This window comes from Juglans microcarpa x Juglans regia, chromosome 1D (genome assembly GCF_004785595.1).
Source record: "Juglans microcarpa x Juglans regia isolate MS1-56 chromosome 1D, Jm3101_v1.0, whole genome shotgun sequence".
NCBI lineage: Eukaryota > Viridiplantae > Streptophyta > Magnoliopsida > Fagales > Juglandaceae > Juglans > Juglans microcarpa x Juglans regia.
The window spans coordinates 22,747,714-23,029,358 of NC_054594.1; the positions used below are offsets into that span (position 1 = coordinate 22,747,714).

General features: G+C 36.8%; 11 protein-coding genes and 1 long non-coding RNA gene across 23 annotated transcripts; 8 read left to right on the forward strand and 4 right to left on the reverse strand.

The window, feature by feature from the left end:
- The first annotated feature begins 27,737 nt into the window (after positions 1-27,737).
- Positions 27,738-42,004, forward strand: LOC121255441 (probable UDP-N-acetylglucosamine--peptide N-acetylglucosaminyltransferase SEC). Its single transcript, XM_041155768.1, has 28 exons — positions 27,738-28,095; positions 29,133-29,278; positions 29,402-29,500; positions 29,591-29,641; positions 31,835-31,951; positions 32,033-32,089; positions 32,953-33,072; positions 33,824-33,886; positions 33,981-34,059; positions 36,435-36,544; positions 36,666-36,719; positions 36,821-36,888; positions 37,006-37,108; positions 37,212-37,414; positions 37,514-37,610; positions 38,241-38,312; positions 38,432-38,508; positions 38,677-38,793; positions 38,890-38,974; positions 39,067-39,234; positions 39,493-39,603; positions 39,686-39,772; positions 39,858-39,985; positions 40,082-40,164; positions 40,268-40,373; positions 40,567-40,713; positions 41,277-41,397; positions 41,684-42,004. The coding sequence occupies exons 1-28, from the start codon at positions 27,924-27,926 to the stop codon at positions 41,792-41,794; spliced, it is 2,952 nt and encodes a 983-aa protein (XP_041011702.1). The 5' UTR covers positions 27,738-27,923; the 3' UTR covers positions 41,795-42,004.
- An 8,372-nt stretch (positions 42,005-50,376) lies between these two features.
- LOC121237774 (cysteine proteinase inhibitor B-like) lies at positions 50,377-51,247 on the reverse strand. The gene has a single exon (XM_041134684.1). It carries the CDS (start codon positions 51,011-51,013, stop codon positions 50,612-50,614), a length of 402 nt encoding a protein of 133 aa, XP_040990618.1. The 5' UTR covers positions 51,014-51,247; the 3' UTR covers positions 50,377-50,611.
- A 10,903-nt stretch (positions 51,248-62,150) lies between these two features.
- On the forward strand, positions 62,151-64,907 carry LOC121268522. Its single transcript, XR_005941183.1, has 2 exons — positions 62,151-62,184; positions 64,672-64,907. It is a non-coding gene; the product is annotated as an uncharacterized LOC121268522 (long non-coding RNA).
- Positions 64,908-73,158: 8,251 nt separating this feature from the next.
- Positions 73,159-84,546, forward strand: LOC121235295 (kinesin-like protein KIN-12B). The gene is made up of 16 exons (XM_041131632.1): positions 73,159-73,664; positions 74,361-74,498; positions 74,584-74,667; positions 74,770-74,895; positions 74,988-75,047; positions 75,130-75,183; positions 75,290-75,382; positions 76,808-76,903; positions 78,085-78,224; positions 80,091-80,240; positions 80,328-80,457; positions 80,544-81,839; positions 81,930-82,028; positions 82,119-82,271; positions 82,341-83,135; positions 84,035-84,546. The coding sequence occupies exons 1-16, from the start codon at positions 73,365-73,367 to the stop codon at positions 84,344-84,346; spliced, it is 4,026 nt and encodes a 1,341-aa protein (XP_040987566.1). The 5' UTR covers positions 73,159-73,364; the 3' UTR covers positions 84,347-84,546.
- A 7,429-nt stretch (positions 84,547-91,975) lies between these two features.
- Positions 91,976-95,272, reverse strand: LOC121267654 (transcription factor bHLH77-like). Its single transcript, XM_041171632.1, has 8 exons — positions 93,892-95,272; positions 93,567-93,797; positions 93,404-93,469; positions 93,228-93,296; positions 93,060-93,131; positions 92,737-92,961; positions 92,570-92,648; positions 91,976-92,472 (listed from the first exon to the last, which is right to left on the reverse strand). The coding sequence occupies exons 1-8, from the start codon at positions 94,783-94,785 to the stop codon at positions 92,435-92,437; spliced, it is 1,674 nt and encodes a 557-aa protein (XP_041027566.1). The 5' UTR covers positions 94,786-95,272; the 3' UTR covers positions 91,976-92,434.
- A 15,681-nt stretch (positions 95,273-110,953) lies between these two features.
- Positions 110,954-166,474, forward strand: LOC121254653 (DNA topoisomerase 3-beta). 2 transcript variants are annotated; one of them, XM_041154775.1, is made up of 15 exons: positions 110,954-111,152; positions 111,280-111,336; positions 111,834-111,937; positions 116,351-116,444; positions 117,759-117,858; positions 127,861-128,104; positions 129,352-129,514; positions 129,598-129,717; positions 145,081-145,160; positions 158,818-159,096; positions 159,238-159,406; positions 159,742-159,870; positions 159,964-160,176; positions 164,712-164,891; positions 165,634-166,474. In XM_041154775.1, exons 1-15 carry the CDS (start codon positions 111,129-111,131, stop codon positions 166,267-166,269), a joined length of 2,592 nt encoding a protein of 863 aa, XP_041010709.1. In that variant the 5' UTR covers positions 110,954-111,128; the 3' UTR covers positions 166,270-166,474. The 2 variants fall into 2 exon arrangements, with proteins under 2 accessions (XP_041010709.1, XP_041010717.1); XM_041154783.1 differs by having other exon boundaries at positions 116,356-116,444.
- On the forward strand, positions 135,889-136,970 carry LOC121254678 (uncharacterized mitochondrial protein AtMg00810-like). Its single transcript, XM_041154804.1, has 2 exons — positions 135,889-136,225; positions 136,358-136,970. Exons 1-2 carry the CDS (start codon positions 136,184-136,186, stop codon positions 136,778-136,780), a joined length of 465 nt encoding a protein of 154 aa, XP_041010738.1. The 5' UTR covers positions 135,889-136,183; the 3' UTR covers positions 136,781-136,970.
- Positions 166,475-169,724: 3,250 nt separating the features above from the next.
- LOC121254688 (30S ribosomal protein S17-like) lies at positions 169,725-175,156 on the forward strand. Of its 5 annotated transcripts, none has more exons than XM_041154831.1 (4): positions 169,725-169,982; positions 173,249-173,506; positions 173,575-173,722; positions 174,891-175,156. In XM_041154831.1, the coding sequence occupies exons 2-3, from the start codon at positions 173,345-173,347 to the stop codon at positions 173,719-173,721; spliced, it is 309 nt and encodes a 102-aa protein (XP_041010765.1). In that variant the 5' UTR covers positions 169,725-169,982; positions 173,249-173,344; the 3' UTR covers position 173,722; positions 174,891-175,156. The 5 variants fall into 5 exon arrangements, with proteins under 5 accessions (XP_041010765.1, XP_041010772.1, XP_041010759.1 ...); XM_041154838.1 differs by having other exon boundaries at positions 169,725-169,981; positions 173,246-173,506; XM_041154825.1 differs by having other exon boundaries at positions 169,725-169,981; positions 173,269-173,506.
- On the forward strand, positions 171,868-203,544 carry LOC121254637 (coatomer subunit beta-1). 2 transcript variants are annotated; one of them, XM_041154766.1, is made up of 6 exons: positions 171,868-171,899; positions 188,735-190,787; positions 192,038-192,547; positions 193,682-193,767; positions 202,939-203,173; positions 203,275-203,544. In XM_041154766.1, the coding sequence occupies exons 2-5, from the start codon at positions 188,742-188,744 to the stop codon at positions 203,141-203,143; spliced, it is 2,847 nt and encodes a 948-aa protein (XP_041010700.1). In that variant the 5' UTR covers positions 171,868-171,899; positions 188,735-188,741; the 3' UTR covers positions 203,144-203,173; positions 203,275-203,544. The 2 variants fall into 2 exon arrangements, with proteins under 2 accessions (XP_041010700.1, XP_041010695.1); XM_041154761.1 differs by lacking the exon at positions 171,868-171,899 and adding an exon at positions 187,072-187,280.
- Positions 203,545-204,188: 644 nt separating this feature from the next.
- LOC121254668 (15-cis-phytoene desaturase, chloroplastic/chromoplastic) lies at positions 204,189-217,001 on the forward strand. Its single transcript, XM_041154794.1, is given in 16 exon segments — positions 204,189-204,337; positions 204,751-205,051; positions 205,138-205,270; positions 205,509-205,597; positions 206,342-206,399; positions 206,757-206,912; positions 208,679-208,827; positions 210,091-210,210; positions 212,018-212,051; positions 212,054-212,230; positions 212,320-212,422; positions 212,869-212,916; positions 213,658-213,703; positions 214,118-214,305; positions 215,781-215,943; positions 216,647-217,001. Coding segments are annotated over 15 exon segments (1,746 nt in total). The 5' UTR covers positions 204,189-204,337; positions 204,751-204,829; the 3' UTR covers positions 216,707-217,001.
- Positions 217,002-225,177: 8,176 nt separating this feature from the next.
- Positions 225,178-234,478, reverse strand: LOC121254464. 5 transcript variants are annotated; one of them, XM_041154531.1, is made up of 3 exons: positions 231,702-231,736; positions 229,156-229,256; positions 225,178-227,548 (listed from the first exon to the last, which is right to left on the reverse strand). In XM_041154531.1, exon 3 carries the CDS (start codon positions 227,516-227,518, stop codon positions 225,467-225,469), a length of 2,052 nt encoding a protein of 683 aa, XP_041010465.1. In that variant the 5' UTR covers positions 227,519-227,548; positions 229,156-229,256; positions 231,702-231,736; the 3' UTR covers positions 225,178-225,466. The 5 variants fall into 5 exon arrangements, with proteins under 5 accessions (XP_041010465.1, XP_041010473.1, XP_041010456.1 ...); XM_041154539.1 differs by lacking the exons at positions 229,156-229,256; positions 231,702-231,736 and adding an exon at positions 234,463-234,478; XM_041154522.1 differs by lacking the exons at positions 229,156-229,256; positions 231,702-231,736 and adding an exon at positions 232,231-232,306.
- A 12,245-nt stretch (positions 234,479-246,723) lies between these two features.
- Positions 246,724-258,053, reverse strand: LOC121254493 (putative UPF0481 protein At3g02645). Of its 2 annotated transcripts, XM_041154562.1 has the most exons (3): positions 258,023-258,053; positions 252,477-252,482; positions 246,724-248,683 (listed from the first exon to the last, which is right to left on the reverse strand). In XM_041154562.1, the coding sequence occupies exon 3, from the start codon at positions 248,677-248,679 to the stop codon at positions 246,793-246,795; it is 1,887 nt and encodes a 628-aa protein (XP_041010496.1). In that variant the 5' UTR covers positions 248,680-248,683; positions 252,477-252,482; positions 258,023-258,053; the 3' UTR covers positions 246,724-246,792. The 2 variants fall into 2 exon arrangements, with proteins under 2 accessions (XP_041010496.1, XP_041010488.1); XM_041154554.1 differs by lacking the exons at positions 252,477-252,482; positions 258,023-258,053 and adding an exon at positions 250,027-250,242 and having other exon boundaries at positions 246,724-248,793.
- Positions 258,054-281,645: the final 23,592 nt, after the last annotated feature.

Here is a 281,645-nt window from a genome sequence, read left to right on the forward strand (position 1 = left end):
ATTGTCTACAATGCTCCATCTGAAAAGTGAATTTCACGATACTCCATACTCTTCATCTTGTGACATTGTTGGAAATTGCATATTCCTACAAACGAAGAAAAACTTTCAATTATGAGATAACAATAAGTGACCAAATCAAACATTTAAATATAAAATAAATAAGATAAGATTAGTATTCATACATATCAAATGTTGTTGACAAAGTGGCCGTGTCTGGAGGTAATGTAGTTGAACTTGGTTCGCCTATACCACTATAAAAAAATATTTCATCAAGTAAAAAGCTTCACACAAGGAACATGCGACATAATTAGAAATATAATTAAATCATTGCAAGTACCTATGTGATGGACATGTTGTTCTAACATGTCATTCTTATTTATAAATATTGCATCGTTGCTTCTTTGTTGGCAAATTTTCATTTGGATTCTTTTGTCGTAATGTTTTGGGTCTTCCTTTAGAAACAATGATTGGTGGATCTTGCAATGAAAAAGTTTGAGACCATTTGGCTTTGGACAGCATGTCCTTCCATGTTATTTATTGCATTATCATCATCATCACTCATTAAGAGAAGCTCTTGATGAATAATCTCTACTCCACGTGAAACATGCTCATATTTCTTAATAGATAGTGACCCCATCTCAGCATCTATATAAAACTATCTCATCAAACGATATTTCTTATCAAATGCAGTTGTGATTGTCTCTAATGGCCCCTCATCGACACATATTCCATGTACTATGCAACTCTTTGCATTGATCGTCCACCTCTCTAACATATATGATTGCAGTACAAGTCTCAAAATATTTTTTCTTAAAAAATTATAAGATGTGAATGCATAGAAAGCTAATAAATTCAAACTTAAGACATGTGCAAGACACAACATTTTTATCGTTCTCAAGTTTTACTTCATATATCGACTTTTCTCTCCCAGGAATGGCCACCAAATAAATTTTACTTCCATCTTCCTCACTTGTTTTGTATGCTTTGAACCGTTGGCTACTAAATAACTCTTTTCAAAAGATCAAAAAGGATTTTCTTGTACATAGGTTGGTCACTTCCTCTTCAATACTGTAAAAAGTTTTCATAATTGGCCTCGATGTTTTTGTCTTCACATCTTTCTCTTTCTCACTTAGATAACGGGCATTCAAAACTTTATCATATTGATGGACGAAGTCACCTACCATCGTACTTGAACGAACATAGTCTTTGCAAAACTTGTTCATACTCTCACTTTGTTGCGTTGTGGACATTCCAACGTAAAATGTAGATCTCAAGTAAGTGGGAACCCACTTTTCTCTCTTGACATAAATAGTTTGCAACCAACTATTTCATTCCAACTTGTACTTCACTAACATTTCATTCCACTACAACTCAAACTCCTCAATAGTTACCGTGTCATGAATATAGTGGTTAAAATCATATTTAAATTATGGATATCTATTATAAACATGAGCTAGATGTTCAAGGACTTTTTGTAGGATATGCCATAAGCACAATTTGTGAGTTGTATTGGGCAATACCTTCACGATGGCCTTAGCCATTGACTTGTCATCATCAGTTATCATTGTAGAGGGAGCACGACCAAGCATCGCTTCCAGCCATGTTTTCAATAACCATGTGTAAGACTCGGTTGTTTCATTTATCCATAACACACATCCAAACATCATAGATTGATAATGATGGTTAACTCCAATGAAAGAGACAAAGGTCATCTTGTAGCGATTTGTTAGGTACGTAGTGTCAAACGTAACGACATCCCCAAAATATTGATATGCAACTCTTGATCTACCCTCTGCCCAAAAGAAATTTCTTATCAACCTATCTGCATCAACTTGGATCAAATATACAAATCCTGGATTATTACGTTCGCTTTCCAAAAAGTACTCATATAACTTTTGTGCGTCTCTTTCTTCAAGAACTTGCTTCTTTTGATTGCCAAAATAATTCTGAATGTCCTTAAGAATGCAACCAATATTATAATCACCACTGTGCTCCTTACTCAACACGAACATTATTTTCCATGTTGGTATTCCCGACTCATTTAGTGTATCTGTTAAATTTTTTTTGTGCTGTTGTCACCTATTTATGCCCACGAGCAAACTTGTACTCCTAGGTGTCAACAGCTCATGATTATATTAGAGTACAAACTTGGACACTAGCAATTTGTCTCTATTCTTCTTTATTGTCATCATTGCCTTATAACCACACTTTGTTTTCGGAACCTCAGGTCTTACTCTCTCTTTAAGTTTAAGATTATACCGACGGGATCCTTCTCTCGAACACACATATCTACACCAATTAATGATTTGTTTATGCCTGAAAACCGAGTATGATTTATTTGAATTCTAAAACCAGTTCGTATGGAGAAGGATTTATAGCAACTAAGTGCATCATCTACATCGTCAAACTTTAGCCCCATGTACAACTCCACATATGAAGATGACGTTGTATGGCCTTCCTTGGGCATGTTCATATCGAGTTCAAACCTCACCATCCTTTTCAATCATCTCAACTTCATCGACGCTAGAATTAGAACTATCTAAAACCTCAACATAATCTCTTGATGTACTCATCATTCACGCAACCTAATATCATTTACATGGCAACGATAGCTCAATAGACAATCAAAGAAAAGAACTTTCACCAACTATAACACATATGAAGACAATTCAGTGGTCACAAGCTTATTTATTGCTTGGAAGGAAAAGAAGGGGCGGCTCTCTATATGAGCAATAATACCATCTATTTGACGTTGCTTTCACTAAATTTGACTTTAAAAAAAATTATAAAAACATGAACTTGACAAGAACTCTACTGGGGACCAATGAAGATTAATAGCCACTTGACAAAATGAAGAACTTAATAGACGAACCAATGAAAGATGACTAAAAGCGAACTGGTTGTCATCTGGTTAAACGCGTTTAATACCCGGACCAATGACTTATCAAAAAAAAAATTGGTTAATTTATTGAGGCAGACCATTCTCTCATATATGAGCCCTGTCAAAGCAATGAATATACACTGTCAAAGCCCACAAAAAATCAATGACAAGCACTAGAAAAACTCTGTATTGTCGACAATATTCCGAGTCCTCAACACTGTAATACTCAGATGGATGAATGCCTCAGGAGAGGCATATTTTGGAATGGCATAAAATGAAACATTAAACGAAGATAGTCGGCAAACAACTCAAGCCTTGTGAAAATAAAGTAGAAAAGAGAGTTTACCTTCCATCGGCTTTGAAGTCGAGTGCAGGTGGGGCTCATCAGCGTCAGGGCTTCTGCCGGCGTTGCATCGAGTGGGGCATTCATCGGCTTAGGGAATGGAGAGGGAGAGAACAAAGAGAAAGTATGGGTTGGTGCAGGTGCTGATGGTAGCATTTCTGTCGGGGAGAGGAAGGGAGAGGGAGAGAACGGAGAGGGTGAATGCTTCCAAACGTGCAGGATGGGTTCGTGCATGTGCAAATTTGGTGTAGTGAGAGGGAGAGAACGAAAGGGAGAAAGGTTTACGTGTGGAGAAAGGAAATAGATGAATGGGGATCAGGTGTTTTCGGGTGTAACTTCCTTTTTCCTGGATGGCTTGTGTCACGATGCGATTGGCCTATGCGAAAATGGATTTTGAATCCATCCGGCTGGAAGCTTTTCCCAATACAGTAACACAAAACAAGTTGTTTTATTTGAGCATGTCTATCCAAACCAGTTCATTAATGTCGTGCTGCATTTGTTGAGGAGATAATGAAATCTATTGTAATGTTGTGCTCTTGCAGTTAGTGTAATTTTATGGTTTATAATTTGAGATGTATGGTTTAAGGTTTTTCACACATTTGGATGGTGGAGTAAAACTACTCCATACTTGAAGTATGTTAAAAATATTGGGAGATAAGGTAGAGTTTGATTGAATGGACCTCAAATTGCACTCAAGCGCACAAATTTCTATACTGGCACGTGTGACACACATAGTTGGGAAAATAATGATTTTAACCATATCTTGAAGAGTTGAGATGAGTCATGGATGAGTTTCACGCATATGTTGGTTTTCATCATTGCTCATCCTGACTTGTAAATCAACAACCTCTTTTTTTAGTGGTTGTGTACGCACAAGTCTTGGATGATCCAGACTTCAATCACAATGGATTGGTCTTCATAAAGTAGACTAAAAACAAGAGAAATTAGGGTAATATATATATATATATATATATATATATATTCTAACCAAGGTTGGGAAGGGGAGGAGGTCCATTTTCATTAGTGTTGTTCTTTTGATGGAGTTTAAAAAGATTAGACAATAGGAGAGATGAAAAGTTGCTCTCGATTTTTAATTCTCTAAAAACGTTGTAGTTGTTTACTTTATGCATTATTTCAACTCTTAAATGAGGATTATTTGAGGAAAGACCACTTTAGCTCAAAATCACACGATCTTCTTAACCTTCAACCTCTTATGTAAAGAATGACTCCCAAGAATCTTTTCTATGTGGCATAAATTGCTTGTAATTATTTACCTCATGTTTTGAAACTTCTGGCTAAAATATGGCGTAAAGAAATACAAAATACATCATCTCCAGGTTTTTCATTTCCTATAGAATGCTAGGATTATGATTTTGGAGGGGCCAAGTTTTTTTTTTTTTTTTTTTTTTTGATTCATTTGGGAGAATGGGGTTTCGAACTCCATACTTCCATTTTAGAGGTTGGATGTTATGTCAGTCGGGTCACAGGCCTTTGGCAAGGGGCAAAGTATTTTATGTTGGAATAAATAGTTGAATATTGGACTTTTCAAGAACACCACTAACGACACAATGATAATAAAATTGTATACATCAAGTTTAAGCAAATATTAAAAACAAATCTCACGATTTAAAATCTTCACAAAGTTTTCAGAAAATATTAACAATGATTGCAAATAAATAATATATTTATCTTCTCCTAAGTTTTAAATGTGTTTAAAAGTAATTGCTGTTTTTTTAATAAATCTCTCTAAGAATTGAAATTCTCTCTATCAGAATGTTATATGAAATAAAATTAAATGGGAAATAATATAGTTGAAATATTAAATTTTAACTTGCTAGAAATAAAAAAATATGGTAAAAAAGTTAGGGAAATAGTTGCATGGAGAAAAAAAAAGAAATCTATACATCAGTCACTATTCACTTTCATATCCCAAACCTAGAACTTTTTTTTTTCATAAGCTATAGGGATGTTTTTCATAAGGTGTGAGGTGTGGGGTAGTGAATAATGACTGATGAGAATAATTTTTCGGAGAGAAAAACACCTAGTTAAAAGAAGTTTTGTTCATAGCCTTGGGGGCTAGGCCCCTCCTTGCCAACTCTTTGCCCCCCTTGGCTTCGTCCCTGCTTTCATTATATTTATAGTTTCACTCCCTAATTACCTAATGTAATAAAGTGGGGGCGCATATGTCGCACGTCCCCTTAATTGTTAGGAGTTGTGCAAATTTTACCGTTCACAAGAGTAGTAAAAAAAATGTCTATCATTTGTTTGTCTTTGTTTTCAATCTAGTGTGTCAATCAATCCCCTAGATGCAAAGCAAGTAATGCCTAACTTAAAAGGCATTAGGGCTAGCAATTGAAGTGGCCATTTGGCACTTCAATGCCCCTTTATGCTTGGGCTTAATTGCCCAACCATGAGTGATGGACTTTTTTATAATTATCAATTCTCTCAATAAAAGGTATTTTAAGAATTTAATGACTCTCTTAAATGTGTCTCTATTGATTGAGGCTTTTAGGATGTGGGCTTGTGAGTAGGGCTGAGCAAAATCTGAAAATCCGACTCCGACTCCGGCTCCGCACCGGCTCCGCTCCGACTCCAAGTCGGAGTCGGAGTCGGAGGTTTTTTCCTCTTAGAAGTCGGAGTCAGAATCGGAGTCGGAGTCATTGATGAACCGACTCCGGCTCCGCTCCGATCCGACTCCGACCCTCCGCCTCCGACTCCGACTCCGCCTCCGCCTCCGATTGTCCCTCCGACTCCGCCTCCGATTTTATATATATTTTATAAGAAGATGTGTTTTTCTATATATTAATTATTTAAATTTTATACAACTATATCTTATATAGTTAATTAAACTCAATAATATTCTAGTTAAATAATATATTTATACTATAATATATGGACTAAATTGACTAATAATAGTTTAGTATATAACTAGATGTAAATATCATACTATTACAAATTTACAATATTACTAAATACTACCATGCAACACTAAATTACTAATGTATAAATATAATAGCATATAATACTAATGTATATATAATATACCATAAACACTAAGAATCTAAGATGCATAATAACATCGACATGTAATATTGTAATACTAATGTATAAACACTAATCTATAAATTTATAATAACATATAATATTAATGTATAATAACTAAAGTATTATTCATATAAATTACTAATAGTATTAATTACTATATATAAATTAGTAAACCACTTTAAGCCTATATATAAATTACTATATAAATCACTATAGTATTAATTACTAATATTATATTACAGTATTACTATATGATACTATTAACTATAGTGATATACTAGTATTAGATATTAGTGTACTAATACAATTAGTGATATAGTCAGTATAACATTTATACTAATACTATTATATAGTTATACTAAATTAAAATCACTATAGCAAACACTAATATATAATTATGCTAATCATCATAACTAATACTAATACTAATATAGACTATAGTTATAACTTATAGTATTATAACTATACTAAATTATTATAACTTATACTAATATAGTTATACTAAAATTTAAATCACTATAAGTAATACTAATATAGTTATATTACTATAGGGTACTATTAACTATAGCAATATACTAGTATTAGTATACTAATACTAATTACTATTAGTGATATAGTTAGTATAATATTAATACTAATACTATTATATAGTATTAATATCACTATTAGTATAATATATAGTATTAATAATAACTAATACTAATATAACTATTAGTATAACTAATATTAATACTAATACTAATACTATTAGCGTATTACTAATATTTATATATATTAATATATATATATATATCAAGTATAAGAATTAAGAGGTTAGAGATTTAATCTATATACATATATATATAATATACCAAGTATATTAGTGTATTGCTAATATTTCTTATACGGTACCTTTTTTTTAATATTCATATATAATAATATATATATCATATATTTTTTTATGAATCTTAATATATATATATAATATATAAAATAGATTTTATACTACTAATATATATAATACGGCGCCGTTTAGATTTATACTTATTACTTCCCCCCTTTTCAATTTCATCTGCAAGAATGTTGATTCGGTGAATTAGGGCTAATGCATTTCGGCTGATGAGACTCTGTCACTCTGAAATACAATTACAAAGCCTATCCTAGGATCCCTCTCTCGTGCAGCGCCGCAGCGCAGGCCCGCAGCCCTCCCTTCCCTCTCGCGCAGCCGCAGCCCTCTCTCGTAGTCGTAGACTAACACAACTCTCTCACGCAGCACTCTCTCGCACAGCAATCTCTCGAGTCTAGCCCTGTCGCGTAGCCCTCTCGCGCAGCCCCTCCCTCGCGCAGCCGCAGCCCTTTCGCGGAGCCCCTCCCTCGCGCAGGCGCAACCCTCTCGCGGAGCCCCTCCCTCGCGCAGCCCTCTCGCGGAGCTCCTCCCTCGCGGCGGCGCAGCCCTCTTGCGGAGCCCCTCTCTTGCACAGCCCCCCTCTCGCTCAGCTCCTCTCGGCTCTCGGTAGATTGATTTTTTCTATGTTTATTTCTAAATTTGGCATTATAGTTTAATTCATAACAAAATGATCTCCATAATTTTTGGCATTCATGCAAACACAACACTGACATTCTGGCACTTTAATTAATTAAATGAGCCAAGTGAACAAACAAATTTTGAATCTTTGATGTTAAACAGAAAGCTCATCACTCATTAGTCATCAAGTTTGGGTTTATTTTGTTGATTGTTGATTGGGGAATCTGTTACCCAAAAGGGCCAAAAATATGTAATTTTTGATGTTGTTTTAGTGGTGTTTTCGTTTATGTTGTTGAATGTTGGGTCTGATTTTTTTTTTTCTATTTTTTTGTTTAAGATGAGTATATATTTTCTCAAATATATTTATGTTTTAGTGATTGTAAAATATCCACAAGTTGAGTTAATGAGTTTGTATTATGCTTTTAAGGCTGTGTTTGGCTGTTTTAGTGATTGTCCTAATCGTATGATTTTTTTTGTTTGTTGTGTTTTAGTTCTTAAATCATGAATATAGAAGGCACAAACACTCCTACATCCACAGCTGCATCTTTCCCTGGCATCCCAGAACAGTCTATTGATGCTCCATGTCCCATAGTTGAAGAGTCCAGCGGACCAATAGAATCTTCGGTAGGCACTCCTAGTGCCTTCTGTTCTAATCCTCGCCCTCCACCTGGTAGTAGAGTTCCTAAGAACAGGTCTTTGGTATGGGTCCACTTCACAAGAGTGCCCGATTGTGATCCCGAAGAGCCTATAGCTACTTGTAACCATTGTGGGAGGCAATGGAAATGCCATCCCAAACGGCAAGGTACTTCGGCCATGAAAACACACATCCAACTTTGTCCCAAAAACTGTAAGAGTAAGTTGGACAAGACTCAAACATTCTTGGTCCCAGAAGTAAGAATTGAAGGCCAAGGGGAGAAGAGCTTAGGAATGACCAAGTACAATGAGAAAAAAATCCGGGCAGCTCTTGCTAGGATGGTGATAGTGGATGAGTTACCCTTTAGGGTTGTTGAGGGTCAAGGGTTTCGGGAATACACTAAATCCCTTGATCCTAGGTTTTCAATTCCTTCTCGATTTACCGTAATGTGTGATTGTATGAGGCTATCCTTGAAAGAGAAGGATAGCTTGAAGAAAATGTTTATGACCACCAAACAAAGAGTGTGCTTGACCACCGACACTTGGACTTCTATCCAAAATATTAATTACATGTGTGTGACCGCTCACTTTATTGATAGTGATTGGAACTTGCAGAAGCGAATCATTTCATTTGTTCGGATTAGCGACCACAAGGGGGCAACGATTGGGAGGGAGTTGGAGGAGTGTATGCTTGATTGGGGCATTGACAAAATCCTTACAATTACCGTGGACAATGCTACCTCTAACGACTCTGCTATTGATTGGTTGAGAACAAGGGAAATAGGAAGTGAGGATTGTGTTGCAGCTCACGAGTTTATTCACATGAGGTGTACAGCACACATCTTAAACTTTGTTGTGAGTGAAGGTTTGAAAGATGATGATGACTCGATCATAAGAGTCAAAAATTTGATTAAGTATGTGAAGTCTTCTCCCCAAAGACTTGTCACTTTCAAGTCTTGTGTTGATAGGTCAAAAGTGTCATGTTCTAGTTTCTTGTGTCTTGACGTGCCTACTAGATGGAACTCGACTTTTCTTATGTTGGACGTGGCTGAGAAGTATCAAAAAGCCTTCCAACTTTTGCTTGATGAGGATCCTTACTCACGAGTTTATTTGTCTGAGGATGGGCATGGGAAAAAGGGTCTAGGAGCTCCTGGGGCTGATGATTGGGAGACCATAAGAAACTTTTCAAAGTTTCTTCATGTATTTTATAATGTCACTCTGCGTATTTCTGGTACACTATATGTCACATCAAATTTGTATGTCCAAGAGCTCATTAATATTCATAAAAACTTGAATACTTTTTGTAACAATAGTAATCGACGCTTGAGTTCAATGGCTTTGAGAATGAAGACAAAGTATAATAAATATTGGGGTGATCTAGAAAAAATAAATCGATTGTTGTTTGTTGCTGCCATTCTTGATCCACGGTACAAATTGGTTGCTCAATCATATTGGTTCAACAAAACATTGGGCGATGAGAGGGGTGAGGAATTTGTTGGACTCCTCAAGAGGGATATGGAATATTTGTATGAACAATATGTAGGATTTTGTGGTGGTTGCATAACTGGGTCTAAGTCAACTCGGAGTCGGAGTGGTGAGGCTAGTGCATCAATGGGGAGTAGTAGTAGTAGTGCCTGTAATGATGATGATCCCATGGACTTTTTGTTGGGATTCCATAAAGATCGAAAATCAGCATCCTTGATGGATTGTAAGTCTGAACTAGAGCGGTATTTGTTGGAGGATGTTGAGGTTCCTATGGGAAATTTTGAAATTTTGGTATGGTGGAAAGTCAACTCAAGCAAATATCCAGTTCTTGCTCTAATGACAAGAGATATCTTGGCCATTCCGATCACCACCGTTGCATCTGAGTCGGCATTTAGCACAGGAGGCCGTGTCCTGGATCCATTTAGGAGTTCTTTGGCTCCTAGAACTGTCGAAGCTCTTGTGTGCACACAAAACTGGTTGAAGTCAACTCCTATATGCTTGAGTCAAAATTATACGGATGCCATTGATGATGTGGAGAGTTATAAGTTAGACTCAGGTAATGTATTTAGAGATTTTTTTAAGTTGTTATATATGTTGATTTTGCCATTTTCTGATACTAACCTCCTATACTTTAACATCTTAATGTAGAATTAATCACTGGTATGGCCAACTTACTTCGTGAAGATGATTGACAATTTGACATATTGAGCATTTGAGGTTTGAGTTACTATCCAAAATACTAAATGCTTCATGCTGAATTCTGTTTACTTTTCAAAGACAACTCTGCTATTTACTTCTACTTTGTTTATACCATAAGTTCATATTTATTTAAGTTTCCGAGACCTTAGTTCAAAAAAGCTAAATGGATCCATTCCTCCTAATAGGCTTTTTGAGAATATTACAACTATATAAGATTTTGCATCTTCCTAATAAGATGTAATATACATGTTTTTTATATTTGTTTAAATTTATTTTTCATATGATATTAAAGTTGGGCTGTTTTCCTTACTAATATTCTTTTTTTTTTTTCTTTTCAGGCACAACTTGAAAGTTGGAAGTTGGAACATATGGAAGTTTCTAACATTTAATATATTTTGGTTCATTTGTTGGGCATTTAGAATATTGTAATTTGGAAGTTTGTAATTTATTCTATTTTGGTGCATTTGAAAGTTTGTAATTAAATATTTAAATGTTCTTGGGAACATTTATTTTGGTTAGCTCTTAGAACATTTTGGATTTTTTTTGTTGTTAGAATGATGTGGATATCAGGATATGGATAATATCATGATGGGAGTACATGTCAAAATAGAACTTTCTTTTTAATTTTTATTGATGATGGATGGTAGGTGTGATATGTGAATGTTTATTGTAGTGATTAGTATTTAGTTGAATGTGGATATCAGGATATGGATGATGGGAGTATATGTAAAAATATGATTTTTTTTTTTTTACTTTTTGAATGCATGTTAGTATATTACTTATTTTATTTAGTTGTATTTTTTGTTATAATCAAAAGTTTAATTAGTTTAGATTGTAATGTTGAGAAAATTGAAATTTAAAAGCCCACAATTTTTTTTTAAAAGTAGGTCAAATATGAAGTTAAAAAAGATTAAAAAAAAAATCAAAAAATCCGACTCCGCTCCGACAAGTCGGAGTCGGAGTCGGATCGGATTTTGCACATCTCGGAGTCGGAGTCAGAGGTCGGATTCGACCTCCGACAAAGTCGGAGTCGGAGTCGGAGGTTGGGCCCTCCGACTCCGAAACAAGCGGTGCTCAGCCCTACTTGTGAGTGTTGCCTTAGCTTATACCATGTAACAATCTCCACCATTGAGAAAAATGTATCTCAATGAACAACTATGGAAAAAGCTCGTGAAACAACCGCACTTGATCTAAGTCGTGCCATTAGTGGTAACCTTATTTTTTGTTGTGATTTGATTTAAACTTTCTCACACCTAAATATACACAAGAATTGACTACAACCGATCAATGAACTAATATAAAAGCAAGAGGATAGCAGACTAAAGGGGCAAGACAATTGATCAACAAAGAGGACTTCTTCACTTACTCGCAACCAGAAGGAATGTGAACATTCTAAAACTTTTCTTCCACCATTTATGGCCCAATGTAATAGATAGTATGAGAGACTATGAGAACTTGTAAAACCACTAAATGTAACACCTTAAGGCAAGGTATGAATCAAGAATTTTGATTAGGAATTTTTAGACCATGGAGATCGTGGGTAGAAGAAGATATTATGCCCAAGAATTCACAATGGCCTTATAGTTGGTCTACCTTCTCGGAATTTTTTGAAGTACTTAAGAGTATGATTTGACAAAAAAAAAATAGCACCATTGTATTAGTTATAATTTTCAAGAATTTTTGGTGCGATAAAAACTTTTGTGATGGTGTGGTGCTAAATCTTTTTGACACCTCATCAATTAAGGCTTTACCACCCAAAGTCATCTGGATTTTGACTCTTGATGCCCCAAATTGCATGTTTAGATTAACTGTTCTTTACACCTCCATGAGTTACACTTGGCAAAAAATCTCTTCATATGATAACTTTCAAATGAGATATTCAGGGCCATCCATTGGTCATAGAAAATTGGAAACTTGCAAGAAATAGAAAGGTTTAAAAGGCCTAGTGTCGAGCCCTCATCTCCAAGAAATTTTGTTCTTTCTTTCTCTGCTATGTGCCGCCCCACTCACCCAATGAGATTTAAGACATTGTTTATAATCACAAGAAAGTTGGAATTTTCAGTGAGGAATGGGGCAAGGGGTTGTAGCCGAGAATCACCGATCAATCTCCTCTTGTTTCCCTCTGCTATGTGCCGCCCCACTCACCTAATGAGATTCAAGGATTTTGTTATTTGTTTTACTCAAAATTTTGGTTAGTACAATCAGTGAAACCCAAGGCCATCCATTGGTCTTCCAAGATGAGAAAAACTTGTTGAAAAATTTTGAGGGAACCATGCACCATCATTGAGATCTTGTCCATTAATTTCTTTGTTGCCATACACGCCATCTGTCCAGCATTCACAAGGCTAGTCTGCACCCTAATAGTCCTCTAGTATTTGCTTCAATCAATTGAGATTTATGTGGCTATCAAGGGAGTATTAGTGGGCGGTTTTAGCTCAAAACTTGTGTTCATGTTCTCTCATCTTCCCATTTGAAATCGAAAGAGTGTCTACTTCATTCTCTTCTTCTTCTATCTTCCAAACAATCACACTTAGATTGGGATATCAAGCTAAACCTCCACACTTGTGGCAAACCGAGGGAGAGGAACTAGTGAGTTTTTGTGGTGAAGCTTCTTTTTAAAACCGAGATCATCAACTTCGTAAGTTTTTCTGTTAACTTTCTCTTCTACTAAGGTTAGAGGGTTATATTAGTGTTTGTATGAAATTATTCTTTAAAGGAATAACAGTGTTGGTGTTAATAGTACGTTTGAGTTTTTGGTTGCCATCAAATGGTGTTGGTCTTGTTGGCTTTGGTATTGGAATAGAGTTGGATTTTTCATAACTTGTGTGCCATGCTTAGATCTTTGTTTGGGAGTATCTATGAGTTCTATCCCAGCTGTTGAAGAGTTCTCTTATGTCTTTGCGGATGAGTTATGAAAGCAAACATGTTTGCTAATACAACAAAAAGAAGTGTTGGCCTCTATACATGAAGTCTAGGTTGTTAATTTTGAAGAATTGAAAACTCTTGAAAGGAGGGACTCGAAGCTACTAGATATCTGGAAGAGAGTCAAAAAATCAAGAGGACCTACACACTTCAGTTTGGATAAGGATAGTATTCTTCTGTTCTGAAATCGTAGGGTGATTCCCACTAATTCAGAGTTTAAGGAGAGACTTTTAGCAGAGGCTCATGTGGCTCCTTATTCAGTTCACCCTGGAAGTATGAAGATGTACTGAGACTTAAAGAGAAATTTTTGTTGGGGAGGAATGAAGAGGGACATTGCTTTGTTCATTGAGAGATGTACCACTTGCCGTCAAGTCAAAGCTGAGAACCAAAGACCTGTCGGTAACCTCCAACCCCTCTCGATTCCAGAATGGAAATTGGATGACATTGCTATGTATTTTATAGTGGGTTTGTCGAGAACTCCTAGCAGGAAGAATTCAATTTGGGTAATTATCGACCGGTTAACCAAGAGTGCTCATTTCCTACCTGTCACTAATATCGACACCTTGGGGAAGTTGACGCAATTTTATGTGATAGAGATAGTCCGGTTGCATGGGATACCCAAGACTATTGTATTGATCGAGACCCGAGATTCACATCCCATTTTTTGAAGGGCTTACAGGCGGCCTTGGGCACTAAGTTGGAGTTTAGAAGTGCTTATCACCCTTAGATAGATGGCCAGTCGGAGCGTGCTATTCAGACTCTTGAAGACATGCTGCGAGCTTGTGCCTTGGAATTCAAAGGTAGCTGGGAGAATCACTTGCCACTCATAAAGTTTGCATACAACAACAGCTTCCAAACATCCATTCAAATGGCACTGTATGAGGCTTTCTATGGGAGGAAATGTCAATCACCATTATTTTGGGATGAAGTTGGTGAAAGCAAACTTCTTGGGCCAAATTTAGTTCAAGAGATGAAGGACTAGGTCTGGATCATAAGAGACAGGATATCAACAGCACAAAGTCACCAGAAAAGTTCTGCAGACACTAGAAGAAGAGACCTGTCATTCGAAAAATGTGATTGGGTGTACCTCAAAGTCTCACCCATGAGGGGCATCAAGCAATTTGGAAAGAAATGGAAGCTTAGCCCCAGGTATGTTGGCCTTTTTCAAATAGTTGAGAAGGTTGGGTCTGTTGCTTGCAGGGTCGTGTTACCAGAATATTTTAAGGAGGTGCACGACATATTTCATGTATCCCTGCTGATGAAAAGTTTCGGGTAGCAGGAGCCACGACTGGTTGACTCGGGTAGCCTCCAACTGTAGCCTAACCTTACTTATGAGATAGCACTGACTCAGATTGTGGATTGGAAGGAGCAAAGGCTGAGATCCGAGATAATACCATTGGTGAAGGTGTCTTGGGGAGATCCAATGGCTCAAGACTTCAATTGGGAGAGAGAAGTAGACATAAGAGAACTTTACCCGTATATGTTTGAGTATTATTGATTGTATATCTTTTTCAAGCATGTTTTGAGTTGTATTTTGTCTTTACATGTTGGAATTATTGGTTTAAACCTGTCAATTTCGAGGACAAAATTTTTTTTAAGGGGGGAGGATGTGAGACCTCAAAAATTTAGTGTTTTATTTTACTCTATTTTTTATCTTATTTTTATTTTATTTTATTTTATTATATTGTGTTTTATTCTATTCCTTATGGATTTTTTTTTTATGAACCCATTTGGATGGTTGTGGGTTTTTGGGGTTGTGTAGGTGCTATGGGCCATGTTTCTAGGCTTGAAAGATGGGAGTTTTGGGCCCAGCTCGTGGGCTAGCTAGGAGCCCAACCCCCTTCTCCCAAAAAGACGCTTCGTTCTAACTTATAGTTGAAAAACCCTAAGTTTTTCTCTTTTCTCCCTGCGTGGCATCACCCTCCATTTCTTCTTCTTCTTCTTCTTCTTCTTCTTCTCCACTTCCCTTCTTCCCCAATTCGAGCATTCCTTCCTCTAATTTTTTCCTCATTCCCTCTACTCCCGAGCTCACATCGGCCATGGTGAGACCTTGCCATCACCGCGAGCTAGTCCTCACACGCCACGCATGCGTTGCTTGGAGATCCCTCGCCATCCCTTGCCCTCAATCGTAGTCGTTGCAGCTGCTGCCGAGAACCATTTTTGGCCCCTTATCCCTCAAACCACCCCTTAATCAGCCTTATCCTCTCTCAAGATTGTATTCTAGCCCTTTCCCACTCTTTTTCTACATTTTGAGAACCTTAGGGTCATTTTCGCCCTAGTACTGTCGTACACCACCGTAGGCCTCCCCATTGCCAGCAGCTCGTAGTGGTTGTCCTACCCTTCCCCTCCCTCAGTTAAGTTTTTCACCTTCTATTTCCCACCAACCCGTGGCCAAAATCCCCATTTGAGATCTGCTCCACCGCGCGCCACCACCACCCTCCACCATGAGTTTTCTTTCAGCCACCCTCTCTCCTCCCTTGGATCTATTACTTTTAAAAAAAAGCCCATTTTAGCCCCTATTTCGCCCTGTTACCTCACTGCCGCCGCCAACTCCGCCATGCTCCACCCTACTAGGTGCCACGACAGTAAGCTATCTGCCCTATGTTTAGTATTTTTTTAAGCATCAATCTGTGTTTTGTTTTAACCCATTAGTCCTTGTCCGTTCGTGCAGCAATGCACGCACTTGTTCAATCGTGGGACACCGTAAAACCATCACACATGATCATCCAGAAAGTTTACCTTCCGTGTCATAAGTAACTCTCCAGTGTGACACCCTTGATATTTTAACATGAAATTATCGCTAACTTGTGCAGTATGGTTGTGTTGAGAAGGGCCTTGGGCTCGGAGAAGTGTTGGGATTATTTTGACTTAGTTGTTGTCGAAAATTGGGCAAAGGGCCGGATGGAGGATGAGAAATGCTTGTAGTTGGGGGTCGTAAAACTGTGTTTTGTGACTGTTGTGTTTTTGTATGTAATCGTTGCATGCTATGTCATGCCATCCAATAAACTGTCTATCATGCATCTGCATTATACTGCCATGATTAATTCAATTGTGTTATATTCTTTGTTGTGTTGTGTAATATTAAAATTGAGTTTTTGGAAAATGTATATTTTGGGTGTGGGTGTGGGTGTGGGTGTGTCACGATCGCAAGCCGAGATAAGGTATTATCTCGGTAGAGCTCATCTGGTTACTCGGAAGCGCGTAAAACTGAGTGACATCTCCTAAGCTATTGCTGGGCGACAATAGACTCGGCCAAGACGATAACGCTTTTGGTACGACTCTAGAGCCCCTTTACTGGCGGGGGCTAGAGGTTGCCTGGTCACGTTACGCGCCGAGTGCGGAGTTGGGCAACGCTCATAACAAAGTCACACGCTTGATCATTACCTGTGGTATGATGAAGAGAGCCAATGTGTGCGGGTGGTCCAAGGGGAGACTATGGTGTACACAGTAATAAAATGTTTGTATTTGGGTACCAAGGAGTTTTTGGGGTGAGTGGTTGTAATTAAATGATTTTGGGGGTTATTGCTTTCATAACTGCTGAATATGTTTGCTTGTATAATTTCATACTTAAATCTCTTGGTTGTTATTCTGTTGAGTTATTTACTGAGATTTAGTTACTATATGGTTTTTCCATTAATGTTCCTGTTTGTTTTTCAATATTATAGTGCTTCATATCAAGCTGTGCAATACTATGTTCTTCCACATTATATGGTTTTCATAATAAACAATGCATGTGATAAGTTGGCTTTGTTGTGTATTAGTTTTCAGAGTTTTTTGGGTGTTTTGATATTCTAGACATATGAAACAGATGGCTAAGAATCCACTTACATATTCCCTAACAGATATGTTTATGAGTTTTTTGATATTTTGGAGACGTAAGTTGGCTTTGCTGCCTATTAATTTTTAGGACATATGTTAAGTTGGCTTTGCTGGCTATTATTACAGATCTGTTTCTTCATATTGTTGTGCCAATAACACAACCAGAATCAAGCAATATGAAACACAATGAAAATCATTCCAGTTCAAGTTCTTAGACTACAAGAGTAAAAGATCAAGCTAGTTTGGAGATACCATTTTGCTACTGTGAGATTCTATCCAAGCTAAGGATTTTTGGCAAGACTAATAGTTTTGGTAGACGATTTTACAATTGTTCAAACTATAAAATAAACAAACAATATGAATTTTTTCAATGGATTGATCTTGAAATGGAACAAAACACTTGATGTAAGATAACGTTGGAGCTAGCTCAAAGAAGGAATGACAGGATAAATCTTGAACATGTAATGACTGAACATGCCAAATTTAAAGCCATGGAGAAGAAGTATAAGGGAACCTTGAAAGCTTTATTATTGTCATGGTTATGTTTTGTTGTGATTTGTATTGTAATTTTTTTGTATCTGATAAACAATCATGTCTGTCTGTTAGTGCTAACAATTGTTAGGTCTTCTGTAATTATGTTTTATTCACTTTAAGCCAAGATTTTGTAATGCTCCAAACTAGCACTTTTTAGATGTAATACTAACTGAATGGCTCTCTCAATCTGTATTTTTTACAAATATTTGTAGTTGCCTTTGTGCATATTTTTATTCATCCAAAATCTCAATGTACAAGTATTGTCGATTTTTGAATATCTACATATAAGCGTATTATTGTGCATCTAGATACTCAACATACAAGCCAAAATCCATCATCTTTCCAGATTTTCAAACTCAACATAGAAGCATATTATTGTTCATCCATATACTCAACATAAAAACCAAAATCCAACATCTTTCTAGAATTTCAACATACAAGCATTGTCAACATCTTTTCAAAATTTCAAAAATTCAAAATTTGAAGAACGGATACATAGAAGGCAGAAGTTTTTTCAAGATCTAACAAGCACAAAATATGTCCATGTCTATTACAAGCACTGTTTCTTTTCCAGAATTTAAAAAATTGAAAATCTGTCCAAATGCAACCATATTATCAATCAAACAACTCAATCACCGTAGAACCCAAAATCTGTCCAAATGCAATCATGTCTACCAAGACTGTTTCATTCACTAAAACATAAAAAAACTCCATTAAATTCATGAAGAATGTACAAATATTTTAAAAACGTTAGATGAAAATTATCACATTCCATGCCTAGAATATTTTAAACACCAACCTCATGTTTAAACTAAAGATCCAAATTTTGAGATATGTTGTCACCTGTATTTCCAAGATACCTACATAAAAGACAATAAACCATCAAAAATTAAATTATTAGATTAAAACCAATAAAACGCAAGCCAAAATCTTTTTATGCTACTATATCTCATTCAATGGCAGTTGTTCTTAGTATGTCTCTCATTCTTCCAAGTTCTACAACATCTTTTCTTCACTGCTTGAATCTCTTTTGGGCTCCTTGCTCTCAAAGATTTGGTCATTTTTTCGTTGACACTTACGGAGGATCCTGTAAAGTTTTTGAAGAATTTGATACAACTTGACTTCTTAACATATGAGAATCATTGGTTGACATATCTTTGACTTCTAAATTTTTTTCCTGAATATCTTCCATTAAAAGTAACTCTTTGTGGACCTTATTTAAGGCAATAGAGGTGTGGTTAAGTTTTTGCATTGATTGTGACCCAACTTCTACAATGTCTTAAAATTACATCATCAACTTACTTTGTCTCATCATAGGATAATCTTGTGTCATTACATGCCAATCAGAACTTGGTATGTTGAGAATGGCACGACTCTTAGAATTGACTGTCCATCTTTCTAGAATATAATATTGTGACAACTTATCTAATTTCGAATTTTTGCCAATGATACATAAGATGTGACGCCCTCAAATTTCGCTTGGGATCGGACGGATATCCGAAGGGTCGGGACATACAACACAAGATTACCTGCTCCCTTTCATGACATATAAGATGCAATGTTCCTAACATGCATATAGCATTATGCAATATTCACAGCGGATAATTTTTTTTTTTTTTTAGTAATACTATGCACCAAACTTATAATATATCAAATACTTAAAACATAAACCATGCATACTTAAAACATCCACAATTACCACACGGGTCTCAGAAGACTGTAATCTCAAAACAACGAAGACATGACTCTATAATTACATTGCCAAAATATACTATTGGGCTAGTTCGTTGAGTAACTCGCGTAACTCGACTAACGATGCCGGAATATTATCCAAAGACCTAACTATGGAGGCTACAAGCTCCGTGTTGCGTCTACGGCGTCTAGTCAACCTCCTCCAGTCTGCTAGTGTCTGCTCCCTACTCTGATCCTGACACATCGCCTTCCATTAGGGGAGAATGGTAGTTGAGACTACCACAGTGAGATTTGATTACAAATTTCAGTAAGTTAACAGGAACTTCCACACAGGTTAAGGATGCATGCATGACAGTAAAAGCATGAATGCATAATCAAAGTCATAAGTAAGGATAGCATAACTTGATATACAACATGGCATAAATGACAAAACTTGAACTGAAATTGAAACTTAGCTTGACGTGACATGGCATGTACGTGAACTTAAAACATAGCATAGACTAGCAACATAGCATGAACGTGAACATACATAATTTGAACATGAGCTTGAACATAAAATGAACCTGAGCATGACATAACATAAATGTGAACTTAGAACATAACGTGAACGTGAACAAGACATAACATGAATGTGAACTTGAACATAACATGAACCTGAGCATAACATAACATCAATGTGAACTTGGAACATAACGTGAACATGAACGTGAACATGACATAACATGAACGTGAACTTGAACATAACATGACGTAAACATAAACTTGAAATATATTCTTGTCTCCTGGAATTACCATGATTGACACGAACTTGAAACTTGAATATAACATGACGTGAAATATAACTTCAACGTGAAATATATGAACTTGAAATCTTATTCAATGAACTCAATTAATAAAGTGACCATACGGGTGCTACACGGGTCCCATTGAGCCTTGTGTCCCTGTCGATTACCGCATCATAACACAGGTGTCTATACCAGGTGTGAGTGCGTTAATACGTACTCCACAGTTTTTGTGGCCCCACGTATTCTACATGTCACAATTGCTGTGTCTCACGTAGTGTATGCTCCACAGTTGTTGTGGCCCCATACTTTATGCTCCACAGTTATTGTGGCCCCATGAATTGTTTGTGCCACACTTGCTGTGGACACACGTAACATAATGTGTGGCTCCATCGGCGTTAGTGCCTAGCACGCTCAGGTGACCAGCTAGTTAGGCCCCATTCGCAACCTGTTGACTGTACTTCGTCAACTCAGAGAATTTCACACCTATTTAGATACTTCAACGTAAATAAAGGAGTTTCACTAGGATATTACCCCATCCTAACGCCTAGGGTCGTGATTGACATGAATAACTTAACTGCATATATGACATTTCGTAACGTGACATGACATAAAGGACAGAAGTCCTGACGTAACATAACGTGACATGAACGTAAGACAATAGACATGACAACAATATTTCGTAATATTGCATAATATGTGACAGTGAATATTACGTGACATGATATACATGTAACAGATAGCATACGTAATGTGGCATACTTGCAATAGATAGTAACATGGGACAGAATATATTGTATAACAGATAAATATTTCGTGACAAAATAATTCGTGTAATAGATAAACATGTGATGACATGGCATATATAATAACATACGAACATAAATTGTAGTTCTCTTACCCATCACACATACACAGTAAACTGATAGTAAGTTAAGAGCTAACCTACCTCGATCGACGCTTTCTACGAGATTAAAGCGCGAAACATGAGGAACTGAAAGAGGGTATTCTAAAAGTTAGAACTTTAATGACTAACAATTAAAAATGTGAAAAGAGACAACTTAGAGTAAAATTACCATTTTACCCTCTACATGTGGGAAATTGATCATTTTACCCCTAACTTAAGGATTTCACATCCTAACTCTAAAAATTGTCAAAATTTATGTTCCTCATGTAAATTTTGTCCTAGACTCAAATATCAACTCAGAAAAATTTAAAATCATTCACAACTATAGAAAAACCCACAATGGCCGAAACTTCATAGGCCATTTCTCTTATTTTGGTTACAATTTATTCCATCTTCAAAACCCATGTTTAAACTAAAATTTTTGTAACAAGGATCTTCCTATCCTAAGTTTAAAAAAAAAATACACTTAAAATATCCATTAAAAAAAGCTAATTATTAACACCAAACTTTTTGTAAAATGACCCAAACATTTTAACAAAAAGTAAACCCTTAAATCACAAGATTTGGCCTTAATAAAAAATCTCCAAAATTCCAAAAAAAACAAATCTTACTTTTAACGCATTCATAACATCATCTTAATATCAACTATGCTTTAAATCATCAAACAAAAGCCACCAAAAATCACAAAACAACACTTGGAGTTTTTGGTTTTAAACTTAGTCCAAAACAGAAACTTTTCTCTCCACCAACTTTGTTCAATCTCTTGATCCATGACTTAAGCACTTGTGATCTTCAAACTAAAACATCTCATGGTTTAAAAATGTGTCCTAAAGAAGATCCAACCATCAAACTTAAAATCACATGGCTAAAACTCCATAAAAAATGGATCTAACCCAAAAAATCAAATTTTAGGCCTAACCGAAATCCTCTTGCATAGAAAAATCATACCTTTAAAAATAATATTAAATATCTTCAAAATAATATCGTAATATGTATATAAGAGGTTTAGGATCATCAAATAAAAATATCAAAGTCTTTGGAATAAGATCAAACTACAAAATATTCCAACTTTCACAAAACAAAAACTGATTTTCCACTTCCAGTTTTTAAGTTTCTAAATCTAAGGAAATATATCATCAAAAGTTTTATCCATGCAACAAAATCTCAATGAAAATTCATAAACACATGCTAACAATACTCCATAAAATTTTCGGACCAAGATATGTCCATTAGCTTGGTCAAAAATTTCAAAACATATCATACTCTCTAATTTCCCGCCCAGAATGACCTTACCATGGTTAAAAATCTTTTTGACTGACCAAATGAGCATGGATTGAAACTAATAAGATATCCACAGAAACTAGACTCAAAGATGAATAACTTTAGTGAATGAGTCATCATGAAGAAATACATACAATGGGTCGAGAATGGCCACACAAAAATACCCAGAAATCTGCCCGAGAGAGCTCTTTTAGGTTTCTCTCTAAGAACGGGGAAAATAAGTGATAAAATAAAGAAAAGTGTGTCTTGCACGACTTTAGACTTCTGGAGGGTGAAGTTATGGGCTTGAAAGACCCTTGAATGGAGTTGGCTATGTGACATAAAGTGGAGAGTAATGAGGGCAAAGGACTGCTTGCAGCAGCTGTGAGAGATGGAAGTTGATAGAGTAGACTTCTCCTCTGCGTCAAGGCACTAATGGGTGCAGCCAATGGCAATGGATGGTCTGCCATGTGGGGGAGGAAACTTCCTCAAGAAACTTTGCCAAGGTGGCCAATTTCGTGGGCCTTGTTGGGCCCCAACCAAGTGGGCTTCAATTTGGGGTTTAAAGGAAGTTTGGTTAGGGTTTGAGATGCTATCAACCCCAAAACTAATTTTTCTTGGCCCAATCAAATTTTCAAGATTTAAAAGGTTGCATAATGATGTCATAACAAAGATTTGATTACTTAACATCATGTAGAAGTGATTTAATCAAGTGATTAAACACAATGCTAGAAATCGGATTAAAAAGGGTTTGGGGGCCAACTTTTGGGTTTGGGGAAACCGTTTAGGGTTTTGGTTTCAATCAAGTTTTTGGGGTTTCAAATGGATTCCAACCATTTAGGATTTTGCTAGGGTTGAAACCCTCTTTGGTCTGGCACAATTTGGTTTATCAGATGAAATAAAGTTTTGCTTAGGTGACATGATCTTACACATTGACTTCCTTCACAAATCCATCTAATGGCTCCTCATGGTACCAAGTGTCTAATACTATTCACTATGTGTGGTTAAGATCTTGCCAAGTGTCCAAATAAAACTTCTCTAACCTAATTTGGACATTCCACACTATGATTTTAAAAACACTGCACTGGGTGCGCTTATCGAAGTTACTATTCACTTCGAAAAAAATACATAATAAACTTAGTACTGAAAAATTATAAATATTCATATTAATCTGTAGTGAAAATCGTTTACCAAAATTCAACCCCAAAGTGCCCCTAAAAATAATTTCACAATTTTGAACATCCATTTCGTTCGAAACTATGAAAATTGAGCCATAAAGTCATAAATAATCCACTGAGTCTAATTGCGTAGACCATAACGCATTCTGACACTTCTTACTACCTCAAATAATTAAACTCATATATATATAGCATCATAATGAGTGGTAACACTGACTATGTTGATGGACTAAAACCTATGCGATTGGTCGATTCGTAAAAACTTATGGAGTTTTCATGAGATTCCTAAAGTTAATAGAAATTTCACCAGTGAATTTCTAGTGGGCTGTTACATAGGATATGCTTACAAAGAATCCCCATAAATTCAAACATATGAAATGTATATGTTGCATTTGCTTCTCCACTCTACAAGGTCACATAATAAATAAGAGTTTCTTCGCCATAATGTACCACTCCATACATCTAGCTTTCACCCCCTTTGTGATACTTGATTGATTTGTACAATTGGGTATTAAATAATTCATCTTGGAAGATCATGAAATATTTCCTTGTATAGATTACGGTCGCATCTTCTTAAATTTTTGACACGTTTTCAATATCGCCCGTGTAGATTTTATTCACATGTCCTTCTCTTTCTCATTGAAATAACATGCATCTAAGGTTTTCTCCTATTGATGCACAAAGTCATTCATCATAGTGCTAAAACGAATATAATTCTTGAAAAATTTATTCATGCTTTCGCTCATTTGAGTTGTTGACATCCTAGCACAAAACGTGATTCGCAAGTAAGTTGGAACCCATTTATCCCATCGGCTATAAAGATACTAGATCATACTTCACTAATATTGAACTTCATTCCTGCTCGAACTCATCAGTCGTTATTGTCTCATGGATACAATGATGGAACTCGTTTTGAAATTCTGAAAATTTGTTATATACATGTGCCAAATGTTCTAGAAATTTTTGTAAAATATACCACAAGCACAACCTATAAGTTATATTTGAGAGTACCTCTATAATGACATTGGTCATCCCCTTGTCATCATCGATAATTATGGTTGAAGGGGCACACACAAATATTCTCTCTTGCTATGTTCTCAACAACCACATATAGAATTAAACTATAGTATTAACTAACAACGCACAATCAAACATTATAATTTGGTGATGATGGTTAACTCTAGAAAATAACACAAATGACATCTTATAAATATTTGTCATGTACATGGTATTAAATGTGATAACTTCTCCAAAATATTGATATGCAACCTTTGATTTTGCATCTACCCAAAAACAACTTCTCATATACCCATTCTCATCAACTTGTATATAGTACACAAACCAAGGTCTTTTATATTGTTGATCAAGAAAGTATGCATATAATCGTTGTGCATCTCCCTCTTCAAACAATTTTCTTTTTTTATTTCTCAAATAATTTTTGGCATCCTTACCAATATAACCAATGTTAAAGTCACTACTTGATTCTTTGCTCAATACCGACATTATCTTCCTTATCGATACACAGAACTTGTTCAAAGTGATAATAAGTTTTTTTTTACACGTGTCACTCCTCTATGTCCACAGAGCAAACTAGTACTTCTCGATATGAGTAGCTCATAGTTGTGTTCAGACACAAACTTGCATACTGTCCACTTTTCACCATCATTTTTTTATTGACATCGTTGCTTTACACCCAATTTTTGTCTCAGTAGGTTCAGGAATTTTTCATTCTTTTTGTTTGCGACTTTCACACCAAAATCCTTTCCTTGAGTAAACATACTCTACTCCAATTAATTTTCTGTCCTCTTTTGACAATCGAGTATGGTTGATCCTTATTGCAAAACCTATGTCTTGCATACGCCTCGTAAAATGCTTGGGCATCTTTTACATCATCAAATTTATTCCCAACGAATGGCTCCAAAGGGCCACTCTTGAAGAGGAAATCACATTCATTTCTTCTCCCACATTCACATAACATTGTTCTTTCACAATTTCAGCCTCAATACTTTCATCTTCAACATTTGGACAATTTCTATTCATCATTATATCAACTTCATCACTATCTGAAATCAAAATAAGATCCTTCATTACAACATAAAACAACACCAAATCAATCAATAAAAATGATACTGCCAAAACACTACAACAACACTGCCAAAAAAGGGCAGTGTTAGTAAACAAACTATGGACATGTTTCGGAAGATTTTGCAATCTTTTAGATTCCAGAAATTGATCAAATTTAAGCTTTGATTTGTGATATTATGCATTTCTATGAAGATTTAATACTGGATCCAAAAAGGCAATGTTGTACCTTATAAATCATTCTACAGGGATTCGTCAAGAAACCCTTTAAATCATTATACAGGGAAATCATTATACAAATAAAGCATTTATCTATAGATAATTTCCATAAAACCCTAAAACTATTCTCAATAAACGTATAAAATTCGTCATAAAATATAAAATCTGCATATATCTCCAAGGAGGATGATGGAGTGCGATGGTTTGGATGGTGTGCCTCGTAAGTCGGTCTGAAGGGGTCTCCTGATCTATAAGGGGTGCGCCGATTTAGAGGTCGTGCACCAATATGGAGTCCACACGTTGTGCAGCGGTTAGGGGTGGGTGCAAAGGTTTGGAGGCCAGCTGCAAGTTGTGTTTTCCGAAGAGATAGACGACGAGTTTTTATTTTCATTTTACTACCCCATGATGCTGATCATGAATCTTCTATATGGATTGCTGAGGTGTCATGCAATTATTGGAGGGCGCTAAACCCACGAGATCAATTGCTCCATTCTAAAGAATTTTTGATAAAATTTATATAGACCAATCAATCCATTTTGTGGCCCGGGGGGGGGGGGGGAGGGGGGAGCGGGGGTTCCTTCCTAAGGGTGTAAAATTTAACATTTTACACCAAAAAAGGGGACCGGACCTGGCCGAACCAGTGGAACCGGTCCAGAACCTATTTTTGTAACTCCAAAACCAGCCGATATCTGTCTAATTCTGATTCTATACTTTTTTACGACCGGATTGGACCAGTTCACTGTATTATATATTTTAAATTAATTTTTTAATATTATATATAATATTTTTTATAAAATATTATATAAAATATATAATTCTTATATATAATTATCATTTATAACATAATATATATATTAATAATATTTTATGGCCTAATAAATTCTCAACATATTCTTTTTAATAAATACATAATATATTAGTAATACTAATATACATTAGTATATTAATTACATTTCATTTTAATTAATTAGTATATTAATATACTAATATAAATATATATTAGTATATTAATTATATTTTATACCCTAATATTAATATTATTAAATTAAAAAATCAGACCTAACTAAATCGAAATTAATAAAATTAAAAATATCGATTTAGAATGGTAACCAATACGTAATGAATTTTTAAAAGTATAATTGGTTACACCGCTTCCTTACGTATCAAGGAGTAGAAGAAAGACTTGTCATGGGTAACGTGATGTTTTGAATATATGGGGCATTTTTTCACCTCTGAATATTGACTTGAATGGATACCGTGTGATTTTGACCCATAAATAGTGGAAATTCCGTCCGTGTGGGATCTGGCAATCTGCAGATCGGACGTAGATCCTTTACCCACGATAGAATGCTAAGACCATAGTGCTCTTCAACCAAACATCCTCGTCACCAACCATCTCCTTCCATGTATTTTTTACCACGTGTCGGGTAGCCGCGTGCGCTTTTTATCGAACACGGCGGAGTCTAAACTGCTTTTTCCATACAACTTCATCTAAAGCCCACAAACGACCTCCCACGCAGGACAGCTACAGACATTAGTACTCAAAATACCTATAATACCCCTGAAGTTTCGACGTGGAATATAAGTTGGTACGATATAATTGCATATTGGTTCATAAATATGCATGGAATGTTCGTACTGGAATATAACTTGGAATAGTAGTGAGGGAGAGGGGGAGAGAGAGAGAGAGAGGGACAGCTAGACGGACAAGAAGGGATTCTTATAAACTCTCTTGAACTCTTATTAAAAAAAAAAAGAAAAAAAAAAAAAAAACTCTCTTCAAACTTCAGGGAAGAGAAAAAAAAGGGCTCAGAGAGAAGAAAATTTTCTCGAGAAAAAAAAACCCTCCTCCTTTTACTTCGCGAGAAAATCTTCGTTGCATTGACGGTCCCGTGACGCATTTCGGTCAGATTTTCTTCTGATCCAAACATCGCTACAATGCTCTCGCTACAGGGCGATCCACTGCACCCCCACCACCATCATCCACCGCTCCAATTAGCGCCGTACAGCTCGGACCTCCGCGATGAGTCGTTGGCTGCTGCCGCTTCTTCTTCTTCCTCTTCTTCTGTCTCCAATCTCAAGCGCTCTCAGGCCTTGAACTCTCATGAAGGTTTTTTATTTGTTTTTTGTCTTTTTGCGGAATTCTCATTTGGATTTTTGATGCGTGATTTTATAGATTTAGGGTTTGAATGCAAGCTTTTTGCTTATATCTTGGAGTCTTTCTAGTCCTTTTTTTTCCAAAATTTCATATTAGGGATTTTTTCTCCCTGTATATTCTATTTTATAGTTTGATCTTTGTTTCTGTTTGTCCGGGAAGATTTTTCCTGGGAAAAACTTCATTGAAAGAAGTGTTTTCCTCAATAAGCATACGGGACAGCGATCTTGATTTTGATTTGTTACTCTTGACGTTTGGAAAAACCGGTGGTTCAAGAGCTTGATTTGTTTGATTAATTCCCTCGTTCCTAGCGGAATCCTTTATCCCAATTTGTGTTTGGGGTTTATTTTTTGGAAGGAGCGGGCCACCGCAAAACTGAATCGTTCCTCGCACTGATATTGGCCCTATTTTAATGTTGAATTTAAATCCCAGGAGCTTCCTCGTTATAGTAGTGATTCTCTATGGAGAAGATCTGGATTGATTTGAGTTTACATTCAATCCAATAAAACGTTTCATAAAATTTTAAGGTCTGTATTTACTCAATTCTATATGTAGAATAGAGGCTCAAAGTATGCACTCAACTCGAATTGAGTCAACTGGGTCTCAACCGCAATCAATTGGAGAAATAGAGAGCCTCTACAGGGCTACACTCTGGGAAGATCTAGCAAAACTTCTGAAATCTTTGGATATTTTCACTCTGGCCACTATTACTGAAGAAGGGCACTCCCTTTGGGCTTTGGACATTCTAAAAGAGCACCTTCCATTATGGGAATAAAAGAGCAATCCTAATAGATTGGTCTTTATAGATCCCAGTTGTGGGTCATGGTTTTTGTGACCATCATGTGTATCTGAGGAATGTATTGATCGTTTTCATGTGGCTTCTTCTGTTTTCTCCAAGGCCACCCCACACCATAATCCTCTTAATGGCACTGACATACATATATTTTGAGTTATAGTGATTTTTAGAACTTTGGTTTTGAATTGTGCTGCAGTTGATGAAGGCATGCTCATGGCCCTTGCTCACCAGATGTACAAAGCTGGAAATTTTAAGCAGGCATTAGAACACAGCAATGCTGTTTATGAGCGAAACCCACAGCGGACTGATAATCTTCTTCTATTGGGTGCAATCCATTATCAGGTTGTATAGTTATTACTCCTTCAGTGTTCGAGATCACACTGTGTTTATCTTGCAAATAAAATGGGAGGGAGGGGGTATTAACGATTTTTTTTTCTCCACCTAATGAATGTCTTTTTTTTTTAGTTGCATGATTTTGATATGTGCATTGCAAAAAATGAAGAAGCACTTCGACTTGACCCCCGTTTTGCTGAGTGCTATGGAAATATGGCAAATGCTTGGAAGGTACATTCTAGGCAACTTAGATGGTTGTCAATCTTCAAGTGTTCACCTAGGAGGGTCTAATGGATGATATTTATGTTTTTTCTATAACAGGAGAAAGGAAATATTGACTTCGCCATCCGCTACTATCTGATTGCTATTGAGGTTTGTGACAAGTTTGTTTTTTTTTTTTTGTAAGTAAATAAGTATTATTAATGAACAAATAGGCATAGCCCAGTACAAATACAGAAAGTATGCCCTATCTAAGTAGGCGCAATAGAGACAAGAAAATCATGTAGATCCATGCTATCAAAATCAATAGCAGTGGCCCAAATACATAGAGTTCTAATAAAAAAAAACTTTTAGTTCCTCTAGCGATCTCTCCTTGTCTTCAAAAGTCCGTTCATCGCGCTCCTGCCACAAACACCACATGACACATATGGGGACCATATTCCACACAGCTTTAATCTGTTGAATGCCTCTTAGATTTATCCAACTGGCCAGAATTGCCACCACTGTCTCGGGCATCACCCAAGCCAAGTCTAGTCTACCAAACACTTCATTTCATAACACCCTAGCCGTCTCACAATGTAAAAGGAGGTGGTCCACTGATTCGCCCCCTTTCCTACACATACAACACCGGTCTGCGATAATCACCCCCCGTTTCCTCCAATTGTCGGTTGTGAGGATTTTGACAACTTTAAATCTGTCAATCTAGTTTCCCAGCATTTAAATCTCTTCCTTACTCTTGAACGAGTGCAGGACTGGGATTTTTTAAAATATTTTTATTTGTCTTTCTCCTGCGATTTTTTAACCATCAATTCCTTGGGATATAATCTTTCTCAAACATTGAAATTAGTACAAATGTAGTGATTGACATCATTATATCCCTCAGTTGTAATTCAAATTTAGGTTCAAAATCATAACTTTAATATGTTTGGACCCATGTCGCTAAGTATCATTGATCTAATTATTTTGTTTTACCATTTATTCTTTAAATATTGATCATCTTTTGAAAGACTGGAAATCTTCTTTTTTTTTTTTTTTTTTTTCAATAATCATTCTTATCAAAATCACAGAGAGGTGCATGACATCAAGCTACTCTAGGAAAGTAGAAAAGCGTGATTTTTTGTTACTGTCTAAACAATGAGGGATTTAAGCATAAAGTCATTTAACTCCAACATCATCCTCTCCCAATCTCATTGATCTGATAAGCATTGGAAATGAAGTTGTTTTCTTTGCTCTTTAATCTTATTTACACTCTCAATTTTGAAGAGGTAAGGATAAAATCTATTAGCTCTCATCCGGCAGAAGGTTTTTTTTTGGTAAGCAAAAGAAATTTTATGAGTATGATAACAGGCATAACCCAAGTACATTGGAAGTATACAAGATAATGCTTCTAATTAGGATCTAGAAATATATACAAGGAAATAATGGAAACTGGAACCAAAAGGCGGAAGTTTAAGGTCGATCCTTTAGCTCTCTCTGGCTCTTCACTTCCTTTGAAGAGTATTAGGAGAAATAAGGCCCCTTTGAGAGTAACTTTTTGGTATAGATGACAGGTTTAGCCTTTAGGAAAGATATTATCACTGGATAACTTAGAGCCATAACCACATCATTGGGATGGAATGATTTTGGTTCAGCATTTATCTCTTGCTTCACTGTGAAGTGGCTAGGGATTTATGGATCTTGGTTTCAAATTTTCGGCTCTTAGTGTGTGTTGTTTCTCAGCCCAAAAGGTGGCCTGTTTTGTTTCATTTCTGTCACTGAAAATCTGTAAATTCAGTTTGCTGGCATATAAAGTCTATTTTGACACAGAAACCTCTGTGCTTACTGCTAATGGCACATCATTTTTCCCTTTCTCCCCTACCTGCTTTGCTTGCTGGAAGGGCATCCAAGGCTGTCCCCAGGTGGCAGCAGCATGGAAGATGAGCCTGTTGTGTATTATGCGGTGTATTTGGATGGACAGGAATGTGCGGTGCTTTGAAGATAGGGAGCGAACAATGGCGGAGCTTCAGGATTTTTTTCTACACACTTTACTCCTATGGTTTTCAGCCATTGTCCTTAATGGAAACAATGTGCATGATTCCTTATCTTTAACCTAGCGCTTTTAGAATGTATTTAGGCATTTTCTTCTATATACTCCCTGTGTACATGGGCTATGCCTATTTTCATTCATATCAATGAAACTTACTTCTTACTTATCAAAAAAAAGAAATTCCCTTTCACCCCGCTTTAGTATGATTTCCAGCCTTTTTGGAATATGCTAGTTCATTACTCATGTATATTGAATTCTTAAGCTCATCAGGGATCTTTATCCTGAGTTGATCCTCCTTTGGGTTAAATTTTGATTTGCAGCTTCGACCCAATTTTGCTGACGCATGGTCAAACTTAGCAAGTGCATACATGCGTAAGGGAAGATTCAATGAGGCAGCCCAATGTTGTCGTCAGGCTCTTGCATTAAATCCTCGTTTGGTAGGGTTGATCACAGTTTGAAATCTATTCTGAACCACTAGATTCCTTGGGATTAGTTGGAAATCTTTGTTATTGGTGCAGGTTGATGCTCACAGTAACCTTGGGAATTTGATGAAAGCTCAAGGTTTAGTGCAAGAGGTGGGAATTTGAGAGATTATTTATTTATTCTCCTCTCTCTCTCTCTCTCTCTCTCTCTCTAAACTAATATGTTTGGTGCAGCTTAATTGGTGTACTAGAATTGTGTATGATGTTCTGAACAATGCATATATATATAATTTATTATTGAGTATCCTACAAGGAGAAAGAGAAGAAAGGTGTTCCTGTCTGAATAGTTTGGTATTTTTAACAAAGAAACCACGAAACGACATGCGTCTTATCTTTAAAATGATTTTTGAATTTCGAACCAATTTGACTTTGGAAGCATTAGTAGCACAAGGGAGACTATTTGATCATCATGATCATCATCAATTATTGTTATTATTATTTTTTTCCTGTCTGTGGCTATGTGAGATTTAGGGGATGTTTGGATCATTTCCATCTCATCTCATCATATCCCATCTCATTTTCTTCCCAGACATCAGTCAAATACAAACACTTTCAAACTAATCATTATAACTATTTTAAACTAATCATTACAACTTTTCTAAAATCTCAAACAAAAAATAAAAAATAATTCAACTTTTTCAAATCCTAAAACAAAAATAATATTAAAAAATTATATTCTAACAATATTTTAACTTTATAATATTTTTATTCAACTTTTTCTCTCTTTTCCCAAAATCCCATAAAACATCATAACTCAAACCATTTCACTACTATTCACAAATCATTTCACTACTATTCATAGATTTCTCATCTCATCTCATTCCCAAGCATCCCCTTAGTTGTTTCATTTGTTATTGGGTTGCTGGAGAACAAACAAGGTTATTGTTGTAGATGGACAAATTGTTTAATCTTTTAGCATATAGTACCTACCTTTGAGAATGTTTGTCTTTGTGTAGGCATACAACTGCTACGTTGAGGCTCTTCAAATCCAACCAAATTTTGCAATTGCATGGTCCAATCTTGCTGGCCTTTTCATGGAAGCTGGTGATCTTAACAAGGCACTTCAATATTATAAGGTAAGTAATTAGGATTTCTTTATGTTATGCTTGGTTTGTATGCTTGGTGTGTGGGTTTATGTGTGTTTATGTGCTTGTGCATGCATACAAGCGTGCATATTTGTGTGAGTTATGGCACATGAAGTTGCATGTACCATGTCAAGGCTTAATCGTTGTTGGTGAAGCACTCAATGCACGCACAAATGCTGGCTAGAGCCTAGGCAAGCAAATAATGTATAATAACAAAATATTTAAAAATATTTTTTTAAATACAATAAAAAAGATAGTAATATAATAGTTGTTAACTCAATTTGTTAAGAGTATTATGCAACATGACAATAAAGTGATCAACTATCACATATAATTTAATCATAGCATTTTATATTATTCTCTTGTGCTTTACAAAATATACAAAATGATAATATTTGATAGCCATTATTAATATGAAGTACATGGTTGAATTAAAATATACCCAAAAGGCTATGACCAGAAAAGCACAAAAATTGTAGGTATTGACTGCTTTTACTATGTAGTCCTAAAGTATATAATCATTCTCATCCCTAGTCATAGGACCATCATCATTGATAGGCATATATCTGCAAGTGTACGTATATATGCATGCAAATAAGTTATAGATGTGTATGTATTTTATAATTCTATGCATGTATGAATGCATAGGAATTCGTTTTGGATTCTCTCACTGAATGGGATAGTTCCTCTTGATTTGGCTTGCTTATTTAGCTCATTGGTGCCTTTTTTTCCCCATTTCCAGGAAGCTTTAAAGCTCAAACCAACATTTTCTGATGCCTACCTTAATCTTGGAAACGTGTACAAGGTAAGCTAATTGTATTATGCTAATAAGGTCGGGTATCTGAAAATGCTCGGTCAGGTATTCGGAGAAAACAAGATATTTCTTTTGCCTTTTCCAGGCTCTGGGAATGCCTCAAGAGGCAATAGGATGTTATCAGCGTGCTCTTCAGGTGCGGCCAGACTATGTTGTGGCCTATGGTGAGTGTTTTCAATGTGTATCTAGGTGTTCTTTTGTATACCTCCTGTGTACACGGGCTATGCCCATTTCACTTTTATCAATAAAATTTATCTCTTATAAAAAAAATGGTGAGTGTTTTCAAATATTTTGCATGTCTGTATGCGTACTTCTGGGTTTCTCACTGTGCAGTTATGCTTTATGCCTTGGCACAGGAAAGCAATTATTATTATTATTATTATTATTATTATTAATATTTTATTTTGCAATTTATAGCTGCCCAATGTGAGATTCTGTGGTAGGTTGTGGTTGTAGACAAAAGTGGATGCAGGAATTTTCCTGGCAGCAATAAATTAGGGTTTTCAAGGTTGGTTATTCATCTTCGATGAAGAAAAAGCAGGGTTGGTTATTCTTAAAAGCTTTGAGAAAACATCTAGGGTTAAGAGTTTGAAAGTGTATGCGATGGAATTGAAAGGAAGGAAACAAAGTCTCTTATGTTGGTCCTAGGGCATGAATGCTGCGCATGACTAGTAAAGTGAATAGCCATCAATAAAAAGAGAAGAAAGAAAGAAAGCAGTCTAGGCATACACGCCTGCCATAAATCAAAAGTCTCACTTTTTACTATTTAACTCTGAATGCAGAGAAAAAAAACAAAATGCTATTTAATGTGGAATTATTTTTGTGCAATGTCTCACTCATATTCTTCGGATCTTAGCTTCTGCCGATCAGACTAGAACTCCTACTTAAACTAATAAAAGAACCCCTGATTATACTTGAACAAAGCCCACAAATGAAAGCCTGTGAGCTAAATAAGACTCATCTTTTAACAAAAGAGAAATGATAGTTGCAGTCATGAATGCCTAAGCGTTGTGCAATCACTTGGAAAAAAATGAATAAATATGGGACCCACATGAAAAAATAATAATTTTTTAATAGTAGACTCCATTCTTTTACAAAGCGACTGCACGACGTTTATGCACTCCACGACTGCATGTAGTATTACTCTTATCAAGAAGTGCAAGGCTCATATGTGTGGCCCACAGTTAGCATTTACAAAATTACTAGAATATTTATCGACTCTGCTATCAAATTATTTTTCAAGTTAGCTTTAGGGGCTTCACAAATCTTTTTCTTGAATTTCATGCTGTTTGGACTTCATGTATACGTTTGGATTTCTCTTGGAACTCTCTCTTTTCAGCCATAGCTACTGATTCTGTTGGAAAGACACCATGATAATTGTAATATTCTTATCTAGCATCAGAAAAGCTACTTGGAATGATGACATAATAGCTACTTGGAATGATAATTGTGATATTCTTATCTAGCATTAGAATAGCTACATGTGAACACTGACAGCATTGGTCGTTCTCTCTTTTTGTTGGGTGCAAGAGGGAATGATTTCTAAACTTGCATAAACATATGACAATGGGATGTTTGACCTGATGTTGAAAAAAGGAAATTAAGGAATTAATTGTAGAAGACAACCGGCTGTTTTTTTTTTTATTTATTTAAGTAATTTGAATATTATGTGGAGGACAATTGGCATTCATGCGAGATGTTTGCTGCTTTTACAAATTCAAGTACCACTTATCAAATAACAAGAACAAAGAGTCACTATGATTGTTACTTAAAAAACCTCAACTGCTACTGAAAACAATGACTGAAGAGGTGCCTGGGGAGACTGAAGAAACTTGTAATAAAAATTATTAATAATATACTTGTCCTAACCCTTGGGGTGGGTTGGAAAATCGGAATTTGTATCAGTTGTTGGAAGAAAGTTGAGTGAGAAACTTCTTGTTAGGACTTTGGCTCTGAGGCCAAAAACTGAGAAGGGACTGTATTTTTTGAATGCATAGGTGCCTTACCTAATTATGGGTGCTGGGTTACGGTTTTAGAGAAGACTGGATGCTGGAAATTTTCTGGCAGCAACAGATTAGAGTTTTTGAGGAGGTTTGGAAGGGTTAGTAGATGTCAAGAAGGTTGAGGAAAAAATCTAGGGTTAAGGTTTCTAAAAGATGGTTTGGTTACTGTTCAGATGTGGTGGATTAACTTCCATATGCAAGGTTATAGGATTTAAACTGCTAGCGTTTAGTGATTCTTTTGGGTTAATCTTTTCTTACTGATATAGTGATAGATAAAGTTGGATCCTTAGCAAAGTACTTTTCTTTGATTGGAGATGTCCTAATGAACAGCATGGGAGGACCATTATTGTATATCATGTTTTTCCAAGCTGCCAATATATTTTGTTCCAAAGGGTTCACGATGTCTATCATTTAGAGCTGTATATCTGGTTATTTTGTTCTGTGAAAGAATTTTACGAATAGAAATTTAAGTTGTTGCATTTACATGACTTATTTCATTATTTCTAATGATTATTCCAATTAAATACATGGGGCAGGAAATTTGGCTAGTTTATATTACGAGCAAGGCAACCTAGAATTGGCGATTTTCCATTATAAGCGAGCCATTTCTCTTGATTCAGAATTCTTGGAGGCATACAATAACTTGGTTTGTCATCTTGTTTCGTTCCTTATGCTGGTTCATTTGCAGGGAATTGATATTTTGTACTTCCAAATTTCTCTCTTAATTACGATTATTTTTTTTTTTTTTTTTTTTGTGTTATCTAAAGGGCAATGCTTTGAAGGATTCTGGAAGAATTGAAGAAGCAATTCAGTGCTACCATGTAGGTTCATGCTATTCATCCTTTCTGCTTTGCTTTTTGCTAGTTGCATTTCATGCCTACCCTAGTTTGATTTCTCACCATACTTCTGTTGTTTTCTGAAGCAATGTCTTGCCCTACAAGTTAACCATCCACAAGCGCTCACTAACCTTGGGAACATATACATGGAATGGTATCTTTCGCATATATGTTTCTGAATTCTGATTATGAATTTCAGGTTTGTAGTAGTTATTTGTGAGACATGGCAAGCATGTAAACTGTCCTAATGGACGACTTTCTGATGATGTAGGAATATGCTGAGTGCTGCTGCTTCATGTTATAAGGCTACACTGTCTGTAACAACAGGACTTTCTGCTCCTTTCAATAATTTGGCAATAATATATAAACAGCAGGTAGCGGCATCTCTTCTCTCTCTCTGTGCGGAAAACTATGTTCTCCAGCGTCTGTATTTGGATAGTCATTATCCTTGTTATACCTGTTTCTTCTGAAGCACAGGGTAATTATGCGGATGCTATTTCTTGCTACAATGAAGTCCTCCGGATTGATCCTTTGGCTGCGGATGGACTTGTCAATCGTGGAAACACATACAAGGAGATTGGAAGAGTTAATGAAGCCGTTCAAGACTACATACGGGCCATTAACATCAGGCCTACGATGGCTGAGGCTCATGCAAATCTAGCTTCAGCTTACAAGGACAGGTGCATATTAAACAAGCTTTGAAGATATTTTATTGAATACGGAATCATCCTTTGACGTACATCTTAATTACTTAAATTTCTGATTTTGACACTTTACAGTGGACACGTTGAAGCTGCTATAAGAAGCTACAAGCAAGCACTAATACTACGCCCTGAATTCCCAGAAGCAACTTGTAACCTTCTTCACACACTACAGGTATATATTGTTGAGATGCTAGATTGCAAAGTTATTTTTAGTTGGAATGTTAGACGTTGCGGGTGCAACATGCCCAAAGGGATGGGATTTTTCCTTGCAACCTGTCATTGACATGGCATATCTTAAGGGAGTTAGTTACTTCATATTTTTTTATTTTTCCATTTTCTCTTCCGCTATTTTGGGTTTTTTTTTTTTTTTTTGGGTTGGGGGGGGGGGGGGTGTTGTTAATCTTTAAGTGTGTGGTATCACTGCTCAGGATCTTCAGAATGTTACCAACTTACCATATTTCAATGTATAATTATTTGGAGATTTATACATTGATTTTTTCTGTTTATAACACCCATAAAATTCTTTGTTTTAAGTGTATGATGAGGTACAAAAGAGAAATATTGAAGTGTGTTTATTTTTCCGTTGGGAGGATCTTAAATGGTTATACTGTCTACTGGGCTTTGAAATCTCCGTTTTGATATATATTTTAGTTTTAATATATTATTAAAATTCATTTGTGGTATATAAGATACTGAGCAGCCCCGAATATTAGTAGATCAAATAAATGGTTAAAAAATATTAAAAAAAGTGCATGAAATGCCTTATAAAGGGTTGGCTTATGGTAATTTCTGTATTTTGCAGTGCGTTTGTGACTGGGAGGACCGGGAGAGCAAATTTATTGAAGTTGAAGGGATACTCAGGAAACAAATAAAGGTTCACTGTCAATCTGTGCGCCTTTTTTCCTTTTCTATTATTTCCGATGTACCATTTTTTCCTTAAGTTGATTTATCTGCCAGAATTAAAATACTGATTGTTTAAACCTTTTTCTCCAGATGTCAGTTATTCCAAGCGTGCAGCCTTTCCATGCAATAGCGTATCCCATTGATCCAATGCTTGCCCTGGAAATCAGGTAAATTCGATGGTGCTTTTGGATTTTGTATAGAATGTTTCTTTAGTTAATGATTACTATCATGGTTATTGGGTGTCCATACCCAGAGAATACACTTTCGTATTTTCTTTTAAGAAAAAAAAAAGGTTTGGTTTGCTATATGTCGATCGTCTTGTTTCTCCCTTGTAGCCGTAAATATGCTGCACACTGCTCCATCATTGCATCCCGCTATTCACTTCCTCCCTTCAACTTTCCTGCACCCTTGCCCATAAAGAATGAAGGCAGGATTGGACGCTTACGAGTTGGGTATGTTTTGAGATATACCCCTCTCTCTCTCTCTCTCTCTCTCTCTCTCTCTCTCTCTCCCCAATGATCTTATTTGTTGATCCCTGGGCTTTTCAGATATGTGAGTAGTGACTTTGGTAACCACCCTCTTTCTCACCTCATGGGATCTGTATTTGGCATGCATGACAGAGAAAATGTTGAGGTTCGCAAGTTTCTAATTTTCCGCTTTAACCTTTTCAGTTCTTCCCCCCTCTTTTCGTTTTTGTTTTCATCCTTAATATGTTTATGTTTCAGGTGTTCTGTTATGCATTAAGTCCAAATGATGGCACTGAATGGAGACAGCGTATTCAGTCAGAAGCAGAGCACTTCATAGATGTGTCATCCATGTCATCTGATATGATTGCCAGGCTGATTAATGAGGATAAAATACAAATCCTTGTCAATCTTAATGGCTATACTAAGGTATCAATTCTTGATATTTGATGATTATTTCAATAAATAGTTTAAAGTCAATTGATTAGGAAGGACAGTTTCTTTAAGCCTGTTTCCTTTGGTAGATATGGAACTGCTTTTTTTACCATGGAAATTTGGCTCATCATTTTCTGTACAACCTCGTTTCCGATTAATTTTTCTGAACCAATTTTGCATGTGTTCTTTCTTTCTTTAATTGTCCGACTCTATTCCTCTCTCTATTCCGGAGTTTTATGTTTAATTTTGCAGGGGGCAAGGAATGAAATATTTGCAATGCAGCCTGCTCCTATTCAGATTTCTTACATGGGATTCCCTGGAACCACAGGGGCAAGTTATATTCATTATTTGGTCACTGATGAGGTTGGACGCTTGAATTTTTAATCTACCTTCAGACTTAACTTCTTTTTGTTTATAATCTGACTTGGTTGCATCTCCCTTGCAGTTTGTATCCCCTTCTCGTTTTTCTCACATCTATTCAGAAAAGCTTGTCCACCTTCCTCATTGTTACTTTGTAAATGATTATAAGCAGGTCAGTCGTAATTACTTCTTGTCTCTGTATATCATTTTTTTTTATCCATAGTATATTTTCAATTCTTTTGTGTTGCATTTGTTAGAAAAATTGTGATGTATTGGACCCAAAATGCCAACCAAAGAGATCAGATTATGGCTTACCAGAAGACAAGTTTATCTTTGCATGTTTCAATCAGCTTTACAAGATGGATCCTGACATTTTCAATGCATGGTAATTTTTTATGGATTTTTTTTTTCTTTTTTGTAAATGAAATATTGCTCCTAAAGTTAGGAACACACTCAATTATCTTTGTTTCGGCCAACGTAGGTGCAATATTCTTAAACGTGTCCCCAATAGTGCACTTTGGCTTCTCAGATTCCCAGCTGGTGGCGAACTCAAACTTCGCACCTGTATGTTTTGTGTTTATCTTCATATCTAGAAATTGTATGGCCATGAATGCAAAAATGCCAGCAATACATTCACTCTGATTTTTTAACTTGTGTTGTACATTAGATGCTACGCAACGTGGTGTGCAACCAGATCAGATTATTTTCACAGATGTTGCCATGAAAAATGAGCATATTAGACGCAGTTCTTTAGCAGATTTGTTCCTTGACACGTATGGATTCTATAAACTGCCCTTTTCTCTCTATTAGGCAAATTTACCTTTTTTTTCATTTCTCCCTCTCCCTCTCCCTCTCCCTCTCCCTCTCCCCCACTTTTTTTCAATCTTTTGTTTTTGTTACCTTTAATGGGCAATCAGATTTATGAGACCCAGCTGATGGCAATTATATTTGGACTTTGTTGTGTAGACCATTATGCAATGCGCATACGACAGGCACTGATATTCTATGGGCTGGTCTTCCTATGGTGACCCTTCCCCTTGAGAAAATGGCTACCAGAGTTGCTGGTTCCCTGTGTCTGGCCACTGGTGTTGGAGAGGAGATGATTGTTAGCAGGTAGGTAATCATGTGCATATCCTTCTTTCATTTTGTCTTTCTTTTTTCCAATAAATAATAAAGTGAGTTCCCCTTGCGAGTGTAGTCTCCATAACTGCTGAGGTTGAGAATTGGGTTTATTTACTTTCTCTCCTCCACAAGCTTTCTTTGTTTGGGGAAAAAGGGGTGTGGGGTGTTCGCTGGAGCTTTTTATTCATTGTGTGCCAGTAAAAAGGTGAAATTGTGGCTACTTATGTCTACAATGGTAGTAAATGGTTTGAAATATAAAAGAAGGCATTCAAAAAGAGGTGCTGTTTTACAAAGCTGATTTTCTTTTCTGGTATGTGATTTACTTGCATGTTACATGGTACTTCCATTTTACGGTAGATGGGCTGGGACTGGCAATGCCACCCGTGATGCTTGGGAATGAGAATATCAAATATCATTTTTACCCCCTCCTTTCTACCAAAAGGGGAAAAGAACAGAACCTAACAGAGAACATTTGGGCTTCCTCTATGCATCTTAGTTTTTCTTAATTCATTTACTTACTAGTTTCCTTTTTCCCCTCCAAAATGCCCAAACAGTATGAAAGAATATGAAGAGAGGGCCGTCTCGCTTGCATTGAATCGCTCGAAGCTCCAAGATCTTACCAACAGACTCAAAGCAGTCCGTTTGACTTGCCCTCTCTTTGACACAGCACGCTGGGTGAGTCCATTATTTTGTATTCTACTGAAGTTTCATGCATTCCTTGGGCCATGAACCCATTGACCAAATGCACAGAGACGACCAAAAGGCCATTTGCAAGAATAAAAACTCATTTTAGTATTTGTATTACCAAGTACAAGGACCAGATCACCACCTTGTAACATGTTTTTAGCTGCTGAAAAACCTCATTGTTTGCTTACATTAATCTTATTAGTATTATCCTTGAGGTATTGGTACTATTAAGCAGTTGGTTAATGCAATTTTTTTTTTTTAACGGAAAATTCAGGTACGGAATCTTGAGCGAGCCTATTTCAAGATGTGGAATCTGTACTGCTCTGGCCAGCATCCTCAACCATTTAAAGTAACCGAGAATGATATGGAATTTCCAAGTGAGTGATAGATAGGAGCCAGGGTTGGGGGAGACGGGATTGTACATAAAAAAAAAAAAAGAAGAAGAAGAAGAAGCAGAGAGTGCTACTATCGTTATTCATCATCTAGCTTACTGTTACTTATAAAAAAAAATCATCTAGTTTTCTGTTGGTTGGTTGTCCAGGAGATGGTCACTCTCTGCTATTACCAATGGATCAGTGTGTTTTTTGTTCTGCTAGTTTTTACGCCCTTACCAAGTGATGTTCACTCTCCCTATTTGTGACCAATGGAGCGCATGGTAGCTCATGTTCGAACATTGTGTTCGTGTCGTGTTCAGTCATGAGTATTCGCCTGATATAGACCGACTCAGATTCAAACCTATTAACATGATCTATATAAATAATTAATGTGTCACTCGGATTCAACCTGTTAACATGAACTATATAAATAATGAATTACAGAATACGACTGCATATAAGATCTTTTAATAATAAACTTGAGTGGAATATTGATCCAAATACAATCTGTTTTAATTCATTTAATATAAATAGAATGAGTATGATTCGTATGTATATTATAATACAAGAATAAGTATATGATTAAATTTATGATAAAGTATTTAATGATTAATATTCAAACCATTGATACATAAGAAAATAATTTCTAGAATTTTCAAATCACATGATAGTTATAATCTCCAAATTAATATTACATACAATTTTTAAGATAAATATGAAATTAAAAAACATTATTATGTCCCAATAGCGAAGTGATAATCAATTTTTATGTTGTTAAAAATAGAATTTATTTAGTTAATACCAGTTAATCGGGAGTTTGGTGGGTTTAAGTCGTAATTGTCGATTTATTAATCTTTATTTTATCAAATCAACCCGTGTTGATCGTAATTCGTTCATATCAAATCCTATCTCCAGTTATTGTTTCACCAAAAATGCTAGAAAGCACGCCGGTCATGAGGCACGAAACACACACCACCATGTCATGAATAATGAAATGTCCATTTGCCCTTACTTGAATGATGAATCCTTTGCTTTCTTTTTGCGCCACCAGAGACCATCTCATTTCTCTGCATTTCGTTCTCTCTCTATCGCAGAACGCAGCGCGATACCAGATGCGGAAAGGAGCCGAAAGCAACTCGACGGAACTGTTCTGAAACTCATACAGTTGGCCTATGTAGAAGGATCCACAAATCTAAATTCTTGTTGACAAATTCCAGCTCAAGTTTCCCCAAGTTTCCCACTTATGCTACCAACCTTTTTTTTTTTTGCAAGTCTGGTGCCTTTTGAATTCATGCTCAGACCTAGCTCCTATCAATTACAAATTACAGACAACATCCAATATGAAAATAAATACGTGATAACAAATTGTTTTAATTTCACACAAACAGTAACGGCAATTGTTGGACACCCCGCTTCGTAAATGCCAGTATCAGGGTCTGTTTCTTTTTTGTTTTAATTGCTTTTAACCTTTAGGGAGTTGTTTGATTTCATGAGCATGCGGATCATGGTTTTAGAATTCTTATTGCTATTCTAATTTTTCGAAAGTTATTTTTTTGTAAAGTGTTTCTATGGTTTGTTGTACCGTGTTCATCTAGCATTTTTGGTTTTGAAATAGTTTTGTTAATTTGAGGAGTAATGATTCTATTGTTGATGTCATGTTTCGCGGGCTTGGGCAACAATGGTTGATGTTGTAAAAATCGCACAACAGGCTAGAGGCAGAATTCATTCCCTGCCCACTGAGTTGACTGGGTGTCATTTTGGTATTGTTTGGAGTCCCCAGCAGTGTTCCGTTATAGCTGTACGGTGGCGACGCATACGTCCATGACAGCGAATGGAAAATAAGTGCAAGGAAAGTAAAGAAAGATAGACACCGAGATTTACGTGGTTTGTCAACAAGTCAACATCCATGGGGGTTTGGGGAGGGGAGTCTCCACTATAATATATTTGTTTACAATCATTCATGGTTCCTCATATCTCACTGTACAAAGATTGCTAGTGGTTTGTTGGCTGAGTATATTCTTCTTGAAGTTTGCTTTAGGTTGAAGAAGAAGTTGAAGATATTATCCAGAGCGTTGAAGTTGTCTGGGCATCCCCTTTTATATGCTCATTCTCCTGCAATTGTTGGTAGTTGCGTGTCTGACCCTTCAATGCACATGCCAGCCTGCCATGAGATGGCTGGTCTCCCTTGCGTGTGTAAGTTTCCATTCTCTTCCTATTTTCCTTCTGACCCTTTTGTCACCTACTTGCTCCATGTCCTTTCCTGGCCCCCACTTTTATCCCTTTATCTTATTTGTCTTCTTGCCCTATTGGTGGGCTGGGCCCAACTATGGGCTATGATATTTTATCTCTCCACAGAAGTCCGCAATTCTTAAGGGCAACTTTTTCTAACAAAAAGCCCTAGAGAATCTTTAAGATAAAATTTACAACATAGGTTGTCAACAAGAAAACAAAATAATCTGCTTGTATTAGTAATAATGCCTCTTAGGGTGAATTTAGGCGGGAGGTGTATTTGACCGCTTATGATGCAAGTGAAGAGCTCGCATGTGGCGGGAGATGTACTCGACCGCGGAGCTCGTATGTGGCGAGAGATGTACTCGATCGTGTATGACGGGAGCGTTGAGCTCGTATGTGGCAGGAGATGTTCTCAATCGCGTATGGTGCGAGCGCTAAGCTCGTATGTGGCAGGAGATGTTCTCAATCACGTATGACGGGAGCGCTGAGCTCATATGTAGCAGGAGATGTTTTGAATCGCGTATGGAGCGAGCACTGAGCTCGTATGTGGCGGGAGATGTACTCGACTGTGTATAGCACGAGCGTAGAGCTTGTAAGTGGCGGGAGGTGTACTCGACCACATATGGCGCGAGCACAGAGCTCGTATGTGGCGGGAAGTGTACTCAACCGCGTATAATGCGAGTGCTGAGATCGTATGTGGCGGGAGATGTACTCGACCGTGTATGGCGCGAACACGGAGCTTGTATGTGGCACGAGGTGTACTTGACTGCTTATGCTGCGAGCGCTGAGCTCGTATGTGGCAGGAGATGTACTCGATCGCGTATGGTGCTAGCGCGGAGCTCGTCTGTGGCAGGAGGCTGGCTCTACAGCATTAGTTTGATGCCTTTGTTTTCATTTTTTTTTTTTTGTTAGTGTTGGAGTTTGTATGAAGTAACCCACTCAAAGCAGTCAGAGGGCCTATTGACCCCCTGGGTCCACTTTAGGCAATTGCCGAGCCTGTCGGCTCACTCCTGAAGGTAACCCACTGGCAGTGGTTATAGCTTGAGCGTGACACTCAACGTGAGTCTTGGGACTCGAATTGTCTTGGACGCGAGGCATTGGCAAGGGCTCAGGAAGCTCTAGCCCGGCCTCCGGCTCGTGAGTCTAGGGATTCGATCGGCGAGTCTAGAGATTTGGCTTTACCCCACTGCAAGTCTAAGGACTCCACTTCATGGTTAGTCTAGAGACTCAGCTTTATTGAGCGGGGGGTCGGCGAGTCTAGGGACTTGGCCTTACCCCACAATGAGTCTAGGCCAAGTTCGTGCTGAATTGCTCTGTCGGAGCACGGGGCCACGTGGCCTGTATTCTAAACCACAGGAAGTAGTTTTGTTAATAGAAACAAAATTCACGTAAGTTTTGAGAAAGATAAACCATTGGGAGTGCCCTCTAGGGAGAGCCCGCAAGGATAATTTGAGTCTTGCCCGAGTACCTTTGGTGACTGGTCCAAACCAAGTCTTGTCGAGTCCAAGCCGTGAGGAGTCCATACACATGGTGCTTTATCGAGTTGCATTTCTCTTTTGTTTTGCCGTTTTTACTTCTGTTTCCTTTCATTCCCTTTGTAGCCAGTCAAGTGACTGGACTTTTACCCCGCGAAGGTCAAGCTTTATGATTAATAAAATAATTTTTTGTACCTGGCTGTATGGTCTCTGCTTTCTCCTTGCGTTTTATTTGGCTGCTTTTCCTTCCATTTCCCTTCATTTCCTTAACTTTTCTTGACGGCCCTTTGACTTGCATCTCTCGGGGGCTCTAGTCCTTTGCCGACACCTTGTGGCTAGTTAAGGTATTGGGTTTGTACCCCGAGAAGGCCAGGTTGTATGATTAATAAAATAATATTGTGTACCTGGTTGTATGTTCTCTGCTTTCTCCTTGCGTTTTATTTGGCTGCTTTTCCTTTTGTTTCCCTTAATTTCCTTGGCTTTTCTTGATGACCCTTTGACTTGCGTCTCCCGAGGGCTCTGGTCCTTTGCCAACACCTTGTGGCCATTCAAGGGACTGAGCTTGTACCCTGTGAAGGCCGGCAAGTCCAATCTAGGGACTGGTTTGTATTTCGACTGGCTGTATTTTAAGGCAAAGCCCGGGGTCTCTGGTCCTTAGCCAATGCATCGCAGGCAACAACCTAGCACGAAGGTCGGCAAGTCAAGATACCTATGTTCCGAATGGCTAGTGAATGGGCAAAGCTCAGGGATCTGGTCCTTAGTCAATACTTCGTGGCCAATCAAGAGACTAAGCTTGTACCCCGCGAAGGCCGGTAAGTCCAATCTAGGGACTGGCTCGTGTTCCAACTGGCTGTTGTTCAGGGCAAAGCCCGGGAGCTCTGGTCCTTAGCCAATGTATCGCAAGCAGCAACTTGGCGCGAGGGTCAACAAGTCAAGGGACTTGTGTTCCGATTGGCTAGTATATGGGCAGAGCTCAGGGCTCCGATCCTTAGCCAATACCTCGTGGCCAATCAAGAGACTGGTCTTGTACCTCGCGAAGGTCGACAAGTCCAATCTAGGTACTGGTTTATGTTCTAACTGGTTGTTGTTCTGGGTAGAGCCTAGGGGTCCTGGTTCTTAGCCAATGCATTACAGACATCAATCTCGTGGCCAGTCAAGAGACTGGGCTTGTACCCCGCGAAGGCCAGCAAGGCCAATCCAGAGACTGGCTTGTGATCCGACTAGCTGTTGTTTAAAGCAGAGTTCGAGGGCTCTGGTCTTTAGCCAATGCCTCGTGGCAATCAGGAGATTGGGCTTGTATCTAGAAGGTCGGGCAGTCCTTGACCTTTCTCGCCTGTTGAATTGTTTCGATGGAGCCATATTGGGATGCTCGTGCGGTGCCCAGATGACCCATATTACCGGCGTTTGCCGTTCCGAGCCACATGAAATAATTTTGTTAGTAGAAATAGAATTCACATAAATTCTGAGAGATACAAACTGGAGAGTTTTAGCCACTATAGTCGTTCTTCTTTGCTTGATTGAGAATTGTCCGCAATTGTCTATCGCTTCTCCTTTGTTTGCTTCTCTTCCCTTCTCTCTCCTTTCTTTTTTCTTTCTTTTCTTTCTTTTATTTTTATTTTTATTTTTTATTTTCAAGAATCCATGAGCACAATTACATGGGACATGCAGGTTCAACTCAACGTGGGGTCCGACAAGTCTCGTGCAACGAAGGAGCGTTCCGAGCCCTGCAAGCAAGTCCTGCCCGTGCTCTACAAATGGGACATTGTTTGAGCCCTGTTCCCTGGTGTCCGAGTCTCATGCAAGCTGTGTCTGAGCACTGTGTAGGGGCGTCCAAGTTCTGTGTAGTTGAAGTCGAAGCTGAGAAGGGTTCACAGGTTTGCTCCCGTGCAGCAAGTGGTCTAGTCCAAACCGAGGAGAGTTTCCCGCGCAGGTGATTCCCAAGTCGACAAGGTGGCTCTTGAGCTGGTGACCATTGAGCAGGTTGTTCTCGAGTTGGTGAGGTGTCCTCCCATGCGGTGGTTCTATTCCTGAGCTGAGGAGAGTTCCCCGTGCAAGTGCTTACCGAGCTGAGGAGTCTGTGCATGTGCTTGCCTAGCTGAGGGACTCTGTGCATGTGGCTACCGAGCTGAGGGACTCTGTACATGGGAGAAGAGTCCAGAGCTAGTCGATTGGCAGAGGAGGAGCTACTGAGTCACATCCTGTTGAGGAGCTGCCGAGTGGCATTAAGCCATGGAAAGGGGGGTTGTGCCACGACGATCTCAGGCTGCGAAGCTTTCAAATGCTGGAAGGCCACGGTGGAAGACTAGTATTTTTGTCACTTATGTGGCATTTCGTTGGAGCTGTTGCCCCCGAGGGGGAGGGGGGCTGCTGGAGATGCACCTACAGAGACAAATGAGGCTAACCCTCTCTCCCGCCGCATTGCAGCTGGGCCATGGCATGGTCTCCGTGCGCACGACGTGGTGTGCATGGGATGCATTGTTCATGACCCCTTGGTGGGGGTCATGGCTCTGGAGCCAAAGACCGCCGGCGGTCTGAGCAGTGATTGTCGGTGGGTCAATTGGGCTCGCAGCATGGCGTCGCGAGCTCTGGGCGTACATTGTTGTATCCCGTGCACTGTGAGTGCACGGTGGTCGTGTATGCATGCATGGCACTGTGCCCTTAAGTGCACAGTGCTTGTGTGCTTCTATGCATCAAAGTGCACAGTGTTCACTTGCTAGTATCTGGGCAGCATGATTTTTACGCGATCGATCTTTACTGGGCGCTTAATCTTTGCATAGTTCATTAGAGTGAACTGAGTGCAATGGTGAGGAGCGCGGTTCCTCACCCATTTTCTGCAAGAATATTTTTTGTAAATGTAAAAATTCAAAAAGCTAAGAATGAAGCTTCATTCATCATTCGGAATTTATTAAGTACATTGAAAAATCGTCCTTCTCCCACCTCTGTTGCATTCTTCTTCAATATTGTCGCAACCTGTTTGTCAACTCTTCCTTTCATTACTTCAAGTTGTTTTTCTTCACTTCGCGAGGCTTGAGATCGCGTTATTGCCAACATACGAAGGACACGCTATTTATGGGAAATAGAGATCCCACAGATGGCGTCATTGTTGATGTCGTGTTTTGCAGGCCTGAGCAACAACGGTTAATGCTGTAAAAATCACAAAACAAGCCGGAGGGAGAGAGAGATTCCTTCCCGGTCCACTGAGTTGATTGGGTGTTGTTTCGGTGTTGTTTGGAGTCCCCATTAGTGTTCCAATATGGCTGTACGATGGCGACGCATACGTCCATGACGGTGAATTGAAAATAAGTGCAGAAAAAGTAAAAAGAGATGAATACCGAGATTTACGTGGTTTGGCAATAGGCCTACATCCATGGGGGTTTGGGGAGGGGAGTCTCCACTATAATATATTTGTTTACAGTCATTCATGGTTCCTCATATCCCACTGTACAAAGATTGCTAGTGGTCTACTGGTTGAGTAAATTCTTCATGGAGTTTGCAGTAGGTTGAAAAAGAAGTTGAACATATCATCCAGAGTGTTGAAGTTGTCTGGGCATTCCCTTTTATACGTTCCTCCTCTTGCAACTGTTGGTAGTTTCGTGTCTGACCCTTCACTGCACATGCCAGCCTGCCATGAGGTGGCTGGTCTCTCTTGTGTGTGCCAGCTTCTTTTCTCTTCCTATTTTCCCTCTGACTCTTCTGTCACCTAGCTGCTCCATGTCCCTTTCTGTACCCCACTCTTATCCCTTTATCTTGTTTGTCTTCTTACCCTAGTGGTAGGCTAGGCCCAACTATGAGCTATGATATTTTATCCCTCCACATCCATACTAGAGCTCATGTTCTACCAAACGTTTTAGACGTATTTAATGAGATTTCATTTTTCTTCTTCAAGTATTATTATTTAGAATATAAATCAAGAAAAAATATAAAATGCAAAGAGAGAGAGAGAGAGAGAGAGAGAGAGGTGATTACCTTTCCTTTGGGCAATGGGCTTCTCAGTACAACGAGGAGGGCAGCGCAAATGGGTGATGGGCGCCTGCCTTTGAGCTATGGGTTTTTCAGAAAAAGAAAGATTCGTTAGGGAGGAGGGCAGTGGAATGTAGAGTGCTTTGTGTTTTACAGTTTTAACTTTTTTTTTTAACCCCACATAGAGCATTTATATTGGCTTTGCCAAATAGGAAAATTAGTTAAAATTTACATAATTAATGTCAAAAATACTGTACATTAGATTGGTTGAATCTAAAATAAGATGGACTTCTATTAAAATGGTTGACCAAAAATGGAAAACCATAATTGATTCACAAAACATTAAAATACTAATTTATCACTCCAAACAAACATTAACATATTAATTTCTCACTCCAAGTAAAAATACTATTTGGTTTGTAATTAATAAATTTAGATAAAATTTTAGATGAGTTTATCAAATATTTTTTGTTATTAGCATTAAATGACTTTTAAAAATATGATTTTTTTTAATATTCATTTAATTAGAATATAATTATTATTAATATTAAATTGGTAGAATTATAAAATGTGATGTAAATAAATTAAATAAAAAATTATTAATTTAATAATATTTTATTATTATATAAAGAGTGAATGACTAATCTAAAGATTGAATTTCTATTAATTTAAATAGAATAAAAAAATATAAAAAATGTAATATTTACTAAATCTTAAAGATGTATTCGACCAAAAAAATAAGAATGCTCTTATCCACGTGTGCATTTCCTGCGCCTCAGGGGGCTTTCTTGTAGTACACTGTAAATGAAAAAATTAATTGTGATTTATGGTACGAGGATGATGAAAAAATTTACTTACTAATATTCGCATGCAGCTGTCTGAGCCCTTTTGCAGAGCTCTTCGGATTTTCAGAATAAAAATTCATGTTTTTAATATCAACCGCCACCTTAGCCCTCGTTTATTATGCGTTTATTCATACTGACTTCCCGTGAAAAAAGATACATTAGTCACGCTCTCTCTCTCTATCTCACACGACACACACACAATCCAACAAAGAAATCACAAAAAAGAAAGGTCAGATAAAAACTACATCGCCAATACCCTTCCCGTAAAAGCATTAGCTAGGATGCAGTACCACTACTTTTGCCCAACCGTTCATGTTCATTCACTAGTACTGGACTTGGGGCGCCCAAAGTTGAGCAGCTTCTTGGAGTTAACCCAAGGCTTGACCACCACTGCAGACTCGAAAGTATTCGTCTCACCACCTTTCTGGGTGGCCGAGATCACCAGGTAGTACTTGATTCCTGATACTACCTGCCTCTGCGCCTCCACTACCTCCACAAACGTCAGCTCGCCTCCGTAGCCACCTTGCCTCAAGCTCCGGTTATATTCCTCCACCGAGAACTTCCCCAGATCCTGCACCTCCTCGTTCGTCTTCACGTCCCTTATCTTCATCCTCCCTCCCACTAATCTTCCTCGGGAACCGTACGTCGATACAAAGAGCACGGAGAAGAAGATGGTGAACGCTACAAACTTAGCCGCCGGTGATCTTATCAACGCCATCGATGAGGACTCCTTTGGTGACTAATGAACTAGAAATCCGCTTTCTTTTTCCCTAGAAAAGGAATTTGTTTCTTGTGTATGTTCCCTTTGTGTGTGTTGTGGACGGGAATGGAAAGGGTTGGGGGTATATATATAAAAGAGATAGAGAGAGAGGGAGGGTGTTTGGACACGTAAATTGAATGGAAACATAAGCGGCTCGCCGCGTATGTGAAACATGAGGGAAAACGACGAGAGACAGTGATGGGATTCTCTCTCTTGTGTCGCTCTATGTTTATCTGTTCTCGAACTTGTGTGCTGTAGGGGACTTCTTATCGTCTCGGGCTGCTGCCCCTGTGACTGTAGCTGATTGGGTTTTGTGTTGTACATTCTTGGCGATGGCGTGGAGGAAAACTGGCCGTACGTTACGTAATAATAGGGGAGGTGCCACATTGATGGCTCCATCTACATGGTGGCAAGCTGGCAAGTTGCCACCATCATCACCACCGCCACCTTTCAGAAACGGGGGCTCCGGGGTCAGCGTTTTTACACAATGGCAGAGACCTCACTCATGTGTGCAAAATTAAGGAAGAGGACAGCCAGCATAGCAAAGCACAGCACATGGGGGCTATGATTGGCCAGGCTTATCCGTAGTACGAGTCCCCTCTTCCAATCGATAGCTGTTCATGTTGGAGATATCACTCCGTTAATCTTCCCTTTATTTTACAAAATTTCTCGCTTAATTTCATCTCGTCTTATCATTATAATTTTTTTAAATTTTAAAATAAAATAAAATAAATAATTTAATTTTTTTAAATTTTAAAATAAAATAAAATAAATAATTTAATTTTTTTAAATTTTAAAATAAAAATAATATTTAAAAAATATTTTAATAATATTTGATTTAATTTTTAATTTTTATATTAATTTATCTCATCTAATCTCATCTGTAAAAACAAAAAAAGCCTAAACAACCAAATGAAACTCTCTAAATTTGGGTTGTGTTCTGCCAACTTCAAGTCCAAAGTGGTACGTACCCTTTTACTTTAAAAGAAAAAAAAACAATGTTTGAAATATAAGGTCATGAAGATCGAATCGAAGATATATATATATATATACTAGTAAAAAGAAACACGTGCATTGCACGTGTGCCCAAATGTGAAAAGAAGAAAAAATATTTAGGAAATCATATTTATGAAATTGGAGAATATGTAATACAAAAAAATAGGTTAATATACATATATATAATTATAAAATCTAATAGTTTATTTATATTTTAAGATTCACATTGATTATAAAAATAATTATATATATAATTTGTAGAATTTTTATAATCACAACGTATGATTTTGCACGAATATGTTAATAATTATAAAATGTTTTATTATACATAAAAAAGTGACTATTGAAGGTAATGCATTATCATCATAATTACAAATAAAAAGCAAGAATTATCTCATAATTACATATGAATTCCTTATAATTATACATTATAATAACTGGAAGTCTAAAAGAAAATTTCTGAAATAACTATTCTATTGTCCCAGGTATGTCATTCACAGATAATACATTAAGTTTGTTTTGGCGCAACTTCCCAAATTCGTTCATAGATGCACTCAAAACGATCGTCCATTCTTTATCTTGGATTTTATTTGTAATATTTTCTATGTACGAGTGATCCTCCTGTAATGAAAAAAACATATAAAAAAATAATTTCTTAAATTTGTTAAATGTGTTTGAAAATATAAATTTTACCTGCTCTATATGTTGTACAATATCTGTTGTTGTACAATCAAGAATTCGTTCAACTGTAGGTTCGAAGGCCACTACTGCGATCGAGCCACTGTCATCGAATACTTCCAAATAGACACGAGATCTATAAGTAATAAATAAGTTATTATTCCTTCGTATTACGAAATAATATATTACAATTGTAATGTAATAATTGTTAATTTTCAAATATCACGATAAATATTTACCTTGGCTGTGCGGTTGTTAGTTCTTTGCAATTATAGCATAAGAACTCTTCATCTTTCTCGTATCCAGTGGTTTTACTGCACTTTGCACATGATAAGTAAAAAAATGGTTGATGCAGATCAGATATTGTAAATTTCCCTCTAACCATAAATGTTGATCACTGCAAAAAAATTGGCAATTAAATGTATCAATAAACATGTAATAATATCATATTAATTGAAGATAATGAATAACCAATAATTTTAGTCAAAACATATGAATTTTTTCAAATTCATAACGCAAAAATGGCAAATTTTTTTCTTTTATTTTCATTTGATAAAAACTAACATTTAATTTCTATATTTCCAAAAATGATAAAAATAAACAATTGTATAGAAATTATTTTTATTGATCAAATAAAACGATAAATGTAAATTATACCGTCATTGCTGAAATAGATTCTAAGGCTTCCACAATTTCTGATATTTTCACTAATGGATCGGTAGAACTGCCTGAAGTTGATGCACTTGGCCTATCCAAATTTTTGGCAATTGTTTCTTCAAGTAATGAGTTGTTTTCTGTTGCCCTGGACAATTAAATTGATAAATAGAGTAAAACATTTAAATAATAACAAATATGTACTAAATATATAGGATAATATATTGGAAGATATTAATATATCGATAAAGGTTAATATAAAATCTATATTGCATTTAAATAAGAAGTATAATAAATTAATTTAGGCATATAATTTACCATGCACGCAATGAAATGGCAGATGCAAGAAAGGGCTCAATGGTGAACACACTCGTAGGTCGCGACGATAATGATAAGCCTACATTATAAACATATATAAATAAATATATAAATGCAAGATAAATAATTAATAAGGATGTTAATAGTAAGGAAAAATACCGTTATACGAAGAGACTCTGATTTTTGTTCCAAGGACAATTGGCTTTTCCATAATAATGTTACAAATTTCAGAGCATTCATCGTGAACAAATCTATTCCACATTGCCAAACGTAGAACCTTTACACTATAAAAGTTAAAATAATGTTAGATTCACAATAATAAAAATATTCTAAGGTATTAAAGTAGAAATATTTTTATCAATATAAAAAGATATATATTCATACCTTGAATCGATCACATATATGTCTTGCACCAATGATTTGCCATGGCTTGTGTTAACCTGTCTTGGTGCATTCGTGCTCATTGCTATTGCCAGGATATCTAATTTATAAATTTATTATTATTATTTTGTAACAAGAGAAACATATAAAAATATTAACAGATTTATAAAATACGTACCTACTTCTGCATCTGTATCTTTGTAGATATCAAGTTGATTGAAAGGAATAATATTATAATCTGGTGGTTTAAGCGACGATTCGTCGTATTCAATATTTTCAACAATGGTTCGGGAATTAATTATCCACTGAAGCTCATATGCCTCCCTTCTATGTCTTGCATCTAGTGGTTTGACGAAAGCATTAGCAATGTAGTACGATTGATATACATTGAGCGTGTCATCACGTAGGTCAATGTCTTTCCCTAAAATGACTGCTTGTACACGATTTCCCTATAAAAATATAAAAATAAATTTATTTGTTTAATCTTAAATCTCAAATAAAACAATGATAAGTAATGAAATAGATTTTTTTCATACCTCAACATCCATGAGTACCAAATTCTGATACTTCGTAGGTGAATTTTGAGCCACACGTTTTGGTGACTTTTCAGCAACAATCATTTTTATTTTCCAATTTCTGGTATTTTGAGTGATATCTTTAATAGATCTATAGATAATCCGCATGTTTACTGCAAATAAAGTAGACAAAATTGAGAAATGTTAATACATTACATAAAATATATAATATCAATAAATTAAATTAGCAAGTTTATAAATAATAACGACATTAAAAGAATCTAAACACTTACATTATATCACAATGAATTTGTTAATTTCAAGAAATTTCTATATACAATATTTTTTGTATAATCTATTTCACAAATAGTACTTGATGTTGGTCTTATAAGCAATTTTACTGAATCAAAAGTTCTAGCTCTAGATAGTGCAACATACAATTGTCCATGTGAGAAAACAGGTTCCGGTAAATATATTCCAACAAAATTTAACGTTTGTCCTTGTGATTTATTTATTGTCATTGCAAAACTCAATCTAATAGGAAATTGTGTTCTTTTAAATGGGAAGCCATTAGTTTCATTTGTTTCTGGTAAAAATGGAATTCTAGGTATAAAAACTCTTTTACCACTGTAGTGGCCAGACGAAATTTGTGCATCAATCATATTGCGACTAAAATTACAACATGTCAACCGTGTTCCATTGCATAAACCCTCTGAAGGATTAATATTTCTAATTAACATAATATGACAGTTTTTCTTAAGTAATAATTCATGTGGTGGTAATCCATTCGGTGTTAATGTATTTAAGAAATCTTCCATAATTCCCTGTTCAGATGCATCGACTGTCTCGTCAAAACTATAATATCGTATTATATCGCCAGGGAATCTATCAATGAGAATAGCATTTATTTCGTCAACTGATCGATTTTTTGGAGTTAACACAGCCCGATTTGCCATCTCTGTTAAATTGTTTGAATAGTTTGACATATTCCCATAGACAACATCTAACAAAAAATTTAGAGATTCAACTTCGTTGTTATAAGGGACAATCATTTGTTGTGGAATCTTGATATTTTCATCAATTGTTATTGGAGCATTACCATTGCCAACTTCAATTAGATATTGTGAGAAATCAAGATCTAATCTAGCTCTCATATTTTCTGTTAATTTGATTTTTTTCAAGATTGACCATATGTAAGAAGAAGCCAAACTTGCATCGATTTGTTGTTCTTTTGTACTCTTACGAATCACAGGCAGTATTTGTCGAAAGTCTCCACCAAGAACAATAACTTTGCCACCAAAAGGGAGATTTATATCGTTTATGTCTCGTAACATTTTATCCAATGCTTCTATGGAATATTTTGTAGACATAGGTGCCTCATCCCATATAATTAACTTTGTAAGACGTAACAATTTAGCAAGACTTCCTTGTTTGGTTACATTACAAGTGCTATCTTTATCTGCATTTAGTGGAATCTTAAATCTTGAGTGTGCTGTTCGTCCTCCAGGTAAGATTGATGCAGCAACGCCTGATGATGCGACTGCAAGTGCTATCATATTTTTTGATCTGATTGTAGCTAGAAGCGCTTTGTATAAAAAAGTTTTACCAGTACCAGCAGGACCGTCAATGAAAAATGCATCAGATTCATTTGACAGTAAGGTTTGTAGTATCAAGTTATATGCATTCTTTTGTTCCGAATTTAAGAAATTTGATGCAAGTAGGTCTTCTTCTGGAATTGTGACAGCTCGCTCGTCATCAATTTCTCTATTGATAAATTCTTCGATGTCGTAAAATGTATCGGTAGGAGCGAAATGATACATATTTATATTCTTTCCCATGGATTCAAGTGTGGAAGCAATATTTTGCAAAACCATTCTTCTAACTGTTTCTAATGGTATGTTTCTTGCAATAAAATCTGTAGACATTTCTTTTTCAAATCGTTCCCAGAGTTCTTTTGGATTTGTAGGATTGCAATATGCTAAAATTGTTGAGAAAAGACGTCTTAAACTATTTGGTATTTGATATAGACAGGCTTCTTCTAAACAATCTTCGAGACTGCTATCTTTATCTAATAAACCATGTGAAGTAGCTGCTTCGCGATATGTTGGCAGGACGATGCCATTAACTGTTCTTAATTTCTCAAACGATGTTGGTCCTCTAATGTGATTTAATAGTATCCGCAAATAATATCTTTCACCTTCAAATGGATTAGCTGTAATAATTCGACCTATAACAATTTGTTTCTTTCTTGGGGTCCAAATTTTATATTCTGGATTCCAAATAAATTTTTCAGGAAATTCTCTATATAACAAGTTTCGGGCATTTTCGTCGATTTCATTCCTATAAAAAAATTGTGTTAACATTGATCTATTCGACAGACTTGAGTTTAGAACAGTGTTTAGATTTTGGTGTGCACGAAAAGATACTAAATGTTGATTCTCAAGGTGTAAATGTAAACTATAAACTGATGGATACATTTCATTAAGTGTGAAACCATATATTCTCCACATTGCTTCCGGTGGAGTAATCCATCTGGCTGTTTGAAATTGTTTGATTTCATCAATTTGTTCATTATTTTCTTCATTTATAATATTGAAAGCAATGCGATCGTGTCCTTTATAAATATATTTATACAAATATTTAACAGCTTTAATTGTAGAACAAATTTCAACGTTAATATGACAATTATATTTGGAAAGAAGGTATGGATTGTAAGGAACGACCCATCGGTTGTCTAAAATTTGTCCTCTAATTTTAGCAGTGATTCCGTTGTTCCGACGCCTATACAGTGGAAAACAATCAGTTCCAATAGTTGTTGTAGGTGCAAATTCTTTGGGGTATTGATTTTTACAAATGCCATTTTTTTTCATGCATATATTCGTTGGATTCAATACTCCGCAAGGACCATGGATCATATGTTTAACCACAGCCTTATACAAGTGTAAATTACTTGTTTTATCAGGTATTTCTGCTGAAACAATTTCATCAAAAGTTTCAGGGGCATAAATTCTCCAATCTCTCTGAAGTATAATTAGGAAATGAACGTGAGGTAAGCCTCTTTTTTGATGTTCAATAGTGTAAACATATGCTGCAATTTTGCCAAAAAATTGTTGTTTGAACAGATCATTTTTTAAATCTTCTAACTTTGCTCTAAAGATTCTTGCAATTAAATCAGGACGATTTTGAACTTCTTCATGTGGTTTCAATTGTTCTAAGATTTCATTCCAGTTTGGATTGCATGTCATAGTCAAGAAAATGTCAGGTTTGCCGAAACGTTGAACTAAAGACATTGCTTCCATGTATCTTTTACGCATATCTCTTGGACCTCCAATAAAAGATGAAGGTAAGATAATGCGTTTTCCAATCTTAGAACCATTAGTTTCTCCAATTGAAATACTATCTACAATGCCTTGATATACATCTGATCTAATTTCATGTTGTTTTGAACGGAAATAATCTAATCTCGATGTTTCTATTTTAATGTACATGTCAACAACAAATTGTTGTAGCAAACGGCCAGATAATAATAAAATTGATCTATATGTGTCTCTCATTTGTAGTTTAAAACAATAATATTCACGACAAGAAACTGTTGGCAATTTCTTCTTTTTTTCCATCAGTATTTGTTCGTTCCGAAGAAATTCTTCTGCGCTATTTGAATGTTCAACAGAACAGGCTTCTAATGTTTGAGTGTTTAATGATATTGATCCTCTTTTGATTTTTTTAATTCCTTGGTGCCAACCCGAGTCGCCGAAAGGAAACAGTAGTGGATATTGTAATGAATCATAACAACTAAAATAATACTGAACAATATGACTACCACCTGCTTGGTTGAAGACAATAATATCTCGGCCTTTTTGTTCAGTACATGTGTCAGTTTCTATCCATATAGCTGCAACTTGTGATACTGATGGAGCATTGTAAACACGCTGGTCTAGATCAACATCTGATCTTATACGGATTGTATGGTTTTGTAGATTTGGAATATTGTTCACTGTTCGGAAGAAACGACAATATGGATTAACATTAAGTATACTCATCAACTTAACAATGATAGAAGCATCCAATCTTTCCGCATTATTTATACGGTTGTTTAGCTCATGTTCAGTGTCATAGAAATATAGTTGTAAATATGAAGGATGTCCATCTTCAGGAATTAGATTGTTAATGTAGTGATATATCTGTCCTTGAACTCTAAATGTGTAAATTCCTCTGTTTCTTCTGCATAAGTTTGTATCAAATTTAACTCCAAAAGATGTGAAAGCAAATTTATTATTGTATGTACGTACGTATGTACGGAAATTTTCAGACTCAATACAATCAGAAGTAAACAGTTGATAAAGCTCGTCTGAAATCCGAGTACAAGTCAATGCTATTGTCCCATCAGCACAACAAAATCCATTTGGCTCATGATAAAATCTTTTTGCTCCACAATATTGACATGAAGTAACTGATGGTAGATAGTATGGCTCCAAAAAGATAGTTTTCAGTACTTGTCTAAAACAAGTACTACCTGTTGGAATGTTGACAATACTATTAGAGGTACAAGGCCTTAACCTTTCAGGAGCAGATTTATTTGTATTTATAGTATTGTCAGAATCGCGAGTGTTTGAAGAAGATCCAATTTCTCTTATAGAAACAATTCCATCATCTCTTGAAGTGTGAGATAAAATATGATGGGATGTTTTTTCCAATTGATTTCTCTTATTTTGATTTTGTTTTAGCTCAGCATACCTTTGTCTCTTCTTTCGGCGTATTTCTTCTCTCTTTTCCTCTGATTGAGAATTGTACCAATTCTTTTTGGTAGCATTTTCTCCATCTTCTTCAGAAGTTAATTTTAAATAATGTTAGATATAAATTAATTACAAAAGTTTTAATAAGTATTTAATTTTTTTGTAAATAAGATTGACCTACCAGTCGGCATTTTTATTACAAGGTAGGAATGCTCAGCAATCTTACAAACTAACAGAAGATTAATAACAATTTGTTAAACACATAAAATACAAAGCACAAAAAGAAGAATGGAAAAACTAAACAGTACAATTATCAACATTGATAACGTACATAAATATATCTTATACTATAAAAATGCAATAAATCTTATAAGATATAGAATAATAACATTTATTTGTATGAACAGTAGTAATACATACCCGGAGATACTGGCAAATAAAAGGTCAGCGGAAATAGAAGCGAACAACGAACAGGAAGAAAAGCAGAAAGTGAGAAGAGCAAAATCCCTGTTGTAAAGAAAGATATTATATAACATCACATAATTATTGTAATAATATTTTGTGTTTTGTTAAATAAAGCAACAAAAACATATTAGAATATAATGTAATAATATTTTATATTCAAATGTAACTATAATAAGTGACTATCTCATTACATATTATACATGTGATATGTATAAAGTTTATAACTATAACATAATAACTTACAAGAAATGAAGTATAACTTTGAGGCATATGCGACCAACTTTATAATCATCGAGCATTTCTATCTACTTGTGGAAGTAGTTGAATGGGCTTTGTTTGGATCTTTCGTCTTGCCAATTTAGAATAGAGTTTGACATATTGGTTGAATGAATAATCACATAGGTTAACTGGATGAAATAGTTATACAACTATATTATACAGTTAAAAATATGCTTTATATGTAAAATGTATGTCCCTATTTATTCGACCAATATGGCAAACTTTAGTGTCAATAGAATTGGTCATAATAGGAGCAAAATCCATTCAGTTGCTTTGATAGTTACATTCCAATGCTCGACGATTATAGAAGTTGGTCGAATACATTCTGAAGTTAAGACTTACTTTTTATAAGTTGTCATAGTGTAATTATAAATTTTATGCATAATATGTTTATAACATGTATTGTGAGGAGTTATTTTATAATTAAATTTTCTATGTTATGAGTATGAAATAGTTAATCTGAATTTTAAGTTGAATTTAATTGTTTTCAACTTAAAATTTGAGATGTTTTAAGTCGAAAATATGGGCATGAAATTTTTTTGAGGCGTGAACATTTATTTGTTTCTGACGCATATGTATACTGTATTAATCTTTTTTTGACATATAAAAGTGTTGATTGTAAAATATTTTAAGTTTGAAATGGCAATATTCTTTTTATATGAAATGTGTTTTTTTTTTCTTTGTTTTGACATATATGTGATAATCTTAAATTTTGAATGGTAGAACAATTATCTATATTTAAATCGTAGCAGTTAGCTATGCTAGAATATTTATCTATATTTAAAACACAAATAAATACCATGTAATCAATAACATATGCCTAGTTAAAAAATAAAAAGGCAGAAAAGATGTGTAATATATAAATCGAATTAACTAATACAATATTAAACTATTTAGAATTAAAATTTTAAGTAGATATGAAAGAAATAGTGAGTAATTGTATTTAATAATAACAATTTTATGTAGCTGTAAGAAGATGTAATGTTCAATTATTTTCTTTAATATATAAAGTTTATTTTTGCCTCTATTTTTTAACTGGGTAAATTTTTTATTTTTTCATTCTTTTAATTTTTTTTTTCCCATAGGGCACGTTGTATTTTTATATTTTTATAAATATTATTATTAAATTTGAAAAATATTTATTATTGTATAAATTTACATGAATAAAATTTAAGAATAAGTAAATTTTTTTTTTGGTAATTTAAATGCCTAATATAATCTTATATACAATTCATTTATCTGAATAAAATATTTGTTAATACCTAAGTTCACAAATAAACGAATTTTTTTAATTTTTTTTTAATCATTTGAAACCTAGGGGAAAAAATACCAATAGCACAGTTTATGTAGACTCAAATTCATATGTAAATAAAATTTTATGAACAATTATCATCTTATGTAAGTAAAATTAACTATGTATTTAGAAGAGTTTTTTTTTTCAGTGCAAATAAAACTTGCAGAATAGTGAAATTGATGTTTTTAGAAATTTATGTTTATCAATAAATTTAATATAATTTATTATAAGGTAAAATTTTAACTTTGAAATATATTTGTAATAAGTAATGTAAATTTTTTTTTTTTGTTTAAACTGGCTTTTTTTTTTGTTTTATTTTTCAATTCACGGGTATTAGTGTATAGAAACAGATAGATCTCACACGGTGTCATTTTGAGGCGAAGGAACCCTACCATTGACAAGGGGTATAAATACATCGCATTCTCCATTTCTTCCTTTCGCCGCCCCCTCATCTTCTTCTCTCTCTCTCGGTCTCTCTCTCGAAGCTGTCTCTCGAAGCAAACCCTAAGGGTTTCGTCTCTCTCTCTCGGTTTCTCTCTCTCCCTCTCTCTCTCTCTCTCTCTATCTCTGTGTAAGCACAGCCGAGCTATGTATATCACAGCCTACCTTCAGGGTTTTTTTTCCCCCATCCCCACCGACTGCTCTTACCAACCAAACCCTAAGCGCAGAGTCTTCATCGTCTCCATCCCCGTTCCCTTTCTTTCTCCTTTTCTTTCAAGTGCATCAAAATCTCACCATTAGACTATGGAAAGTAGCTTTGTGCTTGTGTCAGCCAGATTAACACGAAGAAGCCATCCACGTTTTGCCTCTCATCAGGTGGCTTCGTACTTGGCTAAATTTATTTTGGGTTTTTTGTTTTGTTGATATGGTATTTTTTTTTTAAATCTGTGAATGGTTTATATGTTTGGGTAGTTGATATGGTATTTCTTTTTAAATCTGTGGATGGTTTATATGTTTGGGTATTCTGTTACGTTTGTGTTTTGTACGCACCAATCGAAGATGACTTCTTGTATTTGTTTGTACTTGGTATATCGGTGATTTTTTTTTGTCTTTAGATGTGGCTAGATCTTGAAATATTTCAAGAGGTTATAGTGAAGTCTGGGTAGTTATGTTTATTTGTGATTTTTTGATGACAAAATTTCATCGCTGCTAGTTTATTTTTTAATTTTTTTTCTGTTGGGTTTATTCATTTTATATAATCTGTAAGATGGATAGATTGTTGATGGTAATGAAATCTATTTTTTTACTTAATCTATTTTGTAAGGTTTATGTATTTCATGGTAGATGTGCATCACAGTTAGCTCAATTTTTTTTTTTATATCTCTGAATGGTTTTATTTGTGTGGGTTTTCTGTTACCTTTGCGGTTTCTACGGACGGATCAAAAATGATTTGTTGTATTTATTTGTACTTGGTATATCTCTGATTTTGTTTTGTGTTTAGATCTGAGTAGATGTTCAAATATTTGAAGAGGTTATGCTAAAGTCTGAGTCGTTATGTTTATTTGTGGTTTGTTGATAACAAATTTTCATGGCAGCTGGGTTTTTTTTTTTTTTTTTTTTAAATTTTTTTTTTCCTGTTGTCTATGTTTATTTTACATAATCTGTAAGATGGAGACATTCTTGATCCCAATGAAATCTATTTTGTTTATTTAATCTATTTTATAAGATTTATGTATTACATGGTAGATGTGCATCACAGTTACTTATTTGTGGTTTTATCTAATTTTTTTCTTTTTAGTTGATCTGTTTGTGAATTTTTTTCCTCTTTTTCTTGTGGATTTGTACATAAATGTATCGGTGTTGATTATTTTTTTCCTATACATATGGAAAACATTTTCAAATATGTACATAAAATTTTGTTTTTGTTTTATGTTTTTCTATACTTGTAATTTTTTTTTGTAGAGCGTTTACTTTCTGTGATCTGGTATTCTGTTTGGGGTTATTTTTCTGTCTATGGTTTATGTATGGGCTAGTATTTTAGTTGTCATTGTCAAATTTCTTTTCAGTTTAGGTGATATTTTTTCATTTCTAGAGAGATTCATATATTTGATGGAATCATGTCCAGGAGTCCACTCATAACTTTATTTATTTTCTTGTTTTGTTTTGTAAGTTTCTAAATGCCTAGTTTATTTCTTACTATTGTTATCATTTCTTTCTTAGATGTGAAAATTTAATATCGATTCTGTTATTTTACTTTGACTGTATTGTTCTGTTATTTGAAATGTCAACATATTTTCATATTTTTGTTGTTGCTGTTTTTTACATGTAATTATTTTTTCTTCTATTGTGAATCTCTAGATAAATCAATGCACATAGTTCCTTTCTGTTGAGGTTTTTTTGTTTTCCTATACGCATACCAACATTTTTCATATTTGGAATTTTATATCTCATACACATGTTTGAGACATATATATAACATATCTATTTACATGTTATGAGTTTTGGTTTAAATTTTTGTAATTCTAAGTATTAAGTCTGGAAGACCTAAAAAAAAGTGTAGGATATTGAAGGAAAAAATTCTTGACACGTTAGTTATATGTCTTTTACATTTGTCTTTTACGTTGTGTATATGCATGTTATCAACGTAAAAGTATTTCTCTAAAGGTGCAATATTCGACCAAGAAATTCTTGCTATGTTCTCATTTAGTTTGATGTGTTTTTATTGTCATTTTATTTATATGTTGGGATGTTTGGATGGATTTTTTCTTTCGAAATTTTTAAGTTTGAAATGGCAAGAAATCTTTGTCTTTCTTATGATTTGACCTAATTTTTTCCTTAGAATTACTTTTATTTTCAGCTTAGTGAATCTCTGTAGATATACACATGTACTGCATGTTATGAAATTTTTTTTTGTCATCTTTTAATTTGTTTCTTATTTGTTATCTTCTGATTTCTTTCTTATATATGTTACTGTGTTCTTTTAGTATACCTAACTATGTTTGGTATTTCTTTAGACGTTATATGAACATATGCAATTCAAGTCTTGATGAATTAATTTTTTCTTGACCTATATTCATAGTCTTTTTTGTCAATATCATTTTTATTTCGAGTTGAATGAATATTTGTACAAACATTTTCTTAATTTTTTTTTTTATACATGCCTCTGTTTTTTTAATATACTGAAAGTCTTATTTGTTTAGTATCAGTTTTTATACATTTTCCCCGACGTATACTGAAAGTCTTATTTGTTTAGTATCAGTTTTTCTTTGATTTTTAATGAATATTTGTACATGTGAACATGAATTACATGTTTTTAACTTTATAATTTTATTTCTTAGTTTATTCTTTCTATTTCTATTCCAGATACTGTATACATAAACAGAGAATGAAATTTAAAGACAACAAAAATAAATGAAGATTTAGAAATGAATGGAGGCAAGAACAGCAGCAAAGGAATGACGATTTAGCCAAGTTTCCGAAGCAAAATTTATTTCTTTTAATGCAAATAGTGATGTAAATTTTTTATTTTTTATTTTCATTGCATATATGTAAATAACTTAAGAAAGTAGTGAGAAAACAGGAAAACAAAAACTGACCTGGAAGATTGGAAAGCTGGAAGACAAATTTAGAACCTACAAAACAAAAAAAATTCAGCAACTTAAAAATTGCATGCATGTAAATAATGTAAGCAATTAGTCAGAAAACAGAAAAAAGAAAACCAACCTGCGAGATTCGAAAGTTGAAAGAGAAATTTAGAACATACGGTTTAAAGAAAGATATTTGAGGTACTTGAAACAGAGATAGAAAACATTAGAAATGTAAGGAGAGTGAGGATATTCTTATAGGAAGTACGCACCAGCTTAGGCGGTAGAAAAGACAAATTAGATTAAATCCAGATAAATGTAAAAATCGTGATAATTCTTACAGATATTAGGAAGCGGTGGAAAGGATGAGCATATGTAAGAAAATAAATTAAAATCTGATCTGAAACAATCTAGAATGTAAGAAGATCCGAAGGAAGAAGTAATCCAGAAGCCCACGGAAAACTGTAGTAAAAAGCGGAAAACTGTAGTAAAAAGCTGTAAATTTGATAAAGTTGAGAGCAGAAATATTTCGACAATATTAAATGAAAACGGTGAAGGCGGCTGGAAACAGATAAGAAGCAAATATTTTGTTTGAGAAAAAGTTGAATCCAGAAGCTTGTAGAAAATGGGAGAAGGAAATATTTATATCTGAAAATATTACAGAAGTAGTAGAAAAGAAATTCTAGACGATGACAAAAAAAGTTTACAACGTAAAAGACAAGTAAAAATCAAGGATAAAATGGGAAAAGAAATTTAAAAATAAGGACAAAGTGGGAAGATATAAATTTAAGGACATGAACGGAAAAATAATATAAAAGCAGGGTCAAAATCGGGAAAAAATTTTTACGAAGGAAATAAACATAAAAGGTATATAAAAGCAGGGGTAGAATCGGAATAAAAAATTGTTCTGGGTAAGATATAAATTTAAGGACATGAACGGAAAAACAATATAAAAGCAGGGTTAAAATTGGAAAAAAAAAATTGTTCGACACCTGCTTATCCACGCTTATTATATATAAGATATATATATATATATATATTTATATATATATAGTAACCCCTGATATTAGGTGGTAGTTAAGGATCTTTAGTACTCTTTTTTCCCCTATTGCGAAGTTATAAAAGGAAGACGTGTAACTTGTGTTAGTGTTTTTCATGTTCTCATTAACTGAATTTCTTGCATATTCACCCGGCCGGCCTGCTGCACAACCAGAAGTACTGAAGGATATTATTCGTTTAATTCGAGCCCGCATCTGACATGTTAAAGATTTGTGAGAAAACCAAATAATAAATGAATAGTTAGAACACTTATGTTGGCCATTGTTGATGATCAAGTATTCATAGAGCCAATTATTTCTTAATTGCGAATCATCACAGTTTTTGTATATAGAAAGGTGTTGGATAGAGGTAATTTTCAGACTATCTAATTTTTACGTTGATGTTGTGACTGATAGAGAATCATATATTTTTATATAGATAGGCCAAGATCCTTATACACAAGTTTCTAAGTGTTATTTCCTTTCATCAAGAAACATAACCATTCATCAATTATATCATTTTTAATGAGCTGATATCTTTATTTTTAGTTACCGAGAGTTTAACTCTTTTAAAATAATATAATATATAATATATTTACAAAAAGTGTGGCACGTAAACCACTTTAATAAGTGCATGTTCGGAAGTACAGTGGGTAATATAGTTTTTAGCTTTAGGGTTTTTAGTTGTAAAACTTAAGTAATAAGCTCTACTGTTTAGTAACTATATATCTAAAATACTTTCAAACATGCTACATTTGTTTGAAAAAAATATAAAAAAAATTGATTAAAATATATATAATTCTTTTTGAGGTAGAAATGACATAAAAGGCCATTTAGTGTCGTTTCTTCATTATCTAAAAGTTAAATGGTATTTTCGCCCATCGACAATCTTCTTTAAAATTGGAAGTTGGAGCTACATTATGCATTTTAGAAATGTATGTTTGAGGGAAAGTAAACATACTTTTTATTTATTTTTAGATTACAAAATACTTTAATATGTAATAAGCAAACAATCTAATTTTATTATTATAGAATTTTTGAAACTATTTAAGTACTTTTATGCCCTTAACGCAACCCCAAACAGATTAAGTCTCCTATAAGGAGACGTGCTTTTTCATTCTCTCACTTGGCTTAGAGCATTAACATTGGTTTCATCAAAGTCATCTTCAAAATTTGATGAAAAGTATATGTTTTTTATAAATCCAAAACTGTCATATCCATAACACCACATTAGATTAGCCATTGAATTAATCAAAATAATAATATAATATTATTTTTTAATAATAATATTTTTAATTATTTTTTTTTTTGTATTTTGCCATTACACTAACCATATGTACATTAATAATTTAATTTCATACTTAAATTATTGTTTCTCAACTAATTTTTCATCAACTTGTTTCCAACTGTAATGTAGCCAACCATAGTGTAGTCAATCAACTTGTTTCCATCATAAAAACAAGCTGAAGCCCAAAATACAAAAATTAACAAAAATTTATAATATCAATTTATAATACAAAGGCCAAGCCACATTCCAAAATCCACCAACATTCAGTATCACCCAACAAAGGCCAAGCTGCAGTACATTTCAGTATCAATATTTACACCCAACATTTCTACCAACAAACCAGTTCATAAACCAGCAAATTCAGTAGATTCACATTTTAGTATCAAAATAATGTAATAGCTCCACAAACCAATTCATAAACCAACAAATGAAAATAGTAGTACATTTCAGTAGTAGTACACTTTAGTACATTTTAGTGTGCAGTTTTACACTTCAGTAGTAGTACACTTCAGAGTCGATTAGGGACTGTGGTTTGGGGAAACTTTTTCTTGAGTTGAGGGGGCTGGTTGGCTGCCGAGAAACAGCCTGCAGGAAAAGTTACAAGCAGACCCATAAAAAAAAAGGTCGTCAGTGCCATCATTCTCGAGTCGTTCGTGATCTGCAAAAGCCCCAAACGAGCTTGAAGTTCCATTTCTTAATTTAGGGTTGTAGGATAAAAGAAAGGAGACGAACCTACGGAGAAGAAGATTGCGTGAGGAAGCTAGAGCACAATTTGTGAAGCCTGATTCTGCACTGTCAAAACGAGAGGAAGAGAGAAAGGGAGAGAGAAAACATGCGGGGAGGAAAATAAAGTGAGAGGGAAATGAAAAAAAGGTTGTTGTGGGATTAAATGGGAATAAAAAAACGCATTTGGTTGATGAATAGTAACCCTTCAAATTTGAAGAAACTCATAGTTTTATCGTAGTTCAAAACTTTCCACTTACCCCTTTGACTAATTGAATGCAACTGTGTTTTGATGAAATTCATCATATCTTACATTTGGCTAGATTTTTGATGAAGCCAATACCAATGCTCTTACGTGTCAATCATTTAAAATCATCTGGGTAACTAAAATCAAATATGGTCACAATTAAAACTACTCAAACCATAACCTTTAGAAAAAAGATATAATACATGAATCATGGCAGTTATGTTATTATATTAACATTTCCTTCCATAGATTACAATGTATTACTCTCTCTAAAGAAATCTCATATGTGATATATCTCTTTATGAATGATTTATAGCTTCATACAAGTCATAGATTAGGAGCAAATACTTTATGTGCACAAATAAAAATATTATTCTGGACAACAACTATTGTTTACAATAATCAAATCAAACATAAAATTGCTTATTAATCCCCTGGTCTCTACATGTATCAAAAACATTTTCATTGAGAGCCATTTTGTCACAGGATTTGTAATCATAAAAGATGTACTTTTATGCTTTATTAAGACTTCTTGTTCCTTAAGGCCACGTTTGGATACGCATATGAGATGAAATGAAATGTTTTAAATAGTAATGAGATATTTGAGTTAAGATGAGATGAGATAGTTTGTAAAAAAATATGTGTTTGGATAATAAGATGAGATAATATAATTTTAACTTTTTAGAATTTGATAAAGGGGTGGGCCTCACCAATGATTGAAAATAATTTAATATGAATATATTAAAAAAAATAATATTTATTATTAATTAAAAAATATTAATAAACATGTTTAAACCATGTAAAATATATATTTGTGTGGATCCCACCAATTTTTGTTGTTGACCGAAAAATTTGAAATGGGATGGGAAAGTAAAGGAGGACTGTTCATTGTCAGTGTTTTTACTGTTCACTGTTAGAGATATACAACTTTTGAAAAACATTCATTGTTCATTGTCAGTGTTTTTTTACTGTTCACGTCAATTTTTTTCCTGTTCACTGCAATTGTTGAAAAACTTTTGAGATGAGATACAAACTTGAGAATGGTCGTTTGGATACCCAGAATAAATGATCCGTATAACTCAGATGAGACAATTTGTATTTCATTTGGGCATCCAAACCGGACCTAACTCTCTCTCCGACAGCAAAATACTTTATATCAATATGTTTGCTTTTGCTCCCACTTTTGATATTCTTAGAAAAGGAAATTGCTTCCAAATTATCACAGTAGATTCTTAAAGGTTTAAATATTGAATCCACAACTTGAAGCCATATGTTAAAACTTCTCAACCATTTTGCCTAAGAAGTTACATCAAAACATTCTATAAACTCTGCCTCCACAGTAAATGATGGAATGATTGTCTGTTTGGTGCTCTTCCACAATATGGCACCTCTTGCTAGCATGAAGACATACATTAAAGTGGACTTTCTAGAGTCTTTTCAATCCTCAAAATCTGAGTCTAAATATTCAACCACTTCCAAACAATCAAACATGCTTGTAAGTAAGTATATGAATCTTGGTTCATTGTAAATATCTTATAACCTTGTCAGTAGCCTTCCAATGTTCTATCCCAGGGTTGTTTTGGTATCTTCCCAAGATTCCCACAACATATGCAATATCAGGTCTTATACAAACATTGCTTGCATTAAACTATCAACAACAGATGCATATATTGTGTTTTCTACTTCTTTCGTTTTCAAAGCATTTTCCGGACATTGACTTAAACTAAACTTATCACCCTTTAGTATGGGTGTTGCATTGGGTGTACATTCATTCATTCTGAATTTCTCCAACATATTTTCAGTTTATACTTTATGAGAAAGTCCTAAAATTATTTTAGATCTATCTCAATGAATCTCTATACCTAAGACATAAGAAGATTCACCTAAATCCTTCATTTCAAAGTTTTGGAATATAAATTTTTTAGTGTCATGTAGTAGACCCAAATCATTAGTTGCAAGCAAAGAGTCATCAACATATATGATTAAGAAAATAAACTTACTCCTACTAAATTATGCTATATGCATTTATCTACAATGTTATTAGTAAAACTAAATGAAGTAATAACATTGTGAACAAGTCTAACAAATTTAAAAATTGATAACTAGTTTTTATGTTATCAGTTTTTAAGTGGACTACTCCCTCTTCACCTTTCACCACTCCAATATTCACATATTTTTTCTGATATATGTTGATGATATCATTGTTACTAGTAACAGTTTATCTACCATAACTCATCAGGTTTCAAGTTTAAAGCAAAATTTTGCTATGAAGGACCTTGGATCCTTGAACTTCTTCTTAGGAATTCATGTGACTCGAACTTTAGAAGGACTTCATCTTTCTTAATCAAAATATGTTGCTGATATTCTTGACCATGCCAAAATGATTGGAGCCAAGCCTGCTAAGAATCCACTTCTTGTTGGCTCCAAACTATCTCAATAGGATGGGGACCCCCTTGAAAATGTTACAGAATATCACCACCTGGTTGGAGCATTGTAGTACTGCACACTAACTACACCAAACATTGCCTTCTTTGTGAGCCAATTGTACCAATTCATGCACAATTTCACAACCACACATTGGATAGCTGCAAAAAGGATCCTTAGGTATCTCATGGGGACCATTGATCAAGGCTTATTCTTTGATAAAGGACCCTTACATCTACAAGATCCACAGTGACTTTGGCTAGGCAAGGAATCTTGATGATTGAAGATCCAGCTCTGGTTACGCCATCTTTCTTGGTCCTTCTTTGATCAGCTGGAGTGAAAAGAAACAACCTGTAGTATCTAAATCCAGCACTGAAGTATAGTATAGAGCACTTGCAATACTTAGTGCATAATTGTTTTGGCTTAGGATGTTGTTCCATGATCTTCAAATACCACTCCTTAGTGTTCCTACATTGTGGTGCGACAACTTGGGTGCCATTTCCTTGGCTTCCATCCCAGTATTTCATGCTTGAACCAAGCAAGTGGAAGTTGACTATCACTTCATACGTGAGAAAGTGATGCAAAAGGATATATAGATGAAATACGTCTCCACTATTGAGCAGACTGCAGATATCTTTACTAAAGGTTTGACCTCATCATGTTTCATCATTCTTCGAGACAAGCTACAAGTGTGTGTCACCCTTATTAGCTTGACGGAGGATGTTAACAGACATGTCTTAGCTAACCTCTCCAAGGAAAGAAAAACAGATCAGCATGCCATAGATGAAAGGTCAGCATCTAATTCAAATTATATCTCTAATTCATTGTTTGCAGATCAAGCCTTAGATGGGAACTAATCAATCCCTTGATCTTTGTAATATACTCTTAGTGCTCTGCAATATTTCCTTAGCTATACATGATCTGTTGTATTGTATATTTCCTTTCTTAATGTACATTCTATACTAAGTGTAAGCAACTCTGCTGCAGTATATATGTTCAATCAAATACATATTGGTTTGGGGTGCAAAACCAAACTATTCTATCATTTCTTTCACATATTAGCAAATAAGTAATCCTAGATACAAACTTAGAATATGCAAATCCCATGTATTCCTTTTGAAAAAAAGTGAGAACCACCATTAAAAAGTAGGTTTTTCATATGGGTTCCATATTTTCTATTTTTTTAAAAGAGTTCGTAGAGTATATGTACTTTAAGGCTGCACAAATTATTTTCCTTAGTAAGTTAATAAATTATCAAGCTTCAATTCCATCATAAGAAAACTAGTGCGCAAAAAGCTCTTTGCTAGGAGAGCTTTTAACCATATTTTTTCAATTAGTTTCAACAAGAGTAATGGTTTTTTTTTTTTTGGCACCACCTGGATTCTTTAGCATGCATATTGCATATCCATATTCTATAACACCATGCTCATTTCCTGGCCATTTCGCACCACTACCGTGACAAAAATGGCTCTGCAGAACAAAGATCATAAACAAAGTTAAAAGCCAATTAGAAGTTTGGTATTGCCTCTAGGTTAATAGATCAAGAGGCGGCGGCACTTGATTAGATGATTTTTAGAGCAATCCTAGAGATGATTCGGGTCATGTATTTGGCTAATGAAATTTTGACATTGTTTGAGAAATTTTGAGGCGTGTTTTTTATTCGATTTTGTGAAGTTATCTATAGAAAATTTTTAATAACTTTTCTTTTTCAAATATATGGAAAGAGGGAGGAGAATGGGAGTTGGTGTTGTCATTCAAAATCAAGAGGGTCAAGTAGTCTTGGCTTGTAACAATCTTCAAGACAGGTTCTTTGGTCACCAAAACCTACTGAAAATTTGGGTGGTTATGTGACTGTCATGTTCTGCATTGAGTTGGGTTGTTAGCTGGTGGGACTGGAGGGAGAAGCAAAACAGGTGGTTGATGCCATCCAACATGACCAAGATAATTTGAGCTATGGTTTTAAATTCTGTTTCTATCCAACTAGAACAATCAGAATTTTCCGTTACGGTGTAGTACTCTATATACTATATATTTTCATTCCATTTCTTTCCAAAATTTGGCCCATTCAAACCTATTATGGTCATTTTGGCTAGAATTTGCATTCCTGACCACATCCTCGTTCCAACTGTTTTAGTTACAATTTTGTAATTTTTTTTGAGTTTGGATGACATTTTTATAAATTTTAAGTCTAGATTACATTCACGTAATAATTTTGAAGTACTAATGAAGTTTTTCTTTTATCTAAATTAAAAAAAAAAAAAAACACTTAAAATTATTTTTAGAATGAAAATGAACCCTATTTTAGTTGAGTTATTGCTCATATTTAATTAAATATGATGGAAGTAAAGAAAAAATATAAAGTATTTATGAAATATAGATGAAATGATTTGTCATTGAAAAATTATTCGTCCAAAAATATCACACGTCTGTCCGTGTTTATTTAATAAAAAAGCGAAAGAAAGGATTGAAAACGCTCCAGATCCAACACAAATTCAAAAAATGTTTTGTTTATTTCCCTCGTTGCTATCATATATTACAAACAACAAAACAAAACCACGGCATAAATGACCAAGGCCCTACACACGTGCTTTTCACATTTCCCCCAATTCAAATTCCCTCCCCTCCCCCTCTTACAACGGCTACATCTCTCTCTCTCTTCCCCACCCTTCTCCTTCGCTTCCTTGTCTCCCCAAACCCTACGCTTTCTTTCTCTCTCTCTCTCTCTCTGGACTTCTCTGTGATTTGTGCTAACAATGAAGCACTTCATGCAACCGAGGAACCCGATCTTGAGGGAGACGCATTCCACGGACCCACCGTCGTCCGCCAGCCCTAGCTCGGCCAAGCCTAGGCCGTCGAGGAAGCAGAAATCGGCCAAGGAAAATGCCCCGCCCTTGGATCCAAACGTGATGACGTGCGATCCGAAGCAGTCCCCGGCCAAGTTGAAGAGTCCGCTTCCGCCAAGGCCGCCGTCTTCAAATCCTCTCAAGCGAAAGCTCAGCATGGAGACTCTGCCTGAGAATTCGGTGCTCGGACCTTCGGATTCTGGCGTCAAGGTATTCCTTGTTGTCACTCGAGAGTTTTGGTTTCAATTTGGTTTCTAGTAATCTTTTGGCTGCTGAGAAAATCTGGATCTAGTTTGTGTGGTCACTGAGAAAATGTAAAGCCACATAATTAATTTAAAGTATCTTTCTACAGCTCGTCTTATTTATGAATTCTAAATGTTTAGTGTGGCTTCTGATCGAGCTGTTTGGTTGCAGAGAAATGGATATAATATCAATAATTACGCATAGAGATTCTGGTTTACAGAAGTCGAGTACGTCATGTCACCTATAGTGGAATCAAATTCATGTTTGGCTGCTTAGAAAGTGGAGAAAAAGAATATAAACGAAAATAAAAGAGAAAAGCTTGTATTTTGTGTTCTTTGGCCTTCGTTGTGTAGTTGACAAATATAGTAAGAGGGTGTAAATCTCATATCTTAAATTTTATGCTAATCTGGTTTTTTAACAAATGAAGACGACACCTCAACATATTGGTAAGCCATGTTTCGTGAAGTTCATTTTGGTTCTTTAATGATAACCAACGCAGCTTAATTATATTAAATGCATCTATTAGGACTAACTCAGCAATGATTTTTGTTTTAGGAACACCCATGCTCATAAATTGATGTCTTTATTTACTACATTTTCTCATTAACTGAACATGGCATTTGAATCTCACTGATTGTGGAGGCTACTGTCACAAATTTTCAGGTTGTGGTCCGAATGCGGCCGCCACATGAGGATAGGGATGAAGGGGATGTGATAGTTCAGAAAACTTCCAGTGATTCATTATCAATTAATGGACAAACTTTCACATTTGACTCAGTCGCAGACATTGAGGCAACACAGGCATGATCTATGTTGATGAGATTATTTTCAGGCTTTTAGAATGTTCGTTGGTGTTGAATGCTAAATAATTCTATTTTATTTTCAGCAAGATATCTTTGAGCTTGTAGGAGCACCCCTTGTAGAAAATTGTTTGGCTGGATTCAATAGTTCTGTATTTGCGTATGGGCAGGTATCTTTCGGTTTTGGTTGTTTCTTTTCTGATTTCATTACTATTTCAAGTATAATGCTCCTATTAATGTTCTCCATGTATCTGAAAATTTGACTTCTTTAGACGGGAAGCGGAAAGACATATACCATTTGGGGTCCGGCCAATGCCTTGTTGGAAGAAAAATTGTCCAGCGATCAACAAGGGTTAACTCCCCGTGTTTTTGAGCGACTCTTTTCCCGCATAAATGAGGTGAGCTATGCTGTACTTCATTTAAATCATTGAAGGTTAAATTGTATTGTAGAACAATGGTCCTAATTGGTGCTTTTGTGTTTCCTTTATAGGAGCAAATCAAGCATGCCGATAAACAACTCGAGTATCAGTGTTGCTGTTCTTTTCTTGAGGTTGAGTGATTGTAAATACTTTTGGTATGCTTGACCTAACTACGCTTGTCAGCTTATGCCACTTGATTTTTTTTTCTTGCAGATTTACAACGAGCAAATTACAGATTTGTTGGATCCAAATCAAAGAAATCTCCAGGTAAAAGGAATTTTTTATCGTTTCATCTTCATGTATATATTTTTTTAAGTTTTTTTGCGGCTATAAACCTTGTCTTCTTTGGTCTTTTGTTGCCTTCTTCTCCCAGATAAGAGAAGATGTTAAATCTGGTGTCTATGTCGAAAATCTCAAAGAGGAGTCTGTACGTACAATGAAGGATGTGACTCAACTCTTGATAAAGGTTCTCTCTTTAATATACTTCTCCTACTGTAGGCATAGCATGAATATTTATCTTAATGTGGCCCTCATAATTTAACTGTTACTATACCCAAAAGGAGAAACGATAGGCAGCATACTTTGTGACCTGTTCTTGCACTTTTGTCGAGTACAAAATCACTGGACCATAAAACCGCATGTGCATTTCCAATCAAATTATATAATTTCATTTTGTTAGTATGTTTTTAGTTTGATAAATTTATATCCTGACAATTGCCTCCAAGACACTAGTTTTTGTTAAGGATCAGTTACATGGAAAAATTTTGAAGGGTTGACATCATGTTGAGTTAGGTAACTCTACATGCGCTTGCTACTACAAGAGAAGTTAGGCCAACTTACCAATGGTGGAAATCCTTTCATTGTCATTTATTTCAATATATTAAGAGCCTTTTGTTGCGGAAAATTTTTTATACTTCTTTATGAGTAATTTTTTCTTTTTCTTTGTTTTTCAAATTTCGTCTGTGCAGACTGTTCCATTAGAAATCAAAATTGTAGAAATGGCAATCTCAGACACAGGTTCTATTTCTAAATGAACCAAAAGAGGGTGTAAACAAAATGCATTAATTGAAGATCACAGTGGTGTTTGTCTTCTGGGCCTGTGATGTAGTTTTGAATAAGATTGACCGCTGCATTTTAGCACCCTAAATTACATGTAATTGAAAAGGGGGGGACATAATGACCTAAATTAGAGATTTGAATCATGTAATTGAAGGTTCTTTTCCCAATCAAGGAGTTTGCAATATTTTGGAACTTGTGCCAGCATTATGATGGAAAGAATGTATGGAGTGTAACATGTTTTTTTCCACCTTAGTAAATCAAACCTTTTAAGGGACATCATTTTCTACGTGATCTCTCAAGTATGAGTTTTCAAGACAGCGCTCCCAAAAAACTCAAGCAAACTTATCAAATTATTTAAGCCATTGAGTTTTCAATAAATAAAGGGTGTATTACAATTTTACATTATATGGAAAATATTTAGGAACATTCCAAGATGGAGTATTGCACAACCAATATAGGATAAAAGTATTAATTAACAAGTAGGAATGTTAGTCAAAAGTTCACCAAGTAGGTTATCCTGCTTAACGAAGACAAATTAATATTTACTTCTTCACTTTGGGACATTCAAGGATTCAAAAGTTCAGTGGCTTTGGCCTCAAGCACCCTAATGTGAATGACGAGGTCTAGGGCACAGGCATCTGATCCTCAAATTCTTTGGCAAGTTACATTTTTATAATTTATTCCATTTAATCTGAAGGATTAGTCTCCATGTGATTTCCTCATTTTCAGCCTTTCAAATTCGATATGATGGGTTTTATTTTAAAAATCAGCTTGTATTGTGGATTGATTATATTCAGGCATCATATTTACAAACACTGAATAAATTATGCAGGGGATGTCAAATAGGAGGACAGGCGCAACTAGTATAAATGCTGAGAGTTCCCGCTCGCATACTGTATTCACTTGCGTTGTTGAATCCAGATGCAAGGTAATAGTATCCACTATTGAGATTATTGGGTACTTAATTGCTCTTTATAATCTACCATGAAATACACTAATGTTGTTAGGATATGTCTGTTAGAGGCATTCTATAAATTGTTTTTATAAATATTTTACAACTAAGAATCACTTGAATTTTTTAGCCAAGTAAACTAATATTTTGTGAAGTTTTTTATGCCAGCATTCTATAGAGAATTTGCTGATTAGACAAAAATGTCTAGATTATATGTTTGGTGTTAGTGTTCTTGATATTTGTTGTTGGTTCAGATCATGTGAAACTCCTTTAGATCTTTTGGTATGTGATTGCATGTCCCTGTATTGGTTCTTGGTTATTAAACAGGCCTGCCCTTCATGGAAATTTTAGGTGTCAATGTGATTAATACATATTCTTGGCTCCAATATTGTCAAATGCAAAAGTGGACCTCAAGGCACCCATTGTCTGCATTGTTAAGACATGAAGCGCCAAAAAGGCATTGGCTAAAAGTATCAAGTTGTAGACATTTTTTTATAAGTAAACTTCTTCCCTTAAAAAAGTTCTAGAGATAATTAGTATACATGTTGTGAAAATGAAATGTTATCTATTTGATGCATTGGAATATCTAAAGTGAGACTGTGCTAAATGGATAAGAGCTGGTCTATTTTTTTTTTTTTTTATAAGAGCAAGCTGGTCTATAAAATGGTAATTTGGTTTTTTTTTTCCAATTTTCTTTGCTTGTTGACCTTTGGTTAAGACCCTCCAAACAACCACATTTATAGATTCATAGGACATCTTTCCTCATGACGAAATCGTTCCTTTACTTAAGTTTTAGAAGCCATTTCACTAAATTATTGTTCTGTCCACATTTAAATATAGTAGCTTTTAGAGAGGCGGTTGCCTCAAGCCACTGGAACTTTATATAAGGGGCATCAAAGCCACATTTATTGAAGGTGAGCACCTCACTAAAGGCATCTTTCCTCAGGGCTACAATGGTGCTTTGGTGGTACCTTGCTTGGCCCAAGTGCCTGATCACCTTTGACAACATTGGTTGACCCATTTCCTTGCGCATATAGCTCTTGGGTTGAGCCTCTTTGACAAACAACAGAAATTATAAATACCTCTGTTTCTTTATTGTTATGGGATCCATATTTGCTGAAAGGATCTTATGTAAACCATTATTTTTCTAGAGCAAGGCTGATGGTTTAAGCAGCTTCAAAACAAGCAGAATAAATCTTGTTGATCTAGCCGGTTCAGAGAGACAAAAGTTAACTGGTGCAGCAGGAGAACGTCTAAAGGAAGCTGGCAATATTAATCGATCACTCTCACAGCTTGGGTATGGTTTAACTTATCTTCTTGCATATTTTGTTTCATGTCAAGTGCATTTTGGTTATATTTTACCAATTAGTATTTATTCACTTTTAGAGCTATTTCAAATTTCATACTCGCATAGCATTTAATTAACTTAATTAATATTATCTTAGTTAATGGACAAAGTTAAAGTCGTTCCCCCGTTTATGAGAAATTATCTTCGACCTGCAACCCTAATATTTTATGTTTTTATTCAAAAAAGTGAAGTGCTTCAGCCTTGGTGCTTTGCTCTTAAGCATGCTGTTACCAACACTACTATGCTGAAGGAGATGCAATGTTAGACGAAGAGTAATGGAAAATATAGGACAAGTTAGTTTTTGAAGATAGTGAAGAAGGGAAAGTATTAGTAATAATTAAAAAGAAACTAAAGTGGAGAATGGACTTGAACATGGAAAAGATGTCATTCCTAGGACACATCATCACTTTTAAGAAACCTATATAAAAGTCCTTGAAAAAAATGAAGAGAAATTTCTCTATTGGGGATGATAACATCTGCAATACTTGGGGTCCTCCAAAGATAAGTCAGAGCTGTATGCACTCCAATAAATATGTACCATGGCACCAAACAAAATTTCAAATATTATAAATAGTAAATCCTCTCGTCCATCAACAACGTGTAGGCCTAAAACACTAGAAGTCTACAAACTAGAAATCCCACCGTTCAAGAGACATAACTAATAAATGTTTTGAAAACATCAATAATAATTAAAATAAATCTCCAAATAGGATTTATAAAATATGTAAGCTATCAAGCCACACAAAGTGCCCCGAGAAATTCATTGTTCTCAGAAGCCAAGTTAGGTGCCTTCTATTGTTACTTCTATAAGCCGATCTAATTGCTTTGGATTATAAAATTTAGGCAGCCAGAATACACAAAAATATAATTTTCTCAGAGAGTATAAATACTTAAATTTGGAAAATGTAAATATTAATGTGTAACATGCAAAGATTTGCTTCATCTAGTACACTTAAAATCACTGGATTTTATATTAAATATGTAAAACTAAGTGATGGAATGAGAAACGAAGTTGACAACTTATTTATACGATTAGCAGATAAATTGAAGTGACAAACATAACATAATGGTCAAAGGGCGGGAGCATAAACGTTTTAGTAGAATAGGTTATAGGACTGATTTTGGAATAGGATAATGACACAATTTGTCTTTGGCATGGATTAACGCAAAAATTTATCCCCCTTTATTTCTTCCTGAAGCTATTGATTGTTACAAATATCAGAATCGACAAAGATTTTTTCTGCATGGAAGTTTTTGTACTGAAAGTTTACAGTCAGAGTATAGCTCCCCTCAATGGATTAGGAGTTTAGCTCTCTTGAGCCAATTAATTGGTGGTGGTATCTAGAATCAGAGGGTCAGAGAGTAGTACAAGGGAAACATTGAAAGATTGTTGTAGATAAATCAGGGATGAAAGGTAATCAATGTGTTATATGCATATAGTTTGTTTTACAACTTTTCGAGAAATTCACCTTATCTGAACTTGCACTTTTAGCAATTTCTCCATGGTACTTGCTCGCAGCCAAAGCAGGATTTTTATAGAAGTGATACACTAAACGTCATGGTGTTACTATCTTCTGTTACTGGCATATAATTCAGAGCTGAACAGATAAAATGCCTATGTCGTGCTGAATTGGAAGGGCAAAAAGGAAGGACAACTGTAGTAGTTTTCGGCAGAAAGCCATATTCTTCCCATAATTAGTGCCAATGACAGTGCCACATTTATTTTGTCTAAATCTAAATTTACACAGATTTTGTGCCACCCCTACGGCTTTATTTGACTATCTTTTCTAATCGGGTTCAATTGCTGGAGTGCAGAAATTTAATCAACATTCTTGCTGAAGTTTCTCAAACAGGAAAGCAAAGGCATATCCCCTATAGAGACTCCAGGTTGACATTCTTATTGCAGGAATCTCTTGGGGGAAATGCAAAATTAGCAATGGTTTGTGCTATTTCTCCATCTCAAAGGTAATACTGCTGTCCCCTTCTTTCTTCATAGTAGTCTTGTTTCTTCTCTGTTTGTCAAATGGAAGTTCTCTTGGCTCAACATTGCAGTTGTAAGAGTGAAACTTTTAGTACATTGAGATTTGCACAGCGTGCCAAGGCTATTAAGAACAAGGCAGTTGTTAATGAAGTAATGCAGAACGATGTGAATCACTTGCGAGAAGTGATACGGCAGCTGAGGGTATATTTTTATTAGTAATAATTCTGTGTTTCTCCATCATGCCTAATTAAACTCATAAATCTGACTTAAGTAGATGATTTCAACAGGATGAACTAGATAGATATAAGTCCAACCGTGGATACCCCATTGACTCTAATGGAGGTCATTCAGCAGCATGGATTCGTAGAAGTTTGAGTCTACTAAAGTCTAGCCTCAGTTGTCCAACGACATTACATCATGTTGACGATGATGGTGATGAGGAGATGGAAATTGATGAGGAAGCTGTCGAGAGGCTCTGTGTTCAAGTGGATGAGCAAATAGCCAGCAGCGAAGCTAACAGTAGGATTGATCTAGGGAAAACAGAAACTGTAGATTCAGACTTGCAACTTGTGACTTCTGAAGATATAAGTTTTAATGAGCCCGAGTGCTGCAGATCTGGAGGTGGATGTATCAAGGAACAAAGTTCTGAGGATACAGATGTTAATATGGAAGGAGCATCTGAACATGATAAGATAACGATAGTTGATTGTGCAGATCCTGTTAAAGACACTTCATGTTCTTCTGATGTTAATGTGCTGGCTTGTCATAGTCTCCTAGAGGAAAACAACAGAGAAAGAAACACACTTGATGGGGATTCCTATTGGCAGCCCACTGAGGGGAAAAGTATACTTAGCTCATCTGTCAGTAAACTGCTGAACAAAGAATCACCAAGCAAAAATGTAATGGATAATTCTTCCTCAGTCACTGATCATCTTAATGAAGTTTCTGCCGGCATTTCCAGTGCAGATGCACCAAATGATTTTTCAAATGGCTCAGTGAATTGTGTATCTCCTCCTAGCTTAAGCGTAGTTCCATCTGATGTCTCCCCAATACTTAAGTCTCCAGCTCCAAGTGTTTCACCCAGAATCGCCACCAGCAGGAAAAGCTTGAGGACTTCATCAATGCTGACTGCTTCACAGAAAGATCTTCAGGATGACAGTGTGTTAGTCCCTGAGGCTGCTCATATATCTTTCAAGAAATCCACGAGAAGCAGCATTAATACTATGTCCACAGAAAAAAGTAAGAACTTTATTTCACCAACTGAACATTTGGCTGCAAGCATCCGTCATGGCCTTGAAATTATTGATAGCCATCGCCAAAGTTCAGCTCTAAGGCGGTCAGCGTTCAGGTTTTCATTCAAACCTGCAGAATCTAAGCCAATTTCTCTGGTTGACAAAGTTGATGTGGGTGTGCAAACATTTCCTGGTGATATACTAGAAGAAGATTCAGTTGAATTTATGTGTACTAGTTGCAAGAATAGAATGCAGCTAGGGGTCAAAGAGGCCGATGACGGTTCAAACCTACAGCTAGTACCTGTTGATAGTGCAGAGTCTGCTGAAAAATTAAAGAAGCAAGTTACCAAGGCAAGTTTAAGGACAGCTGGATTTCCAAATATCATTCTGGGCTGTTTGTATGCATGAGTTAATGAACCCTTTTCATTCTCTATTATGCAGGCAGTGGAGAAGGTTTTGGCAGGAGCTATTAGGAGAGAAATGGCACTAGAAGATTTCTGTGCTAAGAAAACCTCTGAAATTGTGCAGCTTAACCGTTTGGTGAGTCTCTTTCTAGTTTTATTTATAGACAACTGTAACCAATATTTTGCTTTTGGTGTTGGCATGACCTTTTCTTTTGGTCATTTACAGGTGCAACAATACAAGCATGAGAGGGAATGCAATGCCATAATAGCACAGACAAGGGAGGATAAAATCCTTCGCCTCGAGAACCTAATGGATGGCGTTTTACCCACAGAGGAGTTCATGGAGGAAGAGCTACTGTCACTCACAGAGGAGCACAAGGTATAAATTTGTTCTCAAAGTTTTCTTTTCAGTAGACTGTGGGCATGTTTTTTAACCTGTTTTCCACAGATTTTCAAGGAGAAATATGAGAATCATCCTGAAGTTTTAAGGACCAAAATTGAGTTAAAAAGAGTTCAAGATGAGCTGGAACATTATCGGAATTTCTATGATATGGGTGAGAGAGAAGTGTTAGTGGAAGAGATTCAAGATTTAAGAAACCAACTACAATTTTACATAGATACTTCATCCACAGCATGTCGAAAAAATCCACTACTTCAATTGACTTATTCATGTGAAACTCAATCGGCTCCACCTCTTACTACAATTCCTGAGTCGACTGAGAGTGTTAAGGAGAAACTTGAACGGGAAAGCATTCGTTGGACAGAGGCAGAGAGCAGATGGATCTCTCTTTCTGAGGAATTGAGACTTGAACTTGAAGCTAGCAGATCACTAGCGGAAAAGAGGAAGCAAGAACTAGATACTGAGAGGAAATGTGCCGAAGAGCTGAAGGAAGCAATGCATATGGCTATAGAGGGGCATGCACGCATTCTTGAACAGTATGCAGATTTGGAAGAGAAACATATTCAGTTGCTTGTAAGGCATAGGAAGATCCAGGAAGGAATAGAGGATGTCAAGAAAGCAGCTGCTAAAGCAGGAGTTAAGGGTGCTGAGTCCAAGTTCATAAATGCTCTTGCTGCTGAAATTTCAGCATTAAGGGTGGAAAGAGAGAAGGAGAGGCGATATTTTAGGGATGAGAATAAAGGACTTCAAGCTCAATTGAGGGACACAGCTGAAGCTGTGCAGGCTGCCGGAGAATTACTTTTGCGGCTGAAAGAAGCAGAAGAGGCTGTCGTGGCTGCCCAGGTGAGTTTTTGTTGGTCTAGTTTTATTGATGCTTTACGAGTTTTTGTCATTGAGATTCACATTGAAGAAAATATGTTTAGATGCATATTTTTCTTTTTGTTGGTTTTGATATGCATTGATGCTACATGGTAATATCCATCTCATAATGCAACTTAACATTGTCTTCTTTTCTTTTGATTGGTAAGTACACAAGCACCTGGTGTGTCTGGAACGCCAGACCTCACCCTCCTCCACACTCTTATTCACAGCATCCAACAATTTTATTGGTAACACATGCATCCATGGCTTAGAGCCCCTATGTCAACCTCTATTCTATTCTTAAGGGGAAGGAGATAACGTTTTATGCTAAAGCACATTGGCTGCAGCGAAACAAAAGCATCCATTTCAGGGAAATCTCTACATAACTCATTTGTTTTATAATATATAAATTGAATTTATAGTTTTGGTTTGGTGTAAACTAATATTTCATCAAATCATTGTGAACCCTTCGACAGATTTACATCTTAATTGAAGGTTACATCACTTGACTATATGAATCTTGTTATAGGGCCATACCACTTCTGGCTTAAATTTGAAAGTTTATGGCATCTTCTGATTTCTCTCTTCTTCAAAATCACATTACCTTGCCTTTCACATTCTATAATCTCTCATAATGTTCATGCACTTATGCGCTAGAATTGTAAAAATCATTCCTGCTTATTGCTTTGAATTTGAATGTTGTGACCTTTGAACGTGTTGGACGATGGTGAATGTCATAATAGATACAGCCAAATTTCGATCTTGGTATACATATGTTAGTAAAGGCTCTAATGTTGCTCCAAACAAAAGCTGTGTGTCGACTTTCTACTTTGACTACGTAGGAATTTCTCATTAATTGACTGACCCATTAAAATATGCAGATGCGAGCTGTGGAGGCAGAGCAAGAAACTGCAAAGGCCCACAAACAGATTGATAAATTGAAGAAAAAACACGAGAAGGAGATCAGCACCCTTAATGAACTCCTCCTAGAATCTCGTTTACCCCGAGAAGCAACACAACCAGCTTATGATGATGCTCAAATTGCCACATACGACGCAGGGGAGACACGCAATTCTAGTGATCAGAGATGGAGAGAGGAATTTGAACCATTTTATAATGGTGAAGAAGGTGAGTTGCCAAAACCCACAGAACCCTCGTCATGGTTCTCTGGTTACGATCGATGCAACATATAGATGAAAATTACTGGCCTAAATGTATTGCACCACTAACAGTTTTTGTGATATAGCTCCAAAGTTGTAGCATATTTTTACTGGTCATCCGGTTCGTTCAGTTTGTAGCAAATGTGATTACCAACCAATGTATGTGTTCTCATATTGTTTTTTGTCACTTCAGATTCCTGAGTTCATAAGATATCAAGATTGAATTCTTTTTATCCATTCCTACTTACATTTCCGGTTGCTTGTATTCTTGTCCTTTATTCTCTCACATATTTATCCATCTGACGTGTTTTTCTTTTATTTTTCCTAGTTCCCTTTGTCATTTACTTTCCATCTTCTTGTCTACCAAGTAACACAAGCACATGCATATGTTTACGAACACAGCAGACACACACACACTCAAGCACTCTGCTATGGATTTGCTATCTATTCCCCTATTCTAAATTGTGGTATTGATGAAAGGAAAGGGAGATGTGAGTCTGCATAGAGATGGGGCTTTTTAGAAGTTTCTGTGTAGTCTATGGATATGGTGGGCCCCACTTGCAGAGACAACTGAACTACAGAAAGATCAACAACAAAATAAATAAATAAATAAATAGTGAAGAAACTGAGTTCAGTTCAAGCTTCAGATCATTAATTTGTTTGGTTAACGTGTCAAGAGGATAGGGGGGCAATCTTCTTCAAGAGGATTAGAGAAGCATGTCCATGGCCCCCCCACCCCTTCCTTTCGAAGTGTTTTAAATATTGGATGCAAAAAGCAGGCATTCCACGAGTTCTCAGTCCGAAGCAGCCTCCTCCTGATGTGGTATTTTTATCATATCATGGAGACCATTAAACAGGAAGCTCGTGGTCTTGTCTTCTCTGACATGAATCTATATCCCTACCAGTGGACCATTTTTCATGCCAAAAGGGCAGTTTCAGTGAGGTTGGGGGGGCATGGAAGGAAACCAGTAGAGACCTCTCAACCCCAGCCATTAATTGCCCATTTGGAATACTTGAAGAGAAACCAAGAAACAACCTAGCCAATAGCCATCATAATTTAAAGGTCGAAATGGGCCTGAAAGTGACATTTTATATAGCACCATAAATATCTTTGTTTTTATTATATATATTATGGATATTTGCTCCTATGAACCTTTGTAATCAACTATGTCCACTGTGGTATTACATCATGACTATTCCCCGTTGATGTTATTCTTTGATTAATTTATTTTGAATTTCAAATTACTGAATGGAAAAAAAATGATATATTCATGAATTAAATTGATAAGTTCATTTAATACCAATTAATAGTCTTTTATATTATACGTTTTTACCTTCTTAATTTATGTCCTTTTTATTTTGCATATTATATAAGTAGCTCTTGCTTCCTCTCTTCCCTTAAATAAAGTTTGGAAAGTTTCTTATCATAAAGATAGAAACAAATAAGAGTAAGGGGACAGAAAATCAAGTTTCTCAGCTAAGATTTTAAAGATAAATTGCTAACATCGTCACTCTTTTAAAGATTTTATTTACTTCACAATGTTTTAATGCATAATAAATTATTTACATATATATGTATATATATATATATATATATTCATTTAAAAAACTTAACAATCCGCATAAGGAATTACAACTAGTTAAAGTATTGGCATTGGTTTCATCAAATTTATCTCTGAAATTTGATGAAAAGTATATATTTTTTATAAATTCAAAACCTCCCTAGCTATAACCCCACATTGGGTTAACCATTGGATTAGTCAAAATAATAATATAATATTATTTTTTTAATAAGAATATTTTTAATTTATTTTTTTCATATTTTACAATTACACTAACTATATATTAATTAATAATTTAATTTGATACTTAAATTATTATTTCTCAACTTTAATATATTGTGGCTCAAAATTAGAAAATAATAATTTAAGTAAATAAAATAATGATTATAGAGTGTGAATAGTTAATCTTTAAATTTAGAGATGAAATTTAATTTACTGTAAGTCAAAATTGAAGATTTTAATATATACAAAATTAAATGCAATGATTTTAAATATAGATTTATCAAATTTTAAAAATATAATTCATTTGATCAGTCCAATACTAATGTGCTTAGAAAATGGAGTAAAACTTTAGGTCTGGCCCATATAAGAGAGACAAAAAGCGTGAGGTGTAATGAATTCAGAGGCCTAGACCTATAGACTTTTCTCAAATTAGAGTTATTTTCTTCCTTTTTGGGAGCTTTTGATCGAGAACGATAGGAATATTTTACAGGTTCCCAAACAGTAGCTCAGATTTTGTGGAGACATGCAGTTGCATGTAATGTTAAGAGTAAAAGTTGGGGCTTAATGATCAGTAATGGTTGGTGAAACAAAAGGATACTCTCTCTCTCTCTCTCTCTCTCTCTCTCTCTCTCTCTCTCCCCCACATAAAAAGGTTCCTTTGGTACCAACCGAAGTTAAAGCGACTGCTTCTTTAGGCGAGAGAAAGAGACATAAAGGGAAGGGAAGGGAAGGTGATAATAGATGTAGCACCATGATGGAAATTTATGACAGCCTGGTAATTGGACCCCTCTCCAAATGATCACTACTTATAACCCCACAATAACCTAACACTTTCCATCAATCCTTCCTAATCACACTTCCTATCCAAGGACCCGCCCGCCCCTAACTCTCTCAGTTCCTTATTGGGCCTTCCTGTGTAATATTATAAGGAGAGTTACTTTCTTTTGGATAAATGTTTTAGAATATTTATAAATAATAGTGAAATAATTTAAGAATATTTTAAAACAATTATATTCTCAAACAGATTTTAATTTTTTTACTTTCTCATCAATTATGTTTTAAGCAGCATTACTCTTGATGTTTATCTTATCATTCTTAATCACAACAATAGACGGAATACATTTTAATTGAATTTATAATTCAACAATTAAAATAAAAAATCACTTAAAATATCACATATTAATGGGTGTAATTCAAATGATAAAATTTGACAAAAAATAATATTTTTTTTTTCATTATAGAAAAAAAAAAGAGTTGAATTTAGGCTCTCAAACAAATTTCAATATCAATGTGACCTATTTAACTGAAAATAACAGTTAAAATAACTTCAATCTGAGAAATCCAAAAGATTTAACCCGTTGGTTGTTAAATAAAAAAGAGGGTAAATTATTTTTTGGCCACTGTAATTAAAACAGAGTTGAATTTTTTCTTATATGAATATTGGAAAAGTAGATTAGAGGACGTCAGCGTCAGATGTGATGGTGAAGATGCAGGCAGGTACCTAACAGCCCTTGGATCTTATTGGGGTGCTTGAGAATTATATATCCAAGTAGTAATTATACTTCCAGGCACTAATTCTCCAAGTTGACTAACACAAAGACTTGTCCCTGAAAAGATGGCGCAATTATCCTGCTTGATTGCATTAATTTAATTCTGTCACTATTTTCCAACCCAAATCACACTACGCCAACGGTCTCTAAGAAACTTTTTAGTTTTTGAAATTCATTGCATTAAAACTAAATCAAGAATATGAGGAAAATAAGATAAAATAGACTATTAGACTTTTATCCATAACGGTGTTGGGTTCCTTCCCCCTCCGTGTTAGGAGAATGGGTGTGTTGTTTACTTCTTCTCTTTTAGAGGATGGAGTTTTGATGTAAAGTGTTTTTTCCTTTGTTTTATTGCAGAGAATAATATTTTTTGTTTTAGAGTTTCATGAAGTTAGACAATGTCCGTCCCAAAGATTTTGTGTACAGAGATGCTTATAACATATATTAGTTTGACTTATAATTTGAGTCACAGATGTAACTTCTTTTATGAAATGAAACCTATTTCTTATTAAAAAAAATATAAATGATGAAAAATAGTAGTCTATATAGTTTGAGACTATAGTTAGTATGATGACAACGCTTTGAATCCTTGATTAGCAAAACTAGTAACATAAGAGTTTAACTACAAATCAACCATTGTTTCTCATCAGCCATTGCACACCTTACGTGGAATTATATATTTTTTTTCCAAGCAAAACGTGTGTTTTGCATCGTTGGTTTTACTATTTCCATTCCAATTTTGCATGCATCCTATGTCCCCCTCCCTCTCGTCGTCCAGTACCCTTGAGCGTCATCGTCTCAATCGTCGCCCAGCACCAACGACTTGTCGGAAGACCTCTACTCATTGTCACCCACCCGTTTTTCCCATAGACCATTTCGCCACCCACATGTTCATGGGAACCCCTTGTCGCCTAGCACCTGTGACGCACCCTCGACTCGTCGCCGTCCCTCTCGTCCCCAACACCCACGACTCGTCGGCCTTCCATCTGCCCATCGCTGCCCTTCGGGAGGGAACGAGCAAGGCATTTGTTCACTGGCTTCATGAGGGAATCGCTAGGAAGATGGGGTTTGAGGGGACTTCAACTCGGGAGGGAATCTACTCTACATCTGAGGGGGCTTCGTCGAGCTCGTAGGATGGGACACAAAAATGAATGGGAAGAAAATAAAACGACAAGAGAAGAAAATAAAAATAAAAAAATAAAACCCCACACATCAAGTGGGGGTGTGAAATCAGCTATAGTTGCTAATCCATAGAGTTTTTCTTTGGATGAATAGGAGCTTTGATGATTTCATTGGCATGAGCCGTGGAGGTGCAATGTGTAATGGTTTAAAGTACGGAGACAATCAAGGTCTTTTACACCAATGTCATAAGGTCTGGTTTCTAAATGGAAGAATCAAGTTGAAACTCTCCCTATCAAAAACAAAAAATATGGAGAAGGAATAGCATATGAGGTTGTACGTCTTAGGTAGTCTGTGAGGATTGCTCACTTGTCGAACAACTTCCTTTTAAGTATAATCAGATAAATGATTTAGTCACAAAGTAATCCCATAAAAATAAATATACAAATTAATATGATTTGATCTAATATGTTAAATTGTAAAATTATTTTTATTATAAAATAGATTTGACGTATCATATGAAACTATATCAGTTTGTATGTTTATTTTTGTAGAATCTCTTTGTGACTGTAGCACTTCTCAATTCTATTCAGAGAAATATGAGTGTCATCACTTGTATTTATTTTTCTAATTCAAATTTTTTTTTCTGTAGGGTACAAGTGGAAAAATGTATCCTTACCAATGATATTAATACTTGATCTTAACTTGCGTGAAGGATTTACAAACTGAGTTCTTTGAAAACTAAAATTTACAAAAGTGGAAAGAGTATACTGTCCGTTATATATCCTTACCAATGATATTAATACTTGATCTTAACTTGCGTGAAGGATTTACAAACTGAGTTCTTTGAAAACTAAAATTTACAAAAATGGAAAGAGTATACTGTCCGTTATATCTTCTATAAAACTAATCATACAACCAACTTTTCATGGATGTATTTAATAGAGTCTAGTGGATACAATAAAATGCAGTACACGATAAAGATATAGGAGAGTGGTTAACAACTTTGCCAGAGAATCTCAATCAACAGCAACACCCACTCATATTTTCGGCTGTTCGGTAGATTTTAAGGACACTGTCATATTTTTCACAGTTTTATGTACGTTTTACTGTAATTCCCTGTGATAGTTTAATGGCAAAGATTTTGATATTGATTGTATGTTTCTTCCCTATCCAAAGTTCGAACACAATGACTGTAAACTGTGGAGAGTTTTTCCTTGACTTGCTTGGATTTGTTGGAATTTTTTTCCTTGACTCGAGGTTTCGTTTGGTTTATTAATTCAATTCAATTTATCTTAATTTATCATTATAATTTTTTTAAATCTTAATATAAAATATAATAAACAATTCAATTTTTTCAAATTTTAAAATAATAATAATATTAAAAAATAATATTCTAACAATATTTTATTATCTCAACTCAATTTAACTAAACTCAATTCAACATCCAAACGTAACCAAGAGACTATCAAATTTTGGGAGAGTTTCTCCTTGACTTGTCTAGATTAGTCGGGATTTTGTTGTAGGACACCCTTTGCTAATAAACAAGAATGTAGATATGTCACAGTTGATCGATTTTGGGTGTTGAGATATTCTCATAATATCTTATTATTATTTATTATTTTATTATTATTTATTATTTTTTATTACTATTAACTACTATTTAATATTTTTTTATTATTTTTTATTATTTTTTTAATATTATTACAAAATATCTCAAAATACCTTATTATGCAAATGCAACCCATCTGAATTTCCTTTTATGTTGAGCCGTACCTGACTACAGACAGATTGAGCTGAAAATATGGACAAAAAACAGCAAATTTGTCCATTGTGTTTCACTTTTATCCATGGCCAAAACAAAACCAGTTTGTATATTATAAAGACAGTGGAACTACCGCATTCAAAATAAGTAATTAACGTACCAAAAATCCATTAATTTAGGACCGGACATAGCGGCCAAAAAGGCAAATAGTGCAGCAGATTACTTTTGTTGTGTTGTTGTTTAGAAGCTGTATTTTCATGACAGCCTTTGATTATGGAAAGTACCCCCAACTTCTTATTTTATCTATAGCTTCGTTTGATTGATAAATTTATCTTAATTCATCTCAATTTATTATTATAAATTTTTTAAATTTTAATATAAAATATAATAAATAATTCAACTTTTTCAAATTTTAAAATAATAATAATATTAAAAAATAATATTTTAATAATATTTTATCATCTAAACTTAACTCAGTTCAATATCTAAACACAGTCTAAATCTTCAAAGCCAAAGGGTATCCCATCCATCTAGATCTCAACTCCACTACCACTTTATTCTCGCACTTAATTATCCTCCATTTTTTAGGTTTCCTTTCTAAAAAAAAAAATGCTCACAAGAAGTTTGGATTTGTAAAAAGTCCATGTTTTTTTTTTTTTTTTTGTCTTTATTCCTCATCCAAGTCAGAACTTCACCATTGCCAACCTGGTCCTCTAATGCCCTTTTCACTGCTTAATATTCTAAGAGTAGAATATCTCCTGAAGAAATGCTACAGATATAAAAAAAAATTACATAAAAATAAATTCATAAATTGACATAATTTCATATGATCTGTTAAATCTACTTTACATTAAAAGTAACTTTACAATCTGAAGCATTGCATCAAACCACATCAGTTTGTAGATTTATTTTTATACAATCTCTTTGTGTGGCTAAAATATTTCTCTATCTTCTAGGTTTGGGGTAGGAAAAGAAGAGATGAAAAAAGAAATCAAACTAACTTGCTTTGCAGTGAATTCCAAGGTGGTTGTGAAAAAGAAAAGGGGGGGATATGAGTTCTGGGTTCCAGCTCAAAACCACTGATCATTCTTAATCTAACAGTTGGACTTGTGATAACATTTGTCCCCACTCACCAGCTGGCTGCAATTAGGAATCTACTTTCCCACAAGTTACGCGATTTAACATAACCAAATATCAATCCCAATCAAGGGACCCAGAACAAGTATTTTTTCCAGCTAAATCTGAGAGCTACTGTTTCCGTTGGTTGGAAGAAAGATTTGGGAATCCATTACAATTTTTTTAAGTTCAAAATGGTGGTTGGAAGTTCTTTTCTTTTCTGTTTTCTGTTTTCTTTTTCTTTTCTGTTTTGTTTGTATCTTCAGCACCCCAAGTTGACAAAGATCAAGAGTTCCAACAGAAACTTGCAGCAATTACCAGAGAAAAGTAGAAGGAAATAAAAATTAGTAGAATAATAGGAGGGCTCAAATGAACCAATGATAGTGTTTCTCAATGGTAAGGTAATACAATATGAATACACAAGGTTGGAACAAAAGCTGCTGCTGACATGAAAAATACTCCATCTCTCTCCTTTCAGCTTTCAACTAATCTCCTTGACACGGTCTTCTACAATGTGGGCTTCACAATTTTTGCTCCACTGGCTGCAATTAGTTCTGGAATATTATAATGTGGAATTCTTGAAAGAACTCTCCAAAAGAATGGGTCTCCGTAAAGATTGCCAAAAAGATACTAAAGAAGAAATGGTTCTCTTTTCTTTTCTTTTCTTTTTCTTTTTCTCTTTCCAAGCTAAGGATTAATTCAAGCCGGAAGCTTTCTATGTACAGAGGCATCTCAGTCCGGGGGCCTCCTCAACTGAATCCAAGACTCTCCTGTCCATCAATGTTAATTACAGCTCAACTTTCATCTGAGCTGCAGCCCCTGAGCCTGCACCAAACAAATTTTGGATTAGACACTCATACCAAAGTGCTATCTGGCAAAAGAAAAAAAAAAACCCAGATTTCTCATGAATGTATTCCAATACCATGAAAGCTCTGCTGCTGATTCTGGCCAAAACCCATCTGAACCACGCTTTGGAGGTCATCCTCCCAGGGTGCCGAAACCTGTAAATCAATTTATGGTACACCTTTGAGATCATTTAAGATAGGCAATTTTAAATGCAGGAAATAAGCAAAGTCACTCTTCAATTACTTGTGGGACGGCTTCTCCATATCCATCCATCGGAGGCAACTGCCCGCTTGGATTATTTCGAGAAAGTGCAGCCAAAGAGTTTACTGGGAATCGATTCTCTGTTTCATTGGCAATGCCGCCATGCAAGGCTTGCATTTGTTGGGGCTGGTATCCATATGGGATAGAACGCATCACCGAGTCTAATGGATAAAGGGTAGGAGGCAATGCTCCGCGAGACTGAAATATCTGCAGTTCACATTGTTTGAGCCACTATATATAATGCCTGGAAAAATATTCACAAGCAATACCCAAGACTAAAAACGGGGAAGAAGTGAACAACTTACATCCTTCGACAGCTGAGCTTCCATGTTACAATCCATCCTTGGATTAACAGTAGCCAACTTCATTGAAAGAAACTGCAGAAAACGAAATTAACCAACACAGGACTCTTAGAAATTCTGAACTGTTAAGTCTGCAATTCCTAGATAAATGGTGGATAAACTTCAGCTTACCTCAACCTGCCGTTGCAATGACTGCACATAATTTATAATTTCATCCAGCATAACTGCCTTCCCAGTGACCTGAAATCAGAATACAGTCCAAATCTTATATTTCATTTCTTATTCTTTTTTCCATAAGAAACTCAGGGTATGATTTAAGCTGCAATTTTTTTTAATATTACACAGACCTTATTGCAACCAGGAACTAGATCCTGAAGGAACTTCATCCTTTCACTGATTTTCTCTCTCCTTACCTGACCAAGAAAGAAAGACAAGAGGGAAATGTTAAATGGGAATCTAACTATTCTGCTAACTAAAGAACGCGTCATAGAGCACTATCATAATTCGTACTCTTTCGGCAAGACTATGGCTATCCGTAGCTTGGCCCCTCCTTGCTCTGACATGAATATAGTCCTTTGGTGGCTCCGGAGGCTTGGAATTATCCTTGTTTTGTTTCTGATTCCCATCCCCTGCAGCTTTTGAATCTGCTTTTGCCTTTGCCTTTGCAGAGTCCTTTTCATTTCCAGCATCTTCATCTTGTCTGCTTCTCTTTGCATTCGATTCTTCATTCTCCACAGTAGTCTGCCATGAATTCGCTCATTAAAATCTCCTTATAATTCTCAAAAGAAAGGAAATTTTGAAACTGACAAATTCACACGTATATTGTAATTATTACCTTGTGATCTTTAGCTGAGGGAGTAGAAGGTGTTTCTTTAGCCTTTCCTCTGGATATAGATTTTCTTTTCCTTGCATTGGAATCACTGTCAACTTTGGTACTCACTTCCCCACCTGGGATTTGTTCAGACACCGAAGACCCCTCCCTGGAATCACCCAATTCTGCATTTTCAGGCGTCGAGGGCCTTGGTAGCCTAATGAATTTCCTTTTGACCACTACATTTCCTTCCTGCTTGTTTTTTTCCTGAACTCCCATCTGAGATCCAACAACCTTGAACTGCTGGTTGCTCGAAGCATTAGACATCTTGCCGTACTCCATTCCGGGCATTAATCCGTAGGGAAAATCTGTTTCATTCAACCCGATACAATTCGTATTGCCAAAGGATGAAAATCTTGCAGCCCTTTCGGCGAATCCAGGGTCTGCTGAAAAGGGTACCAGAGTTGGATGAAATGGTACCTGGTGACCGTTAATTGGCAAACTCCCTCTGATCTGGGAGTCCATGATCGAGAGATTGAGCTTGGGAGGGGAATTCAAAGGGGTATTGTAACCAGAAGTGTTGGTACTATTATTGTTGGTAGTGGTGTTGCCTGCGACGTAAGTCTGCGGCGAAATCTCACCTGAATTGCATATGCTTCCCAGTCTTCCAATCAATTCTCTGATCATTAGGCAATCCCTGCCAGGAATGGCAGCGGCATTTGAGGCTGCCGGGGAAGAAACAATGGAGCTCAGAGCCGACTCAAAGGGATCACTCTGATCTACTGAATTGTCCCAATTGGGATTGAAAAAGGAATTGGGAAGTTGGTCAGCAGCTGCACAATTCAGCTCATTGGGCTGGATTTCCATGCCAAAACTGGACGTAGTCCAATTTGGAGGTGTGGTGCTCTCCTTTTCCATAAGAAATCTTGAGGGAGTTAGAGAAGAAAATGGAACTGAACCTGAGAGAAGTTGGAGACCCAGATCAATTATAGCTCAGTCCAAGGATCAGAAAAGAAAACCCAGAAATGTTTTTTCTCGGAGTGAAAAATCTTCAGTGGGGTGTCTTGTACTCTAACTTGTAAGGAAGCAAAGGTTGAGAAAAGTGAATTGGTGATAAAGGACGTGTAGTGTTGATCATGTGGTTCTTGTACGTCACTCGAACGAGGAAGAGGAAGAGGAAAAAAAAAAGCTTTAAAGAGAAAGATGGGTGTTGTGTTAGCAGAAAAGCAGAGAGAGAGAGAGTTTAGAAAAGGGAGGAGAAGCAAGAAAGATAAAAGCAACGAGCTGTCTCTTTGACCTTATTTTTCAAAAGATTATTTGCTATGATTAATAATGCAAAGATCTCTGCCTAAAACTCCGTAACAGACGGGTGAAGAGGGAGAGTGGTAATTCCGGGCCTTAAACGTCAAACCAGCTTCCGTCTCCGTTTTTGAAATTATCCACAACGTGTGTTTCTGTCTGCCCCAGCTATCAGAGCCGCTTGACTATATAAACAACGTCATCTCATGTTATTTTATTTATTTATTATAATTTTTTTAAATTTTTATATAAAATATAATAAATAATTTAATTTTTTAAATTTTAAAATAAAATATTATCTCATCTCATCTCATCTCATATAAAAGAAATATAAATAAAAAAAAGTACAACAACTCCCAAAAAATTTAGCCCCTTTCTTTATAGTTTTATGCACTTTTTTCCTGTTGTTTCTTTTGGATGGAAGGGAAGGGAAGGGAAGTGAAGGGAAGGGAAGGGAAGTGAAAGGAAATAAAGGGAAGAGAAGGGAAGGGAAGTGAAGGGAAGGGAAGGGAAGGAGTGAGGGAAAAGGATGGGAAGATTTTAAACTTTACTTCTGCTAACCACTAAACACTGACACTGTATTTAGTCATATGGTGCTAATCAATACCAATCATCAATGATTAAATCCACAGCAAAATCATTGATTTTGCTGTGTTAGAGGTAATTAACTCTGTTCACTGTATTAGAGGTAGGAGATTATTTATTTATTCATTTCACCATCTATTTTCTAAAAAAGTATATTTTTTAATATCTTGTGAAAAATCCTGTCTGTTAATTTATATATATATATATATATATAAAATTAATAACTTCACCGTCAAAGAGTGGGAAAAAAAATGGGTTTTTCGATCTCACTGCAATCTCATTTAATGAATTGCAATTTATTTATTTGTATGAGTAATGTTAGGTAGAAATATTTTATTTGTAAGTCTAGCGAAGACTCCTTATAAAAAGTAAACTCCACTAGAAAAAGGTCATTTTTTTTTTTCTAAGCTTTTTACAAAAAGGCAAATCATTACTCATTAGTTATATAATTTTTCAAATTATCTTAATTTCAATTTTTGGTGTTTCTAAATCTAGTTCGTTAAAGGTAAAAGGTAGATAAGATTTTCGATGGCCCGTATAAAAGAACTCATTCTTGCTTGAGTTTCAATCAAGCTAAGATATAATTTGGTCCATACACTTGCTCCTTTAATTTTCTTTTGTCCAAATTCAATGCTCTAATTCAAAAGGAAATAAAAACATATAAATCCCGTAATATTTAAAAAAAAAATGTGTGAAGATACGAGTGTGTTTGGATGTTGAAGTGAGTTGAATTGAGTTGAGTTGAGATAATAAAATATTATTAGAATATTATTTTTTAATATTATTATTATTTTGATATTTAAAAAAATTGAATTGTTTATTATATTTTGTGTTGAAATTTGAAAAAATTATAATGATGAGTTGAGAGTAGTTGAAGATAAAAATACCTTCATTTTATAATATTGTTATGCAATATATTATGTAATGTATTATATATATATCATTACTCATCTTGTAATCCTAGTCATAATATTTAAAAGAAAAATGATGTTCATTATCCTTAATTTTTGTCATTATCAATCATATCAGTTGATACGACATATTTTAACCCAATTTTCATTCAAATGTTTGACATAAAAAGAAACTTTAATTGCGTTATATCAACTTGTGTGATTAAAAAGTAAATTTAAATAATAAAAAAAAAAACGTAAGGCACTACTCAATACAAAAAGGATAGCTAATGATTTATTTTTAGAAAAATAAAATAAAATATAATAAAAAGAACAAAAAGGGCCATTCCAAGATAAGCTTTGCCAACAAACCTAACCTTCAGCCCAAGAAAAAAGTTTGGGTCCAAGTCTGATCAGAATGTAATATCATAGTTAAATGCGGTGGTAAAGACAATTGGGACTATATAAATGACCTTTATACCAAGTAAGTAGTGAGGTTACACTTTGGAGTCAGAAATTGATTGTCTAATGAAATAAATATTGTTAGAACCTAAGATTAACATAACCAATCATTTGCAAATTTGATTATTTCTCTCTTGAATAATCAAATGGTAATGGTTGGCCGGCTAGCCCATACAAGGCTGTACAAAATTCGGCATCCCTTTATATATATCCACCTTTATAGACATATTGCTCGATCCCCACAATGTAATGACCTAAGAAAGGCCTCCACTTTTTTTTTTTTTTATATATATGTGCGCGTGTATGCATGTTCATGCATCTGTTGTATTTGGATGTTGAGCTGAATTGAGTTTTTTATGAATAGTAGTGAGTTGAGATAATGGAGTGAGTTTTGTGAGGCCCGCTTATTATGAGTTTAGATGTATTTAAATGTTAAGATAAGTTTAGATGTATTTATAGAAAGTTGAAAAAGGTTGTGAATCCCGCGTGTAAAGAGGTGTTGAGTTGAAAAAGATTATAGATCTCACGTGTAAAAAGGTTTTGAATTGAGATGAGTTTAGTCATGATTTGAAAGTTGGGTGTTTAGATGTTAGAAGATGTTTAAATCTGAACCGAGCTTGAGTTGAGTTTGGTCAAGGAACCAAACGCAGTCTTAAACTATCAAAATCTATTATTAAAAAAAAACACATATATATATAGGACCCAATTAATTATCATGGAGTTATAATTATTTTAGTCACTAAACTCAAACAACAATGGTTGTTTATTATATGGTGGTTTTGTTTAATAGTTAGTGCTTCCGAATTGCTATTGAGGGGCACATGATGGTAGAGTGATGAGGAATATAATGTCTGACTCTAATACCCCCGCCAAACTATGTATCTGGTTGCTTGATGTATGTTCTAGCCTGCCTGCCATCCTTCCTTCTAGGTGATAATGTCGGTAGTTTTTTAACCTAAATTTATAAGTTGAATCTTAGACTACAAAGAAACCTCTCCAAATTCCAAGGCCTTAGCCACTAAACTGTATTCTCCTATAGGGTTTTGACTCAAAAATAGTAAAAGGATAGACATGAGGGGATACATAGGATAGCATTATAAGCAATATTACAGCATCAAATTATCTATCAAATTATCTATCTTGCCGAGCATGAACACAAAAAAGCTAGCTAGCTAGCACGCCAATGATATATATATATATATATATATATATATATATATATTATCCAGCTAGCTAGTACATACCATTATCTAAATCTAAGAATTTTATATACATATATATGTAAATGATATTTACAGTTATAAAGTGTACAAACACTACGTACTTCTTTGAAAAACGTGAGTAAATATGAGATTCATATGAAAAAAATTAATTTTTTAATAATGAATCTCACTCTTTTTTAAAATAAGTACACGACGCTTACACAACCTATTATTATATATACCATTACTCATATAAATATATATATATATATATATATATATAATTTTAATAGGTCCACCACTGATCTAGATTCCATGCATGACTCTTTTTGTCAACTACACGTGTTTAAAAAAAAGTGGAACGTTTTTTTAGTTTTTTTGGTTCAATATTGGAGATTGCAATTATATAATATGCATGGTTGTTGTTGTTGATATGATATGTATACCATGGTGATCGATGTTACGCGTTGCTGCATATCTTTTAACATCAATATCTGATTTACGTATCCAGAACAGTTTATCAAGATCAATATAAAACTTAATTCAGATTTGCATTAATTTTTGTAGTTGTTGGTGTCTGATGATCTCATGCAATAATTAATAGTTAATTAATTATTAACAGTAGGCCAGTCTTGATACTTCAACATGCATGGGTGGCTCTACCGCTACCGCTACAGCTGGAAATTCTCGTTAATTCATTTAATTTTTATTTTTTTTTTACATATATTTTTTTAACATTTTTAAATATTTATTTTTTTAAAAATTTACAATATTATTAAAAATACTTACTTATAAAATAAAAAATAAACCTAGCGGTAGCCCAGCGAGGGGAGAGTAGCCTTTTCCTTTGAACAACATATTATATGCTTTAGGCCGGAGATGACTCCCGGCGGCCTTCTCGATCTTCTTGTAGTATTTTATGACCTCGATCTTTTATTATTATATTATTATTTGTCAAGAAAGTGATATAATGAAAGGTGGACGTACTTAATGATTAATAGCCCTTATGTATAGATTAGAAATTAATACGTACATTTCCATACCTTTGGACTAAACGGAATTTATTGGACTTGAATTATTTTTTCAAGCTAGCTAGGCTCGATAACATTTGAATAATTAAATACAAGAAGTTCTACAATCATCATCCCAATAAATTCTAATTAAGGTCATGCTTATAAATAGTCAAAATTAGAGGAGTTTAGTCTCAGTAATCCCATGCTTTCTTGGACAATATTTAGGCTACGTTTGGGTACCAAGAGTACCTCAAGTACTCTCACTATTATTCCTTATTTTATTATTACTTTTCACCTACTTTTTTACTATTCATTACTTTTTACCTACTATTTATTATTTTATTATTATTTTTTCACTACTTTTTCACTACTATTCACAAACATTCTCAACACTTCTCAGGTATTCTCACTATCCAAACGTAACCTTAAACTACTATATATATTTGTCATGAAAAAAAATATATATATATATGAGAAAATCTTAGAAACGGTCGGGTTTTTAATAATCCAAGAGCAGCCCACCACTAAATAACTGACACCTAGATTTTCCACTACAGCTATTTTGTAGTTGCACTACATCTGATTATTGTGTGTTTCAGAAACATGCATATAAGCGGCCCTCGCACCCTTCGCACCTCTCCTGATCTCATCACGAGAGAAAAAAAAAAATTGAGAGTAGTACTGGAGGAGGAAATTAATTAAACAGCTTGATGAGAGTACTGATCATCAGAAAATTGCAAGGGGCTTTCATGATCTCCCTGATCTCTTGCGAGTCTTGGAAATTGGGTTGGCGTGGGACTTTTAGATTCTGCAGAGAAGGAGATCATTTAGCTAGCTGAATTAAGAAGCATCCGCGAGATCATGATCAGGATTGGCTTGTCCTAATTAATTCTGGTAATCATAAATTATATTTTCGGATTGGCCTTCGAGTTAATAATTAAGCAGCAACGCGATGAGATGGCATGGGACTAATTAATTAATTTGTACGCCTACAAACAAATTAAATACTGTACAACTTTCAATATTATAATATTAATTAGTAAAATTTAATTATTAATAATAAGCATGCAGAAGAACAAATTTTCGTACTATACATAATTAGTAGTACTACTGTGCATTTTCCCACCACTCTCTCGTAATATAATGAAATTTAATTTACCCAATGTGTAATTATCCCTTGGCCATAGATATTATATTTTAATTTAATGTAGTGATTATTTTAAAAGAATAAATAATTAAATAAATAAATAAAAAAACTTATATATGTGAAGATAGATATATATGGATATGTATGTGTATATATATATATCTAATTTATGAGTTCAATTCTACAATAGATATGTCAAAGGTATATATGGTCTGATGGCATACACCCAAACTTCCAATTAATCTTGGGGTTTGAACCCCTCTTCCAATAAATAAATAAATAAATAAACTTATTTTATTTTGGTAAAAAAACAAAAGAAAATTGACCATCTGCATTTTATTAAACAATATTGATCGTTGTAAATGTTGGTTTGATCTAACTTAAATTATATCTCAGTTAATTTCATCAGTGAATTGGGTTAAATGCATGTCTAGGCTTCTAGCTATATAGGTGCATGCGTTACCTAAATCGCTTATGATCATTGGATATGGCCGGTTGAGTGTCCCGTCTCAAATACTATCTATATAAATATATATAGGGGAGAGGATATTTTCGGTTAATTTGTTCGTTTGCCTATCTTACACACAAGGGACAGATACATGCACCTTAGGAAAGGCACTAAAATGGAAGCCTGCAGTAATTTCTGCTGTGTTTGAAACAGCATATATAGCTAGCTAGCTCTAAAAGATACGTGCTGATCATTACCAAGAGATGCCATGCATCGGCAGCAAAGTTGGGCGGAAGGGCGGGGAGGAAGGAATAGACACAGCCCTTTCAGTGAGTTATACTGTACGTACCTCATCATCCTAATTTAACGAGGGGCGGCAAAGCTGAACAAATTGACGAATCACTCTGCAAGACACTGATTCTGGACGCATTTATTATTAAAACATGCGGTTTCAGTCTTCAAACTGGAATCTATGAGAAGGGTTACTGTAGAACAACATATATATATATATATATATATGTAGATACACCCAGCTGTAAAGACTTGTTTTCGTAATTAAAAAAAAAAAAGGCTCATTTTCTCTGCATGCAGTTTCTTATTTATTTTTGCGTTTTCTAGTACTTGCTATATACAGTAGTTTAGGGGCATCTAATGATAATGCGAGATCAATTGCAGACTTTTATAAACATGATATCGTAGTTGTAAGCTGTGCAACTAATCTTTAGGGATCTGCAGGGTGAAAAATTAACCAGTTAATGACAAGAGAACAAGGATAAACCCTAGTTATTTTAATAAGTGTGGACATCTGATGTCTTGATTACCTCTTAATTTTCCATGGATTCCCATGCACAAAAGCTTAAACTAGTATATATATATATATGACCTCGAAAGAAAAAATTAATACTGTGCTCCAACGTGCGTAGTAGTTAAAGACATGCATGCATGAATGAACGAATTCAGAAGAAGCCTGAAGAAAGAAAAAAAAAATGTTTTAGAAAAAGAAAAAAAGAATTCAAAAGAACTAATTAATAAGGTCAAGATCCAACCCCAACAACTTCTCAGTCACTGTTTTATCGCTTTCTTTGGTTACCAGTTCCCACCGCCCACCATTTTCGACGTTTTGAATTATATAGCGTTTCATCAAACTTGAAAGATGCCTTCTCTCTGTCGGCAGTATGAATTCATGCAAACCCTTTGTTTGATCTAACGTGACCGTCAATCATTGATACACGATTTCACATGCACTCCCTGATTAGTGATTACCCCAGTTTTTTTTTATACTTTGTCATGAAACGTGTTTTCATCTGGTTCGTCCATTGGCACAACGTACGAGGCTAACTAATTAATTAATTAAGCTCATGTTGTTTATAATTCTGTGTCTAATTTTATATTTCTTTTGTCAGAAGCCTTGCACAACAATTTCGGAATTAATCATATATGTGACAGAGGGGGAGTAAGTACTCTTTCGTTTTCAAGAAATATCCCATCTCATTTTATTTTATTATTATAATTTTTCAAATTTTTATATAAAATAAAATAAATAATTTAATTTTTTCAAATTTTAAAATAAAAATAATATTAAAAAATATATTCTAATAATATTTTATTTAACTTTTTAATTTTAATCTCATTTTACTTTTAAAAACAAACGAGCCCTAAATGATTTAGGTTCACCCATTATTTTTTTTATTGTCCTATATATAATATCTCTCTGTTTTTCTAATTAATTTATTTGGAAATAGTTTTCTTTGGGTTTTCTTACTACAACAATTTTTTATTGAGATTTTATTCATTGTCTTGCTTCTCAGCTTGTAAAAAGGACAGCGTTAGATTTATGTTGATGGAATACTATTGTATACTGATATATTATATATGTTTGAATATTGATCTTAATTTCAAAATATCAAACCATATTTTTTTAAGGTCTCGTTTAATTATACAGATGAGATGAGATAAAAGTTATAAATTTAATAAAATATTATTATAATATTATTCTTATTTTAAAATTTAAAAAAATTGAATTGTTTATTATATTTTGTATGGAAGTTTAAAAAAATTGTAATAATTATATGAGATGAGATAAGATGAATTGATTTGCGTAACCAAACCAAACCTAAGAATAAATCCTATCAATCTTGTACTCATTTCTTTCTAAAATTAAGATTTAAATTCCAAACAGAAAATTTGATCCTCCCTTTTGTATAAATAATATTAAATTTTAATCTTTCCATTAGGCACATAGCTTATAACATCTTTTGATATTTTTCTTTATTTTTTGTGTTGTGATTATGGAATTTTCTTTTCTCTTAATTTCTCCAACTCATATTGGATGAGAATTTTGTGAAGAACTATGTATAGTTTTGCTTTTAGCAGTCAGCCACATCATATTATAATTAATGCTGCTTATATATAGAGCGTTGTGGAAGTACTTGTTGATATAGTTTTCGACCTCCTAGAAAAATCTTCAAGAAGACTGCTAGAGACACAAATAAATCCTACACAAAAGGTTCCACAAACTGATATGTCACATCACTTTTATTTTTTGTTTTATTTTTATTTTCTTGTTTTTCATTACCTTGAGCCCAAGTCTCCCCTCCCCCTCATTTTCCTAAACTCTCTCCCTCACTCTCTATTTTTTAACAAAAGTAGCAAAACCATAGAGACTTTCTCGTTGATGTTGACTTCTGGAGCTAGTGGGCACATGAATGTTTGGTTGGGAGAAGCCTAGTGATGCTTATCAACGCGTTTGTGTTGCTCCTCTAGTCCCAATGCGTGGGCGAAGGTGAAACTCATCATCTTTGTGGCTAAGAAAGGAAGAGCAGCGTAAGGGAAGCGACAAGAGTTATATATATATATTTAGCATTTTGCAGACATTGCGTATAATTTTTTTATGTTGAGAATAATTTTAGATAATTTTTCATCTTGCTCTTGTTGGTTACACACAATGGGTTTCAACTTGCTCTTGTTGGTTGCAAATATTGGGAAATAATTTTTCAAGTTTTGTTGGTTGCAAACACTAGGAAATAATTTTTCGGCTTGCTCTTGATGGTTGCAGACCTTGGCCTAAATTACAGTAGTATAATTTGATCATATATACAATATATCTCAGTGTATACTGACAACCAACAAGAACTTCTTGGTTTTGCACATATAAATTTTAGGAAGAACACCAAATGTCAATAGCAATAGCAGACAACCAAATGAAACTTATAGAAACACAATTATAGAATCACACAAAAGGGGACGAAGAAGCTCAAATGAATGGGGCAAAAATACTAGGAACGGGACGACAAGGCTCAAATGACTGTTGTGACAGCACTCGAACGAGACAACTTTGGGAAAGAGAAACACTGGGAATGGGATGGGATAGCTTGACCAAACGAGTTTCAAAAAACAAAACTGACGTGGCAGAGTTAGTTTGTGGGATATCTTTGTGTCCTTAGCGGGACTCTATCTTCAATCCCTTACCACACTACCTACAACACAATAAAAATCAACTGGGTTGGTATAACTTCAAACATTAATTCCAATATAAAATTAATTCTCTTGGAAGCCACAAATATGTGCATATTACTTGATAGAAAAAGTAATCCTTTTTACCTGGAGGAATGGCAGAGGCAAAGCTGAATGCCAAATCCACTCCGACCATTGTCGTTTTGGAGCAGCTACACGGACTAAATCCCAAGCATTCGATGAAGAAAATCTACCATCCGAGTTACCCAACCATATTAAAATATTAGAACCATTTTTTTACCCCCTATCTTAGACAAAATCTTGTCTGATAAATCGCACCCCACAAGACGCACCAACAATTCCACATCCCAACTGTCTTCGAGCATACATTCTTTAATCTTCAAATTTGGAAAATCCACAATTCTAAAATCATCACATATTGGGTTTGGCTCAATCCATTTATCTCTAAAAAAAAAAAGGTTACATTCTTTAACCAACCAAGTTGAGTGCTGAAGAACAATAGGAATCGATTCCATGATAGTCTTCCAAAACCGGGTCCCCTTTAACAGATTGACTAAAGAAATGTGTTGATCCTTCACATACTTGGCCTTAAAAAAATTAGTCCATAAAGAATTTTCTGTGAGAAGTTTCCAGGCAAACTTAAGATGCAAAGATTTTTTAGCATCAATAAAACTACGAAGTCTCACTCCGCCTTCATCCATTGGTTTACACAATAAATCCCATCTCACCCATTTTTTTTTGGCATCCCCCTCCACCGAGCCCCAAAAAAAAGTGCTAAACAACCGATTAATCACAGCAAGAATAGACTTTGGGGCATGTAGCACTGCTAACAAGTGAACTGGTAGACTTGATAAAACATGCTTCAAGAGTAATAATCGGGCCCCTGAAGATAAAAAAACGCATCTTCCATCCCTCTATTTTCTTTCTTATTTTTATTATCAAATCCTCCGGATACAAGGACTTCATACGACCAGAAATAATTGGCACACCCAAGTATTTAACAGGAAAATTCCCAACCGTGAAGCCTGTCATGGATAAAATTTCTCATCTTCGATACAAAGAAATTTTGGAAGAGAAAAATATAGAGGATTTCTCTGCATAACCTGTCCTGACCAGCTGGCACAGACATTAAGCGTATCTCTTATCATTTTAACAGACCTTTTACCACCATTAGCAAAAATCACCGTGTCATCCGCATAAAGTAAATGAGAGATCAAAGGACCAGAGCATGGCTGGGAAAAAAAAAACCAATCTAACCATCCTGAAACTTACTATGTAACAACCTCGTGAATACTTACTCAACAAGAATAAATAAGTAAGGAGAAATAGGATCCCCTTGACGAAGACCCCTTCAACCCTTAAAGAAACCTTTTGTCGTACCATTCATCATCGCCGAATACCAAGTAGTAGTGACACATTGTTTAATGAGATGACAAACAGCAATAGAAAAACCAAATGCATGCAAAACTTGGAATAAAAAATTCCAATCAATCGTATCATAAGCCTTAGCCATGTCAATCTTCATCATAATATTATCTCCTCTAACTAGCTTGTTAATATCATGAACCAGTTCTTGAGTAAAACTAATTATCAAATATACTTCTTCCTGGCAAAAATGCACCTTACTCCATAGAAATTAATCGACTCAAGACAGACGTAAGTCTTCCAACCAACAATTTAGAGCAAATTTTATAAACCATAGAGTATAGGTTTATAGGTCTAAATTTATCAAAAGATGAAGGATTAGGAACCTTAGGAATTAAGACAAAGAATGAAGAAGTACAATACCTGGGAAGAGATGACCCTAAGAAAAATTCCCTCACGGCCTCCAGAAGCTCAAGTTTCACCAAAGACCAGCAATGACGGAAAAAACTTGACCCAAAGCTATCAGGGCCGGGACTACTGTTGACCGGAATAGAGAATAAAGCATCCTTAATTTGCTGTTCCGAAGGGCACCTACAAATATTTTGATTCTCCATATCTGTGACTTCCGCCTTAATTAACTGTGAAAGAGACAGAACTGAAACGCTTGAGCGGGCCTGAAGAAATTCCTCAAAATAATGCACGGCTTCGTCATGAATGGCTTCTGGGGAAGATAGAATCCGACCGTCATTTAGCTGCATATTGTGAATAGTAAAGTGTTTTCGCACTTGTAAGGCTGGAAAAAAAAAAAAGACAAGTTTACCTTCCCATGATCTATCCATTTTATTTTTTATTTTATGAGCAATCCGAGTTTCCTCTATTTTTAACCAAGACGTAAGTTCCAGCTTAGACGCTAAGACATCGGATTCAACGTCTTCTGAATAGTGTTCTTGGAGTTGTGCCTTGCCTTCCTCCACTCTCTCTTCCAACCGTTTAGTATGATCCCCAGTCCATCCGAAAATCTCTTTATTCCAGCGTCTAAGTGCTATTTTAAGCCTTTTAAGCTTAATTGCAAGTTTCGACAAGCCAGAACCACAACTACCTTCTTGCCAGACTAGCGAAACAATCCACCAAAAATCATCATGCGAAGTCCACATCTGTTGGAAGTTAAAAACACTGGGACCATAACGCAACAGCCGGTCCGTCAACCCGAATAGTAATGGAGAATGATCCGAGGACCTGCATGCCAAATATGTCAAAGAAACTGAAGGATATAAATCCAAATACCTGGAGTTACAGAGAGCTCTATCCAGACGCGCCCAATTTCTAGCCAAACCACCTTATCCATTGCACCAAGAAAATTTATTTCCTGTGAAAGGAACTTCAATCAACCCTCCAGCATCTATAAAGTTAGAAAAATCCTCCATTGCACAAGGCAACCTTGGATTCCCACCCCTTTTTTCACCATCATGCCGGATGATATTAAAATCACCAAGAAGAATCCACGACAAAGCCAAAGATCCAAAAGAAAACGAATAAGACCAAAGAGACCTTCGTTCCAAGTACATACATTTAGCATAAACAACTGATACAATCATAGTAGAATTTATTAGTAAAGTAACTTGTTGGTTGGAGACTCCCAGAATATTAACTTGTATATCTTGATGCCAAAACATCCAAAGTTTCCCATCTTGCACACCATTAGAGAAAGATTCATCAAAACAGAAAAAACTTTGCCAACGTAAAATATTAGTGCCCTCGGTAAGGCACTAGTGTGTTATGATCAATATTTTGCTTTATCAAATGGGGTCTTTTGGCATGCCTCATTATTGGCACATGAGACCCATGTACCATGATCCATCATTGACATGAATAGTATTTACATGTGCCCTCTTGCAATGAATAATTTTATATTAAATAGAATTATTAAAATATCTTATATTTTATATTAAATGAATACCATGTTATGAATTAAACAAATAACACATTTCCTAGTAGGCTACAATTGAAATTCATTTAGAAAGAGGTACTCATGGTTCATCCCAAATTCAATACAAAATAATAAATATAAAAGAAATAATATTTATTTTTTCAGTTTCTTTGATTGTGATATAGATCTTCCACAATGGGATGTGGTAGATGTCAATGCTATAACTCTTACACCGGTAGGTACTTCCACCCCTAGAGTCACATCTATGGCAGCTACATCTAGAGCAGCTACATCTTATGTGAGTAGTCGACTCCCACTTCCAATTGATATAGAGGATGATGATATGTTCAACGAAGAGGAGGAGATGCCCATTGAGCGAGATCAACCACCACGGCCTTCTAAAAAGAGGTCGCAGACATGGGAGCATTTTACCAAAATTCCTGGTGATATTGCGAACCCAGTAGCAAGATGTCATTACTGTGAATCACTTTGTGGATGCTATTCGAAGAAGTAAAGTACCAGTGTGTTAATAGCACATCTAAATAGTTGCCAACGATATAAGATAGCGAAGGGATTGCAAGCCACTAATCAGACCAACCTCAGTTACCAAACTTCTACAGCCACTAATGGCACACAAACTAAGAAATTGGTTATCCCTCAATACAGTGAGAAGATGTTGAGGGACATGCTTGTAGAGATGATAATTACTTATGAGATGCCCTTTACCATAGTCGAGAAAAGAGGCTTTCGAAAGTTTCTAAATTTTGTTGAGCCACGATTTTCCATTCCATCACGGTATACGGTGATGCGAGATTGTACGAAAATGCATGCGAAAGACAAGGCGAATATGAGGAAGATTTTATTACCACTGGCCAGAGAGTGTCGTTTACGACTGACACATGAACTTCCTTATAGAACGTCTGCTACATGTGTATCACAATACACTACATTGACAGTGAGTGAATTTTGCATAAAAAAATTATTAGTTTGAAAGATATTGTGGATCATAAAGGTGCATCCATTGGGACGAAGATAGATGATTGTTTAAAGGACTGAGGAATTTGAAAAGTACTGTGTATTACAGTTGACAATGCCAGTGCCAATGAAATAACAATTGATTAGTTTAAGCGGAACACGACGGTGGGAGATGATGTCATTTAGGCCCACAAGTTTATTCATGCTCGATGTTATGCTCATATTATCAACCTCATAGTTGTTGAGGGGTTAAAAAAGGTTGATGATTACATTACCCGAGTCCACATCATTGTACGATATGTGAGGAGTTCCCTCAAAGGCTTGCCAAGTTTAAGGCAATAACAGAAGATCTTAAGATTGAATGTTCTAGTATGTTGTGCTTGGATGTTCCAACTTGATGGAACTCTACATTCTAATTGTGAACCCTAACATAATTGCCGATGATTGAGAGTCTGAGACGGACGCCCCTTGAGAGTTGGGATGGAGTTGAGAGAACCCCCTTTCTTGGTAAGAATGAAATTCTACTTTTACCATTTTCAGTTTTTTTTTATCAATTTTTGTTCATTTATTGATTGCAACTTTCTATCTTCATTTCAGGCATGATCACAGATCAATGGACCATTGAGATTTGAGTGACATGAGCATTTAATATTTATGTCAATATTGTTATTACGTTATAAATGAAACTGCTATAACTTATGGATACATCATAGATGTTATTTTGTTTTTAAGTTATTGTATTTAAGCTTCTTTTTCTTTTTCTTTTTTTCCTTTTCAGTATTTTTTTTTTTTACAGATTTGGACTTGGGCTTTGGTGATCATATTTAATAATTTATATAGTTATATTAAGTCGTAGTTACAGGTTTAGACTTGAGCTTTGGTGATCATACTAGTCTTAACGGATCAAATTTATTTTTGCATATAATTTATTTAACAAAAGAAATTGACCACATTATTTATTTAAGTATTATTATTATTATTTTCTTTTTTTAGTCCAATAGACAGTCCGAGCTCCGATTCCGTTCGGAGTTGGAATTGGAGCAAAAAATTAACTTCGACTCCTGTCAGAGTCGGAGCTCAAAAATGGCTACTCCGACTCCGTCGGAGTCGGAGCTCAGCCCCAGTCCAATTTATGGGTTATGGGTATTTTTCCCCTTCACATGGTTCAATCCTAATTGATCAATTTTATTGAAGATCTCAAACATCTCAATCTTGATATGACCATTTAACTAGTTAGAGAATATTAATCTGTTTTATATTTTAAAATACAGAATTATACTTGTTTGTATTTAGATTTCGTTTATTTTCACAATTCTTCTTAACTCATCTCATCTAATCGTTATAATTTTGCGAAATTTTCACATAAAATAAAATAAATAATTTAAATTTTTTAAATTCTAAAATAAAAATAATATTAAAAAAAATATATTCTAATAATATTTTATTCAACTTTTAATTTTAATCTCCACTTATTTTATTTCATCTGCGAAAAGAAACTAGGCTTATAGTTATGTTATGGGAAAAACAGCAATTTATGATTGATATCCAAAACAGTAATTGTTTAACATATCTTACTTCTAAAAAACTATGGAAGTATTCAACCAAAATAATATTACAGACGAATAAAATACATCTATATATATGTTTCAGAGTATAATCTGATAAACAAAAAATATGAGAAATCATCATTAGGGTTTATTTGATAACAAGGAAAAATATAATTTAATTATGAGAGATGATATTTGTAGTCTTAAGATGTGTATGTCTCGTGCATTCTCTTTTAAAAAATTGTGTAAATTTAGTACTCACATAAAAAAATTATTTTTAACGGTGGATCCCACCTTTTTTAAATAGAGTGCGTATGATTTACATACTCTATGACTGTATCTAATATTACTCTTTAATTATACAAATTTTAGGTATCAATAACATATTAACACGAAAATTGAACCATATATCAAACATGTTTAATTATATATCTGTTTTAATCAAAGACCTTTACACCATACACTATACACCATTCACCTAATTTAATTTGATTTGTAAAAATTATATTTTAAAATTTATCTTTTAAACTAAATTATATCACATAAATAGTATGCGATGAAAATACATTTAAGTAAAATTATTCTAAAACCCCATTGCATTGAATCCTAAATTCTGTGATCTCTTACCGAATTCGCATAATGATTCGAAAGTATGCATGCCCTGTAAATCCCAAACACGACAAATATTTGAGAAAAGAGAGAATTCAAATCACATAAAATGAATGTAGAGAAAATAAAAGCAAAAGCAAAAGCAGCCATTCATCTATGGCCGAATTTGAAAGCCGAATAGCGCCTTGGGCCCAAGACCACCGCCATAAATAAAAGTAAAGAAGAGGCAAAGCACCACCCAAGCCAAAGCCCGCAAAAGAGTACAACATCTCCGCCTATCTTCCTCAGCCTGAGAGGCTCCGTGCCATTGACGAGGAAATGGCTCCTTCCAAAGTTCTCATGGTTGGTTGGATACCAATTCAACTTTTATACACACGCATATTGCTTTTAGCTCTAAATAAACTATATTCATTGTTACTGTGTGGTTTTTCGATTCTTATCAGTGTTCTCTTTTCAATCTCGTTTTCAGGTGGCGGAAAAGCCTAGCATTGCTCTCTCAATTGCTTCCGCACTCTCCCGAGGCCAGGTTTTCCTCTTTCTCTCTCTCTCTCTCTCTCTCCCCTCTATGTGTTGTTGTTTTCACACTCTGAAACCCTAGCTTCAATTAAGGCTCTTTTTGGACGCTAAGCAGATGTAGTAACCTCGGGAAAATTAGGATTTAGGATTCTCGATATTTCATTATTTACAGAGCACGGCAATTCTTTTTTCTTTTCCCAATTTTATGTTAAATGTAAAACTTGGTGACGTGAATTTCTTTGTGCTTAGTGTAAAATTTGGTGAGAAATAATATACATATATATAATATGTATGCATATTATATATATGTATATTATTACGATACATGCATGTATATTATTTCGAATTTATAATAGATATAGACACGACATTTTGGACGTGCATTATACCCAGTATGGACTCTCGAAATACTTTCTTCTTCTTAGCACATTTAATGACATGACATGACACTGTATTGCTGAATTTTGAATGTGAATAACATCGAAGACAAATACTTGTACGTTACAGATGTCAACGAGAAAGGGCAGTACTGATGTTCATGAGTTTGATGGAACGTTTCGCGGATTTCATGCACATTTTAAAGTCACCTCAGTTATTGGTCATGTTTTCAGGTCACTATTCTCAAATTATATATATTTTAAGTTCATTAAATACTGCACTTTTTTTTTTTTTATAAGTAATAAGAAAGTTTTATTGACAAGTAAATATGCATAGCTCAAGTACTGATAAAATGAAAAGAAAATGAAATGCAGTGCAGAAGAAAAAGGGAAAGCATTGTGATTCTGCAGAAAATGTTCACAGACGTAAATATTCATTTGATGTTCATGCCTTTATATAGGCAACCAATTACATGGCAGACCAATAGGAAATTTACAAAATGTAAAGGTATCTTACAGCTGGAAATATAACAGACTAAAACTCTGCAGCAGTGGGAATATTCTCTAAGTTTCTGTTTGTGCTGCCTCCTCTGTGATGGAATTTTCTGCTTTATGATTTTGCTGTGGTGCGTTGTGTAGACATAGATTAATACGCCCCCTTGAGTCCAATGGGGGTGTCAAGGAGATTGAGACTCATCTTCAAAGCAGAGAATCGATCAGCAGCTAGTGGCTTAGTGAAGACATCAGCTAGCTGGTCCTTACTGCTACAAAAACAAACTTGAAGAGTTTTGGCAGCTACCCTGTCACGTACGAAATGAAAGTCTATATCCATGTGTTTTGTACGTGAGTGATAGACAAGATTAGAGGGGAGATATGTGGCGCCCAAGTTATCACACCATAAAACAGGCAGCTTGAAGATGGGAAATCCAAGTTCTTTTATCAAAGTTCGAAGCCATATTAGCTCAGCAATGGTATTGGCTAGAGATTTGTACTCAGCCTCAGTACTCAATCTTGCAACTGTGTGCTGCTTGCGTGAACTCCAGGAGATAAGGTGATTATCTAGAAAAATGCAAAACCCTCTGGTGGATCTTCTGTCATCTGGACAGCCAGCTCAGTCGGCATCCGAGAAGGCATGCAAAGTAGAACTGGATTTCTTGGCAAAAAAAGACCATGATTGATGGAGAATTTTAAATATCTCAGAATTCTTTTAACAGCAATCCAATGGGAGATTTTTGGGTCATGCATTAATTGACAGACCTTGTTTACAGAGAATGCAATATCTAGTCTAGTTAGAGATAAGTACTACAGACTGCCAACAACACTCCTAAAGAGTGTAGGGTTCTCAAATGAAGGAGTATCGAACTTAGAGAGTTTACTGGAGGCAAACATGGGGGAAGAAATGGGGTTAGCTACAGTCATGTTGGTTTTTTTTGAGAAGATCAGAGATGTATTTTCGTTGGGAAAGCAGCATGCCACTGGGTAGGTAGTCTAATTCCAGTCCAAGAAAATATGAGAGTCGACCTAAGTCTTTTATGGGAAATGCATGACTGAGGTCAGTGAGAAAACTATCAATTGCAGTAGATGTGGGAGATGTAATTACCATGTCATCTATGTACACTAATGTGAAAATGCAGATTTTTGAATTGTTCAAGATGAACAAGGATGGATCCCCTTGAGAGGCAACAAAACCATAATTGAGAAGCCAATTGCTTAATCGTGAGAACTAGGCTCGGGTTGCTTGTTTTAGGCCGTAGATGGCCTTGTGTAATTGACACACATAATTTGGGTGTTTGGGATCAACAAAACCAAGGGTTTGTTGCATGAACACAGTTTCATTGAGTCTTCCATGAAGGAAGGCATTTTGAATATCTATTTGTCTCAGAGACCAATTTTGAGAAATAGCAAAGGAGAGAACTAACCGAATGGTGGTGGGCTTAACAACGGGGCTGAAAGTTTCATTGTAGTCAACTCCAGGTTGTTGATGAAAGCCTTTAGCAATAAGCCGCGCTTTCCTCCATTCAATTGAACCATCCGAATGAAGTTAAGTGCAGAACACCCACCTGCAACCAACGAGATTAGTGGCATTTTGAGGGGGAACAAGGGACCAGGTCTGGGTTTGAATGAGGGCATCATACTCTTTGTTCATAGCTTCTTTCCACTCAGAAAATTTTGAGGCTAGGGTATATGAGGATGGTTCATCAGGTACAGTTTTGGTGGAAATTAAACATGTTCGAGATGGGTAAGGAATTGTCCCATCGGTGAGGACATGGGGTCGGGACGATTGAGTCATGAAGCGAGTTATGATAGGTGCCCGTGGAGGAACAAGGCAGGTGTCGATTTGATGAGAACGAGAAGGGGAGGGTTCAATTGCAGGAGAGGATGAGAGAAGTATCGGGGAAGAAGATGACGAAGAGGAATTGGGTGAAGGGGACTGACTTGGGCTTGAAAGATTGAGATGAGATGCTGTTTGAACTGGGCTTGAGGATGGGCTAGGAGAAGTCAGACCAGGAGAGAAGCGAGATGGATTAGGTAAAGAGTTGGGTGGTGGGCCCAAAACATACGGGTTTAGGACAGGTAATAAAACAACAGGAAAGTTGGTCTGTGATGATGGATTGAATTCAGGTTTAGGACAGGTAATGAAGATTGTCTCCATTCAAAACAAGAGCCTTCACCCAAATACACAAAGTGCTAAAGAAAAACTCTCTAAGTTCTCCCATCGAACGCTCTCTATCTTCAAAGCATTGCCCATTATACCCATTTCTTTCCAACCAAATAGCAACAATGAGATGATTCCCCTTAGAACCTTGCCAACAAGCTAAGAGATCCACCACTCAGTTAGGTATCACCCAAGCAATACCCGTCCTACCAAAAATCTCTTCCCAAAAAGTCTTAGCCACCTTGCAATGAAGAATAAGTGATCAACAGATTCACCATCTTTCTTACACATGAAGCACCAATCCATAACGATTAATCCATTCTTTCTCAAAATATCCGTGGTCAAAATCTTTCTAAGGGACGCCAACTAGCTGAAAAATGCAACCTTACTAGGCACCTTGGCTCTCCAAATGCACTTCCAAGGAAATTTATTAACACAATGAAAAGTCAATGCCTTATAATAGAAGCTAACTGAGAATCTGAAATTTCCAGCTTGGATCCACACCAAACTATCCTCCCTTCGCTGAACAATCTTCATATCATATAACCTTCCAAAAAAATCAGAAACGACATTCACTTCCCAATCATGCACATCTCTAATAAAATTTACGTTCCAATGAGGAATGTTGTTTGAAAAAATGAATGAATCAGCCACTGCAGCATTTTGATCTCTTGCAATCCTAAAGAGGGAAGGAAAAGCATTCTTAATAGCCGTATCCAAATAGTCTTCTCTTAGTTAGGTTCCATGTTATGAAAAAAGAGAAATATGAATGGTAGTTGTATAAGTATCAAGTGCACCCAAATCAACTGTTGATTAGCATAAGAAATCTACATAAAAAACTCATTAGAACGTATACCCAGTGAATAGAACATGCAGATCCCTGAGCAACCCAATTAGGGATTGTGATTGGTAGTGCAAAGTACCCCCCCAATAACATTGTTTGATATTTAGGACATGTTCAACATATAAATTCATTCAAAAGATTAGTGGTCTGATGTCGGGTTATTGTCCAAAACCAAAAAGATCAGTGTTTTGTTGGTGAAGTATTGCCTGGCCTAAAGGAGAATCACATGGATTTGGTGAGTGGCTGCCACAACCAAAGCTTCTAGTAATTTATCTGTGTTGGTGTGGTATCTGCTGCCTTTTTACAAGACGGATATATGATGGGGATGAAAGAGTTAGAAGAATTGAAGAAGTGAATGAGAAGAGAGAGACTCAAGTATGATTTGTGGAAAGAATCAAAACTTCTGGTGAGGTCAACAAAAGGCCTAGTCGTAGGTTCTGTGAGACTTGGCAGGACGAGGAAAGAGGGAAAATATGTAATATAAATTAAGTGGCAAAGTTGTAATTAGGTGAGATTGGTATGGATATTTTTGTCAATTTATAAATTTCACTAAAAACAAAGTGCTTCCTGCATGAGCTTTTCAGAAATAAAACTTGAAACTCAAGCTTATTCGTAGATATTTGGGGGCTCAATAGTGCTTTAAGAATTCATCAAAGGAGCTTTTTTATTTTTTATTTATAAAAAAATTCTATAAACCAGCTTTTTAGGTGCCAAGAGTTCTTTATAGATGCTCAATCACAAAAGCTGGAAGAGTCCATGCCAAAACTTTGTAGGGAGGTGTTCTTGAGATTAATTTACCAACTTATAATAGTCACTCATTTTGATATGGCAATACAATTTCATTGACTGACTGAAACAGGTGTTCAGTCTGGAGATAGAATTGATGATTAATTTCAAATGACACTGGAATTTTTGGTATTAGTCATTTTTCCTAGGATTGGTGCAAGTTTGATCGTCTTTTCGCATATGAGAACTCCCATTCTCATTTAAGATTTTGCAAGTAGCAATTTTTAATCAAGAAGGTGTAGTTTTAATTTACTAATGCTTTTGGATTGTTAATTTTTTCCGGTATAGATTTTCATGCTTTCTTTGTCATTACTTGTGGATAGATTTTTCATTGGAGTGTTTTCTTTTTATGTGAATCTAGTGTAGATTTTCCAGCGACACATCAAGATTGGAAAGCCACTGATCCATTGGATCTTTTTGATGCTCGAATTATTAAGGCAGAATCAAACCCTAAGGTATTATTGCGCTTTCGGACGCTTCCTTTCTGTTTGTAGTTAATCTTCCTCTACATGTATGTTCTTTCTTTTCACTCCCAAACTACTTCTGGAAGTTTGTAAAAGTTAAGGGAGGTTGGAATAAATTTCTCATTGTTGTCGAAAGCCAAAGTTATTGGAGTAGTTGGCAGATACTTTTACATGCTTGGATATTGTTCTTGGACCTGTAAATGCTGCGTCATGTGGAAAAAGAATGACTAACTAATATTAATGTTTGCTGTTTTCTATTGAAGTCTCAAGAAACTATGTATAGATTTGATTGGTTGTATTTTATAGTGCTTGGAAATCAAGATGATGTCGCAATTGGGGAACATGCTTGGATATTGTTGTTGGACATGTAAACGCTGCATTATGTGGAAAAAGAATGAATAAGTAATATTAATATTAGCTGTTTTCTGTGGAAGTATCAAGAAACTATGTATAGATTTGATTGGTTGTATTTTATAGTGCTTGGAAATCAAGATGATGTCACAATTGTTTCTCCCATATAAAGTTTGTTGGGGAAATTACACTTTACCCCCTAAAATAGCTCCCTTTTGTAGTTTGACCTCAAAAGTACCGAATTTGTCCCTTAGTTTCCTGGCTTTTAGAAAAGGTTACAATTTGCACCCTCAATTACGATTGAAAAGTGCTAGGTTACACACAAATCTTACACAAGAAAGTTTACACACTGACATGGCTTAATGTAATACATCAGATCTACTTTATAATCAAAGAGTTTTACAATCTGATGGATCACATTAAACCACGTCAGCGTGTAAACTTTATTGGGTAAGATTTATATGTAGATCAAATATTTCTCATTATGATTTGACCATTAAGATTGTGTCACATCATCTATTTTTGTCTATCTTAACTGTTAGATTTTAACAACCTTGTGCATTGCAACTTGTATGTCGAATTGGGATACCAAGTCACAACTTTGGTTGTTTGGAGGTCACATTGTAAAAAGATAGTTATTCAGGGGGTTAAATTGTAGTTTCCCTTAGTTTTTATAAAAAGTATACATGGATACATCCATCTTTGTGTGCAGGTAACACATCAATCATCATCTATTCAAGTGCTTGTTCTTTGGAACATATAAACTTCACGCCTTCTCATTTGTAGGTTTTTGGTGTCTTTCAAGTAATTTTATCTGCATATAGGCCTTAATTTAAGTCAAATTTAGAGTTAGAAGATTTTGTTTGTTTAATTGCAATACCATCTGCCATGCTGCTTTGGATTTTTCAGACTCTCCTTCTTTCTCAATATTTTGACTAGTTTTCCTGGTATAAGGCTCATATTCGTAGGCATTTGAACCAAGAAGCTCGCGGTTGTGGTCATTTGGTGTTATGGTTGGATTGTGATCGTGAAGGAGAAAATATATGCTTTGAAGGTAGCTCTTGCCCCTTTTCCCCCCTCTCTCGTGCTAATTCTTGTGAATGATATCAAGTACAATTTTTTGATAGGTAAAATAAAATTTTATTGAAAAAAGTAAAAAGGCATAGCCCAAGTACACATAAAGTATCAACTGAGAATACCTGTTGGATGACTCAATCAGAATGTATTTTAGGGAGTTTGTTGTAAATTTGTGAATATCTTAGGAGATTTATCTTTTCCTTTTAGGAGTTATTTCTTTTATTATCAATTAGTTATTTATTTCCTTATTTATTTCAGCATTGTAATCTATAAATAAACCCTTGTAAATATATTTTCAGTATGAATGAGAAAAGTAAACTTCAGTTTCTCTAGATGGTATCAGAGTCGAACCTGGGTATCTCATTCTAGGGTATTTTTTTTTATTTTTTAATATATATCAAACTCTAAACCTGCTGGCAGCCATAGCCCTTAAACTCTAGGCCTTATTACCGTTTCTCTACTTTGTTCACTTCCATAATCCCTTTCTTTCATCATGTCCAATACATCCAAACCCTCTTCCTTGATCAAGACAAACACTGATCACAAACTTACCCATATCGAGCCTCATTCTGTCCAGATTACAAATATTCGTCTCAATGAAGCCAGTTACTTGCAGTGGTCACAGTCAATGCGAATGTATATTCGAGGGAGGGGGAAAATTGGATACCTTACTAGTGAAATCAAGACGCCTGCCAAAACAAATGCGTCATATTCTACATAGGATGCTGAAAATTCCATGATTATGTCATGGCTCGTGAACTCCATGGATGAAGAGATTAGTGCCAACTACATGTGCTACTCAACTGCTAAGGAACCCTGGGATAATGTTAGTCAGATGTATTCTGACCTTCGAAATTATTCACAGATCTATGAGTTGCAGCAAAAAATTGGCAAGACCCAACAAGGGGAAGATAGTGTTACGAAATACTTTAATGTCCTTAAGGGGCTGTGGCAGGGCATGGATCTATTCATTGAGTATGAATGGAAGAGCCCTAATGACTGCAACCACAACAAAAAGATGGTGGAAAATGCAAGAATATTTAAATTCTTGGCTGGACTCAATGACGAGTTTGATGAAGTTAGAGAGAGAATTCTGAGTAGACAACCTTTGCCTCCAATTGGAGAGGTATTTTCTGAAGTACGACGTGAAGATTGTTGACGAATTTTTGACGACGAATTTTTTGCTTATTAAAAATATCAGGCAGGAGTGAACAGTGAGCGAGAGAAAACCTTACCTATCCCACCGCCACCCCCCACCCACCATCGACCGGCGAGTGACACCACACCGCCGTCACAGACAAGGCCGACGGGCCCCGGAGACCTCGCTGTGGGCCATCCAGCTTCGGTCCTTGCCGAAAAACTGGCCCCTTTGATTTTCTTCATTGTCGGAAGTGTCAAACGTCGCCGTCATCTTCGACACTGCCACAGACCTGAACGACAGACCCAGGCAACTCAGTTGTGGGGCTTCCGACGTAGGTCTTCTCCGGTGACTGGGAGTTTGCTGCTTTTCTACTGTTTCGACGGACTCTGGCGACCACATTGTGGGCCTCCGACGTCGGTCATCCACCGGCGACTCTGTTTTCTCTGTTAACTCAAGTTAGGGGCTTCTGTTCCTCTTTCGTGCATTCTCGACAGTGAAGACATGCAGCTTGGGATGATCCTGCAACTAAAGTCGTAGGTTTGATTAGTATGGGTCAGATGGTGCGCTTTTGGGTGGAATCGAAGGCTTTTGAACTTCTGCCAGAAACATGGAGCTCTTCCTTAAAAATCGTGGAGAGGAGTAGAAGGGTTTGGAGATTTGTAGTGATGGGTCGTAGTGGTATAGAATGGCTGATGGCTACGGTGGAAGTAATATTACAGGCGGGGAGATATTTGGATTTCACTAAACACTTGCGTGAAGGAAACAGAACATTCATGGCTCAACGATGCTCCAACAAGCATGGTAGGTTTCTAACGGTCACAGAATATGGTGGAGGAGGCCGACAGAGTGTTGTAGTCATTCTCGAAGGGTATGAAGGTCTGGGTTGGGAGAAATTTGCTGCGGAATTACGCAGAGCTGCGGATATGCTTTTTACTGATGGGTCAAAGGAAAACCAAAAGCGGAATAAGAACATCAATTCGGAGGTAAATCATAAAGACCCAAGTACATCCACGGTGGAAAGGCGATCATATGCAGCAGCTCTGAAGACTGGCCATTCTTTGAGGGTTCATAGTGAGGGGATTGATGGAAGTGGTTTGCAGATCACGCCACAGAACCAGCTTGTCACGATGCATAATTCCTTAAAAGAGATGGAAACCCAACTTGTCAAATTAAAGGCAATGATAACTTTTTTGTCTACAAAAATAAACCTGCTTTCAGCTAGAGGCAACAGGGTTGTAAGGAACAAGACTAAGATAGGTTCGAATCCTTTAAACGTAGATAAAGGAAAACGGAAAACGGAAAACGGAAAACGGAAAACGGAAAACCGGATTCGGCCCTGTTCCTATACCCAGATCCAAAAGAGTATGGCGGGTTAAAAGGAAGTCTGGATTATTTGAAGTGGGTTCTACGTTGGGTATCGGCGTAGGGACATCTGCAATGGAATGTTATTCGCCTCAAGTGACTTCTGTACACGAAGAGAATATGGCTCCCTCGTCGGAGTTGAAGGAAAATGGTGTCAGACCATTACCTATTGAAGTTGCGCATAATGGGTCACCAGAGGTAAAGGGACTTGATGTCATACCATTGGAGAGAATCAATGGAGTTGCTGAGGAGGTACGAGATTTGAAGATGGATTTGGTGTTGGTGACGGTGGATACTGTGTTTGGGCATATTGTGGCTCCCTTGGTCTCTCTTCCTCCAATAGCAGATTGGATTCTGCCTAAAGTTAACGAGATTCAACAGTTCGTGGGAATTTCACATGGAAGATGTGAAGACCAATTTAAAGAACTAATTACTGCGATCGAGGCAAGTCACGCGCTTAAAACCAAATCAAGTTTCAAGAAAAGCAGGAGTTACAACGTCTTTTTTCGGGAATCAACTACGATGCTAAGGGTGGTAGCTCATCTAGAGGGAAGTCTAAAGGGAGGGGCATTGTGAAGACGGGAAAACAAGGGGTTGGAGTAGGGTTTTTGGGTAGAATTTTAGTTCTACGGGAAACAAGGGGTTGGGGTCGGACTTGGTGTATTTTGGATTTTTTTCACTGGCTTTTTGGGTTATTAGGGGTTTTTTATTATGGGCAAGGTGTTTTGTTGTATACATTCAGTGTACTTGGTTACTCCTTTTGATATATATATAATATTTTTACTTATAAAAAAAAGATTGTCGACGAAATGTCATGCTGAAACGGAAGGGAACTGATGGAGCAGTTGAGAACTCGGCTTTGACTACTACTAACTCCAATAATTCGAATACGGTTGCTGCAGCTAATGCCTCTGCATAGGGGCCATACTCTACTCAAAGGAAGTATGAGGAAAAACCTCGAGTGTGGTGTGATTATTGTAATAAGCCACTCCACACACGAGAAACTTGCTGGAAACTGAAAACCAGCAAACTGGAAGAGCAGCAAACCTGGAGGCAGTCACACCAACCCGAAAGGAAATGAAGCAAAAACCAACTTTCTAAATTCAGATTAGGTGGATCATCTCCTTCAACTGCTAAAATCTAATCCAATATTTGGTACTTCTAATGGTTCCTTGGCCCAAACAGGTAATATTCCTAGTACTTATTCGACTTGTTCAACTCTTGTACCTTGGATCATTGATTCAGGTGCATCTGACCATATGACTAGTCTCCCTCAATTATTTCATTCTTATTGCCCTTGTTTGAGTAATAAACAAGTAAGCATTGCTGATGCAAGTTTTTCACCAATAGCAGGCACAGGTTCTATTAGAATTTCCGAAATAATAGGTTTAAAATCTATTCTACATGTTCCTAAGTTTACTTGCAATCTTTTGTCTGTCAATAAATTATCCCGCAATTCTAACTGTCGAGTCATATGTTTTTATTCTCATTGTGAATTTTAGGACCAAAGCTCGGGAATGATGATTGGCCGTGCTAGGATGATCGATGGCCTTTATTATTTTGACGATACTCTATTCAACAATAAACAAGCTCATGGCCTGAGCTGTAGCTCTAGTTCTATTCTTGTACGTGATCAAATAATGCTTTGGCATCTTAGACTAAGACATCCTAGTTTTCCTTATTTAAAATATTTGTTTCCTAGTTTGTTTAAGGATTTGGATTGTAATTCCTTTCATTGTGAAACTTGTGTTTTATCAAAAAGTCATCGAGTTTCCTATAATTTGAAAACATATCGTGCATCAAAACCTTTTTATTTAATTGATAGTGATGTTTGGGGTCCTTCGAAGGTTACTACCTTATCTGGTCAGAAATGGTTTGTAACCTTTATAGATGACCACACTTGCCTTTGCTGGATATACCTGATGAGTGAAAAATCTGATGTTGCAAAATTATTCAAGGATTTTTATCATATGATTGAAAATCAATTTCAAACCAAAATAAGATAATGGTACATAATACTTCAACCAATACTTGGGAATTTTTTTGAAAGAAAATGGTATTCGACATCAATCTACTTGTCGGGATATGCCGCAACAAAATGGTATTGCGGAAAGAAAAAACCGTCCTTTACTTTAGGTTGCACGGACTATAATGTTTTCGATGCATATTCCAAAATATTTGTGGGGAGATGCCATTTTAATTGCATGTTATCTCATTAATAGAATGCGTACCCATGTTTTAAAATTTGTTACACCTTTATCTTGCCTGAAAAATTCTTTTCCTGATAATAGAGTAGTCTCGGATCTACCCCTAAAAGTTTTTGGATGCACGGTTTTTGTTCATATACCATCTCACTTTCGGTCTAAGCTTGACCCTCGGGCTGAAAAATGTGTTTTTCTTGGTTATGCTCCAAATAAAAAAGGGTACAAATGTTTGAATCCAAAAACAAACAAAATTCGTATGAGTATGGATGTTGTTTTTGTTGAAACACAATCTTATTTTAGCTCCAACTGATCTTTAGGGGGAGAAAGAGAGTGAAGATCATTTTTGGCAAACTTCCATACCTCTACCTAATACTTTTCTTGACATATCTCATCCATGAAATACTCAGGAAACTGAAATTTTAAATAAAGAAAACTCAGGAAATTCTAATCTTCCTGTACAAAGTATAAGTGAATCACAAATAGGGGGAGAAAAACTACAGGATGATCCTACTCCTTCCGAGCTTCGTGTTTATACTAGAAGAAGGTATCATTACAATAATAAAGATCATCAACCTACAATTCCATAGCAAGGTCAATCATCTTCTCCAAAGCATGGTCATATGAAATCCCAGCATACAGTTCTTGGTAATCTTTCTTCTACTATATTTCCTAGTGATAAACCTGCAGACTTTGATGAATTGATAGCCATTAGGAAAGGACCTAGAACTTGTACCACACATCCTATTGCTAAATTTTTGTCCTATCATAGACTTTATGATAATCATAAGGTCTTTACATCCAATATTTCTCACCTATTTGTTCCAAGGAATATTCATGAAGCACTAGATCATCCAGATTGGAAATTAGCAGTTCTTGAAGAGATGAATATGCACTCCGGAAGAATGGGACTTGGGAGATTGTTGATTTATCTAAGGAGAAGAAGTGTCTTGGATGTAAGTGGGTGTTCACTGTGAAATGCAAGGCTGATGGCAGTGTAGAAAGATACACGGCGAGACTCGTAGCCAAGGAATTCACACAAACCTATAAAATTGACTACCAAAAAACTTTTGCTCTCGTGGAAAAGGTAAACTCAATCTGAGTGTTACTGTCTTTGGCTGTACATTTTAATTGGTCTTTACACCAGTTAGATGTAATGAATGCCTTCTTAAATGGAGATCTAGAGGAGGAAGTTTTTATGGAGTTACCACCAGGTTTTGAAGGTAAACTTGGTAGAGAAAAAGTGTGCGAATTGAAAAAGTCATTGTATGGACTCAAGCAATCCCCTAAAGCTTGGTTTGAATGCTTTGGGAGGGTTGTAAAGAGTCACATTTACATTCAAGGTCAAGCTGATCACACTATATTCTACAGGCACTCAGGTGAAGGGAAAGTTGTTGTTTTAATTGTCTATATTGATGACATTATTTTGACAGGAAATGACAGCAGTGAAATTGAAAGATTAAAGAAGGTGCTTGCTAATGACTTTGAGATCAAAGACTTGGGCAGTCTGAAGTATTTTCTTGGTATGGAATTTGCAAGGTCTAAGGGAGGTATTTTTGTTTCACAAAGGAAATATATACTTGACTTGCTTGAGGAAACATGTTTATTAGGGTGTAAGGCTGCAGAGACACCCATAGAACCGAATCTAAAGTTACAACCTGCCAAGCCTGAAGAAGTCACTAATAAAGATTAGTTTCAAAGATTGGTTGGAAGACTGATTTATCTCTCACATACACGCCCTGACATAGCTTTTGCAGTTAGTATGGTAAGTCAATTTATGCACTCACTTGGACCTAACCACTTTGATGCAGTGTACAGAATTCTAAGGTACTTAAAGGGAACTCCAGGTAAAGGTTTATTGTTTGGGGACCATGGACATCTACAAGTTGAGATATACACTGATGCAGATTGGGCTGGGAGTATAACAGATATAAGATCAGCGTCTGGCTATTGTGCTTTTGTTGGAGGAAACCTGGTTACATGGCGCCATACTTGGGATATTGTTTCTCGTCCATCTGGTGTTAAGCCCATTAGGTGTAAATGGGTATACACCATCAAGCTCAAATCTGATGGTTCTCTAGATAGGTATAAAGTACGGTTGGTGGTGCTTGGTAACCGACAGGAGTATGGGGTGGATTATGAGGAGACATTTGCTCCTATGGCTAAAATGACTACCATATGGTCCATCCTAGCCATAGGTGCCTTAAAGGGTTGGCCTCTGTTGCAGATGGATGTCAAGAATGCCATTTTGCATGGTGATCTTAAGGAAGAGATCTATATGACTCCACCATAGGGCTTGTTTGTTATCCTTTAGATGTGTGTCGGTTAAAAAGGTCTCTCTATGGTTTGAAACAGGCTCCTCGAGCTTGGTTTGATAAGTTCTGGTCTACTTTACTTTATTTTTTCTTTGTCCAGAGCCAATATGATTCTTCCTTGTTTCTACGCAAGACGGCTAGTGGTATTGCGTTGCTTCTAGTTTATGTGGATGATATCGTTATTGCAGGAACCGATTATGTATTGATTTCGCAGCTCCAACAACATCTCAAAGCCTCTTTTCATATGAAGGATTTAGGTCCTCTGCAATATTTCATAGATCCTGAAGTGAAATCTACTCCTGTCGGTACTTTCTTACATTAGCACAAGTATGCTTAGGAGTTGATTGCATTGGCAGGTCTTCAGGAAGGGAATTCTAGGCAAACTCCCATGGAGGTGAATGTGAAGCATCATAAGGATGAGGGCGAGCTTTTACCCGATCCTTTTCTCTATCAACAATTGGTCGGCAACCTGAACTATTTGACCATCACTAGGCTTGACATTTCTTTTGCAGTTCAGCAGGTTAATCACTTTATGCAAACTCCCCGTCTTCCACACTTGACTACTGTCCGTCACATAGTCAGGTACCTAAGGGGTACTTCTGATCGCGGTCTTTACTTTCCTACTGCATCACCAATTTAGTTGGTGGCTTATAGTGATGCTAATTGGGCCAAGTGAATAATCGATGTTTAGTCACTGGTTGGTGCATGTTTCTTGGCAATGCACTTATTTTGTGGAAAAGTAAGAAACAAACTCGGGTCTCCAAGTCCTCCGCCGAGTCCGAGTATCGTGCCGTGTCTTCTGCTTGCTCTGAGATTGTTTGGTTTTGTGGGTTGTTGGGAGAGCTTAGTTTCTCTCAGAACGAGCCTACTCCTTTTCATGCCGAGTGTGGTGTAGAAGGGTTGGGGAAATGAGGGATATCGAGCGGCTGCGAAAATGGGAAGGGTAAAAAAGGGAATGCATCAAAATGCACCATTTGGTGCTTTTTTTTTTACCTTTTGGGCAAGCTTGGTTTTTGAATTTTATGGGTTTGGGCTTAGGAAATGGGTTGGGCCATTGACAAAATTAGAGTGGAGAAAGTATTGATCACCTTTTGATTCATTGCAAGTTGGCTAGGGGGTTATAGGTGTTGATCTTTATTTTTATTTTTATGTTTATTCTTATTCTTTTATTCGAGTGGGCTCCCCAATGGTTGGTGTAGTTGTTGGCAAAGCCCTTGGGAAGTTGCAATCATACTAAAGTTTGGTGGATGGTTCTTTTGTGCTTAATGTGGTGTATTTGATAGAAGTGCAATACTATTAACATTTGATGATGGCGAGAAGATGGTGTTAGGGTTAAAAGCCATTATAGTCGACTCCCTTCATAGTTGGATGGCTGTCCACAACAGCTCTTGATTTGCTGGTGTCGGAACGTTGAGCTGCCAATTCAACTAAAACCAATTGGTGTTAGAGAATGTACACTCAAGTCTTTTATGGTATTCCATGTCACACCCAGTATGCTTGTTTCTAGAATGGTCACAAATAGCGCTATTGTGGACACATTCCAACAATCCCTCCTTCATGATGATGCTCCCGTAATTCGAACCCATCACTTTTGGCTTTGATACCACTTGTCGAACCATTGAGTTGCAAGACACTTAAAAAACTAATTTGTGTTTGGTAGTAGACACTCAAGTCTTATGGCATTTGACATTGCATTCTGCAGGCCTGTTTTTAGAGTGGTCGCAGGGAGCAATATTGTGGACACATCCTAACAACTAGTTTTCTAGATTTTATAGACTTCTGTTTTTGTGCCGTTACCATTTACTCAGGTGTGTTCTCTTGTCTACTTGTGTAGATGGGTTGTGTTGCACCACCCCCTCCATTATCAATGAAATTGACTGACTTTATCAAGGAAAAAATCATAGGATAGAAAAGGTCTCAAAATATCAACTTTAACCTGTTGAGACATAGAATTTGGTTGAGGGAGGAAGATAGAAACTCTAAATTTTTTCACCAGTTAGCTAATTCAAATCGGGGGAATAATTTCATTGAAGCATTAGTCATCAATAACTCCTCCTATTCAAGCCATACAAAAGTAAGTGAACATATTGTACAATATTATAATTGTCTTTAATTTGAATAATTCAGTTGGTATCCCAATTGGATAGCCTTAGTTTTGATACCATTGGAGAGGAGGAAGTTAGGTGGATGGAATGACGGTTCGAGCAAAGTGAGATTTTTGATGTTTTGCAAGCTCTAAAGTGGTGAGAAAACACCAGGTCTAGATACTTCTCTAATGCTTTTTTTCTAGATGTGTCTGGGGTAATCTAGATAGGTGGATGGAACGAAGTTTCAAGGAAAGTGATATATTTGATGTCTTGCAAGCTCTAAATGGTGAATGAACGTTTTCCCTGGATCCTACCTTTGGAAGAGGTTTATTGAAGCCTTAATGCCACTTTATTGCATTCACTCCTTAAGGGGATGAGAGAGCATTTTCGAACCATTAGACTTGTGGGAGGTGTTTACTAGATTGTTTCTAAAGTCCTAGCTAATAGATGAAAGCGGCACTGTGAATTTAAATGTAGGAACTCCTTAAGCGAAATATGGTGCTATCCTTATCCAATGATAGGGAATGGAACCACTATAGCAGTTATGTAGGAACTCCGTAAGCTAAAGATGGAGTGCTATTCTTATTCAAAGATAGGGAATGGAACCATTATAGCAGTTTGTTTGATCCGCTAACCAAAATTGAAATACTATGAATAGTTAAAGACCAAAATGCCCTTATCTAAACAAAATAAAAGTTAACTGAATGATAACAAGACTCCTCCTCTCTAACAAGCATGGCAACTTGGATGATAACTCTTTTGTGTGTGGTTATAGCCTCTTGTATGTCAGGAGGTTTTGATCTGTCATACATGATGTTCCCTAATGAATTCCATTTGATACTCCTAAAACATAATGTTAATCGTTTTTTGCAGTTATTGAGTGCACTGGCTTTCATACAAGGGATGCTAGCAGAAGAGTTTATCGTGCACGGTTTTCTTCTGTCATAGGCAAAGACCTTATGAAGGCTATGGACAACCTTGTTGAACCCAACAGAGATGAGGCACTGGCAGTGGATGCTCGGCAAGAGATAGATTTGAAAGTTGGAGTTGCCTTTACACGATTTCAAACTACTTATTTCCAGGGAAAATATGGGAATCTTGATTCTAGAGTCATCTCGTAGGTTCTCCTTCTCTCACATCCTTTTTCGTAGTTTATGTATATCTAATGTCATATATTATCTATGTCCTTTTGCACTATTGCTCTGTTTTGATGTATGTGAATGTCAAGTAAACTCTCATTCTACCTTCTGCTTCTGCCTCCTCCGGCGAACCGTATTCTTCAGAATAAAGTTCAGAATGCTAGTAAAATGTATACTTGTCAAAAAGGAATGTTAGTAAAATATTCAAATTCCAGATATGACCAGAAATTCTAACATGAGCATAGAATGGGAGAACTACTTATAAAAAAGAAAAGGAGAAAAAAACATAGAATGGATGAACTAAGAGCAGTGTAGAGAAAATATCAGTCTTAGTGATGGGTTCTGGATTCCTTTTGCTTTAGTAACTGCCAAAGGATAAGATAGACATGACAAAACCAAGTTAATTGGACAAATGTAGGCACACGGCGGCTTTCAGTTGTACCCCATCTAAGTGGATTCAATATTACTTTCAAATATATATATATATATTTGTATGTATTTTATAAAGTGCAGTTTTTTTCTGAGTCAGCGTCTTATATATATATATATATATTAATGTGTTTAAAATAAATATTTTAATCAGACAAAATCTTGGCCTTTCTCCCCCTTTCTTGAACATCATTCCTGCATCTTCTATTGGATATAATTTTTTTTAACTTCTGAATCAGAAGCACTGTGAGGACGCTATGTTCTTTTGCTTTCATAACCGAGTAATTTATAGCCTCACACTGGATGGACATATCCATTGTGCTTTTATACTTTTTATAGTATTTGCATTGGTATGTATTCTGAGGGGTTTACAATTATTCTCATGAACATGTTTTCTTTCGGAATCAGTTTAGCTTATGGCTTTCACTTAAAAGTTGGTTTGTGCCTCTACTTGCAAGTATGTGACCAAGGTTTTCTGCAAATAGATTAATTGCCTTGGGATTGTGGATTACATTCCCTTTTTATCAACTTTATGTATTATGTTAATGTTGCCGTATTGTGTTGATGTTGCCCTCAGTTTTTTAATTGTGTTACATTAGTTATTCCCTTAGCTGTAGCTCAGTTGGCACAAGGGTGAACTAGGGTTAAGTGGCAAGGTTCTTGATTTTCTAACAGTGAATATGAAACCACATTTATTTTAAATATTTTCCAAGGTGCTGTGTAGCTAAATTTCATTTTTAGATATCTGTTCTGATTTCTATTGGAGTGAATAATGCTTATGAATTGCTTGTTTCAGCTACGGACCATGTCAAACTCCGACCCTAGGGTTTTGTGTACAGCGCTATTTGCAAATAACTACTTTTAAGCCAGAAAAGTTTTGGGCTTTGCGACCTTACATAATGCAAGATGGATATGAACTTCAGCTAGAATGGGAGCGCAACAAGTTGTTCGATGTAGATGTGAGGCCGTATTTGCTTTTTCCTTGCAGTACTCTTCCTTAACTTTTCAATGATAATGTGTTTCATACTCCTCCATATTTCAGGTCACTACTATGTTTCAAAAGTTGGTAATGGAAGATGGAATTTTAGAAGTTACTGAAATATCAGAAAAACAGGAAAGCAAAAGTCGTCCTTCTGGTCTTAATACGGTGAATCTTCTGAAGGTCAGAAACATTTGTGGATTGACTTGCCTTTTTTATTAATTGAATACCATATCGAGTCGAAATACATTTTACACTGTGATATTAAAGCCTTTAAAGTAATATGGCTATGGGATGTGAGCTTCACCAGCTAGATATGTTGTTAGCCAGTGTCAACTGTGAGAAACATACTGGCGTCTTCAAGAGTTCAAGAGCATTGAATAAAGGCTATCGGTTATCACCTTGGGTTTTGATATAATAATGGTGATTCGTAGAATGATGGTTGCAATTGCTATGGGTGGCTATCTGTCTGGTTTTGAGGTTGGCATTGGTAATTGTGGGTCTATGATGATTTCTAATATGCTGTTTCCGGATGCTGCTACTGTTTTTTGATGTTGTATCTAAAAATTAAGCTAGAACATGTGTATGGCTGTTCTATTTTGTTCCTGTGGGAGAGTTTGATGGGATTGAGGGGTTGGCTGGAGTTTTGGGATGTAAGTTTGGAGTTCGCACACCACATATTTTTCTATGCCTTTGGGTTCTTCTTTTAGGGCTCTTGTGATGTGGATAACTGACATTGAAAAGATTGAGAGAGAGAGAGAGAGAGAGAAAAACAATACCATTGAGAATATGGAAAGAGGACTCCTCACAGGTTGGAAAAAGAAAAGTTGTACTTCTCAAAATGGAGGTGGATTGCCCTTATGAAAATTATTTTGCCTAGCTGTCCTACAAACTTCCTCGTTGGTATATTTCCAATATACTTGTTTTTGATAAGTAAGTCAATTTTATTAAAAGTGCAGGGGGTAGGGCTACAGAGAACGTCATGATAGTCTCCTGCAAACCACGGATTTGAGCTGACGAAGCTTCATACATCCCTAGGAGTACAGATCTGCAGTGTTCTCTCTCTATCTTTGTCGAAGCTCTCTACGTCGTGTTACACAGATCTGCGCCAACAAAGCTTCCTGCATGGCTGGGAGTACAGATCTGCATCGAAGCTCTCTCACGCTCGGACTCCTGCATCACTGAACCTGCACAATCTGCAATGTACTTTCATTGGAAGGTTTTGAGTGCTGCTCCAGTGGTTTGCTGCTCTAGTGAAATGAGTGCACAGATGGCTATTTCCGGTGATGATTACCAGAAATAGTTCTCTGTTTCACTCCGTTTGTTTACCAACCATTATGGGTCAGTTTGTGCGCTTTTGGGTGGAATTGAAGGCTTCCAGTTTTCACTAGAGGCATGGAGGTCCTCAATAAAAATTGTGGAGAAGAGCATAAAGGTCTAGAGGTCTGTCATTTTGGGTTGTAGCGGTATAGGGTGGCTGGTGGATATGGTGGAAGCAATGTTTCAGGCAGTGAGACAATCAGAATTCATAAAACACGAGCGAAGGGAGCAAAGCCTTTGTGGCTCAACGATGCTCCAACGTAAATTGTAGGTTTTTAATTGTAACTGAATAGAGTGGAGGAGGTCGGCAGGGGTTTCTAGTCACTTTGGAAGGGTATGAAGGCTTGAGTTGGGAGAAATTTGTTGTTGAGTTACACAAATTCGCTGCTCTATTTTTTCGCATTCATGGAGATGGGTCATTGGGGAAAAGCCAACAGAATTCATCTGCTCATGGGAACAACATTATGGAGCAGAAGCAAAAAGACCCCAACACAACCACGGTTGCGAGTTGTTCAAATGCAAAAGCTCTAAATACGGGTCATGCTTTGGTGACTCAGTTTGATAATAGGGGCAAGAAGGAAAACTATGAAAAGGGTATGCAGCCTCTACAGATCACGCATGGACATAACCCAAGTCAGACGGTGTCTGACTCCTCTGAATCTTACAAAACAAGGGATGGTTATGGTCTTCCCATTGGCATGCACAATACATTGAAAGAGATGCAAAACCAGCTTGCCGAGTTGAAGGCAGCGGTTGCTATGTTATCAGCGAAACTTGATGGGTTGGGCATGTTAAAAGGTGGAAATGGGGTTGTAAGGCCCAATAAGGGGAGCCAAATCGCAAGTCATTTACACAAAAGAGTGAGCTGGGTGTGCTAAGCGAGGGGTCAAATCCTATAAAATTGGATAAAGGAAAAAAGAAAGTTGGGTTTGGCCAAGGAGAGTGTGGTGGGTCAAAAGGAGAAGCGGGTTATCTACATTCGAAGTGGATTCTACTTCGGTGAGTGGCGCACCCCCTGAAAGAACTTGCGGTATTGGGAAGCTTTTGGGTTTTCCGCCAATCAAATGGAGACCAGGGCTCCACCACCCATGACGAAGGAAACCAGTCTCTCAGTACCTCTTCAGGCACCTTGTGGGTCGACACATAGCTTTGGCCAAGATGGTGACATCATTAATGGCGTTGTGGAGGAGATGCGAGATTTGCATGCAGGAAATGGGTTGGAGGGGAGGATGGGAAAACTTGGATTGGTGGGACAGACATTGGTGCATTGGTGGTGGTTTCTAATTTCTTAGGCATTGGGTTTGGCGCGTCTTTGGGCTTGGTCTAGATGGGATTGGTTTCTAATTTCTCCCTAGATGGGCTTAATGGTCATTATTTCCTTATATCTATTTCTACACCCTAACTTGGTGTTTTCTTTTGTATACATCCAGTGTACTTGGCTATGCCCATTGGTATTAATAAATTTTTACTTATAAAAAAAAATAAAAGTGCAGGGGGGCGCAACCCAAGTGCACAGGTCACAGAGTGTATACAAGAGAAAATATTGTTATGTATATAATTTAGGTCTTTCTATATTTAGATTGTATAGCAGAGAATTAGGTTAACTATAAATAGCCTTAACGTGTGACAGAGAAATTGGTAGAAGAAATATCTAGCAAGTTGTAACTCTTTTCTATAAATAATGAAAGAAACCTAATGGAAGAGGTATTCAGACCAATCTTGTCATGGTATCAGAGCCGTTACTCTGATATTCATCTTTGTGATCTTAATATTTGAGCGTTGGCGTGTTGCGACAGGAGGAATTTTTTTTTCTCTCACTGTTTCCACAAGTTTATCTTTTTTTTTTTTGGTATTCTTGGTTGGGAGTCGGAGCTGTCTGTGGTGTTTTCACTTGTGGGATCGAGTATTTGGTGGCTGTCGGAGTTATTTTGGGTGTTGCGAACACTGTTTTGCCTTGCGGGCTCCTTCTTTTGGTGCCTTCTCGTGGTGGTTGGGCAGTTGTGGGGCAGTCGGCCATTTCTGTGGCAGACGGCAGTTTCTGTGGCGGTCGACTCCTTCTGTGGGTGGCTATGTGGTGGTAAGCTAAGTCTGTGGTGGTTTGTTGGTGCTTGTCGGCAGTTTCTGAGTAGTTTCTGGTGGCTGAAGACGTGTGGGTGTCACCTTCGGTGAGTATTGGCAATCTCTGTGGAGGTTTTTTTTTTTTTTTTTTTTTTTTTTTTTTGTGGCGGTCCAAAAGTTTCTGGGTGGCTGTGTTGTAGTCGGGTCTCTATGCTGGTTTCTGTAATTTTTTGGGTAGGTATCGAACTCCTTTGTCCGTAAGGTATCTCTCTCCAAAAAAAAAAAAAAAAAAAAACTGATTTTGGGCCTTTTATTTTGGGCGTGGACTTACTTAGGACCTTGGACCCCCCTTGTTACCGTGACTTTGAGTTTGGCTTGCCACTTATTTGATTGACTATTTGAGCATATTCTCTAAGTGCTTTTTATCATGTCTATTGAAAATACTATTGTTCGCTTTACTGGAAAGAATTTTCCTACATGAGAATTTCAGTTTAAGATGTTTTTGAAAGGAAAAGAATTATCAAATCATATTGATAATTCTACTAAAGTTCTCACTGATGAAAAAGAATTTGCTCAATGGGAGGTCAAGGATGCCAAGGTAATCTCTTGGCTATTGGGGATGATTGAGTCTCACCTTGTGACCAATCTTCGTTATTTTACTACTGCTCAGACTGTGTGGGATTATCTTCACTGTATTTATCACCAAGATCATAGTGCTCGGAAGTTCCAATTAGAATTGGAAATTAGTACTTATAATCAAGGCAATTTACCTATCGCACAATTTTATTCTAGTTTCATTAACCTTTGGTGCGAGTATTCTGCCATTGTTCATGCTAAGGTTTCCACTACGGCGCTCGCGGCTCTTCAAGCAGTTCATGCTGAGAGTCAACGCGATCAGTTTTTAATGAAGCTTTGGCCCGAATTTGAGCCCGTTCGAGCTGGTTTGTTGAACCGTAATCTGGTTCCTTCTTTGGATATTTGTTTGGGAGATTTGTTGCGTGAAGAACAACGGTTATCCACTCAAATATGTATGACTTCTGAGAAGGTTTTTTCTGAGACTGTGAATGTAGCCTATGCAGCACAAGGGAGAGGGAGGAACAAGTTGCAATATTTCAGTTGCAAGGAATTTGGTCATATCGCTCGCAGCTGTTCTAAGAAAGTTTGCAACTACTGCAAGAAAGAGGGTCATCTCATCAAAGATTGTCGAGTACGGCCTCAGAATCGGCAATCCCAAGCTTTTCAGGCTGATGTACAGTCTTCTTCTTCATCTTTTGCGCCGCCTACTGTAAGCTCGGATTCATCTGTTCTCACACCAGCAATGGTCCAACAGATGATTGTGTCTGCTTTTACGGCCTTAGGCCTGCAAGGTATGGGCACTAACTCAACTTCTTGGGTTGTTGATTCGGGCGCTTCTAATCATATGACTGGTAATATGACGGGTCTCCATGGTGTTCGTAAGTATAGAGGCACGCAAAATATTCAGATCGCTGATGGCAGTACTCTTCCTATTACTGCTGTTGGTAATTTGGGCTCTTTATTTCGCGATGTTTTTGTCTCTCCTGGATTGTCTACCAATTTGATTTCTGTTGGACAATTGGTAGATAATAATTGTGATGTTCACTTTTCTTGTGGTGGTTCTCTTGTGCAGGATCAGATGTCGGGGACGGTGATTGCGAAGGGGCCTAAAATAGGACGTTTATTTCCCTTACAATTTTCTATTCCTAATGTTGTTTCTCTTGCTTGTACGGCTACTGCCAATACTAATGACGTCTGGCATAAGAAATTAGGTCATCCTAATTCTGTTGTCTTGACTCATTTTATGAAACATGGTTTTTTGGGCAATAAAGATTCATTTTCTTCTTCTCCTGTATCTTTTGATTGTGCTACTTGTCGTCTTGGTAAAAGTAAAACTTTACCTTTTCTTGCGCATGGTAGTCGTGCTTCTAATTGTTTTGAGATCGTGCATACTGACGTTTGGGGTGTGAGTCCTGTTATTTCTCATGGTCAGTATTGTTATTTTGTGACATTTATCGATGATTATAGTCCATTCACCTGGATATATTTTCTCCGTTCTAAAGCTGATGTGTTTTCTGTCTTTCAAAAATTTGTTGCGCTTGTTGAGACACAGTTTAGTACTTGTATCAAAACTTTACGCTCTGACTCAGGGGGGAGTACATGTCTCATTTTTTTCAAACTTTTCTTCAGCAAAAGGGGATCATTTCCCAGCATTCATGTCCTTATACTCCTCAACAAAATGAAGTCACTGAGCGTAAGAATCGTTATCTCTTAGATGTCGTCCGTACTTTGTTGATTGACTCTTCTGTACCTTCTAAGTTCTGGGTAGAAGCTTTATCTACTGCTATCTATTTGATCAATCGTTTACCTACTGTTACTCTAGATTATGATTCTTCCTATTTTCGACTATTTGGCATATATCCCGAGTATCAATCCTTTCATACATTTGGGTCTGTTTGTTTTGTTCATCTGCCACCTGTTGAGCGTCACAAGCTTGCTGCACAATCTGTCACATGTGCCTTTATGGGATATAGTTCTACTAAAAAAGGATTTGTTTGTTATGATGCTCATGCAAATAAATCCCGAATCTCACGGAATGTGATTTTCTTTGAAAATCAATATTTCTTTCAGTCTCAGGTTATTTTTGATCCTCCTATTACTCTTCTTCCCGCTTTTGATGATGTATCTTCTTCTATTAAGCGTTTTCAACCAGGTATGGTGTATCATCGACGTCTTCCCCCTTCTTCAACGCCCCTTCCAGACACTGATCCATCATCTGATTCTACGGTTCCTATACGTCGGCACTCCACTCGAGTTACACATCCACTGGATGGGTATGGTTTTCCTTACATCTCGCTTATTGCCACTCTCGACACTATTTCTGTTCCTCACTCTTATATCCAGGCATCCACCCAAACATGTTGGCAGCAGGCTATGCAAGAGGAAATCCGAGCGCTTCAAGACAATCACACTTGGGACCTTGTAATTTGTCCCTCTGATGTCAAACCTATTGGTTGTAAATGGGTGTACTCAGTCAAGTTTCGAGCTGATGGCTCACTGGACAAATATAAGGCCCGCCTCGTGGTTCTTGGGAACCGACAGGAGTATGATATTGATTATGAAGAGACATTTGCACCTGTTGCCAAAATGACTACTGTGCGGACTATCTTGGCACTTGCTGCATTGCAAGGGTGGTCTCTTCGGCAGATGGATGTGAAGAATGCTTTTCTACATGGGGATTTGATGGAAGAAATCTATGTCCCCACCTCCCGGCATGTTTGCTACACCTTCCTCAGAGGTTTGTCAGCTACGCCGATCCTTGTATGGATCGAAACAAGCTCCATGTGCATAGTTTGACAAATTTCGCTCTAAGCTGCTTGTTTTTTATTTTACTCAAAGTCAGTTTGATTCCTCTCTTTTTCTTCGCAAGACTTCTGCAGGAATTGTATTGCTTCTCGTATATGTCGATGACATTGTGATTATTGGCTCAGATATTGAGTTAATTAAGCAATTACAACAGCATCTCAAGGCCTCTTTTCACATGAAAGATCTTGGTCTCCTGCAGTACTTTCTTGGCCTTGAGGTGCAGCTTACTCCAACTGGTACGTTGTTACACCAGCACAAATACACGCTAGACGTTATTTCATTGGGTGGTCTCCAATCGGGTAACCTTGTTTTTACTCCCTTGGAGGTAAATCTTAAGCTTCGTCAGGAAGGAGAGCTTCTATCAGATCCATCCTTGTATTGGCAGCTTGTTGGGAGTTTAAACTACTTGATGATTACTCGTCCTGACATTTCTTTTGCTGTGCAACAAGTCAGTCAATTTATGTACCTCCCCGACATCTTCATTTAGCCGCTGCCCGCCGCATTCTCCGATATCTGAAGGGCACCTCTACACGCGGGTTGTTCTTTCATAAAGAATCTTCCTTACAGTTGATGGGGTATAATGATGCTGATTGGGCCGGATGTGCGGATATTCGTCGCTCCGTTACTGGCTGGTGCATATTCTTAGGCAATGCACTCATTTCTTGGAAGAGTAAGAAGCAAGATAGAGTGTCCAAGTCCTCTACTTAGTCTGAGTATCGTGCTATGTCTTCCGCATGCTCTGAGATCACATGGCTTCGTGGGTTATTAGGTGAACTTGGTTTTCCTCAACTGCATCCCACTCCTCTTCATGCTGATAATACCAGTGCTATTCAAATCGCCGCTAATCCTGTCTTCCATGAGCATACGAAACATATTGAAGTCGATTGCCATTCCATACGTGAATCCTTTGACAAACATGTGATTACTCTCCCTCACATTTTCACTTAACGTCAAACTGCAGACATATTCATTAAAGCTCTTTCTCGGCACCGGCATCAGTTCTTGGTTGACAAATTGATGCTTTTTGATCCACCAGCATCAATTTGAGGGGGGATGTTATGTATATAATTTAGGTCTTTCTATATTTAGGTCTTTCTATATTTAGATTGTATAGCAGAGAATTAGATTAACTATAAATAGCCTTAACGTGTGACAGAGAAATCGGTAGAAGAAATATCTAGCAAGTTGTAACTTTTTTCTATAAATAATGAAAGAAACCTAATGGAAGAGGTATTCAGACCAATCTTGTCAAATATATCCAATATACTTGACAACACTCCTCTGTTTCGATGAGATTATTCCCTACACCGACTGAAAAAAATGGTAGGATTTGAAATAACATGAAAAGGCAAGTGTGAGGTGCTACAATGCAACATGGTTTGAGCCATTAAAGGGAATGTAATTCTGGGATTCTTATTGGAGTTTTATTAAACCAAATTTGTTATTAAGAGAGTTGATTCAAGGTCCCTTACTTTGTAAAAGGATTGTCAAATTTTAATTTAAATTATTCAGGTTGTCATTTTTATTAGTGTGGACTATTTTATTTCAGATAAACTTCCCCAATTTTTTATGTGTTAATTTTGTTTTTATTAAATAATATTTGAATGGGAGGGTGCAGAATATGTTTCCTTTATGTTTGTGACGTGAATTATATGTATGTGAATTTTTATTTACCAAGTTGTTATGAATACTTAGGTTCCTGTCTTCCTGGTAATGAACATAAAAATTAAAGCAATGATATTAGGAGAAGAGAAGATTAAATGCTACTACACACCGTCTGTAAGTAACTTGGGAAAATGTAAGTGATGCTGAAGTCTAACTTGAAACGCAACGGTTTAGCATGTTGTAGAAGTTGATCGATCACTGTCTCTTACAATTGTTCGAGTTCATATATGACCTCATCGGGAAGAAAAATTCTGTCTTTTACAACAATTTAAAGTCCTTGAACATTATAAAATGAATACCACTATCCCACTATCTAATTTTACAGGCTTAGCTGACTTGTCAAAATGTAAAGTTTGTCCTTGAAACTTCAATCTTTGTAATTTTAAAAACTAAACTGGCTTTCTTGTTTTTTTTTTTTTCTTGGCAAGTGAACTTCATTGATAATAAAAGTAGTATGAAAAATTATAAAAGGAAATCTAAACTACTGTACAATCAAAACAGCTACATATCCAGTGGGGGATCTTTTCCCACTGTGAAAGTCCAATAAACACTGGGGGATCTTAATTAGGGGGATGCTTCCATACATATTGTTGGAATGTGTCCATCGATTTTGAGATCGATGTATTTTTTCAGCTCTCCAGCTTTCAAACTCGCTGAGAAGAAATCTTATGTCTCTTGTTGTGCCTTCCATCATCCAGTCAGTTGCTTTTTGGGATTGATTTATAGCTGAGATGGTCATTGAGGAATCACCTTCAAGGATGACATCTTTGATCTTTTGAAAGTGAGCTTCCTGGACTCCTATGAATGCTGCCTTAGCTTTTCCTTGGTTCGGATGGGTGCTGGTTGTAAAGCTAGTGATTACAAATTTTAGAGAGCCATCATGCTTTCTGCAAACTGCTGCTGTTGTGCTACCATTTTGTCTGACTATCATATCAAATGTTATTGAAAACTGATCCTCTTTAAAAGGGGGAGACCATCTGTGGTTATTTTTAGTTATTTTCCAATCCCATGCACGACAGTGCTCTTTATAGACCTTGAGATTTTTAGAAATGAATTGATATATGGTAGGGCTTGATATCTCTTGGATTATCTGATTTCTGATGTACCAAAGGTTATCCATAGCAAGTACAGCAAATAATTGAAATTGGTGATTTTCTTTTGAAGAGAGGTGTATGTTGCTTGCTGGATTAAGTATCAGATTTATCCAGTTCTGTTGCCAATGTCATGTCCTGCTAAGGATGAAATGTCAAGGGGCCAAGGTGATTGTCTGCATAGAATTCTAACGAAAGGACATTTCAAAAAGAGATGGGTTATTGTTTCTTCTTCCATATCACAAATAGGGCACAATTTCTGATCCTCAGTGAAGGGTATGCAGATATTTAAGAGAGACCCTGTTGGCAAGATATTGTTTAGAACTTTTCAAAGAAAAAGCTTTAGACGATCTTGCATCTTCAAAGACCAGAGTTCTTTCAATGTTGATGAAGGATGGGGAGTATTGAGGTCATTTTAATTGATGAAAATTGCAGCATATGCAGATTTAACACAGAATCTTCCAGATGAATGGTGGATCAATATGGGGAATCACTTAGATTGTGGAATTGGAATTGTGCAAGCTGGATTTTTTGGATTTCATTCACTGTATCTTGTGAAAAGAAGGCCTGCAGTTGTAGGTTGTTCCATCTCCTTGGTTCCTCTAAAGTGAGTTCAGAGACCCTCAATTGGGGGTCTTGAGGTATTGCGGAAGCCAAAGGGGTGGGGGTTGCTGGTGCTAATGAAGGAATCCAAGGGCCAGAACAAACTTTTGTTTTTACCCCATTATTGATTTGGAAACAGAAACTGAAAGTTATGAAATTTCTTTGCTTCAAGAGCCCCTTCTAGAATCTAGAGTCTAATGGTTTGGCTGAGACTAAGAGCCAAGACGAATATTTAAGGTATTTGGCAGAAAGAAAGGCTATTCATGTGCTATTTTGCTCACTTATAAGATGCCATCCTAACTCAACAGAGATCCTATTGAAGTGAGATGTTAGCCTAATCCCAAGACCTCCAATGGACTTGGGTTTATAGATGGATGCCCAAGTCTTTGGAGTGAAATTGTGCATTTTCTTGGGGTCAAAAGACTCAAAATCCCACCAGAATTTCATGAAAGTTTTGTCTATGGTCCTATTGATGGAGGTTGGAATCCAAAGAGAGGATATGGTATAGGACGGAATGGAACTGGCTACTGCTTTGATGAGTATTGTTCGGCCTGCTTGAGATGGTAGTTTAGACTTCCAGCCAACCAGTTTACCATTGATTTTTTTCTGAAATGTCTTTGAAATGCTGTTTGGTTGGATCCCCTGAATTTAGTGGAAGGCCTAGATATTTTATTCTAGACGAGGCAAGCTTAAACATAAGGATTTCTTTTACCATCCTAACTGTATTGATTGTAGTGTTTTTGCTGAATTGGACAGATGATTTTCTATTGTGAATTTTTTTACCAGACTAGGATGTATACAACTCAAGACAGTTTGTTGATAGATTGAGCATTTTGTGCAGTGGCTGCCCCAAACAATATGAGATCATCAGCAAAGAGTAAATGTGTGATGCATTACAGGACTGATGCTTAGTCCTGTAATGTTTCCAAGATGCTCGTCTTTACATATTAACCTAGAAAGTACTTCACTTCAACAAAGAGGGGGGGGGGGGGGGGGGGGGGGATATGGGATCTCCTTGTCTTAACCCCCTTGGTTGGATTAATCCATGAGGTTTTCCATTGATTACCACTGAGTAGGAGACTGAAGTTATGCATTCTTTAATCCAGTTTATCCATGCTGATGAAAACCAAGACAGGAAAAGATGGCAAGTAAAAAATCCCATCCCATAAAGTCAAAAGCTTTTTCCATGTCTATTTTAATAGCCACAAGGCTTTGTCTTCCCTTTATATTTTGTAGCTTATGGAACATTTCTTGTGCTAGAATGGTATTTTCTTGGATAATCTTGCTAGGGAGAAAAGCAGCTTTTTTTTTTTTTTTTTTTTGGGGGGGGGGGGGGGGGGGGATATAAACTTATGAATGACCAATTTGAGTATGTTGGTGAGGATTTTTGCTATGATTTTATAACAAACATTTGATAGACTAATTGGTTTGAATTGGTGGACTGTGTTGGGGGAGTCTTGTTTTGGGAATGGGGACAATATGAGTGTGGCTTAATTCTTTCAAAAGGTGTCCATTGGTGAAAAAAAACTTAATGGTAGCAGTGAGGTCCTCCTTTACAATGTCCCAATAGTGCTTGTAGAAGAAACTAGTGAACCCATCAGACCCAGAGGATTTGGAGGAAGGAATTTGCTTGATTGTGGAAAGGATTTCTTCATTAATGGGGATCATACAAAGTTGTTCATTATCCACTTCAGAGAGTTTTTCAGGAAAAAGATTTGCTAGATCTTTAGGAATTGATGGGCAGGTTGTTTGATAAATAGTTTGGAAGTGATCAAGAAACATGTTTTGAATATTTGAAGGATTACTGTCCCATTGATTCGAGGCATTTTTTAAGCAATTAATGTCATTCCTTCTCCTTCTCATTATGGCCGTCATGTGGAAGAATTTAGTATTCAGGTCTGTGGTTGTCAACCAATGAAGCCGAGATTTTGTCTCCACATAATTTATTCTCTTTTGAGTTGCTCAGTAAGACAAACACTAATGAGTTCCTCTTGGTGCATGGAATTTCTAGATGGTGATTGAGATTGGAGGTGGTGCAATTGAGTGGTCAAATGTTTTATGGAGGTTTGAATGTGACCAAAACTATTCCTATTCCAATGTTTTAGGGCTTGCTTAATAGCCTTGAGCTTTTGAGAGAGAACAAATGCTAGTGATCCATTTATGAGAAGACCCCATGCTTCTTTAATGACATAGACACTTGAGGGATCTCTTGCCCAGAACTCTTTAAACTTGAAAGGCTTAGAGGCATTCCCAAGTCCTTGAGTGTCCAACAGAAGGGGAGAGTGGTTTGAGGAGTGAATGGGAGATGATACAGTTTGCATCAGGGAACAGAAAAGACCATTGTGAATTGGCTACTGCTCTATCTAGTCTTTCACGAATGTTACCTTGTCTTTGGCACTTACTAGTCCATGTGAATTTAGGACCTGAATACCCTACGTCGACTAACCCATTGAGATCCATGAACTTAAGGCCACTGGGGGAGGAAGTTGAAGCAAATGGTTTTACCTCCCCACTTTTCAGATTGGTTGTGAATAGAATTAAAATCACCTATTCCTAATAGTGGGCCAGCATATGCAAGGGTGATGGAGTTCAGTAGGTTCCAAAATTGTGATTTTTTGTTGTAGTGAGTTGGACAATAAACTAATGTGAGTAACCATGGCACATGTGAGGGATCCAAGTACATCAAAAGAGCTATTATATTATTAGAAATATTAACAGGTTCAATGTCCACGCCTGGACGTCACATAAGCAAAAGACCTACCCATTTTCCTTGGGAGGGGACATGTACATACAAAGAAAAGCCTAGACTATTAATAACACCAGGGGTTTTTACATCAGACAAAAGGGTCTCCGAAAGGAAGACCATATCAGGTTGGTGATTCCTGATATGAGCCCGTAGACTTCTTCTTGCAGAATGACGGGCCAATCCTCTGCAATTCCATGTTAGGATCCTCATATCTTCTTTGGTGGCAAGGTGGGCCTTGCCACGTCGGCCATACTATCAAAATGAACATAATTCATAGGAGCGATCTTGGATGAGTTACTGTCATGGGGAATTTATGAGCTCTTGCGATATGGAGAGTATTTGCTTCAACGTGTGTACGTTTTCCTGTCTTGCCCATTCTTCTTGCAAGCTTGAAGAAATGTTGCCAAGGTCTGCTCTCCTTCATTGCTTGCTCCTTCAGTGATACTTTGGTCAGTAGAGTCCACCCTATCAAATTTCACTTGTTCTCTTGGAGGCTTGTTGAAGTTTGAGATCCTTTTCTTAGGGGGATATCTCGCTCTTGGTGAGTTAGAACTCTCTTCTTGGTAGGCACTGGATTTGGTGGGTTGTGCATTCTCAGGGAGGGATTCTGCAATGGGGGGTAATTTCTCATACAAAGGTGCTGTGAGGGAGAATAGTTCTTCAATTGTGGGTATCACAGTGGGAGTTGGAATTTCAGAGATGGGTACAGTTAACTTAACAGTTGGGAGTGTTTTGATGGGGGTGCTGTAGTGTGAGTATATTTTCAGGCGGGGATGTTTTGATAAGGGGGTTAGAGAGAAGATATTCTTGAGGAATGGGTTGGTTCAAAGGGCTCATTTTCATGTCAGTGTTGGGCTCTGTTTGTGGGTTGTGCATTTTGGATTCAGTGTGCTTAATGGTTATGGAGGTTTTTCCTGATGGACTCACTAGTAGGGAAGGGAATGCTTGGGACTTTGTGTGTGGATTGGGCCTGAGAGATTTTCGAACTGGGCTATGATATGTTTGAAGATTGATGGGCCCGTTAGAGCTTGGGTATTTCCCTTGGGGTCATTGATGGGTCCAATAGGAAATGACGTTTCAAAATTTGGGGTAAAGGGATAAGTGTGCAGTAAATGTGATTGTGTTGGGAAAGAGGCCCGTTGTGATGTCTTGGGTACCAGGGGGCAAAATTGAACGTGGGAGTAAGCACTTAGGGGGTTCAAAGGTGGGTCAGGATTGCTGGATGGAGACCCACACTGCCTTCTCTAATTGATTCTCTTACTTGGCTCCAGGTGAGCCAATTTTTGACACGTGTCATCTCCTTCTCCGTTGACAGATTTTTGTGCATGGGCTGGTTGCATGGGAGGGTTGCTCTTGGGTTCAACTGTGCGACGCTAGCACTGGTGGTGGAAATTTGCAGAGATTTTCCTCATTCTCCTTGGATTATTGTTGTGTTGTTATACTCAGGATGCTGATGTAATTATGGTTGCTCCTCCACTTGAGTGAGGGTTTTTTAATAAATGGAGGTGCCGTCCTCCTTTTCCCAAAAAAAGTTATACTCAGGATGCAACTTTTCCTTGCCTTTGCGAGTTGGATGGGTGGGAATGTTTTTGCACTTAGAAAGCTGACCCTCTGCCGGTTCTCTGATTCGAACTAGGGGAAGTGGTGCCGCAAGGATGGGAGCTACTTTGCTTGGCTGCTGGGGGGGACTTTCCTCGTGTTGTACTTTGAAAGGGTTTCCCCTTCTGCTGTTAATGTTTGACACCCTCATCCATGAACCACAAGGCAGATTTTCTGTGGTAGTGTTGTATTCTGGACATGCTTGCTGAATGTGACCCAAATGTCCACATGAGTAACAGCACTCAGCAATCGTTCGTTTTGAAGATGACTCTGGGTGTAGCTCAGGATAGGTCAAAGCCATCTGGCAGTGGATTGTTGATGTTTATCTCTACTTGTATCCTTAGACATCTTCTCAGTGCAACACCAAATATGGAAATATAATCCACTTCAAGGAGATTTCCAATTACCTGGCCAATTTTCTCAACATTTTGTTTCGACAGCTTCTCAAGTGGCAGTCCATGAACTTGTATCCAGAATATGGAGTAGTTTAAAGACCTGGGGGCCACTGTTTGAGTACCATATGGAATCCTTTAAAATTCCATGGACGATTTATAAGGACAAGGTCTTTCTCTTGGTGGGTTGGGAAGGTGAAGAGGAAGGTATCTGTGGTGATGTCTTCGATTATAAGGCCTATGATGAAGCTCCAGACAGCTTTTATGGTGGCATGAAAGGTTTGCTTGTTTAGTGGTTCGATGAGATAAGCCTACCTACAAGTACTAGGTTGGAGAAGAGCTTTGCTGCTTCTACTTCTGGTTCTAAGTTGAGATCATTCCAGGACAGAGCTTCAGCTTGAGTGATGAGCTTTTCTATGTCTGCATTCGATTACTGAGAAGACATGGCTTAATGGAGTGTGAGTGACTATTAGGTTAGGACAAAGGATGACAGTGGAAAGGGGACGAAGTGGAATGGGAAGGGTTTTTACCTACTAGGAGGAGGGAAGCTCACCAAGAGAGAGATGGAGAGAACTCATCTAGAGAGATATTTGGATTTACTAACATTACTAGCTTTCTTGTTTTGTTTGTATTTTGTGTCAACAATTTTGAACATTGAGATTATTTAAATTCCTTGCCTTAATTTATCCAGGTTGCATCTAGTGGACTTGGCTTTGGGCCTCAAATGGCAATGCAACTGGCTGAACGTTTGTATACTCAAGGATTCATCAGGTTCCTTAATAGTCTTTTTCCTATTCTCATTATTTTGTTTGGTTTATGCCTTTTGCTATTAAGCACATTATTTCTTCTTATGATTGTTGAGTTTTTACTTGGAGTGTTGAAGTTTTATGTTCTTGGTTTGCCTCAACTCCTATGCGAGGCTTGTGATAACTTTACTTGGACGGGTCTTACTAGTGATTGTCTATATATTGGACTCAAGACATCCATGCATATCTTTGCACAATCCAGTATTCATAATCCAGAGTACCACAGTCATACTCAAATCCATCAAGGACGCCATGTTGCACTTAGTCCTTTAAGTCACGTGGCATTATCAGATTGTCTCTGATCTATTTGTCATAAATAGATGATCGTTTGTTTTTCAGATACCCGTAAGTGTTTCTCTTTTATTGTTTATGCTAGAAATACAACTCTGCTTAGATTTCAAGATGATCATATCAAGATAAAACTGTCTTAACAGTGTGATGGTCTTATCATGACAACTAGATAATATAATATTGAAGAGCCAATCCTATTTTACCTCCTATGCGCTGATGATACATTGATTTTTTGTGAGGCTGTCCAGGAGCATATCCATCATTTGTGCAGTTTATTCTTATGCTTTGAAGCTGTGTTTGAACTAAAAAAAATTAGAAAAGTCAAAATTGGTACCGGTAGGATTGGTGTACAAGATTGGTAGTTTGACACATTTTTGGATGTTGGGTATCATCTCTTCCAAGAAGTATCTAGGTCAACATTAGGACTCAGGAGCGCTGTTTAAGGCGAAAGTTCATTTGGTATGACTTTATAGAGAAGACAGAGTTCCTTAGCTGGGTGGGAACGGTTATACTTAGCCAAAGGTGGTAAGTTTGCTATGATCAAGAGTACCCTCTCTAACATTCCTACTTATTATTTCTTGTCTTTAGTTCCTGTCCCAGTTGGTGTAGCCCAGCATGTGGCGCCCCCGACTCCCATGTGAGGAGACACGGGAATCGAGACGCCAGGATGATGACAACACGGTCACGCATCCCAACGATAGTGCCAAGTGTGTGTACATGCAACAGTGTATAATAAACAACGCAGCAGATAAATTTAACAAGTCAATTAAGTACCAGAATTTTTTAATACAAATACATAAATAAAAATATTAAAAGAGTTATACAGTCATCCCAAATAAAATATAATACAAGTCTCAACCATAAACGAGTGATTCCAATCACTCCTCGGGCAGAGCCGAATCCTCAGGCTCACCCTCATCCTCCTCTGCATCAAAATCAGCGTTACTATAGAACGGTACTGCAGGTAAGTATAAACTAAACAACCACTAGATAAAAACATATTGATGCAACCAATATGCATGCATATGATAAAATATGTATCAAATCCAAAATATCATTTTCCCTGAAAATGGATATTTTCCAACATGCCAAAATCTCGTTTTGGTCCAAAAATAATAATCCGTCATTTTTCCAGAAAATGACCCAAATCAATAACACATCATTTTCCCAGAAAATGAATCACATAAAAATCCTTTCAATCAACACACTATTTTTTCAGAAAATAATCCATTAACCATATGCACCATGATCTCCCCTAGGGATCATCCGCACGTCCTGGCTTCGTAGCGATGCCCAGTTCTGCGCACAGCACGTTCATGGCCAAGCATCCACTACGCAACGAGCAATGCCCAGTTCCGCTCCCAGCGCATTCGTGGCCAAGCATCTTCTAGCCCCCACTAGCAGAGGGGCCACGGAGTCAGCACGAGACCATCTCGTCCGATCCTATCGTCGCCCAGCGACAATGCAGGGGATGTCACTCAGTATATTCCGCTACTGAGTGACCAGAGGAGCTCTACCAAGATAATATCCCATCTCGGCTTGGGGTCGTGATACGCACGCACCCAAAGATCCTTTAACACATGAAAATTCAGTTTTCTGAATTTTCAATAAACATGAACATGAATGCAATTACACGAAAACCCAGTTTCTTTTACAAAAATGATCATGCGTGCAAATATGTCATCTACATGAACAACATCATAACCAACAACTCACAATGCAAACCAAACACAACTCCATCCACAATCCATCCGACCCCGAACTCCTCGGACTCAGTCCGGCATGTCTAACCAGATCACAATAATATGAGTTAGTGCAAAAATATATTTAAATCACGATAGTTCTTTGGAAAAATACTTACAGTGCTATATAATAATTTCCAAAGGATCATGGAGGTGCAAAAGGTGGCGACACAACAACGAAATAGTATAAAATACACTGTGGCCATAGGTCTCAAAAATCCACTTTTGAACGGAGACAATCCAAGATCCGAAATTGATAGGGTAGGGCTTAGGGATATCGGTGAAGCCAATGGTGGTGGTAGTTTGCCGTGGATGGCGGCGTAGAGGGCGGTTTTAGGCCAAAAATGTTCAAAACGAAAATGTGGATGAATGTGGTTCACTGGTGGTAGATTGGAGCCAAGGATGGGTGCATTGGATTGCTATGAGGTCGAGGATGAAGCGGTGAGGAGATGGTGGCCGGAGGTGGCGCGACGGCGGCACTGGAACGAAGAGAAGGCCGCGGCTTTGGGCGATTCGTGGAGGGTAACGGCGGCGCGAGGGAGGCTAAGGTTGGAAGGGTGTGATCGCCGGCCAGAGGGGAAGAGGTTGGGTTGGGCGGTGAGGGCCACGGCGGCGGTGGGCTAGGAGAAGGCGACGCGGACGCACGGGGAAGGGGAGAGAAGAACGTCGCACGCAGGAAGGAAAAGCAGGGGAAGAAATGAAAGAAAAAGAGAAAAAGAAATGAGATCCAATCTTCACATCTTGTGTCACAAAAAATGATCTAACGAAAATGATTTCAAAACAGCAAGTTAAATAAAATAATCTAAACGTAGTGGTTAAATGAAAATAAAATAATTAAACCCAACAATAAACTAATTTAAAAAGAAGAACAATTTAAATGCATAACAATAATTAAATATTAAGGAAACATATCAAATTTAATTTTCACAATTTAAATATCATAAAATTAAACCATTTAAAAATACGACAATTTTAAAACAAGAGAATAAATTTTTGAATTAATAAAAATAATCCTTCAATAAAAATACACTAAAATACGGGGTGTTACATCCTCTCCCCCTTAAAAAAAATTTCGTTCTCGAAATTAGCAAGGTCAAATATTAAAGTTAAGTCAGGAATAAGATTCAATTAAGAGCAGACTTAAGAACATACTGCCAGAGTCAATCAAATAAATAGGGGTATTGCTCCCTCATGTCGGCTTCTCTCTCCCAAGAGAAATCTCGAGCCAACGGATCGCCCCACGACACCTTCACCAAAGGTATTGTCTTGGACCTTAACCTTTGCTCCTTCCAATCCACAATCTGCGTCGGGGCAACTTCATAAGTTAGGTTAGGCTGAAGTTGAATGCGTTCAAGGTCAACAAAACGTGGCTCTTGCTGTCCAAAACTCTTCTTCAATGAAGACACATGGAACACATCATGAACATCCCCAAAATAATCCGGCAAGGCAACTCTATAAGCAACAAGCCCAACTTTCTCTACAATCTGGAAAGGGCCAAGATACCTTGGACTAAGTTTTCCCTTCTTATCAAAGCGCTTAACGTCTTTCATTGGGGAGACTTTGAGATAAACCCAATCTCCTACCTCAAAGGATAAGTCTCTTCTCCTTGTATCTGCATAACTCTTTTGGCGACTTTGGGCTTCTGCCATTTTAGTCCTTATAAACTGAACTTGATCCTTCATTTCTTGAATTATCTCAGGCCCAATCAATTTACTCTCGCCAATTTCATCCCAATACAAAGGTGATCTACACTTCCTTCCATATAAAACTTCATACGGGGACATCTGAATGGAGGAATGAAAACTGTTATTGTGAGCAAACTCAATTAGCGGCAAGTGATTCTCCCAACTCCCCTGAAATTCCATAACACAAGCTCGCAACATATGCTCAAGAGTTTGGATAGTACGCTCTGATTGACCGTCTGTCTGAGGGTGATATGCAGTACTAAACTTCAACTTAGTGCCTAAAGCTGCCTGCAAACTCTTCCAAAAATGGGACGTAAACCGCGGGTCCTGATCTGACACGATACTCTTGGGTACTCCGTGCAAACGCACTATCTCCTTGACATACAGTCGAGTCAACATGATACTTGATCTCACATTGGTAGTCACTAATCAGCTCTAACCACCGTCTCTGCCGCATATTGAGATTCTTATGAGTAAACAAATGCTTCAAGCTCTTGTGGTCAGTAAAGACTTCACAGACTTCGCCATATAGATAATGCCGCCAAATCTTAAGAGCAAAAACTATAGTCGCCAATTCCAAATCATGGGTGGGATAATTCCTCTCATGAATTTTCAACTGACGAGATGCATAAGCAACAACTCGTCCCTCTTGCATGAGAACGCATCCCAACCCGAATTTGGATGCATCACTAAAAAATCACAAATGGTTTGTGTGGCTCCGGGAGTGCCAAAACAGGTGTCGTTGTCAATCTTCTCTTTAACTCTAGGAAATTTCTCTCACATTTGTTTGACCATACAAACTCAGTATTCTTCCTAGTCGAGAGGTCCAGATAGCCGAGAAAATCCTTCCACAAACCTTCGGTAATAACTGGCAAGTCCCAAGAGCTTGAAGCATCTATTTACTCAGAAGAATCTCAATATGCGGCAGAGACGGTGGTTAGAGCTTATTAGCGACTATCAATGTGAGATCAAGTATCATCCTAGAAAAGCGAACCTAGTTGTCGATGCTTTGAGTAGGAAGTCTCAACAGGTGGACGAAGCAGAGTCATTAGATTTGGACTCTCTCCTTTGTGGGATGAGAAGACTTCTTATTGAGAGCGCACAACAAGAAGAATTATTATCCTCAGTTTTGGATGTCCGAGTGGTTGATTTTGAAGACTCTCCAGAGAAGAGGTCCAAAGTTGTTGGCCATCAAGAAGAGAGTCAGGAAGTCTAAAGGACCTTTGCACTATAGTTTGGATAAGGATGGTATCCTTCAGTTTCGGGATCGTAGGGTGATTCCCCGAGATTCAGAATTTAAAGAGCAAATTTTGGCAGAAGCTCATGCGACTCCTTATTCAGTTCATCCAGGAAGCACAAAGATGTATCGAGATTTAAAGAGAAATTTCCAGTGGGAAGGAATGAAGGTGGATATTGCTATGTTTATTGAGAAATGCGACACGTGCCGTCAAGTTAAAGCTGAACATCAAAGACCTGCTGGTAGGCTTCAACCTCTCCCTATTCCTGAGTGGAAGTGGGATGATATTTCCCTGGATTTTGTTGTAGGTTTGCCGAGGGCTCCTAGTGCAAAGAATTCAGTTTGGGTGATTGTTGATCGGTTGACCAAGAGTGCCCATTTCTTGCCTATTAATAATACCGACTCGTTGGGTAAGTTGACTCGATTGTATGTCAAGGAGATAGTGCGTTTGTACGGAGTACCCAAGAGTATCGTGTCAGATCAAGACCCGCAGTTTACGTCCCATTTTTGGAAGAGTTTGCAGGCAGCTTTAGGCACTAAGTTGAAGTTTAGTACTGCATATCACCCTCAGACAGACGGTCAATCAGAGCGTACTATCCAAACTCTTGAGCATATGTTGCGAGCTTGTGTTATGGAATTTCAGGGGAGTTGGGAGAATCACTTGCCGCTAATTGAGTTTGCTCACAATAACAGTGTTCATTCCTCCATTCAGATGTCCCCGTATGAAGTTTTATATGGAAGGAAGTGTAGATCACCTTTGTGTTGGGATGAAGTTGGCGAGAGTAAATTGATTGGGCCTGAGATAATTCAAGAAATGAAGGATCAAGTTCAGTTTATAAGGACTAAAATGGCAGAAGCCCAAAATCGCCAAAAGAGTTATGCAGATACAAGGAGAAGAGACTTATCTTTTGAGGTAGGAGATTGGGTTTATCTCAAAGTCTCTCCAATGAAAGACGTTAAGCGCTTTGATAAGAAGGGAAAACTTAGTCCGAGGTATCTTGGCCCTTTCCAGATTGTAGAGAAAGTTGGGCTTGTTGCTTATAGAGTTGCCTTGCCGGATTATTTTGGGGATGTTCATGATGTATTCCATGTGTCTTCATTGAAGAAGAGTTTTGGAACGCAACAGCCACGTTTTGTTGACCCTGAACGCATTCAACTTCAGCCTACCCTAACTTATGAAGTTGCCCCGACGCAGATTGTGGATTGGAAGGAGCAAAGGTTAAGGTCCAAGACAATACCTTTGGTGAAGGTGTCGTGGGGCGATCCGTTGGCTCGAGATTTCTCTTGGGAGAGAGAAGCCGACATGAGGGAGCAATACCCCTATTTATTTGATTGACTCTGGCAGTATGTTCTTAAGTCTGCTCTTAGTTGAATCTTATTCCTGTTTTAACTTTAATATTTGACCTTGCTAATTTCGAGAACGAAATTTTTTTTAAGGGGAGGAGGATGTAACACCCCGTATTTTAGTGTATTTTTATTGAAGGATTATTTTTATTAATTCAAAAATTTATTCTCTTGTTTTAAAATTGTCGTATTTTTAAATGGTTTAATTTTATGATATTTAAATTGTGAAAATTAAATTTGATATGTTTCCTTAATATTTAATTATTGTTATGCATTTAAATTGTTCTTCTTTTTAAATTAGTTTATTGTTGGGTTTAATTATTTTATTTTCATTTAACCACTACGTTTAGATTATTTTATTTAACTTGCTGTTTTATTTTCTCTTTTTCTTTCCTTTCTTCTCCTGCTTTTCCTTCCAGCGTGCGACGTCCTTCTCTCCCCTTCCCCGTGTGTCCGCGTCGCCTTCTCCCAGCCCACCGCCGCCGTGGCCCTCACCGCCCAACCCAACCTCTTCCCCTCTGGCCGGCGATCACACCCTTCCAACCTTAGCCTCCATCGCGCCGCCGTTACCCTCCACGAATCGCCCAAAGCCGCGGCCTTCTCTTCGTTCCAGTGCCGCCGTTGGGCCACCTTCGGCCACCGTCTCTTCACCACTTCATCCTCGCCTCATAGCAACCAAATGCACCCATCCTTGGCTCTAATCTACCACCGGTGAAGCACATCCATCCACATTTTCGTTTTGGGCATTTTTGGCCTAAAACCGCCCTCTACGCTGCCATCCACGGCAAACCACCACCACTATTTGCTTCACCGATATCCCTAAGCCCTACCCTATCAATTTCGGGTCTTGGATTGTCTCCGTTCAAAAGTGGGTTTTTGAGACCTATGGCCATAGTGTATTTTACACTGTTTCGTTATTGTGTCGCCACTTTTTGTACCTCCGTGATCTTTCAGAAATTATTATATAGCACTGTAAGTATTTTTCCAAAGAACTATCGTGATTTAAATATATTTTTGCACTAACTCATATTATTGTGATCTGGTTGGACATGCCGGACTGAGTCCGAGGAGTTCGGGGGTCGGATGGATTGTGGATGGAGTTGTTGGTTATGATGTTCATGTAGATGACATATTTGCACGCATGATCATTTTTGTAAAGGAAACTGGATTTTCGTGTAATTGCATTCATGTTCATGTGTTTATTGAAAACTGGATTTTCATATGTTAAAGGATCTTTGGGTGCATGCGTATCACAATCCCAAGCCGAGATGGGATATTATCTCGATAGAGCTCCTCTGGTCACTCAGGAGCGGAATATACTGAGTGACGTCCCTTGGATTGTCGCTGGGCTACGATGGGATCGGATGAGATGGTCTCGTGCTGACTCCGTGGCCCCTCTGCTAGTGGAGGCTAGAGGATGCTTGGCCACGAACGCATTGGGCACGGAACTGGGCATCGCTACGAAGTCAGGACATGCGGATGATCCCTAGGGGAGATCATGGTGCATATGGTTAATGGACTATTTTTTGGAAAAATAGCGTGTTGATTAAAAGGATTTTTATGTGATTCATTTTCTAGGAAAATGATGTGTTACTGATTTGGGTCATTTTCTGGAAAAAATGATGGATTATTATTTTTGGGCCCATTTTGGCGTGTGTTGGAAAATATCAATTTTTGGGGAAAATGATATTTTGGATTTGATGCATATTTCATCATATGCATGCATGTTGGTTGCATCAATATGTTTTTATCCCGTGGTTGTTTGATTTATACTTATCTGCGGTACTGTTTTATGGTAACGCAAATGTTGATGCAGAGGAGGATGAGGGTGAGCTTGAGGATTTGGTTCCGCCCGAGGAGTGATTGGGATCGCTCGTTTATGGTTTGGACTTGTATTATATTTTATTTGGGATGACTGTATAACTCTTTTAATCTTTTTATTTATGTATTTGTATTAAAAATTCTGGTACTTAGTTGACTTGTTAAATTTATCCGCTGTGTTGTTTGTTGTGCACTGTTGCATGTACACATACTTGGCACTATCGTTGGGATGTGTGACCGTGTGATCATCTCATCCTAGCGTCTCGATTCCCGTGTCTCCTCACATGTGGGTCGGGGGCGCCACAGGTGATGTCCCGACTCTCACGTACAAAAAAATACGGGAATCGTGACGTCGGGATGTCACACAGCAGCTTGAGAAGTTTTGAGGGATTTCCTATGGGGAGGAGTTGACAATAAATTCAAATTCCAACTAGTCAAGTGGTTTAGCATTTGCACTCCAATTTCCTCGGATTTGAAATATGCTTTTATTCAACAAAGCCTTGTTGGGGAATGGTTATGAGATTATGGTGCAAAGTTAGAGGCTTTGTGGTGGATGGTGTGGAAGTAAAATATGGCAGCATGTGGTGTGGATGGTGTTCAATTGCGGTTGGTGGGCCTTATGGGGTTGGGGTGTGGAAGAACATTTTGAGAGGGTGGGGAGATTTCTCTCATTTCATTAGATATGAGTTAGGTGACGGGTTTAAAATCAGATTTGGTATGATCTATGGTGTGGGGACCAGCCATTGAAGATTGTCTTCCTGGAGTTGTTTCAAATTTTTTTCCCATCATAATGATAATAATTAAGAAGAATGGGGGAATGGTAGATCTCTTGCTTCTTCACTACAAGGTGGCCAGAACCATACGGAATGATTTGTTTATTTATTTATTTATTTATTTCATTTTTTATTTTTTGTGGGAGTGGGCTTAACATGGGTCATGCCTAGAAGGCCGGTGGATTTCCTAGCAAGTTGGAGTGGTCTCCAAGGCAATCCACAAGTGACAACATTTTGGAAGATGGCCCCATATGTATGTGTTGGTGTATTTGAAGGGAGAAAAATGATAGAAGTTTTGAAGATCATGATAGGACAATGGATGTGTTGAAAGCTTTCTTTTTTTAATACTTTGTTCCTTTGGGTGAGGGCAATAGATTTTAATGGGCTAAATGTCCATGTGTTTATTATTTTAGTTGTAAATCTTAGTTAGGTAGTACTCATATATACACCCTGTGTACTTGGTGTTGTGTAAAATACACACCAATGATGGCAAACAAATAAAAGCAAAGATTAAGAAATCATACGACACACACAATTTACGTGATTCGGCAATATGCTTACATCCACAGAGCTACAGAAGTTTTATTGATTTAGAGAAGATTACAATCACACAATCTCAACTCACACTCTCTAGGGATTTTTCTCTCTCACAATATGCACTCACACTTTGTCTCTCTTTGTTCTCACTAAAAACTGCTGAACAACGTATATAATGAGCCAAAATATTACATATATATAGAAAACAGCGGAGGACACTTAAATTTTTTGATAATATGTCCCAATGGATTGTTACTTTTTGTAGATCAGCCCATGATTGCGAGATGGATCTATTGTCTTCATTCTATAACAAGTTGTATTCCTTTAGATGGAGAAGAGGCAGAGTTGATCAATTCTATTGGTTCGGTTCCATGCACCCATACCTCTAGTTGGCTCACGAATCCCTGGGAAATGTATTTGGAGAAATAAGGCAACTTCAAGAGTAGCTTCTTATGTTTCGGTGGTTGCATTGGGGAATATCTTAACAACATTGTGAAATCACCATTTGTCTCAAAAGCTTAAGTTGATGGAAAGGAATAGATTTAATTATTTATATTATATTCTTAATACTCTCCCTCACATGTGGGCCAGACTCCCCCTCAATAAGTGAGCCTAACACATGAAATGTTTAATTAAATGGGATAGAGTGTAGAGTTAGGTTCGAACTCAGGACATCTACTCTGATACCATGTGAAATCACACTTGTCCCAAAAACTTAAACTGATGGAAAGAGGTAGATTTAATTATTTGTATTATATTCTTAACATAATTTGAGAAAGAGTCATATTGTAACAACATGGTGGTGTTTAATGTGCAAGCAAAATAGGGAAAGCACTGATTACCTTTGGTGCATTTGAGTTGGCTAGAGAATTGTGGGCAGCGATGTTCAACATTCTAGGGAGTGGGGCACGCCTTGGAGAGTGGAGTAGTTGGCATGCTGGCGGAGCCCTTATTGAAGTATAGAAATTCAGAAGTTTGAAAGATGATCTCTTTTTGCATAATGTGGTGCATTTGGCAAGAATAAAATACCCGAACTTTTAAAGATCATAAGAGGACAGTATCAGATGCACTAGAAAGGTTTCTTGTGTACTAGGTAGTGCCCATATGCGCTATTAATAAAATTGCATTACTTATATATACATATATATAAACCACTCTAACACCCCCTCCCCCAAGAGTATATTATATATTTTGACTATAGAGCAAATAAATACAGCCCGTCCAAGACCAAATTTGCCAACTGGTCTTTTGACTTCACATTAAGGGTGGGCTCTAACTCTGACAGAGACGGAATCCAGAACTCTGAGCTCTGACTTTGACTCAGAGTTGATTGTGAACTCCGACTTGAGTTGGAGCTAACTCTAATGTTGCTCAGAGTTGGCAGCTACAAGTTTTCATTGTTCAGATCCAGTTCATGCACTTATCTTTAGCTTATAATATGACAAAATAGACAAATGACAAGTATTTTCAACCAAAACAAAAATTGAGAGCGATAGAGGGAAAGAAGTCTGATCAGCCGAGGACACTTGGTTTGAGGAGAAAGTCTTTTTCTGATCTGCAAGTAGGCTTAAGCCTTCTGGTAGTGGGTTGACCATGTAAATCTCAGCGATAGTCCATAATTTGTATACCACCGGGAACCACATACTCCTCTCCTTCTCCTTAAATCTCTACCACGGCTCCTACCACCACTACCACCACAATTACGATGATCATCCCACATCCAGATGGGACAACAAGTTCAATGGAATTGCCATTATCTGATAACTTGGACCACTGTCAGGAAAAAACATCAGATTGTGACAGAAGCTTGAACTTGCTAAAATGGTGACCGCATTGGATAATTTTTGGGATGATGAGCAGGAAGAAATGAAATGACATGCTTGTTTTCATGTTGCTTTTCCATTTTCTGAAATCTGATATTTGTAGTAATGGGCTGGTATTGATTGAGATCCTCACAAATGAGTTATCAATGAAAGTCTTTCTTCGATACATTTTTCTCCTATTGCAAAGAAAAATATTCACGAGGAGCTTGGTAGATTCTGGTTAGGTTATTGACAAGAGTATAACTTAGTGGCACGGTCCCAAATCTTCTTTGCAGGTTGTACAAAGATAAAGTTAGATGCAATATTTGGATCCCATATATTCCATTATCAAGTCATACTCTATGTATCATCTTGCTCCCATACAGTACAATATTAGAGGAAGGAGGATCAACAGTTAAATGGTTTCTTTTTCTTTTTTTTTTGGCTTGTAGAAGCACCTCAACTAACCTAGCCTACTGGAGGTGTTTACTACCAGTTAGCTTAATGGAAGTCATCTGTACCACACCCTACTTGGAAGCCACAACTGTACTGGATTTATCTCCATAACAGCAACCGGCAACAAATATTAATGGAAGTTAGCTGCAAATAGGCGGGATTTTGAACTAGATTGAGTTGAATAGGATCAGCAAAAAATTGTTTGCGCCAGACCAAAGCAGAATGTATCTCATTTAAGACAATAAACAGTTTATTCAGACCAATCCATTGGCTTGTGTTGAATAGATTTGAACCTGGTGAGAAATTGATTGTTCCAAACTAATTGAATAGCAGGTTGGCCCGCTCTGTGTTGTCCCACTCTGAATGGGCGAAAAAAAAAACCCAGATCAATGAGTTGGGTTAACTGACCTCAGGTTGGGCTGGATGGAAGTAAGAACTCCTGGCCGAGCTTCGATAGGCCCAATCTGAGTATAGTATAAAGGTTGGATTGTGCAATGGTTAGCCCAGTTTTTGCTGGACTAAGCTAGAAATTGAATTGTCATCAGTAGGCCCAATTGAAATGGATCTGAGTTGATTTTACTCTTAAGGCCTTGGGGAGAACTATCAACTGACAGTCTTCAGCAATATTTAGGGCATGCTTGGACACCATGATAATCCTCAAAATTCTCAAAACTTCTCATAATTTCATTCTCAAACATCACTCAAATACAAAACACTTATCAATTTCAAATTTTCAACTTTTTCATCTAACCATTACTCAATCATTATTCAAACACAAAAATCAATACAACTTTTACCAACTTCAAAACAAAACACAAAAATAAATACAACTTTTACAAACTTTAAAACAAAACACAAAAAATCAATATAACTTTTACAAACTTCAAAAAAAAAAATTATATTTAAATAATTTTTTAACTTTATAATATTTGTATATAAATTTTTCTTTTTCCTTTCCCAACACCCAATAAAACATCTTCACTCCAACAATTTCACTACTAGTCTGCCTTATATGGAGGTTTCTGTCTGATCCACTAGATTGCTTTTATCGGGTTCTTTTTTTTATTTTTTTTTACATCACTTTATTCCATTAAAACAGCCCATATCCAACCTTCACTTCGAGACCAGAATGATTGTCTTCAGATCCAGAGTTCGTATTAAGAAAAGAAATAGGGAAAGGAAAAGGGGGGGGGGGGGGGGGGGAGGGGGGAGGGGGGGCGAAGCTATGATCTTTTCTGAAAAAATTATAAGATTGGACAATACATACTGGAGTTAACATAGGATTGTTATTTGATAACTGACTTTAATTTAAGGAGTGACGGTTAATTGATAAATACAGATTGTCTTCAAAGACTAACCAATACTTGCCATGTAATCTTATTTGTGGAGTCTTTTGTTTCCGTTTTAGAGTCCTTTTCCCATCTGAACAAGTTCTTTTTTCTCCAATGACGAAAATAAAATTCTCATAGTAGTTTATCTGCACTGCAACAGCCGCTACATGATGAAATACATTTATTATGGATAAAGCTGAGTAGGTTTTGGAGGTGGGATGTTTCAGGATATATTCATTGAAAGTTGAGTGTTCAAAGTTTGAATTTTTTCTTTACCCATATTTATTATAAAAACTGTAGAAATTGTAGCATATTAATTTCCTGTTAGATTACGATTTCTGGTCATTTTTTTTAGAACTGATAATGATTTATGGACAATATATCTTCTACCTGAACTACTTGGAGAGCAAGAAATTTTTGGAGAATTTTTCTTGGAGGAACTGAAGAATGAATTTTGTTATAGTATATGCTGTAATGTCTTTTGATAAAACCCATGTCTTAATAAAATCCATCTCTCAGCTTATTATTGGTCCCTTAATTGATTGTGGCTATATGTTTAGAGACTAATGGCCATCAAATCCTTTTTCTATGCTCCTCCTTTAGCTATCCACGTACAGAGAGCACGGCCTATCCTTCTTCATTTGACTTTGGAGGCACCCTTGCTTTACTGGCAAACAACCCAGCATGGGCCAATGATGTACAGAGACTACTTAACGATGGGTATCGTAAACCACAATCTGGAACAGATGCAGGTGACCATCCTCCTATTACCCCAATGCTGTCAGCAACCGAGGATATACTAGGCAAAGATGCTTGGAGATTATACCAGTATGTATGTCAACACTTTATTGGGACTGTCTCTCCAGACTGCAAGTATGTAAGGTAAATAGCTATATTTTGTACTTGTAGTTTGTTGTTTCACCGTATTGCTTTTTGTTCATATGTTTTTAAGGAAAAGTTTGATCTAACCACGTGTTATGTATGGAGCTGAAACTAATTATTTATTCTTTTAATGCATTCTAGGACAAATGTCAAGTTTTCAATTGGTGGAGAATTCTTCCATTGCACAGGGCAGCATGTTACGGTTGAAGGATTTACATCTGTCATGCCATGGTTGGCAGTAAAGGAGAAAAACCTTCCTCGGTTTATAAAAGGAGAGAAGATAGAAGCATCAAAAGTGGAGCTATATGAGGTAGGGCTTTTACCCTCCTAAAAGAATATTATATATGCGTACCCTTTTCACTTTTCTGTATTTTTTCTTTTTATTTTCTGAGCTTTAAGAAATTCAAAATGTTCATATATTCACCCTCTCTCTTGGAGTTTCTCACCTTCTTTTTTTGGTTTGGGCGGAGGGAAGAGATTTTGAGGAGAGATGTTGAGGGGTGGGATGATGGGTAGTGACGTGAGCTTTAACATGCTGCATCTCTTTTAAGTGAAGGACGACACTACTGTCTAAGATGCATGAAATGAAGAAAAATAGAAAAAGTTATAAAACTGTGTAAACCTTTTGAGTTTCTAAAATCTACAGGGAGTACTGCACCTCCGGATTATCTCACTGAGAGTGAACTGATTTCCCTGATGGAGAAGAATGGAATAGGCACGGATGCATCAATACCTGTGCATATTAACAACATAGGCGAGCGTAACTATGTGCAGGTTTCTAAATCTTTGTTTTTGCTAAACAGTGGGTTTGTATAGAAAAAGTCTCTTTTCAAAGGTTTGAATATTCTCTTTACAATCAAATTGCAGGTACAAGCTGGCAGAAAGTTGGTTCCAACTAGCCTAGGTATCACCTTGATAAGAGGCTATCAATGTATTGATCCAGATCTCTGTTTGCCAGATATTCGCAGTTTCATTGAGCAACAGATTACTCTTGTTGCTAAAGGTCAAATGGATCATATTCATGTTGTGCTACATGTACTGCAACAATTCAAGCAAAAGTACACTTATTTTGTTAAGCAGGTTTGAAAAGTTGAACTTTTTTGTGTTGCTTAAAATTTTTATTTTTATTATGCTCTATAGGGTAGGATTGGATTGTGAAGGTTGTGTGAATATGCACTATGTTCCACATCAGTTGTGTACAAGGTGGAACCAGGCTATACAAGTGGTTCATTGGAACTCTAATTATGATCTGTTTTTTTGGGATGTAACACAAATGTGGCTAGTGTCCTTGGATGGTGAAATTTTATTCTGGATAAGTGATTGTGATCATTTGCATTAGAATCAATTTAGTAATCTTATGTGGCACGAAGTGATTAAAGCAAAATCCATACCAACAAAATCCATCACCCTGAGAACAACATTCTCTTACAAACCTTTCAACCAATTGATACGACCCCAAAGAGCAGAAACCCCATTCCTCTCCTTTTTGGCGTCCATGCCTCCATCGTGTGGCGACATTGGGGCGAAAGAAAAAGGGATCCTATCAACTTTTTACAATCTATTAAGCTCACGAGCTTAGTCTACCCAACAGTGCACTTTTCAGATTCAACCCAACCACTCTTTGGTATGAAAATTGGCACCCTCTTGGTCCCTCTGTCAGCAAGTTTGGGAACAGTTTTATTTTGGCTTCTGGTTTGGGGGGACAGTGTGGGCCTTGACAAGGATGTTACAGAGTTATACCAATATTATGCACACGTAGAACTAACGTAGTATTTAAATATGTCATGTGCATATCATATATTAAAATGTTTAGAATGTGCTAAAATAATTATAATATCTTATGTTCTATACCCTATCTGCTGAATGCATGTTATATTTAGTCATATCTTAATTAAGAAAAAAACGTATCTTTATTCTTTTTATTGGCAAACAAGATTTTATTAATCATAAGAATAAGCAAGAGCCGAAGTATATGGGACGTATGCAACAACATCACCTATGCATGCTAGTTTAGTGATAAGAAGTGCATAAAAATTCATGCTATTAATAAAATCGACCAATGGAGTAAAGTCTAGAAAAAGAAATTCCTAAGTTCATCTATTGACCTCTATCAATCTTCGAAGCTTCTTTTGTTCCTCTCCCTCCAAGTACACCACAGTAGGCATGTTAGGACCATCTTCCATATTGTTGTAATCTGAGAGTTGCCCTAAAGGCCTCTTCAAGAAGCTAGGAGTTTGATTACCTTTGTCGGCATCACCCAAGTTAATCCCATCCAAGCAAAGAATTCATTCCACAAGGTCATGGCAACCTCACAATGAAGTAGTAGATGATCAGTGGACTCTCCACTCGATGTTTACATACACCACCCATCCATAACAATGATTGGGGTTTCCTTAAGTTTTCTAGTGCAAAACTCTTCCCCAAATTAAGCCATACATACAAAGAAGATTGCCTTTAGGGGTGCCTTTGTCTTCCAAATACTCTTACATGGGAATGGATTTGCATTATGTGTAGTCATGACTTGGTAGAAAGAGCAGATGCTGAACTTCCCTTTCTTAAAGGGTCACCAAAAAGTCTTTATCTTCAACACCCCCCCCCCCCAATTCAAGTAGAGTACACAAGATCATACAACTCCGAAAAAGACTTCCCAATCTTGGGCATCTCTGAAGAATGTAACATTCCAGGGGGGAGTACCATTGGATAGAACTAAGAGGTCCGCTATCGAGACTTCTTTCATTCTTGCTATACCATAGAATTTTGGACAAGTTTCCTCAAGTACCCTATCGCCTCACCATACCTTGTGCCAAAATTTGATTTTGGATCCATCACCCACCTCAAAATGGATATTTCTCAAATATGTATCTCATCCTCTTCTTATGTGCTTCCATAGCCCCACCCTATATAGCCCAGTCACCTCATTCGAACACCATCCTCCCCATATCTTTATTGAAAAAACATACTTATAATGTAAAATGTATTAGGTCAGGGTCTTGCTTAGGAGCATAAAATATGAAATATGACAAATATAACAGATCTCAAACATATATGATAGATGTTAAACATATATCATACCTGTAGTATATCTTACAAGTTACATAATATACACTAAATATATAGGAGATATTCTTAGGTTTTCTGGAAAATATATGTCATATTTTTTATAAGTAAGATAAAAGATTTATTAAAGATGAAAAAGGGTGTTGCCCTAGTGTACTGGAAGATCCACCTAACTAGCAAAAGGAAAAAGAGCTAGAAATTCTTGAAAAGAAGAAATATAAAGGGCCACGCCATATTGGGCAATGATCCAATTATAACACATAAAGCATAAGTATTTCGTGTGTTATCGCTCAAATGGGCCAAATCGAGCTTATGCAAGTTATGTTATGAGCTTAAACTGAGTCAAGCTGATTTCCTTTGATTACTTACATTAAAATACGTATTCTTGGATGTCTTGTCAGCTATATCCCTGCTTGATAATGTTTTCTTATCACTTCAATTCAATTCAGTCTAGCTTTCAGCTTTTCTGTTTCTCCAATTATCTGTTGTATTGGGGTAAAATGCCTTGGTAATTTGAAAGAATAATAGAGTGTCCCTCAAACATAAGGTTGTCCTCAAACAAAAGGTCGCAACCTTGTAAGATTACAATATCTACCATCCTGACAATCTGAAATAAGGTTCACTTTTATTATCCGATGCATCAATATATGAAGTCCTAAGGAACATATGAGCATAGCATGTGTACGTTGCTATAACTGTTAAGGTGTAATTTTTTTATTGTTATTTCTCAAATGACTCAATCACTAAATTTGTTGTCCAACTATACAAGCACAATCATGGGTGTGAACCGTGGTTCTGAAGATTTATTGTATGCAATTAAAGTCTGATTGGCATGATGCTGGATCTGGAGTTTAGAGGGCAATGTGGGGGCTAAAATTTATTTTCTAACTTGTACTTTATTAGAAGTTTCCTCTTTTGTGTCCCTTTCCCATTTTCTCTTGTTATGCGTTGATTCAATAATAACACCCCCCCCCCCCCCCCCAAAAAAAAAACACTTACACACACTTTAATGCCAGATTATGCTTAGGAAGGTCAGCACCTAGATTGCTACTATGCAGCCGATGGATGAGACACTCGCAAGGGAATGTCTAAGGACTACAAGGTTGCATATCCTAAAATAAAAGCACGTAGTGTATGATGTAGGATGTGGTGGAATTGAGACTCCCAACTAGGACCAAAATATGGGTCACTGCTATATAAGTCCTCAGATATTAATATAGACAACTGCTTGTCTAATTGTCACAAGCAAACACGAATGTCTAGTCTAGACCTCAGCTGTAGTGACCCAAAGTAGTTAGGCAATGCCAGACCAAGTGACTTGAGACAACTCACTCAGCTTTAATATTATGTTGTTAACCCCTAGGGTTTGCTCATGTGGTAAGGGTATTGGTCTTGGTGATATGCTCCCTTCAGGTATAGGTTCGAATCCTTGGGTGCAAACAATTGCTAGGCCCAAGTCTCATCAGTGAAAAAGCCAATGATTTACCGGACCCATGTCATGAGGACGTGTTACACGAGTCCGGGGTTTAACCGGATAAAAGGCATGTTACATTTGCACAATCTCTTAGATTCCTCATCATAATATATATATATATATATATATATATATTATGTTGTCCATGAGTTAGCCTATTGCAGTAATGGAAAGGTTTTATACATTTTTAGCCTGCTCTTGATGTGCATGTTGGCATCATATTTGCATACGTGCTTCTAGTCTTGGTTTGTCCTGGAAATAGAGATTAAGTTCCATTGATTACATGATACACAAGAGTACAGCAGGTTGTTTGCATAAACTGTCTATGGCTATGCGGTCTCATGTATTCATTTCCAAAATCTTTAGTCTTGCATCTCCTTCCCCGTCATATTAGGGAACTCCCTTTCCTCTCTTAAAATCGTGTTTTAAACTGTAAAATCCCTTTGCTACTAGAGCACTGAAGTTGCCACGACTGTTTGATTGAAAGCAAACTCAAATCACCTTTTACCAATTTGAAGTCATGGGTAATCTTGAACTCCTTTCGAGGAAGAAGCATTATGGTTTTGGCTTTGACAAGCAAGTTTATTTGTCAAGGTAACCCAAGAGGTCTAGCTCATTGAGTCCCCCCCCCCCCCCCCCCCAAAAACCCTTCTCTCTCTCTCTCTCTCTCTCTCTCTCTCTCCCTCTCTCTCACACACACACAAAAGTACTATTTTTACTACATAGATGCTCACTTTCTCAGTTTCCATATAGTCAGTCAATTGCAATATAATGTAGCAGCAGAAAGATCTTTGTTGTTGGCGCACCTGACATCAAAGGACGTTTTATCAATATCAAATCCATTATCTGCTGATTTTTTGGATTTAGTGGGGAATTATAGGAGATATTCACTCCAAGCTAATGATGTGCCTGTTGCATGACATTATTCTTTAATCCAGCATCCACCCATATTGAGCCTATTCCTTCAGATATTCTTCGCCATGACATCTTGTGTACTGTTATGAAATTCTTGAAATTAGGCTAATCTCCTTAACTCATCTTATAGTTTGTTTTTTTTTTATTTATTCTCTAAATGACGTTCCAGATTGAAAACATGGATGCGTTGTTTGAAGCGCAGTTTTCCCCACTCGCTGACTCAGGACGTGCTCTCAGCAAGTGTGGGAAATGCCTTCGATACATGAAGTATATCTCTATGCAACCATCACGTATGTACTGTGGTACATGTGAGGAAGTTTATTATCTTCCTCAAAATGGAACTATCAAGGTAGGATTATTTTTTATATGAATTTATTTCTTACGTTAAAGAAAACTGGATTATGGATAAAAGTGTAATGGCAGTACTTCAAAAAAGTTTCTTTGAGATTGCAATTGCTGGAGACATTTCAGTATATTCTCTGGTCTTCGTAAAGCACTACCATCAGTATTCTCTTTTGTAAACAAAGGGGGTACCATATAACTGTCTACACTGTGTTTGTACACTCATTAATCTCTCTCTCTCTCTCTCTCTCTCATGTTACCATACACAATGACTATTGAAATTAATACTAAAATGTAATTGAGGTTAAGTGCAAACTAAAATGTAATTGAAATTAATAATATCTCACTTCTACTCTGTCCAAAATATCTGAACAAGCTTGTTTCATCTGATGAAAACCTTGGCCATAATAATGAAGAACGCACTGAATTCGTACACAGATTAGTCAAGATGCTTAACTAATTATGTTTCCATAGTCAAAATGTCAAAATGCTTTACTAATTATCACTTTCCCTTGGTATTGTTTTGGAAACGTAAGGCTTTCAAGCTCGTTATAAGCTCTAGTAAATTTGTTCCAAGGGATTAACATTGAATCTTGTTAATCGCAGTAGGATGTTGTAAAAACCGGGTGTGGAGGCCTTTAACCTCCCCACTCAACTGAGCTGTTTTTCTTTTTGTCCGGCATGCAGTTATTGGCATTCTGTTCCAAAATCCATGGCTAAAGATAACCAAATTGTTTTTTCTTCTGCAGCTTTACAAGGAACTTTCTTGCCCATTAGACAACTTTGAGCTTCTGATCTTCTCGATGCCTGGTCCAGAAGGGAAGTCGTTCCCACTCTGCCCATACTGCTACAATAGCCCTCCATTTGAAGGTGTTGACACACTCTTTGGTGCCGCTAAAACCAGTAGTACTAGCAAGTTGGGGAAGGGAGCTGGAATGCCATGCCTCCTCTGCCCTCACCCCACATGCCGACATTCACTGATTTCCCAAGGAGTCTGTGCTTGTCCGGAATGTAGTGGGACACTTGTCCTAGACCCTGTAAGTGCTCCCAAGTGGAGGCTTGATTGCAATATGTGCAATTGCCTTGTCTTCCTCCCTCAAGGTGCTCACAGGATTTCCACCACCGAGGAGCGATGTCCCGATTGTGACTCTAAACTCCTAGAAGTTGACTTCAATAAGAAAACTACACCTTTGGAGGACGGAGCAACCCTTTATGTTGGTTGCATTATCTGCGATGAGTTGCTTCATTCGCTCGTGGAAATGAAGCATGGGAAATCATTTTCCAGGCGCACAGGTTCGAGAGGAAGGGGAAGAGGAACTGGGAGAGGAAGGGGAAGAGGAAGTGGGAAGAGGATAGACCCCAAAATGAGTTTCCGAGATTTCTGACCTATAAGTGAAATATATACGTCTGGCCTTTGAAACTGTCAATGCTGTTTTACTTGGAAACTGGTTATTGTTAATTAATTCTACTTCATATGGTAGTTTCGCTCTTGTTGGCATGATCTTCTCCACCCAAAACAAAATGCACTTACCTTGCTGTAAACAAAAATCCATGCCTATGTGACCATAGCAACGGCTCATTGAGTGGACTTATTGTTTTTTCCAATTCCTCTTCGAGTCTCCAACTATTAGTTCGGTTAACCCGATATACTCAACAAACAACCCGACCGATGATGTCTGTCTACACTTGGGTTTGTATATAAATAGATACAATTTGAACTTCTCCAAAGTTATTGTTTTTGTTTGATTTTGATAAGAGTAATTTTACAGAAGTGTGTAAACGTCACGCAATCACTTTGAAAAAAAATAGGTTTTACTATTAAAAATTTAATTTTTTTTTTCAAGTGGGTTTTATATTTTATTCACTTTTTTCAAAATGATTACGCTGCAGTTGCACAATTCACAGTTGCATAATTAAACCCAACTCTATCCCAAACCAAACTCATTAAACTTGTGCCACTGCTATTCTTTACATCTGTTTAATACGTTGATGTGCTTCCTGTGTGGCAAAATGATTTAACAAAATGCAAATTGTTTACAAAAAAAAAAAAAATAGAAAAAAAAAACATACAAATAATACAAATATAGTTTGAAATGAAGAAAAAAGACTTAAAAAAACAAAACAAAACAGAAAGACAAAAATATAACTTGGAAACCCTTAAAAACAAGAGAAAAATATAAATTATAAAAAAATATGTACAAATGTAAAAAACAAAACTACAAATTAAAAAAATATAAATAATCTTAAAAAATAAAAAAGAATTGAGAGGGATCTGACTCCTACCTCTTCCTCTTTTGCCGAGTTTCAGAGTGGATATGCAAGTAAAAACATCCCTAGGCAAAATTAGGTTGTAGAAATATCTTTAAAAATGACAATTGCGTGCCGTGTTGGACTACAAGGTGAAATATTTTGCTGGTGACAATCGGTTTTTGTTCAACAAAGACTATATAACTATTCATGCATTCCCAATCCTAAATTATGGTACGTGTTGAGTGTAACTTAGTGGTAAATGATGTATAGGTTTCGACTACATACCGGCCTTCGTAATCTAGAATTTGTCAATTTTCATCTATAAATAGAATGTAACCCTGATGCCAAAACTCATCATATCTTTCCTTCTTTATTGCTTGCAAAAACTCTATGAGACTATGAAATCCTTTTAGAGCTTGGCCGAGGAAGTGGTTCTAAGTTCTAACACCTTAGATAATATCTTCAAGAATGAGTACTCTTTCTCAAAAACATGTAATATTTCCACTTTGTATGACAGTAATTAGATAAATAAGACTATCTCTTGGATATAATCTCTCTCGTGCAAAAACATCATGGTCTTTGGTATTTAATAAGAGAAAATACATGTTCTCTTTAAATGCAGCAAGTCGCATGTAAAAACTTGATATTTTAAAATATATTCGACCATAAAATTTTAATAAATTATTATATTTTTAAACTGGCATGTAGACCACAACATTTACATTATTTAAATTATAAGATTTGATTTGTAAAATTCAGATTTTAAAATTTCTCGTCTAAATTAAATTATGTCATATAAGGACTTTACTAGATATGTTATTCATACCGACTTATAAATAGATATTTTCAATTTTAAAATGTAGAAAAATCAGGTTTGAGTGAACTTTTAGTAGGAAAAACGTGTCAAATATGAGATTTGTGTAAGAGGCTCTAAAGTTTCTTAATAGACTCGTACCATTCTTCTTTGGACTTTTGGGAGAAGATTGGACAGAGAACCCGAACGTATAAAACGTTTTTTGGACCCTATCCTTGTAATCCCATTTGGATATATAAAGTGAAAATGAAACATATTAGTGTGACTTTAACATGATGGGTAACGTTGTTTTGATGATGAAAAGACCCATATAAACCTAGTATCACATCTTTAAAACTATTTAGTTGATTCGTTTGTATTTGGGTATCTAGGATTTTGATATGGGGATTGATTTAATTCACTTTGACTTTTGTTTTTGGTTTGATTCATGTAGAGTAGACAAATTGAGGTGAAAATCCACCCGACCTTGAGATAGTTGTCTAACACACCACATAACATGAGATATATCATATATTATATTGTTCCAAGCTTTATTTAATTTCTATATATCATGTAATTATGATGATGGGATCCCTTCAAAATTAATTTTTTTTTTGCCCCCAACAATTCTTTCAACTCAATAGGTAAATTCTAAAAAAAATTAAAACTAAAATTAAACTTATGAGAATTAATAATTCTATTAATATAAACCCTAAAGTCTTGATTATACGATACTAAGCTTTTTGAAAAGAAATTCAAAATGAAATAAGTGTTAGAAAAATTATTTAAGGTTGACATTTTGTATAAAAAAAATAGTTGAGAACTTGTATCCCTTTGATTTCATTAAACAGGAATATTTATTTGAGACATCAATTTTAGCATTATATTTCGAATGTGGCGCCAAAATTTCCAGAATTTACATGAAATTTGTATAAAATAGTCTACGCACTAAAATAAAATATGAGTTTATAAAAAACTACCTGTTAGGTACTCTTGACCTTAGGGTTAAGTAAAAATTCGAAAATCCGACTCCGACTCTGCTCCGACTCTACTCCGACTCTAACATGTTGGAGGCAAAGGTTTTTTTCCCTGAGTAGTCAGAGTCGAAGGTGGAGTTGAACCGACTCCGACTTTGCATCCGATTCCGAAATCGATATTATATATATTTTATAAATATGTGTTTTTGTATATATTAATCATAAATTTTGTATATAATTATATTTTATATAGTTAGTTAAACTCCATATTATACATGAGCTCATTATTATTAAATAATATATTTATACTATAATATATATATATAGACTAAATTGATTAAAATAGTTTAATATATACAAACATCATACTATTAAAATATTACTACCATTTAACAATAAATTACTAATATATAAATATAATAACATGTAATACTAATGTATATTAACTAAAGTATAATAATACTAGTATAATAATTATATTTAAATTTTAGTCAATATACTACAAGTCAATTTAAATAATAATTTTCATTAATTAATACTAACAATTAAATTGAGTGATGGAAAAAATTATAAAAATATAAATAGAATGATAAGTCAATAATATATAATTAGACAGTATATTATGATAAGATATTAAAAGTATTATATGAATTTATGATAAATGATAACATATAATTAATAGTAATAATCAATACTAACAATTATAAAAACTACAAATAAAAAAACTTAGGGTTAAAACCTAAACAAAGATTAAAATTAAATTTAGTGTATCCATAAAAATCAAAGAAAACGGCGCCGTTTTTGACACCCACATCCCCGTCCCGGCGCGGCCTCAGTGCCTCACCCAGTCACTCTCGTCTCTCTCCCTCCCTTCCTCATAATTTCCATTTTCCTTCGGCTTCAGGCTTCAAAAAACCCTAGCCTCCACAGGACCACTCTCGTCTCTATCTCTCCCTGCGAGTCTCGATCTCACCCTGACCCTGATCCAGTCCCCCCGACTCTCGTATCTCTCTCGCTGAGTCGCCGCGCGACCTCACCCTGACCCAGTAACCACCCCCGTAGGCAGCGGTCGACACGGTAAGCCTCACTCTCTTCTCCCTTCGTCTTCTCTCTCTTTGTGTAAAATGTGAATCTGTGTAATTCTGCAATGATATGGTTGTGTAAAATCTGTAATGTTGTGATGATACAGTTGTGTAAAATCTGTGTAATTTTGTGTTGATGAGTTTGTGTAAAATCTGTGTGATTTTGTGATGATGAGTTTGTATAAAATATGTGTAACTAAAATAGGATGGATGTTGCAGACTTGCAGTTGATGAGTTTGAGTTAATATTGGGGCTGTTTTTGTTGGGATGTTTTGAAGGAATAAACTGTGATTATACTTTTTTGGATGGATGGATGTTGCAGTTGATGAGTTTGTGTAAAATCTGTGTAACTAAAATAGAATGAGCTTGGGGCTGTTTTTTTGTTGTTGCAAGGAATGATTGGATAAAACTGTGATTATACTGGGGCTGTTTTAATTTAAGTTAATGTTGGGGCTGTTTTTGTTGGGATGTTTTGAATGAATAAACTGTGATTATACTTGTTTTTGGAGTTTTTTTTTTTTTTTTTGTGTTGTGGTTTGGTTTGGGGCTATTTATATATTAATATGATGCTAAAGTTGGGACTGTTTTAGTGAACATGTGGCCTGTTTTATTTTCTTTCTGTAATTGATGGTGTGGTTGGGCAGTTAATCTGTGTTCCACAAAGTTGAACATTTTTATAAGTACAAAGTTGAAGTTTTATCACCTTTAGGAATTGAGACTTGTTATTCTCTGTGAAATTCATGGAGGATAATGGATATTTACTGCATAGCAAAATTCATAGTTAGCTCTGTTGTCATTATCATTTTCTGGTTGGCATAGCAAAATATTTTCTAACTAAAATCTTTTCATATTTTTTTTTAGCACAACTTAGAAGTTGGAATGGCAGTGTGGCACTTGGAACATTTAATTTGTTGTAATATGTTTGTTGTCAGGAACATTTAATTTGGTTGGCACTTAGAAAATGTTGGGTTTCTTTTTTTTTCTTTTTTTTTTTTCAAAATTAGAACTTAAAAAAATGTTTGTTGTAATTGTTGTTAGAACATGTTATTATGATTGATGTGGATGGTGGGTGTGAATGATTTTGGATGTGGTTGATGGATGATGGGTGTGGATGTTTATTGTAGACTTGAAGTGATTAGTTGGATGTGGATGATGGATGATGCATTGATGGGAGTGGATGTTTATTGCAGTGATTAGTCTTATTTTTTTTTTTTTTATTGCAGTGTTTATTGTGATTTTTGAAAAAAATTAAATTTAAAAGCTCACACAAAAAATTCTTTTTTAAAAAGTGTGCCAAAAATGAAGTTGAAAAAAAAAAAGAAAAAAAGCCCAAAAAAATCCCAAATCCGACTCCGCTCCAACTACTCTGACAAGTCGGAGTGGGAGCGGAGGATGAGCATGTCGGAGTCGGAGGATGGCCATACTGACTCCGACTTGGTCGGTGCTCAGCCCTACTGGTTGACCCCTCTTTCCAAAAAAAATATTAGGTACTCTTGGAGTAAAGTGATAATATTTACTTTATGTAATTAAAATTATTTATATAATAATTAATTTTAATTGACATAAAATTCTATAACACAATGTGAGTATAATGTGTCTATAATTTTTTAAAAATCTCATAATTGCTCTCACAGTAGAGGAATTACACTTAAAGTCCTTATTCTTTTTTATTATCTTTTGTTGGCCCTTGTTCTTTTTTGAATTTACCATCAAGGGCATTCCGAGCAAGTGAACAGTAGAAGCTAGAAAGACTCTGATGGGGGAGAGCAATTTGATCGTTCCCAAGAACACATTACAACACAATATAAATAGGCAAACATTTCATATCTAATTTTGTAATCATTTCTGCACTCGGAGCTCACGCATTGCACCTGTTCCCTCGAATCCCTCCTTCTAGCATCTCATCCCAAAAGGTTTGTCTCTCTCCCTCTCTCTCCCTATGTTATTGTTTTTCAACTTTAAAGATCGTTTGAAATTGCGGATTCACCTTCTCCTTAGATGTTTAGAAATTCGAAGAAAATTGAAAAGAAATTGAAATTGAAATCTTGTTTTTTTTTGTTATGTTGTTTTGGTGTCTCTGTTCAATCTTAATGTTGAGATGGTATGTTTTCTTTTCTTCTCCTTCCCTACATTTTGTTGGAGACCATACATACTGTCATTGTGTCTTGGATTTTTTCCGTAATTGAAGTTGGTGAATTGGTGTCACATATGGTTTCTTGATCTGACATTCGAGAATCCAATGCATCTGAGGGCTTGTTATGAAGTATTTGTTCTTAATCCTACTAAGGGTCGCCGAAACCCTAAGTTCCTAACTCCTTTGCCCCCGTCGCCACCAGTATGGTTCTCTCTCACTATGTCTCTTTCTCATATTGAATCGTTGTATTAACTCCTTTTTCTTTCAAATCTGTCAGTATGGTACCCATTCAGTCATGAGACAGTTGAGTTGTTACACAAAGACATTCATTCAAAGTATACTCATGACATGGTCAGGTTAGAGATGTAGACTGCTGCAATGACTAACAAATCCTCTGTCATTTGTTTTCACTAGACAAATGGCTCTTAAAACCACACTAACTTGATAGACTTACATTTACTTGTTTTCAGACTAACATTTAAAAAATGTTACAATGTAGCATCTAAAATTATTTTTTTAGTGAACTCTCTCAATTAGTAATATTTTAGTGAGAGGGCAGTTGCTAATTAATTTCATAATAAGTTGCTTAGGCCAATCACTTTCCAATCTCATTATCTTACAGAAAATAATGGATTATTTTTTTAATGTTTGATAATTGGTTATTTATTTATTTATTTATTTTGGGGGGGGGGGGGGGGGGGGGGGGGGGGATTGAGAAGCCTGTCTTTAGTTCAGTTACTCTGCTTTGCTTGTTTGAGGGGTTGGGAGATGGGGAAGATTTGTACCAACTTGTGTAGGCCTATTGCTTTGATTTTGAGTTTTTAAGTCCAGTGATTACATTGCTGGATTTTTAGTGAGCTCGCTGTATTTTGATCTAAGCCACTGAAGGTGATCGACACTAGTTATGGATCGAAACTGTAAATCACAGTATTTATTTTGTTCTTCCATATTTTGTGTAATATTGTGTACTGGCTGAATTAATTATGAAGATTTATTTTAAAAAATTTCATTATAATTATAATACTTGAATCTGCCCTAGCTTAAATTAGAAATGCATACTATTTCCTATTCCAAAATTCCCATAATAATTAGAATGAAAATATGACACTCTTGGTTTATTAAAAGGGAGCACTAAATTTCAATTAAAGGAAACGGTGCATCTTGAAGGGTATCTAAAACCTAAAAGTTACAGAGAGAGAGAGAAAGAGAGGCAGAGGGACGGAGATGAAGCAAGTGGTAGGGATGGTAGTATCGAACAAGATGCAGAAGTCAGTGGTCGTGGCGGTAGATAGGTTGTTCCATAGCAATCTCTACAACCGCTTTGTCAAGCGCACCTCGAAGTTCATGGCACACGATGAGCTCAACCAATGCAACATCGGAGACCGCGTAATGCTCTCTCTCTCTCTCTCTCTCTCTCTCTCTCTCCACCCATTAATTGATAAATTGAATTTCAGGTCCGATTGGATCCATCAAGGCCACTTAGCAAACGTAAGCGTTGGGTCGTTGCTGAAATCCTCAAGAAAGCCAGAATTTACGAACCACCCTCCTCTGATACTAAACCACCACCACCATCCTTGCCTATTTCAACAGCCCCCTCCTAAGGTTTGCTTAAATATTTATTTTGAGTTTGCAACATTTATCTTGCACTAAATGCTTGTTAGTGTTATTATTGTTTACATCAAATACGATCAATCGGGAAATTGCTATTTTTCGTGAAAGCTCTATCTGGGGATAGCTTCAACTCTTTGGACTCTATTGCTCTATTTTATAGGTAAATTAAATTTTTTTTTATAAGTAAAAATTTATTAATGCCAATAGGCCTAGCCAAGTACATTGGATGTATACAAGAGAAAACGCCTAGTTGGAGTGCAAAAGAAAAAAGATAAATCCATCTAGCAAAATGAACCTAACAAAGCCCTAGCCCAAGCCCAAATATGCGCCTGCCCCAAACCACCACCAGTGCACCAACTAAAATAAATTTATTAAAACAAGTGAAATAGGCGTTGCCCAATTACACATGGAGCATGCAAAAGAAAACACCTAGTTACATTCCACGAATTACTGGGTATATATTTTTTTGGGACTATCTACTGCATTTGAAAACTATGAGCTTCCACGTTGCTGGGTTCCATGTTTATTTGTCTCTTAACTTGAGCTTGATACTTATTCAATTTCTCAATGAATCAAACTTGAACTTAATGAAGGTCGTCAGTTGCTGCAGGACTGTGCCAATTACCAAGTCACAGAAATGTTATACGCACTACAAATTTTACAACATTGTTTTCTCAAAAAGTGTTATGCCTGTTACTTGTGATGCCAAATGTGGTATCAACAAGTTGTGTGCTTTGTGCTCCGAATTTAACTAGAGCTGGTGGTGTATAACCCTGACGACTTATGTTAATTTGTAACCCTGATGTAGCAAAATTTGTAGTATTGTTGACTAACAAAGAGATGTCATAAGTTGTCAAAATTTGACCAACAATCTCATTGCAGGAAAATTTGTAGTATTGTAACCATCTCATTGTTAGTAAAAAATAACTTCCATAAGTCGTCAATGTCATAACTTCCAATTATATCCCTATTTTTTACTAACAACGAGATGGTTTTTACTGTATTAAGAGTATTGCTACGGTGCTTTTTTCACTAACTAATAGCGGGAAAATGTAACTGAGGATGAGATGAGCCAAAGCATAACCCTACAGCTTCAGTAATAGGAGACTGAATAGCAGCCCTTTTTAAAGTGAGTTTTGATATTTTATATTCTTTGTAGGTGATGTTTTATGCAGGACGCCTGAAAAGCTGAGAATATTGAGTTCTAGAGGACAGCCGGTTCCAAGAGCTGCTTAGTAGCATCTGCACAATCCTTGATGAAAAGTCGAGATTTCTATTTTTTTTTTTTTATCTGTACCTTTTGAACGGTATAGACTGAACAGCTATTGAGAGGGACTTATAGCATTATTTTCTATTCAGTTCTCTTGACAATATCTTTAATTTCACTTCTGTTCAATACTATCCAAGACGCAGTGGTTTCATTCATTTATTGTTTAAAAATGGGCTAAATATGATAATGTAAAGAAGCTACAATCTGACTCTGCTTTGACTCTGACTCTGATCTAATAAATTAGAGTCCGAGTTAAATTGGAGCATTTTGGAAGTTAGAGTCGGAATTGGAGTTCATATTCAACATTCGACAAATTCAGAGTTGGATTTCCTAGACACTGACTCCAATTGAGTTTGTGCTCAACCCTAAGTATAACATCTTTAAAACTATTTAGTTAGTAATTAAGCATACTTAATTAAGCAGAGAGATACTTCAAAGGATATATTTTTTGAAAGGAAAGCTGAAGTGTAAAGCAGATAGATAACTCTACTTTTTTTTTATTCACAAGTAAAAATATTATTTTATGTAGCCAAAGGATGGCTAAGTTCATGTATTAACTTATACAAGAACTTAGCCATGCTTTTGCAAGTAAATTAATACTCACTAACTCAACTAGTAAAAATAAATTTGTTATGCGATTGTATCAACATGCTTTCATATGTTGTTAAAAGCATCTAGTTGATTCGTTTGTATTTGGGTATCTAGGATTTTGATATGGGGATTTCATTCACTTTGACTTTTGTTTTTGGTTTGATTCATGTAGAGTAGACAAATTGAGGTGAAAATCCACCCGACCTTGAGATAGTTGTCTAACACACCACATAACATGAGATATATCATATATTATATTCTTAGTGGCATAACCACGTTGTGCCAAATTTTTTAGAGAAATTCTATTTGCAGTCTCTATTTGAAAATTGCATGTGCAAGTCTTTCATTAAATGAAAAAAAGTACCATTTTGATAAGGATATTTTTTGTAATTTTGAAAAAAATTAAAGACAAAATTAACTAGGCTTGCAATTCAGTCTCCATTTGGAGACTGTACGTAGTATTGCTCAATTTTTTATATTTCAAAGAATTATATGTACATAGAAATTATTGCGTGCTGTCTAAAATTTTCTAAACTTTGTACAGAGAAATGCCGCTCTTCGATTTTTTTTTTTTTTTTTGTTCTATACGTTCCAAGCTTTATTTAATGAAAAATTCTATACACCATACTACCATCTCACTAAGTAAGATGTGACACATTTATCACCATTACATGATCATTTATTACATGTTCTTTATCATCTAATAGTGATGAATGTATCACATACTACTTAATATGATCAAAATAAAATGAAAATGTTGTGTATAACATTACTCTTAATATACCACATACTACTTATTTAATTTCTATATAGAGTTAATCTTCAAAACGGTCCATTTGTTTATCTTCAATAAACAACCCACCAATAGATAACTTACACGTAGCCTCTTCAGCATACCTGTCATATGCCCCCACCGCACGCATGCACGCAATGGATCCCTCATCCCCAAATGACCAATACCCAAATCAAAGTTATCCTCTTTGAACCCAAATCCTTAGTCAATCTATAATCTCCATACAACATACACAAATCAGACAAGATTACAGTGACTCCCTGAAATAAAACCACTGTGTTGGAGCTATAGTTGAGGCTCTTTTGTATGTGAAATATTTGGAGTCGATAAGGTTGGTGAAAATGGAGGGAGTACCACTAGGAGAGAGAGAGAGAAGGAAAATGTGTGAGAGCAAGCTAGTTGTGGTGGACCTCGAAGTTCATGCTATGGTAAGAGGGGATGATGAGACAGGTGGCTATGCCAAAGAACAATAATAGGTGTGGCATGGATGTAACTCCTTGAAGACCCATTTTTTGGAAGCCTGTGAAGCTAAGGCTCACTCAAGCATCTCGTCAAACACCTTACTAATGTCTAAAAGATGCAACCTCAGGTCTATTCCAATTGGATCTCCACGCAATGAAACAGAGAAAGTTGACTGCAGGTCTTCAAATTTCGTTTCCAAGACCTTTCGATTGGCCTTAATTTCACTGGTTCATCAGAAAATTGCAGGGGGAGAGGGATTCAGAGGGAGATAGTCTCGTTCATGAGGGAGAGGGATTTGGTGAGGGATTTTTCACGAGAGGAGAGGAATTTTCATGGGGGAGGATGTATTTTTGTGAAGGATTTCTGAAGGGAGGAAAAGCTTCACGAGAGAAGGACTCGGAGATTTCAGTTGGTCCAGACTCTAAGTTAGACCGGTTTGACACATCATATTCGTGTGGCTTGTGATTCCTAGACCAGATTAAGAATAGATTTTCTCATCATGTAAGTATGATGATGGGATCCCTTCAAATTTTTTTATTTTTATTTTTAGCCCCTAACAATTTTTTCAATTTTATAGGTAAATTCTAAAAAAAACTTAAAACTAAAATTAAATTTACAAGAAATAATAATTTTATTAATATAGACCCTAAAGTTCTTGATTATACGATACTAAGCTTTTTAAAAAGAACTTCAAAGTGAAATAAATATTAGAAGAATTATTTAAGTTTGACATTTTGTATGAAAAAATAGTTGAGCACTTATATCCCTTAGATTTCATGAAACAAGAATATTTATTTGAGACATCAATTGTAGCATTATATATTGAATGCGACACCAAAATATCCAGATTTTACATAAAATTTGTATAAACTAAAATATGAGGTAGAATAAAAATGAGTTTATGAAAAACCACCAATTAGTTTTTATTGAGAATAAAATTTCTAAACATATTTGTGAGGAGATTTTTCCCCCGGCCCAAAGGAATTTTCTAGGCCCAGCTGATTGAGAGGAGAACTCACTAGAAGATAAAATATGAGAGAATAAGAGGAGATAATAATGGACTAAGGCTTGGAAGTGTCAAGAGGCATGAGAAAGTAATGGCAGGAGAGGAAAATGAGGGATTTGACACAAAGTAGGGAAAAACAAGGTGTTAGGAGAGAAAGTAGGGAAGTGACTTAAAGCAAACTAAGGGCAGGAGATAAAAGGCAAGAAGAACCTACAGATAGGGGGTTCAACTTCTTTCGGACTGAGACTTCTTCCGACTTGGGGACTTCTTCTTCAACCTGCGAGCTCCATAGAGAACTTCTTCTCCAGCAAACAGGTCTACAGTTTCCATTGTACAGTGTGAAACGAGTGGTTATGAGAGACTGTAAACAAGCTCATTATATTGGAATCTCCCCTCCCCAAACCCCACTGGAGATAGGCTTAGTGCCAGACCATGTAAAACTATGTGCTCATCTCTCTTTATTTTCTATATTTAAATATTATTTATCGTAATGGATGTACACACCAACACCGTACGACTGCACTGGACACTGCCGGGGGCTCCACACAATACTGATCGAGGCCTAACTCGAATGACCCAAGTTGCTGAAACTTGGCCCAAAAGCGTGCGAAACACAACGTTAACAGTGGCGCCGTCTGTGAGATTGTTATAGGTCATGCGTATACTTCATATGCCCGCGATAACCTATTCCAGGTGACTCGAAAGTCAAGAACGAGATTTTTCTTCGTGTATACTGTCGAGATTTTTCTTTGGCACCGGAAGTGGAAGGAGGACAATTTTCCAGCATGCTAAATGATCTCCAAATGAGCAAATGGAAATATTCCAGATAGGTACTTTTGACTCTCTAATATTTTATTTTTATGTGTATTTAGCAAGGAATGGCGCCTAGTCATTTTTGCACAGACACAGAGCCAAATATCCCAGCTACTTAAGTTGTAAAATACTCAATTTTGAGCATACTTTATAATAATAATAATAATAAATAAATAAATAAAGAGAGAGAGAGGGGCTGGGATACACAGAACAATCATGTGAATAGTAGACAAGGACCCAGAGTGCACTGTGCACATAAGTGAACAATGCGCTGTTATGTGTATAGTGCATTGGAGCAAGTGGTCATGCATGGCACTGTTCATTTCAGCCGCAAGCCCAGACTACCCACTGGTGGCCTCCGCTCGGACCATCAGCAAGAAGTGATGTACGGAGGTACTGTGGTGCACTGCCTTCTACTCGTAAGATAGGAGCTCGACCTAGCCATGGCATGGCCAAGGAGGGATGCCGCTGGCCACCACCTGGCCTGCTTGAGTTATCTATGTACGTCGGGGCTACCTGTGACCACCGAAGTTGGCCAACGGCCGCCAGAGGCCTCACACCTTGAGTCACAATAATAGGATAATTTGAAGTGTAACGGCCTTGCCGTGGCGCAGTGCGAAAGTGGCACTGGTGGTTACATAGGTGACATAGGTCACAAGGTGACCGTCGGTGTTGTCTGTCCCCGTGGGGATGGTCTGTGACCACCCTTCATGGCGGGGACCCCCTCGCGCGCCCACACGCACGGAAATGCATTGGCAAGAAACTTCTCAGCCTAGCCTGGCTATGGCACAACAAGGATGACAGCGGCTCCCCCTTGACCCGTCAGCGTCTAAAGACTTCATTGGGTTGGCCTCTAACTACCCCTAACCAGCGGCAGCTCTAACATGAGCTACGTGCACTCCTGCAGATGCACGACCGTGCAACCTCCACGACCACTAACAGGCAGGCACTACATGGCCACTCTACACGACCATTCTATGCGGCCTCATCTCCTCTCCTCGGCCACGTGTTTCCTGGCCAGTGGCACCCTAGAAAGGTTCGCTCGTCGACCTCCACTCCTTGGCCACGCCACGAGCAGAAACTCCACATAAGTTCCACTACACGTCCGCCATGTGTTGCAATCAAGGACTACGCGGCCACTACATGTACTCCTCGACCATGTGCACCATGGCCAGTGGATGTACTCCTCGACCATTTGCATCATGGACAGCGGCCAGGCACACTGGACTCCACAACCCATGCGTTTGTCACCAAAAACCCATCGGCCAAAAACATCCAGACCCCACGGCCAGAGCACTTATCACCAACAACTCATCAACCGCCTGCTCTTCATCTGGAATTAACCTTATATGTGCTGGTTGCTAAACACAACAAAAAAAAATGGGAAGAAGGAGAAAGAAAAAGAGGAAAAGAAAGAAAAAAAAAAACGGAAGTAGAAATAAAAATGAAGAGCAAGGAAGAAAGGAAATGGCAAACATCAGCGGGCAGCTTTGGTCAAGCAACAACAAAAAAAAGAGAGAGGAAGAAGGAAAAAATTAAACAATAGCGGGCAAAAATCAATCATAGCAGCTATACGCTCCGATTTGTCCCAATCAAAACTCATGTGAATTTTGTTTTACTAATACAATTATTTCTTGTGGAGCGAAACATTAGTTGTACGACCCAACACGATATTTCCAATTAGCGTAACATGTAACGACAAAATCAACTAAGTTCCATCAGGAAAGTCAACTCCACTAAACGGGAACTCCATCAACAATTTACCTCCCCGCGAGGCAACAATTTGCCTCATCCCTCTTGTAGAGGAGTGTGGGTCGGTCCTCGGCAATCCGAAACTAAAAATTTACCTTCTTCGTAAGCTTCAACAGGTGGGAATGGGTTTAGTAACAGACTACCCGAATGACTTACCTCCCTATACGATATCATATGGAAAGGTAGGCCTAAAGGTTGCCTTGTCCCTCTTGCAATGGAGAGTGGGATCAGCCTTGCGGCTCCCTGAATGAATTACCCTAACCTATGTTGCGACGAAGTGTGAGATTAGTGCCAGCCTGACCACAATTTACCATTTTCTGTGATGTCACAGAGTGGAAGCATGTCCAGAGCAAACTGCCCAAACAACTTACCTCCCCACGAAGGATGATAGGCGAGCAGGCAACTCAGCCTCTGTGGCGCCCTCAATCTTCGCTTGGGATGGAACGGAGACTTAGAGCGTCGGGAAATGCAACACAAGGTTATATACCCCCGTACATGACAGTTACTATGTAATGCATCCTAGTATGCAACTAGCAATATACAATAATCGCAACGAAATTAAAAGGTGAAAGTATAACTTATGCCAGAATAACTAAAAACATTCCAATTTTATTAGTAATCATCAAGTTCAAAATACCAATATAGTATAGACTTAGTACAACTAAGAGTTAAAGTCAAATTATTCTTTTCATACGATCTAAAGTATGAAGGACTTAGGCTATAAGCATTAGGATTAAATCCAATTTTCTCTCAAGATCTAGCTCCTCCTCAATCATGCGGATCCAGCGCTCCATCTATCTCATCCTCCTCGAGTCCTAGCACAACTTTTATCATTTCAAGTGGAATGATAATGGTCCCATAAAGGGTGACATTTACTTGAAATATCAGTAAATTAAACAACCAACTTGTACAAAGATAAATTAAACATAAAGCATGATAAATATGCAATGCATGAGATGCAGAAAAATCAGTATGCATGTCTCCCATCCAGATTCCTTAACATTTTAGAAAAATGGAGACACGTGTTTTCATTTAGTAAACATTTTTGCCATCACTTTTGAAATCATGACTTCATCATTATTAGCAATTCATAATTAACATCATAACGTGTGGTAACGTCACAGTTCCCCATATGTATTGTGAGTACCTGTTGGTAGTCGTAGTACAATTCATGTTGAAACTTCATTTTCTATAGACTCGTTCTAAATGCATTGGTAAATATAACATAACATCATAATATCATAACGTGTACACCCACCAATTTTAGGCATCATAACATATTGATTTTGCTATGACGTTTTTTAAAAAGAACCCATTCGAAACCCGTTGACTGTTGTTTGTCAACCTAGGGGTTACCACTCCATTTTTAAACACTCCAGAGTGGATAGAGGAGTTCCACTAGGATAATTGCACATACTAGCCTTTGAGGTCATGACAAAAATTATTTTCATGCTACGCTTGAAAAATGTTTTTCATGATATGTGCATATGTGGTAAATTTTCATGCAAAAATGACATTTATAGTTGCAATATGCAAAAATGGTGAAAAATATCACATGTCATGTAAGTATGCACTCAATGTATCGTATAACATGATATTTTATACTCAAAATGATAATTGAAATATGAATGAAACATTTATTAATAATTCATAAATAATCTTTCAAGTGTAAGTTAGAGGTTAACTTATAAACTTCCTGAGTAATTCGAAAAAAAATCGTAGCTGCTGAAATCCAGTGCGAGCTAAGTTCGGATTAATACTTCTATGGTTGAGATTCAAAATCAAAAGTTTCAAAAATAGGTATTTACAAAAATACCTCTAGACTCTCAAAAATTGCCATTAATGCTCTAAATTTTTTCTAATTGCAAAAAAAATTCAAATTTAATCAAAATTCATGGACTTTATATTTTTTGCATTCTAAAGCCATCTATGCCCTTGTATTTTCAAAACTAAAAGTGAAACTTGCCCAAACAGTTCCAACTCGTGGCATGTACTCTAATTGATGCCTAAGTATGTTTTCAACTATTGATCCCTATGAATGGATGCATATGAGATTTTCTTTAATCACAAATGATCGCTAACATCTTTAATGACATAATGAAGGCTAATTATTGGATAATCAAGTTCATCCCAACATTTAATCATGGCTAAGATATCCTAAATCTTCATTTATTCAAAACCGATCCATACTTGATGATAAAATAAGATAGATTTAAAACCTATCATGACATGCTTTTAACCACAAATAAAATCTTCCATAATAATTCTAAAATAATATTAAATTATATCAAATCATGCTTAAGACATGTCATAGCTAAATTTCCACTTAAAATCATTTAATCATTCAAACCACTCTTTAAAGACTTGACTTTGAACTAAGCATGATAACAGTCTCAAAACTCAACCAAATGTTATACCAACACTTGGAAAAAAAGCTTGACATGCTAACTAAGATTAAGATTAAGAAAAATTACAAATTTCGTGGCTTTCCAAGCACTCAAGATAGTCTTACTCAAGAACACTCAAAAACTTACCAAAACTCACTCAGTTTTACTTTTTTTATCTCTAAGGGAGAGAAGTGCTTTCAAGACTCAAGAGGAAGCTTGGAGTTGAGGTGTGGAGTAAATGAGGAAGTGAGGAAGGTATTTATAGGGTTCAAGAGAGGAGGAGACATTGGCTTGGATGCTTGGTGATTGGGTGAAGTGGGTGGTGCACCAGTCTGGAAATTTTCTAGCTTGCTTTCCGTGGCTTATGTCACCTTATGCAGGGGGAATAATGGCTTGAAACGACCATGATTTATTCTTTCTGTAGCTAAAATGGTCCTATAGAGGTGTCTAGATCGTGGGGCATAATTCAGATGACCACAAGTCAATCAAACCACACTTGCAAACCGGTTGGTTCTGGTGGTTTTTGCTTGGCAATTTTTGAATTTGGTTTTGGATGGTTTTTGGGTGGGAAAATCTGAGCCAAATTCTCATGATGATCATGGGACCTCTTGGGGATTGGGTGATGATGGAGGTGCCATGGGGTGGTGGCTCAACCAAGGCAGATGGTTGGTTAAATTCCAACCCAACCGGTTCCCACTCAAACTAGATTAAGGTACAATTAGTTTGGCTTCTTGGTTTGGTTTGTGGAATCATTTTCGTCCAAGGCTAATTATGGGTTTGAAGGGGTCTCATGAGGTATCTAAGGATCATATTACCATTGAGGCCAAGCCACTAAAATATTGGGCCTAAGGACAAAACTGTCCAAGTACTCAAAGGTGATACACAATAGCCAATTGTTGCAAGTTTGGAGTTCGATATGTCATTTTCCTTAATGACATATGGGGAGGTTTAGCTAGGGTATTAGTAAGGTATAAATATGATGAAATGAAATAATCAATCAAGAAAAATTCAAATTAGAAGGTTAAGAAAAGATTAAATGAAATTAAGTTTCAAAGCATGGCTTAAAGTTCACTAACTTCAAGTATGATGGTTAATGTTCTTAGCCAATTTTGAAAATTTAATTTGGGTACTTAGGGTAAGATTTGGACTTAAAGAAACAATAGTATGGTGTATTGGACTTTCAAATTGAATAGTAAAATAAACCCAAACATGGCTTTGGGCCTTATGGGCTTAAAAGAGCCAAGTGTGTGGGTTTATGGCTTATGAGCTCTTGGGATTGAATGAGAGGGGCCTTATATCCAAATTTCTAGGGTTGAAAAGAAATCTCAAGATCCACTGAGATGGGTTTGAAAAGGTTTGACTTGGCCTAATTGGGCCATGGGTCCATTCTACACTAAGTTTGGCCCAAAGGCCTTATGCTTTTCTTAAGCTTGGGCCAATGCTAGTTACCAAATCTTGAATTTCTTATGGGCTTGGTTTCAAGGTTTCTTAGGCTAAGCCCATGAATGCACTAAGGTCCTAAAATCCTTACTAAATTCACTAATGGGCTTGCTTCTCTAATCCTTAGTTTAATGGTACTAAGTGCCAAGATTAAGGCTAACCTCACTATCAACTTTAATGTAAGTAATAACCTAAAATTAAAAACCTAATCTAGAATGCTTAAGGGTTGATCTAATGGTTAATTAAGCAGGGTGTTACAGCCTCCTCGTCCAGGAGAGCGGGACCAGCCTTGAGGCGGCCCTAATAATTTACCCCGACCCCTATTATGGTGAAGGAGTAGATCAGGCATGTCATTGTCCGAATTACCTCCCCGCGGGGCAACATAAGGAAATGTAGGCCTTAGAGGTTGTCTTATCTTTCTTGCGGCAGAGTACGGGTTAATCCTCAGCTACCAAAAGAAAAAAACTTGTACCTTTCTCATGAGCATCAATGGGCAGGAGCGGATTTAGTAACAAACTGCATGAACAAGTTACCTCCATGTGGGATATCATAGGGGAATGTAGGTCTAAAAGGTTGCCTTATCCCTCCCCAGTGGAGAGTGGGTTTAGCCTTGACGCTACCCGAATAATTACCTCGATTCCCACCGTGGTGAAGAAGTGGACCGGCCACATCGTTGTCCAAATTATCTTCTCGGGATAGAGAGAGGCAGTTTGACTTGAGGTATTCCAACCTCTTCCTGAAGAAGAGTAGGATGAGTTTATGGACCGCCTGAATAATGAAGAGAAAGACATGGAATTCATCAACAGAATCTACATCAACAAGATCACCATCAACAGCTTACCTTCCCATGAGGGAAAATGGAAAGGTAGGCCTTAAAGGTTGCCTTAACCCTCTTGCGGAGGAGTGCGGGTCAGCCTTTGACCACCCGAAGACAAAATTTCTACCAAAGAAAACTCCACCAGCTCCAACCTACCACCCCGCGAGGCAAAAGGGACGAGTCACGCCAAAGGTGACTCTATCCCTCTCGCTGAGGAGTGCGGGTTGGCCGTCGGCTATTCGATATATTTATCAGCAGAATCTCCATCAACAGAAACTTTAACAAAAGAATCTTCAACAAAAGAATCCTTAACAATGGAATCTCTATCAACGAAATCTCCACTAACGAAATTTCCATCAACAGAATCTCTACCAATGAAATTTCATCGAAAGAATCTTCACAAACAAAAACTAACTCTCTGACAATGCAGGAAGGAGTGAAAGGAAAAGACATCTAAGGAAATAGGAGCGAAAGGGAAAGGTGGCTAAAGAAATAGGAATGAAAGGAAAAAACGACAAAGGAAATAAATATGAAAGGAAAAGGCAGCTAAGGAAATATGAGCGAAAGGAAAATGTGGCTAAAGGGAATAGCTATGAAAAAGGCACCTAAAGTAAATAAGAAATGGAAGGAAAATAAGGTTAAAGGAAATCAGTAGGACAAATCGACTACATGAAGGTTCGGCGGGGTACAACCCTACCTAAAGACCGACAAGCGAAAAAATTGACTGCCCAGTAGAATGAGGCAAGGCAAATGGAAAATAGGCTAAAAAATTCCCATCAGACATGTTTGATAGGAATTAGCGGAGTAATTGTGAGATGATTTTTTCCCCCGCCCAAAGGAATTTCCTAGACCCAGTCGATTGAAGGGGGAACTCGCTAGAAGATAAAATATGAGAGAAGAAGAAGGGACAATAAGGGATTAAGGCTTGGAAGTGTTAGGAGGCATGAGAAAATAATGTCAGGAGAGGAAAATGAGGGATTTGACATAAAGTAAGGAAAAGTAAGGAAAAATAATGTGTCAGAAAAGAAAAGTAAGAAAGTGACTTAAAGCAAAAATGGGGCAAGAGATAAAAGACAAGGGGAACCTACGGATAGGGGGTTCAACTTTTTTCGGACTGGGACTTCTTTTGATTGGGGACTTCTTCTTCAATCTAAGAGCTCCAGAGAGAACTTATTCTCCAACGAGTAGAGCTACAGTTTCTATTGTACAATGTGAAATGAGTGGCTATGAGAGACTGTAAACAATCTCATTATAGTGAAATCTCCCATCCAGAAATGATAGGAAATGAGATGTATGGAGTTTTTTAAAGATGAGTAAAATTTAAGAGAAAATTATAAGAAGTATGATTCTTAGCTAAAATCTAGAGAGAATTATATAGAATCAGATGAAAATGCTCTAAAGACATGAATAAATATCTAAAAATAATTTCAAAATACATAAAATTAAAAATTAAGAAGAATATTTGAAAAAAATTATTGAAAAAACAAAGTTTTCAAATATATAAAAAATTCAGAAAATAAAAATAAATGAAAAAATAAAAAAATCTTGGTGTGGGGAAGTATTGACCCCTCTGTCCCAAAAAAAATATTAGGTACTCTGGGAATAAAGTGATATAATATTTAATTTATGTAATTTAATTTTAATTGACATGATATTCTATAACAGGATGTGAGTATAACGTGTGACGTGTCTATAATTTTTAGTTTGCTCAATCTGACCGCAGGTCATATTTAATATTTTTTTTAATTTTTTAATTTATATTTTTTTATCATTTTAAAATATTTTAATAATTATAAAAAAATATTAATATACAAATAATCACTTACTTAAATATTAAGTAAAAAAAATTAAAAAAAAATATATGAGATGTCAAAATGAGTAGACAAAATATCATTTTTCTTTTTTAAAAACCTTATAATTTCTCTCACGGTAATGGAATTACGTTTAAAGTCCTTTTTCTTTTTTATTATCTTTTGTTGGCCCTTGTTCTTTTTCGAATTTACCTTCAAGGGCTTTTCGAGCAAGCGAACAGTAGAAACTAGAAAGACTCTTGATAGCGGAGAGCAATTTGGTCGTTCCCAGGAACAAATTACAACACAATATAAATAAATAAATAGGCAAACATTTCAGATCTTATTTTGCAATCATTTCTGCACTCGGAGCTCACGCATCGCTCCTGTTCCCTCGAATCCCCCCTTCTAGCATCTCATCCCAAAAGGTAACATTTCGTCTCTCTCACTCTCTCTCCCTATGTTATTGTTTTTTAACTTTAAAGATCGCTTGAAATCGCGGATTCACCTTCTCCTTAGATGTTTAGAAATTCGAAGAAAATTGAGAAGAAATTGAAATCCGAATCTCGTTTTTTTTTTTCCGTTGTTATGGTGTCTCTGTTCAATCTTAATGTTGAGATGGTATGTTTTCTTTTCTTCTCCTTCCCTACATTTTGTCGGAGACCATACATACTGTCATTGTGTCTTAGATTTTTTCCGTAATTGAAGTGGTGAATTGGTGTCGCATATGGATTCTTGATCTGATATTCGAGAATCCAAATAGAGAGACCGTATTTTCCGGATTGCATTTTGATACTTGATCTTATACCGTGTTCTATTCTCCTTTTCCTACATTTTCTTGGCTATCGATTAGATCTAGTCCAGTATTCGTTATCAGTCAAAAATTATTGGGTTTTGCTTTAGAATTTGAACATTAGATCTTATGTTGTCGGGATATGCTGTGAATATAAGTTCGCCTCCTCTTTCTCCTCTGGTTGATGGGCAATTACGGTTTCTTCATTTCTTTCGGTTCTGTAAGATCTCTTTTTCAATGCCATGACTCTGGCTCTCTGCTTCTCGAATCTGTTTCCAGGAATTTTTTTTTTTTACTTAGCTCTCTTTTGATGTCCTTTCCTCTTTTTTGTTTTTTTGGAAACGCTTCATCATCTGGTCAGAGCGGATTAGATCAAATTCCCTCATCACTCGTTCCCTTGAAGTGATATTGATTGTGTTGCTGCGTTTTTTGAGAATCTCTCCCTCAGTTCTTTGCTTCTTTGGGAAAACAACGGAGCAACTAGATTTTATTTTTTATGTAAAATGAATTTTCATTTTATCTTTGTTTGTTTTTACCTATAAAAAAAATTTATATTTTTTCTTTTCTTGGAACCTATCATGTCTGGTGAAAATTTAAAAGTTCAATGGAAAGAGTCGAAGAATTTTTTTTCAAGTGATAGGTATAGATGTCTGAGGTGTCGTTTGGGAGGCCTGCTGGTCCTAGCATGGGTCGGGAGAAAGTGAGAGGAGACATATGGTAAAGTTATAAATTTTTTGTTGAATATATTAGTGACTAGTGAGTGTTGTAAAGTATCATTCTACATCCAGATGATGTGCTTTTTTTCTTTTTTCCTTCCATTTGAAATTTTGATCTTTAGAAGAATGAAGGTAGAGCAAAAGAGGGAAAAAAAAAAAAAAAATCTGAACTTCGCTTTTATAATTGAATTTAGTCCCTTATTATGGATATGAGCATTACTATGCTAATACTCTTTTTAATTTTGGCTTCTCTACTACCTTTAGGGTCTAAGCAAATGAAGAACTTGTTTTCTTTGGGTTTTCATAAACAATATTGCTCATATTTAAAATTCTTGATATGCGTTCATGAGTCTGATGTTCTTTCCGGAAGCAGTTAAGAAATGGAGAAATCTTGTACTCTGCTCGTTCACTTTGACAAAGGGACTCCTGCAATTGCAAATGAGATTAAGGAAGCTCTTGAAGGCAATGATGTGCCTGCCAAAATTGATGCGATGAAGAAAGCAATCATGCTTTTGTTGAATGGCGAAACACTACCTCAGCTTTTCATCACGATTGTCAGATATGTTTTACCCTCTGAGGACCATACAGTCCAAAAACTACTTCTGCTATATTTGGAGCTCATTGACAAAACTGATGCGAAGGGTAAGGTGTTACCTGAAATGATCTTGATATGCCAAAATTTGAGGAACAACCTTCAGCACCCGAATGAGTATATTCGTGGTGTAACTTTGAGGTTTCTTTGCCGGTTGAATGAGACTGAAATAATTGAGCCGTTAATCCCTTCTGTTTTGCAAAATCTGGAGCACAGGCATCCATATATTAGAAGGAATACTATATTGGCTGTGATGTCAATATATAAGCTTCCACAGGGTGAGCAACTTCTGGTCGATGCACCTGATATGATTGAGAAGGTTCTTTCAACGGAGCAGGACCAATCAGCTAAGCGGAATGCGTTTCTCATGCTCTTTACATGTGCTCAGGATCGTGCGATTAGTTACCTTTTGACTCATGTTGACAGGGTCTCTGAATGGGGTGAATCGCTTCAGATGGTTGTCTTGGAGCTGATCCGAAAGGTGTGCAGAACAAATCGAGGCGAGAAGGGGAAGTACATTAAAATTATTATATCCTTACTGAATGCAACTTCAACTGCAGTTATCTATGAATGTGCGAGCACACTTGTTTCTCTGTCATCTGCTCCTACTGCTATTAGAGCTGCTGCAAACACTTACTGTCAACTGCTTCTTTCTCAAAGCGACAACAATGTGAAGCTTATTGTGCTTGACCGGCTGAATGAACTCAAGTCTTCTCATAGGGATATTATGGTTGACATGATCATGGATGTGCTTAGGGCACTTTCTAGCCCTAATCTTGACATTCGGAGGAAGACGATTGACATTGTTCTTGAACTTATCACTCCACGGAACATCAATGAGGTTGTTCTTACTTTGAAGAAGGAAGTTGTTAAAACTCAGAGTGGAGAGCTTGAGAAGAATGGTGAATACAGGCAGATGCTTATTCAAGCCATTCATTCCTGTGCAATTAAGTTCCCAGAAGTTGCAAGCACAGTGGTGCACCTATTAATGGATTTCTTGGGTGACAGTAATGTTGGGTCAGCTGTTGATGTTGTTGTTTTTGTTCGGGAGATAATTGAAACCAACCCTAAACTTAGGGTTTCGATAATAACAAGGCTATTGGACACTTTCTACCAGATCCGATCTGCACGTGTGTGTGCTGGTGCTCTTTGGATCATTGGAGAGTATTGCCTATCACTTTCTGAAGTTGGGAGTGGCATTGCAACCATTAAACAGTGTCTTGGAGAGTTACCTTTTTACTCAGTTTCAGAAGAAGAGGAAGCTACTGATTCTTCAAAGAAGGATCAGCAAGTTAACTCCATTACTATTTCTTCAAAAAGACCAGCTATTCTTGCTGATGGCACCTATGCTACACAGAGTGCTGCCTCTGAAAATGCTTTTTCCCTTCCTACCCTTGTTCAAGGATCCTTGGCATCTGGGAATCTTAGATCCCTGCTTCTCACTGGTGACTTTTTCCTCGGGGCAGTTGTGGCCTACACTTTGACCAAGCTTGTTCTGAGGTTGGAAGAGGTACAGCCTTCTAAAGTTGAAGTGAATAGGGCATCTACACAAGCACTGTTGATCATGGTTTCTATGCTGCAATTAGGACAATCTCCTGTTCTTCCACACCCAATTGACAACGATTCTTATGATAGGATTGTCCTATGTATAAGATTGCTATTTAATACTGGTGACGAGATAAGGAAAATATGGTTGCAATCTTGTCGTCTTAGTTTTGTTAAAATGCTTTCAGAAAAACAACTTCGCGAAATAGAGGAATTAAAGGCAAAGGCTCAGATATCTCATGCACAACCAGATGACCTGATTGATTTCTACCATTTAAAGAGCAGGAAGGTAAAAAATTGTGTTTGTGATATGTTATGTATCTGTTTTTGGGTTATAAAGACTAGGATGAATATGATGGTCTCATTTGGTTTGTAGCACTGCTATCTTTCCTGAATTATTTTTAATCATTTAGACACTTCCTTCTGCTATAGATGCCCGAGCTGTGACTGCATGTCCATAGTTTGAAAGGTTCCTAGTAGTATCACCATACAAATATATATTTGTTGAGTCAGAGAATATGAACAGATTGCAGGAACATGAAAAACTTTATCGATCTCCTCTTGCTCTGCTCTTGTCAATTATATGCAGTGTTGCTAGATTCACCATGAATATTTTCTAGTTTTTGGTCCATTGTGTTATGTTAGAAATGGGTATGAATCTTAGCATAAATATAGAAGATTATTTGAACAAGAACATAAACTTGTCATGCAACCCTGTTGCCCCATCTTTTTCTTTATTTTCCGTAAATTTTCACAATCTCCTTTCTGTTTCTTTTAATTAATAAGATTAATGTAATGACAAAGGGAAAATAGTCAAAGTTACAATTGGAATCCCTTGGACTCATTATAAAGGGCAAGAATTTCTCCCTCCCAAACAAAATGTGGGATATCATTCACCACCTTCTTATACTCTATCCGGATAGTACAATCTCCCCCCTTAAATCCCCGACATCCTTGTTAACCCATTCCATCATATGTAGCATGGCTCAAGTTTCACTCTTGTCATTGGGATTGGGTTTGATATAATTTGTAATGACCCAAAGTAGGTCCAAGCCGCATCTAAGCCCGTGCTTGAAAAGACTAGTAAAAGTTACAATTGGAGTCCCCTAGGATCATTATAAGGGCAAGAACTTCTCATTCCCAAGCAATGTTGGATCTCTTCGCCACCTTCCTATGCTCAATCTAGTACAATAAGATATAATAATTTGTGGTGGATATTTCAACTTGTGTACCATTCGTTCCAAATTAAAATTTTGGGGCTAATTTAATAGAGTTTGGTAACTAGTAATAGACACTGAAAACTTTGGGGGGACCTCCATCCTTTGTTGATAGAAATCTTTTCAATCTTTTTACTGATTTCTGTTTTTGTGAGTATATTGGTGTTTCTTCATTTATGATGTTTAGATGTCATCTTTCTTTGATTAATGATTGTTGTACTATTACGTAATATAACAAATATATATATCTATATATATGTATGTATGTATAAATTTCTCCTTATGGGTGTGCATCAATGCTCTGACTGCATCTAACTTCCAGGGTATGAGCCAACTGGAACTAGAAGATGAGGTCCAAGATGATTTAAAGCGTGCAACTGGGGAGTTTGTAAAGGATGGGGATGATGCGAATAAGCTTAACCGCATTCTTCAACTGACTGGATTTAGTGATCCAGTGTATGCTGAAGCTTATGTGACTGTTCATCATTATGACATAGTCCTTGATGTTACAGTTATCAATCGAACTAAGGATACCTTACAGAATTTGTGTCTGGAGCTGGCAACTATGGGAGATCTTAAACTTGTTGAACGCCCTCAGAATTATACACTAGCTCCTGAATCAAGCAAACAAATAAAGGCCAATATCAAGGTTTCCTCTACTGAGACGGGAGTCATATTCGGGAACATTGTTTATGAGACTTCTAATGTACATGAGCGAACAGTGGTTGTGCTGAATGACATTCATATAGACATCATGGACTACATCTCTCCGGCAGTTTGTAGTGACACAGCTTTTAGAACCATGTGGGCAGAGTTTGAGTGGGAAAACAAGGTAATGGCGGAACTTCTTTCTCATGTAATACTACGGTTAGATTCTTGACTCTGTAATAATCAAAAGATAGAAACTTACTTGTTATTGGGCTGAACTGAAATTTCTATTACTATTTATGAAGCCATAATTTTTTTAGTATTTATCCGGGAATCAATTCAACCTGAATCTGTTGATTGTGTGTGTATGCGTGTGTATTTTACTTTTTGTTGGGTAGTTGTGACCATTTCCATGAGTTGTGCATCTCTTTTCAAAGGATTTAGGAGCCACTATGTACAGGTTGAAACATTATTGAATATAGCCTGAAATTTTTTCAAACCAGTTTTTCGGCATTTAACTTTTAATTTTTTGTAATTTGATCTTGAATATCTTATGATCTTTTCACTCTTTCAGTCCCCAATTCCACTGCAAAATTGGTAGGTAACAAACTACTCTCTATATTAGCTAATTTGGAATGGTGCTAAAGCAAGGCCTGTGTGGTTGGGGAACCAATAGTTCTAAGATTTTGAAGTTGATCCAAAGATTTTTGTTCTTGATTCAAATGTTAAAAAAGATGCCCTCTAGGTTGACATATTTCTGTAAAACAATCAACCTTTCTTGACTATTTTTAATTACGCTGTTGTGTTTGCTTCAAATGAAGACAAAGGCTATTGTTTAGCTTAAAATGAAGAAAAAGGCAACATTGGGTTTTGGCTTAATGCTCAAGGGGGTACATCTAAGGTGTATGAACATTAGGCCTCTATGATGTTCTCCAATTGTTGGATCAAGAATGAAAGTGCACCAAAAACAAGCTCTTATTCAAAGACCATGATGACATTTTGAAGATAAGAGTTATTTAACTCCTGTTGAAAGGAATATGGCTTTTTGCAGTGGTTGAGTTTCTCCTTTACATCAGAGCAACATATGCACCTTCATAAAGCTGGAGCTGCTTCCAACTTGCTTCCTTTCTCATAGCCTCCTTGCTTCTTATTTATATATTTTTTCTGCAGTACTTTGTTTCTTTTAGCTATGTTTTTAGGCTTCCCCTTCTTGGCCAAGTTTTTTTTTTTTTTTTTTTTTTTTTTTTTTTTTTTTCCCATTGTAGTACTTAGTTGATGACTTTGAGTTAATGATCATGTGATTGTGTAATGCCTGCAGGTTGCTGTCAACACTGTAATTCAAGATGAGAAGGAATTCCTTGACCATATTATCAAATCAACCAACATGAAGTGCCTTACTGCACCGTAAGTTCTTCAACTTGTTAGCTGGCTACAATGTTCTTTCTTAATTAGCTTTCTTACCATCAGCAAATTTTATTTATGTGATATGAAAGATTGGAGATCTCAAGGCCATGTGTAACACCCCCTTCCCATAGGTTAGGAGTGTCATGTGCTTTTGTAACTGTGCCCAGTAAAGAGACCCAACTTGATAAAAATACCTAGTTTCTCGAAAAATAAATTCCCGAAAAAACATAACATAAAAATATAATCTCATAGCAAAAAAGATCTTTTTGTGAAAAGATACACTTATTACAGGATGCTTACGGAAATATGGTTTTGGCTTTTTTGAAATATATTGGTGAGGGTACAAATATTAGTGCTGAGTTGCAGGCAATGGTTTTTGGGTTACGTTTTTGTCGAGAGATGGGTTTTCAAGGCATAGATGTGGAGTCAGACTTGCAAGTGTGTGTGCGATGGGTTCACCGGCAGCAGTGTAACGTGTGGTATTTAGAATACTTTTGGGAGGAATTAATGGAGATCGTTCATAGTAGGGATGTTAATGTGCAGCATATTTTTAGAGAAGGAAATGCTCCGGCAGATTATTTGGCAAAGTTAGGAGCAAGTGGAGTTTCATGTGTGTGGAATTCTTTAAATCAAGCGCCTAGGATTTTTAAAGGGTTAATATGTACAGATAAATTAGCTTTACCTTATTTAAGGTATAGTTAATTGTTAATTATCTTTGGGTTTGGTAATTTCCTTTTTGTGTTAAGGTTGGTCATAAGGTTGTTTTATGTTATTAATGGAAAAGTTTGTTTATATGGGAATAATGTAACCAAGGTATTTCTCAGCCAGAATTTATGTTTTTGAATAAACCTGGGAAATGGTCACTCTTGAACATGTGGCCTGGACTCTTAAAAAAAAAAAAAAAAGAAAAACTAAGTCTGAAAATCCCCTGACATGATCTATGCCTTGCCGTCAGCTTGTCAACACCATCTGCGTTACCTAGTCATTTTATAAACATAAAATAACAAACAAACAATCAAAATGAGTCGAATACTCAATAAGTAGTACATCATATATTAAGCATAATTTTTTTTTTTGGATAGGTAATCCGAGAAATGTTATTAATAGAAAAAGGCAAAACCCAGGTATACAGGTAGTATACATGAGAAACACCTAGTTTGAGTTTACAATCTAAAGAAGGTGGTCATGAACATTTAGACCGTTACAAACAATGGTTTCCGCCCATAAGAGCAATGACTCAAAGAAGAAAAGTTTTAGTTCCTCCATTGTTCTCTCACAATCTTCAAAGTTTCTTGCATTTCTTTCCCCCCAAATACACAAACACATACAAATAGGAACCATACGCCAAATGATCACCACCTGTGAGTTACCCTGAATGCCTCGCCAACTTGCGAGGAAGTCCACCAATCTAAGAGGCATGACCCATGAAAAACCGACTCTCGTGAAACAATCATCCCACATGACCCTAGCCATCTCGCAGTGTAGAAGCAGATGATCTATTGATTCCCCCTGCTTTCTACACATACAACACCAATCCAGCGCAATTACCCGGCGCTTCCTCACGTTATCTGTAGTCAGGATCTTGTCCAGTGATGCTATCCAAACAAAAAAAGCTGCTTTTGAAGCAGCTTTCGTCTACCATATAGTCTTCCACGGGAACATGGTCAATCTAGGACTCGTTAGAGCTTGGTAAAATGATCTAACAATGAAGTTGCCTTTTTTAGAATGATTCCAGTGCATCTTATCCCTGGTATCCCCTGATATACTTTTTTTTTTTTTATAGGTAAACGATAGTATAAATAAGAATAAGCATAGCCTAAGTACACAAGAAGTTATACTAGAGTTAAGGCCTATCTAAGTTGCTGTAAAAGAAATAAGAAAATCATGTACATTTAGGCCATTAAAATCTACAGCTATAGCCTAAAGCAGTAAGGTACGGAAAAATAAAACTCGAAGCTCCTCTAAGGTCCGCTCCTTATCTTCGAATGTCCGCTCATTACGCTCTCGCCATATACACCACATAATGCAGCTAGGAACCATCTTCCTTACAACTTTGATTTGTGGAGCTCCATTCGGTATTACCCAACTAGCCAATAATTCCACCACAGTAGTAGGCATCGCCTAGTTTAACCCTATGTGACTGAACACTTCGGTCCACACGACACTAGCTATCTCACAATGTAACAGAAGATGATCCACTGTCTCTCCAACTTTCTTTCACATACAGCACCAATCAGGAATAATTACCTACGCTTTCGTAAATTATCGGTAGTCAAAATCTTACCTAGGGCCACTGTCCAAGTGAAGAAGAGTGCCTTGGGGGGTGCCTTATTCCTCCACAATTTTCTCCAAGGGAAATGGGTATTCAGAAGTACGGTAAGGAACTTATAGAAGGAACGCACCGAGAAGATACCCTTACCTGCTGGTGTCCACCATAGCTTATCACCACACCTTCCATTTGGCTTCATAGTATACACTAATTTGAAAAAAGCCTCGAAACTATCTAGTTCCCAGACTTGGGCTGCTCTATTAAAGAGTATATTCCAATGGATTTGGTCCCTGAACGAACCATGAGGTTCGCCACCGAAGCTTCTTGGTCACGTGCCACTCGAAAAACCATAGGGAATGAGTCCATGAGTGCCTCTTCCCCACCCCAAATGTCCTTCCAAAATTTTATACGAGTACCCTCCCCACCCTGAAAACACTCCCCACCCTCGTCTTATGTGTTTCCAAATCCCCACACCATGAGACCCATTCCCTTCACTAGAACACCAACCCCCCCATACCCTGCCATATTTGCAATCAACCATAAGTTTCCAGAGAGCTTCCGGTTCCATAATGTACCTCCAAAGCCATTTCTCAAGATGTGCCCGGTTAAATGTTCTCAAATTCTTTATCCCCAACCCACCTGAGGAAATTGGTCTGCACACCCTATCCCAACTGACAAGGTGGAACTTGAATTCCTCTCCCAGTCCACTCCATAGAAAGTCACGATATAGTTTTTCAATTCTCGCCGCCACACAAGCTGGAATTAGAAATAAAGACAGAAAATATGTTACTAAGTTAGAAAGACTGCTCTTGATAAGGGTCACCCGGCCTCCTTTCGATAGATATAGTCTCTTCCACCTTGCTAATCTCCGTTCTATTTTCTCAATAACTGTATCCCAAATAGTTGAAGCCCGTGATACAGCCCCCAACGGTAACCCCAAATATGTCATAGGCAAAGAAGCGACCTTGCACCCTAGAGTGTTAGCCAGATGCCGAGAATTACTGACGTTCCCAACAGCCACTAACTTTGATTTATCAAAATTCACTCTCAGCCTTGACGCTGCTTCAGAACAAAAGAGAAGTGCCTTCAAAGCCTGAAGTTGGTCTTGCTCAGCTTCACAAAAGATTAGTGTGTCATCTGCAAATAATAGGTGAGATACCGAGATCAAGCCCCTATTCGAATCACCCACTAAGAATCCGGACAAAAACCCATGACTGACCACCGCCGATAACATCTTACTCAGAGCCTCCATGATGATAACAAATAATAGAGGGGATAGGGGATCTCCCTGTCTTAGACCTCGTGAGCTGTTGAAAAAGCCCTCTGGGTTGCCATTGATTAAAACTGAAAATCTTGCCGTTGAAATACACCATCTGATCCACCTACCCAATTTCTCCCCAAAGCCACATCTCTTCAATAAATACAAGAGGAAGTCCCAGTTTACATGATCATATGCCTTCTCCATATCTAGTTTATAGATAATCCCTGCAACACCTGATTTTACCCTACTATCCAGACATTCATTGGCGATTAAGACAAAATCTAAAATTTGGCGACCCCTTACAAAAGCATTCTGTGGCTTTGAGATTATCTTACCAATGGCCATCCCTAGCTTGTTTGCAAGCACCTTGAAAATTATTTTGTATACCCCATTTATAAGGCTAATTGGCCTAAAGTCCTTCACTTCCGATGCTCCAGTCTTCTTTGGAATCAGAATAAGAAATGTAGCATTCAGGCTTTTCTTGAACTTCCCCGCCATAAAAAATTCCTGGAACACATTCATGATGTCATCTTTCACAACCTCCCAACAAGTTTGGAAGAAACCCAGTGAAAAGCCGTCTGGTCTTGGTGCTTTATCTTTTGCCATTCCTCTGACCACTTCATACACCTCCTCTTCCTCAAAAGGTCTTTCCAACCATGACGATGTCTGTGATTCAATAGAATCAAAACCAAGTCCATCTAATTTTGGCCTCCACCCCTCTTGCCTTCTCTAAATAAAGTTTCATAAAAAGTCACCACATGTTCCCGGATCTCTGAAGCCTCCGTGCTTTCACTACAATTGATATTAAGCATTTCAATGGTATTATTTCTCCTATGAGAGTTAGCCACTCTATGGAAAAATTTTGTACTTCGATCCCCTTCTTTCAACCAAAGTGCCCTAGACTTCTGACGCCATGAGATTTCCTCCAAGGATAATACTCTTTCCAACTCTGAGACAAGTTCTGCCTTACGTGAGACTTCCTCTACGGTGAGAGCTCTAAATTCAGTGATCTTCTCAATGTTCTGTAATCCCTCCATCCTGGATCTCTTTTGTACCCCTATATCTCCAAAAGATTGGAGGTTCCAAAGCTTTAAATCATTCTTTAGAGCTTTTAGTTTGCTTACAAGTATATGAGAGGGGGTACCAAAAAACTGATATGAGGACCATCACTGCCTTACCCTTTCCACAAAACCTTCACTATTGAGCCACATGTTTTCGAACTTGAAATAGTGACGGCCTCCTTGGATACCACCTCCATCCAATAAAATGGGGAAGTGATCCGAAAATAGTCGCGGTAATCTCTTCTGACATACCTCCAGATAATGAATTTCCCAACCCGGCGATAATAAGAATCTATCCAGACGAGACCATGTCTGACTATTCGACTAGGTAAAAGGCCCACCTATCAGTGGGAGATCCACCAGATTCAAATCAAAGATGCAATCTGAAAATTCTGTCATGGCAGGACAAATCCGACTATTACCAGACCTCTCACTAGGAAATCTTACCACATTAAAATCACCACCTATGCACCAGGGGAGGTCCCACCAGCTGTATACTCCCACAAGTTCTTCCCACAAACATTGTCTGATATTGTCATCATTTGGTCCATATATACTTGCAAATGCCCATAAAAAATTATCCTCCACCATCTTAAAGGAACACGCCACTGTGTATTCCCCAACAAACTCCTCCATTTTTTCCACCACCCTTTTATCCACATCACTAGTATCCCACCCGATGCCCCATTTGAAGCCAAATATACCCAATCCACATATGGACAGCACCACACACTTCTCACTATTTTTCTAGACACCAACTTCAACTTGGTTTCTTGTAAACACACAATATCCGCTTTCCAGTCCCTAAGCAAATTCTTTATAAGATGGCGTTTATTAATCTCATTCAACCCGCGTACATTCCAAGACAATTTTTGGCTTCATAAAGAAACATGTGTACCCTTCCCTTTGCTCCTATCACGACTTGAGCTACCCTCATTCAACGACCATTTTAGTCTGTTAAATTCCCTCTGCTTCTTGGAACCAGATTTCCTGGATTGAGAATGGCCTACCTCAATGGCCGTGAGAAGGGCCATAAAATGTTCTTCTTACCCCACACTCTCCATTCCCACCACATGTTGAATATCCTTGACCATTTTGAATACCCATTCAGAGATTTCAAACTCATTAGGAAATAAACAAGTTAACGGGAATGGCTCTCTAACACCTGTTTCTCCCTCCCCTCCAAACAGATTCCGTCCTTCCCATTCAACCTCATTAACCATATTGACTACCTCATTTTCAATAGGGAAAGTGCTCACCTGAGTTTCAGGAACCAAGACTATGTCAGCACTAGTCTCCGTGAGACTCTGCGATATCCCCACTACACTGTCTTCCCCAAGTTCTACAATCCTCACAGCCCCTCTCTGTAATGGTCAAACTACCCCCCTCTTTCACGAAAGTAAAACGTTTGGAGTCTATGATCAACTCCTTAGTATGGCCCATCACCATCACCAGTCTACTATGCTAATAATTTAGGCACCATAGACGACGGGAACAACGGGAATATTTTTTCTCTAAAAGTGTACGGAGAGAAAAATGAAGAAAGTTGCACTCCCCTGATATACTTACTGAATACAATGTCGCAAAGAACTCTAAAATAATCTCTAGCTCCCAATCTTGGGCTGCCGTAATGAAATCAATATTCCATTGAGGGGGGCCATTTGAAAGGACCAAAAGATTGGCAATAGCTGCATCTTTTTTTCTTGCAAGCTCAAAAATAGCAGGAAAGGTATCTTGAGGGCTATGGTCACCACACCAATGATCATACCAAAATCTTATGCGAGAATCATCACCCACCACAATATGTTCATGTCCTCTAAAGGTCTCCCAATGTCCCCTTATAAATTTTAATAACCCCACTCCATATGTGCCTTGTACCTCATTCGAGCACCAACCTCCTCAAGCCTCTCCAAATTTTGAGTCTATAACCGACTTCCATAGAGCATCCATTTCGAGTTGGTACCTCCACAACCATTTACTCAATAAAGCTTGATTGAATTTTGTCAAGTGGCGAATCCCCAAACCTCCCCCAGAATAGGGGTACAAACTGTTGACCAATTAACTAGATGAAACTTTAACTCATCCCCCAATCCACTCTAAAGGAAATCTCTTTGTAACTTCACAATGCAGTTAGCTACCTTTGTAGGAAGCGGGAACAAAGATAAAAAGTAAGTGGGTAAGTTCGAAAGAGTGCTTTTGATCAAAGTCCACCTACCACCTTTCAACAAATATAACCGTTTCCAAGAAGTAATCTGCGCTCCACCTTTTCGACCACGCCATTCCAAATCCTTTCAGATTTAAAGGAGGCAACCAACGGTAAACAAAGATACTTTAGAGGCAGTGATACCTTTCATCCCAAGAGTGAAGCTAAAGACTCCACTTCATGGACCACCCCCATTGGCACTATTTCAGACTTCGAAAGATTAATTCTCAAGCCTGATGCAGCTTCAAAGCAAATGAGTAGCACCCTCAAGGCTTGAATGTGTCCAAGATGTGCACGGCAAAAAATGAGAGTGTCATTGGCAAATAACAAATGAGAGATGTTAATATTGCCATTCCCTACCAGAAAACCATAAAGAAACCCCCATCTACCAGGCCCTCAATCATCTTATTTAGAACTTCCATGATGAATAAAAAAAGTAAAGGAGAAAGAGGATCTCCCTGTCTCAAGCCACGAGAGAAGTTGAAAAAACCCACTGGTGATCCATTCACCAAGATAGAGAATCTCACTGAAGAAATGCAAAATTCTACCCATTTTTACCGTTTTCTCCCAAAACCACATCTAGCAAGAAGATAGAGTAAGAACTGCTAGTTGATGTGGTAATAAGCTTTCTCCATGTCTAGTTCACAAAGCAGCCTGGGTTCTCTAGATTTTAATCGTCCAACCAAGACTTCATTTGCAATGAGGACAGAATCGAGGATTTGTCTACTTTTTACAAATGCATTTTGTGGCTTTGAAATTAGCTTTTCCATCACCGAGCTCAATCTATTCGCAAGCACTTTGGAGAGAATCTTATACACCCCATTCGCAAGGCTAATGGGGCAATAATCTCTAATATCCGTAGACCCCATCTTTTTGGGAATGAGTACTAGAAAGGTAGAATGAAGATTCTTCTCAAATCTGGCTTTAGTATGAAAATCATGAAAGACTTGCATAAGGTCATCCTTAATCACCTCCCAACAAGTTTGAAAGAATCCCATAGTAAATCCGTCCGGACCCGGAGCCTTAGCACTAGCCATACATCTGATTACTTTGCACACTTCCTCTTTTGCAAACGGCCTCTCTAGCCATCCTGCACTATGCTGATCTATTGCTGAAAATGTTAAACCGTCCACTTTTGGTCGCCAATTATGCTCTTCAGATAATAGATGTAGATAAAACTGCTCAATATAGTTTTTGATTATTGTATGGTCCGAAGAAACTACCCCATCTACCATCAATGTATCAATAGCATTGTTCCTTCTGTGAGAGTTAGCCACCATATGGAAGAATTTTGTACACCTATCCCCCTCCTTAAGCCATAGTGCCCTTGATTTCTGTCTCTATGAAATCTCCTCCATCAGAGTTACTCTTTCAAGTTCATCGTTGGTATGCTGTAGATAGAGTTGAATGGTGAAAAGGGATTCATGTAACTTATGCCCAAGTGGTTGGGATTAAAAGGCTTGCTTAATTAATTTAGCTTGGTTGGTTTAGATTGAGAGAGACATTCTCTCTCCTTTCGCCTCTTTTTTCTATGTATGTAACTTATGCCCAAGTGGTTGGGATTAAAAGGCTTGCTTAATTAATTTAGCTTGGGTGGTTTAGATTGAGAGAGACATTCTCTCTCCTTTCGCCTCTTTTTTCTATGTTCTGTGGGATGGGAGGAGGTATGGAAAAATTATACATATGCACTGAACTTCTGTAAGTATTGTACCCCCTATCTAGTAAGGTTTGTGCTTAATGATTTTTCCTCTATCTGTAGAGTTTACTCATTTGAATATTAAGAATATCTCAGAATATCTATAAATAGTAGTGAAATAATTTGTGAATAGTAGTGAAATAATTTAAGAATATCTGAAAACAGTTGTGTTCCCAAACAGGCAGAAATGGTTATAATAGAATTTCTGTTATTCATATTAAGATGAATTTCATAGAACATGCTTTACGCGATTAAAGTTTGTTACAATTTATTAACATACATATGATGGGGCTTGCGTTTGGAGACACCCGGAAGAGCTCAAATGATTTTAGGTTGCATTAAATTATCTCAACCAAACCCTGAGCTTATTTCGAATTTTTGAATCAGCGCTTCCCATTGGTTGGGAAAGAGTGGCTTGAACTCAAACGTTCTGAAGTTTTCTCAAGAGCTAAAGAAAGTTGAAAACCGAAAACTCACTTAAAAAAAAAAAAGAGGGAATGCAAAACAGAAAGCAAGAATGATGGCAGAAAACGTTTCCCATGGAAAACACTTCCAAATTGCTGATTAAAGTGCTTTCGAGAGAGAATTTATTTTCCCATATGTATATCTTTTCTCCTCACTTTCGTATTACCTTCTAGCCATCTATTTTTCCTTTGGTTATCTTGGGTGGTTGAGTTTCAGGTCAGCGCTAGATGGCGAGTGTGGATTCCTGGCAGCCAACTTGTACGCAAAGAGTGTATTTGGGGAGGATGCTCTGGTGAATGTCAGCATAGAGAAACAGACTGATGGTAAGCTGAGTGGGTACATCAGGATAAGGAGCAAGACCCAAGGAATCGCTCTTAGTTTGGGCGACAAGATCACCCTCAAGCAGAAGGGTGCAAGCTAATTCAAGTGTTATCATTCCATGTTGTTACCGGTATTCATGATACCTCCTAGCTTTGATTTTGTATTTTTTTTTTCCCTTCTGAAAATAAAAAATAAAACTAGTTTCATACTTTTTAACCCTGATTCCTATAGGTTCTTGCTGCTTAAGTACAAAGGATTATGAGTGGCCTTCTGTTGTCTTCACATCGTCGGATTCCTTTAGGAGCTATATCTATACCCTGAGAGGTTGCTGCTACAATTACAGATTTCTTTCAACTTGTATCTCGACATGAATTTTGCTCCTCCCAAGTGTTATTTTTTGTAGAAACTTAATCGTAGAGCTTGTTTCTAGCCTTATTTTTTTAAAGGTTTATTGACATTTTTGTCTGAACTGTTATTGTTCCTTACAATACGCATAATTTCGACGTTGCTCTGTGCAAGCAGTTAAGAGAAATGAATACGATGTGCCCTCATTGCAGATGATATAACTATAAATTAAAGGTCGTCATTAAAAATAATTGTAAACAGAGCTTGACCATAACAAGTGCTTACATAATTATAAGTGATATAAAATAAAATTATATTCACATTTATAAACAAAAGGTAAGTTCTTTATCACTGAATAAATTGAACTTAAATTTACACAAGTTGACCTGAACTTTCATCCCAAAACTCCGTTGTTTTTAGTTATTTTTTTTTAGATTGAGGGAGAAGGGTTTCGAATTCTGGATCTTCTTTTTGGAGGTTGAAAATTATGCCAGGCCACGTGCTTTTGGCCTAATATATTAATAACATGGTCATTTCATTATAAAATAACATAAATTTTAATTTTTTTAAAGAAATATAAAATTATTAATGATATAACATGTCAGAAGTTGTATCATATTTTTGAACTCCAACATTAACTAATAATCATTGGTGATAGATAGTTGGTGGGTTGTCTGTTTAGGACTAATTATGCCTTAAAACCTGTCTTATATCCCATGGGGGAATATTCTTAACGGTGCCCAAACCCAATACCACTCATGGATATGGCCAAACCAACAAGGATGTCGAGTAATTTTCCACCAACTCCACCGGTCCGGACCGGACCATATGTGTATTAACACTCCACGCACGCACGCACCACCAGTTATCACTACAACCTCCACTAACCTCTACCTCTCTCTCTCTCTCTCCCCTGGGAACTGAACTAGAATCATCCATTCTGTTGAAGGTAAATGAAAACCTCTATCGTCTTGCTTCCTATTCATCGTTCGGTTGCGAAGTATGTACGATGGGGTTGTCATGTCCTGCTCTTTCTTTTCTAGTTTGTTGCTGCCTAGATGGACTCCTTAATCTTGGTCACTATTACATAAGCAAAATTATATTCAATCTTGGGACTCTGTTAACAACAAAAAATAGTTTTCAAAACTCTGTCCGAACACAGAGTAGAACTTGCGAATTACATTTAATTTTGCAAATTACTTTTATTTTATTTTATTTTATTCAATATGCTATGCTGGTAATGTTGTTTCGTTCGGCTCCTTATGATGAGGGATAAATTTCATTTGTTTCCCGGTATCTTGGTTTCCGCGATGGGGCTTATATAATTCTCATTTTCAATTCCATTTTACGGTTCTTTTGCAGGGCCTTAATTGTTGAAGTTGGAAACTGTTTCTGTCGAATTCGGTGCTAACAAACTAATTTTCAGTTCCGACTTGGTGAAATGGCCCTTTGCGGGTGTGTTTCGGCCGCGAACTTGAGCTGGCAGAATACTGTTATAGAAAATCACAGTTTGAAAACTGCCCCAAGATGTGGGTTTCTTAAAGTTTCAGAGAAAACCAATGCATTAGCATTTGGAGGTAGTGAATCCATGGGTCATAGTTTGAAAATTAATTATCCACATGCTGTGGGATTAAGGCCAAGGAAGGGTGTCTACCCTTTGCAGGTTTGTTTTCTGGAGGGGAAATTTTGTTTTCAAAACAATTCTCATAAAGTTTCCTGCTGAAAATAAGATTTTTGTTTATAACGCAGGTAGTATGCATGGACTTCCCAAGACCAGAACTTGATAATACTGTTAATTTCTTAGAAGCCGCATACCTCTCTTCCTCCTTTCGTACTTCTCCCCGCCCAACTAAACCTTTAACAGTGGTAATTGCTGGTGCAGGTGTGAAAACTTTGTTTAGTCTTTGTCTTGATTTATTCTCTCTCGACACATTAGAATATCAAACCTGTATCTCTTCAGTGGAATTACTACGTGCTTTTTCTAGCTGAGCTTTCATAATTCTCACTTCCCTTGGTCTAGGCGTTTTCAAGTATTCCTATGGTGTTTTTCTCAATTTTTTAGTTTTTTTTTTCCATCTTATTGGTTGCAATTAGACTTATAATCATACAAATTACTGCAGGTTTGGCTGGTTTATCAACCGCAAAGTATCTGGCAGATGCTGGTCATAAACCTGTATTATTGGAAGCAAGAGATGTTCTTGGAGGAAAGGTTCTCATGCTGCTCTATTCTTTTTCCACTTTTCAATAAGTTGATACCAAACTGTTTACTGATAACAAACAGTTGATACCAAACTGGAACCTGGGCTGTTTGTAATTCCTAAGTATCAACTAGATTGCTGAGAAATTATGTATACAATGTGTAAATATTTCTTAATCTGTTCTTGGATCACGATATCAAAACTCTGCAACTTTGGGTCCTTGTTCTTTTTTGGTGGAGAAGATCGCTTCCTATTTGGTGTTGGATCATTGGCCACATGATGGGTTTTTCAATATCATGAAATTAGATTGAATCTTATGTATACAGCCGTGATGTGGACTAACAAGTTGCTAAAACATAGGTCTTCCATGTCTATTTAGAGAGGGCTTTGCAGTGCGAAAATCGTCTTTGTTTGGGAAATTTTGAGGAAATGGGGACCTTTTTTTGTTCAATTCTTTATGGGCTTTCCTTTGAGTAAAAGCAATATAATGTAACCTCTCTCTTCTCTTCCTCTTTGGTGAATTTATAGCAATTGAATTGTAAGAAGTTTTTCGAGCCTGGGTGACGCCATTCTTGATATGTTCATACTTATACAACAACAAAATTCTGAAAAGGAAGTAGATTATTGAATCCATGCTTAGGTATTAATAACCAGAATTTAATCTAATATACAACCATGAAGAGCTCCTACTTGATTGTTTCACATATGTGATTGGATTCTGTTTTGCTTTATTAAAGTTTACCTGCCTTTACTAGGTGGCTGCATGGAAAGATGACGATGGAGACTGGTATGAGACAGGATTACATATATTCTGTAAGTTCTAATACTTTTTAGTTTGCAATTCATGACAGTCCATTTTTATTTAGTATTTTTTGGTTAGTAAGAAAACTGCCTAGTTTGAATGCTTGCACTAGAGTAAATTCATTTTGACTTATGGTTCTTATTGTAATATCATGAGTTTGTTGTTTGGGATGTTTTATATGTAGCATTTGTATACCTATAAAAAAAAATTATATGTAGCCTTTGCGGTAATTTTTAATTGCACAAAAAATTTCATCCAGATTCTACTATTTTATAATCTACCTTACATATATTTAGAAAGCTGAATTATTTCTATATTTGAAAATTTCTATTATGTGTCTTTTTAATGTTTTGGTTCTTTCTGGAAAGTTGGGGCTTACCCAAATGTGCAGAACTTGTTTGGAGAACTTGGTATTAATGATCGGTTGCAGTGGAAGGAGCACTCTATGATATTTGCAATGCCAAAAAAGCCTGGAGAATTCAGCCGATTTGATTTTCCTGAGGTTCTTCCTGCACCATTAAATGGTAAGCATTTTATATCCCTCATTATTAGAGTTATTTGGTCCTATGAAAAACATGTTGCTTGATTTATACGATGGTTGACTCATGCTCGAGTAACCTTGATCAAGAGGACTCTCTCAAATTTTCCAATTTACTTTGTCTTTTTTCCCACTCCCCGGGGGTGTAACTAACCACATTGAGAAAAAGTAGAGGGATGAGCTAAAATTTAGTGTAGTGGCTAAAGTTTATGTCTCTATTCTCACTCCCTGGGGTGATAAGGGGGATGAGCTAAAAACTCATTTAGTGTAGTGGCCAAAGGTGTGTTCCCTGATGTGGTCTATGTCACTAAGATAGGATTTAAATTTAATATGACACCCACTAACTATTGCAAATAGACATAACCCAGGAAATCAGTAGACATAAAGCCAGGAATTCTGGCACTATCGTGTAGACATGAAACCAGGAAATAAGCCAGGAAATATGGCAGGAAATCTGGCCAGGAAATCCTATCACTAGTGTGTAAACTCTTCTCTATATAATAATGTACAAACCCTATGGAAATGGCATTCAGACCAACTTTGACAGTCTAGGCATCGGAAGATTGATTACTTTTAGTAGAGCTCTTTTGGGAAAGTAGCTTTGGTGGTATGCTATTGTGAGAGTGAGCCTTTAGAGAATGGTGATAAATATAAATATGCGGGGTAGATGGTGTTCTAATGAGGTTATTGGGTTGGGTTACGGAAGAACAATTGATGGGTATGGGGGAGTCATCTTCATACATTAGATTTGAGGTGGGTGATAGTTCCAGGATAAAGTTTGATGCAGAGATCATCAGCCCCTCAAAAAACCTTTTCCTGACCTTTTCAACCTTGCCATGGTGAAGGAAGCATCTGTGGAAGACAATGTACGGATCTTAAGTGGCTCTCCTCAATGGGAAGTGGAGTTTACACTTGTGGCACAAGATTGGGAGGTGGATCACTTTACCTCCTTTTATGTTTAGTTGTATGGGTTTAAAAAGAGATGGGATGGTTCAGATAAGCTACGTTGGAGCATGTCCAAGTGAGGGGTGTTTGTTGTTAAATCATTCTATATGTTGTTAGTTCTGTATGATAACATCTCATTTCCATGGAAGACCATTTGGAGGAGTAAGGCTCTGTCAAGAACTCTTTTTGCACGGATGACTTCATTGGGGAAAATCCTTGGGAAAATTTGAGGAAGACATGTTATGGTCGTTGAGTGGTTCTGTATGTGCAAGCACAATGGGGCATCGGTGGATCACCTCTTACTTCACTACGAGGTAGCCACCTCCTTGTGGCAAGTGGTGCTTAACTTATGGGCCAATATGGGTAATGCCCAGATGGGTGGTGGATCTGTTAGTGTGCTGGAAAGGGTGGTTTGAGAATCCTCACAAGGAAACCTTATGGAAAATGTCTCCAATTTGCTTGATGTGGTGTTTATGGAAGGGAGGAAATGATCAAAATTTGAAAGATAATTCGATGACAGTGGAAGAACGCAAGGTTTTATTTTTTACCTCCCTTTGCCACTGGATGGTAGCCCACCTTTGTTTTCATAATTTTAGTACTTCAGAGTTTTTTTGACTTCTTTTACCTCTCTCATTAGGGTTATTCGAAGTATGCTCATGTACCTTGATAATGCCTATGCTTCTTTTTCTTAATTATTAATATTTTATCTTACTCAAATAAATAAATTAATTGTGACCTTATTATCTACAAGTGTCTCATGTCACTGTCAACCATAAGTTGTATATTTATTGTGAACGTAATTGGCAGGAATATTTGCTATTTTGAGGAACAATGAAATGTTGAGTTGGCCAGAGAAAGTCACGTTTGCCATTGGACTTTTACCCGCGATGCTTGGTGGACAGTCCTATGTTGAAGCTCAAGATGGTTTAACTGTTGAACAGTGGATGAGAAAGCAGGTATGGTGCCTTCTCCAACCTCCTTCCCCCCTTTTTTCCCCTTCATCTCTTTGGTGGTGATGCTGTTCAACGGGGGTGGCACTCCCCTTATAAATTGCTCGATCCAATTCAAGATAAGATTCAATCTCACGCAGTGGAGTTTACCATTTGAACTGATGGGAACCTTCACGAGGTTTCTTTCGTGCTTATGAGTTTATACATGAGCTAGGCTGGTTTCATGTAGATGTCTTTAATATGATAGAAGTTGTGGTGTTTGGAAAACCACGACTAGTTCAGTCTATTCTTATCCAAGCCTAAAATTAGATGAGTTCAACTTTGATCTAGTTTTAATTCACATATAGCTTTTCCAAATCATTTGTTGTAGTATTTTAGTCTATGAAAACATGAATGAACTGATTTTGAAAGCAAAAATGAAAAATTGTGAACTAGTTATATACTTTCAAGAGTTTGACTAAAACAACAAATTTGAAATTATACTGTTTACAGCTTCCAGGTTTATAGTTTCTAAAACAGCCACAACAAAGTCTCACACCTTTGGTTGAGATTGGCTTTGATACTATTTGTAATAATCCAAATGTATGTTGCAAAGGTGTGAGACGTGAGTCATGCCATTCTCAATGGAATGACTTGACAAAGGCACCGGGTATTTGAGGGAGGGAGATTGTAATACCTCAAATTTAGTATGAAGCAGTGGTAAATAAGATCTCACATTGGTTGGGAGAGAAAAGTTTTTGCAGTTTCTAATTATTTCAACAAGTTCCAATTTTAATCTTGACTATCCCTTTTGAACTTTGGATTCAAAGGGATGATGAATGAAAGTCCACATTACTTGGGAGGGAGAAGTCCTTGCAGTTCTTAATTATTTTAAGGGGCTATTGAGACATTGACCAGTCTTTTTTGAGTATAACCCCAGATGTGGCACGAGTCGTGAAGGTCAGTGTATGTAAAGGTTCTCTGAGCTTCTAGAAATTTCAAGACCAAAAAAATCCTGAATATTTGGTCCATGGAATGGGTAACAAGAAAAATCCAAAACATCCACAATAAACAAAAGGGAACTTTATGGAATTTACACTACTAAAGACGGACTTATGGATTTTTCAATTCTGAGGAATGCCATGGCTGCCATTTTATGGATTTAATAAATAGTGATTAGATTCAAGCAAAATTATTTTCTGCCTCGTTGTTTAATTTTACTGAATTTTGTAGAATAACTATGAGATCGGTAGATACTTGGCAAAATCTAATGGATTTTCCTAATATCAGGGAATTCCTGATCGTGTAACTGATGAGGTGTTTATAGCAATGTCAAAGGCACTAAACTTCATTAACCCTAAGGAACTTTCAATGCAATGTATATTGATTGCTTTGAACCGGTTTCTTCAGGTATTTGTGTTTTTCTTTCCCCAATCTTTTAACCTTAATATTGTAGTTTTTTGTGAGACATAAGCTTGTCATGAAATATATTACTGCTTCATGATCTCATTTTGCTGTAACATATAAAATGTTGATGGAAGTTTTATCAGCTTTCTTTGTCATCCTGTATCATGAGGAATAATGGTGTTTTCCCACCAAAAGAATAAAATCAATCTATATTTTAAGTTTGCCTATCAAAAGATAAAATCCATTTATATTTTAAGTTTTGACACATCAATTTACAGTCATAAAAATGATTCGACCATGACCAAAATTGCTCATGAAGTAGCTTGAACTCATTGAAATTCCAAAATCTCATCTTCCTAATTTAGACCTGCATTTACGCTGGATTGTTAGTCGTTTTTTCTGAGTGTCGAAGATATGCAGTTTGAATCAAGTTTCTCTGTTTTCTTGTACTCTAACAGTGATTGTAATATTACCTACTGAGGGAATCTACAGATTTAAGTTTGAACACTTCAAATTCCAATTATAAATCATAGTTGTTTGTTGACCATGGTGGAAATTGCTCTGATAATAGGATAAATTTGCTGAAATTTTCAGAGACCTGAAATGTATTTTTCTTCATCCTTTTTTAATGAACTGTTTTTTCAGCAAACATTTTGCAACATGAGAGATACTTCAATTTGGTTTCTTTTCTGGCTAGGAGATGATAAGTATGCAGACACATTCTTGCCTCCACACACAGACACACACATCCTTTGCCATATCCAACTTTTACGTCAATGTGTCTGGGTAGAGACATGCATTCATGTGTGCTTGTGTATGTATGTATGTATGTATGTATTTGTTAGTTATTTCAAATGAACCTTTTATCTTTTCTTTATTAGAACTTCAATTTTCTGTTTCATTATCACCAATCTTTTCAATTTCGACTTGGGAAGATCAGTTTGAGGGTTTTTCTGGTGAACATTCATTGACTGCTTTGAGACTTAAATCTTAGACTTTGTTTGAAAATGTAATGTAGCGGAAGTTGGAGAAGAGGACACCTTCATCTTTCTTGAAACCCTTGACTAAAAAGAGAGAAAGAATAGGAAAAATACATTCTGGACCCTATAAGTATCAGGCGTTTTAGACTTTGCACTCTAAACTACCAAAAGTGACACACTGCACCCTTTCAATTACCAGACATTGGAAATAGCTCTCTCATCCAAGTCTGGCATTTCATCCATACAATCTTGCTGGTCAGATCTTGACAGAGGGTGCAGATTGAACTTTTTTGGTAGTTTGAGGTTGTAATGTGTCTATTTTGGTAGTTTAAGGTGCAAAGTGGAAGACATCTTGTCGTCGGAGGGTTCAAAGTGTATTCTCTCCTAAAAGAGATTTCTTCTTTAATAAGCAACTCAACAATAAACTTAATGATCTCAATGTTGAAATGTTCACTAAAAGCCTTTGTAGAGGCTACAAATCCTAATCCTAAAGTTACTAGAAGACCGATCATCTGCGAAAAGCAAGTGAGAAACCAGGGGAGCAAAGGAAAGGAGATAAACAGGAAAACTCAAAAAGAAAAAAAAAAAAGAAAGAAAAAAAACCTGGCCATTGCTTAAATTTAGGGGGCAGCTTGTCTTATATCAAAATGCTTTGTCCATCTATTAACAGCATCATCTTTTGGGTAGCATAACTGTGGATACTTTTGGATGTGTTATTGATTTATATAATGCTGTCAATACTTTTAAGTTCTATATTTTAAAATAAAAAGAACAATGATTTCTTACAACGTGACACCAGCTGTCTATGAATTATGAAAACTCATCTCTAGGAAAAGCACGGTTCCAAGATGGCTTTCTTGGATGGTAACCCCCAGAGAGACTATGTCAGCCAATTGTTGATCATATTCAGTCACTGGGTGGTGAAGTAAGACTAAACTCGCGAATTCAGAATATTGAGCTAAATAGTGATGGAACAGTGAAAAGGTTTTTACTTCATAATGGGAACGTGATTGAAGGGGATGCATATGTATTTGCTACTCCAGGTATACCACTAAACTTTTATGCAGTTTTATATTTTTTATTAACTGTAATGTCAGCTTCCTGATCTTGTTATTCACTTTGTTCCAATCAGTTGACATCCTGAAGCTTCTTTTACCTGAAAACTGGAAAGAGATTCCATATTTCCAGAGATTGGAGAAATTAGTTGGAGTCCCAGTTATTAATGTGCACATATGGTTAGTGAAAGATTCTATTTTGTTAATTGACTCTCTCTCTCTCTCTCTCTCTCCATTTTATTCATTTGAAAGTGGCGAGTCCCATATATGTGCAATAAGGGAGGCCCTTTATTTACAACATAAAGTATGTATGCTTTTTTTTTTTTAGTTCAATTGCTTTGTGAATGATATCCTTTCGGGAGATAATGTGCTCAATGATTGTGAATTTTAGAAAGGTGATTTGCTCATGCAACATGGGAATATTCTGCTTAATTGGAATTCTTAAATTGTATTATATTTCTCACGTTTACTGTGATTAATAAAATTTCTACTAATAAGATAACAAATGTTTTATTCCTGCTCATGCTAAGCATCAGTTGCTTTTGGTTGGAGAGAATGAATATCCATTTTTGTTTTACAGTCACTAATCAATTATAACATTGGCTAAATGGTCTCACTGCTTGCAGGTTTGACAGGAAACTGAAGAACACCTATGATCACCTACTATTTAGCAGGTCCTGCTGATGCTTATCTCATCAATTGTGGTGTCTAGTAGAGATACGATACCTTTGTTTGCTTAATTTGTGTTTCTTACAGACGATGTGAGTTTTAGTACTGAGCAGCTTAGTCTTCTGAGCTGTTTTGTCCAATTTTACTGAATCATTCCTGTGGTGCAGAATATTGCCAATGAGCTCAAGCTTAAATTGCACCTCCTCCCCCTATTAGGAAAAGGTGATGGGTGAGGAGGTTTGAAGACCCACCGGCAGCATATCTGATTTATCAATCAAAAATAGGAAAAAAGAAAGAAATTTAAAATGTTATCAATATTCTATACACTAAGGTTGCTTGCTGAAAAGTGCTCTTTCTTCCTCAGAGAAATGTGAAGTTGGTGGTACAACCATTCTTTGGTGTCTCGTGATAATCTTGACTGTATACCCTAGAATATCAATTTAAATTCAAAATTTACAGTGGACATATATGATTTAGTAATTTAAATCTTGGTATGATTGTTCAGTTACACTTGGCCTACAAAATATTCTAGGAATGGAGAGATTATTTACTATGATCCTAAATCTATTAAAACTTGTCTTATATTGTTTTGTTGTGTGGTTATTCCCCTTTTACCTTGATTGCTTGAGAGGGGAGAGAGAGGGTTTTTTCCCCACTTCCATTTAGAATTTTTAGGCTAAATGGTTTTATCAATTTTCCTTCTCCCTCTCATTTAAAGCTATTTTCTTTTACTTTTTTTAATGCAGAAGCCAACTTCTCAGTGTATATGCTGACATGTCAGTAACATGTAAGGTAAAAAATGGTATTAAATTTTTTAGTTTTTTTGAATTTTTCTGTCACGTCCTTAAGCCGACATAAATGCCAATGTATTCATGCAACTCAAAACATACTGTTGAACTTGCGTCCTTTCCAATCTGTGGGATGTTAATCGGAATACTTGCTTCTTACAATAAGAAAAGGAAATCAGATTTTAATTTTTGGGAAAATGGGAAATAACAGAATATTTTGCATACACACTGAGACAATTCTATGTTTTATTGGAATAAGGGCAGTTGGGTCAGTGATTAATTTGACTTTCTTTTATTAATAATCTGGGAATAATTATAATGTATGAACATATGGGCAGTTGGGTTAGTGATGCATTTGACTTTCTTCCGTTTATGTTATGGAAATTCTGTCACTTTTTTAATTGATTGTGCTGTGCAGGAATATTACAACCCAAACGAATCTATGCTGGAATTAGTTTTTGCGCCTGCAGAAGAATGGATTTCACGCAGTGATGCTGATATTATTGATGCTACAATGAAGGAACTTGCAAAACTCTTTCCAGATGAAATTTCCACAGATCAGAGCAAAGCAAAGATTGTAAAGTACCATGTTGTTAAAACACCAAGGTATGACAAAATGACCAGAAACTTGGAGTCTTTTGGATTCTCTAATTTTTTTTTTTTTTTTGATAAGTAAACGATCGTATTAATAACAAAAGGCTTAGCCCAAGTACACAAGAGGGTATACACGAGTTAACTCCTATCTAGGAAGAAGAAAAAGAAACAAGAAAATCATGAATGCCCAGGCCATAAAAATCTACAGCTATGGCCCATATAAATAAAGTTCTAACAAAAAGTGATCTAAGTTCCTCTATAGAGCGTTCTTTATCTTCAAATGTCCGGTCATTACGCTCCTTCCATAGGCACCACAAGATGCAAATAGGCACCAATTTCCACACAGCTGTGATTTGGGGGGCTCCTCTTAGGTTTGTCTAGCTGGCCAAGAACTCAACCACCGTGGCTGGCATGACCCAAGCTAGCTCCAACCTGCAGAACACATCATCCCATAGCTCTCTAGCGACCTCACAATGTAGTAAAAGATGATCCATAGTTTCACCACTTTTCTTACACATGCAACACTAGTCTACTATGATCACCCCCTGTTTCCTTAAGTTATCCATCGTCAAAATCTTACCCAAGGAAGTTGACCAAGCAAAAAATGCCGCTTTAGGAGGTGCTCTATTTCGCCAAATCTTCTTCCATGGAAATTGGTTGTCTTGCGATTGTGTGAGAGACTTATAAAAAGAATGGACCGAGAACATGCCTTTATCTGTTGGTTTCCACCACAACCTGTCAGTTCGTTGAATGTTCGGTCTCATGGGGTATAGAATACGAAAAAAATCCTCAAAGCTACCAATTTCCTAATCTTGGGCAGCCCTACTAAAGTTGATGTTCCATTGGACTTGATCCCCAGATAGTACCAAAGCATCCGCCACTGAAGCTTTTTTTTCACAAGCAATGCTGAAAACTGAAGGGAATGAATGCTCTCCAAAATTTAATTCTAGAGCCATCTCTCAACATTAGTCTAGTGTGACGAGTAAAAACCCCCCACCCTCGCCTAATATGCTTCCAAACTCCCACTCCATAAGTCCCACTCACCTCTCTAGTGCTCCAACACCCCCACACGCTTCCATATTTATGGTCTATCACCGACTTCCAAAGGGTTTCCGGTTCCATAGTGTATCTCCACAACCATTTCCCAAGTAAAGCCCTATTAAAGATTCTCAAGTTTCTAATTCCTAGCCCACCAGAGGAAATTGGAGAGCATACCTTATCCCACTTGACCAGGTGGAGTTTGAATTCATCCCCATTCCACTCCAGAGGAAGTCATGATGCAATTTTTCTATCCGAGTTGCCACACTTACTGGAATGGGGATTCTCTAAAATAAATAATGGACATTTATTTAGTACCCTTTATATGATTATAGCTTGCATATATTACTGATCTGGAGAATTGAATTCTGTAGTCAAAGTTGCAATATTGTTTCCAACCTTTAAGTTACTCCATTTCCCTAATGTAATCTAACTGAGGATTTTCTCAGGTCCGTTTACAAAAATGTCCCAAATTGTGAACCTTGCCGTCCCTTACAAAGATCTCCTATTGAGGGCTTCTACTTAGCTGGTGACTACACAAAGCAAAAGTATTTGGCTTCAATGGAAGGTGCTGTTCTGTCAGGAAAGCTTTGTGCTCAAGCTATTGTACAGGTAATTTGATTATAAATATGGCGAAAGCTAATATGGTTATTTTTCTTGGAGAAATGTTGATTTTAGTGAATTATGATAGAACTTCTGCCAAAGTATTTCCCTCCATGGATTATAGAATTAAGTGGTGGATGATTAACATGTACACTTGTTCCATAACCCTAGTGGATCATATATATGTAGAAAAGCTTCTGATTTTGAAGAATTGGAAACATCTTTTTTCCATTTATATTTACCTAGTTCAAATCAGGGATTTCACTCCATGAAGAGTTTCAATTTTTACTTCGTATATGTGTATGTGTGTGTGTCTGTATTTCAATTTCTTGGTAACTCAAAAAGGAGTCTCTTCCTTTGTGTTGTGTCTATTATCCCATAAAACTGCACACATATTATAGCACAAGGGAAGATTATATTTGTTATAAGGTCAAATTACTTATCAATGAGTTTTCTGGTGCAAAAGCTGTTGTACCACAGTGCTCAGATGGATTAGAGCATGGCAAGGGGTTCTCTGGCTCCTACTGAGTCCCCTAAAATGTTAAAAACTTGTGCTTAAACATTATTTTCACAGTAATGCCTCAGAGTCGTCCTCCTAAATGGTAAAATAATAAGATGGATAAATAAATAGATATATAAGGAAACAGACAAACCCATTTTGAGTTCTCAAATTTTCTTGTATGTTCTACTTAGTCCTCATCTATACATGCAGGATTATGAGTTGCTCGTTGCTCGGGGGCAAAGAAGGTTGGCTGAAGCAAGTCTTTTTTGACAGAAAACCTTTGCGGGGTAAATTTTGCCATGGTTCTTGAGGATTATTCAAAGAATAGTTTTGGCTTGTGGATCAATGCTATACCCACATGAAGGATTTATTTTCTGCTGTCAGAAGGGATAATATGACATTGTAACAACATATCTAGGCTGTCTGATACTGAATCTTTAATTTCTGCATAGAGAATCTTGTTTTCTTCATAGTTTTACTTGTATGATACCTATATTGATTCAAGTGTACATAATTTATTCTTAAAAAATATGTGAAATACAATGCAATCAAGGAGAAAGCATACGCATTTACCTCGTTTCAGCGGGATGCAATGGATAAGATTCAATCCGGAAAATGGATCCTTAGTCCTTGTTAGAAAAGAAAAGGAGTAAACTTGTCTATGGATTAGATTCATTATTTCGTCCAATCATAACCTTTTTATTTATTTTAAAGCGGAGTAAATTATCATGTCTCAGCTTACGGAAGGAACAACTCATTGTAGAAGTAACTTTTCATAGAGAGGATAAAGGACAGTAGTCTACTAGTGTTTGGAGAAGTGCCAAGGGAATGAGCCTTCCTTCAAGCCAATCGCAATATTAAGGACCATAGCTTTTCTTCATGAAGAAGCCTGGGAACTGGTGAAGAACACACTTCAAATTTCTTCTCCGTACCTCTTCTATTAGGATAAGTAGAACGTAGGATAACGAAGGCCGGACCACCTTATCTTAAGATTAGGGAGGTTTGGATAGTGAGTTGAGATGAAAGTTGAAAATTGAATAAAATATTATTAGAATATTATTTTTTGATATTATTATTATTTTAGAATTTGAAAAAGTTGAACTGTTTATTGTATTTTGTATGAGAATTTAAAAAAATTATAATGATTAGATGAAGTAAGATGATATCCTTTTTGTATTCAAACCTAGCAGGAATTCCTGTATATGTGTTTCAAAGGCCCCAAAGTTTTTAACAGATAAGGGGGGCGAGGGAATGCAATCCAAGACCAACGATGTCCATTTGAGCCGAGAAACCAAAGGCCTCCAAAATTTTTAATAGTTCCACTCTAATCTTCTTCTAATCTTATCATAGGATATTGCCATATCTACTTTGTAAAGTTGCAGGTCCTAACCTTCTCGTTTATGCCATGAACCAATTATTGGGTCAAAAAGATGTTTATGTTTTAAGGGCTCATTTGTTTTCATAGATGAGATGAGATGAGATGAGTTAAAATTAAAGTTAAAAATTGAATAAAATATTGTTAGAATATATTTTTTTAATATTATTTTCGTTTTGAGATTTGAAAAAGTTGAATTGTTTATTTTATTTTGTGTGGAAATTTGAAAAAATTATAATGATTGGATGGTATGAAACAAGATGAGATGAGTTGAGAGGAGTTGTGAAAAAAAATGAGGTAAAATAGGCTACGATTTTTCAATAAAGCTTCTTACGTTCTGGAAATCAAATTCTGAAAACGCGGAGATAATGTCTTGTGCACCATTGTAAAATGTTTTGTTTGGGAATACAAATCATCTCATCTCATTTCAAAATTTTGTTTCCAAACATCATTCAAACACAAGCACTTTCCAATTTCAAATCTTCAACTTGTTCATCTAGTTATTGTCTAATCGTTACAACTTTTCAATATTTTAAAACAAAATACAAAAAAATAATTCAATTTTTTCAAAATTCTAAAACAAAAATAATATTAGAAAATAATATTATAAAATATTTTAACTTTATATTATTTTTATTCAATTTTTTTTCTCTCTTCTCCTATGTAAAATTTAATAAAATATCTTAATTCAAACTATTTTAGTATTATTCACAAACACAAATTAATTATTTCATTACTATTCACAATTTCAAAACTATAATGAAAAAATGAAGCTGAAATAAAATTGTTTTATTTTTAGAGTGATGCTAGGTTGTCACCTAGTAGTGACTGTGGGGCATGCCGCATAGGCAAAATTAGTATTTTTTATTTTATTTTTCCTTTTAATATTTTTTTAACATCTTTAAATATTTTTAAAAATTAAAAAATATATTAATACACTAATAATTATTTCCTTAATCAATAAATAAAATAAAAAAATTAAATATATAAACGGTCAAATCCACGTGGAATAATCAATCTTCGACTTCCACTTTCCACGAGCTTGCCTTGTTTTTAATTTCCAACGGACCAAGTACACTCCCTCACTTCAAAAGCAAGCCAAAGCCAACCTTCTCTCTTTTTCAGTAAACTACGTTTAGGCTTACGAATTTTAATGACATACAATTAATTTATTGCTGACCAAGTTCATCGCCCCCGGCCCATTTCTAAAGCCAGCTAATCTTTACATGAATTGTATCGGAGACCGTATAAATACTCTACACCCCACCTTCCCCACATTCAGGTTTTTTCCCTTAGCTGGTTGCTGAGCTTTCTGAGTTTGTTTTCAGAGCTTTCATTTCCATATAAACTTATCAGCCATGGTTGAGCTTCAGTAAAGCAACAGGAGCATGGCTAGAACCCCAGCTTCCAAGAGAAAGGCACATTGCTTTGCTAGAAAGTGCTCCTCCTTGGTTAAGGAACAACGAGCGGCCAGGATTTACGTTCTCCGCCGCTGTGCCATGATGCTTTTGTGCTGGTATATTTGTGGAGATCATGACTAGCTTCTCATTCATTATTTTCCTTTCTTTCATTTTATGCATCATTAAAAAAGAAAAAGAAAAGAAAAGAAAAGAAAACACGGTCTGGTACTTTTGGTTTTAGGGGCTGCGCAGGTGCGGCGTTTCCTTCTACACTACTCTCGTGTGTCGTTCACTTTTTGCCCCAATCGGTGTAATTCCAAGGGGGTTTTACGGGGCACGGGAGAGGTTTCCGGATGCGTTCTTGCTTTTTAGGCAAACCGTACGTGTGTATTGACTATGAGCATCGCCCGGAGTTGACATGGCTGCATGGCATTGAGTAATGAAGTTAATTATATAGCCATTTTTTGACCTGTATTATCATCAATATTCCCTAGCCTTTTCTTCTTCTTTTTCTTTTTCCTTTCTTCATTATTAATGTGGGAATATATTAAATAAGGGAAATGATCCATGCATTTGTGCAATCTTCATTGATCATGAATTTGATGGATTTGCCAATATATATGTAAACTCTGGCATCTAACATCAGACGTTCTTCCTTTCAAGATCAGGATATATATTTGTTTTTGGTATCTTATATATACCATGGACGATTAGCTGATGCTATAGGCCAGTACTCCAACTAATTCAGACTCGACCGCCGCCCCAGCCATGTTGAGCACTACGGACCATGTCTGTTGACCGGTGGATCATCTCCATCAGATGGCGAACGATGATCAGCACCCCGTATTTTATAATCATTGAACTCTCTGTAGTATTTTGTCTTTACTTCTGCAACAACCAACAAACTATATAGGGTTATTCAATACTTTTAACCGAGAGAAAGAAGATTGAAAGATCTTAAGCTCTCGTATATTGTAATTGAAAATGACACTAACTGGCTGGGATGTTTGTTCTGGCTTCCAATGGAGCCAATTCAGTTGAAATTAAGACGAGGAAAATGAAGAGGATGATAGAGGCCCTGTGAACCATCTTGCTGCTACTCATGATCAAAGTCCTCGATCGTAATCTTAATTAAGAGACTAGAGCTGGAGATTTAGGGCCAATTATATAGCAATATCTACAAATAGGCAGACTATATTGGTCATAAGATGGAGCCGTATTTCGAGTAGGAAGTTGTGCATATTTTGTTGACCGTTTCTCATGGGGACCGTTCGTAGGAACGAGTCTCAATCTCCCCTTCATTTTAAGAGATGTTGAAGTGGTCTACAACTTCCCTTCGAGTATTCATCATGTTTATAGAGCAGTTGAAACGTTCCATAAACTGAAGCTGTGGAACACTTGACAAGTAGCCACCGAAAGCTTGATGAAAGTTTGGCTACACATACTTTGGTTTGGCCCCCAAACTCGATCACTCAATCCCCTTTATTTTTATGGTTAGCCATTGCCAAGTTTAAAATTTAGCTAGAATGTTAACTTTTAGCTATAATATTAATTTTTGACTAAATGAGTCTATATTAGACTAGCTATCTTAAAGTTAAAATAATAATATAATATAATATTTTTTTTAATTTTTTTTTTTTTACAAATACAATTTATATATTTCCTAGATCCTCATGCTTTGTAAAAATAATGTATCTACTCTATCAATATTCGCAATTAGTAGAATAAATAATATGCATGCCATGCATGTTTTACCATTCAAAGAGAGTGGAAAGTGATGAAATAATAAAATATTACTTTCCATTATGAATAGTAGCTAGCCATGTTTGGAGAGGACTTAAGATTTACTGTAGTTTAAGTCTTAAGTTTTGAACTTTTGGCTAGTCTAATGTGGAAGCTTTTTCTCACATCTAACTAAAATTTAGACTTATATTGACATTTGGCTAATATATTGCCAATGCTCTTAACCATTTGTTTTGAAGCATGTCGACAAACCATTGCACGGTTTGCAACTTTGCAAACCACCGCTTGACTTTGCATTGAATGGTTTGCTGGTTTGTAAGGGGTACAAATGAAATTTGGCTTTGTAAATAGATATGCCACACTCCCGTAGCCCTAATTTCTATACAAGGGTGGTCTCTTCTTTTCTAATTACGCTTATATCCTGAGTATAATTTGTATGCTAATTGCTATGTTCTTTTTACATGTACTAGGCTTGAATTTAAATTAAACAGTATTTTAATTGGGTTATATTCTAGAGATATCATTTTTTTTCTATATTGAGCTTTAATTTAATGTAATTAAATACTATTGTATTATTTAATTTGGGTTGTGTTTAGTTATTTTTTTAAAAATTTCATGATTTTATTTAGATAAAGATGTTAGTCCATAAACTTGATTTCACATAAAATATTCGAAGGCTTTAATTATATTACTTAGCATTAATTTTACAATTGGATTTTGGTAGTAATTTGTAAGTGTTTAATCTTTTATTTTAAACACTTTAAGCCTATTATATGAAATAAATCTTGGATTGTTTTAAATTATATATGATTAGTAGTTTACATTGATTTTTAATATAAGTATTATTAAGAATATTTTATGAATTACTATTGCTTAAGAAATTTATGATTTCCTACTACATTATATGTTGGCAGTATTAAATTATCGTTTTAATAATAGTTTATAGAGATATGAGTTTTAAATATGATTAAGTTAATTTTCAAAATGAATTTTAAGTTATTTTGCCATATTTGATAAAATTATATTATTATAAGTTAAGAATATATTTAAAAGATATTAGTATTTATTAGATTTTTTTGTAAGATTCAATAACTATGTTAATTATAGGAAAGTAAGCCTATTTTAAGAATTTAAGTTTTCGTTACTTGTTTTTACAGAATGAATATAGCCCATGTATTTTACCAAATTATATTTTAAAAGTAAAAATGTGTTACTAGTATTTTAAATAATTTAAAATATTAGCATTCGTTGATTTTTGTATTAAACTGAATATTTATTTGACTATTTCTACGTAAATTGAGAGTTTTAGTAGGTTCTTTAAGAAGTTTGGGAATGTTTAGTATTATGTAGGTGATGATTAATTTCATTTAGCACGATTTTGGAAGATTTAGAAAAGTTAAAAAGTCCAGTTAAATGGGACTCGTATGCTAGATTTGCACAAAAAGAAAAATGAACTGAGGTTGATTTATAAAATGTGCGTGTTATTTTAAAAAGAAAAGGTGAAAAACAATTTCAGTTTATATTTTGCATTAATTCATGAAATCTGTATGAAATAGAAAAATACTTTTTGATATGAATAGTGTAGGCGTGAGCAATATTTGACATGTTTCTGAAATCTGCAAAAGAGCAAATATGAAATTTGAGAATTTTTGTACAGGTTATGAAAGTATTTTGGATCTGCTTTTTATCATATAAAAATGATATGAATATGTTCAGCACGTGGTTTGATGTGATATGCATCTGAAAAACCTTTGGCATACTTATATGTTTTAATTTTGATTCTGATTATAGTTCTGATATGATGATTCGGGTTATGTGATATGGTTGGTACCAACTCGATTTGATATGATATGAGTGCACCCACTTTGAAAGTGAAGTGGTATTTTTGTGCTCTTTCTTGTGTGCACACTCAGGGTTCCGAGAATGAATAAATGAAAGTTTTACAATATAATATTGTCTGGTTTGACCACTGGGGATAGCACAACCCTACCACAGGAGTTAAACATTGTATACGATATAATATGATACGATATGATACGATATGATACGAAATGATATGATAATAAGAATATGTTCATTTATGTTATGCCAAAGCTTTTTTGAATATGAAAAGGGTCCTTAAATATGAAAAGTGGGTTTTGAATATGAACAATTGGTTTTTGAATATGAACAGTTGGTTTTTTATTATGAAAAATGAAAAGCCGCTCTTATTTTCTGATAACATGTTTCTGAAATCTGCATATGAAAATTAAATGTTTTTGAACTTTCTAAAAAGGCTCATGTTTACATACTAGTATATATGTTGTGTTTACTGAGTTGTTGATAACTCATCCCTTATCTTCACAATATTTTTCAAATATTTTTTATGGTACAACTGAGAATCAAGACTATAAATCATGTATAAGACTACATGAGCATAGTGGATTAAGTGTAAAGATGATATTTTGGTTATTAGAGATTTTATTCAATAGCTTTGTTTTGCCTTGTCGACTTTGTATTTTGGAAGGTTGATGTTAGTTTTGAGATTTTATGGTATTTAGATTAATCATATTGGAGTAGTTAATTTGAAACAATGAGTTGTATGTGCTAGTGAAAACTTTGGAGTCTATGACTATATGGTTGAGACATGATTTTGAGTGACAAGGAGTAACTCTCCGACCCATCCGGGACAGGGGTGTTACGCAGTACGTGTGTATTGACTATGTGCATCGCCCGGAGTTGACATGGCTGCATGGCATTGAGTAATGAAGTTAATTATATAGCCATTTTTCGACCTGTATTATCATCAATATTCCTTAGCCTTTTCTTGTTCTTCTTCTTTTTCCTTTCTTCATTATTAATGCGGGAATAAATCAAATAAGGGAAATGATCCATGCATTTGTGCAATCTTCCTTGTAAACTCTGGCATCTAACATCAGACGTTCTTCCTTTCAAGATCAGGATATATACTTGTTTTTGGTATCTTATATATGTCGGACTACTTGTTCAGTTTGAGATTTGCGGCTATTCAATGGAAGAGCTAGCAGGGATACTTGTAGTTATAAACTGGCATGGTACCTCTCCCTTCTCTTTTAAGATCAGGTTGTGTGTGTGTGTGTGTGAGATTTGCAAAAATTTATTATACAAAAAGTATATTGATTGTAAAATAATAAAGTAACTGTTGGTTTTAGAAATCAGATTACATAAAAATAATGAAACCAGTGGAGAAAACAGGGGAGAACATCAACCAACAATTATTTGATTGATTCTATTGTTATGCCATCTTGAGAAAACAGGGGAGAACATCAATAACATATAGTTCCAAAGTAGAGTAATAAATCAGATGATTAATCATAGCAGAAAACTAAATATAGCTTGTATAGAAAACTGCATCAGTCTTCAATAGAAACGTACGGGGGAGGTAGCTTGGCTTATAATTTCTTGAGACAACAGAGTCTACTAGCTTGGCTTCTTGTCTCTACAAAAACCCAGCGACCTTTTATTTCAGTCAAAACCACAGCTTTAAAAACAAAAAGAAAAACTGCCACCAGATCACCGTTGGTACTGATCATGTATACACGACACACACACAAAATAAGCTGCGGCCATGGATCAGCTGATGCTATAGGCCAGTGCTCCACATAATTCAGACTCGACCTTCTCCCCAGCGGTGTTGAGCACTACGGCCATCATGTATGTTGGCTGGTGGAATATCTCCATCAGATGGAGAACCATGATCAGAACCCCGGATTTTATGATCATTGAACTCTCTGTAGTATCTTGTCTTTACTTTTGCAACAACAAACAAACTATATATGGTTATTCAATACTTTTAACTAAGAGAAAGTAGATTGAAAGACTCTTAAGCTTTCGTATATGGTAACTGAAAATGACACTAACTGGCTGGGATGTTTGCTCTGGCTTCCAATGGAGCCAATTCAGTCGAAATTAATAATAGGAAAATGAAGATCAGGAACATAGAGGCCCTGTGAACCATGTAGCTGCTACTCGTGATCAAAGTCCTCATCTCTGAATTAATAGAGAGTACTAGATATGGAGATTTAGGGCCAATTATATAGCAATATCTACAAATACGCAGACCATATAATTGGTGAAAAGATGGATCCATATATATTTCGAGTAGGAACTTGCATGTATTTCTGATTGGGAATTAATTACTTAATTTTGGTTTATGGGTTAGTACAGAATTACAAGTGGCTAAACTTTGAGTGGAATACTGTCCCTGCACATGAAATTATGATTATTGACTTGAAAAGAATAAATACCAAAGGTAAAATAACAAGATCATGATGATCAGCATTGAATATTTAATGACTGCACTTTCCATAATAGACCACAAAAAAAGGTGAGAATTTGACATGGAATCCACTCAAACCTCTATGAAAACAAAGGGAAATTCCAAACCTCTATGGTTTGGAGCCACTCTTACTTTGTAAAATCTTAGTTATTACTCGATATTTATTACATTAACTAAGAGAACACACATCAAGTTTAACACACTGCATGAAAAATCTAATGAATAATGGAAAATATGGTTTGTGTAATTGCAAGTGCAATCAATAAGACAGCAGCCAGAAATGAAAGCAAGGCCCAAGGACTGTTGAAATAATCACGCCTTAATTTTGCCATCCATACATTCTTGTGTCTCCTGCAATGCATGTTCACATCCATGGAAGTTCTAGCATAAATGGAGTCTGTGGTTGAAAAATTGATATTGTCACAAAGCTTGTTAACCATGGTGGAAATAACTTCATCATCTCCCAAATAATTTTGGATAATTCCTCTTCGACGGAGTAATTCAACATCCTTTGGAGTGTTGATGAGATCATCCATAAAACGCACATAGTTGCTGACATAATTAAAACCATTGTCTCGATCACAGTATTGCTCATATGCAATTAGATTTCGTAAGTAAGTCTCTGTATGATCTCCTATGCTCAAAGGTGAAATCTCCATTAGCCCATTGTTGAACTTTATGGAAAACATGTCACATTTATCTGCCTTCTTGAATCTGATTCCAGCCTCTGCAAGCTCTGTGGCGCCATGTATGTTCCAGTCTTCAATCTCTCTAAGAGCAAGTAGATGCTTAAATTTCTTTGCCTTGTTGAATTCGACTCCAGCCTCATGAAGCTCTTTGCCGTAAGGTACTGACTTCCAGTTTTCAATCCTGTCCAGACAAAGTAGACGCCTAAATTTCTCTACTGTCTTTAATTCGACTCCATCCATTTGCGTCCCTATTTCACATGGTTTTGACTTCTGGTCTTCATTCCTATTTCGATCATGTAGGTCCTTAAATTTCTTTGCCTTGTCGAATTCAATTCCAGCCTCTTGAAGTTCAATGGCATAAGGTATTGTTATCCAGCGGTCAGTCTCATATACATCATCCTTAAATTTCTTTGCCATATTGAATTCAATTCTAGCCTCCTTAAACTCTGAGCCATATGGAATTGATTCCCATTCTTCAATCTCTGCCATATTGACTTGGAATCCAGGTTTCTGAAATTTGCTAGTATAAGAAATTGCCTTCCTCATATTTTCCATTTTTGTAAGTAATGGAATGATGGCTTCATGAATCAAACCAAATAGGCCCTTAAATATCTCTGCATTCTTAAGTTTGACTCCTACCTCTTGACGTTCTCTGGCATGATCTATTTCCATATCAAGTAATGAAATACAAATGGTTGTATGTATGAGACCAAGGAGATGCTCAAACTCTACGTTCTTGAATCTGAACCCGACCATCAAACGTTGCCATACCATGTCTGGAAGTGAAGGGGTGAGAGCTTCATGCGCCAAACAAAGTAGATGCTTAATCTTTTCAGTTGAATTATAACTTGATGCATCGACATTCCATTCAAATGGTAAAACGCCAGAGAAAAAATTGAGGGCAAGATCATTAAGTCGTTTCAGGAGAATCATAGTTTTGGAGGTTGAGCTTTCAACACTAATTCCGTCTTTCTTCTCATCAATATCGACAACGTGTTCTCCTAAATTTCTGGATCTGTTATGAAGTAGTGTGTTGTTACTCTGACTCATCCCAAACAATTTAGCCAGAACAAAGAATGGAAGTTGATTTTCAAATAACAGAAGATCACGAGCTATTCTAGGAAGCACCCACTTCATTTTAAAGATTGGGTCATCTTGACAACCTCCTACTTTGCAATAGATTTCATACTTGTGGAACAACTCAATAATGAAACACCCATCAAGTAGCATCATTTCTACAAACTCATTTGAGGTATGGCTAATGTGTTCTCCATAATATTTAAGAGCTCTTTCTTCTAATTCTTTCAAGGTGGCAATGTATGCTTTTACACTTCCCTTCGTTCTTTTAAGCATTTGCTGTAGATAGCGCAATTTATGCTCTTTCATAAACCCCTGGCCAACTTTGTTTTGGTCGTTGTAAGGACCAATGGCAAGCAGCACAGGCTTGTAAGCCTTCTCGTTCACGTTACGTAACTGCTCATGCACTTTATATATACAACGTAGTTTAGCAATTTGAGTCAAACCAGCAAGCTTTCTCTCAATTGCCTCAATACAAGTGGAGAGTGTATCCGAGCCCATATTGTAGAGAAGTAGTACAAGTCTCTGTTCCTAATAAAAAGCATACAAATTCTCATTAATTTTAATGGAAACTTCAGATAGAAAAAAAATGCAAGCTTTTTAATATTTAATATGAATAGAGAGAGCAGAACTTATATTCTAGGAGAATAGTACAAATTTGTGTTCCAAGTATTTTTACCTCTCTTTTTAGTTCTATTTTAACAAAGTGATTTTTCTATTGTCAAGAGAGAGCTTATAGAAGTTAAGACAAGGTCCGTTACGAAGAAATTTGTAGGCAGGGGAGCCCCTAACAGATGAGTAGCTTGATTGGTAATCTGGGTTTTTTCTATTTGATTAGTCACAACTGTAATTTCGATTTTATTGAATGAAATTAAGTCTATTTCTATAAAAAAAAAAAAAAATTGTCACTAATTTTATATTATTTTCTATTAAAATATTACATGTACCGACTAAGACAAATGAAGCTTTCCACTAAATTAGATTGGAGGATTCTATTAGATTATCTTGTGTCATTAAGGAGGATGTACGAAACACATGATTTTTTAATAGGATTAATGTAAGGCCCCATTGGTTTCACAAATCTCTCAATCCATCTTATTTTATCTCATCTCATCTCAATATTTAAGTAATATTCAAACACAAACACTTTTTAATTTTAAATTTCTAAATTTTCAATTTTTTTATCTAACCATTACAATTTTTTTGAATTTCCAACCAAAACATAAAAACAATTCAAAATTTCCAAATCTAAAAAAAAAATTAAAAAAAAAATATTCTAACCATTTTTAGCTTTATAATTTTTCATTAAGCTTTTCTTTCTTATTTCTCAAAATCTCGTAAAATGTCTTAATTCAAACTACTATTCATAAATTATTTCATTATTATTTACATATTTCTCATACTATCTTATCTAATCTGTGTAACTAAATGAGACTTTAGTAATCTGAAGAATTTCTTCCATTCCACTACTGTAACAGGTGCTAAAGCTAGAAATCATGCATCCGTTTATTTTGGGGTTCATTCCTTTCCATTTGTTTGTTTAGATGTGACTATTGGGCGGGTGATTTTTTTAGTATTGTGGCTTAGGTTCCATCCATAGTACACTGGGAATTATTATTTATCCTTCCATTCAGACTTTCAAAATCGCAAAAGTACCATTTAGGAGAGGTTTGGATTCAAAACTCACCTCAACTCATCTCAATCTATCTCATCTCATCATTACAACTTTTTCAAATTTCCACACAAAATATAATAAAGAATTCAATTTTTTCAAATCTCAAAACAACTTTTTCAAATTTTAACACTAAATATAATAAATAATTTAACTTTTATTCTACTATTCACAAATCATCTCAACTCATCTCTGAATCCAAATATCTCCTAGTAGGTGAACTAAGTAGAAATACTGTGACATTCGTTTTCGTAGACGGAAAGTACTTAGATTGGGTGGAAAAGCATTAGTGGAGTGCCTTACTATCAAGAGCTTCCATTCACCAACATGGAAGACTATATATTGCAAATTCTGCCCATAATTCAGCAAAAAAGCCAATGGATTATTCGAGAGGGTTCAACTTCTTTTTGGTTTGGGAATGGATACTTGGTTCATAAGGGTTTTGTCATCACTTATTCTTACTTACAGGTCAAAGATCTATGCTCAACCATTGGATGGTGCATCCCAAAGGTTCAAGCACTCAATAACACAGCTTTCCTTCATGAGGTAAACGAATTCTCCATCAGACTGCGACAAGGAACAGACACTAGAGTATGTAGATGGCCTTTTTACTTTGAAGTCCTACATTAAACTTATTGAGAGACCATTGTCCCAACTTTCCTCCTTCCGGTTTTATATGGAACAATATGCAATACCCCATAAAAGTAAATATACTTGTTTGGAAACTATGGCATAACAAAATACTACTTGATGATAGAATTCAATTAAATAGTGTAGAATGGCTTTAGCATCGAAATGTGTATGTTGCTCTCATGATTCTAGACATGCAGTCCACATCTCAACATGTTTCTCGAGCTATATATGCTCTAGTTGGTGTGTTGTATGGCAATACACTTCCTAGATGTTGGAGAGATAGAGCTGCCCTATGCTAGGCTTCTTTCAAGGGTTGGATCATATCAATTTAATCTACTTGCACAGCTCATTTCATACCTTTTTCGGTCAAGTGGTTGGCCCTTTCTGTGGAGAAAATTAAAATTATAAACATAGATGATACTTCCAAAGGCAACCTCAATTTAGCTGGCTGTAAGAGGGTTTTAAGATGCTCTTCTAGCTCTTTTATGCTTGGTCTCTCCTGTTTCTTGGGCTATGGTACAAGCACTTTTGTAAAATTTCAACTTTAAAAACTGGCTTCACTTTATCCTACCAACTCAGTGCATTAGACCTTATTATTGAATCGAACTCTATCCTTATAGTGAATTGGCACTCAATCGCCTTAGAAATATGGTGAGATTTGTGATGACATCATGCATTTTCATGCTTCCTTAATTCCATTAAACATATATAGTCCATGTTTATAGGGAAGGAAATGCTTAGCCACATATGTGCTCTTCTTGTTTTTACTCTCCCTCTCAACTACCTTATAAGTGCAGTTTGGGTATTTTAGCTGGAATCCCTTACTTGCAATAGTAGTCCCTGACCTTTGTTTAGACACGTGGCTGGCCTTGTAGATGGCTTGGTTTGCTTTATACTGTTTGTATCTACTATACTTCTACAGGTTGTAGTTTTAAAGCTTGGTTTTGGATTACCTCTATTCCCTAAGTTTCTTCTTATAAAAGGTTTTTCTCTGTTTTCTTCATAAGATTAAAGTTTCGGCCTTTAAAAAAAAAAAAAAAAAAACAGCAGATTTGGTGGAAAAGAAGATGACTTAGTGGGGAATGTTTTGTGAAGCTCTTAAAATCTTTTTTACTATTTTTTGTTTAAAAGAAACGATTTAGTATTAAAAACAATAAGCTATTGAAACTGCAAAATCCATATACCGTTTGATATTATAACGTTTTAGAAAGACATAATTATAAACTTATTTATTTATTAGAACTTTTTAGTAGAAATAAAATTTTATGTGTTTGGTTACTTTTCATGTTTGTTTATTTATTTACTTCTTTTGATTTACTGGAACAAAAATAAATAAATAAACAAAAATGAAAAGTAACCAAACACATAAAAATTTATTTTAACTAAAAAATTCTATAAAGTAGCATACATCAATTTATGATCTGCTTTATCTCTAGATTAATTACTTGAATATTATTTTTAATTTATTCTTTTTCAAATATGTCTTCTAACTAAAAATAAAATCAAAAGATAAAAGAAGAATTGAGCTTTATAATATAATTTATGGTTCATTGCAAAATTAGTACATGGGTTTTAACGTTTTTGTAATTTGAGATCTCAGTTTTCAACTTTTACAAAATTGATATATGAACTTCAAAAAATTTACAATTCAATACCTCCGTTTATTATAATATTAGAACATTAATGATGCGAGTGACACGTGATATTTATACCCTATGTTTGTTTCTAATTGGCTAACGTGGTGTCAATATCCACGTGAACCAATCAGAAACTGACACGCGGTCTGCTATTAATTTATAACTAATGAAAAATTGATTTAGTTACTTATTTAAAAGTCATTTAAAATTCATATATCATTTTTGCATAAATTAAAAATTGAGATCTCAAATTACAAAAACAACTTCAGATATTAATTTCACAATTAGCCCTGGACATGTCATATTTGATAGAAACACATGTCCTCTCCCCGTCATCGCCTTGTCTATACCACTAGATCACATCTCAGTTTTTTTTTTTCTTTTATAAAACGTGAAAATAAAAATCCAAAAAAGTGAAAATAAAAGGTGAAACATTAAATAGGAAGGAAAAGAAACTTTTTTTTTTTTAGAAAAATAAAAGAAAAATCTTAATTTGAACTATTCAGATCTCGTTTGTAATTTTGACAGTTTAATCTAATTTTAAACTGAATCTAATATTTAAATATTTAATTCTTAAATTATTAAATTTACCTCAATTCAAATATAATCCAAACATCCAGCATTTTTCTTTCACTGAATGCTTAACAGTGGAATTTATAGATGCTTCATATGTAGTTATTCAACCACTAAAAAACATAGACAGAGACGTACGTAGACGGAGAAAGAAGGAAATGGAACTTACTTGCTAATTTATTGCTCAACCTGCAGATGATCGTGTTTCTGCTGAACTTAAAGAGTCTGAACGACAGGTCACAGATTATAAAGATGCAGCCAAGGGAACGTTGAGTCTTTGACTAGCCGTAGACTCTGGTATGCCTAGACAGCTGTGTGACATATCCCCGAGGACAGATCAAAGAGGTTAGGTGCAAACAAATATAAAATAATATATTTTCTTTTTAAATTTTTTGTATAAATTAAAAAATTATATTTTATTAGAAAATGTGTGTGAATCGAAAAAGCCTATAGCATAGATTATAAAGATGTATCCTTCTGATGCGCCGCACATAGCGGACGTTGTCTTGGACGTAGATTCTGCTAGGCAAAGCCAGCTGCGTCATGACGCTGTGACATCTCCCTGAGGACAGATCTAAGATGGAAAGTTAAAACGATTTAGTATTAAAAACAATAAGTTATTAAAACTGAAAAATCCATATACCGTTTGATGTTAGAACATTTTAAAAAGACAGCTTCTACGGTGAACATGGCCTTACTGTTTTAGTATGTTTTTCTTTTCAATATGTGATAATGAACTTGCTTTATCATTCGCCGTAAATCGCTCCCTACGCGTAAATAAATAAATAAACAAAAATAAAAATAAAAACACTCTAAATCATGAGAGTTACCAAACACATAAAAATTATTTATTTTAACTAAAAAATTCTATAAAGTAGTATACATCAATTTATGATCTGCTTTATCTCTAGATTACTTTAATATTATTTTTTTTCAAATATTTCTTCTAAATACTAATAAACTTGTAATATGCACAAATCTTTTAGTTTTTACAATATCTCACCATATAGTATTGTGATTGCAATTTATTTATTTACACCCAAAACAACAAAAATAATTCAAACAATAACTAAAAATAAAATCAAAAGATTAAAAAAAAAAGAAATGAGCTCTATAATATAATTTATGGTTCATTGCAAAATTAGAACATGAGTTTTAAAGTTTTTGTAACTCGAGATCTCAATTTTCAACTTTTACAATATTGATAATATGAACTTCAAGAATTTACAATTCAATACCTCCGTTTATTTTATTGTTAAAACATTAATGATGTGATTGACACATGATATTTATGAAAAATACTCTGTCGAGAAAGAAATTATATATAAAATAATCTTAAAAATTGAAATAAACGAATCAGATAAAACTACATCCATTTATAGGATTATTTTGTTTAATTTATTTGTAACTCAAGCACTCTTTGATATTTATAAGCCACGTGTTAGTCTCTAGTTAGCTAATGTAGTATCAATATCCATGTCAACCAATCAGAGACTGACACATGGTTTACTATTAATTTACTAATAAAAAATTCATTTAGGTACTTATTTGAAAGCTTTTTAAAATTCATATATCGATTTTGTATAAATTAACAACTGAGATGTCGAATTATAAAAACAATTCAGGTATTAATTTCACAATTATCAGCCATAAATTCTTATGTCATTTTTGATAGAAACACGTCATCGCCTTGTCCATACGTATGGATGCAGTGGCTATTCGAAATTAATGCAGATAATATAATTTTTTAATTATAGAATTTTATCAAATAATTTTATTATTTAAAAAGTTATTTATTATTTAGTAAACATACCTAAAGCATATTTAAAATTATTAAGATAATTCTCAATGTTATCTTCAGGTGATTTAAAAAAATAATAAATTCAATTTGTAATTTTTATAAATATACTATATAAACCACAACTTTATCCCCTTTTTTTACAGGAGGGGTCTTCTCATTACTCAGGGATGGCTTGGATTTACACCCTTGGGCCTTGGTCATGTAAGGAGCCTTTTTCCCATTTTGTCATGGTAGGCTTACGGCTACCGCTTGGGCTTTGGTTGGGCTCTACAGTATTTCTTTTCTTTTCTTATGACTTTTTTAATATTTTTAAAAAAATATTAAAGCAAGAGTTGTTCGAGTTCGATTGAAAACCGATATAATTGAAGTAGTTGAAAATTGGTCCAGCAGTTTCTATTGTCTAATCTCTTAGGGAGACTTTGGGAGGTAAAGATACTTTCTAATATGTAACCAATAAATTATGAGTTCCAATTAAATTAAAAAAAGAAAAAAAAAAAAAAAAACCCTAAGAGGAGCCCCAAGAGACGCAGCAACATTTATCTTTTTCCAATACAAAAAAGAAAAGAAACTAATAAAAACATGAATAGGAAGTAAAAAAAAAAAAAAAAACCTTTTTTTTTAAAATAAAAAAGAAAAATCTTAATTTGAACCATTTAGCAAAGAGATTAGATTTAGGCAGGTTTAAGGGGTGAGATGATAATTTTATGTTTAAAATATATGTCTTACTATTATTATTGTTTTAAGATTTGAAAAAGTTGAATTATTTATTATATTTTATATAGAAATTTGAAAAATATATAATGATGAGATGATATGATATGAGAATTTTGTATCACATTCCACCTTCCAAACCTGCCTTTTATTTTCAGAAAATATCTTATCTTATCATTACAACTTTTTTAACTTTTAATATAAAATAAAATAAATAATTTAATATTTTTAAATCTTAAAATAAAAATAATATTAAAAGTTATATCTTAATAATATTTTTATTAATTTTTTAATTTTACTCTCAACTAATCTCGTGTAAAAATAAACTAATTTCATCGACTGCTTCAACAGTAGAATTTATAATGCTTCATACGTAGACAGACGCACGCAGATGGAGAAAGAAAGAAATGGAACTTACTTGCTAATTTATTGCTCAACCTTCAGATGATGGCGTTTCGGCTGAAAGGAGAAAGCCTGATGGATAGGTCACAGATTCAGAGTATGTTTGGATGTTAAAATGAATTTAATTGAGATAATAAAATATTATTTTTTAATATTATTATTATTTTAAAATTTAAAAAAATTAAATTATTTATTATATTTTATATTAAAATTTAAAAAAATTATAATAATAAATTAAAATAAATTAAAAGTAGTTAAAGATCTAAATAGAACCTCAGAGTATAAAGATGCAGCGTGCTGATGCACCACATCAAGGGAATGTTGACTGCCGTAGACTCTGGTTGGCCTAGACAGCTGTGTGACATATTCCCGAGGACAGATCTAAGCTGTTAAGTGCAAATAAATATAAAATAATATATTTTCTTTTTAAATTTTATTTACTATTTTCTTTCACATTGGTATATATAAATTAAAAAATAAAGTTTTATTATAAAATGTGTGTGAATCGAAAAAGCCGGAAGGGATTAAGGGCATTATAATTGAACTGATCATTCTATTTTTTAAATTTTAATTAATATGTAATTTTTTCAGTTTTAATTAATTATTCAAAATTTGAAATTTATATTGAATTAGTTATCATATTTTTTATAATAAAAAAATATTATTATTTTTTAAATTAATTTTTATTTTTTAATTACTTATTTATTTTATTTTTATAATCTTTAATAATCTCTTACAATCATATTTATTTTTATTTTTATAATCTAATAATCTATAATATAATAATCTCATATATATAGATGTAAAATTTTATATATATAATATAATAATTTCAAAAAATATTTTTATTATTTTTAAATTTAAAAAATAAGAATAAATTTATTATAATTTATATTTTAAATGAAAATAATTTAATTACTTTGATATAAAGTAAATATAATAAATATTTATTAAATTTAAAAATAAAAAAATATCTGACCAATCCATTAGGTAGCCTTCTGATGCGCCACATGTAGTGGACGTTGTCTTGGACAGAGAGTCTGCAGGCAAAGCCAGCTGTGTGACATCTCTCCGAGGACAGAACAAAGATGTAAAGTGCATACAAATGTCAATAAAATATTTTCTTTTTAAATTTTGTTTACCATTTTCTTTTATTTTAAGTGTGGTTATACAGTAAATTGAAATGAAATGAATTAAAATAAAAATTAAAAATTTAATAAAATATTATTAGAATATTATTTTTAATACTATTATTGTTTTAAAATTTTAAAATAATTGAATTGTTTATTATATTTTATATAAAAATTTTAAAAAGTTATAACGATATGATAAGATGAAATACTTTCACTATTTAAAAAGAATCTTAATATGTATAAATTAAAAAAAAATTATTTTATTATTTTTGTTGCAAAACATGTACAACAACGCCGACCGATGTGTGAAAGGGGTGGAGCAACTGACCGTAATCGATCGATGGAGAGTGGTGAAACCGATCGGCATAGTTTCAGCTGATTACCGTTGGTTCATCGACATGAACATTGATTCCATCACTCAACAATACAGATTCAACAACAAACACCAACTATACAAATCCAAATAGTAAACATCAAGTTGATTTCATCAACTATCCCATAAGAGAGAGAGAGAGAGAGAGACGAAAGGGAGATGAGAGACGAAGACCTAAGAGGTTGAGATAGAGGCTCTAAGGGCTCGTTTGTTTTCAGAGATAAGATGAGATGAGATGAGATTAAAGTTAAAAAATTTAATAAAATATTGTTAGAATATATTTTTTAATATTATTTTTATTTTGGGATTTGAAAAAGTTGAATTGTTTATTTTATTTTGTGTGGAGATTTGAGAAAGTTGTAATGATGAAGTGAGATGAAATGAGATGTTTCCTGAAAACAAACGAGGCCTAAGAGCCCGAGAATGAGATGAGAGGGAGAGGGAGATAACATCACCGCATCAGAGAGGAGATGGCTTCGCCTCATCGGAGAGGGAGTTGGCATCGCCACATCGGAGAGGGAGGCTGGGGGGGGGGGGGGTGGCTGCTACTGGGGTGAGGGAAAAAAACTTTCAAAATCAAGAATGAGGAAGAAGTGCTCGTAGGGATCTTTTACCCTAATTCAAAACAGCATCATTGCATTTTTATTTTTTTTACAACCTGTGTCCTCAAAATGACATCATTTTGTGTATGTATATTTGAAAAAAAAAAAGATAGCTGACATTGGTTGGTTCAGCGGTTTTTCCCTGGTTGAATTGGAACCGAACCAACCAACATTGATTTTGCTTAATTCCGGTCGTCGGCAAACCAATTCCGTGCGCCGGCAATCGGTATGAGTCGGTCCTGGCCGGTTTTACGGTTTCTTGTACAACCCTAATTGTATCATTTAGAATAAAACAATTCACAGTTTCATTTTGACAAACACCTTCTCTGCATACATTGGTGCCATTTTAGTGATTTCATAGTGTTCCACATTTACAAGCAACCCAACATTTACAAGCAATCCATTTCACAAGAACCTTCCCTAGATACACTTTCACTCCATCGTAATCCATTCCATTTTACATTTACAAGCAACCCAATAGCCAACAACTAGATCCAAAACAACTGTTATAATGTAAACTTACCGTGACTTGGTGGATGTGGATATCTTGGATGCTTCCAAATGATGCTTTCAATTTCAAGCAATGTAATTTTCGGGCATGATGTATATGCTAGTGAATGCAAACAGATGATGCAGACTACGGCAAGATCAGTGGATCATGATGGCAAATGGCATCGTTTATTTTTTTTAAAATTCAGTTAAAATGACATTGTTTTACATTTTTTTTTAAAAAAAAAAGTCACTCCGACTCCGACAGTCATTCTTGGATACACTCCGACTTTGTTAGAGTCAGAAATAAAGTGGAGGTTAGACGGAGTCGGAGTGGGTAGAGGATTTGCACAGCCTTACCTAAAAGAAAGGCCAGGTAGGGCTCGCAAAACATGTATCCAAGGAGGAAAGAGGAATAGTCATATCACCAACACAAACCATAGCCCACGCAATTGGACAAGGGACATGCCACATGGGTGGTCAGAAAGGATAGCAAGAGATGTCCAGAGCCAACCACTCGCCTATCCTTGAAGTCACAGTAGTGGGTGCACCCTCCCCTCGCTTGCCACAGAGCAAAGACGTGGGAGGGACGCAAACGCAGTCACGAAATGGCAGAACAAAGATTGGCATGGCAAGTACTGGCAGCACTTGGGACCATCCCGACATAGGCATATAAACCCGCCCCGAGCTCAGGTAAATGATCTTTGAGCACTTCCTGTAATAATTCTCCTTTCTCGAGTCACAAAGGCCCATATACTAACTTAGGCATCTGAAGTATCCCTCATCACCACAAGCCCCAACTCTAGTGAGTCTTGTAGGTCTAGCAAGTAGAGTCGAAGAGCTAACCAATGTACAAAACAATACATCAATAGTGGCACCATCTGTGGGATCAACAGAATAATGTGTCATTAGTGTCATTTGTATGCTGGTAGCAACGTGTTCACAAACCACAAGCGGACAAGAAGAATCATCAAGAAACATGGAAGCGAGGCTTGTCGAAATGGAGGACATGATAAAGAAGCTGACAACAGAGGTGGGAAGTCTCTGGTAGGAAAATGGAGCCCTGCATAGAACAAATGGCAAGCTAATGGGAAATATGGAACAACCCAGAACTAGCACGCCGAGTTGCAGAGTGCTGCAGAAGTAGACGCAGCATGGGAAGAGAGAAGACAGATGCATCATGAGCTACAAGACCTCATGGAAAAGTATGCAGAAATGGCCAGGAAGATGGGCACGTCATCCTTGCTCACTAGCACAGACTTGTTGTACAATGCAGAAATCATGGTGGCACCTCTTCCGCCCAACTTTAAGGTCCCTCAAATGGACATGTATGAATAATCTAAGGATACTTTCAAGTACTTGGAAATGTTTAAAGCTCACATGACCCTTCACGGGTTCTCAGGTGACATTGCAAGCTGAGCTATCCCCCTGAGATTGCAAGCTAAGCTTTCCCCTTGACCCTTCAAGGACTGTGCACATAGCTTCATCATTGCAGAAGACACCCTGCGGTCCCTGATGGACCACAAAAAAAAACTAAGTTGGAGCAGGCTGATAGGACAGCCAACGAGTCAGCACAAGGAAAGACCCATGAAAAACTCAAGAAGAATCAACAGGACACCAAGCGAAGAGACAATACGACCGCTAGAGTGCATGGCACAAGACGGATCCACACACTAGTATGGCCGTAGAAAAGGAACATGCACAGTCTCCTGGGGAACAACCTAACAGTGCTAAAAAGTCCAATGCTTCTGAACGTACCATTAGAGATACCGACATCTAACTGAAGACTGCTACACCTTGAAGCGGAGGATGGAAGAGCTAGAAAACTTGTTGGCTCAATGCCACACTAGGGGCCGACGTCCTACGTACTGAGAAAACAGGCACGTGAGACCGTAACAAAGTGAGAGTCCCAAAAGACCTAGGATGGGGAGCGAGGCGCCTTGAAGCCCACCTCATCGGGTCCCGACCCTGCTAGACAGCCCTCTAGGCAAAATCCACACCATAGCAGGAGGGTACACAAGTGGCAGCCCGACCTCCTTAGGACGGAAGGCCCAACCTCGAAGGGCCCAGTACGAAAAAGTATTTGCGGCCGAAAGGCCTCAGCAAGTAGAGACAGTGCACAAAAGGTGTCGTTCTTACATTCGGCGAGGAAGATGACGAAGGGGTGTTCCACCCCACAATGATGTCGTAGTAGTGACCATGTAGATCGCCAACTTTGTGACGCGGAGGATCCTCATTGATAATGGCATCTCGCCCGATATGTTGTTCCGGAACACGTTCACTAAAATGGATATCAACCCTGATCATTTGCGCCCAGCCTCAATGCCACTCAAGGGGTTCTTTAGAGACGTGGTCTAGCCGGTCAATGCAATCACCTTGTCGGTTTTAGCTAGGAAGTGGCCCAGGACCTCTGCGACAATGACAGACTTTTTGGTCGCGAAAGCCCTGTCATTGTACAACGCAATATTTGGATGATCCATGAACAACCTGAAGGCGATAACGTCGACTTATCACCTAAAGATGAAGTTCCCCACCAATGACAGAGTCGGCAAAGTTAAGGGGCAACAAGTGCTCGCTAAGAAATGCTATGCCCAAGAACTGAAATGTGGAGGGAAAGACATGAGAGCACTTGAGGAAGCGACCCACCTCGCGGGACCTCCACTACCGCCCCACCTAGTTGACTAGGAGGAAGAGGTCCGAGATGAGCAAACCTTCCGGCAAGCAGAGCCGAACGAACCCTTAGTACTAATTCTCGTAGATCCCGTGTGGCCAGAATACACCATAAGAGTCAGGACCAAGATGGGGCCTAAGATGAGGCAAGCTATGAAACATTGCCTCGTCGAGCACTGAGACGTGTTCACGTGGAGCCATGAAGAGATGTCCAAAATCGACCACGCGATCATTGAATACTGCCTGTGTGTCAATCCTGAGGCCAAAAGAGTTCGACAGATATGCAAGAGTTTCAGTGCTGAGAAGTATGCCACTATAGCTAAAGAAGTTTATCACCTTCTAGCAGTGGGATTTATCTGGGAGGCACACTACCCCTAGTGGCTATCCATTGTCGTGTTACTGAAAAAACCAAATGGCAAGTGGAGAGTGTGCGTTGACTTTACTGATTTAAACAAGACTTGCCCTAAGGATAGCTTCTCGCTACCCCGTATCGACTTGATTGTCGATTTCACGGCAGTCCATCGATTGCTCAATTTCATGGATGCCTACTCGGGATAAAATCAAATTTGTATGAACTCGGATGATGAGGAGAAAATGAGACCAAGCACTCTATTGTTACCGAGCTATGCCCTTCGGGCTGAAAAATGCCCCGTCATCGTACCAACGACTAGTCAACTAGTTGTTCAAGGATCAAATAGGTTGCAACATGGAGGTATAAGTGGACAACTTGCTGGTCAAGAGAAAAAGGCCCGAGAATCATCTAGCCGACTTGCGGTAAGCCTTCACAGTCCTGCGACAGTACAAGATGAAGCTCAACCCACTGAGTGTGCCTTTGAAGTCTGGAAAGTTTCTGCGCTTCATGGTCTCTAAATGGGGCATCGAAGCCAATCCGATAAAGCTCGAAGCAATAATGAACATGCCCCTACGTGAAACATCAACGAGGTGCAAAAGGTGGGCAGGCAAGTGGCATCCTATTCGGTTCAACTCTCATTGAACGAATAAATGCCCGCTGTGCTTCAAAGTACTGCGGAGGTGCAAAACTGGAATGCTGAATGAGACTAGGCTTTTAGTAAATTGAAGGAATATCTGGCTAACCCCCCACTCCTTAACCAAGCAGAGCTGAGGGAAAACCTATTTGTGTATTTGTCAGTATCACGACACACCATCTCGGCAGTTTTGGTTTGGGATAAACATGGCCGGCAATAGCCAGTATACTACACAAGCCGAGTGTTTTGAGGAGCCAATTCATGGTACCTACGGATGGACATGATGGCATTCGCGTTGGTGATCACCGCCAAGCGGCTAAGGCCATACTTCCAATCCCACTCGATGAAGGTGCTCACTGATACGCGCTTCAAGAAGGTCTTTCAAAGATCGAACATCTTGGGCCATCTAATGAACTGGGTTTTCGAATTGAGCAAGTTTCACATGGAGTACCTCCCTCGAATTGAAGTGAAGGGACAAGTGATGGCGGACCTCGTAGCTGAGTTCGCCGACTTCCTGGTGGAAGTACTAACAACACCCATAGGAAAGCTCTAGCAAGTCTTTGTTGACGATTCATCCTGTTGGGTTGGCGGGGGAGTAGCGGTGCATATTGAGTCCCGTGAAGAACACAACTATGCAATCAAGCTTGCCTTTAAGACAACCAACAATGAAGCCGAGTATGAATTGCTGCTGGCCGGATTGGCGATGACCAGGATACTGGGAGTGGTGGAGATAGAAAGCAAGGCAGACTCCTAAGTAGTCGTTAGCCAAGAACGGGGTGAGTTTGCCACCAAAGGTGAAAAGCTGAAGAAATTTGGCCTTCTTTGATTACTAATCATAATAGATAAAGCGTATAGAAAATAGACAAAGCATCGTAGAGGAAAAGCAATTGTTTTGAAGAATAAAATGTTATAGATATATATATATTAATATGTTACAAAAAAAATCCTAATTTTGGTAAGGATGAGACACGAGGAAAAGTGTGTTATAATAAAAAAATAACTCATGCTAAAATGGATGGAAGGCTTTGATATTATTTAAATGAATATATGATAAAATTAATTAAGATAACGTGTGTTATAATAATTCAGATGTAATTTCAAAAACTCTCTCTCAACCAAAACCTCCATTGAAAATCTTCGCTGGAAGGGAGGGAGGAGCTCGACTCCTCCTCCACTGCTACGAAGTAGCCTTCTCCAATCTATTTCTCCAGTTTCCAGTTTTTCTTTTTTTATTTTTCTTCCACTTTGAAAATGTCCATTTGTCGCCTTTCAGTCTTTAGACAGCCAATGACATCCCTCACCTCCTGTATTCTCTCTTTTAGTTTTAATGCAAGTTTGTTGAAAACAATTAAGATAACATTTGATGTAACGTAACAAAAACAAAGCAAATCACGTTGAAAATTATATTTGTAATGGATAGAGTTGAAAACTGAATAGGGCTATCATGAAATAGGTTGTAATTTTTGTTGGAAAAGATTGAAACGAAAACAAAATTGGATCTTTGGCTCAAAGGCATGTAATAATGCAGCTTTTCTTAAGACAATTTTTGCTTCCTCTAATTTGAATTGATTGGTGTGCATTGCATTAAGAGAAAATGTCACTAGGATACAATGAAGCCCAGCCAAACAATTTTGTTGTTTGATTGTATTCTAAACTTAACAAAATCAAATCAGAATACCAAAGTATTTGCAACTTAAACAAAAGTTTAATAACCATTAGCATAAAACAATGGAATAATAAATAAAAGTGAGGAAAAAGGAGAAGCATTTTGGGACTAGCTCCATCACCAAAAGGACCAAAGAAGGAGTGTGTCCTCCCCTGCTGCCTCGGTAGAGGAGAGACAACTGGGAGCAAAAGATGGTTGGGCTCGAGCTGGGGATGCGTTCACCTGCAGGGGCACAAAGGGCAGCCGTGGCGATGCTGGGATCCTATGGGAACTGGCAGCGCCAACCTCCGAATGCATCCAACTGTGGACCACTCCTGTATGCTAGAACCTGCCTGTTCGGCTCAAGATCTCTTTTATTCCCATTTTGAAGAGGAGGAGGCCGATCGTGAGACAGAACTTCTTCCCAAACTCTAAAGGACAAGTGACCGATGAATCGTGACTGTTCTAGAGAAATAAGGAAGCGGTCAATGTTCACCTAGGTGAGAAGGGCATCATACCAAGTCGCCTATGGGTTCTCCTTAACCCATGAGTAAACGAAAGCAAAATAGTAAACTTAGTGAGAAGAGGGGATCACCTCGAGAGAACCACTCCCCATATGGCATGCTCCAAAAACTCACCTCACCTCACTTCACCTACAAGGCACTCTTAGCTGATCCCAAAAATGAAGCAAACCTCCTACTTCGTTCCTTGATGTGTGAAAAGCGACACTCCAAGTGTGCCACCCGGAGGCCCGCCCGCGCATAGAAGCTGTACATATTCCCTTGTTGCGGCCCAACACTTGGGAGTGAAGGAATTTGTGGGTTGTTAGGTTCAGGTACTCGTCATTTGTAGGTTCTTGGGTCAAGCACCACACCAAGCAGCATGACAATAGTATCGTCTAGGCATTTGGAAGAAGCCGGGATGGGGCTAGACCAAAGAAGTCCAAGACCTCGTGATGGGTGGCAAAAAGGAAGTCGTAGCCCCATCGAGAACATGATGGTGTAAAGTTCCACTTCAGCAAACGCCTTCAATTCCGCAATGCCCTAAGACTGATCAGGCAAGACCAGTTCCACAGAGTTTAGGACTCCGTATAGATCTCACATAGAGTTAAGATCTGACGCAGTGGTGGGGTGGACTAGAAGTGCACCGCAAAGCATCCCATTTAGAAGAACCTACATCATTAGGGCCGTCGTGTGACCCACAAACTTGGCGAGAGGTGTGAGCTCCATTGGGAACCCACCACAAGCACCACCACGAAAGGTACGATGAGAGGCCATCTATGGTTGTGCGATATTGAGAGGATAAGAAAAAAAGGAAGACAACTATGAAAAGTATAGAAGGAAAGACGGGATGGAGGTATGCGCAAGAGCTAGTGGGACCGACAGAGGAACAAAAGGTAACCGTACGGAGCAAGCAAGATAAGGAAGGAAAGCAACGGTTGGGAACCTATGCTTCCCCCTAGGGTGACATGTTTCACTAGCCACAGGAGAAGCCGTGTGATTCTGCGAAACGAGCTGGTTGAAGGAACTTGGGGGAAAAATGAATCGACAGAGGTTACTCTATTCGAGGGAGGATAATCATGACAACGGGTCGACAAAGACAGCCCACTTTCCCTCAGGAAGGCCATTGTGAGAGGCAAATTCGTTGAACTGCAGATCAAACCTACCCTTGTCAGGGAGGATTCGTCGAGATCCTTAGAGGGCCCACCGCATTAAATGCGATGATGCATCCACTAGGAAGGGCCTACAAGACGAATTCGTCCATGTCAGGGAGGGTTCACCGAGGCATTTAGCAAGGCATGTTGCATTAAATGCACTAGTACACCCACTTGAGAGGGCAAGTTTAAAATTGGCCAAAATGGCCTTGGAACACATAGAGGTTAACTCATTAAATGCAATAGTATATCCCCTCTGGAAGGTGTCAACCAATGAATTGGCAGGGCCCCCCATGAAAGCTATGATACAAATACGAAAAGGAAGAGAAATCTAAAGGTATGTTCATCTTCTCTGATACTTTCTCCTTTCTACATAATCAATGACCATAACTTTGGTAGGAGCTAACTTATTGGTAGCATCCTTCGGCTGAAGAGGCTACACAAGCCTTCTTGATTTTAGGAGCAAACAATTTATCTAGAACGAAGTGGATGACGATGAGAAGCACGTCCTTAACAATTTGAACTTGACAACACAAGATTACAACCCTTAATCTCATTTTGCCTTTTACCGACACACTCACTCACTCTCTCTCAGTTGTGGTTCTACCCCAACTGTAGACCATTTTTGGCCCTTCAAAGTTCATTTCCTCTGCTATTGAAATCCCTTGTTCTTTCATCATCCAATATATGTGCCATGACACATTTATAGTATTTATTTATTTAATATTTGAATAGTTGGTCTTGATGTAGTGTTTTCTCCTTTTCATTCTTTATTTTATTCTCTTGTTAATGGAGTTGTTGCTCAGAAATTGATTTCTTAGGCTTAACTTGAAGAAATCATCGATGTTGGCACACATTTTAGGTTGGGGGTGTTTTGTTAAGGGATTTTTCAGAAATACAACGTGCGATGCACATGAAATTGGCTTAGTGTCTTATGTCCATGGATTCTTTATGGTCTCGCTTCCTTATGTATAAATATGGGAAAGGAAGACATATCTCATTAATGACATCTCGAAGGTCTGGTTCAAGGCTCTGGAGATCTATGGTTTCAGTTATTCCAAATGTTTGTGAGGCTACCAAAGTCAAGGTTAGGGAAGGTTGGGCCTCATTTTGGTTTGATAGACGGTTTATGGATGGCCCTTTATGTGATATGGTTGATATGGTGGGGAATCCTTTTTTGCAAATTGGTCTGGTGATACTTGGAATTTGGAATGGTTTTTTGTTTTTTGTTTTAATGGAAACAGACTTCATTTCATTCACTGAACTGAAGTTACAACTGTGACTTATCAATATAGGAAAAATCTAGACTATAAGCCAAACTACGCATCTGCTCTAGGGCATCCCCACACACTTGGAATTTGGAATTGTTAGAACAACTAGTAGGGAGGAGCTCGCAGCGGAAGTGCATCGTAGTACTTGTGCAATCAAGCCTAGGAATGATGTGCGAGTGTGGAAGCCAGTTCAGGATGGTCGGTTTGGCTAGTGCATTGGAATTATTTCGAGTCAAGCTTGAGCGACATCCGTGGATGGATTGGACTTGGAATAAGCACTTGCCAGAAAAGATTTCGTGTGGAGAGCACGTTTTAGGTGTTTATCTATTGATGATAGAGTGCAGTCTCGTGGAGTAGTTATGGCTTCAAAATGTGACTGTTATAGCTTGTCGAAGATGGAAACGTTGGACCATGTCCTTGCGTCTGGAGAGGTTGCACAACAGGTCTGGCGCATGGCAACAGTGGCGCTGGGGGTATCTTGCTTGCATGTAAGAACTTGGTGGAACCGAGTTGAAGTTTGGATGTCCTGTGTAAAAAAAATCCACCAAGAGGGGTTTATTGATTGGTTTACTGCCAAGCATTCTTACTTGGTGTTTGTGGCGAAGACGCTACAAAGCTCGGATGGAAGGAAGCCTGGAAAATGTTTGGTCGGCCATTCTGCTATGGTTAGGCAAAGTGGTTAATGAGATTGATGATAAAAAGGCTTTAGCACCTATTTGAGAAAACAGATTTCTCAAATATTTTGGAAAGTTTTCTAAAACATGGTGAATATTCTTGGTTTAGATTTGTTTTCCGAATTAAATGTATTAAAAAGAAAGGTTTTGCAAATAGATACTAGTACTCCAATAGAAGCATTAGATTTTATTAAAAAGTTAGATTATTTTCCAATTGCATGCATTGCTTATAGAATATTATTGACAATACTTGTGACCGTTGCACCCGAAGAAAGAAGTTTTTCAAAACTAAAATTAATAAAATCATATTTACCTTCAACTGTGTCACAAGAAGGATTAAATGGATTGGCCATTTTATCTATCGAAAATAACATCTTAATAAATATTGAGTATAAAAATTTGATAAGTAATTTTGCATCTCAAAAGGCAAGAAGAATGATATATATAACATTTCATGATAGGCCGCTATGGTGGTCTTCTAACAATGTGAGGAATAACATTGGTATATAATACGTAGCTTTGTCGTACGGCTGTCTAAGCCATGAGAAATTTCATTCCACATTGTTATTCAAGAGCAGTGTTATTAATTGCATTGATAGGGGCACGAGTTAAAACACGGAATAGGCTAAAATGGATGCATGGATAGTCTTATCCATCGTAGCATGCTTCATGTTTTTGCCTGAGCACTCGCCCATGTCCAATCAATTTCATTCAATAAAACATGATTCATATATAAATAACTCAACAAAAGATAATAAGTCACTCTTAATTTGTAAAATCTTATTATTCAATATTTATTACATTTAAGTATGAGAACAAACATCAAGATTAATACATTGCACGAAAAACCTAATGAATAATGGAAAATATGGCTTGTGTAATTGCAAGTGCAAGCAATAAGACAGCACCCATAAATGAAACCAATGCCCAAGGACTGTTGAAATAATCGCGCCTTAATTTTGCCATCCATACATTCCTGCGTCTCCTACAATGCATGTTCACATCCATGATAGTTCTAGCATAAATGTTGGTTGGAAAACTGACATAGTCACCAAGCTTGTTAACCATGGTGGAAATAACTTTATCATCACCCAAGTTGTTATAGATAATTCCTCTTCGGCGGAGTAATTCAACATCCTTTGGAGAGTTAATGAGATGGTCCATGAAGCGCACATAGTTGGAGACGTAAGTCACATTGTTGGGTCGATGACAGTATTGCTCATATGCAATTAGATTTCGTAAGTAAGTCTCTGTTTGATCTTCTATGGTCAAAGGTGAAATCTCCATTAGCCCATTGTTGAACTTTATGGAAATCACGTTAGATTTCTCTGCTTTCTTGAATTTGACTCCAGCCTCTTTAAGCTCTGTGGCACTGTGTATGTTCCAGTGCTCAATCTCTGTAAGGTCATGTAGATGCTTGAATTTCTTTGCCTTGTTGAATTCGACTCCAGCCTCACGAAGCTCTTTGCCGTAAGGTATTGACTTCCATGTTTCAATCTTGAGCTGACAAAGTAGACGAGTAAATTTCTCTACCAGTATGTAACTTATTGACTTCTGATCTTCATTCCTATTTTGATCATACAGATTCTGAAATTTCTTTGCCTCCTTCAATTCAATTCCAGCCTCTTGAAGTGCAATGCCATGATAAGGTATTGTTCTCCATTTGCCAATCTCATGTAACTTATCTTTAAATTTATTTGCCATATTGAATTCAATTCCAGTCTTTTGAAGCTCTAAGCCAAATGGAATTGATTTCCAGTCTTCAGTTCTGTCCAGAACATCCAGATGCTTCAGTTTCTCTTCCTTTTCGACTAGGAATCTAGACCTCTGAAATTTTCTAGCATAAGAAATTGCCTTCCTCAGACCAAATAGGGGCTTAAATGTCTCTGCATTCTTGAGTTTGACTCCTGCCTCTTGACGTTCTCTAGCATGATCTATTTCCGTATCAAGTAATGAAATACAAATGGTTGCATGTATGAGACCAAGGAGATGCTCAAACTCTATGTTCTTGAATCTGAACCCAACCACTAAACGTTGTTGTACCATTTCTGTAAGTGAAGGGTTGTGAGCTTCGTGAGCCAGAAAAAGTAGATTCTTAATCTTTTCGGTTGAATTATAACTTGATGCATCGACATTCCATTCAAATGGTAAAAAGTCAGAGAAAAAATTGAGGGCATGATCAATAAGTCGTGTACTGGAAATCTGAGCTATGGAGGTTGAGCTTTCAACACTAATTCCATCTTCCTCCTCATCAATATCGACAGTGTGTTCTTCTAATTGTCTGTATCGATTACTCTCAATCATCTTAAACAAATTTTCAAGAACGAAGAATGGGAGTTGATTTTCAAATAACAGTAGATCACGAGCTATTCTAGGACCCACCCATGTCATTTGAAGGATTGGGTCATCTTTATGATATCCGAATTCATGCTTGCGGAACAACTCAATAATGAAACACCCATCAAGTATCATCATTTCTACAAACTCCTCTGGGGTGTGGCTAATGTGTTCCCCATAGCAATTACGAGCTCTTTCTTCCAATTCTTTCAAGGTGGCAATGTATGTTTCTACACTTCCTTTCGTTCTTTTAAGCATTTGTTGTAGATAGCGCAATTTATGCTCTTCCATAAACCCCTGGCCAACCTTGCCTTGGTCGTTGTAAGGACCGATGGCAAGCAACACAGGCGTGTAAGCCTTCTCGCTTACGTCACGTAATTGCTCATGCACTCTATACATACAACACTCTTTAGCATTTCTAGTCAACCCAACATGCTTTCCCTCAAATTCCTCAATACGAGTGGACAGTGTTTTCCTGATCATATTGAAAAGAAGCAGTACAAGTCTCTGTTCCTAATACAAACCATACAATTTCTCAATACTTTTAACAAAATTTTTTGATAGAAAAATGCAAGCTTTTTAATTGTTAATACAAATAAAGAGCAGATCTCATATTCTAGAGAAATAGTACAAATATCTACTCCATGTATTTGCATACAAATTGTCACTAACATGTAACGAGTAAGACAAAATAAGCTTTGCACTAAACTGGATTGGAGGATTTCATTAGCATATCTTGTGCCATTAAGGAGGATGTGCGAAACACATGATTTTTTAATAGGATTAATGTAAGTGTTTTAAGGGATACTTGTCAACTTAGAGGTCTGTGTAATTTCTTCCATTCCAATCTAAAAGGTGCTAAAGCTAGAAATCATGCATCCCTTTATCCTGAGGTTTTTTTATTTCCATTTACTTTGTTCAGAAATGGTACAAAATACTACTTGATGATAGAATTCAATTAAATAGTGTAGAATGGCTTTAGCATCGAAATGTGTATGTTGCTCTCATGATTCTAGACAGTCCGCATCTTATCATGTTTTCTCGAGCTATATATGCTCTAGTTGGTGTTGTATGGCAATACACTTCCTAGATGTTGGAGAGGAACTGAGCTCTCTCCTTGTGCCCAAATATTTGACATGCAGGACCAAAATCTCTATTTTATCTGATCTTCATATAGCACAACAAAGATTGTTAAAGTAAGAAAACCTTTTTCGTTTAGGTGGTTGTGGAGAAAATTAAAAATATAAACATAGATAGTACTTCTAAAGGCAACTTCAGATTAGCTGGCTGTAAGAGGGTTTTAAGATGCTCTTCTAGCTCTAATTTTATGCTTGGTCTCTCCTATTTCTTGGGAAATGCTACAAATACTTTCGTAGAATTTTCAACTTTAAAAACTGGCTTCACTTTATCCTACCAATACTTAGACATGTCATATTTGATAGAAACACATGTCATCTCCCTAAGTTTCTTCTTATAAAAGGTTTTTCTCTGTTTTCTTAATAAGATTAAAGTTTCGGCCTTTAAAAAAAAAAACAAAAAAGTACAGCTTTAGCATAAAAGGAAAGCAAAAAAGAAGAATGGTAAAAATGGCCTTACTGTTTTAGTATGTTTTTCTTTTCAATATGCGATAATGGGACTTGCTTTATCATTCACCGTAGATAGCTCCGTGCGCGCAAATAAATAAATAAACAAAAATTAAAATAAAAACACTCTAGATCATGAGAGAAAGAAGGAAATGGAACTTACTTGCTAATTTATTGCTCAACCTGCAGATGATCGTGTTTCTGCTGAACGTAAAGAGTCTGAACGACAGGTCACAGATTATAAAGATGCAGCCAAGGGAACGTTGAGTCTTTGACTAGCCGTAGACTCTGGTATGCCTAGACAGCTGTGTGACATATCCCCGAGGACAGATCAAAGAGGTTAGGTGCAAACAAATATAAAATAATATATTTTCTTTTTAAATTTTTTGTATAAATTAAAAAATTACATTTTATTAGAAAATGTGTGTGAATCGAAAAAGCCTATAGAATAGATTATAAAGATGCATCCTTCGGATGCGCCACATATAGCGGACGTTGTCTTGGACGTAGATTCTGCTAGGCAAAGCCAGCTGTGCCATGTGTGACGTCTCCCCGAGGACAGATCTAAGATGGAAAGTGAAAACAAATCTACAATAAAATATCGGGTGGCTCTACAGCTACAGTTGAGAGCTCCCCCTGCATCCCAGGGGCGGGGGATGGGGGTGAAAACTCCACTCCCCACCCCATGCAAGGCGGGGTGTGGAGAAGGGGTGCCCTCGCCCTGTATGGGGCGGGTAGCACTCTTATTTTTCGAGTCTTCTCTCTTTTCTCTCAAGGAAAAATGGGTGAAGTGCAGGTGGGTTAGTGGGACGAGTAAAAAGTAAAGCATAAAAAGATTCTGGTGGAGGTCCTGGGTGAGGGATAACTTTCCTTAGGTGGGACGGTAGCTTAGTGGGAGAGGACCTGAGAAGGTTACAATGGTGCGTAGTGGTTTCTCCAGAAAACATAGAAGAGCAGAAAGAGTGATGATGGAGTCTCTAGAGAAGAAATGGAAGGGGCTTAAGCTCTTGGAAGACGAGAGCATTAGTATCGAGCTTGACGATGACCCATCGACTGAGTTGTTCTACAAAGAACAGAGAACAATGTTGGGGAAAATTTGTTCATCGAGGACAATCAACAAGGAGATTTTGGGGTCGACATTGGCAAAAGTTTGGAGGATTAGCAAAGCTGTGAAGTTCACAGAGGTAAGCCCGAACACTTTTGCTATTGTTTTTGAGAATGTTGCTGACAAAATGAGAGTGTGGGAAGGGAGACCCTGGTTGTTTGACAATCAAGTTCTAGTGCTGAAGGAATTTGAGGGGTATAAACCATTGCACAAAGTGTCTTTTGAAACTGAATGTTTTTGGATGAGAATCCATAATTTGCCTATCTCTTGTATGACAAAAGAGAGGGGTGAACAGATTGGGGGTACGGTAGGTAAGATAGAAAGGGTGGACGTTCAAGAAGATGGGAGTAGCTGGGAAAATTTTTTGAGGGTTCAAGTTCTCTTGGACTTAACAAAACCTATTGTGAGAGCGAGAACTCTAATAGTGAGAGGGAATAGCTTCTGGGCCCCTTTCAGTTATGAGAAGCTGCCAAAAATCTGCTTCTCATGTGGATGTATGGTTTATGGAGTGAATGAGTGCTGTGGAGGTCAAGGAAACAGTGAGGAAAAGGATGAGCAATACAACTCTTGGTTGAGGGCAAAGCAAATTCCTAGATCAAGAAGCTTTAATGGAGTTAATTGGTGGGAGGAGGGGGGTAGTAAATGGAGGAGCGAGAGTGGAAAAAATGACAATAATGCAGGTGAAAAAGAGGGGGAAAATGGCCTAGATAGTGATGGGGATGAGGGAGAAAAAAGTAAGGAGGAGAAAAGAAGGGAAGCTAGTGAGGGAGGAAAAGAATCAGAGGGAGACAGTAGGGGTGATAAGAAGGGGAGAAGAGGAGGTTGTAGAGGAGTTGTCTGAAAACATGGTGGGCAAGGGCGCATCATAGGTCTATGAGAACATGGTAGAGGTTCCAATAGAAGGAAGAAGGGGTTTTGGGATAGAGGATAAGCCAAAAAAGAAGGGAGAATGGAAGAGGAGAGCTAGAGCAAAGGGGAAGCAAGTGGCTTCAAACTATTTAGGTACTAAAGCAAGGAAAAGGGCCAGTGTAGAACATGAGGAAGAAGAAATAGGTAATTTGAAGAAAAAAGGAAAGGGAGGCAGTGAGGATTTGGAGGGATTTTGTTCTAATATAGTGGCGGTGGCTGAGTTCCAGCCCCGCCAAAGATTATGAAAATTCTCAGTTGGAACTGTCGAGGGTTGGGGAACTCTCGGGCAGTTCAAGATCTCTACAATATGGTAGAGAAGAATAAATCCAGCTTAGTTTTTGTGATGGAAACTAAGTCTTTAAATAAAAGTTTTGACAGTTTGAGGAGGAGACTACAATGTGAAGGCTGTTTTGTGGTGGAAGCAGTTGGAAAAGGAGGAGGTTTAGTTCTGTTATGGAACTCAAATGTGAGGGCTGAAATTTTTAATTACTCACATAGCCATATTAATGTTTGGGTAGAAGATGAAGGGGAGAAAAAATGGTTGCTTACCTGTTTCTATGGGCAACCAAATACTAACAAGAGAAAAGAATCTTGGTCCTTGTTGAGTTCTCTTAAACCTGCAACTGATATTGGATGGTGCATAGTGGGGGATTTCAATAAAATCCTCACAAATGATGAAAAATGGGGGGGGGGGGGGGGGGGGGGGGGGGGGAAGAGCAAGACCAGAAGGCCAAATGGAGCTATTTAGAGAGGTTATGAATGAAGGCAATCTCTATGACCTTGGGTGGAAAGGTGATAAGTTTATATGGAGTAATTAACATGGGGACGATACTTTCACTAAGGAAAGCTTAGATAGAGCTGTGGCATCTCCTGTGTGGATGAACATTTATAGGGAAACATGGGTGGAAGTTATGGTGTCAAGTACTTTAGATCATAAATCTTTGCTTGTGCATGTACTAAAAAAGAAGGACAGAAGTTGGAATAGGCAGAGGACTTTTAAATATGAGGCGAGTTGGGCTTTTGAGAAGGAGTGTGAAAAGGTCTTAAAGGAGGCTTGGAAAGGAAATCAGATCAACTCTGTTTCGATGCTATTACAGAGGAGTGGGGTTGCTTTGCAAAGGTGGAGTAAGAAGAGGAAAATGGGGGGTGAGAAAGAGATAGAAGCAAAGACTAAGATGTTACAAAGGTTGCAAGCTGAAGAGAATAGTAGCAATACTGAGGTGATAAGGAGTTTAAAAAAAGAATTGAACTTGTTACTAGAAATGGAAAACATTAAATGGAAACAAAGAGCCAGGTGTAATTGGTATAAGCATGGAGATAGGAATTCAAAATATTTTCATGCTTGTGCTAATCAAAGAAGAAGGAAGAACTTTATTAGAGAAGTGGAAGATGAGAATGTTAGAAGGGTTGAGGGACAAAATGAGGTTGAAGACAGCTTACTTTGAGAAACTCTTTCAGTCTACTAATCCTGAAAGTGAGGATTTTCAACAGTGTTTGGTTGGTATGGAAAGAAAGGTCACTCCTAAGATGGATGAGGCCTTGAGTAGGGGATTCTCTAGGGTGGAGGTGGAGGAGGCTTTGAAACAAATGGCTCCCCTAAAAGCCCCGGGACCAAATGGGTTTGGTCCATGTTTTTTTCAACATCATTGGGAGGTTGTAGCTGATGAGGTATGCAAAGCTGCACTTTCGGTGTTGAATGGGAACCCTTTGGAACCTTCACTGAACTACACTTACATAGCTTTGATTCCCAAGTGTAAAGAACCAAAGAAAGTCAATGAGTTTAGACCTATAAACCTTTGCAACGTTATGTATAAAATAGTGTCCAAAACCATCTCAAATAGACTTAAAAAGATCCTGGCCAGTATCATATCCTCGACTCAAAGTGCCTTTTTGCCTGGAAGACTGATAAATGACAACATAATGGTGGCTTTTGAGTTGCTCCACTCCAAGAAAACTAGGAAAAGGGGAAAGGTGGGAAGTATGGCCATAAAACTAGACATGTCTAAGGCCTATGACCGAGTTGAGTGAGGTTTTTTGGAAGTGGTGATGAAAAAACTAGGTTTCAATGAGAAATGGGTGAAGTTGATTATGAGTTGTGTCAAGTCTGTTTCATATTCAGTATTGGTAAATGGGAACCTAGGGAAGAAGTTCTGGCCAAAAAGGGGTTTTGAGACAAGGTGATCCCTTGTCACCCTATTTGTTTCTTCTTTGTGTTGAAGGTTTAAGCATTTTACTAAATTTTTATGAATGTCAAAAGTTTACAAGAGGAGTGCAAGTGGCTAAGGGAGGAGCTAGCATCAATTATCTACTCTTTGCAGATGATTGCATCCTCTTTGGTAAGGCTAAGTTAGAAGAATGGATTAGGATTCAAGAAGTGTTGAAAACCTATGAGAAGGCCTCGGGGCAGTTTTTAAATAAGGAAAAGACCTCAGTCTTATTCAGCAGCAACACAAGGGAAGGAGATAAGAAAATATCTTGGAAGTAAGCAACTCAATAGCGTGTGGTAGTTATGAGATGTACTTAGGCCTTCCTGCTTTTGTTGGAAGATCTAAGTTCAATACTTTTAGAAGTTTGAAGGAGAGAATCTGGCAGAAAATCACAAGTTGGAAAAACACTTTCTTATCACAAGCTGGTAAAGAGATTATATCAAAGCAGTGTTACAAGCCATACCTACTTTTACTATATCTGTTTTTAAGATCCTAAAGAGGTTGTGTCAAGAAATAAATGTGATGCTTTCAAAATTTTGGTGGGGTAAACAGTAGGAGGGAAAGGGTATTCTATGGAAAAAATGGGAGAAAATGGGCATGCAGAAAGGGAGGGGAGGCTTAGGCTTTAGGGTCTTGGAAAGTTTTAACATGGCTCTCCTGGCTAAGCAAGGATGGAGATTGCTTACAAGCCCCGAGTCTTTGGTTGCCATGATTTTTAAAGAAAAGTACTATAGGCATTCTAGTTTTTTGGAGGCAAAGCTGAGCTCATTATCCTCTTTAATGTGGAGAAGCATTTGGTCTGCAAGGGAGCTAGTTAAGGATGGGGGATAAGATGGAGAGTGAGGGATGGCAGTAAGATTAAAATATGGGGTTCAAAATGGTTACCCACTCCTTCATCTTTTTCTATACAATCTTCTGTGTCTATATTGCAGGAAGATGCTAAAGTGGAACAACTTATTGATAAACATAAGGGAGAATGGAATGAAGGAAGGATCCAGGGAATATTTTCAGAAGAAGAAGTGACTCAGATTCTAAGCATACCCTTGAGTAGAGGCCAGTCTCAAGATAAGTTGATTTGGGGCCATTCCAAGAAGGGAACTTTCATAGTAAACAATGCCTATTTTCTGCAACTAGAGAGGCTCAAGAATGAAAGAGGAGATTGCTCAGTGGGAGCTGTAATGGATGAGAGGTGGAGAAATATTTGGAATCTTGAAGTTCCAAATGTAACAAAGATGTTTTTGTGGAAGGCTGGAAACAACCTACTGCCTACAAAGGAGAATTTATTTAAAAGAAATGTAGTTAAAGAAAAAAACTATCTTGTTTGTAGTGCAAAAACATAAAATATTTTGCATGCTTTGTGGGTTTGTCCAGCAGCCAATGACATTTGGGCTGAGTTTGGAGGTTGTGTGCAAAAGTGGGGAAGAATAGAAGAAGACTTTATGTCACTATGGGGGAAGTTAATGGAAAGGCTGAGCATGAAGGAGTTAGAAGAAATGGCTGTTCTGTTTAGGAGAGTTTGGCTGCGAAGGAATGAGTTTGTTTTTGAGAAGAAGCTAGGTTGTCCTAAGATACTTTTGAAGACAGCTTTAGAAAGTTTACTTGAATACAAGGCAGCTCGGATCCTCACAAAACAAGTAGAGAAAGGGCAAACTAGTATTGCAAGAAGTGTTATGAGATGGGAGAAACCAGAGGGTGGATGTGTGAAGGTGAACTGGGATGCTTCTTTAAACTTGAAGGAGCGAAGAATGGGGGCTGGGATCATAATTAGAGATGAGAAGGGAGAAGGTCTAGTTGCTGTCTGTGATCAGAAGGCCAATGTTGACAATCCAGTGGTGGCAAATGCTTTGCTTTGAGGATGGTAGTAGAGCTTTGCAATGAGATTAATATACACAATGTTGTTTTTGAAGGAGATGCAAAAATTGTCATAGAGGCAGTGCAGAGTTCGGAAGAGGAAAGTTCTTTTTTTGGTGCTTATATTGATAACGTAAAGTCTTCTTTTCAAAATAGATCAGATTGGAAAATTCAGTTTTCATATAGAGAAAAAAACATAATAGCTCATACTTTAGCTAAGTCAGCCTTAGCTTTGTTAGAAAAAACAATTTGGATAGAGGATGTACCAGATTTTGTTGTAACAAGTCTGGAAAGTGACAAAAGATGTATTACTTGAAAGCTAGAAATGAAATATAGAAGTATTATTCAAAAAAAAAAAAAAAGGTCCTCTTTTAACTGTCCTTCTATAGGTGCAACACAAACTTTCCTCTACCGTTAGATGCCCCACACATTTATTTCTAAAGAACATAGGCATTGTGAATGTTCAACTCAAGGTATCACAACGCGAATGATCATTTGGGATAGATTTTTTACAACGAGAATGATTATTTAAGATAAAAACAAACTCATCATTTTTGCAGAAAATAACTGGCAACAAATAAACAGTTTTTTTGTAGTGTGTGCAATGCAAGGAAATCGAATTTGCCCCTAGTTTTATTTGCAGCAAATTAAACAAAACTATGTCTACTCATTAAAAAAGAATCCCTAGTAAATTAATGGTCGTTGAAAGCAACTATCAAACTTTATTTTATTTTATTTTATTTTATGTTGTGCTAGATAACATTTTCTTTTTAATGCTACCGTTAGATTGCACACTGTCATGAATTCTCTTGGATCTTTTTTATTGTGGGTTTGGAAATTTAAAAGTTGGATCTTGGAAGGTATCTGCTTTTTCTAAGAGAAAATGATTTTTTTTTTCCTTGTGCCATTTATCAAAATATCATATAATATAAACCTCAATTTCTAATAAAGTATGGTCTAAATTTGTACTCTTTGAAGGATTTATCTCAATTTCAGTTGACAAGGCCAATAAGAGGATTACTAGGTATAGGGCTCTATGCTTATTGTCCCCACTTTTCTTCTTATTTGTATTATGGCATGTCACTTTAGTTTAAATCCAAATCAATGTCAATTAAGGCTACCATAAAATGTTGTCATGTGATATGCCATTAGTAACTTCTTTAGCATACTTTGTATGGTATTCCCTCACTTCTTCTTCTACTAAAAAATACATCCCGACCTTTGGTTCTTCGACATGAGTATTTCTACCTTCCCTTTCATTCTTGTCCAAAATATTGGCCTCGTTATTTTCAACATTTGCTTCCATTCTATTATGGAAAGCAAATTAATCTAGCCAAAAGAATAAACACCATTTAGTTTTATCTTATCCCCTTATATGAGGACATCAAAGTCATTAATATGAATGTATTATCACCTAAGGAGAATATAACATAAGCCGTTGTTTAATATATACGCAAATAGCATATATACTAATAACTTGTTAAGATTATGTTGGCTTAATTTTGGGTAACTGAGAGATATTCTTTCCTGTATTTAAGTGATTTGTAATTCCTTTGAATAAAGGACTTAGTTAAGATCTTTATTTTATTTTCCTTTAATTTAGGATCTTAATTTCTGAATATTTGCTCTTTTAAACTTATATATAGTAGTCTATTTTTTACTGTGATATACATACAAATATACAGTTTTCTCAAAACTTGATTTTATCATGTTATCAGAGCAATGATCTTGTTGACTTTGTAAAACACTGCCGCCTACTCTGATCACTCTATGTCTACATCTGCGATTGATTCCACAGATCCTCTTTGTCTTCATGCTTATAATCATCCTGGCATGATTCTTGTTCCAAAAGTCTTAGATAGAACCAATTATGCTATGTGGAAGAGATTTATGTTGATAAGTCTCGGTGCCAAAAACAAACATGGGTTCATCAAAGGAACAATTCCAACACTAGATGAAAAAGATCCAAAGTACTCTTTATGGCAGTGTTGCAACGATATAGAGCTTTCTTGGATCTATAACTCTCTAAGTCAAGAGCTTACAAACAACATACTATATGTTGAAACACCTTCAGAGATTTGGACAAGCCTTCAAGAATGTTTTCTCTCAAGGTGATTTTTCCCGTCATTATCAAACTCAACGATCTATTGTTGAATTGAAACAAAATCATGATTCAATTTTTTCTTACTATACAAAGATGAAACTATTGTGAGATGAACTAACTACTTGCAGTCCTTCAATTACGTGTACTTGTGAAGGACAAAAATATCTAAAAGAAAAAGAGTAAAAGATTAGGCTGGGACAATTCCTTATGAGATTGAATTAGACATACTCTGTTGTCCGAGGGCAAATCATGTTAATGCCTCCTCTACCAACTATCAAAAAGGCATATTCACTTTTATGTGAAGAAGAAAAGCAGTGAGGACTTACGAAGGCCAAGGGTACTGATCTCATTCATGCCATGAGTATCAAAACTACTAACAACTCTAAGGAATCACAGTCTGATGCTCAATGACAAAACAGACAGTGGACATCCTCTCATTCCAAGTCACATGGAACTAGAAAATCTCTGCTATGTTCTTCCTACGAGGGCACAACTCACACCATAGATCGTTGTTTCTACTTGAATGGATTCCCAGTTAGTCATAAGCTCCATGGCAAAGATGTCCAGCTGCCAAATCGAAGCAGAAAAACTATTGCACATCAAACCAATGTCGAGATGCATCAGGACACAGTAAAGGCACCAACTAAATAGACTCCCCAATTTACCTTTAACGAGCTTGCCCAAATAAAAGCTTGTTTTAGAAATATAATGTAGAGTCTGTTTATATATATTCCAAGATATATAGATAGATGAAGTTTTCCATGAATGCCAATTCAAGAAATTATGCTCCCCGAATGTTATCATTAATTCATTATTGTATCCTTTAGAATAAAACAATTCACAGTTTCATTTTCACAAACACATTCCCTGCATACACTGGTGCCATTTCAGTGATTCCACAGTGTTCATCATTTACAAGCAACCCAACATTTACAAGCAATCCGTTTCACAAAAACCTTCCCTACATACACTTTCACTCCATTGTAATCCATTCTATTTTACATTTACAAGCAACCCAATAGCCAACAACTAGACCCAAAACAACTATTATAATGTAAACTTACTGTGACTTGGTGGATGTGGATATTTTGGATGCTTCCAAATGGTGCTTTTAGTTTCAAGCAATGTAATTTTCGGGCGTGATGTATATGGCAGTGAATGCAAACAGAAGATGCAAATGGTGGCAAAGGCTAAATGGCACAGATTACGGTAAGAATCAGTGGATCAGGAGGCAAAAGGGATTTGAGCAACTAAGACTCAAAGAGGGAAGTGGGATTCTATGAACAAAGAAAACTCAAGGGAGAGAGTGAGGGGAATAAGAAGGAAGAAGGGGGATCCTGCGTTTTGGATCCCCATGTGAAGAAACGGCGTTGTTCCACACTAAGTGAAACGACGTAATTTGTTTTTTTAAATTCAGTTAAAATGATGTCGTTTTACATTGATTTTTTTTTTAAAGTTGGAGTTCAGAGCTCCATGAAGCTTCAAACTCGACCTCCGACTTTGACTCCGTCGGAGTGGGCGGAGGGTTTGCACAGCCCTACCCAGAAGAAGGGTTAGGTAGGGCCCGTGAAACATATATCTAGGGAGGAAAGAGGAACAGTCATATCACCTGCATGAACCATAGCCCACACAATTGGACAAGGGACACGCCACGCAGGGTGGTTAGAAAGGACAGCAAGCGATGTCCAAAGCCAACCACTCGCTTTGTATGCCGGTAGTAACATGTTCACAAACCAAATGCGGACAAGAAGAATTGTCAAGAAACATGAAAGCGAGGCTTGTCTAAATGAAGGACATGATAAAGAAGTTGACAACGAAGGTGGGAAGTCTCTGGTAGAAAATGAAGCCCTGCAAAGAGCGAATGGCAAGCTAATGGGAAATGACAGACCAAGCCAGAACTAGCACATCGAGTCGCGGAGTGCCGCGGAAGTAGACGCAGTAGGGGAAGAGAGAAGATAGATGCATCACGAGCTACAAGATCTCATGGAAAAGTATGTAGAAATGGCCAGGAAGATGGGCACACCATTCTTGCTCACTAGCACAGACTTGCTATACAACGCGAAAATCATGGCGGCACCTCTTCCTCCCAAGTTTAAGGTCCCTCAAATGGAGATGCATGATGGATCTAAGGATCCTTTCAAGCACTTGGAGACATTTAAAACTCACATGACCCTTCACAGGTTCTCGGGTGAGATTACAAGCTGAGCTATCCCCCCAAGATTGCAAGCTGGGCTTTCCCCTTGACCCTTCAAGGACTGTGCACATAGCTTCACCAATGCATAAGACACCTTGCGGTCCTTAACGGACCACAGGAAAATTGAGTTGGACCAGGCTAACAGGATCTCCAATGGGTTGGCACGAGGAAAGACCCGTGAAAAACCCAAGAAGAACCAATAAGACACCAGGCGAAGAGACAATACGACAGCTAGAGTGCATGGCACAAGACGGATCCACACTAGTATGGCCGTAGAAAAGGAACACGCACAGTCCAATGGGGAACCACCTAATAGGGATGAAAAGACCAACAATTCTACACCTTGAAGTGGAGGATGGAAGAGCTAGAAAACTTGCTGGCTCAATGCCACACTAGGGACTAATGTCCCCTGCGTATTGAGGAAACGGGCCCACAAGACCATAACAAAGTGAGAGTCCCAAAAGGCGTAGGACAAGGAAAGAGACACCTTGAAGCCCACCTCGTCGGGTCTTGACCTTTCCAGACAACCCTCTAGGCAAAATCCACACCATAACAGGTGGGTACATTGGTGGTAGCCCGACCTCTTTAGGACGGAAGGCCCATGCTCGCAGGGCCCTATACGAAGATGTATTCGTGGCCAAAAAAGCCCCAAGTAGGTAGAGACGGTGCACATAAGGCGTTGTTATTACATTTGGCGAGGAAGATGACAAAGGGGTGTTCCACCCCCACAATGATGCTGTAGTAGTGACCATGTAGATCGCCAACTTTGTGACGTGAAGGATCCTGATTGATAATGGCAGCTCGGCTGATATTCTATTCTGGAACACGTTCACCAAAATGAGGATCAACCCCGATCATTTGGGCCCAGACTCAATGCCACTCAAGGGGTTCTCTGGAGACATGGTCCAGCTGGTCAGCGAAATCACCTTGTCGGTTTTAGCCGGGAAGGCCCCTAGAACCTTTGCAACAATGACAGACATCTTGGTGGTGAAAGCCTTGCCGTCGTACAATGCAATATTGGGATCACCTATGAACAACCTGAAGGCGATAATGTCGACTTATCACCTAAAGGTGAAGTTCCCCACCAATGATGGAGTCAACAAAGTTAAAAGGGAACAAGTGCTCGCTTGGGAATGCTACGCCCAAGAACTAAAATGTGGAGGTAAATACATGAGAGGAAGTGACCCACCTCGCGGGACCTCCACCGCCACTCCACCTAGTTGACAGGGAGGAAGAGGTCTGAGATGAGCAAACCCTTTAGCAAGCGGAGCCGAACGAACCTCATTCCTATAGATCCCTTATGGCTTGAATACACCATCAAAGTCAGGATCAAGCTTAGGGCCCAAGATGAGGCAAGCTATCAAACAACGCCTCATCAAGCACCGAGATGTGTTGCGTGTTGCGTGTTGTGTGTCGATCCTGAGGCCAAAAGAGTTCGACAGATATGCAAAAGTTTTAGTGTCGAGAAGTATGCCATTATAGTTGAAAAAGTCAATCGCCTCCTAGCAGTGAGATTTATCTGGGTGGCACACTACCCTGAGTGGCTATCCAATGTCGTGTTGCTGAAGAACCCAAATGGAAAGTGGAGACTGTGCATTGACTTTACTGATTTAAGCAAGGATTGCCCTAAGGATAGCTTCCCACTACCCCATATTGACTTCATTGTCGATTCCACAGTGGGTATCGATTGCTTAGTTTCATGGATGCCTACTCGAGATAAAACCAAATCCGTATGAACTCGAATGACAAGGAGAAAATGAGACCAAGCACTCTATTGTTGCCGAGCTAAAAAATGTGGGGGAAACGTACCAACAACTAGTCAACCGGATGTTCAAGGATCAAATAGGTCGGAACATGAAGGTATACGTGAACAACTTGTTGGTTAAGAGCAAAAGGCCCGAGAATCATCTAGTTGACTTACGGGAAGCCTTCGCGGTCCTGTGACGGTACAAGATGAAGCTCAATCCACTAAAGTGTTCCTTTGGTAGAGTCGGAAAATTTTCTAGGCTTCATGGTCTCTAAATGGGGAATTGAAGCCAACCCAGAAAAGGGCAAAGCAAAAATGAACATGCCCCAATGCGAAACATCAATGAGGGCCAGCAGTGGCTAGTATACTACACAAGCTGAGCATTTTGAGGAGTCCAGGCATGGTACTTGCATATGGACATGATGGCGATCGTGTTGGTGATCGCCGCCAAGCGGCTAAGGCCATACTTCCAAGCCCTTTCAATGAAGGTGCACACTGATACACGCTTCAAGAAGGTTTTGCAAAGATTAGACATCTCGAGCCACCTAATGAATTGGGTTGTTGAATTGAGCGAATTTGACATGGAGCGCCTCCCTTGTATTGCAGTGAAGGGACAAGTGTTGGCGGACTTCGCAATCAAGCTTGCTTTTAAGATAACCAATAATGAAGCCGAGTATGAAGCACTGCTGACTGGATTGGCGATGGCCAGAATACTGGGAGTGGTGGAGATAGAAAGCAAGGCAGACTCCCAAGTAGTCGTTAGCCAAGAACGGGGTGAGTTTGCCACGAAAGGTGAAAAGCTGAAGAAATTTGGCCTTCTTTGACTACTAATCATAATATATAAAATGTATAGAAAGGAGACAAAGCATTGCAGAGGAAAAGCTATTGTTCTGAAGAATTAAATGTTATAGATATATAGATTAATTGTTACAAAAAATCTTAATTTTGGTAGGGATGATACAAGAGGAAAAGTGTGTTATAATAACAAAATAACTCATGCTAAAATGGATGGAAGGTTTTGATATTATTTAAATGAATATATGATGAAATTAATTAGGATAACGTCTTTAGGTGTGTTATAATAATTCAGATGTAATCTCAAAAGCTCTCTCTCTTTGTTCTATCCATATCGATTTCCTTAACCAAAACCTCCATAGAAAACCTTCACCCTAAGGGAGTGAGGATCTCGACGACTCCTCAGCCACTATGAAGTAGCCTTCTCTAATCTATTTCTCCGGTTTCCTGTTTTTCTTTTTTCTTTCTCTTCCACAAGTTTGGAAATGTCCATTTGTTGCCTTTCTGTCTTCAGATAGCCACACTTGTCCCACCATTGTGTTCGCCAGCATCCCTCACCTCCTATATTCTCTCTTTTAGTTTTAATGCAAGTTTGTTGAAAACAATTAAGATAACATTTGATTTAACGTAACAAAAACAAAGCAAATCACGTTGAGAGTTATATTTGTAATGGATAGAGCTGACAACTTAATAGGGCTATCAAGAAATAGGTTGTAATTTTTGTTAGAAAAGATTGAAACAAAAACGAAATTGGATCTTTGCTTCAAAGGCATGTAATAACATAGATTTCCTTGAGACAATTTTTGCCACCTCTAATTTGAATTGATTGGTGTGCATTGCATTAAGACAAAATGTCTCTAGGATACAATGAAGCCCAGAAGAATGATTTTTTTGTTTGATTGTATTCTACACTTAACAAAATCAAATTAGAATACCAAAGTATTTGTAACTTAAACAAGAACTTAATAACCATTAACAAAAAACAATGGAATAATAAGCAAAAGTGAGGGAGAAGGAGGATCATTTTGGCACTAGCTTCATCACCAAAAGGATCAAAGAAGGAGGATTGTGTCCTCCCCTGATGCCTTGGTAGAGGAGAGACTACGAGGAGCAAAAGAGGGTTGGGCCTGAGCTAGGGACACGTTCACCTATAGGGGTACGAAGGGCGGCCATGGCGATGCGGGGATCCTATGGGAATTGCGCCAACCTCCAAATGTGCCCAACTGTGGACCACTCCTGTATGCTAGAACCTGCCTATTTGGGTCAAGTTCTCTTTTATTCCCATTTTGAAGAGGAGGCAAGCCTTTTCTAATTGTGAGACAGAACTTCTTCCCAAACTCTAAAGGACAAGCGACCGATGAATCATGACTGGTCCAGAGAAATAAGGTAGCAGTCAATGTTCACCTAGGTGAGAGTGGCATCATACCAAGTCGCCTATGGGTTCCCATTAACCCATGAGTAAATGAAAGCCAAATAGTGAACTTAGTCGGGAGAGTGTTTGTAAACTTAGTAAGGAGAGGGGATCACCTCGAGAGAACCACTCCCCATATGGTACACCCTGGAAACTCACCTTGCCTCACTTCACCTACAAGGCACTCCCAACCAGTCCTAGAAACAAAGCAAACCTCCTACTTCAATATCCTTATTGCGGCCCATCGCTTGGGAGTGGAGGAATTTGTGAGTTGTAAGGTTTGGGTACTCGTCATTTGTAGGTTCTAGGGTCATGCGCCACACCAAGTAGAATGAAAACAATATCCTCTAGGCATTTGGAAGAAGTTGGGACAAGGCTAGACCCAAGAAGTCGAGGCCCTCGAAAGGGAGTGGCAAAAAGGAAGTCGTAACCCCATCGAGAACATGATGTTGTAAAGGTCCACTTGCTCGGCAAACCCCTCTAAGTCCACAACACCCTTATACGGATTAGGCAGGACTCCATATAGATCTCACATAGAGTTAAGGTCTGATGCAGTGGTGGGACTTGAAGTGCATCGCAAAGGACCCTATTCAGAAGAACCCGCATCATTAGGGCCATCGTGTGACCCAAGAACTTGGCGAGAGGCGTGAGCTCCATCAGGAACCCACCATAAGCACCGCGATGAAACGTACAATGAGAGGGAATCTATGGTTATGTGATATTGAGAGGATAAGAAAAAAAGGAAGACAACTATGATGAAGAGTATAGAAGGAAAGACGAGATGGAGGTATGTGCATGAGCTAATGGGACTGACAGAGAGGGAAAAAAGGTGATCGTACAGAGCAAGCAAAGATAAGGAAGGAAAGCGACGGTTAGAAACCTACGCTTCCCCCTAGGACGACACGCTTCACTAGCCATAGGAGGAGACATGTGATTCTGCGAAACGAGCGGGGTTGAAGGAATGTGGGGAAAAGGGAACCGACAGAGGTTACTCTATCCAAGGGAGGATAATCATGACAACGGTGACAAAGACCGCGCAGAAGAAAAGAAAAATATTATGAAATTCCTGTCACACATGTGCGTGACAAGAATTCACAGGGTTAAACCCAAAATGCACTTTGAAAGATAAGGGCCTAACCAAGCTTGTTAAAAAAGCCTACCAAACTAAGCTCTGCATGTACAAAGGTAAGGTTGTGCAAATGGCCTTAAGGTTTGCCATTCAGAAATGAGGACAGGGCCACCAAGGGGAAAATGTCAACTCATCTCCACTTGGGAAGGCCATGGTGAGAGGCAAATTCGCTGAATTGTAGATTGAACCTACCCTCATCAAGGAGGATTCATTGAGATCCTTAGAGGGCCCACCGCATTAAATGCGATGATGCATCCACTCGAAAAGGGGTCTAAGGACGAATTCGTCCATGTCAGGGAGGGTTCACCGAGGCCCTTAGAAAGGTATGCTGCATTAAATACACTAGTACACCCACTCGAGACGGCAAGTCCAAAATTGGCTAGAATGGCCTTGGAACCTAAAGAGGTTACTGCCTTAAATGCAATAGTATATCTCCTCTTGAAGGTCTCAACCACTGAACTGCTAGGGCCCCCCATGGGAGCTATGATAGAAATACGAAAAGGAAGAGAAATCTAAAGCTATGTTCATACTCTCTGATAGTTTCTCCCTTCCATGTAATCAATGACCATAACTTTGGTAAGAGCTAACTTAGGCATTGGTAGCATCCTTCGGCCGAAAAGGCTGCACTAGCCTTCTTGATTTAAGGAGCGAACAATTTATCCAAAACGGAGTGGGTGAGGGTGAGAAACACGTCCCTAACAATTTGAACTTGACAACACAAGATTACAACCCTTAATCTCATTTTGCCTTTTGCCCACACACTCACTCATTCTCTCAGTTGTGATTCTACCCGACCATTTTTGGCCCTTCAAAGTTCATTTCCTCTGCTGTTGAAACCCTTATTCTTTCATCATCCAATATATGTGCCATGAGACATTTATAGTATTTATTTATTTAACGTTTGAATAGTTGGTCTTGATGTAGTGTTTTTACCTTTTCTTTTTTGAATTTATTCTCTTCTTAATGGAATTGTTGCTCAGAAATTGATTTCTTAGGCTTAACTTGAAGAAATCATCGATGTTGGCACACATTTTTGGTTTGGGGGTGTTTTGTTGAGGGATTTTTCAGAAATACAACATGTGATGCACATGAAATTGTCTTGACATCTTATGTCTTTGGATTCTTTGTGGTCTCTCTCCCCTATGTCTAAATATGGGAAAGGAAGACATGTCTCATTGATGACATCTCAAAGGTCTGATTCGAGGCTCTAGAGATTTATAGTTTCAGTTATTCTAGATGTTTGTGAAGCTGCCAAGGTGAAGGTTAGGGAGGGTCAGGCCTCATTCTGGTTTGATAGATGGTTTATGGATAACCCTTTATGCAATATGGTTAATATGGTGGGGAATCCTTATTTGCAAATAAAAGATGTTTAGTCTGGTAATACTTTGAATGTGGAATTGTTAGAACAACTAGTAGGGGTGGAGCTGGTAGAGGAAGTGCATCGTAGTACTTGTGCAATCATGCCTGGGAATGATGTGCGAGTGTGGAAGCCAGCTCAAGATGGTCGGTTCACTTTGGCTAGTGCATGGGAATTAATCTGAGTCAAGGGCGAGCGACATCCGTGGATGGATTGGATTTGGAATAAGCACTTGCCAAAAAAATATTTTGGTTTGTTTGTGGAGAGCCTATTGACTCTGTTTGTTTATTTGGGGGGTTTGTTTTGTATGGTTTTTGGTTTTGGTTTGCGATTTTGTAGTTGATTGTGTTCCACAGTTTTCCTCCATTTTGAGTGAGGTCTATTAATAAAAGTAGAGGTGTTGTCCTCTTTTATTATTAAAAAAAAAATCATTTGAAAGATTTCATGATTTTGCAAATGGCGGTACACATAAAAAGACTTTTAGGATAAGAAAAGTTACAATAGTTTGACATTTGCGTCTTTGTGTGTGATTTAATGATGTTGATTTAAAGAGGAAAAAAGAGTATAGAGGAGAAACTAAAAACCGTTATGAGTAAATAAAAGTCAACATTTACTCCAATCCAAGTTATTATCAATATTGTACGTCTTTATTGATCATGCGGTCCATTTATGATCAGCATTTGTCAAATTTGTCCCTTTCGGAAATAGTTGTATTCTACTATTCAGAAATGACTTTCACACAAAGACAGGCCATGTGAGTCCTATGTTCCATTTCGGAAACAACTCTACTCGGAAAAAACTTTCAGGTCTAAGAGATTGAAGATGTGACATTTTTTCCAAGCCCAACGTCACTGCGCTCGACATTAGAGTGCCTAAATATTAAGATGTTTATTTGCCTAATTATTAGAGTAGTCCATTTCACATCAACTTGCATAAAAAGTTATCAATACTTTAACATTAATGGGATGAGATGAGAAATTGTGAGAACTCAGTGGATTGTGAGAAATTGTGAGAGATGAGAACTTGTGAAAATTTTGTGAATAGTAGTAAAATTGATTTGTAAATAGTTTGTGAAATGATTTGAGTTAATATATTTTATTGAATAATTTTTGAAAACGAGAGAGAAAGTTCAATAATTTTGGATAATTTTGAGTTAATATGTTTTATTATAAAGTTAAAAAATTATTTGAATATAATTTTTATTTTGAGATTTGAAATAGTTATATTGTATTTTGTGTTTTGTTTAAAAGATTGGAAAAGTTGTACATAGTTTTGTGTTTAGATAATGATTAGATGCAAAGGTTGAATGCTTGGAATTAAAATGTGTTTTGTGTTTGAGTAATATTTGGAAAGGAAATTGTGAGGAGTTTTGAGACGAGATGAACATCTATTGCCAAACAAGGCCGAAAAGACCAGTAACAAGTTATTTGAAGAGTCATAATTCTTATAACCATTAAACATACCATCTTTTAAGGTATGGGGGTTGCAAAATTGCAATGTAATATCTTTATATATATAAAGTGTCTATGAGACAAGAATTCTTGTTTTAACGCTTTTTTTTTTTCGTTAAAGTTAACGCCAAGTTAACACCGCATCATTGTCTCTCATCACGAACCACTGCACGTTCTGTAACCCGAGCTTGTAACTTTCTAAAACAATCCGAGCGATCCGAATGGCCGATTGGGAGCTCAAGTATTTGAACCTGCTCCAATCCTTCGATAGTCTATACGGGACAAAAACTACACCTTGCCAGGATACGTTTTCTTCGGGTTTCTCATCAAGCTAGACGAAACCGCGGTCCATTGCAGACTCGGGGAAATTGATTTTGCTTGGGATTGAAAGTACAGTAATTTGGCAGAGTTTTGGTCATCCCACGGATACCCTATTATCGAACCAAGATTTTGTTGAAGGACTTCCAAGAACTTGACTTATATTCTTGAGATCAAGTCAGGCAACATGATACTTCCTGCTGGTTATCAAACTCTCCAGCCTTATTGGTCTATGGAAAAGGACAACAGAAAAATTGATAGTAAAGATGGTGGCTTGGTCCCCTAAGATACATAGGCATAGCTATGTGTCAACCCATGGCGAAGACCGTAGTTGAGGTCGAAGTCAAAGAAGATAAGGATCGGGATTTCAGAAGAAAGATGAAATTGAAGAAGAAGAAGAAGAAGAAGAAGCGGATGGTGTGCATGAGGAAAAGAAATAAAGCCCTAAGGGCTATGGCCAAAACGGCGTCGTTTAGAGAGAAAGGGAGGACTGGGCTGCAAGCTACAAGCTTGGCTTCAAATCTGAATGGTCTGAGCCCAAAAGAGAATAAAACACACTAAAACAAGCCCAATTCGAAAAAGAAGGGTCCAATAAAAAAAAGGTACATTAAAATAAGAAAATAAATTTCACAACTTAGTAATCATAAGTACCAAAATTTTATAAACATAACCACAACAGTAAAATATCCACAACGAGGTTATACAGTTATCCAACAAAATATAATACAAAGCCAAAATATATAGGAAAAAGGGGAAATAAATCTCATTTGGCCCAAAACACGCCATTAAATACCATCATCTTGATTATGCATGCAAACTCAATCATCTTGTTAAAGTACTGATTGTAGTAGTTAATTTGTTTGTTAAAGTTCCTTTATAATATTCTATTAATTATATTACTTGTATAAAAGTTGAAGCAATGTCTTCTAAGTTATGTATGCCATCAACTATTTTTACAAATTTTGTAAAAACACATATTATTTTTGTAAAACAACTGTTTGATCTAACTAGACAAACGTGCTCTTTGCACGTTACTTTGACCTAGTATGTATGTACATATATATATATATATATATTATTTATGGTAAAAGTAGATGTGGTCAAGGCGTATTGTTGGGTCTGGTTCTTCGATCGAGTTATTTATTAAATGGCTTAAAGCCTTTTTGGTGGAAGCTTAATACCAGCTGCATTTCATTACTTTTTTCTCAGTAATGATAAAATGGTACTTCTAAGTCAAGGCAGGCTTCTTTAGAGGTTTAGGTATGGGGATCTACTGTTTCCTTGTGATGCTGACCAGAATTTGAATTACTCTGATATCTAGTTTACCAACAGGAACTAGGGGTTGAGATTGAGTAGAGACGTAAAATATGGAGAAAATTATAGCCCATTAAATATAATTTAGATTCAATAATAATTATCAGTATTCTAAGCTTAAAATTATTAGATCGTATCGTTACATTAGGTCAACATTTTACAGATTGTAAAAGCAAGGGAAGTTAACATGGGAGCTCATGCCTCCACAATCCAAGGGCCAAGATGCTCATTATTACCAAAATATATTATTCAGGGTGGGAAGGGAATCGAGGAAATCTTGCTTAACACATAGGCTTATTTATTGATGCAAACATAGGCCATATATTCTCTGGCTTCTAATTGTCACCAAAAACAAAAAAAGGCTCTATACTGACATTAAAACATATATGTAAGCTAGCGTAGATTTTTTTAATGTACTAATATATCTATAAATAGCAGAGACTGGCGATATTATTCAAATGAATTTTTGGTCTAGAAAAGGTACTATATGTGATGGGGAAAAAAATCATTACCTTGGGCCCAGGATAGCACGAAGGGTTTGTTGCGGGAGCTGGGCCGACAATGGGGCCCAACCCATTCATCTAAGCCCATGCAAGGAAAGTGAAAGCCCAGACCAGAACATGGACAGGGAGTTCGGGTCAGGGCAGGAGATTCGAAGGAAGACTAGGAAGAAAAGGAAAGAAGACTGTGACATGCATCGCTAGATGGAGGGGATGCGGAACAGAGACCATGTCTCATTTAATGCGGCCCAAAATGGAGGCCACGTCGCATTTAATGCAGTCCAAAACAGAGGTCACGTCACATTAAATGCCTCCCAGGGCGCAGGATGTGCGACATTGACTATAGCCGAAGACTAGAGCAGTGCGCAAAGAAGGCGTGGGGCCATCGCTGCTCGGTGAGGTGACGACGTGAAAGCTGCTCGGTGAGGCAATATGTAGGGCGAATCGCCCCGCACTACGTGATGCCCCACCGTGGGTAAATCTTAAACGGCAATTATAAATAAAGGTCAACCTATCGACAAATGAGGTAATAGAAAAAATACTATCATCCTTGTCTATGGTTCTTGCCTCCATTCTTAATTTTCTTCCCTCAAATCACTGACTTAAGCATCGGAGGATTAACAGACCTCAAGGTCCCCTCTCCGTTTTGACTGTGTAGGATCGTGCTTGGATACCGAGGATGCGAAGTTGTCCAGACCCACAAAATACTAAACTTTCAACATTTGCATCTCAGTATGTGAATAGAGGGTGCTGATTTAAAGAGGAAAAAATAGTAAAGAGGAAAAGTAAAAAAAGACAACATGAGGATGTTGATTTAGAGTGGAAGAAATAAGTATAGAGGAAAGGAAAATGGTACTCCGCTCCTGAGTCCTTAATTTGACTGCTCTCGTATTTTATTTTATTTTATAATATTTTTTATTTAATAGTTAAAGAATTGAACATTAATGTATTGATTTTTTTTTATTTTTTAAAAATGTGTAAACATATTTAAAAATATTTGAAATAAAAAAAATATAATTTATACTAAAGACGCACCAAGTAAGTAAATTTGGATGGCATAGTAACACAACCCATTGAGAAAAAGTAAAAAGGTGAGCAGTGTATTGACTTTCAACGCTGAACCATTTTATGACGTGTGAATGTAAAAAAAAAGAAAAAAAAAAAAAAAGCATCGGTCATTTATTTTGGTCATAACCATCGGGCATACGAGCATTTCCCCCATACGACAAATTCATACTGTTGCACATAAAAAACATGCAACTTGTTGAAATATCTTATCATTAAGAAAACATTATCATAAATTTGTTAATTAAAAAAACGAGAATTATTTGAATGATGGATGAGCAATAATATCATTTAATGTTAATGATTGGTGAGCAAAGAAACGATTTCGCGGGTACCGATAAATTATACTCACAGGCCACGCGCCTCTCATGGGAGACACATTTCAAGACAAAATAAACGTTGTGGTCTTCTCTACTGGCACATGATGAGGTACATGATGTGTCTCCCATGAGAGGCGCGTGGCCTCATTTGCCACGACTTTCAGCCGAATCAAATTAGTTCGAGCTCCACTGCCACGTCCCTCTTCACCATTATCAAAGTGTTATTAAATCAACTCCATTAATTCACCTATTAGTTATTAAAATTTTAATTAACTATATAAGAAAAGTACGTACATAAGCTTCCATAGATGGAAACGAAAAATGACACATAACATGGCTGCTGGGATGTTTGCTCTCGCTTCCATTTTTTTTTCCCCCTAATCAAGTATATTATAGATTAAATAAAAGATACAAAGTTTAAGGAGAATCATTTTCATTATCAATATACAGAAACATATTGAAATTTTATTTAAGGGTAGACTTCCAAAAACATGATTAGATGTACGTCTATTGTGCAGCTGAATGCGCACATCGATTTTGAAATCGATTTATTTTAGCAAGTTTACAATTTTGATGAAGATTGGCTATGTGCTGAATGTCCTTGATAATAGTTGATATTTTCCAGAATGAAGAGGTATTTAGGCTTTCAATGGATGTAATTATTGATTGAGAATTTTCTTCTATTATCGCAGGACTTTGAGATGAAGCCATATTGGATGCTAGTAGCTCTACTTTTGCTTCTGTAATTAAAGGGATAATGGTCTGTACATTTTCCGTTATTATACCCAGAATATCTCCATTATGTTTTTTTTGAATTGTTGAGACTATTGAAAATTGATCACGTATTGTTGCATCAAAGAGAAACTTTGATAGTTTGGAGGAGGAGGATACCATTTATCTTCTTTGCTTTGTTGATCAATTTTTTCCTTTCACACTTCTTTATAGTCTTCATAGATGTGCTTGATCTGAACATTTGCCTCCTCAATTGAAAGAGAAGTGTGATTATGAATGATATCATTTCTCTTCCTCTAAATAAAATTATCATTATGACTGCAAATAGTTGGAAGTGGTGTCTTTCCTATTTTCGAAGTCCCAGCTCTTTTCCCGGATTGAATCTAGTCTGATATAAAAGCAATATGCAAATTTGCATGGTTTAAAGGCCACTGTTGTCATAGGATTCTGTTGATTGGACATTCACCAAAAAGGTGCATCAGAGTTTCTTTATCATGGTTACAGAATACACATTCTTCTATTTCTTGGTGGGAGGTGATTTCGATCTAGCAGGAAGAATATTTCAAAGAAGTTTCTAAAACAGTAATTTATGACGATCATGGATTTTAATGCTCCACATTGGTTTGAAGAGTGCTATTGAGGGGTTTTGCTGAATTGGAACTTGATCTAGCATTGTTGCTTGATATACAGATTTAACTGAATATTTCCCACTGTGGTTTAAAGCCTAAACCACTTTGTCCTACTCATCTGTTCGTATTGGTAGTGGGATTTTTTGTATTTCTGATATGCTTTCCTAATAAAAAAAGATCTTGTATTTTTGGAACATCCTAAATCCGAGGGTTTATTTGTATGAGATCTGAAACTGTAAGAGTTGGATGTTTTAAATCCATACCTTGGATTGGATGTGGTTTGAAATTGATCAGTGAAGGAATCCATGGATCCAGCCAGATATTTACTGATTCTCCATTGTAAATTTGGAATCATCGACTTTTTATGAGCAAATCTTTTGTTTTGAGTATTCATTTTCACATGGATGAATCTGATGCTTTCTGCGAAGCTTCCCAGAGTGTTGTATTCTTTAAATACGTAGCAGTTAGATTTGAGTGCCACAAGCCATTTCCAAGTCTGCTTAATTCCCATCTTGTTTTTGCGAGCATAGCTTGTGTAACGCCCATCCTTGTGGTGGGACCTTTTACAAAATATTTTTATTAAAGGACGACGAGAATTACCATCCGATTTAAAACTTTTCACTTACATACCCAAGGTGCAAGACTCCACGTTTATAAATTAAAATGTGCTTAGGATAAAAGAGGTTTACAGCGGAAAACATTAATTTTTACAAAAAAAGGCCTCTCGTACGTTTAAAACTCGTGCCTAGACTTCCATGCTCTTCCCCATGGGCCGTGTCCGTCCTGATCATGCAGTTCCTGTGGGGGGAGGGACATGCATAAAAACTAAAATGAGTCGAAGACTCGTAAGCATTACTTCATACAGTTAAAATATAACAATATAGGTTTTCATTCATGCATTCATCATTCGTACAAACTATTATGTGCATGCATACGTGCTTACGTGCGTTCATTTGAAAACGTCACTGGACGGGATTTTTCTCTTTTAAGCATGGGCATCCTTTTCGTAAAACGTTTCTCCCGTCAGTGCCTTCATTTCTTCAAGAGTTCGTGCTTACGTGCTTTCTTTTGAAAACTTCACTGGATGGGGTTTTTCCTTTCAAAATGCTTTCCTTTCTTTAAAACGTGTCCCCCATCAGTGCCTTCATTTCTTAAAGGTTCGTGCATTCGTGCGTTCATACATACATGCATACATTCATTCATTCTTATCACTTTCATAGGCCAATACACACTGTTACGCCCCGTGTGTTGGGGTTAGCGGTCTTCCTTTGGACCCGGATTCTGCCCGTGGCCACGGGTTGGGAATCCCTTTCATGGGGGGTAGCACTGGGTGCACTTCCAGTACTACTTACCCGATATTGCAATCTACCCATCCATTGGTACCCTTTTCATTCATTCATGTGGCCGTTACGTATCTTCATACATTTCATGTCTTTCTTGCTTTTCATTCATTCATTCATGTCAGCTCGAAAGAGCTGGAGCTTTCATTCAGTTCATTCTTTCATTTAACAGTCCTTTCATGAGAAAGCATTTCTTTTCATGAGAAAAACATCGTTTGGGGCGTAAGCCCGAAATTCATCTTTTCCTTTTTCAATTCATTTCAGTTCTATCCTTTCTTTAACAGTTCGTTCGTGAAATCGTCATTCAAGAACATACATGGGCTTAAACATCAGCTTTCATGGCATCCATAAGCGTCACCTTGAACGTCGTCAATCGTGGCATCCACAAGCATCACCTCGCGGCGCACATGAAAGCATCGGTTCGTAGGATCCATAAAAGCATCCATTGTCATGCCTTTCATGCATTGTCATCAGTTTATGGATTTTCTTAAAGAATACATACAATAGATACAGTGTATAGTCATCCATTCACATGCGTACAATTAATACTTTGGTTGCGTAAACAGGGGCTGCCAAGGAGGGGTCGTACATACTTATACATTTGAACACTTAGCACTTTCTTTCTTAAAACGTCTTTCATTTCTTTTCGTGAGCATCTTAAAGGAAAAGCGTTTCTTGTATCTTGGAAAACTCTAGAAGAGTATGAACGTAACACTTACCTGGACTCCATACTATTTGCATGTCATGCAATCCATTCATGTGCTTGTCAGATGGCAAACTACATGCATACACATACCTTAGCATTATTCTCTATCTAATGCATAAGCAACTTAAACTAGAAATAGAGCTACACATCACTTAGAACACTTTCCTTCTATCCCGTGCACTTACGTGCCCTTTACTATGTTAAACCCTTCGGGGACCACTTACGGTTACCACATCTTCCAACTCAAAGTCTTCCCTCGAGTGCTCATCCACTAAAGTGAACCCATGATTCACCTTAGGATTAAGACACTAAGACATTCGTCTTACTCTTCTTACTACCACATTCCGACGCATGATTCCGACCGATGGAATCACTCATCCCAATCCTAGATAATACGCCCGTCACTATCTTCATGCACCTTAGCCCATACTAATCCCCATTCCCATCTATACAAGCCACAAGGCTCTCAGCCATTCTAAGGCTTAAGCACCGTGTACTATGCTAATGACAGATTACCCATTACATATGGTGAATCCATTCGGCACATGTGTCTAACCAGATTACACATGTACCTTACCCCTTTATCACCTAAGATCAACATATGACATGTTGATCATCTGCTCGTAGGGACAAGAGCCATACTTCGATACCAACTTTCTCTTAACCCGGCTAGCATGACTCTTCATGCTACCCGTCCCTTTTAACAGTTCATCCCAACACTTAACATGAGAAGACTTCATTCACAACTACGCCTTATGTCACGTCACATAGCCCGAGATTGCTCCAAAGCTACACTGTGACCTTGTCGCGTCACCCAACAGTCTGCTACGTCAACTCCTAACTCATCACGAGTACGGTTCCTCATGTACTCTTGTCACGTCGTGACACCTCATCACGTTCCCATTATGCCATTCCTACACTCTAACACTTCACCCATCATAAGCATGACTGCCAATAACCACGTCACTTCGTGACGTTGCCCAGTCATGCTTCCGCTGCGTACTCTCACACTTGTTCTGCTACTTCGCCCATCACAAGCACGACTGTTAATAGACATGTCACTTTGTGACATTCCTCAGCCATGCTTCCACTACGCACTCTTACACTTGTTCTGCTACTTCACGCATACTCTTAGCCATAAGTCCATCACGGTAACATTTGTCACCTCAGACTACAGGCCTCACCATAGCTACCTCGGGACACCGTTCCACAGTTCCCGACACTATCCATCACATTCCATGCCCATAAATCACATAACCATCCTTATCTCTACGACACACCACACGGGGTGTCGCTGCCACGTGGAATACACTCCATGTATACTCCCTTCATATATACTACGCCACATCACCACTATGGCATACCTGCCATATGGTACATCACTCCTTCACATGGAGTACACTCCACGTGTACTCCCTTCATATGCATTACGCCACATCACCATTATGGCATACCTGCCATATGGTGCATCACACCACCACATGGAGTACACTCCACATGTACTCCCTTCACATACACCACGCTACATCGCCATTATGGCATACCCATCATATGATGCATCACTCCACCACATGGAGTACACTCCATGTGTACTCCATTCACATACACCACGCTACATCACCATTATGGCATACCCACCATATGGTGCATCACTCCACCACATGGAGTACACTCCATGTATACTCCATTCACTTGCACTACGCCACATCACCTCTATGGCATACACGCCATATGGTGCATCAATCCACCACATGGAGTACATTCCGCATGTACTCCCCTCATACTCACTACGCCGCATCACCATTATGGCATACTCGCCATATGGTGCACCAGTCTACCGCATGGAGTACACTCCACATGTACTCCCTTTACATACGCCACATCACAATTATGGCATATCCGCCACATGGTGCATCACTCCATCACATGGAGTACGCTCCACGTATACTCCTTTTACATGCACTACGCCACTGAGTACACTCCACTCGTACTCATTCCGTTCCACAATACGCCAGGAAGGTATATTTTACATATACTCTCATTGTCTCACATTACGCCACACACACACAGAGTACACTCAGCGTGTATTGTTTCCATTTCACATACACCACGCCACCATTACAACACAATCCACAACACAACACAGCACACTTCCCAATTACGCCCAACACTTCCCAATACACTACACAACACAACATATCTCCATCCAACACAGATATGCCTAACACCTCACATACGCATCACATCACATCACTTCACTACACAGATAAGCCCAACACTTCATCACACAGCACCACATCACAATACCACAACTCCACAAATACCAACAGCACAATCCACAACCTAGTCGACTAATCAACATCTAACATAATTAACGAGGGATAGAGGATTATACCATTGACGGGATAACCCATGCGTTGCTCATTGATTGCCACAGCCGATGATGTCGAAAGTGTCGTATGTGGCGGCTAACCCATGTACGTTAACTGTTTAGGCGTTTGGATAGCTAAGTGTAGTCTTTGAAGAGCTCATGGTGGCCTTGTGATGATGGCAAGGAGCGTAACACGGCAGATCTAGCCATGTACAGTGGCAGTCAACCACGCACAGTGGCTGTCCATCACTTGCAGTGACTACGCACCGGTCAAAGTGGTGGTTTGAACCTAGGGTTGGGCTGAGGGGTTACTGGTGGAGCTCATGGTGGCACTGGGGTAGAGCCACAGTGGCTCGCGGCGGAGGAGGGAGGAATGGCCGTGTAAGGGGGAGGGAAACCCGTGAAAGAGTGAGGGAGAGTGTGCGTGCATGGGTGGTAGATCGGAGCTAATGGCGGTTGGGATAGTTTGGTGGTGGCCTAAGGAGGCTAGAGGTGGTGGTCATCTATCGTGGGTGGCAGTGCACGGCAGTGGAGGGTGTGCAACCCGTGCGCGTGAAGAGAGGAAGCCCGTGCGGTGGAGAAGGGCTTTTGGCCATGGGTCACGTGGAGGAGGAAGGGGGAGGAAAATGGAGGTCCATGGCAGTGCTTGGTGGCCATGGGTAGGAGTGTAACCGGTCCGATCCAGTATGGTTTTGGACAAAATCTAAGACCAAACCGGTATGTACCGGTTTTGTATTTTCCAAAACTGATTACGCACCGGTTACCCTCCTAAACCAGTAATTCCGGTTTCCGGTCCGGTCCGGTCCGGATTTCCCCTTTTTTTAAGACTATTGATATAGTTATAAGTTATATATTAGTATTAGTTATAAATTATATATTTAATATTAGTATTAGTTATAAACTTTTAGTAAAACCTTTTAGTATTAATTATAAGTATAACTATAGTCTATAGTTTAGACTATTAGTATTATTTATAAACTTATATATTGTATTAACATTTAATGTAATAATTTATAAATTATAATATGAAATTATTTCATATATGAATATATATATATATGAAATTATAAATTAACATTTAATGTACAAATTTATAATTATACATTATATATAAAACTTATATATATTAATATTTAATATATATATATATAATATTTTGTTTAAAACTTATATATAAAAATATTTTTTTTTATCAACCGGTCCGGTTCGGTCCAAAAAATGCCTAAACCGGAACCGAACCGGAATTGGCCGGTTTTCACATTCTAAGAACTGGTCCCGGATCGGACCAGTTCAAAACCGGTAAAACCGGTCCGGTCCGGACCGGTTTTTCGGTTTACCGGTTTGAATTTACACCCCTAGCCGTGGGTACCGCGTATGGCGATGCTAGAGGCAGCGCACGGTGAAACCGTGCGTGGGTCTCTTGTGCATGCGACAGGGAAGGTGATTGCATGGGAGGGCCAAACTCGTTGGAGGGTGATGGCCATTGGGCGGTGGTGGAGATGGGCTGCGTACGTTGTACGCTGGGGAGAGGGAGGAGAGAGAGAGAGCTACGGGAAATGAGGGAGAAAGAGAGGGGGTCTGGGTATTTAACACAGTCCCTTCGTCTGGGGATCCACATAACGATCTAACGGTGGATCTCAAATACTGATTTGAAAATACGTAAATATTAACTTAATTAAAAACGCTTAGAGGAATTAAAATTGAATATTATTTTAAACTAACTTTAGTTTATAAAATAATATTCTTCATCATTATAAAATGATGAAGTCTCACTTAACATATTAAAGAGAATAAAACCATTTGATTAATAAAAGCTCTCAACATAATTTAAATCTCATAATATCTTAAATAATTGAAATTATTTTAATAATAATATTAAAAATGATGTCCGACAATTATAATATTTTTGGAACTCTTCAAGAATATTATGATTGTCGTATTTAAGATCAAACTTAGTTCAATAACACTGAGAATACTCCTTATAAATATTTCTAGTATGTTTAAAACACTAGGCGTGCCCTAGAAGTCTCACGATATCTTTCGAGGCACGCCATCATGGTTCGACACGCATAACGTGGCTCGCAGTCGCTAGTGAGAAGGGCAGATGATCACATAATCCCTGCCCTTGGGATTTGCTTACATCATGAAGATGGAACATATATCAGAAAGAGCGAAGCGTACGTAAGAAGGAAGAAGCAGGGTATCACAGCTTGATTCATCTTTTCCATCAATTTGATACCAAGGTCACCTTCTTTCTTCGGTTGACAAATAGATTTCCAGCACTTTAGTGTCAAATTATGAGTTTTGTCTTTCGAGAATCCACACCAAAATTTTTTTAAAGTTGTATCTATAATTTTGCGGACTGATTTTGGTAGGTAGAAAGTATTGATATGATATGTTGGTATCGTACTTACTACAGACTTTATTAATATGGTTCTGCCTGCCTGGGCTAGTAACTTTGACTTCCAGCCTTCCAATTTTTTCCCCACATTGCTCAACATATAACTGTAGTTTTCTTTTTTGCTTTCTCTGAAAGAAGTATGTAATCCTAGATATTTTATTCTTACTGATGTTTCTTTGTAAGGCAGCCATTGAGAAATAGATGTTCTTGTCGCCTAGCTAGTGTTTCTGGTGATAAACATTGAAGATTTGCTCAAATTGATTTTCTGTCCGGAACAACTTTAATATTTTGCAAGACACTCTGAAATCTTTTGAGCATTTTTATTTTTATTTTTTTGTGGCATTTGCAAAAATAATTGTGTCATTTGTAAGTAATAAGTGTGAGACTATTGGATTGTTTCTACTAATTCAAATCCCTTCCAGCTTCTGCTGGGCTTCAGCCTTTAATAGGATCCTTGAAAGACCTTCTGTGACCAGTATAAAAAGAAAAAGTGATATTGGGTCACCTTGCCTAATACCTCTTTGAGATTTGAAGAAGCCTATTGGTGAACCATTGATGAGAATAGGGAATGACACTGTTGTTATACACTCATTTATCAAATTTATCCATTTATGATTGAATCTCAGGTTTTGCATCACTATAAAAAGAAAATCTCACTCCACCTGATCAAAAACCTTTTCCATGTCAAGCTTTATTGCCATCAAACATTTTTTTCCTATTTTCCTTTTGAGATGGTAAAAGAGCTCATCAGCTATGATAGTATTTTTCTTAATATTTCTTCCTAGAACGAAGACTGTCTGGAGTGGAGAGATGATTTTTAGGAGTAGGATTTTAAGATAAATTAGTCATGATTTTGGTTATAATCTTGTAGCTGACATTTGTGAGACTGATAGGGCGATATTGGCTTCAACTATTTGGACTAGTTGTCTTTGGGATGAGAGTAATGATTTTGGTATGATTAATCTACTTTAGAAGCTGCCCACTGCTAAAGAAATTTTGAACTGCCGATATGACTTCTTTGTTAACAATACTCCAATAATGCTTATAGAATAGAGTTGCCATTCCATCTAGCCCTAGAGTTTTATTGCTAAGAATTTGTTTTAGAGCTTATAATATTTCCTTTTCTTCTGGTATGACAATTAGTGATTCATTCTCTATATCCAAAATTTGCTTTTCAAAGAGATTATCCAGTTGTCCTAATACACTTGGATTCGAACAGGAGTATATAGTTCTAAAATGATTAAGAAAAGAAAACTCTATAAGATTAGGGTCCATTGACCAGTTACCTAGCGCCAATTTGATTGATTCAATAGCATTCTTTCTTCTCCGAATGGTTGTTTTCAGATGATAAAATTTGGTATTGAGATCTGTTGAGGTAAGCCATGTGAGTCTAGATTTTTGTCTCCATAATATTTCTTCATATTCTCATTGCTTGTGAAGTCTATGTTGCAAAAATCTTTCTCTTTCTTGGTTGGAAGGAGTCATAACATCATCTTGTACCTTGAGAAACTCACTTTCAATCTGATATATATTGTGGTTGATCTTTCCGAAGTGATCTTTGTTCCAAACTTTAAGTGCTTCTTTGGTTGATTTGATTTTATTGCATAGAATGTAAGATGAATTTCCCAGGTGGGGTTTACTCCATGCTTCACTGATTATTTGATGGCTTAATAGCTCACGGGTCCAGAATTCTTCAAACTTGAAAGAAGGGGCTTGACGATTATTGGCCGTGGTATATAACAAGATGGGATGATGATCAGATGCTGATGAGGCAAGATGTTGCAGTGTTGCATTTGAAAAAAAGTAATCGCCATTCTTGATTTGCA

Coding starts and splice junctions, on each gene's coding strand:
- LOC121255441 (XM_041155768.1), top strand. CDS start 27,924: ATGCTCTCGCTACAGGGCGATCCACTGCACCCCCACCACCATCATCCA. Junction 39,235..39,492: donor ATCTTAATGGCTATACTAAG/GTATCAATTCTT, acceptor TTAATTTTGCAG/GGGGCAAGGAATGAAATATT. Junction 39,604..39,685: donor ATTATTTGGTCACTGATGAG/GTTGGACGCTTG, acceptor TCTCCCTTGCAG/TTTGTATCCCCTTCTCGTTT.
- LOC121237774 (XM_041134684.1), bottom strand. CDS start 51,013: ATGGCGTTGATAAGATCACCGGCGGCTAAGTTTGTAGCGTTCACCATC.
- LOC121235295 (XM_041131632.1), top strand. CDS start 73,365: ATGAAGCACTTCATGCAACCGAGGAACCCGATCTTGAGGGAGACGCAT. Junction 73,665..74,360: donor CTTCGGATTCTGGCGTCAAG/GTATTCCTTGTT, acceptor ACAAATTTTCAG/GTTGTGGTCCGAATGCGGCC. Junction 74,896..74,987: donor TCTTTTCCCGCATAAATGAG/GTGAGCTATGCT, acceptor TTTCCTTTATAG/GAGCAAATCAAGCATGCCGA.
- LOC121267654 (XM_041171632.1), bottom strand. CDS start 94,785: ATGGAAAAGGAGAGCACCACACCTCCAAATTGGACTACGTCCAGTTTT. Junction 93,798..93,891: donor CCTCAGCTAAAGATCACAAG/GTAATAATTACA, acceptor AATTCATGGCAG/ACTACTGTGGAGAATGAAGA. Junction 92,473..92,569: donor TCAGCAGCAGAGCTTTCATG/GTATTGGAATAC, acceptor TGTTTGGTGCAG/GCTCAGGGGCTGCAGCTCAG.
- LOC121254653 (XM_041154775.1), top strand. CDS start 111,129: ATGGCTCCTTCCAAAGTTCTCATG. Junction 129,515..129,597: donor ACAAGTTGTTCGATGTAGAT/GTGAGGCCGTAT, acceptor TCCATATTTCAG/GTCACTACTATGTTTCAAAA. Junction 159,871..159,963: donor GCGAGCGTAACTATGTGCAG/GTTTCTAAATCT, acceptor ATCAAATTGCAG/GTACAAGCTGGCAGAAAGTT.
- LOC121254678 (XM_041154804.1), top strand. CDS start 136,184: ATGTCCCCACCTCCCGGCATGTTTGCTACACCTTCCTCAGAG. Junction 136,226..136,357: donor TTGCTACACCTTCCTCAGAG/GTTTGTCAGCTA, acceptor TTTCTTCGCAAG/ACTTCTGCAGGAATTGTATT.
- LOC121254688 (XM_041154831.1), top strand. CDS start 173,345: ATGAAGCAAGTGGTAGGGATGGTAGTATCGAACAAGATGCAGAAGTCA. Junction 173,507..173,574: donor AATGCAACATCGGAGACCGC/GTAATGCTCTCT, acceptor ATTGAATTTCAG/GTCCGATTGGATCCATCAAG.
- LOC121254637 (XM_041154766.1), top strand. CDS start 188,742: ATGGAGAAATCTTGTACTCTGCTCGTTCACTTTGACAAAGGGACTCCT. Junction 190,788..192,037: donor ACCATTTAAAGAGCAGGAAG/GTAAAAAATTGT, acceptor TCTAACTTCCAG/GGTATGAGCCAACTGGAACT. Junction 192,548..193,681: donor AGTTTGAGTGGGAAAACAAG/GTAATGGCGGAA, acceptor TAATGCCTGCAG/GTTGCTGTCAACACTGTAAT.
- LOC121254464 (XM_041154539.1), bottom strand. CDS start 227,518: ATGGGCTCGGATACACTCTCCACTTGTATTGAGGCAATTGAGAGAAAG.
- LOC121254493 (XM_041154554.1), bottom strand. CDS start 248,763: ATGATCAGGAAAACACTGTCCACTCGTATTGAGGAATTTGAGGGAAAG.